Below are 275960 nucleotides of genomic sequence, written 5' to 3' on the forward strand. Positions count from 1 at the left end.
AGTCTGTTGAAATAAGCCATCAGGCCAGCAATAGCAGCACCGCCTGGGACTCTTAGAAATGCAGACTCTCAGGCACAGGCTCCAGTTGTCCTCTTGGCTCTTCTCCCTGACCCATCAGCTTATGTTATACACATTATCTACATTTTCCATGTCTTCTGTGCACAGTAAGAGGTGAGAGAATCATTTTAGTAGCAGCCGCACTGGCCCTTGAACTCAGGAATTAAACGAGAAAACGCTGCAGCATGGGTTCCTCTGATGCAGGGTTTGGGGACCGGCTCGGTTGGGGCTGTGTGGCCCATTACAAACGCTGCCCACACACAAGAGGGGCGTCTCTGCCCTTTGCTCCTCAACTCCCACCCGTCCTGCCCCCTGCCCTTCCCCAGCAAGGCTCTCAGCACGGTTTTCACGGGTTCAATCACCACAGGCTACCAAACCACGGCGAAAACCCAGAAGGTCACGAATCTGGGGGTATAGCTAGGTTGCCCTGGCGGTACAGGAGCCCGCAGGGAGCATGCGCATGGCAGGGTGCGCGCGCATGCGCAATGGCCCGCTCAGGGCCGTGTGCTAGGCTCTGGCGCAGCTGGGCTGCAGCGTGCGCGGGTGACGTGTTCACTGGGGCCGACGCAAAGGGAGGGGGGCTGAACCCGGAAGTGTGTTGGTGCTGGAGCGAGCGCGCTGGGAGCCAGCAGGGGAGCCCTGGGGACCTGGTAATGGTTGCGCGGGCCTCTGCCCTCTGCCTAGGGACCCTGGGGTGGGGAGGGGCGCGGGCCAGCTGTCGGCAGGCGCGATCTCCGCCCGGTCTGGGCCTGCGAAGGCGCTGGGGCCGGCTGGCGTTCTCCCCCACTCCGGTGACCCCCACGCGTTCTGCTTGGGGGCCCTCCCGGGGTCGCCTCCACTGGGCGGCGCTGGCCAAGGGACACTCTGCGTCCCCACAGTGGCGAGCCCTGCACGCCTCAGGAAAGCATGTTAACAGAGGGATGTGGGTGTCGCGGCCGCCGAGGCCTTATTGTCACCAGCCCCGAGCCCCTGCACAACGGCGCAGCCCTGGTACACCTGCCCCCTCTGGGGTGGGGGTGGGGGCGCCCGTCCGGGTCCTCCCCGCCTTCCAGCGCGCGCGTCTGGCCGGCCCCAGAGGTGCGCTGCGGCCCCGCGAAGAGCCTTTTGTCGGCTGTCTCCCCTAGCGCGGCCCTCCTCCCTGTCCACCCCCGCATCTCAGTCACCCCCGGGTCAACATTTACTCGTGACCTAGGAAGGGTCGGTGCGCGGGTGGCGTGCAGGGCTGGGCAGTGCCTGGCCGCGGAGTGTCTAATGGGTTTCTTGCTCTTTTGCAGACCATGCAACCCTGGGGAACGCCCCTCCAGAAGCTGGGCTCCAAGACGATCTAGTTTCTTCTCCTTTTCCTTCTTCTTTTTCTTCTTTTTTTCCTCCTGGAGACATCCCTGAAGACACTTATGAAGTTTCTTGTTCTGAAATTGTTGCACTGCAATGAAGAAAAGGAGGAAGGTGACTTCCAGTCTTGACGAGAAGATCCGCTTGGGCTACCCTCAAGACTCTTCGGAAGGCCATGTCGCGGGGTTGGGGGCGTGTGACCAGCTGACCTACGCCCCCTGCCCCGAGAGGCCTCCTCCAGACCCACTGCGCTGTTACCGGGACCTCCCGGCGTCCCCGTCTCCAAATCCAGACCAGAGGAAGCTGTTGAGTTCCCTGCAATATAACAAGAACCTGCTCAAGTATTTAAACGACGACCGGCAGAAGCAGCCATCTTTCTGCGACCTGCTCATCGTCGTGGAAGGGAAGGAATTCAGTGCGCACAAAGTCGTGGTCGCGGTGGGCAGCAGCTACTTCCATGCGTGCCTGAGCAAAAACCCCAGCACGGATGTCGTCACCCTGGACCACGTCACCCACTCAGTCTTCCAGCATCTGCTCGAGTTCCTGTACACGTCGGAGTTTTTTGTGTACAAGTATGAGATCCCGCTCGTCCTAGAGGCCGCCAAGTTCCTGGACATCATCGATGCGGTGAAATTGCTCAACAACGAGAGCACCGCCCCTTTCCAGGCTGAGCTGAGCGACAAGTCCTCCCCCGAAGGAGCTCTGGGCGAGCTCCCGGGAGGGCTGTCCGGTCACAATCACCAGTGCAAGTTCTGCAGCAGGCATTTCTGTTACAAAAAGTCTCTGGAGAATCACCTGGCCAAAACCCACAGATCCCTCTGGTTAGGGAAGAAACATGGGTTAAACATGCTGGACAGAAGCTTCTCCACCAGGAGGTCGGAGAGGAGCCGGAAGTGCCCAGGCCAGGGCGAGGATAGCAGCAGTGAGGAGGAGCCGGAAAGTGGCGGTGACGGGTCTGAGCCTTTGAATCCAGAACCTTTTTGTAAGGACAAGTCCGACCGGAACGACTCTGAGGACCCGGGAAGTGACTCTAATGCGGAGGAGGATGAGCTAGAGGAGATGTCCGAGGAGGACTCTGACACGGAAGAGCACAGTGACAAGGAGCACCATGATGCCGAGGAGGAGCCCGAGGCCGGCGATGCTGTGGGAAGTATTCACGAGGGCTTGACGCCCGTGGTCATCCAGAACAGTAACAAAAAGATCCTGCAGTGTCCGAAATGCGAGAAAACCTTTGACCGAATAGGTGAGAAGAAAGGGCTTGTTTTCCGTCTGTACTGTAATCACTTAACTTCTCAGGGATGTTTTAAAGGTGATAATTAAAAACTAAATTTGGAAAGTAGATTTTCAAAAAGACAGCTAGGGTGGGTATTTGATTTCCTTTCTAGGACATCCACACCCCACCAATGCTCTACTGCTGAGCCAACTGGCCAGGGCCAGTAATTGATTTTCGATATATGTTTCTTTTTTCTCCTCGTTAGTTTAAATTTGTTATTGCTCAGGAATTGAAATATTTGTCTTAGCCTTTATTTTGTTTTTCTCCTGTCCCTGACAGTAGGCGACAGATCATTGGATCATGTATTTGGTATGAGAAACTCCAAAGTTTCGGTTATGATGAATACAGAGGTTTGATTTCCATGCTAATTAAATTTCATAGACAAGTGCTATTTTTGAGTCAGGAAATTGAATTAGACTATATTATATTTAATTTAATAATTAGTATACCATTCCCCCTTGAACTTAGTAATATTTGAGTTAGAAATACAGTCCCTTTTCCAGTATCCAGTACTGTTTGGAATTGGGGTGTTTCAGATTTGACTAATACATAGTTGAGAATAAAATTATACTGAATGTGATTTAATTTTGTAGATAGAGCTGTTAGGAAGTGTCCTAATAAGTAGATTCTTTGGTTATTATAATAATGAGTAAGTCAACTCTTACCTTATTAGAAATGTGTATGTAGGAAATGTGGTCTGTCAGCTTAAGTTAAGAATAATGTTAGTGAATTTTTAAGTTCAAGAGATCTAATATTTGCTAGTAAGATACTTTTTGGTGGTCTCTTATATGAACTGTTCTAATGTAAACTTTTAAATGCAACAGTTGAGCTATTTCCATATAAATCAAGGTTATGAAATTGGAAATATATTCTACCACATAAAATGATAAAAGGATCTGACCTAAGCCCTGGCCGGTTGGCTCAGTGGTAGAGCGTCAGCCTGGTGTGCAGAAGTCCCGGGTTCGATTCCTGGCCAGGGCACATAGGAGAAGCGCCCATCTGCTTCTTCACCCCTCCCCCTCTCCTTCCACTCTGTCTCTCTCTTCCCCTCCCGCAGCGAGGCTCCATTGGAGCAAAGATGGCCCGGGCGCTTGGGATGGCTCCTTGGCCTCTGCCCCAGGCGCTAGAGTGGCTCTGGTCTCAACAGAGTGACGCCCCAGAGGGGCAGAGCATCACCCCCTGGTAGGCAGAGCATCACCCCCTGGTGGATGCGCTGGGTGGATCCCGGTCGGGCACATGCGGGAGTCTATCTGACTGTCTCTCCCCTTTTCCAGCTTCAGAAAAAAAAAAAAAAAAAAAAAAAAAAAAAAAAAAAAGAATCTGACCTAGTAAAATTATTTATTCAGTTTAATCCCTGTGTGTCTTGCAGTGTTGAGTTACTTATGTAAGTGGTTTGGATGCAAATTGGTTTTATAAGGCATTGGTAATTATTTCCTCTCAAAATATGCAACAGTATACTCTGACATACCAGTGGTGACCTCTTTTTGCTTTTCATTGTGCCTCTGAATATTTTTCACTCCAAATTAGAATAGCTTTGACAAACCCAACTTAATAATATATTACTATTTTTGCTATATGGCTCTGTACAAACATGAATAATACAAATTTTCTTGAATAGCTTAGTCAGTTGGAAGAGCATAGGAATACACAAGTAACCATGTTCATCTTGGCCTGGATAAATGCTCTTGTAGAGCTATAAACAAGTACTCTGCGGGGCATAAAGGAGAGAACATTTTTGGCTTGAGATAACCTGAGAATGTTTCATCTTTTCAATAGATTATGCTTCTGAGACTTTGTATTCTCAGCACGTGCTCCCCGTATTCTGTCTTAATTTGACCTATTTTGACTTGAGATGAGTGAGAAGGGGGTCAGTTCACAAACGCATTGTAGACCCAGCACATAGACCTCAAACTGTGCTATTGAACACTAGGCAGGGAGATGCTTTGTGATAGGGGTTCTATGTCAAGTTCGACTGAGAAGGCCATCTGCTATAATTCACAATCTGCATCAACTCTGTCAACTTCTCAGTAAAGAAACCAGTTAATTTTGCTTAACCTGGCATTTCTTGAATTAATTTTATTATAAGACACTTTTGTGGTACTTCTTTTCATGTCCCAAGAAATGGGAGTTCTCTGTACGTAATCTGAGAAAGTCCTGTTCAAGAAGGTGGTCCTGATATACTAAGAGGAAGGCCATTTGCAGCTTTTTAAACCATGGGCAGCCCTGACAATTGTGGGAATAAATAGGTCACACTGTAGGCTTATTTCCAGCCTAGCTTTCCAAATGTATTTTACATTACCCCTTTTATGCTCTCCCATTTTCCTTAGCCTCATTGGAGATGTGTACTTCTCCTCTGGTACTTAGAGAGAGATATTATATCATAACGGTTTAAAAAGCACCAGCTGTGGGGACGTCCCACTGCCTGCATTTTTTGAATCCAGATCTCGGGCGGGTTACTTGGCCTCTCTGTATTTTGTTTCCTCTGAGTGGGCTGGGGTGATGCTATGACTACCTTCTACTGGGGTTTATTATGGAGATTGGACAGGATAGTCCTTGTGAATCACTTAAAATGTATGAAATTTGGAAGGTGTTCAAGGAATACTAACTGCTCTTATTATTCGTTAATCTAGTGTAGTTGAGTCTGTGAAGTACCAACTAGTGTGAATGCACTTTGATATTTTCTAGACTATCCTGCCCCAACTGCCCCGCCATGCTAGTCACAACCTAAGGAGTTGACTCTGTAAACATTAATGACCTTTAGATTGTAGAATGCTAGTCTAAACTGTAATGTGGCTTAGCTTTTGTTTTATAAAACCTGCTTGTTATTTGTGATATCTGTGAAAAGTCATTCCAGGTTTTACCTTGGGATACGCAAGACCACTTGTTCCCCCCCCCCCCCCTTAAAGTCTCAGATTAAATTTCATACTTTGAACACAGCAGGGAGAGTGGTGACCCAAGTTTTTGAGGAAAGGTACACATGAGCAGTTAGCTTAGAACAATAAGTCTGAGGTTTATCAAAGTTATAAATTTCGGTCAACTTTTTTCACATGTGGGTGTGGGTCTGTACATTAAGTAGGCTATTAATCATGAGTTTCTTTTTTTCACTGTCAAATTGCAATCACTCCAATAAATGTACTGAATTTAATTTCGATTTCTCTCTTTTTATAGGGAAATATGAGAGCCACACACGTGTTCACACAGGTGAGAAGCCCTTTGAGTGTGATATTTGTCACCAGCGCTATTCGACAAAGTCTAACCTAACTGTTCACAGAAAGAAGCACAGTAATGAAACAGAATTTCATAAGAAGGAGCACAAGTGCCCTTATTGTAATAAACTTCATGCAAGCAAGAAGACATTAGCCAAGCATGTTAAGAGGCAAGTATTATCTTGCTTCCTCAATACTCTTCATTGTACCTTCTAATTTAAATATATAGTAAGCTGAGAACATTGGTGGAGTGCTTGTCTCCAGTTCCTTCATTGCTTAACACTTTGCAGACTATAGATTTATGAAGGGCAGCTAATGTTAGTTTCTCCACATTTTTTTATTAATGCTGTGGAGTTGAGGATTTTTGATAATGAAACGAGTTCCTTAGTCTATACTACTGAAATTTAAGAAATAGCAGTTGGTTATCCTGCTTTCTGTCTTTGGTTTGGCAAGTATGTTTTTAAAAATAATATGGTTTTAGAACTCTAGGAAACTTATTCCTCATGCTCAGTTTTATTTTTAGTTGCTAAAATAAAAATTTGTGAAAGAAAGAATATTTAGTACTGTTTGCATATGTAACTCTTAAGCAATTAAATTTACTGAACTAAAAAAAAAATCGAGTGAATTACCTTGAAGATTATCTGTGAATAGCTAGATCCCCAAATGTACTTAAAATATATCAAGACTTTTCTTTGAAAATTGTGCATACATTTAGGCGTACGCATTCATTTGTTGAAATGCTATTGCTACATATATTCTTAAAGTATGCACGTGTATGTCTCTAAGAAAGGAATCTGTCTGGTTCTTGTAATCACTGTCCACAGATTATATAGACTGTTGACTTGACTAATATATTATTTTCCTAATCATTTTTTTATTTTTCTCTTCCAGATTTCATCCTGAAAATGCACAAGAATTTATTTCCATTAAGAAGACTAAGAGTGAAAGTTGGAAATGTGATGTAATAGCTTTTAATTTGTAATAGAAAACCAAACTAAATGTAACGGTACCTTTTAGTAAAATCATTTGATGTTCAAGTAGTAGACACTTAGCTTAGCTCCCCTTTAGAGCTTCCTCTTATGCACTGATATCCTAACATTTTGATAAATTAAGGCTGGCGTGGGTTAGTTTTTAGATGATGGATCTGACAAACAGGCATCCTAGCTTTATTTTTAATTTAATCATCATGCTGTGTATTTAAAGCTGTGTATATAAACTGATGTCACTGTTGCACAAGAATATCTAACGTTAGAATTTCCCCAGCATTTCTGATTATCTGTCACTGCATAACAAACCACCTCATGACCTAATGCCCTTAAGCAATCATTTTTATTATATCTCACCATTTAGTGGGTCAGTCAGCTAACCTTGCAGCAGGGCTTTGCTGGGTGATTCTTCTGTTCCACATGGTTTCAGCTGAAGCCATTCATTTGTTTTTAGCTGATGGGTGGTCTGGTTTGGGGGCACTTCCAAAGTGGCTCGCTCGCATGGCTGGCAGCTTGGTGTTGGATGGCCACAAGGAACTCAGTGAGGACAGTTGGCTGGGGCCCTTGAGTCATCTCTGCTTTGGTCCCTTGATGGGGTTACTTGAGCTTTCTTCTGCAATGGCAGCCAGGACCCAAGAAGCCCGCTGAAAACAGTGGGGCTTTTTACGCCCCAGGACACCACTTTCAACGCACTCTTTTTTAACATGGGTTTATTCCTCATCACGAGCTTTGTCATTCAGTTTTAACTCAGGTTCCCTTACATTTTTGTGTATCTGTTGTAGATTTGCAAGAAGTCGTTCACGCGAAGACCACACTTGGAGGAGCATATGATTCTGCATTCTCAGGACAAACCTTTCAAGTGTACCTATTGTGAAGAGCATTTCAAGTCACGGTTTGCACGCTTAAAGCATCAGGAAAAGTTTCATCTGGGTAAGCACATTGCTTTCTCTAGGAGCAGTCCCAGCGGTCAGTGACTGTCCTGGCATGCTATGGGCCTGCCGCTGTGGGACTGCTTGGGAGAGGTGGTGTGAATCAGGAGGAACACTGCATATGCTGCAGCTCCTGAGACGGGGAAATGCGTCCATTTGTTTATTGTTTCAGTGGCAGATGTGTCTGGATTCTAAACTGCATTTGCTCACCATTGATTGTTGGATAGTGTTGTCCAGTGCTGGGGATATGGCACTTTTGTGTTGCAAAAAACTCATTTTCAGGGAGTGCAATAAACTTTGTCTGTTTGGAATTCAGTATCATATTGGATCTCCCCTGGGCTTATGGCCATGGTGGAGACTTCCGGTTTTGGGGGTAGTGCCGTTAGGTACAGTTATAGCCATTAATCCGAATGATGGATTATTGTCAGGCCAAGTAGGGGTCTTCTCTCTGTCCTGTTCAATGTTTCCGTTGACCGCTTGGATAAAAGTAGTGCTTCATGTTTATGAAATTGGTCACTAATATAAAGCTGCCAGGGGTAATAAATGTAGCAGAAATTAAAATGTAAAGTGAAAACTTTGTGCTATACAAAGGGTTAAAAACAAATTCAGTTCAGTTTAATTAAGGGTACAAAGTTGTTAGACATGGGAACGATCTGACATTTAGTCACTGGGGAAAGTGTAAAATGGTCCAGAATCCAGACTCTTACTTCACAGTAGCTTTGCATCTTTGGCCACCGTTATTTATGGAAACACATGTACCAAACAGAATACTGCTTTGTGTATTTCATACACAGAGATATCTTTTCGGTTTTCTTTGCATTCATCTCTAAGTTCCTGTCCCCTGAGTCACTGTACACCTTAGACAAGGGGTTCAGAATTTGCATTTCTAACCAGTTCCCAGGAAATGCTGATCCTGATGGTCCAGGTTCCACATCCCTGAGAATAACAGAGCCCTTAGCTTTGCAAAGTCAAATCTTCTAATTAGATCCTATCTAGTGAGTTGACATGAAATCTCCCTTAGTTTAAGTTCCCAGCTTAGCTTCATAAATAAAAAGTTTTGAGGTTTTCTGGAATGCAAAATTGGATATCCACTACAGGGAAAAGAAACCAAAATGTAGCTAGCCTGTTGTTTGAAGAGCCCTGGTAAGTACCCGGACGTGATGGAGACCACTCCTTTCTGTGTTCCCCCGGCTGGAGCCTTCTGCACACACGGTTACCCCTTTGTGCATAGTTGTCCTGGTAGGTGTTTCTCTCTGCCTAACACACACTTCTCATAGCGTGCTTACCTGGGCACTGTCTTAGCCTCATCTCGTTATTTTCAGCTATGCAAAATGTTTGTTCTCCTTTCCCCAACTTCTTAGTGCCTTTTTTGGGGGCAGGTGGGGGGGAGCTGGGAGGAAGAGGAGGAGGCATATTTCATAGCTTTTAACTCAGTCCTAGAAGTGAGTAGTGAGTGAAGAATCAGTAAACACTTGCTGAATGGGTTAGTCAATGAATAAAAGACTCAGATCCCAACATGGTAAAGGCACTTGACGCAGTACACATGTTGGGGACACCTCTCACTTCTGACGCGTCTATGTGGGAAGTTCCCCAGAACCACGTGGCCACTGAGCGGCACTGTTGTGCTTCTGAACTCCACGTGTGTTCAAATGCCATTTCTTCCCATTGTGCTTTTATAATGAACTCTTTATTCTTTCATTAATTCCTTTTATAGTTTATTTTTCCAAAGTCTGAGACATTTTTCAAATATATTGCTGCCTTGAACAGTATATTTCCAAAGCATGAACGCTCTTAATTTTTCCAGTTTCTCATTACTTCCCCCTTCCAGAATTTTTTTTTTTTTAATACAGGGACAGAGATAGAGTCAGAGAGAGGGATAGATAGGGACAGACAGACAGGAATGGAGAGAGATGAGAAGCATCAATCATCAGTATTTCGTTTTGACACCTTAGTTGTTCATTGATTGCTTTCTCATATATGCCTTGATCGCCTTCAGCAGACCGAGTAACCCCTTGCTTGAGCCAGCGACCTTGGGTCCAAGCTGGTGAGCTTTGCTCAATCCAGATGAGCCCACACTCAAGCTGGCGACCTTGGGGTCTTGAACCTGGGTCCTCGGGCATCCCAGTCCGATGCTCTATCCACTGCGCCACAGCCTGGTCAGGCCCCCTCCCAGAAATTTATCATGTAACGTTTTCTACTTTTTCCCAATCTGATTTCAAACGAGGAACTGGCCATTTCAATTTTTTATATCATTAGTTTATCGGCATTTAGTATAGTGGGTGCCAGGCCCTGTACTCAGCTCTGGAGATAATAGAAGTGATTGTAAATCTGTCTTGTAGGAATAGAAGGGAAAAGGAAACTACTAATGAATGGTTGCATTGTGTTACTATGTATCCTCTAATAAAAGTGGGCATGGTTGATAGTGCTGTGCAGGATAAAGCCCAGTGCAGCCTCTTCCTTTGTGGGGAGTCCCAGGCCTTATGTGCTGTGCTTCCCTGTGAGTCTCCTTTGTTCTTCACACAAAGCACCTCATTTCTGAAACCTCGGCACCAAAAGTGTGGGGCATTTTCCCCTCAACAATAAGCAAGTCTCTGCCACTGGCTGGGTGTCCTACAGTATGACTCAAGTCCAACACTCTGGCTGGAGACAGTTGAGTCCCACAGGTGCCAGGCTGAGTCCTGCATGGCCGCCCTCTGCCCCCCTTCAGATACTGTTCCCAAGTCGTAGACCCCCAGCGTACCCACAGCCTGCTGCCTCACATGTCCCAGTCGGGTTTAACTTAGGGTCTACTCCTCCAACTTCAAGTGCACACTGTTTTTTCCTTTTTAGGTCCTTTTCCATGTGATATATGTGGTCGCCAGTTTAATGACACTGGGAATCTGAAACGCCATATAGAATGTACCCATGGTGGGAAGAGAAAATGGACTTGCTTTATCTGTGGAAAATCAGTGCGGGAGAGGTGAGGAGTTCTCCACATGCAGGAAAATCCTGGTACTGGGTTGCAGAAACCAGTAATAAATGTCATGTATAATGATCAGAGGAACACAGACACACCATGCTTGAGTCATGCTTTAAGTTGAAAATTAACCTGCTCTCACGGACCTCCTTGTGGTACTTCAGAACGCTGGGATGGACAGAACCTTCTGTTTCTTCTAGGGAGAAATAGTCACATACACTGACTTAAGAATTAGAACTACTTGGGCTTCTCTGTGCAGTTGTACCTTCAAAATTCTGAAAGAAAAAAGTTTCCAACCTAGAATTCCGTTGTTAGTCAAAGTAACAATCAAGTTTGAGTATAGTAAAGCCCTTCTTCATGATGTCGGAAGACTAGCCTTATCCCACCCTTTCTCTTGAAGCAACTAAGGCATGTGCTTCAGCAGAAGGAGGCACTAACCTGAAGACAGAGGCAGCCAGAAACAGGAATGCTAACATGGGAGCGAGGGAAAGTGGGTTCAGGGCCGGCAGGCTCCCAGCGCGTCAGTTGCTCTGTGTGTAATGGGCCGTCGGTCCACACCACTTGTGACCCCTACGTGCTGAGCTTGTTACTGGGAGGGTCCCTGCTGGCGTGTTTCCTCTTAACTAGGGGACCGAAGGTCTGATCCAGTATCTTCAAAAAAATTTTTTTTAACTGTGATTATAACATTTAGCACAACATCTGCCCTCTGATCAAATGTCTGCATGCACAAGACCGTGTTGCTAACCATGAGGACAATGTTGCATGGCAGATCTGTGGAACTTATCTGGTATAACTGAAACTTTGTACCCACTGAGCAGTAATTGTGTTACCCCTCCCTGCCCCAAATTCTTACCTGTCCTCTGCTGTTCTACAGCACTTGGTGCTAATGAGGTTCATACCCTTAACTGAGCACATTCGTTTTATTTTCTAGAAAAAATTTTTTAAACTATTTGTGAAAATTAGAGGTAGGTCATGATAAGCTCAGAAGCAAAATATTTAGATCAGCCCACTCACCTCAACCATACCTCTGGACCACTAGGACCTGGTCCACTTAGCGTGTCAGGTGCTCAGATTGGTTTTTATGCGTCATAAACTTTTCCTCTTAAAGGTCTTTCTGCAAAAACAAACAACAAACCCACAACAACCCTTCCATGTTTTTACTTTTATTACTTAATAGGGGTCTAGGGATAGTTTTCAGGATGTTTTCCATAAAACTCGGGGTAACTGCAGACCCACCAGTGAGGTGGTGGTGGGCCCTGTAGAAACGTGCCACCTGCTGGCACAGAGCCACCTTCACACTTCACCACGGATTGAAATACACCCAAGGGGCAGTGATAGTCAGAGGCCTGCAAGGGGCAGACACACAGCCTTCTCCTTTCTTTCCCGACAAATAACTGTCAGCCCTTTACCTCAGTGGCAAGTCTCTGAATCTCAGAACTGCTGAACACACTGCTGATGGGTTGTGACCAGCGGGGTCACTCAGTAGCCATTCAGAGTCCGCAGGACCGGAGTACTTAGGGATAACGAGAATTGTGTTCTCTGATGTTTCCCTATTCAATGTGGCATCGCAAATCCCAAGTACCCACAGAGTTTTCTTTGCCTTAAAACACTCTGAACGAGTATCGAACACCTGTTTATAAGCATTAGCGCTGGTAAACTGGATTCCCCATACATTTTTGAACGCTTTCAACCAAAACCACATTGGTGTTACCTAGTCCAGTGATAGCAATGGAATGTTTTCTGTTTGTACTTTCCCCAGACTTTGTTTAAGCTAGATAGTTAAGTGTTTGAGCAAACCAACGACAAAGGAGGTCCAAGTTAAATTATTTCTTACTTTTTTTTTTTTTAGACAAGACAGTAGAATTAATGTTTTATTTTGTTGGGTTTTTTCAGAGAGAGGAAGGGAAAGAGCAGGAGCGAGAGTGTGTGCCCTGACCGGGGATCGAACCAGCAACCATTGTATTCCAGGTCAATGCTCTAACCAACTGAGCTGTCCGGCCAGAGCTTCTTTATTTTTTAAGGGGAGAGACACAAACATATTTGTGTGGGTGAGGCTATCCCTAGAAGAGTATCTGTTAACTTAAACACCCTCCTAATGAGCTTTTGGAAATCTGTGTCCAGTGCTCACGTTGGCATTGAAAAGCTCTTTAGTTTAAATATATATGTATTTTAACACAGAACTACCCTGAAAGAACACTTGAGGATCCATAGTGGAGAAAAGCCTCACCTGTGCAGTATCTGTGGGCAGAGCTTCCGCCATGGGAGCTCATACAGGTAGGCCAGGCTGTTTTCTTTATCCTAAATAAGTAAAGCTACGTCTTCATTTTCCTTCTATTTTCTTATCACTTATTTGTTGAACTAAACCATTTCTTAACACTTCTGACAAGAGAGTTGTGCAAAAATACTTGGTAGACTCCCCACCCCTGCAACTTTTAACATTGTCTTCATTCTGTGGTATAAAACTGTATTAAATATTTCCTCATCACCAGATTTGCCAGATGCTTTACTGTCTACAATGTCATTTAAAGATCGATTTATTTTTTTAATAAAAAAAATTTTATAACTCTGGTGTTTTAGACAGTTTATTTCTTCACTCTTGATTGTCAAAGAATAGTTTGGTATGAATACATGGCAAAGTTGAAAGTTCCTGGATTCTCAGTTTTCAAAAGTCTTCATTAGTTGGAACTTAAATGATTATATTTATAATAATCCCTGACCACATTTGCAGTTTCTGAAAAGTTGTGGAGTTTTCCCTGAATAAATAATAGGTGAATACGTACTGTGAGATATGTGTACAATTTTCCTTTTTATTAATGTTCTGAAGAATTTTAATCTTGAGGGTTTGCTATTTACCCTTTCATTTATTATTTACCTCTTTTTAAGTTTAAATGCAATGCTTCCCCTTTACACATAGTTCAGTCAGTTTGCTGGGTGTAGTTATAGCAGTACCAGCATGTCGGGTAACTGGAATGAGAGAGTTCTTCGTTTCCCTGGGACATGACATTCAAAACAATTCAAGTTAAATCAATTTAATAATCTAAATCTTTTACAATCAGTTCGTGAGTAACTATAAAACGAGCCTCATTTTGTTTAGTTGTATGTGAAGAAAAGTAATGAAATGGAATTGTCAGAAAATTGATTACTTACAAATTTACTTTGATTCTCAGCTGTTACTTTGTAAATGTGCTGCCAACTCTCCAGAAGGTTCCTCTGTAATTACTGGCCATGTTACTTGCCACCTTTGGTGTCTGTCCCTTGTGCACTTCCCCATTTGTCTGATTCTGATTCCTTCTGGATTCACTCCTGCTTTGCTCTTCCTGAGACTTCACCAGCCACATAGATACAACTCTAGAATTTGGTTGGTTTGGTGAAGTAGACCACCTAAAATGGCAGGAAGGACTGTCACCCAGAAGTAGTGTGAGCCTGTGCTGAAGGGGAAGTGCTTTTTGAAAGAGGTAGTCGGGGTGGAAGCTGGGAGTCAGGTCGTGAGAGTGGAAGGGTGCGGAGTCACAGAAACGGAGCCGCAGCTGATGGGGCTGCTGGGGTGACAGCCGGTTCTCACCGCGCGGACGGGAGCATGTTTTTCCTTCGGTTTCATTGTTTTCAGTGGCCTTCCGTTCTTCTTCCTTACAGACTTCACCTACGAGTGCACCACGACGATAAAAGATACGAGTGTGATGAGTGTGGGAAAACGTTTATTCGTCACGACCACCTTACAAAGCACAAAAAGATACATTCAGGTAGTATGTTTCCAGAATCCCTTTTTAAAAAAAACACCTGAAAAGGACATACTACATTGTGTTTATGCCAGCTGTAATTCTTATAATTTGGTATATGTTGGCCACTCCTTTGTAATACTGGTTCTAACTACCTTTTTAAAAAGCATCTAAGAGGGATATAATTTTATGATATTTTTCTGCAGTGTAATTGTAATCATTTGGTTGCCTTTTATGATGATGGGTATTTTAAAATTGTTTTAATCAAATGCTCACAATTGCATTCTGCATATTATGCAGGTATATGCAAGGTATTGCTGTTGACAACTCCCTACACAGAAACTCCAGGATGACATTTGTCATTTTGACTAGAATTGAAAGAAGTTAGCAAAACTAAGATGGTTGAAGAGAAAGGATTGTAATTGGGTGTTAAAGTTTATGCCATAGTCAATTTTTGAAACCCTGTCTTTGGAAGAGTACCTTAATCCTGATCAATTTCAGATCTTCATATTATATTTGTAATTTTTATATTCTGGGGATATCTTTCATAATTCTCCTCTCAGATCCATGTTCAGGAAGTGCTAAAAGAGCCAATTCTGAGCAAGTAGAGCAGGTGATGATCAGTATTACTGTGAATATAGCTAAATATCATATACAGCAGATAGTCCTCAGATTCTGAAATGACCCGAGCGAGGCAGGTTGAGTTGCTATCACCATTTTTTAAGACTCTAAAACTTAAAAAAAAAATTTTTCTTATATTGATTTTTAGATAGAGGAAGGGGGAAGAAGAGAGAAACATCAATTTGTCAAGTTATTTGTGTATTCCTTAGTTGGTTCTCGTATGTGCCCTGACTGGGGATCAAACCTGCAACCTTGGTGTATTTGGATAAGGTTCTAACCTGCTATTACCATTTTTAAGAGATGTTAAAGATCTTACAACTTTCTCACTGGAATTGCACATTTTCCTCTTTAGGTGGAGAGTTCTGAAGTCCTAATTCTAGAGGCCACATGGTTTGATTGCATGCTGGTATTAATTGGAGAAAGTGATTTTTAAAGACCCCACCTTTGTAACTGAACATAAGAATAGAGATGAGAAATTGGGCTTGTCTACAGTTTCCTTTTATATTTGTATTGTGGCTCATCGCAAACTTAAGAAATCCCCACATATGAGATGTCTTTTAAAATAAAGAACAAAGATCTGAAAATGTTCAGGTCCTTTTTGAAAAAACAAGATGGCCTCATCTTCATACTGTGTATGTTCATTTAAGGTGTTTGATATCTAGACTTAATGTGTTTCCCCAAATCCTGAGTTTGGAAGTAATTTCATTTCTCTCACTGTGTTACACGGAAAGGTAAGATTTGATTCTGTAGCAGAGGCTAGACGTGGGGCAGAAGTCACGTCCCTGAAGATAGACAGAGATTCACTGGAGAAAGACACGAGTAAAAACTGAGGCAGATGGCGCAGAATAAAGGGGCTTTACCTTCCTGGCGTATGTCCCCCATGTTAAATCTTCCTGTGTGGTCATCTGATTCTGGGGGAAAACACTGAAATGCATATTTTGGGTCTTTAAGGTGAGAAGGCTCATCAGTGTGAAGAATGCGGGAAGTGCTTCGGTCGCAGGGACCACCTCACTGTGCATTACAAGAGCGTGCACCTGGGAGAGAAAGTGTGGCAGAAGTAAGTGGAACAGCTGAGTTTCTTACTGTTCCTTCCTCGGCTCAGTCCCGCTGGAGGGATGTTGCGGCATGTTTCTAATTTATTTTGTTCGGTAGGGCGTAGTGGGTTAATCAGCTCTCCTCCCAACTCTGTAACTTCTCTGCGGACCCAAGGGAACTGAGCAAAAGCAAATCTTCATGCTTGTGCTCAGCATTCAGAGGCTAGGAAGCTGCAGACTCTGACCTTAATGCCTAATACAGAATCTTGGCATTCTTCAGGGAATTCATTGGTTGGATTGCTATGGCTCTTTGTATAAATGTATGTCTATTGTGTTATTTAATGAAATGGCGATTATTGGGAAATGCTGTAGTCAGAGTTTAAGTCTTTCTAATCACACTAAGCATTTAAAATGGTATTTTACTTGAAGTAGGTATGCATTGTCCTGAACATCAACTTTGTAATACAATTTAGATATCCAAGTTTAACTGAGTTGTTGAGTGTAAACTGTTGAATGAACTGCTCTTGGACTAGGTTTTTGGAGCAAGTGCTAAGTAACAGACGTGGTCCGAGGTGCCAGGAACTTGGTTTAACAGTGCGGAGCATTATACAGAACACACACAGTGTGCATAAATGCGGGGACTGGGGCTGATCTGAAGACCGGGAGGCAGTGTGGATCTGTATTCACGCCTTACATTTCCATGTGCTGGTCTGGTGCTTCCTCATTGTGTTCTGTGATCTCCTTGTGAATCAGTGTGTTCACAGTAGTCATTTTATTCTTGTGCTCCTTAGATGCCAGCAGCACTGCTGAGAACCGGGACATAATATCCATGATGCCCTTAGGAAAGGGGATGAGAACTTCAGCGTGCCGCGTGAGGGGGCGGGAAGCAGGCCTGCAGACTCACTGCTCCGGAGAGTCTAGAACTCTTCTGTCCTCAGCCTTTTGTGTAAACCCATAAAAATGACTCAGAACCTCAGGAGCTTTCGTTCATATCTCTTACAATAATAACAAATATAGTTTAAAGAAATTATGTAAGTCATTAGAAATTCTTATATCAGCTTGAAAGCTCAAATTTTATTATTAACAAATATTGTCAGTTTTTTCCCTTAAAGTGACAGGCTCACTATGTTTAATTTTTGAGACTATTTCCGCTGAATACTCAAGTCTGTAACTGTAGTATATCTTCTATTCTTTCCAGTAACATGGTGCATATCCCATGGAGAGAGTGGCCGCCGTGGCACCTGGCTGTCTCGCGAGTGCTTTTCTCCGGGGCACTGTTGTGCTCTGATTGGGTTGTACTGTATTACACTGACAAACTCAACTCTTTTTATTTTCTTAGATATAAAGCAACCTTTCATCAGTGTGATGTTTGTAAGAAAATTTTTAAAGGCAAATCAAGTCTTGAAATGCATTTTCGGACGCATTCAGGTAAAACTTCATGGGTAGTTTGTGTGTGTTTTTGTGTAATTATTCAGGAGTAAAATATGGACATTTAAACTTTGTTCTTGTTTAAATTGTTTTGTTTTTTTCCTCAATAAGATTTTTACTCATTATATGAAAATTGATGCCACAAATTAGCACATTCCCATCTTCCACTCTATTCTATATGCTTCAGTACTTTGATATTACTTTGTGCAATTTGAAAAACTTTTTCATCTGGGATTTACTCAACTCTTAGCTCTCATTTTCCTCTTTTCTGCTTGTTTATGGCGCTTCTATATCTATGTAACTCTCTAAAGACATTTATTTTCTTCTCTTTTAAAAGAGCAGTTCAGATATGACCTCACTGTTACTGCAGAGAGTGGTTTGTGTCAACTGCTCTCTGGAAATTGCCACGTTCTTAGTCTTGCTTTGCTTCCCTGCGGCGATGCTGCTGGAATTTGAGATACAGGCTATGTCGAGTCCCTCCCTTTCTGCTTTTGGGAGTCCTTGTGTGACATGTCACCTGCATCAACAGCCTGTAATGCTTTGCTCCTTTCTTTTTGAGAAAGAAGCTCATTTGTGCATTGGTAGCTGCTGTGCTTTATATATAGTAGGAATTTGTCAAGCTGCTGTTCTGGAAGAGAAAAACAATTGCTTTCATAAATATCAGGACAGGAGATAACTGATTTGGGGCAATTTCAGCAGCCAAGAAGCACAGTGAAGACTTGAGTGCTGATACAGTGCTGCTGTTAAAAGCAAAGTCACACCTCCCTCCAAACGGGGAAGTCCTGCTTTGGGGTTGCACAGAGGCTGCAGAGAGAATGACAGCTGGCCGTGATGGTAGTGCAGCCTCAGTGTGCCCAGCACTGCCCGTGGGCTAGGCCCAGCGTGGCATGGTTCCTGCCCCTTCTCACGGCGTCCACGCCCGGCTCTGGGAGGAGGTCATTGTCCCACATCACAGGGGAGGGAACGTGTGCAGTGCTTGCAGGGGGAGAGCCTGCCTAGAGTTTGGCTGGAAAGCGGTGTAGCCAGAATTCAGACCGAGATCTTGTAAATGTTTGGACGCAGTCTCTGCACCAGCTTACTCTTATAATAGCATATTATTACAGACTGCCTTTAGTAAGTCCTTGTAAGCACTCACGTGGCTGTATTAGTAAGTCCTATAAGAATTCATGTGGAAAGTTTGCCACTTTAAATCATGCTCTCACCAAGCGAATACATCTTATACTTAATGTCGTTTTTGTCCACACAGGTGAAAAACCGTATAAATGTCAAATTTGCAATCAGTCTTTTAGAATTAAGAAAACCTTGACCAAACACCTGGTTATTCATTCTGACGCCCGGCCTTTCAACTGTCAGCACTGCAACGCGACATTCAAGCGGAAAGACAAGCTGAAATACCACACTGACCACGTGCACGGCATCAAGTCCCCCGACGACCCCCCGAGCACCTCCGAGGAGAAGCTTGTGGCCTTGCCAGTGGGCTACTCGTCGGACGACAAAATCTTTCCAGCGGAAACAAAGCAGTACATGGACCCGCCCAAAGTGTACCAGACGGAAGCCAAGGCGATGTTGCAGAACGTGTCTGCCGAAGTGTGTGTCCCTGTCACGCTCGTTCCCGTTCAGTTGCCCGACACCCAGAGTGACCTGGGCCGCCACCCCAACCCCCTCCCGCCGTCTTCACATGACATCTTGTCCCCACAGCCCCAGTCAGCTGATTACCCGAGAGCTACTGACCTGGCTTTTCTGGAAAAGTATACTCTGACCCCTCAGCCAGCCAATATAGTTCATCCAGTCCGACCTGAGCAAATGCTGGACCCCAGAGAACAGTCCTACCTGGGGACATTACTGGGCCTCGATAGCACCACCGCTGTCCAAAATATTTCTAATAATGAGCACCATTCATGAGGAAGTCCAGACATTCCACGTGGTTTCATTGGCTATGTGCTGATGGTAGCCTAGAGATTATGGCTTTTCAGTTAGCTGGACTGCTGTTTCTTCATTTTCTCTGGTGTCTCAAGCACTCAGAACCATCTCAAATCAAGAAGAACCTGTATCTCTTTACTGAACATATGAATATTTGGACATATTTTGAGGTACAATATTTGAAGTGAACATTTTTTGTGATTTTAAAAGATTATATAGTGCTCATTTTTAATGGTATCTCAAACTTTTCAAAATTATTAGCTGTTGACATTATGGATTTAAAATTTTTTTTCAACCATCAGTGGAAATTTTATTCTTTGGTCTCATTCCTCTTTCTTTCCCATCTTCCAAACCAGTTTAAGGACCATGTAGGCTTTCAGGAAGAATTTATGAAACTTTACTGATACTTGCAACTGTTCTTTATCCTAACATAAGATTTCATTATTATTTCCTCCCAATTTTTAAAAAGTGATGCTAGGAGTTTCAATTTATGAGAACGTCTTGGAGATTTCTGTGGTGTTTCTTTATCTGGCCATAATTTCCGGTTATAATCCTTTGGCCTTTTGACAAACTCAAAGCCAGAAAGCTAACTGATGTTAAGAGTAGCTTATTCAGCAAAACGTAGAATGGAAAAAATCGTCCCAATTACAGTGTTGACCTGTGCTTCAATTGTTATGAATAGACATGCAAATGTAGGTAGATCTAGGTATTCATTTATACACTTGATAATGTGTTAAAGGCAAAATAGGACAATGTGGTTCAAGGTGAGTTCACCTTTGGCATTCTGCCATTTCCTTCACATTCACAATATATCGCAGCTTCTCTCTTTGTCTAGCTAAGGGAGGGGACATGGTAGCTAATTCATGAAATTGCATTAACAGGTTCTTTCTGGCCTCCTTTCCCTTGGCTTACTGAAACTCTAGGAGACATGATGGAGATATTCCATCCTTGTTAAACAGGGTGCCAAACAAATGACATTTCTGTCTGAATGCAGTGCTGTTTAATTAAAGGGAGCCACTGTGTGTCTGCAGATTCCCATGTAATCAGATTTATGTTTTTCCCAGAAGCCTAAGGTCTAATTACCCTCGATGTCTGTTTTCCTATGAGACAGAAGTGGAGGATGGTGAAGGGAAAGGGCTGGGACAGCAAAACCTCAATGGAATGATTAATTGAGGAACAAGTCGGCCTAGTGCTAGGTGATTGCCGGTACCTTTAACGCTGTGCACTTTCCATCGCTTCAAGTCATTGGAACTTCAGCTAGGATGATGTTTCCTAGTCGAGCTGCTTGGAGGATTAGGTAGGCAGGGTTGATTTTTCTGAGCATGTCACTTGTATGTAAACTACTGGAGAAGAGCAATTTTAAGAGTTTTTTATTTCAGTTTTGTTTACACTCCTAATTGCTTTAAGCACTTTAGTGTAAACTGTAAAGTCTTACCCAGTGCTTGTGGGGGAAATAAGGTCACAAAAAAAAATAATGAAATTTTAAATGAATAAAATTTAACCAGTTAATGGAAGCACTTAAGACATGAAGGTACTTTGCAGGAATGCTCCCACACAAGTGGGAGGAGGAGGACTAGTGTGTGGAGAATTGAGGCACTTAACCTAAGGATCTCTTGTAAATACTAAACCAACCTGAGTCTTGCCTCATTTATTAAAATGTTATAATTATTCTAATACCAGTAGATATGATCAATGGATTCATTCTTATTTTTGAAACATTCTTCTGTGTGGAAATGTTATATCTGGGGTACTTACATGATTGAACTTGATTGTATGAGGTACTGTTAGTCTGCTAGTCTTTCAAGTTGACTTTTAAAAATATATATCTTCTATAATTTTTATCATAAAGAACAAGATTTTTAACTAAAAACCTTACTATTACAAATAGAAGTTATATCTAACAGTGTACCCTGTTTCACATATAAGCCAACATAGAAGGTTTTGGACTTATCAAAAGGCAATGGGGATGTGAGAGAGAGGGAGAGAGAGAGAGAGAGAGAGAGAGAGTGATTGTGTGTGTGTGTGTGTATGGTGTATTATATGCTTGGCAGCGGAAAAAGAGGGTGTTGCATTTTCACACTGAAAAGAATACTTTGTTTTTTGAAGGTATTTACTTTAGGGTTGCTTTAAGGATAATCTGCTAATGCTTTAAATACATGATTCGATTATAGGCATTGGTTTATAGTAGACAGCTTTTTGGCAATGTATCTCTTCTACAAAGAGACATATAAATATATTTAGTTATTGTAGAGAACTTAAACTTGAATAGTGGTTTATAAAATGCTTTTGCAGTGATCTCCATTAAAACTCCTGACCAGCTCTGAAATGGAGGGGTCATGCTGTGTTCCCATCTCAGAGAGAGGGAATCTGAGGTGAAGGCCTCAGTTAAGCTCTCGTCATTGGTAAGGGGCAGTTACTAGACTCTAGGGGGAGCCCTGGAGCATGAATGAGTACTCCCAGGTGCCAAGCACTGCATTTTGTCTTGTCATGTTAAACAGGCTGGACAGAGAGAGTATAATTCTTATGATGAAATGGTCTCAGTTGATGAACAAACAAACAAAAACCTGCTCCCTCTAATCTCCAAATTAGATTATAAGAAACTTAAAAATTGGGAAAACCTTTTGGATTCAGGCAAACTGAATGTATGTAAGTTTTTAAAGTTGGCACAAAAAAATAAGAAATGAGGCCTGTTGTTTTCAGTTAAACTTTTGTAATATTTGGGAGTTTGGGGACAAATGTTCCATGAACTCTAAAATCCATTAGTTCTGTATTTGTACTTAAATTTTGAATCTTGCAACGAAGTTTAGCCTCATTCAGAATTTTTTATTTTATAAGCATAATTTATTTAAATTAATTTTTAGCTGATAGCAGTTAGCACTTAATATGTAAATTGAATAATTTATTAAGTATAGGAATTTGTTAACCTAATCGGTTTTTTACTTAAATGCACCAAAGATTTTAGTAGGTATTAAAATAGTTTAAAAGAATTTAAATTCCTTGTTGTTTGAATAAATATTTGTCCAAAGAAGCACAGTTGAAGTCCTAGGCTTACGGATTAAAAAAAAAAAATTGTTAGTTTGAATACTAAGATTAAGTGTTTGTGTTTATATGTATAAAAATAAGGACAGAAAAAAATACTCTGGGAATACTCATACTGATGAATTATATGTAAGAATACGTGCTCAGTTTTCCTTAGTTTAATTAATTGAATGTTATCTTTTAAGTGAACACTATAAAATGCAAAACAATAAGCTTATATTTTACACTACACTATTAAAATCATTTGCCTTAGAATTTTTTTTAAGACAAGTTGAAGTTATTTTTGTAAGAAACCCCACCTATTTTTTGCAGCCTAAAATACCATTTAAGGTTAGGCCTTGTTCTTCCTGTCGGCAAGATCTAACCAACTCAGAAGGAGGTGATCTGCATACTTTTAACTAACTTAGTCATTTATTGCTAGGAAGAGTGGCAAAAATAAGGTTTTAAACTGGTGCTTTATTAAGTGACTTCCTTTATAAGCGATGGTAGGTCATGGACTAGGTACACTAATTAAATTTTCTGCTGACCTTTAAAAGTGTCAAAACATCTTAGTGGAGTGACTATAAACTGTTAGGGCTAATAAGTAATGAGATACCATGCATTGTTTTTAATTCTGTAGTTGAAAACAAATTAAAACCCCAGCTAAACCAGGATGTTCCTAAGGTCATGTTTTCTCCCTTCCCCCTTCGGCCGCATCCTTTGGGAATAGTTGGATTTGGAGCATTCGCTCCTGGACCGTGTCTATTCTGGGTTGGATGCTCGGTGCCTTGTCAGTGTGTTGCGGTTGCTTAGAGTTGATTCAGCTGGCTAGATCGTGCTGGGTCATAAGTGATTTTGGTTTTGTTGTTGCTGTGATAAGTCTTGTTTGTGTGGCCTGCTGGTCAGGCAATACGTATTTTTATTTTTTTAGGGTGCTTTATGTTTATGTAGGGAAATAGGCACTAAGTACTTGTGTGAATATTTGTTTTTTTTTTGTTTTTAATGTCTATTTTGGCCATTATAGTCACTGTTAAGCCACTCCTGGGCCCGTCTCTAGATGCTTATTTGAGGAATCTGACAAATAAAATGAAATTGTGTGACTGTCTTTCTGTCTTCTCCTCCACCTGCTTTAAAAAAAAAAAAAATCAGTTACCATAACCACACAGCTGTACCTTGAGTGGCTTTTGATTTCAGTTTGCCTAAAACTGAACAAGGGGTGGTCGTTTGAGAAGAGTTTCTCCTTAGGAGTAGCAGTATCCCAACCAGCATGCAGCTTCAGTTTATCAACTCAGGAAGTGTTAGGACTTTCAAAGCCCTGATTGGATTACTCAAAAGATTCAGTGCCAAATTTTCAATGATGAACAATGTATCTGAAACAAATAGCCTTCCTAAAACGTTAAATGGGGTGATGGTAAATGTTAATTGGTATTAGAGTGAATGATGGGTGTTATGAGAATAATTTTATGAACGGATTTTAGGAACCCCAGATGAATCTTCCTTAGACCCTCTCCTCTTTTGCACATTCCTCTTAGTAAAGTCTGGAGTGGTTTTGGGGGGGGGATCGTCCTGTAATTGCCTCCAAAATTATTTCTACTTAAAAATCCTTTTATCTTGGAATATTAGCATGCTTTCTGCACTTTCTCTTTGGAAGTAGCATTAATAAGAAAAAAGTAATACTATTAGGTTGCGTGGCAGATGAGAGAAGGTTTCAGTCAAGAGACTCTGTCAACTTGCTGTGCATTCTTAAGCCTTTGACTATTGGAGAATCCCCAAAGAATGTAAACTTAGCCTCTGCAGCCATTATATAAACAGCAACTCAGAATTATATTCACAGAGTAGAGATTAGACAGATGGATGTAGCACCCCCCCCCCAATTCTTAGGTAAAGAAATATTTTCAGTGCTTGCATTATGACTATTGGAAATTCTGAAACATTTCTTGAATGATGAGCATGTACACTTCTCAAGGGTAGTTCGCCTCTTTGCTTGGTATCCTGCTTGCATTAAAGTTGGACATTGTACTGTGGTGTAATGACAATACTTTTACTCCCTTCAACAATCAGACTTATGCCTATAGATAAAACTGTATTACAGTCAAGTGTGGCTGCCAAAAAATGAGCCCAGAGCTGCTCTGTGTTGTATAGTAATGTTCTGATTAAGGGGATGTCTGATGTACATTAAAGTGACAATGTTCTGAACTTTGTTTTCAGTCTCAAATCCTAAGTTTTGTTTTTAATCATTAAGGACATGGTTCAAAGCAGTTACAAAGAAAAATCTAAACTATCAAAATTTGTTATTTTGTCAATTGTATGTGACTTTATCTTGTGTTTTATAGATAATTTGGCTGTCTTGTGTTTCTTAAATACAAATGTCTTTATAGCAAAATCCTGTTCTTTGTGAAGACTAGGAAGTGTATTGTATATTGAACTAGTTCTTTGTGTTATTTTGATATTTAAAATAAATATAAAGTTCTTTGGTCCTCATAAAGCATATCTAGGTGTTATTGACACATTCTCACAGTATGGGGATGCAGTGATCTGCATGCCTTCTTGACAATTAAGTGCAAAGACCACAGGCAAATGGAAAATCAAGTATTCTGGGGCATGCTTATATAAATTTTATTTCTCATAAGCTAGATAGTATTTTGAAATATTTTTCATATTAAATGTATTAACCACTAAATGATTTAATGTTTTTGAAGTGGCTAATTAATATAAATTTAAACACTAATGATGACAAGTAAATAAAATGAACCACACTGTGTTTAGCTGAAACAACTTAAGCTTAAGAGCGTTTATGTTTGCTCTGCTAATTTGACAAATAATCGTTCCAGTATGAAATAATAGAAATTGTTTTTGAAAGTTATAACTCATACTAACATCTTTGCTTTAGAATAAACTATGTGGTAGCGTTCTCATTGTACATCAGTCTTAACAGATTTAAAAACCTCTATGACAGTTTCGTTTAAATATGAAGAGAACAGGGTTCGACTTCAGCCTGTATCAGTCGTATCAGTGAACGTAATTTCCTGTCTCCCCTTCATCATGGTTTATCCACTCAGGGACATTTTCCCTACATCTTTTGTTCACCCTTACCAATATCCATACATATTTGTTAAGTTTCCTACTGTCTCTAGAGGTAGTGTGGTGTAGAGGAAGAGCAAGATTCAAACCAACCTTCCTGTGGACATGTCCTGGCTTTGCCTCTTGCTGGCCCTATTGCTTGTCTCTACAATACAAGTGATGGGCTCTATTCTCACAGGGTTGAGATACACAGGTCCAGGGCTTAAAACCATCCATGGCATATAGTGATATTGTTAGACACCTACAATTTAAAAAACACCCTGGCCTGTTGGCTCAGTGGTAGAGCGTTGGCCTGGCATGCGGAAGTCCCGGGTTTGATTTCCGGCCAGGGCACACAGGAGAAGCGCCCATTTGCTTCTCCACCCCTCACTCTCTCCTTCCTCTCTGTCTCTCTCTTCCACTCCCGCAGCTAGGGCTCCATTGGAGCAAAGTTGGCCCAGGCGCTGAGGATGGCTCTGTGGCCTCTGCCGCAGGCACTAGAATGGCTCTGGTTGCAACAGAGCTACGCTCCAGATGGGCAGAGCATCGCCCCCTGGTGGGCGTGCCAGGTGGATCCCAGTCCGGCGCATGCAGGAGTCTGTCTGACTGCCTCCCCGTTTCCAACTTCAGAAAAATACAAAAACAAAACAAAACAAAACAACCAACAAGAAACCCAAGGCGTTACTTGTCCAGGGATTGCCTGTCCCCACCATCAGTTGTGAATTCTTGAGAATCTTGGTGTAAAGCCAGTAGCCACAGCCACCATTACAGCCGCCTGGCCCGTGCAGGTTCGCATTAGATTTGGACAGACGGTAATGAAACAATGGAGCCAAGAACTGGTGGGCCATTAGCTTTAATCCTAGCTTGCACCTGGCAGGCAAGAAATACACACAGTGAGAAAACACTTCCCTTTCCATTCAGGGCTCCCAAAGCCACTGACTTATCTGAGTTTCCTAGAATCAAAGGTTTCTAGCTCACCAGCCTTATTCACCTCTGTTCCCCATCTCCTTCTCTCTGCACAAACTGGCTTCTCCTTCAGTACTCTGCCATCTTGTCTGCTTCTCCTCTCTTTCACTTGGCGTTTCTCTGCTCTCCTACAGCATGGGCTCCTCCTAGAACGTAATCACTCTTCCTTTTTAAACCTTTTGGCGCAGAAGCCCTCCCCCAACACATATTAATACAATCATGCCCATCCCAAACAAGAAGGGCAACTAATATTATCACCTGGGGCGACGGGTTTCTACTTGGGCGGTGCCATCTTTAACAAAGTGAGCATAATATATTGATATTTTATCTGCCCAACACTTGGGTTTCATCTCATTTTGCTCCTAGGATCCCTAGTTAAGAAGCAAGCAAACATAAAATGTAGCGTACAGAAAATGTATCATAGGATTGTACACTTGAAACTTGTATAATTTTATTAACCAATGTCAACCTAACAAATTTAATAAAAAAGAACCAGCATGCAAACTAACAGGCCCCCTGTATGATCATTCACTGAAATAGGCACGGTCACACAAACTACACATTCAATTGCTGTGATTTTCGCCCACTCGGCCCGAGAAACCACGAAAAGAAAGCTAATGACTGGAACTGTGTGCGGGATACATTGGAGGGGCAGATGGCTAAAGCTATTATTTTTTTATTATTATTTTTTTTCATTTTTCTGAAGCAGGAAACGGGGAGAGACAGTCAGACAGACTCCCGCATGCGCCCGACCGGGATCCACCCGGCACGTCCACCATGGGGCGACGCTCTGCCCACCAGGGGGCGATGCTCTGCCCATCCTGGGCGTCGCCATATTGCGACCAGAGCCACTCTAGCGCCTGGGGCAGAGGCCACAGAGCCATCCCCAGCGCCCGGGCCATCTTTGCTCCAATGGAGCCTTGGCTGCGGGAGGGGATGAGAGAGACAGGGAGGAAAGTGCGGCGGAGGGGTGGAGAAGCAAATGGGCGCTTCTCCTGTGTGCCCTGGCCGGGAATCGAACCCGGGTCCTCCGCACGCTAGGCCGACGCTCTACCGCTGAGCCAACCGGCCAGGGCTAAAGCTATTATTTTTAAAGGTCTCTGGCAACCCAAGGACGGCCACTTTTACCATGGAAATACAAACTCTTTACAAAAGCAAAAGGCGCAGTTCAATTCTGAGCCACTGTTTTCAGGGTGTCGCAAATCCCACGCCTGGGTTTTTGGCCTCCTGGGCAGGGAGCCACAGGTGGCGGGGCAATCATTTAAATGAAGCTCTGCCGTCTCATTGGCCCGGCCCTGCTGCTCACCTATTGGCCCTTGGGGAAGAAACCTCTGATCGCTGATTGGTTCGTTGAGGACATGGGCGGTTCCGCGCGTACCCATTGGTGGAGGAGGGAAGTTTAAACTGAGACTGAAGCCACACCTGTGTCGACCCAGGCGAGTTTGTTTGTGGGAGAGTTTGCTGGGACCGTTCCCTTTTTTTCCTGAGGTGCCGCTGACTGGAAAAGAACAGGAGGTGCCTTCGCCGCGAAGCGACCGGCGGCTGTGGGTCCCGGGCTGCCATGGCGACGCAGCGAGGCTGCTGGGACGTGAGCTACGGGGAGCAGAGGCCGCGGGCCGGGCCGCCCGGTTCCCCGCCGGTGCTGACGCTCAGCCACTTCTGCGCCAAGCCGTTTCTGTGCTTCGGAGACGTGCGCCTGGGCGCCGCGCGCACGCTTCCGCTGGCCCTGCTCAACCCCAACGCCGAGCCCGCCGCCGTGACGGTGCCCCGCGGGTCCGCCGCCGGCTTCCGCGTCTCGCCGCGTGCCTTCGAGCTGCAGGTGGGTGTGCGGGGGCCGCGGGGCACCGTCCCCGCCGGCGGGCGGCGGGTGTAGTGCAGCCCCGGAGAGGGACTTAGGACGCGGGGGACCTTGGAGAATGCAGCCAGGTCCTGCCGCCCAAACGGGATGGTCGGGTCCCACCACTCCCGGAGAGGACGGGGTGGGTACCACTCGCTAGTGCGCGTGCGCAGAGCATCCCTCGGTGCAAGCCTCCTAGCATACTAGTAAACAGAGAAGCGTTTGTCCTGGACTTCAGGATTCGGGATCCTGCATCTGTTAGGGAACAGACGGCGCTTTGAATACACACCCTTGTATGTCTCTTTGCCTGTCTGTTTTTTTTTAGTAATGTCCGGAAGAGTACCCTGGTTAGAGCATCTTTTGATTGTTTGCTTGCAGGCATATCTATATGCCTTTTTTTGTCTGCGTGAGTGTCGGGGAAACCGGCCCCACCCAGAGTCGGGGTCGCTGCTAATGCTGGTGAAATGAGGAGCTTTGTGTGGGCGGAACGTCTGCCGGAAAGATGCCGCCGGAGCACGTGCGGCGCTGTATTCAGTATTGCTGCCCGAGTGTCGTGTTCAGGTGAACGCATCACATTTCATTGTTTCAGTGTTGTTTTCGAGAATTCCCGCGGTGGGTTTTCTGCATGACGTTAGCTAAAGCAGTGTTTCCCATCTTTTGCCACCCAAACCAGAGAATGTCAGTTCTTCTCTTGACTGCTGGGGCTTTTTGCATTGGAAGAACCTGTGAAAGTGTGAAGGCAAAGCTGAAAGTCTTACTAGTGTGTCTGAATGCTTTGGTCATCTGCCTTGAGTGTGGACAGTGGTTCCGGAGACGGGACACCTGCCTCTCCTTTCTGTTTCTTTCTAGGGCAAGTTTGATGCTTTCCTACCTACATAATCATCCCTTTTTGTTATGTGAAACGAAAGGGTTATATTTTGTTGTTTTTTTGTTTGTTTTCAAATTTACTGTTTTGTAGTAAGAGTTCACTGTTCTTATTTTTTAAAAACAGCTGTTTCTAATGTTTCATAGTTTCTGCTTTAAACCAAACTTGCCCCCCCCCCCCCCCCCCCCATGGAAAACCAGACTCAGAGTTTGTTTTGTCCTGTCAGGGTTTTAGATGTTAAAGGCTGACCTCCAGAGCGAGACTGCCTGGGTTCTGGTTACCAACAGTTGCCTTAAGTACTTAAAGCAGAAAGGCTTAAAGTTTTCTGGCTTTTGGTTTCCTCATCTGTAAAATGTTAGGATCACAACACTGCTTTCTAGGCATGTGAGGATTACAGGTGTTCTAGAAGACACCTGAGACTGTGCATGGAACATAAGTGTATCGGTAATCACGATGATGTGGTTACAGAAGTTTGTAGGGAAAGGTAATTTAGTTGATTCTTTCCATATTTGTGTGTGTGTGTGTGTGTGTGTGTGTGTGTGTGTGTGTGTATAACAGAGACAGAGAGAGGGACAGATGGGAACAGACAGACAGGAAGGGAGATGAGAAGCATCAATTCTTCTTTGCGGCACCTTAGTTATTCATGGATTGCTTTCTCATATGTGCTTCAATGGGGAGGGGGCTTCAGCAGACCGAGTGTCCCTTTGGGTTCAAGCTTCTGAGCTGTGCTTAAACCAGATGAGCCCGCTCTCAAGCTGGCAACCTCAGGGTTTCGAACCTGGGTCCTCTGCGTCCCAGTCTGATGCTCTATCCACTGTGCCACTGCCTGGTCATGCTCCATATTTTTTTGATGAAAGCGTTCATAATGAAAATTATTCTATATTTGAATTAGAAGTACTATTCATATTCTAAAAAAGTAGAAATATGTGACTAAAATTTTTTAAAAACTACTGATAACTAAAAATGATTTGAAGACTGGTCTATTGTTTTATTTACAATTAAGATTGTATTACAGTTTTATTTTGTGATGAACGTTGTTATTACCAGTAGCTTCCTTATAATAAAATGAGATTGGTTAGGAAAGTATATTTGACTGAAATGTTATGGTGTAGAGAGCTGGTGACTAGCAATTATTAATCTTACACTAGTCTAAGTTGTATATGATGTTTTATTATGCATCATCTACTGTTCTAATAATTTACAAATGTTCTTTTGATTACAGCCTAAGGAAAAAATTGTTATTTCTGTTAACTGGACACCAGTAAAAGAAGGTCGAGTAAGAGAGATTGTGACATTTCTTGTAAATGGCATTCTGAAACATGAAGTCATATTACTAGGGAATGCAGAAGAGCCCCAAAAGAAAAAGGTAATAAGTTTTAATCATTCTGTGATGTACTCTAAGAAAATAATAATATGGAAAAATTATTTTGGTAATGCTTTTGAAGCGAGTAGCATACATAAAATTTCTTATTAAAGACAATATGCAATAGTCATCAATTTGTATGTCTTGCTTATTTCTGCAGAATAGTCTTTGGGATACCATTAAAAAGAAGAAAGTTTCAAACTCTTCAAGTTGTAAGAAGAGGATTTCAAACGTTCAAAAGGTTAATAAAACGTTTAGCGTTCCCCAAAAAGGAGACAGAGTTAGGAGCCCACTACAAGCTTGTGAAAATTTGGGCAGGAATGAAAGCTGTTCCCCAACAGAGAATAATTCTTTAATTCCCAAAGAGAATAAAATGCCCATTTCACCAATTAGCCCCACCTCCAAAGAGTGCCTTGGGGAGTCTTGCCTGCCACTTTGTGTGCCTCGGTCCACAACCTACACATCTCTTCATCCACCTGAACGTGGGGAACTGTGGAAATTAGAATGTTCCAGCATTTCCCAAGATTTTTATGAGGAAGTCATAACTGAAACTTCCTTTAACTCTGAAAATAGTGTTAATGGCCTAATTGAAGAGGATAGCAAACTTATTTTTACCCCAGACTGTTCTTCAACTTTGAACATTACACAGAGTCAAGGGAATTTTCTACGTTCAGGTTCCTTTGTAAAGAATAGCCAGGCAGCTAATAATGAACTGGATTCATTGATGTGTGTTTCATCAGACACGTTTCTGACGGATAACTTAAGGCCTGTGCATTTGGAATCGCAAACTGTATGTGAAACTTATCAGACGATTTTAAGTCCAGATACTTTCATAAAAGATAATTATGGACTAAATCAGGAGCTAGAATCAAAGTTAATGAATCCAATTCTATCCCCAAGTCAATTTGTAAAAGATAATATGACACATATATCTATATCTCGACACACATGTAAATTATCACCATTATCACCTGAACATCGGGGTGCCAGCTCTCCCAAAGCTATTTTTGAAGAACCCAAAGCTTTGGAAATGAAACCAAATGGTTGCAGTTTTACAAAACAAAACCAGCCTAAATTTTTGGCAGTTCAGGATATTTCTGGTAACAGCCACAATACACTGCTTAAGAGACGCCCGATACTTTCCACTACTGTTACTAAACTGAAGCCTACCACCACCAGAGAGAACCAAACTGAGACCAGCAAGCCAAAGGCAAGACGGCATCTCTGCAGTGTTGTAAGTAAAGGCGAAAAAGGAACAGATGACGCAGAAGAGAAAGATGCTCTTCATTCCTTTCTTCCAGTGATAGACCCAGTAGAAAGTAAATCTAAGGGCTACAAAAGAGTAGTAAGTCCTTTCTCAAACTCTTCCATGGCTCATAAAAGAAAGAGTGAGGGGCACAGGGAAGATGCAAACGTGACTGCAGTTACAGAACATTTCGAAGTACAGGAAATCAAAAGAATCCATTTCTCTCCTGCGGAGTTGAAAACAACTGCTAAAAAAACAAAAAAGGGAGTAAAGCCACCGGTCTCCAAAAACATGGGCAACAGAGAGAAACTCGACTTGAAGAAGAGAACTGGTGAGTTGTCTGAAAACTTCCATGAAGGGTACTTAGGGCCTATTTTCTGTTTCTTTTGGTTTCATAAATTTGCCCTTGATAAGCTTGAATTAATATATATTCTTCAGTTGTCCGTCTGCTTAGTGGAGGATTGGTCCCGTGTAGTATGGGGCTGAGTTCTGAAATCGTGATCTTGCTCTTATTTAAGTTTTTATTGTTTTATTTGCTATGGTTTTTGATTTTTAAAAATGATTGCATTCAAGTGCTTATCTGGATTAGTGAGGTTTTGACACCCCCCAGCCCTGAGTTTTTTACTTGCTCTCACCTTAAACAAGCCCATATTGGAAGGCCCAGGTGCCTGGCCCCCTAATACCATCCCAGGGAATGCAGGAGAGGTCTTTGCATACCCTGTGCTCCCAGTGACACAGTCTGCCTCAGCTGTTACTTGAGAGTGAAGATGGGCATTGTTTTGGGGGAAACGTCACTCTTCCCTTTACTCACAGCCCGACCTCCACTGTCCACCTCAAAACCAGTCAAGACTAATCCCAGTGCACCATTTCCACCCAGAATACCTTTGATGACAGTCATGGCCCAGGCCGAAAACATCCACACTAGTTATTTAACAGGTAACCTAAGAGTCCCAGGACTCCTAGGAAATATCACACACATCTGTGTTTATGTCTCCTTTCTCTTTGGACAGATCCCCCTTTGAACCATTTTCCGTATCTCTAGCTCCTTACACCTGCGTCCTCTGGATTCACCATCCTTCATTTGTGCATGCCTTTCCCAGACAGTCCTCACTTTACTTTGCAGGAACGTGCCTCCCCCTGGACCACTACTCTACTGCTTTACCTGCACCGCTCTGGAGGGGTGTCTGTTTTCTCTCCTGTTTTTCCATCCTGCGGCTTCCGGGAGGGTGGTGGACTGCTCTCCTGTCTTCTTCCAGAACACTGAATTTCCTTCCTTCCTTAAAAACAAAGAAAAGAAAGCAAAGACCACCCAAACAATTGGACAGTCCTTTTTCATGCTTCACCCATATTCTCTTTGTTACAGTGAAACATGGCTCTCAAGGTTTCCCATCTGGCTCATGATAACTTCTCTAAACTCATACCGTCATTGTTCCTTCCGATTTAAAAACTTGGTAGAAGACCCTTCCCATATCCTGGCCTTTGTGTTCCAAGGTCTCATGTAAGTGTCCCCATCTCAGTCACCATCTCTCTGGTGTCAGCATTGTCTCTGGAAACCCAGCTCCAACATGGTCCTGCCCTTATAACGCCTGAAATCCTTTAATCCACCACTATGGCCACAGCCGGATGCCCAACATGTCCCTTCTCTAACTCGTTCAGCTTGGATTCCATAAGTCATGGTGACACTTACCTCACCTCTCTTACCTCATTGTGCTAGTCTAGAAAATTCCAATCCCAGTCCAGCTGTGCCTACTTTATGCCTGAACCTTGCTGTTTGGTCTTGAACTTCATGACCTCCGACCTCAAGTAAATATTGACTCTTTTCAGCTCACCTCTGTTTTCCTGGTTTATTGACTTTATCACTTTGCCATAGACTCTCCACGTTCCCTTCTTTTCTCCCGAAACCTCCAGAGCCTCCCACTCCTCCTTTCTTATGAAGTCCTGTTGGTTGTCCTATTAAAATAACTCATTTGTCTATAGCTTCTGTTTTAAGGTAAGTTCTCGTCTTTGCTAATGTGGCCACTCTGATGGCTTCCTTTGGCTCTGCCTCTGGTCCTGACACCTTTCATTCTTCTGTCCATTCTGTTCCCTAGAATATTCGGAGTGTGGGTTTTAGGGACCCACCCAATCAGTGTCATGGCTGGTGCTTTGCATTTGCTAAGTGGACATGATTGTGGAGAACTCTAAAACGGTTCATTTGGGGAATTTATTTTATTTTTTAATGCTCTTATTCTGCTTTATAATTTATTTTAGATGCTTTAGCATACAAAACTCCTAATTCTAAAATAAACAAAAGGACAAAACGCATTGTTCCGGTGGCACAGACTAACCTGACCTTCATTAGACCATTAAAAACAGGTAAGTGTCATTAACAGTCATGAAAAACTGGCATTAAATGAAGCAGTAATTGTATTGCAGATGGAAATGGGTTGAAAGTTTGGTTGAACAAAAGGCCTTGAAGAATTGTTCAAGTATGTATTCAGATAGCAGTAGGGTGTGTTCTCAGACGCATGGACAGGCTCACTGTGACTTGAGGATTTCTAAGTGAGCAGGCGCTGCTGCCTTAGCCTCCCTGTTCACTTGCCTTGCATTGCAGACGCCAAATGCCCAGCCTGGTAGAGGAAATGGAGTCAGTGCCCTAGGGGTGCCTTTGCTAGTCAGAATGGCCATTTGCTATATATTGTATAATAATGTGAAGGAAATTTTCTTATGCGATGACCTGATTGTGTCCTTAGACATTCCTAGACACCCAATGCCATTTGCTGCAAAAAACATGTTTTATGATGAACGCTGGAAGGAAAAGCAGCAACAGGGTTTCACTTGGTGGCTGAATTTCATACTAACTCCTGACGACTTCACTGTGAAAACAGATGTCTCTAAAGGTAAACGCCGCATTTGTGGGTAAACTGAATGATACCCTTGTTTGGACGGCAGGGGTTTAATGTGAATTTTTTCTTTTTAAATTGTACATATTTTGTTATGGCTCACTAATTTATTGACATAAATGCTAGGGATTGTGTCGGTGAGAATTTTTAGAGAATTCTGGACTGAACATACAGAACTTTGTTTTCTTCTTCTCATTCTTACGCATCAGCCGATGTGGTTTCCAGGTGAATTATTTTAATGCCAATTCCACCGGAGTTACAGCGAAATGGGCTGCTGAGAAATCCTGTTCAGAGTTATCTACACATAAAGCTAATGTCCTGGAGGATGAATTAACAATCCTATGTGGCCTCCACATTTAGGCGTGTTTTCTTCACCTTTTTGTTTTCCTTTTCTATGAAGCACGGTAGTTTAGACCTTGGCAGGCACGCGCTTAGAGTCACGGGCACTCTGAAACCTGGCTGTTGGGGGGGTGTTTTCAGCATCTCAGTGTACCATGGAGAGGAGACGACTCGTGCAGGACCAGATGGCAACTTGCTGCCCTTCCGAGTGTGGAGGGTTTTTTTCCTGATAGACAGTGGAACTAGACTGTGCCGCTCTCTGTGGAAGTGCAAGGACCACTTCAGCTCAGGAGAAACACGTCCTTTGGGAGGCCATCACAGAGGCTGTCTCGGAGACCTCCGTGTGGCTGTGTGCAGGGCGCCTGCTCCACTCTGTTCACAGAGCAGGGACGGATAAGAATGCTTGAATTGGGTGGTTTTGGTGGAGGCTGTGTGAGGTGGCTGGACTCAGGGTCCCTTTCGCAGGGAGAATCACCAGGTTGCAGTGGTAGATGGGCCTAAGGCACTGCATGAACCGGTGAACAGGGACACCCTTATCTTGAGACGGATAAGAGAGCGGGCGTGGAAGGGCCAGGGGTAGATTCTGTTCAGCCATCTTGAATTGCGTTTCTTGCCAGATTTAAGGATCTGTATAGATGTTTAGAGAGAGCCATTCTTTTTGTGTTTTGTTTTGGTTTTACCCAGTGAACGCTGCTACTGTTCTTCTGGGAGTGGAGAGTCAGCATAAACCGAGTGTCTCCAGGGCTCCCACAAAAGACGAGGCGTCCCTCCGAGCTTACACAGCCCGCTGCAGGCTGAACCGACTGCGCTGTGCGGCCTGTCGCTTGTTCACTTCTGAAAAGATGGTGAAGGCTATCAAAAAGCTGGAGGTTGAAATCGAAGCCAGGCGCTTAATTGTTCGAAAAGACCGGCACCTCTGGAAAGACGTGGGTAAGAAGAGTATAGAAATCTTCAGATTAATTTTTTTTTAAATGCAGAGATTTTTGTATTTCTCAGATAAATATATCCATGATTTGGCTTTGCTGCCTCCAGTTTCTCACGAGTTTAAGCATCGCCACGTATGTTTGAGTGGAAGTGTAATTTAATTTATTTAAATGAACTTATTTATATAAGAGATCAGCCCCTCTCCACTCCGTGCCCCCCCATTTCCCTCCCTGAACTGTATTTGTTGTGGGCGGGCCTTCCTGACTTCTCCTGTGTTTCAGGAGAGCGGCAGAAGGTGCTGACCTGGCTGCTGTCGTACAACCCGCTGTGGCTGCGCATCGGTCTGGAGGTGAGGAGCCTTCAGCGCTTGAGAGAAGCCGCCTCCTTACAGTCTGTACTGGCAGTAGACCTCTTAATAAACATGTGGTTTCACTTACAAAGTCATCTGGTTAGCTTAATAGATCTTTCAGTTTAAAATTAAAGGTCCTTTAGTAAATACTCCTTAGATTAGTAGACCACGCCGATATATAATATTGCCATTTAATTTTATAGTAACTTTTAGTTTCTTATATATATAATTGAGTACTAGATATAATAACTAGTATGCTCCTTTTTGATTGTTTACAAATGACAAAATTAGACCGTTTGAAATGCATTTTCTAATTTGAATGTTTATGAAACCCACTGAGGGGAGTGTTACTATTTCCACCCACTAAGCAGGAGCTTAGCTGTAGTGTGACTATTTGAATGCCAGTTAAAAAAATATGCTTTTATTAAAAATATCCACTTTCTGGTACACTTTAATATTTTTAGGAAATATTGCAGGTTTTGGAATACAACAGTCTTTGGAACTGAAAGGAATCTTTATAATAATCTGGCTTTTATTCATCAGGAAACTGAGTCTGAGAAAGAACAAATGATAAGAACACTGATGTCACATGACTTGACAGTGTCCTTGCTAAGATTTTTAACTTTAATTGAATTTAAATTCAGTTCAGTTTCTTATTTCTTCAGTGAAAGGTTAATGAGAAAATCATATACCAGCCGGCTGTACTTCACCTGTCACACCATTCTGGAACCTCAGCTACATAGGGTCCCTATCGGGGACTTAGCTTTCCGCGGCAGACGTGGAAAGCAGAGCTAGACAGACTCGCAGTGCCTTTTAACACAGGGTGCAGGTGGAGAGCGTGCCACTTCACCCCTGTCCTGCCGGCCTACTCACATAAGGCAGGGATGTGTTACCTCCCACAGGGACACACAGGCCTGGTGGTGGGCTGTGGAACCCTTGGCAGGAAGGGAAGGAGGGACGAGTAACTGAACCAAACGTTCTACCGCACCACCACACCTTAGCGCTGTTAGTGGGCGCGATCTTTGAAGGTTTTAAGAAAGCTTCAAAGGCCAAAAAAAAGTAAGTCAGCAAATATTAATACTTTTCTGTGTTTTCATCCTTACATTTTGTCCACATAAGCTTATAGACCATAATATGTTTTTGGCTTTTTTCTAATTGCTTTAAAAATCACACTAACAATAATGGTATGAAACTAATTGTACCTTTAAATTAGTATAAACCGATTTATACTTCTCAAATTATTACCTAAGATGATTTAAAGATGGTTTTTAACTTACCTGATAGAAAATTTAGAATATTTAGGATTCTGTTTTATCTTCATGATGTACTTAGTGTGACAGTTACAGTATAATTAAATTTGAATAAGATGCCTACATTTGAGAATTCTTTAAGGACAATATTAAAACACAAGTATTGCTTGTCAGGAGATGTTAAAGAATTTACCTTAGTCCTGAACTTCTTTTTCATTGTGACATTGTGTATCACACCCACTAAAAGTGCACAGAATATGCACACACAGTTTGCAGATGTTATTAGCAGGTGTCTGGGTCCCTTCCCTGCTGTTTAGGAGGTAGGATGTTGCCGGCCCTTAGAGGAGCGCCATGTGCCTTCCCGTCACCTCCCTCTGCATCTCACAGACAACCTAGCCCTGACATGAGCTTCAACTTCCTTCCAGACAGTTTACGGAGAGCTCATCACCTTGGAGGACAACAGCGATGTCACAGGGATGGCCGTGTTTATTCTGAACCGGTTACTCTGGAACCCTGACATCGCCGCCGAGTATAGGCACCCCTCTGTCCCTCACCTGTATAGAGATGGTGAGTAGTTCTGCCACGCTCAGCCTCCCTCTGGAGTGTGCCAACGGCTTCTCATTCTCCCTGTCTCCATGTGAATTTACCTGCTGGGGGGAACACCAGTGTGAATAGAGTCCTCTTTCTACGGCCCTCCCTCCGACCACCACCACATTTTAAGGGAAAACTGTCACAGGTTGACTTGCTATACTTTTATTGCACTTTCTTTAAGGTCATGAAGAAGCTCTGTCCAAGTTTACATTGAAAAAGTTACTGCTGTTGGTCTGCTTCCTTGATTATGCCAAAGTCTCCAGACTCATTGATCACGATCCTTGTCTATTCTGTATAGACTCTGAATTCAAGGTATAGCTTTCACTTTGTGTCTGATGCTGTCTATCACACATATAAGGCTTTTTCTTGCTTTTGTCATGTCTTTGTTCCTTAGAGAAAGTTGATTTCTCAAGGGACAGTGCTCTGGGGAGGAGGAGAAGGCTCACCCTGTGTGTCCAGCCCTCCCCTTGCAGGTGGACAGGGCCAGCATGACAACCTGTTCTTTGACTGAGAGTGAACAGACTGCACCTCTGAGGAATCGATCTGTGGGGAAATGTCTTTCCTGACTTAGTGTATTAGCAAACCAATGCTAAGTTTTAGAGTATATTTTAAATTATGAGCAAACTTTTAAAGGGTTTACATGTACAGAATGATTACAAGGATACTTTCTTTGTAAACAAAATCATACTATTGGCATGTAATACATGTGACTGGTTTCTTGTAGACTAGTAAAGAAGTCCTTCTGGCTTTTTCACGAGACTTTCTAAGTGGTGAAGGTGACCTTTCCCGCCACCTTAGCTTGTTGGGGTTACCCGTCACCCACGTCCAGACACCCCTGGATGAGTTTGATTTTGCTGTTACGAACCTGGCGGTGGACCTGCAGTGCGGGGTGCGCCTGGTGTAAGTATAAGACCTAGAATCGCTGTACTCGGAAATAGACTGGGACTAAAGTTTCCTGGAAGACTTTTTTTGTGTTTACACAGTCTATCTTGCTTTTTCATATAATGAGATGAATCAGGGTTAAACAGCTGGAGTGTCTGTGATGTGTTTGGGAAGAGGGGGTCACTTTGAGGCCCAGGTGCCTGTCCCCCACCCGCAGTGTTTCCCTGCCCGCGTGGGACTGCAGCGCCCAGAGCAGGGAACTAACTATACTTTCAGACAGGGAACATGCGTGTCCGCAGTGGTTCTGTGGGCACGGCAGCGCTGAAGGCCAGCGAGTGTATCAGCCTCATTCCCACACGGGGACAGGAGAGGTACAAAGCGACAGTAGCCTGCCCAAGCTTTACATAGCAGAACTGGGGTGTGGCTCGTGGCGTCTGAGGTCCTATCACAGGGCGCTTCCTCGGGACCTGCCCGGCAGTCCCAGAGTGGGCTTGGGTATGTGCACAGTGGGCGTGCAGTTCCCGCGTGGGAATTGGAGGGGAAGCAGCTTCAGTGTGGGCCCCGTTGGCTCCAGGGTTTCTGGGTTGGAGGCACTCCTCTTATTTCTAGGAAACTTTCCTGTGTGTTATGTTTGACATTTGTGAGCAAGGGACCCCTAGATTTTTATGAATCTCCACTTTTTTAAAAACAACATGTACGTCACATGCTTCCTTCTATGGTGAATTTCTGTACATGTTCTTTTCTGATTATGTATTCTCACAACAAGGTAATAGTCTTTGAATTTTACTGTAACTTTCTCTTGAGCCATTTTTATATAGGTTACAGCATTTATTGAAAACGTGTCCCATATTATGCTTCTGTATGTTTCATATGATTATTTCATGAGTCCAGGTTGCCCCCTCTATTTTACGGCCTATAGGAATTCACTTTTTTAGGCTTCTCCCACTTTACATGAGGAGCAGTGACTGGTACTGTGTCCGCTGCCATTTTTCACAATGAAAGACTTTGGTTGCAGGATTACTAAGGATGCTTATGCTCTGTGGCTGGTCAGGACCCTTCAGTAGTGAAGCGACTCCATTGTACACAACAGACTTCTGTTCTCCTCAGTGCCCTGTGAAGCCCTGTTTTGCTTACGTGTGCTCTTGTGTCGTTTCCTGTCACATTTGTCCACTCACCTCCGCCCTTGGCTTCAAGGGGAAAGGCTGCTGGCTGACTGGGGGGCAATCGAGTTTTGGCAGAGTGCTTTAGAGTCTTTCTAACCAGAACTCTTTCAACTGGGGGGACTTATGTAGGTGATAACTATATTTCAGTGAAGTTTATTTTTTGTATGTTTCTAAATAACAATCTCATTGGAAAATTCCTGTACTGTGTATTAGGCGAACCATGGAACTTCTCACACGGAACTGGGACCTCTCAAAGAAACTCAGAATCCCAGCGATAAGTCGTCTTCAGAAGATGCACAATGTCGACATTGTTCTCGAGGTCCTTAAGTCGAGAGGAGTTCCGTTAACTGATGAGCACGGTAAACAGTGAAACTATTTCTTCCCAACGGGAGTTCCTGTGCACCGACTCTGTACTTAGGGCTGTCTTGTCTTTTGCAGGAGGTGCCATCCTATCCAAGGACATCGTGGACAGGCATAGAGAGAAGACGCTCGCTCTGCTCTGGAAAATAGCGTTGGCCTTCCAGGTACAGCACGTTGATACACTCTGCGCTTTTTATGTCCATAATGACTGTGACTCCTAAATGTTATTCTGTCTCAGGAACTGGGGTGCTCTTCACAGCACCCCCGCCCCTTTGGGGTGAGTGCTGTCCCTTCCTGCAGGTGAGACACTGGAGGGCAAGGTCACATCCCGGGCAGGAAGGGGTTGAGGCTGGAACCGAGGCTGTGTGGTCTGAAATCCCTGAATTAAGCCATTGCCCTGTCCACCATTCCACGTCGGCGTGTTTGCCCTGAAAAAATAGAAGACTTGAACTTCTCCGGAATAAAAGTAATGTATCAAAAGTTGCATTATCCTTTGAAAGGACAAAGCTATTTCTCTGTGTTTCAGGTGGATATTGCTCTTGATTTAGATCAGTTAAAAGAAGAAATCGACTTTTTAAAATGCATGTGGAGGAAGAAGAAAGCGACATGCGCGCCCCTGGGCCTGGCAGCCCCGCTCCGGAGGAAGGAGGAGCCCGGGCCACTTGGGTCCTGCGGGCGGCCCGACGGGAGTGTGCCACTGCTGCTGGAGTGGGCACGCGCCGTGTGCGCCTTCTACAGCCAGAGGGTCAGCTCCGTCTGTGGTCCGCCCTGGGTCTTCGGACCAACCTGGTTCAAGTCCTGTGCACTTCCTGCACGAGTCCTAGATTTCTTAAGTAATTTAGTTTATATGGATTAAGCAGGCTTTTCCTCCAATGAGTGAAGGCATTGTCATATACCATGTCACCCGTCATATAAATCATGATTTTACATATCACTAAGAAAAAAATGCCTTAGTTGGGGGCATTAATAGGAGACCCTTGCATAGAATGGGCAGCAAAGGATCGCACCTCATATTAAAGGTGAATGCAAGTACACCTGCCACCAGAAAGAGGCAGCAGCGACCCTCCCCACTGGGCAGGGTGAGGAGAAGGCAAGGAATCTAAGCTGAGTTATCACTTGTCAGATTGATGTGGATTTCTCTCTGAAATTCACCTGCGAGTGTAAGTACAGGAAAATGAGCTGTCCCGGCCACATGGATACAGTACGTGGTACAGTGTGTATGACCAAATATGGAGACTGTTACACCTTGAGCAGTTGTTAGGAAAATTGTCAAATAAGTGCATGATCTCTGTTCTTATTAAGAACTAGAGGCCATTGAAGGCTCTGGGAAGGAGTCCATCCCATACCCGTCTCTGAATTTCTGGTGTTGCTGGCTGTCCTGGGCTTGTAGACATAGTATTCCAACCTCTGCCCTATCCTCTCAGACATTTTCTGGGTGCCTGTCTCTATGTCTCTCCTTTTTTTACAAATCTACCACTTGTATTCAGAATCCCCCCTAGACATGATCCAACCCAGCTCAATAGTATAATCAAATTCTATTTTTAGAAGAGTTAATAATTTATAATTGAGAATTTGGGTATGATTGTTGTACTATACTAGGTGATAGTAGTAATTATGTGGTTTTCTTAGCTATTAGAAGGAACTATGGATGACAGAACCACAGTATCTGTGTTACTTGCCGAGTACTGTCATTTCCGTTTCTGGCCTTTCCGTCCAGGTGGAGAACTTCACAGTGTCCTTCTCAGATGGCCGTGTGCTGTGCTATCTGATCCACCACTACCACCCCTGCTATATGCCCTTGGACGCCATCCGGCAACGGACGACTCAGACCGTGGAGTGTGCACTGACGGGGTCAGTGGTCTTAAACTCATCGTCAGAATCCGATGACAGCCGTCTGGATGTGTCTCTGAAAGCACCGGACCCTGGTCAGGCCCTCTCGCTTGGCTGACGCCTCAGACTTTGCCACATCAGTTTTGGCCAGCGCAATCTAACCTCTGTTCCTTTCTCAGTAGGAGGCCCCGCGGCCCCGCACACTGAGCTGCTGGAGAACGAGAGGCAGAACTTTCAGCTGGTGAGGTCTGCTGTGAGGGACCTTGGCGGGATTCCGGCCATGATCCATCACGGGGACATGTCGAACACGATTCCAGACGAGAAGGTACAGAAAGGAAGGGTGCCTGCTTTGGGGGCCGACAAGGAAACGTCCCGGAAGACGAGAGCTGAATGCCATATCCTGCTTGCCTTCATCCTGCCATTTTCTCGCAGGTGGTTGTCACCTTCCTGTCGTTCCTCTGCGCGAGGCTCCTCGATCTCCGGAGAGAGACCCACGCTGCTCGACTCATACAGATGGCGTGGAGGCAGCACAGGCTGCGGGCAGAGCAGAGACGGCACCAGGTACCCCAACAGTCAGAACGCAACGCAGGCTTTTGCTCTTGAGGTGCCACTCGAGATGTTCTCGATGCGGTTTTTACAGTTAACTGATGTTTGAAGTTACTGAGGAGATCGTGATAACCGTGTGTGCTTCAGTTTGGAGATGGCTGTTTCTGCCTAGTCCCTGCCGTTCCCTTCACCTGACTCACCTTCCCACGCTGTGTCACCCTTCCACCTCGCCTGCTGTCGGGCACCTTGTCCACTGTGCAGATTGGGGGAAAATGAACCGGGATGCTCCTCCCTCCATTCTCCCGGGCTCCTACTCGCCTCCAGGGACCAGGAGTTCTCCATTCAGTGTCAGGCTGTGCTGTGGGGCCTCAGCCTCAGCTGGTGCTCCCGGCCTGGGCGTAGTGTCTGATCCTGCTCGTTCCGGCTGCCAGGAAACCACCTTTTCCCTCACTGTTCATTATTGTCAAGTAGCGTCTTGGTTTCCCTCGTTTCATTGCTCAGAATGTTAAGGACCTAGGAATAGGCTTTGTGACCCCCGTAGTACTGAGGTTGTGTTACCATGAAACAGATGTTTTCCTGAGTTTTGAAAAAATGTCATTTTTAACAATTTAAGAAATGGCCCCCTTGATCAAGTTGGAAAAACTATTTTCATCCTTTTTTTTTAACTCCCCGCTCCTTCCACTAACAAAGCTATATTGGTTTGGAGAAACCAAACCAAATAAAATAAGTGTCCATGCTTAATAAATCTTATCAGATAACTCATATGTATGTTCCACCCAATATTGCACTTCCATTTTGATCATCAGCACATTTATTATAAGTTCTCAGCATCCATGCAAAACAGCTACGTGCTTGTTAATTAACAAAAGAAAAAGAATGTACTGGCTGAAGTAGCCTTTTCTCCACGTCAGTAAGAAATACATTAGTTATTCTTTCCCCTTATCACCTGATCTCCCTCCCCTATAATCCTGTTACCTTGGTTCTTGCAGAAAGTTTCTGCTTCTGATCAACAAAAGAGGAGGGAGAAGATTCAGGAGGTTTTGTCTCCCTAGGCAGCCTCTCCCTCTTCCTGTTAACATCAATGTTTGTATCCTGAGCAGGATTTTTCCATGCAACACTGGTAGTCCGCAGTGGGTAGAATACTACACTCCTGGTGGGCCTAATTCCTCAGCCTAACTGTAGGATTGTCCAGGCTTTTCTCACGCCGTGGAGCAGTCCTCCATGTGACCCTCACCATGTCTTTGTATTGCTTTAGTTCGTGAGTAACCTTTTTCCTTTGTCAGAGCAGCAGCTTGATCCCTTTCGTGGTTGACTATGTAGATACCTACTGGTTATGGTTAAGTAATAATTAGACTCTATAGCAAGTCTCTGTCCCGCATGGCAATGTGAGGGGCTGTCAGACATGCATTGTGCTGTCGCTTCCCCCAGAGGGAGTAAGTCATATCCTAGTTTCCAGTTCAGGGCACTGAAGTGATCCGTCCAGCCTTGGAGGGGGCAGCTAAGTGAGTAAAAGCATGAACTCTGAAGCCAGGCTGCCTACTTCCCATTCCGGCCATCCTACCAGGGGACTGACCATCCGCTAGACTGCTCTGCCTCGGTTTCCTCATTGTCAGAGTAGTGCCTGTCCCTCTGTCCTTAGGGTTGTTATCGGACTAGATGACTCACTTGTGAGGTGTGTAGAATGGTGCCCGATGCCTGCTAAGTATTAATATGCATCATGGTTCATTGTTCGTAAGGGACAAAGATGCAGGCACAGACTCCGGTGCCCGCAGGGCAGCTGGCACCTCTCTGCCACAGACGCTGTGGGCGGCCCCAATTCTCTGTCTCACACCAGATACTTCGTTCTCTCGCACCCATGGAGCTTACAGCCAATGTATTCTGTGTTAATGGGGTGATTTACTTCTCCCTTTTTGTGAGTTCCTTTGTTCAAATTGTAACAAAGCAATGTGACCTTACGCTATAGAGCATCTTGTTCATTTTAGGATCTGTCTTCCTTATTTTCTCCCCGTCTTCCAACATTTCCTAGGAGATTTGGTCCTGTCATGTAAAGACATTTGCACATCCACCTATCAGTTGTTCTGTCCTGCCCAGAGGTGCCCATTCTCCAACTGTGAGCATTTCCAACAAGTCCCAGGGTCTTTTATTTCCAGGATCAATTTGATTAATATTTAACAGATGAGATCCTTACAAATAATTTAGGGTCTCAAGTGACTGTTTTATTTGATTTTTTGTTTCTAGGAGAGAGACAAAGCTGCAAGAATCATCCAGTCAGCTGTAATCAATTTCCTGAGGGAGCGAAGACGGGAAAAGGAGGCCCAGGCCGCGGTTCTCATTCAGAAGCAGTGGCGCCGCCTCCTACAACAGAAGAAGTTACTGATGGTCAAGAAGGAGAGGCTGGAGAAAGTTCAGAATAAGTCAGCACTGGTTATTCAGGTAGAGCGTCTTGGAATTTTTGAGTTGAAAAGATTTTAATGACTTTTTAAGGAAGAAAATGAAATATGATAAACTTTTAAATTATTGCAGTTTAGGCTCCTACATTTTATCTAGTACTTAAGTTTAGCAGATACTTAGGGGGCGTTTGACATCTTGTGTCCCGGAATGTGTCTTCAGTTTGACTCAAATCAACTCTTGTTTTTAAGCAAAGTGTTTAAAAGATTAATACATTCAAATGTGTGAAGTGTAGAAAGTCATGTCTCTTTTACTTTGTGTCTCTTCTCACCTCTCGCAGAGACACTGGAGAAGGTATTCCACCAGAAAGCGCTTTCTGGAACTGCGGGCATGCACAGTGGTCCTGCAGGCCTGGATACGGATGAGGATTGCCACCGCCACTTACCAGCGGTGTCGCCGGGCCGCAGTCACAATCCAGCGGTGCTGGCGAGCCCATGCGGTGGGGCAGCGGGACCGGCGGAGCTATGAGAGGCTCAGGTCTGCGTGCTGCCACATCCAGGCCAGGTTCCGGAGGTGGCAGCACCGCCAGTTGCAGCGTCAGGTCCAAGCCACGCGGACGCTGCAGAAGGCCTTCCGAAGCTGGCACGCCAGGAGACGTGCCGAGCGAGAGTGCTGTGCTGCCGCCATCCAGGCGTGCTACCGGATGCACAGGCAGTTACAGCGGTACCGCTGCATCCGAGCTTGCGTAGTCATCGTCCAGGCTCGAGTCCGCGGTGTGCTGGCCCGGAGGGCATACCGGAGGAAGCGGGAGGCCGTCCTGACGCTGCAGAGGCGCTGGCGGGCCCGGCTGCAGGGGGCGGGGGCACGCAGCCTCTACCTGCAGATGCGGGCTGCGGCCATTTGCCTGCAGGCCGCCTCTAGGGCCCTACGCACGCGCCGTCTGCGCAGTCGGCTCTGGGCCGCCCGTGTGTGCCAGTCGTGCTGGAAGATGAGACGGGACAGGCTTTGCTTTCTGAGTCTTAGGGGACTTGTCATCTGGGTGCAGGCATGCGTGAGAAGACACCAGCAGTTGAAGAAGTACAAGAAGGTGAAGACAGCCACCCTGGTGATTCAGATTCATTTCCGCGCTTACCTGTGGGCCAAGGAAGTTCGAGCATCTTACCAAAAAACACGCCGTGCTGTGATTGTTCTGCAGTCTGCCTGCAGAGGCATGCAAGCCAGGAAGAGGTTTCATCATACCCTCACATCTGTCATAAAGATTCAGTTGTACTATCGAGCTTATATCTCCAGAAAACAATTTCTGAGCCTAAAGCATGCTGCCATCAGGTTGCAATCAATGGTCAGAATGAGGCAAATGCGGGAGCGGTATCTCCACGTGAGAGCGGCTACACTGTTTGTCCAGCGGAGGCACCGGTCCCTCCAAGTGGCTGCGGCGACCAGAGCAGAGTACATGAAGGTGCGGGCATTCTGTGTCCAGCTGCAGGCCTGGGTGAGAGGCTACCTGGTCCGGAAGCAAGTGAGGCTGCAGAGAAGAGCTGCTGTCTCCCTGCAGTCTTATTTCAGAATGCGGAGGGCGCGGCAGGACTACCTGGGCCTGCGCCGGGCGGCCCTGGTCATTCAGAGCCACTACCGTGCACATAGAGCGTGGGCTGTGCAGAGGCAGGACTTGCAAGCCCAGAGAGCAGCCACTTGCTTACAGGCAGTGTACCGAGGTCACAGAGTGCGCCAGCGCCAAAGGCAGTGGTCCAGGGCTGCCCAGAGAATTCAGGCCGCCTTCCGGGGCTACCGCGAGAGGCGGAAACATCAGTCTGTGCTTTGGGCCGTGGTCAGGATTCAGAGGTGGTTCAGGGCGTGCAGGACAGCTTGTGAACTCCGAGCCCGGTTCTTACGGACAAGGAGGGCTGCAGTTTCTCTGCAGGCCACCTACCGGGGCTGGAGAGTTCGAGAGATGCTCAGAAGGGAGCATCAAGCGGCGACAAAGATTCAGGCTGCTTTCAGAATGGCCAAGGCCCAGAAGCAGTATCGATCGCTAAGGAGAGCAACCTTGCTCCTGCAGCAGCGTTGGAGGGCACGGGCCACAGGGAGGAAGCAACGTGTGGGGTGCGCTGAGCTCCAGAGCGCAGTGCTGACGGTTCAGGCCGCATGGAAGGGGAGAACAGCCAGGAGGCGGATGCAGAAGCGCCACAAATGTGCCAGCATCATCCAGTCGTACTACAGAATGTACGCACAGCGCAAGAGGTGGAAAGCCGTGAGACAGGCTGTGCGTCTGCTTCAGGTGCACTATCGGGCCTGCCGTCTGGGGAGGACACAGCAGCTCCTGTACTGGAAGACCCAGGCCGCTGCTGTAACGCTGCAGGCTGCCTACCGAGGGATGCGGGCACGGAGGAAACTGCAGGAGTGCCGTAGGGCCGCCATCACCATCCAGTCCACATTTAGAGCCTACAGCGCCAGGAAGCGGAGCACAGCCCACCGAGCCTCAGCTGTCACCATTCAGAGATGGTACCGAAATGTCCAAATGGCAAACCGTCAGCGCCAGGAATATTTGACATTAAAGACAGCAGCGACCCAAATCCAAACTGTTTACAGGGGCCTTAGAATGAGAAGGCATGTGCAGCAGCTGCATGTGGCTGCCACTCTTATTCAAGCCACGTTCAGAATGCACCAGTCCAAAGTGAGATACCACAAAGTGAGAGCAGCAGCTGTTGTCATTCAAGTACGATACAGGGCATACCATCGGGGGAAAGTGCAGCGTGCGCAGTATCTGGCAGTTGTGAAAGCTGTCAGCACCCTTCAGGCCGGTTTGCGAGGCGCGCGAGTTCGGCAGGTGCTCAGAGAGAGGCGGGCTGCAGCAACACGGATTCAGTCCTGCTACAGAAGGTACAGGGAGCAGGCCTATTTCGCTAAGTTAAAGAAGGCGGCAGAAGCAGTCCAGCACAAGTTCCAGGCAGTAACAGCAAGGAATGTGCACGTTCAGAGGTACCAGAGGCTAAGGCGTGCTGCCATCCAGATCCAGGCCGTGTTTAGGGGCATGAGGGCGAGAAGACATGTGAAAACTATGCATGCAGCCGCCACCCTTATTCAGAGGAGGTTCCGAACCCTGCTGCTGCGGAGGAGATTTTTGGCTCTCAGGACAACTGCCGTTTGGGTTCAGAGAAGGTACCGTGCGAATGTTCGTGCCAAGCAGCACTTGGAATTTCTACGCTTACAGAAGACAGCCACTCAGATCCAGTCGTTGTTCAGAAGTTGGTTGGTAAGGAAAAGGGTGCAGGAAATGCACACAGCTGCCACTGTCATCCAGGCCACTTTCCAGATGCACAGGGAGCAGGTGAGGTACCAGGCCTTAAAGCACACCGCGGTTCTCGTTCAGCAGCGATTCCGGGCACGCAGAGCTTCACAACTGCAGAGAGAGCAGCAGGGCCGGCAGGGGCACACGGCTGTGGCCATCCAGGCTGTGTACCAGGCAGGGAGAGCAAGGCGGCTTTCCCACGGGGAGCGCAGAGCCGCTGTCATGAAACAGAGCACCCACAGGAGGGACATGCAGCAGGTGCTCCACCGAAGGGTCCAGCGGGCAGCAGAAGTGACACAGGGGAAATACAGCAAAGGTGAAGGGCAGGCTCGGCAACACAGTGGACGGGTGGAGATGGACTCTCAGGACAGTACTGCCGCGGAGCGGAGCCAGCAGCACCGGGCTGCCATCATTGTCCAGAAGCACTTCAAAGCCATCACTGCAAGGAGGCGCTACCTCCACCTGTGGGCCACTGCAGTTTCCGTGCAGAGGAGGTACAGGGTGTTGGCTATGGCACATGCCCACGCAGCCGTGCGCCCACAGTCCCCCTGCAGAGGGGCGAGCGCATCGAGTGGGACCCGGCGCGGTCACCCGGCCACCGTGCTTATCCAGGCCACGGACAGGATGTGCAGGGCCAGGGCTGCTCTTCAAACCGAGACAAGGGCAGCTGTTGTACAGAATTATGACGGGTCCTGTGTCAGAGCAATGGCGGGAAGGGGACAGGTCCTAGCCGTCCAGGAATCAGTACAGACTCTTGGAGCTGCTAGTAGAGGCGTGGCAGTTAGACCAGATTTGGGAAACGGGTGCGGGGGAGAGATGGTAGCCGTTTCCAACCGGCCTGCATCCTGCGGTGATGGACCTGGAACCCAGCACGCAGCTGCTTGGAGCCCAGTGGTCAGGTGCCCCCCGGAGTCCAAAGCTCCCCCAGTCACTGGTGCTCAGGCCGCGGAGTGTCACTCACAGAGTGTGGCTGTGGGCACAGTTCCAAAAGCTCCTCGGGAGGTGGCCACAGGGACACTGGAAATGCAGACACGCGCTGCCCTGCGAATTCAGACCTTCCTTCAGATGGCTGTGTGTCGGAGAAGGTTCGGCCAGCAGAGGAGAACCGCGGTCACACTGCAGGGGTTGTTCCAGGCTCGGTGGGCCAGGAGGCGGTTCTTGCTGCTGAGAGGGGTGGTGCTGGTGGTCCAGAGTCATCACTGCGCCCGTGTGTGGGCAAAACATCAGCGGCAGGTGTACTTACAGACCAGGAGCAGTGTCATCATTATCCAAGCGAGAATGCGAGGATTTCTGCAGAAACGGAAGTTTCAGAGAATTAAAGACAGCATTGTAACAATTCAGGTATTTCAATACTTAAATATAAAGCCTGCTCTCTTTGACCCATATATGTTAGACTTTGTGAAATGAGCTTCAGCAGATCATGAAGAATAGTACTTCCAACTACTGACCATTTCATCAATCTTTTAAAATGAAGCATTATTGAGAGGAAAAAAGGGGCACCAAGAAAAATTTAGCTAAGAGAGCAAAGAACTGGGGTTTTTCTAGACAACTGATGCATTTCAGCAGGTCTAAAGCTACCATTCCTAGAAGGATATATGGTTTGATGGGTGGGAGTTGTCCATTGGGTGACATTATTTATAAGTGAAGGATGAAAAGCTAAGGTACACTGATATTTGGCATAATATAGGCCCTATGGAATGACTTTAATCCTGTACTCACCTGCTGATCAGAGCTGCCCAGACCAGATGGATGCCTGTGTTTTTTTCTGAGTATTTAAACATTTGTTTGCAGGGCACTTTTATCCTCTGGAGAGAGGCCCAGGAACTGCATGAGGTTCCACTGCCCGTGCATGACCTATGCTGGTCCCAGTGTGGGCATGTCAGCATCTTGCTGGGCTGCTGCTAAGCTTAGAAATAATGTTTTCATTCAGCAAATGCCAGGTGCCTGAAATGTGTCCAATACTGTTGTGGGTGATAGGGACAGACAGGAAGGTACACTTAGAGGCTGTCCTCAGAGAACTTAAGCAAGGCAGAGTAATTATAATATAGAATGAGAAGGAACCTCAAGAAGGCAACCTGGGCCAGTCCTGTGGTCAGGGAAGGCTTCCCAGAGCAGGTGGCCTTTTATGCTGAGATCTTAAGAAGGATGAACTGGAAATAGCCCAGTAAAATGTATTGAATATATTGAAGGGACATTCCAGTGGTAGCAGATGACATGGAATTTAAAGCTAGAGAGTGAGCCTGTGTCATGCAAAGAAAAAAAAAAGAGACCAGGATGGTGGTAGAAGGTCTGAGATGGTAGATTCTTCCAATTTATAAAAAAATAAATGAATAAACGTCCCCCTTCCCTTTTTCCTATGGTTGTGTGTTGACTAGGCTGCATGGAGGCGATACAGAGCCAGGAAATATGCATGTGTGGTGAAGGCTGCCTGCAGGATTCAGGCCTGGTACAGGGGCCGGAGAGTGCGGAGGGACTACCTCGCCGTGCTCGCCTTGCGGCAGGCTGTGCGCATCATTCAGCGCTGTTTCTACTGCAGGCTGGAGAGAGCGCGGTAATGTGTTGTGGCTTAGGGGGTGGGTGTCTATATAAAATAGCACTGCTCACTGCTTTTCCTCTTAAATATCTGCTAGGCTTAATTTATATGGTTTATTTTGTTTTCTCCATTAATGAAACATATTTTGAAGATTCTTATTTTTTGAGACAGTCTTGATGATATAATTCAGTAGAATATACTTTCTTAAAATTGACCTATTCAGACTGGTAGGAGTGAAGGTGAGGACTCAGGGGAAGAAATCCAGTAATGCTGGTTTCCTTTTTAGTGCATCAGTTCACTTTGTTTGCTAGCTTAGCTACTGGCAAACTTTGTTTGCATCATTTTTCTTTTTTCCTCCTATTCTGTCTTTAACAGTGAAGACCTAATTACCTACTAGTCTCAGTTCATTGTATTTCCCTACTCCTACTTCGTTTCTTTTAAATACATTTTCAGAAGCTCTCAGCAGATTATATTATTTTTTATTTCAGAGTATGAGAATTTTTCTTTAGTACACAGGATCGATGAATGCCCCTATCAGTCAGTGCTGGTTTCAAAGTTCTTTTCAGGGGCGCACACCAGTGTTAGGACTGAGTTCCTTGAACAAGTCCATGGTCAGATTCCAGGCTTATCATATAAACATATATTTGCTACTCCCAGATATTAAAGGACTGGGGTCTAATTCCCCTGTGCCAAAATGCTGAATTTTTCTCATTGGTACTCAGCCTTATTTTCTAAGAAATGTGGCAGTGTGACTTGAGTTCATCTTTCTGCCTTTTCTGTGTTCATTACCTGAAACAGATTAGCAAGCCTGTCCGCTCGCCACTTTATCTGTTACCGCTGTTTGATGCCTGACTTAACCTCTAGCCCTCACTTTTTAAGCTGTTCTCCAATTCTGCTTATATAATGTTTTTCTTTAGATATTTTGATGATGGCTGACTTTCCTTTTGAGTGTCTGTTTCTCATTTGTTTGATGCTACTGTAACCTCCCATATTATCTTGACGGAGTCCTGGCTGCCTAGATTTGCTGGCAGCATGCACTCAGATTCTGAGTCCCATTATTCTGCCACCAACACCCCCTTTATGCTGGGCTTTGTCTGCTCTGTTACTTGTACTTTCTTTTGATTCTGTTCAGAATTCTTTGTCATTCTAGAACTTCATATTTCTTGCCTACTACAATACTGCCATTTGCAGAACTTCTTTTTCATGGTGTCAATGTGTGTGTGTGTGTGTGTTTTTAAAATGATGATTGGGGCCCTGGCCAGTTGGCTCAGTGTTAGAGTGTTGGCCCAGCATGTGGAAGTCCTGGGTTCAATTCCTGGCCAGGGCACACAGGAGAAGCGCCCATCTCCACCCTTCTCCACCCTTCCCCACCCTTCCCCCTCTCCTTTCTCTCTCTCTCTTTCTTTCTATCCCACAGCCAAGGCTCCATTGGAGCAAATGTCGGCCCGGGTGCTGAGGACGGCTCCATGGCCTCTGCCACAGATGCTAGAATGACTCCGGTTGCAACAGAGCAACGCCATAGATGGGCAGACCATCTCCCCTTAGTGGACATGCGGGGTGGATCCTGGTCGGGCGCAGGCTGGAGTGTGTCTGACTGCCTCCCCACTTCTAACTTTGGAAAAATACAAAAAAAAAAAAAAGATGATTGCTACAACTAAGAATAATTATACATTTTTATGCCTTTTATTTTTTTTATCCTCTAGTATGTATTTAAATGGGAGTTAATAAATACTTACCGAGTAAAGTAATTGGAAATTGCTTTCCAATAACTACTTTCAGGTTTTTGAAAGTGAGAGCATCAGCAGTTATCATTCAGAGAAGATGGAGAGCAGCACTTTCTGGAAGGACAGCTCGTGAGCACTTCTTAACAATGAAAGTAGGTTTAGAAATAAACATGGCTTGTTTGCAAGAACTACATTAGGAAATAATACAAAAAGGAAAGCTTTAAGACCTAACTATGCATTATTTTAAACACATCATTGCCATCAATTAAAACCTACATTTACTCACAGATATACTATTTGTATTTTTGTTTATATGTATGTGCAATTATAAGATGTTTTCAAACTCAACTTTGAAGTGACTTTTAGAATAATTTATTTGGAGAAAGTGATCATAGATGTAGCATATCTTGTGTAGTAAAAGTCATACAACACCATACTCTTGAAGTTACAACTGGTGATCTATTTAAAATATTTAGCATCAACTCTTTAGACTAGCTGACTACCTGTGGTGTTTTATTAAAGAAATCAAACTTGTAGGTAAACATCCTGCCCTAGGGGACACTGGTGTTGCCCTTCCAGTGAGAGCCAGGAGGGTGAGGGCACAAGCACCAGGTGTCCCTGGGCCCTGCCTGCCCTTCACAGGACTTCTTCATTAGCTCTGGACCGGTATGGGTTGGGAAATCATATACTGTCACCTTTTTCTATCTGAGAAATATGGCATTCTTAAGCTAAAAATGTAAAAATCACAATTTTGCCATTCCACTTTGCTTTGAGAAATGAAGACCTCCAGGTCACTGTGAGAGCTTCCATGAGAGCCCTGTGTGTGCCTTTGCTGGACTGTGCAGTAATCAGTACAGGCGGGCTCGTTTGAGTTAATGTCTCCGCCTCCAACAGTTCTGCCTGGAATACTGGAGCCTTTTTGAGTTTGATATTCATACATTTCTCTCGTAATAATTGGCACATTCAAAGCCTTACGTAGCTGTTATTGGAAACTCTAGTTAAACTAAGTGCTATTATTCTTTAGTAAAGTGCACAAAAAGTAAGTTACTCTCTATACCAGCGGTTCTCAACCTGTGGGTCGCGACCCCGGCGGGGGTCAAACGACCAAAACACAGGGGTCGCCTAAAGCAATGAGAATACATAATGCATATCAGGTATTTACATTCCGAATCATAACTGTAGCAAAATTACAGTTATGAAGTAGCCACCAAAATTATTTTTTCGTTTGGGTTCACCGCAACATGAGGAACTGTATTGAGGGGTCACGGCATTAGAAAGGTTGAGAACCACTGCTCTATATACCCTGAATGATGGATTACACAACTGGAAATATTGTAAAAGATTGTAATCACTTTTGAGTTACAGTATAAGTAATTTTAATACTTAAATGTTAATTGACTTTGGGTAATGGGCACACAACACAATCAACAGTAAGTTAAAAGTTAATTGCTAGGCCTTGGCCGGTTGGCTCAGCGGTAGAGCATCGGCCTGGCGTGCGGGGGACCCAGGTTCGATTCCCGGCCAGGGCACATAGGAGAAGCGCCCATTTGCTTCTCCACGCCCCCCCTCCTTCCTCTCTGTCTCTCTCTTCCCCTCCCGCAGCCAAGGCTCCATTGGAGCAAAGATAGCCCAGGCTCTGGGGATGGCTCCTTGGCCTCTGCCCCAGGCGCTGGAGTGGCTCTGGTCACGGCAGAGCAACACCCCGGAGGGGCAGAGCATCGGCATTGCCCCCTGGTGGGCAGAGCATCGCCCCTGGTGGGCGTGCCGGGTGGATCCCGGTCGGGCGCATGCGGGAGTCTGTCGGACTGTCTCTCCCCGTTTCCAGCTTCAGAAAAATACAAAAAAAAAAAAAGTTAATTGCTAATTTATATAATTTGATATTGATGATACGCAGAAGTAAATATTAATCGCTTGCCTTCATAGTCAAATATTTGGTCGTTGATATTTTTTCTCCTTCAGATTTCAGAACAGAGCGCTGGAGTCAGGCTCCTCTGCTTCACGGCCGCAGCACGAGGCCACCTGGCGGCTCTCAGGATTCAGAGAGCCTACAGACGCCACCTGGCCATGAGGAAGGCTCAGAAGCATGTCCGTTCAGTCATCTGCATTCAGGTGGGCTTTTCCGTCTCAGTTGTTATCCGTTGTTGATATTTAATAAGTCACCTCCAAGTATGCTGTGCTCAGGCCCTGTGATGGTTAGCCTTTTCCGTCAAGCTGTTTGGAGGACTTGAGACTGAGGAGCAGGAGGCTGTTTTCTGACACAGGGACAGCCCTATGACTTGTTCTCTGAGGTAACCACTCGCTGCGCTCCCACCAGCGGTCTTAGGGTGCCCGCTGCTCTGCCTCCTTGCCCACAGGTGGCATTTGCAGATTTGCTGACCAATGGCAAAGTATCTCTCATTTGTGTTTTGGATTCAAATTCTTACCTGTATGTTGTGTGCTTTTTTAAAAAAGCACTTTTTGTCTAACTTTCTGTTGGGTACTCTTTTTTAAAGCTTTATCAGAATTCCTTATTCTGGATGTGAATCCTGTTTGTGTGTTACCCTATCCTTACACAGGATCCTGCGTGCAGAAACGTCTTGCGGGATGATGTGTGTGGCTGGGCCGCGCTCACAGAAACCGTGGGACGCCGGCCACGTGTCCAGGGCTAGAGCAAGGAGCACAGACACGGGCCGGGGGTGGTTTAGAGAGACTGGCCGGGGATGCGACAGCACTGGGAGGGCTGACTGGTGGTTTTCAGAGTTCTGCTAGAAATGAAATGTTCTGTTTATTTAGGTTTGCGTGTCTATGTATGCATGTATTTTCTTGACCTCCATGTGTTTTAAGCAGCGGTGGTTCCGGACGAGGCTGCAGTTGAGGAGGTTCGAGCGGGTCTGTCTTCACATTGTGGACATCCAGCAGGAGGTCCAAGAGCGTGCGCGGCGGGCCCGGGCGGTGGCAGTCCTGCAGCGGGCTGTGCGCCGTGTCCTCCTGCGCAGGCGCCGTGAGAAGCTGAGCCGCGGCATTGCCAAGTTCCAGGTAGCCGAGGGCCTTAATGTTCCGGCCCAGCAGTGTGTCTGCCGTTCATCTAGAATACCGAACGGTTTGAAAGTTAGAATTAAAAAGATCAGCCAATAGGATAAGTCTAAATACTAAGCTACTGCAGCTTCTTTTCAGATTCCTGGGAGGATGTTTATGTTTGAACGTTGAAAAGTATATTTGCATTTTGAAAAGAGATGTCTTTTTCAGTGAATGAACTGCAGTTTATATATGAGAATATTAATGTATTTTTTTTTTCTTCTGAAAAATTGATTTAGCTCTTTTCTAGAACCTGAAATGAGCTTTGAGTCGCAGAGTGTCTGGTCACATCCTATAAATTTACTAGAAACACTGACTTAGTGGAGGGAAATAAGGGTAGAGTTGTAAGTTAAGTTACAGAGGTCCGGGTCGCAGCCTTTAAATGACAGCGTTGTCTCCAAGGCGCTGTGGAGAGGCTACTGGTGGCGGAAGAAGCATGACAGCATGAAGATGAGAGCCATCCGCACGAGCCTGCAGGCCCTCAGCAGCGAGGCCCGGGAGCAGGACAAGCTCTGCAGGAGAACAGCGCTCGCTCTCCACCACCTGCTCACCTACAGGCACCTGTCCGCCATCCTTGAGGCCCTCAGGCACCTCGGTCAGTGCCTCCATGCCGACCAAGTCCCACGTGACGCAGCGTTGGTGACAGCCCTGTTTCCTTGCTGTGAATTTCCCTCTCTTCTTTTTTCCTTCCAGAGGCTGTTACTAGACTGTCTCCACTTTGCTGCGAGAACATGGCCCAGAGTGGAGCAATTTCGAAAATATTTGTGTTGATCCGAAGTTGTAACCGCAGTGTCCCCTGTATGGAAGTCATCAGCTATGCTGTGCAAGTTTTGCTCAACGTTGCCAAGGTAGTTTTCCATTTTAAGAACGAAGGCCTTATTGGTCAGGCAATCTAGCTCAGCAAAGGAAGTGTCAGTTTGTTCATTGCTAGGACTTAGATCTGAAGTTCAAATTCATTTATGTGCAAGAAGAGTCTTAGGGGGAAAGGATGCTCAACCTGTTAACGTGACTCTTTAAGAAACACTAATTTTTTATGGTTTTGTGTATTTAATCTTTATAATATTAATGACAGTGGTTACTAGCATTTATTCAATACTTATTCATTGAGAACTACCCCTATGTATTTCATATTATTATTCCCATTTTAAAGAGAAAGGGTAATTTTTTATATAAGGTAAGTTCCTTACCTGAAGACTCAAGTGTGCTGAGTAGTCCAGCTGAACGTGGACCCGAATGTGTATGTATCCCAACTTTTAATCTCATTCTGTTCTCTGCAAGTATGAGAAAACCACGCCCGCGGTGTACGAGGTAGACAGCTGCGTGAGCACGCTGTTGGAGCTGCTGCAGACATACCGGGAAAAGCCTGGCGACAAAGTCGCCTACAAGAGCGGGAACATTTTCACCAGGACCTGCTGTCTGTTAGCTGTCCTGCTGAAGGCCACGAGCCGAGCCTCCGTAAGTACCATGCAGTGGCGCTGGTTTTCGTGTCCCTCCAGTTTCTGACCGAGAGTGGATTTGGAGGGCATGTTGGAGGGAGGCGGACGATTAAGGAAGAGGCAGGTACAGGTACGCAGTGGTTCAGGCAGAGCTTGTCCTTGACTGAGGGCTGTGTCACTTTGGGGACTTCGAAGAGGAAGTTCACAAGATTTGGTAACTGGATATTGACTTTGATATTTGCCTTTTTACTCAGTATGGATTTTAGTGTACAATTTTTGAATTTTATAATTGTATTACAAATTAGCTTATGATAAAAACCAATCTAACTTCTGAACTTGGAGAGCCTGGATTTTGATTGTTAAAAGCTGATAAGTTTGCTGCATAGTATTTATTTATTATGATTGATTTTGGTAGCCTAGAAGGAATTCAAAAGTTACTTTTTATTACTTTTAAAAAATGTACATTTTCTATTTTTAGGACGTTCGGAATAGGTCCAAAGTTGTCAACTGTATTTATAGTATCTACATGCTAACTGCTCGTAAACATAGAATAAATACTGAAAGGATACTTCATAACCAAAATAAGAATTCTTCTATAAGTATTCCCTTCATTCCAGAAACTCCTATAAGAACAAAAATGGTTTCACGGTAAGCAGAAATGCTTTCTGTAATTTTGTGTCACTGTTCACATGTTCATTCAGCAAATGTTTAGTGAGTAACCGTGAACAGTGTATTGTGTTTGACAATGGGGACACAACATGTGGACCAAGGGGATGTGGTGAGTGTGCGTGAGACAATCTCAGTAAATAAGGACCAGCACTAGCTGCAGAAATCAGGTCTGAGGCTCTGGGCAGAGGAACAGTCTAGAGACATGAATGAGGGAATCATTAGACTCAGGAGTCACTGGAGAACATTGAAGGCCTCGGAGGTGAATGTGGTTGCCTTGGGTTAAGAGGATGCACAAAAAGGAAAGTCAAACACTCAACCTCAAGGTCACCCCAGTTACTCCAGGACTCAAATAGAGGAAAAGCCGGCCAGGAGCTGACAAGGACTTGCTGATCAGATAGGAGGACATTCCCAGGACGGGGGTGTCCAGTCAATGGTGTGGGATGCCGCTGAGAGGTTCAGTTGGATGGAGATGACTGGGCCATTGGGTTCGGCAGGGTGAGGGTCGTTGGTGAGTGGTGACATGTGCACGCGCGTGTGGACTGTAGGAAATGGAACCCAGCGTACAAAAAATTCATGAGTTAGTTTATCATGACACTAAAGGAGGTACGTCATTGGTTACCCTATGGTGGAGAACCAACTCACAGTAGTTCCTATGGTACATAGGAAGACGCGCGCTTGCCGTTAGTCACTGTCACGAACAGGAGGAAGCACGCATGCTCCATGCCTCCTCACCGGTCATTGCACTTAGCTTTGTTACCATGGTGAGCTGTGAGCAGTGTGAACTGCTTTAGGATGCTTATTTCACAGTTAGACAGAAATAGTCTTCTGGATTAAAATTTATTAATGGAGACCATTTCTACATAGGTTTCTTATTTAAACACTTGATAGATTTTTTTAAATATTAATTATGTTTTAAAAACTTATTTATTTATGAATGGATTTTTTTCTTTTTTTTTTAATATAGGAAGGATTTTTAGGTACTAAACTCGTTACCATAGGAGTGCAGTGCAGTTCAGATGAGTTTTGACTGCTGAATGGAGTTGTGAACCCACCTCCACAGCGTTCCCTGTGCCCCGCCCCGTGCAGTCAGCCTTCCCCTTTAACAGACACCGAAGATGTGGTTTCAGAACCTCTGGTTTTGCCTTTATTATGGTGTCACAGAAATGGAATCACACCGTGTGTCACCTTTGGGGCTAGCTTTTATTTCACTAATGCTTCTGAGGTTTGCCCAGGCTGCTTGTAGAACTTAAGACTTCCATTCCGTCTCACCTGTCTCTCCCCGACATGGACGGACCCCACTCGGTTTGACCACTCAGGAGCTAATAGATGTTTGGGTTTTTAGCGGGCACACGTAAGGTGGGGATGCCTGTGGTGAGAGTTATGTGAGGGAGCTGCGTGAGCTCCCCGCTGCTGGACGCTGTCTCAGCGTGAGGTTACATGCACCGGTGCAGAAGCAGGCCAGGCAGGGTGAAGAGGGGACTTCCGAGAAGAGTAAAATCATCCTCTTGGGCAGAGACCAGGGCGTGTCAGGTGCCCATTTGTGTTTGCAGGTATTGGCATAAAGTTGGTCAGCCTGGTTCTTGTGTGTTGTCCAGTGAGGTGGTGCCTTTTGCCCACGTGGATGTTGACATTACTGAGAACGGTGACGGGAGCTGAGAGAAGCAAGAAGCCTGCTTACAAAGATATGGCCCCGGGCTGGGGTAGTGGCCAGAGGCTGTGGGGAGACAAGTGGCCTAGGCTCAAAGCAGCCGCAGCATCCTTTGGGAAAGATGGAGTCAGTGACGTCTGACAGTGTGGTCAGGAAGTGATGTGTTCAGGAGTAGCCATGCAGAAAGGTGAGGGTAGTCCTTTTCAGAGAAGGACTTCATTAATTCAAAACCTTTATTCTTTTCACAGACTGAAACCAGAGTGGGTTTTGAGAAGGGATAGCATGGAAGAAATCATAAACCCCCTGCAAGCTATTCAAATGGTGATGGACACACTTGGCATTCCTTATTAGTGAACACAGTCTCAATGTGTACAGTGAAAAGAAGTATTAAAGCTATCATGAACTTGTAAAGTGTTTTGGTTTTTTTCATAGAACTTCTAAAATCTGATTTTATATTAAAGAAGTATGTATACCAAATAAACTGTTTTTACATTTGTCACTGTTCTATTAATAGCTTTATGCACGTGAGAAACTAATGTTATAAAACAATTACAACACTGTTATTCATCTATTATCTTAAAATATTGTTAGTTTGAATATCATCTACTCCTAAAAGGAATAATTTATTAGCTGTCTTATAGATAAATTGAAGTGTTTTTCTAACACAAATGTTGGAAATTTAAGAACTGATTGGGGTTATCATGTGAGCTGGGAAGACTGGTATTGCTTATAATAGAAACTTGTTGTCTAGTCACATACCACAGACCTGAAATGATCCTGTGTTGAGACAAACTTATTTCCTATAGCTTTGAGTCACTGTCATCAATACTTAAACTGATGTGATTCCAGGACCATGGCTATTTGAAACCTGATAGTGTCCTAAGAGTGTCTTAATGGAAGCCATAAAAATTTGTGACAGGTAAAATCAGTGGTAGCCAGAAATGGAGAGACCTTGTAACCACTTAATTCACTAATTTTTTAGAGTAATGATTAAGCCTAATTAGCCTGAAGTTGCCTGGAATTTGGTTAGGGTAGATTTCAAAATCATATTGGTATATTAAACAGTATGTTGAAACGAACTGGATAAATTTTGGTATTGCTTTTTTTCTTTTCCTTTCAATAGTGTCTTAGAAATTCTTGGTGATATTTTTTAGACACTTTTGTGGACTCTGAAGTGCTTTGTTTTCCTCTTTCATCTTACACAGTTTTCATAGAGACGGTCTATTTACTTCCGTTAAATTATGCTGCTGGGATGTAATGAACCTGTGTGAATTGTCACTGGTATTCATTTCCCCTAGAGTGCTTAAAACCAAATTTCCAGTAGATGTTATTCTGATCATAGTGCCATTTTAAATTTGGTTTTAAATGTATACATGAGTAGTATTGCAGAGCTATGATTTTTGCAAATAAAATCCATGCTTTCACATTCTTGGAAATTTTATCTACATGTCTCTCATGCAGCTTTTTTTTATTTTTTTCCAAATTTTTATTGGATATTGCATAATGTACCCGGTCTTTGTATGGCTCTCACAGAATTACTTTTTTTTTTTTTTTTTTTTTTTTGTATTTTTCGGAAGCAGGGAGAGACAGTCAGACTCCTGCATGCGCCCAACCGGGATCCACCCGGCACACCCACCAGGGGCGACGCTCTGCCCCTCCGGGGCATCGCTCTGTCGCGACCAGAGCCACTCGAGCGCCTGGGGCAGAGGCCAAGGAGCCATCCCCAGCGCCTGAGCCATCTTTGCTCCAATGGAGCCTCGGCTGCGGGAGGGGAAGAGAGAGACAGAGAGGAAGGAGAGGGGAAGGGGTGGAAAAGCAGATGGGCATTTCTCCTGTGTGACCTGGCTGGGAATCGAACCCGGGACTTCTGCACGCCAGGCCGACGCTCTACCACTGAGCCAACCGGCCAGGGCTCTCATGCAGCTTTTTTATTCACACCGTTATTTGGCTTCTTGAGAGGAAGAAATTCATATTGTGCATTCTGTATTTAAAACCTTTAAAAAAATTCCTACAAGTCAAAAAGACCAGCAGTTCAATAGAAATAAGCCCAGAACATGCAGAGAAGTGAAATTAAAATGGCTTTCAAGTCCATGCAAAAAGGACTTCACTCTCAAGAGAAATTTAAATTATATTGATATGTTTTTACTTGTCAAATTGCAAACAGGAAGTGTTTAATAAACACTGTTGGGACTGTGGGAAAACCTCTGGTCCTACTGAGAGAGTTAATCGGCACAACTATTAGAAAAATTTAGCAATATTTATCTGTACTATAAATGCACATTCCACTTCTGGACATTTGCCCTAATTGACTGCCACACATGCACAATAACACGTGCAGCTCTAGGTAGTGCAGACACTTTAGCAACTATTATCCAACAGTAATGAGTTGATTTAAATTTACATGCATACAGGCCCTGGCCAGTTGGCTCAGCAGTAGAGCGTCAGTCTGGCGTGCAGGAGTCCCGGGTTCGATTCCCGGCCAGGGCACACAGGAGAAGCACCCATCTGCTTCTCCACCCCTCCCCCTCTCCTTCCTCTCTGTCTCTCTCTTCCCCTCCCGCAGCCAAGGCTCTAGATGGCCTGGGCACTGAGGATGGCTCTGTGGCCTCTGCCTCAGGTGCTAGGATGGCTCTGGATGCAACAGAGCTACGCCCCAGAGGGGCAGAGCATCGCCCCCTGGTGGGCGTGCCGGGTGGATCCCGGTCGGGCGCATGCGGGAGTCTGACTTCCTCCCCGTTTCCAGCTTTGGAAAAAAGAAAAAAAAAATTTACATGCATACAATAGCAGACTGCCCATTGGAAAACAAGAAAACCATTTCCATACCGCTAGGCGCCCTCGCCAATATGTACTGTTAATTAAAAAAGAGAGGAGGAGGTACAGATTTACTCCACATGCTTGAGATCACTGGGAAAGTGCAAAAGGTAGGTCAGGCATTATTTGTTTTCTAGATGGGGAACTGGGTGGCCCAGGGACGTGGGTGACAGCGACTTCTCCCTTCATACCCTTTGAAGTTCGCTCCACATGAACACATTGATTTTTTAAAACAAACATTTGAAAAATTATGTTGTTTACCTTTGTTCTTGCCTGAAATAAAAGGGTTTTTTTTTTCCTGACGTTTTTAAAACGAATACACTTTCTCATACTGTTAAATTTGTAGAGGTAATAGACTTTCTATATTGACTCAAATTGGCAAATGCTGGTAACTTTTCAAATACAAGCCAGCATAGAGTTTAAGTGAAAGAGGGTTCCTTAGTGAAGCAGGGGGACAGAGAGAGCTACCCCCCAGGCAGAGCAGCCCCTCCCGAGTGGGCTTTACATCTTTCATTGAGGCTCATTTCATCCAGGGTTAGGGCACTCAGTAAGAGAGAGGGATACTCAGGGTTTTTCCGGGAAATGAGTGGAGACTTCTCGAAAGAACCCGGTCTGGTTTTTGGGCTTCCGCTTCCCATCACGCATGCGTGGGTGTATCGTTTAGGATGCTAATGTATTACAACAAGCACATCCTGAGGGTTGGGGTTACCTAAGGTGAGATGATTCTCCGTATTGGTTCCAGCTGGTGTTCTGCCTGCTCTTAAGCCAGAAACCCATTGCAGGTTGGTCTACTATCTCCCTGATAGTCCTTTTGCCTGTATTGGTTACAGCTGTTAAACCACGTATCTCACCTGTGGGGATGAGCAACAGTTTTCAAAAAAAAAAAAAATTTCATTTAATGAAAATGATCAGAGGTCACATATCCCTAAACTGGAAGTCACCTGAAGGTCTGTGAACAGAAAAATGAATAGGTAAATGTGTGGTGTATTAACAGAATGAGATACTATACACAGAAGGAACTACTATCTACTATACAACCCAAGATATGGATGAGTCTCACAAAATATTAAACAAAAGGTGCCAGACAAAATAAAAAATACCATACAATTTACGTAGTATAAAAACCAGTGAAACTGATGTATGCTGTGAAAACAGAAGACAGGGTTTCGCAACGGGGGTGGGTATAGGCAGTGACTCGGAGGGACTGTCCTGTTTCTTTCTTGTCCTGGGTGCTGGTTTCTCGAAGCACGCAGTGTGAGAGCTTTCCCCGTAACGTGGTGTGTTTTTCCAAGAGTTACAAAATTGAAATCGTTATAGCACTGTTTTGTGGTTTAAATTAAAACCCATGAGAATGCCTTAGATTCCCAAAGGCAGTAATGTTAATCTACTCTTTTTTTCATTGCTATATATACACATGACTGGGTGTCAAGTGGACACTCAACACATTGATAACACAGCTCCCTGCCACCTAATACACACTCTCTAAGAATATGATCAATAAAATGATTCTATCATGGCTTGAGATTAGTAAGGTCAGTTTCCCCTTTAAGCAGTCTGATCTGGAGAACACTATATTTTAACATCAGATGTCCGTTATCACGTTTCTAATTTCATCTGTCCATTTGATCAATGCCAGTAAGGAAATCAGTGGTGACCTTTACTCTGTGGACTTATAATAGGGAATTGAGTTGAAAATTTACCCAGTTTTTTTATATGCAGCCTGAGTTAATTATTTATGCTTGTTGTTATTGTTGCTTTGACTGGTTATCACGTTCTTGTTGGATGCTGGTGTGAAGGGCATTGTCAATTAAGTAGTTGTGTTATTTTAGTATTATTCAAAAATATTTTAGCTTGTAACAAAAATATGAGGTTTGTTACAAAAAGGATGTAGACGGATGTTGTAAATAATTAACCTTTCCTTCATGAGAAGTATTGTGTACTTTAATGAGCAGTCCCTAGAGCTTTCAAATTGTTAAAAATCTTTGTCAAGCACACCACTGAAGATGAGATGGCAAGGCTTGGCTCTTTTTATCATGTTAATGACCTCAGGAGAACTCTATGCAGAAGGTAAAATTAATTTTTAATACTCTTTATTCTTTCAAAGTTACAAAAGGAAATTCTAACATTCATTTAACTTGAGCTCTTAATAGAGTCTTTCATTTCTCTGTGTCAATTTTATAAAAAGCAAACTTCTTATAAATATAATTTGTTATCATATTTAGATAGATTCTGTTCCTTTGGAGGAAACTAATGAACTATCCTTATAGCAACATAACTTAGAAAAACGAAGCAAGACCTAAAACCGTTTGTATCTCTTGGTCTTGGGGGCCCAGGAAACCAAGCTCTAAATACTTTAAAAGAGTTTTAGTCCAACAGTACTGCCATTGAGAAGTACTATGTTAACCTTAATTCGTGTTTCCATTCCTAACACTGCAAAGCTTAGCCAAATTTAATTCTCTGTTTATCAAGTGTGAGAGCTTAATGTGGGAAATTTGAGAAAGAATTGCAAAGCATCAGAAAGACTTCCGGCTCTTGACCCTGATTTTTAATCTAATTTATTCGCTGGTTGAAGTTATTAAGTAGTGATTAGTAGGAGGACCTTTTTATTGATTTTGCAAACAAGAACACTTTTGATAGTGGAAGGGGCTCTTTTAATAATTGCTCAGGACTGATTAGTAGGAGGACCTTTTTATTGATTTTGCAAACAAGAACACTTTTGATAGTGGAAGGGGCTCTTTTAATAATTGCTCAGGACAGCAGTGGTGAATGTGGACCGGTTAGGCAAACCCTTCGCTATGGACGCTGTCATGATAAGAAATCTTTGTAAAGAGACTGCTTCATGTGAGATTAATGAGCAAGGGAGGCTGGCAGTGCCCAGTTAACAGTGTTATTAGGCTTCAGGGACAAAAACCAGGCAGGTCCTTAAACGTCAGCAAGACTGAGTACGCAAAGTAGGAAATCACAGCAACAAGACTTCCAAAATAAACACCTGAGAGAATTTGCTGAAATAAAATATCTTAACACATTATCATTGCCTTTTAACTGAATGGTTTACTACAAATTTTCTACAAATAAAAAAGGGAGGGGGTCTGCAATTAAAATTATGAAGGTGAAAATTACACAGGACACATCGTATTTGATACCTGTAATTCTACAATAAGATAATATGTACACGAATATCTCCTTTGGTTTTGTTTTTCTGTCTAAATCAGGATGTAAAAGCCGGCTGATGTAGTTGTCTACGACATATGCCATGAAGACATTGCAGTGTTCTGGCAAATGCTCTAGTTATTATATTGTTATAATCACAAAGAAAAAAATGTAAGCCGCTTGAAGACAGGGAGCACACGCTCATGTCCCTACCCCCACCCTAAGTTGACGTAGCTTATGGAGAAACCCATCTGCTCTGCGACTCAGGCGATCAACACGGTGGCCACAGCCACACAGGGCTATGGAAATATGGCCGTACACAGTTAGGAAGGAAAAACAAAGTCAAATATTTTTTAACATATTAGGGCAAATGAAACCTATTATTCAGAGTAACCTCCAACAGTTCCTTTATGCATGTGGCTTACTAGAAACTGTAACATCCCATTATAGCTTGCAGGGTGTTTCTCTTACTACAGGAAGCACTGTTTTATAACGTTAGCAAAAGCTTTCTTGAAGAAGCAGCCTGTCCAGTTTCCATCTGTCTGTCGTTACGTGTCGGAGTTGCTTGCCAGTGAATTCTTATCGAAAAGGTTTGTCACGAAAGTATGTAAAAACTTAGGTAATAAAAATAAGGACTAGCCAATGTCTCTGCAGACGCTTTCCAATGACACGACCTGTGACTTGGTAACCAACGTCATGGCTTTCCACAGCGTGTTTCAGCTTTCAGCTTGATTCTTTCCCCATCTCAGAGAGACGCTGTGGCCTTCCCCGTGTGGAGAATGGGAGGATTGCCCTGTATTACTACACTTTTGAAAGTACTTACTTTCCAATGAGCATCAACCAGAAACTGTCGTTTTCCTGCTTGGCTGGGTACACGACGGACCAGGGGAAGCAGGAGGAGAGGACGACCTGCACGGCCGCCGGCTGGTCCCCAGAGCCCAGGTGCTTCAGTAAGTCTGTGCGCGTGCGCACTCCGGTCTCTGTCGCCCATGTCAATCTGTTCGTGAATACAAGGGGCCAATAAGATGCACCAGGTGGTCAGTCCTTTCGGTGGACAACAACAACGACCGGCCCAGTGTCTTTTTTATTTTATTTTATTTTTTTACAAAAGGATGGCGTATTCTGAAATTCTATCAATAACGTTTCTCATTACAACATTATTTTATTTGTTGTTCATCATTCCCTGGAAATTGCTGAAGTTGTCATTCATCACAGGGCAAGGAAAAGAGACGCAACAGAGTTACTTTCATGATGAGAACACTTGTGTAGATAACTGTGCAGAGGAAGCCAGACAAATGCCTGATGTCTGCAGCATTAGTTAAGGACCCATGAAGTAGGAATATGCTTTTTTTATTTATTGAGTGAGTGGTTTTAGAGAGAGGGAGGAATGGAAAGAGAGAACCATCAATTCATTATTCCACTTATTTACACGTTCATTATTGGTTGAGTCTTATATGTGCCCTGACCTGGGATTGAACCCACAATCCTGGTGTATGGGGATAACGAGCTACCTGGCCAAGGCAGAATGTGCTTTCATTAATGATGCTAAAAAAATCATCAGACGTGGAGGACTTAGAATAACAGAAAGTAAATGCAAAAAAATATTTTTATTTGTCATTAAGGATAGTGAAAAGCTCTGCATATATTTTCTAAAAGTAGACACAGTAGAGGCAGAAATGACTATAAGAACTGAAATTAGTGAACCCAAACAATGCCAAATTGGAACCGTGTTTAAATAAATCTGTTGCAAAACATGCAGGTCATTTCCAAAATTAAATAAAACCAAAAAAAAATTAAAATAAATAAATAAAACCAAGGAAGGGTCGAGTGAACGTTTTTTTCCCCTAAAATTCCAAGAATAATATTAAACTTTTGCCTTTCATTTTACAACTTCATAGAAGACAAGCTTCATGTCATCAAGTTAACCAAAGAAATGTTTTTTTCCCCGTAGAAAAATGCACTAGGCCTGACCTGATAAATGGTTACATCTCTGATGTGAAAGTATTGTACACAATTCAAGAGAACATGCGTTACGGCTGTGCGTCAGGGTACAAAACCACTGCGGGGCAGGAAGAAGAGGTGGTCCAATGTCTCGCCGATGGATGGTCTTCTCAACCAGCCTGTAGGAAGGAACATGGTACGTGCCTAGCAATCCTTTCCCAGAACTGAAGGTAAGAACTTCTGCGGCTGTTACTTTCTTCTATAGATGGGCACTTTTGACATAATCATCGTGTCTGCAAATGTAGGAGGTTATTATGTTGTTCTTCTCAAATGCCTGTTGTTTCCTTAGTGACTCCCACCACACAGTTAATCAGGCTGTTTTCACTTTATACTATCACTAATTGAAGTGAAATAAAAGGGGGAAAAAAAACCTTAGTAAACCTATGTCTTGCAATGTACATACATTACTAATTCCTTTTCTAGAAAAGATGATGTATAGTATTTTTTATTGTAAACCAATAGCAGAGACACTTAAAATAATGCAATAATTTGAACATGCATGCTTTGTTAGTGTGTCGTCAGTTGTTTAAACCACACAGATCCGCAGGTGGCACATCCTCAACAACTGCTGCTGCACGTCTTCAGTTGGACTGTGGCCTTTGGTCACATACACTAGACTCGAATTTTAAGAACAGGAGGCAGGTGAACGCAGGACACAGGTGTGAACAAACAAGGAAGAGAGAGCCTAAGCACACTTTGACTATTTTTTAAATTTTTTCCGCCAGATTTAAGATTCAGTGAAAACTCATTTGGCAATTTCTGTTTTGCTGTTCTAACGTTTAGTGCTAAAGTTTGTAAGACATGTAACTGTGCTTCCTCTTAGAGACGTGCTTGGCTCCTGAGTTATATCATGGAAAGTATTCCACCACGCAGAAAATGTTCCGAGTGCGGGACACAGTGCGGTACGAATGTGACCCTGGCTACCACGTGGCTGGGGGAGGGACGACAGAGGAGGCCGAGTGTCGCACATACGGGTGGTCCCTCTCGCCCAAATGTACCAGTAGGTGCTCCTTTGGAACCCAGTTACCTCCATTGAAGACGTCTTCTCAGACAGAAGGGCTTTAAGTTGTGATGCAAATTATGCTCAATTTTATCTGCCCCCCTTTTTTGCTTTTAATTTTAATTACCTTAACAGTAGGCTTTGATCCTGGAAAGCTCTCTAATAGCAAAAAAGTTCCTTGTAGTTCAGATAATTAAGTTAAAGTAAGCCTAATGATATTTAATAAATATATCAATTGGCAAGCTTTTTTTTATTCCCTTTTTTTTTGTATAATAAAATCTGGCAAATTGACTAATTCCTCTTCTAGATATGGCATGTAAGGGATAGGTGCATTGTGTTTTACTGGGAAAAAATAACCGTCTTTGTATTTTTATATATTTTTTTCATTTTTAGAATTAAAATGCTCTTCTTTAAGATCAACAGAAAATGGTTACTTTCATCCTGTCAAGCAAACTTATGAAGAAGGAGATGTCGTGCAATTTTTCTGCCATGAAAATTATTTTCTAAGTGGCTCTGACTTAATTCAGTGCTATAGCTTTGGCTGGTACCCAGACTCTCCTGTATGTGAAGGTAATTTTTTAAATTTCACACTTCTGAATAAAATAGCATGTCTCTCCCTCTCTCTCTCTTTTAATAAAATGCGTCTACTTTACTTTTTAAAGTTCTAATTATTTTTTTCAATTACAGTTTCTATTTAATATTATTGTGTATTGTTTTAAGTGTACAGCATAGTGGTGAGATGATCATGTACTTTATGTGGTGCCCCCCGATATTTCCAGTGCCCACCTCCCACCATAGAGTTAGTAGCCAAAATATCACCCCTCAGTCAGCTCTACTTCTATGGAAAGAAGTCTCTGATGGTATCTAATTTTTGTTCTGAGTGCTATTTTTAAAAAAATAAATATTGTCCGTTACATTGGTGTGGTTTTCAGCAAACTTTACTACAGTTAATCTAAGGAAATCTTACATTTTGTATTACATTGTAGAGTGGCTATGTCTCTTAAACTTATTTTTAAAATAAATTTAAATCTCTTACTATAATGAATACATTTTTTTCTTTTAAAATAAGAATTACTAGATCCAATTATCCCAAGCTGGCAGCTTTGCGAGGGAACTTTCTTGTTTGGCCACATATTTCCTGATGTGAAAATAAAATCTTCATAATCGTGGGGTAAAGAGCAGAAAAAGCAACGTAACATCACAGAGCATGAAGGTGAAAAAGAGGCCATGGGAGGAGCTTCCTAGCCTAAGATGTCACACTGTGGTTAGGGTTCTACCACTGATCTGTTCAAGCAAGTGGTATGACTCCCTTGTTAGGAGACATCAATTCAATAGCCGTTTCATCACACCTACAAAGTGAGGTGAAGGAGGCCCTAGTCGAACACGCGAAACAGATAGGAATTAAAAAAACAACAACAATGTGACTGAGTGTCTGAGACAGTTAGGTAGAAAGGATGCGACCAGACCTTACAGATGCTGACAGGTACGGTGACGGAGACCGCTCAGGGCAGTGACAGGCACTATGACAACTGGGTCAGAGAAGATAAACGGGAGTAGGAGGAATGGGAGGATTAGGAGGGGTGGGGAGACAGCCCGGGCTTGATAGCCTCCATTTCCTCTGTAATATAGAACACGGGGTCATGACTGACAGGCCGGCGGGAAACAGACAGGAAAGTCCAATTCGGAAGAGAGTGGAGGAAGGTTTGAGACAGGTGCTAAAAGGCACCCAAGCGGGGGTTGACCACGGCTTGGCAATGGGAGTCCCCAGAGCTGTTGTAATTCTTCCAATCCACCCAACAATAACGTTCGTGCTTTTAAAGTGAATGCATTACAAAGTTCTCCAGGGTTGCTCAGCAGCCTGGTGTCATGGGAGAGAGGGAAATGGTGAGCAGGTTGTTGCGTGTTATTTAAAAAACAATGGGTGTCAAACTCCTCATCAGATCAGTCAGCATGCGCGCACACTCATCACTGTCTCTAGTCACTAGTTGTTAGAGGTAGGGGGCAGTGTCCTAGGCTAGATAATGCTTCCCCACCCCACCTCTTCCTCCCAGCCCCGAAGATCTCCTTCTGGGGTGCGGAGAAGCAGAAAAAGGTTTAGCTACAGAAGAGGAAGTTGGTGTGACAATGAAGGGAAAGGTTGGAGTGGCCGGAGGGAGGGCAGGAGCTGCAGATGCGGGCTTCTCCTAAAGTCTCCTAAAGCCATGCAGCTCTGACACCCTGATGGGAGCCCTGGGTCACTGAGTCTGGACATTTGGCTTCTGGATCTTCAAAAGAGCAGATTTGTGTTCTTTTTAAGCCACTAAATTATGCCACAGCAGCCACAGGAAATTCACACAGCCAGTGTTTTAGAATAGTTAAGAACAGATTCTAATTCCATCAGAGGGACACAGGTTGAGGAATAGATCCTCCACTTACTAACACTCTGCTTACTTCACAAGTTTTAGTTGCACTATAATAGGGTAGGTGCAATTGTTCACACTTCATAAAGCTGTTTGGGGATGCGAGGTGGTCGTGGATGTAAAATGCTTGCTGTGTTAAGTTTCTATTGGTACCAAAGCACATCTTCATGACCTGAGCGGCTTGCACATGCTTGAATTACTGCACGGTGTCTGTGGTTCAGGGTTCTGGGCGGATCCTAACTGGCTCCTCTGCATCCACGTGTAACAAAGTGGCAGCTATGGTGTGGATGGTACTGTGGTCTCCCACGAGGCTTGGCTGGGGAACAGCGGGCTTCTCCACCCATGTGGCCTCTGGAGGCATGCAGGGTTTTGCCGGCTACTGAACTGAGAGCCTCAGCTTCCTCCGGGCTGCCCATGGATGGCTGCCTGTTGCCTTCTAGAACCTCACAATAGGGCAGCTTGCTTGGAACAAAACCAGCAGGGAAACAGAGTCTCTCAGTAAGGAGCATCTAACGTTCTGTTGCAAATCAATGATCCATAAAACATACCCATCCATCCTGTTCTCTTTGCTGCAGCCTATTGTTTTGAAGCCAGTCTCACTTCCTGCTCATAGGGATGAGCAGGACACAAGAATCAAACAACAGAAGGTGGAGGTCAAAGGGGATGACCCCAGAATCTGTCTCCCTACTTCTGGGGTGTTTGGCGGGCGCAACAAATGTGCCCACTAAATCTTAAGGATTTTTTTTTTGTAATTATATGACTAAATATACTGATATTCTTCCCATAAGGAAGAAGAAATCGCTGTCCTCCACCACCTCTGCCTCTAAACTCCAAAATTCAAACCTACCAAACCACTTATCGCCACGGAGAAGCCGTTCATGTAGAATGTGAACTGAATTTTGAGGTTCAAGGAGCAGAAGAAATACGTTGTGACAACGGGAAGTGGACCGACCCTCCGAAGTGCATCGGTTAGCAGCCCCCCCCCCCCCCTTAAGTCCGTCCCTCTGATGAAATCGGCATGTGTCACTAAAATGGTCCTTTTTCTTAAAATTGTGCTTTTTCAGAAGAAAAGGAGAAGGTTGCCTGTGGGGATCCACCCGTGGTTGAGAATGGGGCCGCACACCGGCACTCTGAGATTTCTTACAGTGGAGCCCGGGTGACATACGCCTGTAAAAGCGGCTATCATCTGCGTGGATCAAAAGAAATAATTTGTAAACGTGGAAAATGGACACTCCCCCCTGAGTGCATTGGTAGGTGTGCTACAACAGCGTTGATCGCTAAACCTGGTGTGTAAAATTTTTCAGCCTCTGTTTAAAATCCACATCTTTCCAACAAAAGAGCATTGCTTAGAACGGAGAGAAACTGCCGTTTCTTGTACATATAGGGAGCCATCTGTAGTCCTGCCAGCAATGGGAGGAATTGGGAAACTTAACTGATTTTGAATTTACAGTAGGACTAGGCCTGCTCACCTGACCTGTTTGACGCCAGGACACAAGTGACCATGGACTTCATTAGAGAAAACGAATAAGGGCATGTTGGGCTACTAAGTTAGGATAGAGCACTCTGATCCCGACTTTGGGTCAGTCCTGCTGATGTGACTTTCGCCTCTAGCCCTCCACCCACCTGAGACATGTCCCCAGTTTTTCATTTCACCCAAGGCACAAGCAGGCTCCATCCCCACACCTGGGTGCTCCCCTTTCTGACCTCCTTCTCACTCCTCAGCCAGGCCCTGGAGAACTCTGCACAAATGTGTGTACAGAGGTGATTCATTGCGGAATAGAAAGCTATGAACGATCCTACAGAAATGAGCAGAGTGAGAGGGAGACTCTGAAGAGAGAGAAAGTTGGAAGTTTTCATCCCTGGGCAGACTGCAATCTGAGGCAAAGGGAAATGAGAAGGAAAAAAAAATGATAGTGGATAATGACAAGGGGAAGGTGTAGACTTGACCGTAATGATCAGGTTGAAAACTATCGCTTACATTTCTGTACCTTTTGAGAATATCTATATCACGATTCCTTCACAAGCAAGACAAGTAAAAAAATGGCTATAATCGAGCAAGGGCAAACCATTTGCTGTTTAATTTTGCTTAGTACATTTTAAAAATATCTGAGCTCAATAATAATATTTGAGCTTGTTCCTGGTGAATTTAGAAATCAGTTGTCTAAAAGATATGGTATAAATATCAAGACCTGATGAGATGGGGAACTATATTATGTTGCTCTGCTGTGATAAGTTCATATTACTTCTAAAATAACTTTTTCTCTTAGAAAACGATGAGATGTGTAAGCCTCCCCCTGACATCGTGAATGGGGCTGTTGTCAGTGGGTTATCGGCCAGCTACACAGTGGGATCCTCGGTGGAATACAGATGCAACGAATATTATTTATTGAAGGGGGCACAAAGGTCTCACTGTGAACGTGGACAGTGGTCAGCCCCACCTGTTTGCTTAGGTAAGATAGAAAATACACATAAAATATATATAAAATATTTTCAAGAGAGGAAGACAGGAAGGGAGAGAGATGAGAAATGTCCGGTCATAGTTGCTTCCCTTTAGTTGTTAATTGAATTGATTGCTTCTCATATCTGCCTTGACCCAGGGGGCTTAGGCCAAGCCAGTGACCTCTTGTTCAAGCCAGCGACCTTGGGCTTCAAGCCAGCGACCTTGGGCTGTGCTGAATTTTTTTAAAAAGCTTTCTCCCCGGTTTTATTGATACAGTTGACATAGAACATTGCATAAGATGAAGGTGTACAATGGGGTGATTTGATGTTCTTATGTAGTATTGTGAAATGATCACAACAGTTAGGTTATTTAACATAGGCTTTACCTCACCTAATTACCATTTTTTGTTGTTATTTTTCATGAGGGCATTTAATATCTTCTCCTTGGTAACTTGTCAGCATATAAACCAATATTGTTAACTAGATGTAAAGAACATACCACTTTTTTACTTGTCAGATAAGTAAAAAATTTAATAGAGGACTTTGTCTTGCAGAGCCGTGCACGGTTGATGGGGCCGACATGCACAGAAACAACATTGAGATGAAATGGAAGTATGAAGGAAAGGTCTTGCACGGAGACTTAATAGATTTTGTATGTAAACAGGGATTTGATCTATCTCCGTCGACCCCGCGGTCTGAATTATCTGTGCAGTGCAACAGAGGGCAAGTGAAGTATCCTGTATGCATGAGAAAAGGTAAAATATTAGTGTTTTCTGACAATTTCTCAGGTGATCTCTGTTGCCACTGGGGTTCCAAGTATGAGACCCAAGGCAATGCACCACCACCCTCTTCTAATCTATACAATAAGAAAGGGTCTGATCAATTTCCAGTCAACACATACCCTTACATAGGATGCCTATGCCGACATGACTTAATGTCTATAAATCAGTTCTATAGAGGGAGGAATCCAGAAGTTTGATAAATACCACAAGACTATGGGAGGATTGACCACCCTCATTAGAGCAATCAACTGCTGTATAAAATATTGCTTTCCTTAGGGTGTGTTGGGGAGTGTTCTCTCAGGAAAGGGCTTGATATAGGGTGACAGATTTTGCATATTCCTTGGACTTAACCCTATGACTTTTAAGAAGAAAAAAAAAGGAAGAGAATAAAGCAAGTGTGGCCTCAAGAGGAATCTCACACACTTTGACTCTCAAGTAGGTAGAAAGGGAAAAATAATATCGGGATTGTTAATACTTGGCTAATTTCACACATGTATTTAATAACTTAATAGGGGATTCTAACTGCGATAGCAAATTTTATTGTATGAAGCTATTGCAGAAATGTTCTCGATATTTAACAATTATTTGAGTGCTGTCTTGTAAACACTTTCCCATGAACTATTTCATTGTATTTTTGTAGCAAAGATGAGAGCACTGGGTCCTGATTATAGCCACTTATTGTATACATTTTTGCAGAATCTAAAGGAATGTGTTCATCTCCTCCACTTATTAAAAATGGAGTTGTTATTAGTTCAGCAGTCGGCCCTTATGAAAACGGTTCTTCCATAGAATACAGGTGTTTTGAATACTATTTCCTACAAGGATCTAGAGAGTCCTACTGTTTAGACGGAGTGTGGACCGCACCACCATCGTGTTTAGGTATGTGCTGTGGTATGTGTCTCTGTTTAATAAAATAAAACCACATATTTTCACATTTTGTTCCCTTTGAGTTGTTACAACAGTACTATGATTCTTAATGTGCTACATCTGTGTTATTTTGTTAGCGAGCCTATTTAATCACTGGTTTCTCTTCTTTCTTCAGCAATATTCAGCCCATTTGTGAATGGGCTGAATTTTTAAAACCTGTGATACCTGTCTGTTGAGTCAGGGGTACTGACCTCTCTTACCTTAGATTGGCAAATAAAAAATGACAACAGCCACCACAACAATATTTGTGTGGTGTGAATGAATCAAAATTATACCTTTTTTTTTTTGTCAGATTGGCAAAAAATATATTTTTGAGTGCACCGCAGAATGTTAGTGATTAGCTTCTTTGCACCTTGAAATGAAAAAGGTTGAAAATTGCTGCCCTTGATCCTAAATAATTACAGCCCACTTCACTCTAACAAATAGTTGTTAAGTACATACCACCTGTCAGGTACTGGTTTGATAGGGGGTGCTATCACAGGGCACAAGGGTAAATATGTTAGTAATTTTCACTCAGTGGAATTGGTACCATCATAGAAAACATGAGTTACAGGTATGGCCACCTCAGTCTCAAAAGATGAGGTGCTAAGCTCTTATTCACTGGACATCATCCTGGAGGAAGCTATATCTAGCAAGGACCATAGAGAAAAATGGCAGGATGTTTGCCGTGAGCTTTGAACATGTGTTCTGAGTTGAATATGAGCTCTAACTACCTTGCCCCTTCACTTTCTGGAAATGTGAAGGTCGTCGTGAGTAGGCAACACAATGCTTCCTTGTCTTACCACAATGTACCAAGATCACTTTTTACCCCCTTTTTCTTTTTCAGAGCCCTGCACAATATCTTCAGTTGAAATGGAAAAGAATAATTTACTCCTGAAATGGAATTTTGATAATAGACCATATATTTTCCATGGCGAGTATGTGACGTTTCTTTGTAGACGAGATACTTACACGGCTGGGTTGTCTGTTACTGGATCTGAACTCCGAGTGCCATGTGACAGAGGGCAGTTAACATATCCAAGATGTATCCAGAGAGAAAGGTAACAAGAGGCTTGTCCCTACTCCTATTTTTTGTTTTGTTAATATTATTAGTCAAGAGGTTCAGCATGTTGTAAATTTCAGAAACACTAGGTTCTACAACATTTACACTTTATGGTCATTATAAAGAAAAAGAGTAATTTTCTTTCTTTTTTAAAAAGAACTAAGCAAGCTAATAGAAGTATTCATTAATTCAACAGATTTCTGAGTTGTCTGAACTCAAAGTATTGTGTGCTATGTGATACACATGACACTTAGGCAATTTGGTAAATCAGTCAATCAGTATGTGCAGTATAAAAATGTGGCAAAATTAACCTATGTGTTCCGAGATAGAAAATCCCATTTTCTCTACCTTCTCAGCCTAGGTTCATGGATAATTAATAAAGATTGGAAAGATAGTTGCACAAATCTTTCTACTGATAAAAGAGCATGTCAATAATGATGATTAAAATTATGGTATTTATTATCAGGAACAGATTTCTATGTAAAAATTTGGAATCATTTACTTAAGTGTTTCCTCATATGACAGTTTTAAAAATACTTTTTATACTTCTTGGTAAATAGAAAATACCCTTTTTTTTTTTTTTTAAATACATTAAAATAATAGAATAAAATGATGAGTGTAAAACTTTTCTTAATTTTTCACTATGATAAAAATCAGAACAGAAAAATGTTATATGCTATTTAAATGCATTAGTGGACCTTGGATTTCTAATTCCTGAGAGAAAAAACAAGTAAATAACTTAGAAAAATGGGGGTGGGGAGGAATGGTGTTATTGTAGTAAATGCCATTGAGTTTATAAAAAGGAATTGTTGGCATAATTTTTCAAGTGTGGTTTTATGCTTTAGAAGTGCCCAGTCAAAACAATGACTAATATCAAAGACAAAGGGCTAAGACTGTAATAAATATTTAACCAGAAATGATGCTTATTTAAAAAATGTTTCTCTCCTGATTTCTCTCTCTCTCCAAGGATGCTGTCTTATCAAGACCCTTAAGGGCATAAGTGGCAGAAAGAAGTATCATATTTCAACACATCATGAAATCATTTGAGAAACCTAATTTCTAAAAGAAAACTGTTGGATTAGACATCTCTAAGTTTTCATTTGCCTGGAGATTTGCATCTAAATCATTGATGATGAAATTTTCTTATTCTGTAAATAAAAACCAGCACAGGTTCTTTTATTTCTCGTTCAGATGATTGGACACACAGCCTCATCTTGACTGTGTGTCTTCCATCTCTTATAATATTGATCTATGCATCCAAACATTTCTGTTTTCTACTGTGCATTTACTTCTATGACTTTTAATTTAATCTTTAAGCCAATATTAAAAACAAACACACCAACAATAGGCATGGGTATTGCATGATTAGACACGTGGTTATCTGCATGTCTATTTATTTATTGGCAAAGAGTCTGAGCCCAGGGATGGAGAACAATTATTGTCTTGGTACAAGTGTAAGCGATGATAGGGTTTGTTTTTACCATCATTGAGAGGAGATTAAATTGAAAAATTGAGACTACCACATTTTAAAAAGATTTTTCTTTGAAATAAAGTAGAAAATAGGAGGAAATGTCGGAAGATATTATAAGCTTTGAGGCAATTAGAGTGACAGAGGAAGCTGGCTGCACATTTGGGATGACAATGCTTCTTCACAGACATCGGGGCAACTCCACTTCCCCTTCGGCACACAGGGCTAGAAATGAGTGCACTGACGTCAGTGCGCTGTGTCCGGATTTACACGTAAATTCAATGACATCCCCTGCCTTTGCATAATAGGTGTTGTGTTTCCCTTTTAATTGTATGTTATTTTCATTCATGTCTTCCTCAGATATTAAACATGGTTCTGAAAGTCGAAAAATAAAAACAATGAACAATCTTTCATTTTTATGGACAGCTTTCACCTAATGAATAGGTAGGGTAACATTAGACGATGAAACCATCTAAATAGCTAATACATGTCAGCGGGGGCCAAGTATGCTCTTAGGACTTTTCCATGACACCTGGCAGCCCGTCATCAGTCACTCCGAGTCACACAGGGAGAAACCCAGGAAAAGGGAAGTTCCGTTACCCCTCCTCAGAGCGGAGCAGGCGGGGATGGAGAACGTGGAGCCTAGCAGCCTGACCCCAGGGTCCTGGCTCTTTACCTGGGGGATTCACAGACCCACACAGGTGCCTTCAGGTCAGAGGGCACCGTGTGAACCTACTCCTTTGGGGCTGTGGTTTCCATTAAGTCCTTTCCCATTCCACTGTCAGTGACTGTGAATCCTCCAAACTAATTCCCATTCTGCTAGTTCCAATCCATGGTTATAGTTTTCTCTAATGCCCACAGAAAGTGGAAAGAGGACAATAGAAAACCACAAACTTCCTAAGAAACAATCTTCTATTAAAATATAACCATATATACAGATATACATAAATGTATCTTTATATCCATTCATCCATTCATCCATCCATCCATCCATGCATCCATCCATCATTTCTCATATCTATCTATTATCTATATCTATCTATCTATCTATCTATCTATCTATCTATCTATCTATCTATCTATCTATGTATCTATCTGTCATCTATCTACCTACCTATCTAATTTTTTTCATACTCTATGGTACAGACAGATAGCACAGATGCATGGATATACACATAGAATGGTTTTGAACTGCAGCTTGAGTAAGAACAAATTTCTCTATCTATCCCACTGTGCCCCCATCTGTAAAATTAGTAAAAGTGTTACCTTTCTCAAACTTTTTATTTTGCGACGTAAGGGAGTCTCCAGTTTATTGCTATTACAATCTGACGGTGAGCAACATTTTATATATTATAATATTCTTCAAGACTTTCTCTGATTTCTATAGGCAAGCTCTATTGCATTGTAGAAATTATACATGATAAACTTTTAAATTCTGTTTCTTTAGTTATGTTTATGGGGTGACAGTGGTTAATAACATTGTTTTCAAGTGTACATTTCTATAATATGATACATTATCTGTATATAGCATTGTGTGCTCACTACTCAAAGATAACTCTCTGTCACCATATATATATTTGGTCCCCTTAACCCCTTAGTACTTCCTCGCCCTCTTCCCTCTGGAAAACATTATACTGTTGTCTGTGTCTGAGTTTTTGATTGTTTGTTTTTCTTGTTTGTTTATTTGTTGCTTTCAATTTTATATCATATGAGTGAAATCATATGGTTCATGTCTTTTTCTATCTGACCTAATTCATTCAACATGACATTCCCAAGGTCCATCCATATTGTTGCCAATGTCAGTATTTCATCTTATAGCTGAGTAGTATTCCATTGTATATATGTCCTACATGTTTATGCAATCATTTATCAAATTTTGAAGATATCATGGACCGCCTCTATTTCTACTCTTGACCCATGTATTTTGCATTCTAGTTCAGCCCTCACTGACATTGATAAAGCCTTAGAAGTAGCTCAAAATTATGTCCTAATATGTTGTATTGACTCTAACATTATGAAACTTCATAAAATAATACACATGACTCCTGAAATCCAAAAGTTTTCAAAAGTTCCTCAGCATGTTCAGATGCTGTTAATATCCAAAACTATATGCTATCTGAGCTCTACACACCTCTCAAAACACACTTCTAAGACTTTCTTTCTTAACTTTACTATTTCAAGTAAAAATTTATCTGGCTGCATTAATATACTCTATGTCTAGGTATATATTACACATTGTTAGATGTTGCCTTTAAGGATCTTATCTAATCAATGCTCTCTGCTTCTTTTAAAGCAAAGACTCAAAATAAAGTCTGACCTCTCCCAGAACTGATTTCATGTCCTCAGATAGTAATAATTGCTTCCTATTATTAGTATCTGGAAAAGGTGAGGCTTGTTCCATAAAACATGTCTTAGATTTGTCCATCTATTTGGTCATTCACACTTGAAATTAGGAATTTATTTTTTGAATTCCGGTACTTTATTTCCCTAAAAATCTAATTTGGAGCTCTTTTCAGACTCTTCTGACTTGCGAATAGTAATTTTGCTCTCTGTTCCTGCCACTCCCAGGGCATGGAGCCCAGCTTTTGCTATAATCTCCTACAGAAGGTCACATAAGTAGGAGAGAATGGTTAAGGTTTGGTCCACAGTGTAGTCAATTTAATGCATCAGAATCAGTGTATCTGACTGTTCCTCTTTGAAAAAAACTTTGTCATTATTGACACAAGGATTTTCTAAGCTTATAGCTTTGTGCAATTTTGAATGTCAGGCATTCAGCAAGATAGCTGTTGTGAACACACTTCTAGAACTTGACTCCATGCTATGAATACTGGACTAGTATCAAGCACAGAAACAGTGCCGTCGTTTTCTCAGGATCCCGAAGAATATTCAGAACTTACCTTCACATCTCGGTGGCATTGACCATTCTCCTTGACGACATGTTACATATTTAGTTCCTCGAAGTTCATAGTAGGCCTGGCATTGGTACTCAACCCGTGATGAAGAAGGATACACTGCCAATGGGATGGAAATGATGTCCCCATTGCTAATATCAGGAGGAGGCCCACAGTTTTCTGCTGGGTCTGAAAAATAGCATTTTAAATGTGAGGACAAATTGGTGGTTTACCTGGAAGTGATCTAAATAAAGCTTTATATTTTGCATTTTAAAGCTTGTGTGTAAAAAAATGCCCTAGATAATGCACACTCCAATAGGGATTACATAGATAGAGATTTTGCAATTCTTGAAGAAGGAAATATAGGAATAAAAACACTTACTAAAGCAGGTTGGCAAGTTGTACCAGCCGTCCTCACCACACACCATGGATCCCGATGGCTTTCCGTCTGTGTTTTCGAACCCATCCAGGCATTGATAGTCCAACGTGTCATTGAGTCTAAACGGTTTTCCAGTGATGATGGCTCTGGCATTCTCAAATAATGGCATACCACAATGTTCTAAAGCAAAATAAAGGCCATTGTGTTTCTAATGCTACATCATGTATAATCCAACTCAGAAAATATCATTTCAGCTGTAATAACCTGTACTGTAAGTGTGTACAGGTAAGTGTAGCATCACTTGAAAATGCTCTGATATTCTTTTTGTGCTGGAGTACCTTACCTTAAAAAATAGATTTCCACATACATCATTTTTCTTATCAATCACAGCCTCTACATATATATTAGAAACATTTTGTCAGACCTATTTTTAACTATGAGTATGTCACTGGTTGTTACTAAATTATATTATTGAGATTATATGACATTTTAAATTTAAAAAAATTGTTAATTTAAAAGGTTATGTGTGTATTTATATTCCAGACATAATAGTACTAAGTGTATGTGTGTAAGAGAAAGTTTTTATCATTGTTCATTATTTATATAAAGTACCGTGTTTTCCATTATGATTTCTATAATAGAAAATTTATCAAAATTGAGTATAAAAGTGAATTACAGAGTACAGCTTTTTTACTAAAGAGAGCCCTTGACAAGCATAAGAATGCAACACAGTATTTGAGTATGTGTGAGTTGATATCTTACAGGCTGGATATCTCACTAGGTGACACTGAGATCAGCAACTTTGTAATTGTGTCTGGTACTTTTTAAGTTATGAAAATGTTTTTGAGATTTATCTAAGTTGTACTATGTATTAAGAGTTTTATGCTATGGCTAAAAACAACTGGATTGGTGGATTTTTTTATATGAATGTACACATCAATAACTATTGAAATTAAAGTACCAAATTGGTCCCAAAAATCTGAAGGAAACAGAAAATCCTTCCCAGTCATATGGGATCTGCAATGCGGAAAGACTCTCTGTCCTTCCTCATGATCTTCATGTTGACATGGGAAGCTCTGCCTGTTAGTTGTGACTGTGGGCTCCAGGGCCCACTGGTGAACATCACATTTGACAGCCCTCCTGACTTCAGCCCTCAGCTCACCCACCTCCCAGGACCCCTCAACCCTTCCCCTCACTGTGCCCCAATGTAACAAGGCCCCCCAGAGCTGGACCTGCTCAGGAGTACCAAATTATCAGGTCCTGATGCTCCTGATGTCATCCATCTCAGTGAAGGACCTGTTTGCCTCCCTGCACAGGGAACATGAAGACTATGAGGAAGGGATCAGGCTCAAGGGGTTGGTGAGTTTAAAACACGAGAGAAGGGAAGGAACTAAGTTCTAGTTGACAGATCAATTCGCGTTGCTAGTACGCCCCTGAAGTTCCCTAAGGAGTCTGTCTGCAATGGGATTGTTTTTGCTCCAAAGGCAAGTTGAGTTGAAAGAGATAGATTGATGCCCTTCTCCATTACCATCTACTCTAAATATACAAAGATCTAATTCAGCACGGTATGGTGCTACAAATATTTATGTATCTTTTTACTTTTCAAAGTGTGTGATTTACTTTTAAATACAGTGATCACCTCTGAAAGGGGAAATGGTTGACGGAGAATGGAGAATAGTATGTTATTTGCTAATGCAAAGAGGTGGAGCTGACCATTCACTTTGCATTTAATGGATATCTGGGTATTCATCATCCATCTTCTCTTTCTTACTGAGTAACCAAATCTCGTTTCTAACCTCCAATTAGTTGTCTATGGGAAAGGATATGTTGCCCAACGTTCCTTGAAGCTTGTTGTGGCTGTTTGACTGAAATCTGATCAACATTGTACAAGCAGAAGTTCTGACTGAGAGGAACACTAACACTCCCCTGAAGGTCAGCTGGAAGGTCCCATCCCCGACCCACTGGTGTCTTTAGCCTCCTTCTTGCTGCCTGGAAACAGAGTTAAAATTAAGTGTCCAGCTGCTGGTTCGTAACCATGGAATCAAGGACCCCCTATGGCTGAGGAAAAATATGGACCCAGGTAACTTATTTCTTAGACTTCTCACCTGAGGAGTTTTATTTTTGAAAATAAACTCTTGTATATGAAATCCCAGTAATTTTAATCTTTCTATAAAATCCCAGTGATTTAATCTATGGGAATTCGGTGTATTTATTTTTAAGTATATTTTAAATTCTTCATGAACACATTGAGTGCAATTTCAATGTAAATGCGAATGTTACTTTACTATCTGTTTTATTTAACATTATATAGTGACATTCATAATTTACAGTTCTATTCTCATTTAATTCAACACAGTAACACAATCTACTTATCAAACATTTAAAACAATTTAGACACATTTAGCAGGGAAGACGAAATATGTCTGTTGTAAGACATAAGAGACTTGGTATATTTGGCTTGAGAGTTGATACATGAAACTTTCACAGCAATGAGTCTGGGTCTCGGAAAATCACACACAGATGGGCTCTCAGAGCCGTTTACTTACTGATGCATCTGGGAGGAGGGTTCCAGCCGATCTCTGTACACATCACTGTGCTCTGCTGATTGACAAGGCTGTAGCCAGGATCGCAGTCAACCTTTATAGACTGACCCTCTATATAGCTTTCTTCCTTATGTGGAAAATGTTTATGTTCCAAATGACTGAGAGCACATTTTTCTAAGAATTATAAAACGGAAATTAAAAAAAGCACATAAAGTTGGTCAAAATAATAAATGGAAAGTTATCTTTACAATATTTAAAGTAAAATGTATAAGCATTAAAAAAACACATAGTTTAAGAAAAACTAAAGCTAGTATGAAATATTATTTTAAAAAGAAAAGATCAATATTCAATATTTTATCTTTCGTTTTTATAATTAAAATATGCATAAATGATATAGGCATTTTTTACATCTTTTTAAATAAATGGAATTATGTAGTTGTAATTTTAATGCATTTTATGTGAAGTGTAATAATACTAATTATATGGTTATTAAATTTTATTTTTCAATTATAGTATACATTAAATATTATATGGTATTAGTTTCAGGTCTGCAGCATTGTGGTTAGACAATCAGTGTAACTATTCTTGTAAAGTCTGTTTCTATCTCTCATATTTTTACTGAACTTCTCCTAAAAGCAAATACCTGTATTGGTCTTTCTGCTCAAAGAACTCATCCTCCACCTTACTTTTGTCATATAGTTCTTATTGTCCTTGTGTCTTTTATTCTCTCCATTCCTTTATGCACAAGGTTAGAGGTTGACTTACTGTGGCATGGTATTTCTGGCGACCACCCTCCTGTTGTGCAAGTGATGTAATACCATTGTTTTTGTGTAGGAGTTGCATAACCGTCATCACAAGAGTAGTAAAACCACTTTCCCAAAGATACTGGAAAGTATGATCTGTATGAATCTTCACTGTACAGAACTCCATGTTTTATTTCTGGAAGGTCACAGGGCTGAACTAGCAATAAAACAAACAAACAAACAAAAATACAGTATGGTTAGTGTTTTATCACAATAAAATCAAATGAGTGATAAATCATTTCATTGGTGAATTATATTTTATTAACCTAATTATACTCATTTCATTAGCATATCTAGGACAAGAAAAGTTATAAAATTCAGATGACATAAATAACAACTGTTTTCTGATCCCAATATATACATATATCAAATCCTTATGTTGAACATCTGAATTTTTTTGAACATCTGAATTTAATATGATGATATCCATCAGTTTTATCAAAATAAATAAATAATAATTTTCCTTGTTGTTGTTATACTCTTGGGGTCTGTTTCAGGGTGATAACAGCTTCCTCTTTATTCGTATCATGCTTTCAAAATTCATTTTGATTTTCCCCTTAATTAACACTGAGAGCATTGACCTAATTTCTGTATGATTGCACTTTTCAGCCAAAGAATATCCAGTTTAAGTGTGGACCACCTTCACAATGAACTGTAATATAAAGAAAATGAATATGATTGTAGAGACAGAAAACACTTGAAAAGGGTCAAAGAAGCATCCCCAGAATTATAATACCCTGTTGAACTGAGTGCCATTTGGTGACGTGTGATGATTTTTAGAAAATCAACAATGTCTCCAACACACCTCCCTCATACAGGGGAGCCCAATTCCTCCTTTTGAGTGAGTGCTGCACTTAGGGACCCTCTCCTAGAGAGTATGGACGGCTGAGGTGACAGTGTGTGACCAGGTCGTGAATGGTATGGAGGTGTCCTTTTTGTCTCTCTGATCACTAACTCTGGGGGACAGGAAGCTGCCATTCATGCAACCTATGGAAAATCCAGGTGGTTGGGCACTGAGGCTCCTGGCAAAAGCCATGGAGAACGTCCTCTTGGAAACATCCTCCACCCAACCCATCCCAGCCCTCTGTTAATACCATCTCAAACAGCATCTTACTTGCAGCCACAGAGTGAGACTCAGCACCGGGCAGCTGAGCCACTCCCAAATCCCTGAGCCCTGGAAACTCTGAGACAATAGAGGGTTATTGCTTAAAACGAGGGTATTTGAGGGAAACATTTACACAGAAATAAATAACTAATATATGAGGTGCTAGATAATATAGTTTTATGCAATGTTTAGTTCAGGTATTAGAATTATATTAGAGAAATGAATTCCTCTGCTCTACATTCACAGTAAGGCAATAATTTGGACTTCATGGGTTCCCTTTTTTTATGTTTAAGAGAAGTAATTTCATAATTAGGAAGCAGGTCAAGATATGAACGGAACTTACGGCTGCATCTTGGAGGGGGCTCCCAGCCTTTGTCAGTGCATTTTGCCTTAATCCCTCGGGTTGAGGGATGAAAGCCATTCTTACAGTGGTATGTGATTACTTCTTCAAGTTTGTATACTGCCCTGTCAGGAGTGTAGCCCCCATTTTCAAACCTTGGAGGATCACATGTTATTTCTGAAAAGGAAAAGAACATGTAAATAATGCAGAAATCACTGCCCATGAAAATAGTCAGGCACATGAGAATAAAACAAATTGTCCTTTTTTGTCCTTACCATAGAGAAAAATGGCATTGAAATGAGCACAGCCCTGGGCCCTCCCCACACCAAGTCACTTCCTCCTCTCATCCTCTCACCTGAGTAATTGGTGCCTGTGTGCTCTGCAGTGCTTTCTCCGTAGCCATCATGCCCGTCATGTCATCCCGTGTGTGGTATGAAGTCCTAACCTGTCACTTCAACTATGCTTTCCTCCTTCCTTAAGTGCCTTGGCTTGTGAAGTTGTGATAAGGACTGTTCACACATATTCTGAGTCTCTTCCTCCCAGCACTTGGTGGGAGGGTCCCTCCAGACCCGTGAAGGTTTGTCCAGGACCCTTTTCAGATGTCAAAGGATGCTCAAGTCCTTCATGTGAGTGAACTGGGGACCAGGGTGCTTCCAGTTGGGACCGTTAGGAAGCCCCATTCTGTTGTGATTGTTGTTACTACAGGATATTGCCCAGATTAAATAATGTACACACCCCAGCATGTCACAGATTATGAAATGAATAATAGAAAGTGATATCAGTACATTCTTCTCATACCTGGTATTTCATGAGGCACCGTAGGTTCACTAGACGTTTAATTTATGATAACTCAAACATGTGAGGGCTGGAGTATAAAGTAAAATGATGCCAAAAATCATGGGAAATAATTTGTAAATTGAATAATAGAAATGATCTTTAAAATATTTAAATTTTCAACATTTATCATGATCTCAGAAAACAAATGAAAATGTATTATGATTACACTGGAAATTAAGAATAGATTTTATTTTTGTTAAAAAAGATATGTCAGTTCCATAAAGCTACTTCTGTTAAAATATTAAATTGATAGTGATGTGAATGATCTTTAATAGTTTTTCAAAGTTATAATTAAAATATAGTAACCTAAACATATTTAAAATATATGACATAAAGAAGCTTGACATAAAAACAACTGTAAAATCATTGTAATGTGTTAATTTATGAAAATATCTATTGCTTTTTGAATTTTCTAATATCAGAAATAAGAATCCCTCAGACAGTTTTGGGGTTATAATCTAGCATTTCTGTGACATACTTCTAGTCAAGATCATGAGCCTGTTCACATGATTCCCTACCACTGAGGAGTGGCTGTCACACTGTGGAACTCAGGAGACAGAAAACTCTTAATTTCCCTTGAAGTGATTATGTGATAAATATTCCATAAAGGTATTTTTTATTGTATCCTCACACCACAGAATGTTTCAGCCAGTCAATTTATTTAAACATTAAAGAGAAATAAAAAGGACAAAGCCATATTTCAGAAGGAAGCTAAATATTCAAGTCAATTTCACCTTACCTTGTCCGTGAGCCCAGGAAATGTGCAAGGTAAGAGTGACAGCGGCGAGCAACAGCATGTTAGGCATCTCCAATGGTATAGCGACACAGATATTCCAACAGTGCTATTCGGTGTTTTAAATCTGTGTCATGAGCAGATGTCAAGTGTGGCTCTAAATTTAAGTGCTCCACCCAAGAATCTAGTTTATTTAAATCATTTAGTGGATATCCAGTTAGAGAGTTTTGCCATAAATGGCAAAACTGAATTCCTATGAGTGATTTCACAACTATTTCTTGAAACTGAATCCCTGATATGTGTTTGTACTACTTTCTTTCGAGACAGTATTTACTGGTACCCAAGCGATTTAAATTTTATAATAAACACTTCTGGAGAATGGGTGAGGTCCTTTCTCAACCAAGAAATTTCTGGGAATAACTCTGAGGTCATGTCACTGCAACTTTCTCTTGTCCTATACTTGACCTCAACCAACACAGTCTTTAGGGACTGATGGACACCAACCAGTGCATTTGACTCTGTTCTACCATCTGTACTTTCTTGTCTTTAAGAATGCACTGACATTTTTTTTTAACTCACATAGACCACACAACAGAGTACAAGTGTTTCAAAATATTTTTGACCATTAAAATATTCTTTAACTAATGGGCATTAAGACACCTTTTAATTTAGGGTACAACATATTCAGAGGCGTTCAAACTTTCCCAATTTGTAGTAGGGACATAAATAAAGCGTCCTCACCAGTTCTTTCACTGACCTATTAATTCTATTTATTTTACTTTTCTTCATATATACCCAATTAAATAATCAGTTAAGATGTGGTTATTAAATATAAGAGGATTGCTTTTAAGCTCAAGTTAATACTTAATATGGAAAAATTACTGGTAGGAAAGAGTAAAACCAATTACCAATGTCATAGAGTCAAAGTGTTGAGTTTTAAATATGTATTCACTTCTTTATTTGCTATAATGACAATACTTTTACACTAGAGTAAGGTATAGAATTTAGACCTCCCATCTAGCAAAATAGCTGGTATCAGATGGAACCTCTAAGAAATAACTATTATAAACTCAATACAATTATGAGAATGAACTGATTGAGTGAGTGGATGCAAGTGGAAATTAGTGTCCCACTTTCAAGAGAAGGGAATAAAAATATGTGAGATCCATAATTTTCCACTTTCTGAGCTTAGACACGTCTCATGTCCACATGGTACCCGAATAGTAGAGCTTGGGCAGAAAGCCCTGAGCATTCTGAGATCTGAGTTTGGGGCTGCTGGAGCATTTGCCATGTGGGAAGGAAAAGAAGTCCCTGGGAAAACTCCCAATAATCCTTCCCTTTACACCATTTACTAAATCTACATGGGCACGCATGGCATGAAAGTCTAAGCAGCTTTGTTGAATGAAATTGCTCTAAGGCGGAACCTTTCAGATCATGGCCAGTGCGGATGATAGGACTTTGGAGTTCAAGGACAGCCTAGCTCATTAAATTTGTCACATGTTACTTGAATCCAGATAGATATGTCTCAGGAGTATATATTATGACCCAGAAGTTGAGTCCAGTTTATATAGTTGATTTAAGTCAACAATTAAATAAACCAATCTTTAAAAACCACCACCACCACCACCAACAACAACAAAAACAACTTAAAACCAAGACTTCACAGGGTAATAGTGTTCCACAGAACTTAATTTCTGTTTTTTATTATTATGAGATGGTCAGCCACCCAGCATTGGTAAGAGAAGACAGAGCACGGGTTAAGGGGGGGGGGAACCCCCCCAAATTCATAATATTCTCAAGTCCTGGAGACAGAGAGAGAAGGTAGGGATGAGAAGAAGGGTTAGGCCATGAGTTTTATTAGGACTTTCTGAGGAGAGCAAGGCAGGCAGAGAGAACAGATTTGGATTGGCTAGTTTGGATAATGCTGGCTTGCTTGCTTTGGGCTACAGGGTAATCTCTAGGTCCTGGCATTTGGTCCTGGGATAATTAAGTTACAGAACTATTGCCTCCTGGGCTGTTGTGTCCAGACAGAAGAGGTATGACTCTGGATTGGTTAGTTTTCATATCAAAGAAAGTGGCTGGTCCACCCCTCCTACGTGTAGTCATAACTGTAAGTAAAACACGGTCCTCTGGAATCCTGTATTATTTTTTATTTTATATGTATAATAGAGATAACTATGGCAAATCTATGCAGTATTGCTGTTGTAGCTATTGTACCTCTGTACCTTTAGGGGTCCCATTTTGACTAAGTAGATGTGCCAGCCTCTGGATCATCACTAGAAAATCATTTTGCCTACTTGTGGAAACTAAACATAGGCAAAATTAGAAAACATTCATCAGGAACACCTCTCCTTACCCCAGCCAGAAAGATTTTGTAAGATATTGAACCATCAGAAAATACAAAATAGTTATAGTAGAACTTCTTACTGAATGAAAAATTAAAAAATATATGACATTCAGAGACAACAATAAGAATCTATAATCTCTACAATGCATTCCTGCTGATGTTCAGTGGAAAATGAGACATGACTAGACATGAAAAGAAGCAGAAAATATGAACTACATTCAGAAAACAGCTATCAAAACTATAAACCTAAACAATATGCTCAAAAATAAGAAAAATGTAGTTTTAAAATGACTATGAGATATAAGTTAAAGGGTCTACAGAAAAAATTATATATAATTGGCAAAGGGTTGTAGAATTTAAGAATAGAGGTATATATTTTGAAGAAAGATCGAATGTGAATGATACATATAGATTTCTATCCTTAAAATCATTAAAATACAATGTAGAGTTGAAAAAAAAATGTAAGAAAAACTATACAGAAAAAATTTTAAGAGAAATATATGATGTCATGGTTCTTACACTTTACGAGAAGTGACAGAAGAAAATATATCTGTTGGTCTGTGATCGGCTAACTACTGGTATGTATATTATAGAACATAGATAATCTACTAAAAATGGATAAATAATAACCAACAAATAATATTCAATGAAGTGCTTAAAGCATAAGACTAAGGTCAAACAATGCAAGGAAGGAGTCTAAAGAACACTGACAAATTAGAAGCAATTGGCAAATGGCATAAAATTCATCAAGATGTTAACTTAAAATTAACAAGGCCAATGAAAAAGAAGGTAAAACAGAATTGGGTAAAAGTGTTTCCAGAGAGAGTAATTTAACTCTAAAGCACTGATACGTTGAAAGCAAAGTGTTGAAAATGTAAACTGTCTGAACTAATCATGTCAGAGGTGAATGCTTAGGGTAAGACCAGAGACAATGAAAATCAAAAGAGAATACCAGAGTGTAATGAAAAGTGTTTCATAACAATACAACAAGCTCGGTGATATCAAGTTCAACAAGGGAACAGGAAAGAGGCAGGGAAATTGTAAGTAAGGAGAAAATATACTTTTATAACTTAGAAAAACTTTAAGAATTCCAGAAAAAGAGCTACTTGAACTAATACACAAAAACAAAAATATTTTCTTTATGTCAGAAACTAACATTGGAAAGTGCAATTTTAAAAAGAATCCTATCCTTTATAAACATTAACAAAAATCTTAAAGTATTCAGGAGTAAATTTGACAAAATAGTGTTAAGACAGTTACACAGAAAATTGCAAAACAGTACTGAGGAAAATTTAAAGACAAATACATTAAAAAGTCCATGATATTTGTGGATTGGAAGACTCACTATCATGAAGAGCTCCACTCTTCTTAATTAATTTATTCTTTGAATTCAGAAAAAGTCAAATATCCTCATTTAACCAAAATAAATCACTAACAGCATAATTCAAAAATTCATCTTGAAAAAACAATACACTGGAAGAATTTTAATCCGCAATATCTAGATTGACAATAAATACTCTGTGTTTATCACCGAGTGGAAGTGTCATAATGAGAAACACCTGGGCCGTGGGAGGAAGGGAGTCCAGAGATACCGGACCACAGAGGTCATTCTCTTCTTGCGTAAGAATAACCAGTGCGGGAAAGAGAGTTTTCCCAGAAAATGGTGAGATAACAGTTGGGAGTTGGTTCAGTAAACAACATGAAACCTTGACCCGTGTCAAGGGTTCAGCCTTGGCTAGGGCTTGGCGGCAGGCCAAAAGCAGTTTCTCAAAGACAATGAATGGGCTTTCCTCAAGGTCAGCGTGTGACTCACCGACAGGGGCCCGTGGCAGGATCCAGACTGCGCCCTTAGGTCCCCCTGTCACTCCAGCACCCTAGGATCTCCTTGGTCCAGGGCCTGAGAGGCAGTCCCGTGCATAGCGGCCTGGACCTGGGATCCAGCCCCTCCCATTCTGCGCCTCAGTCACACCAGCACCTTTGGGAACCACTGATAAACGGGCTAAATCTCACCTCCAATAGAGACGAATCTGCCCCCAAAGCTTCAAGAGGCACAGTGGGAGTCACACATTTTTGTTGCTGTTGTTGTGGAGAACTTTGTTGTGTGTCTCAGTTTAAAAGACATACTGCCACGTGACCCGAACCATCGGTCCCTAGCGACGTCCCTGAGGTAACTGGCCCCTGGATATTTGCTGGGTTTGTCCCCACCATCTGACATGTGAATGTCTTCCAGTAAGTCTAGACTCGTTGCTCTTTCTTCCTCCCTGGGCTCAACGGGCGTAATGTCACCATGGGATGGGCCAGTGTGATTTCTGGTGGAGGGGAGAGGTGGCCGAGGTCCCTGCAGATGAAGTGATGACACGGGGCTGCAGAGCAGACGACCCCAGAGAGAGGACAGTGCGGGAGTCCTGACCACCTTGTCACCCAGAGGAAAGTGCTGCGGCTGGTCTTTCCGAACAAGGAGGGAGACAGTAAGTAGCCTTTGTCCCCGCAGGAGCTGCCTACCGCGTGTTCTCAGATGTCACAGGAGGTGGGCCAGTTTTCTCAGGCAGTGAAACATCTCTGGGGGAACAGAACGACGGTGGCCCCGTCTAGATAAACTGACGGTGCTCCCTAGTTTCTCAATCCCAGACGTGGGTTCTGCAAAAGCCAAATAGGGCAGTGGTCGGGCTGTGGCAGAAATCCCCACTCCACACCTGTTACATCCTGGAATCCCCCCTCTGGGAAGAGAGCTTTGCTTTGCTTTATTCCTAGGGGAGGAGGGTCTGCAGGCTTTTGGTGCCGTCCCCACCCCCACAGCCCACGTGGTGTGGTCAGGGAACCAATGCGCCGGTTCTTCCCGTGCTCAGAAATGTGCCCAGCGTGCCTGGGAAAAGCCATGTACTATTTCTGCTGAAGGATGCAATTGTCCACTCGTGCAAAAGCAAAGGCAGAGGAAGCCTCAGCAGCATCGTGTCAGTGACTCTGAAGTTCACAGACTCAGGCGTGTCCCCTATAAGGTGACTCTGAATTTCCACAAATCCCTTTCTTCTTTACTTGGCAGGAAAATACTCAGAGTTTGCCTGCTAATGCTGTTTCCATGGAAACCTGGTAAATGGGTCATGTCATGTGTGCCAGAAGACACACAGGCTCTGGTTGACAATACTCTGGGGACAGTGGGTCAGGCAGATCTTTGAGGTGTTGAGTGTTGTGATTTGTCAGATCCTGGAGGTAGATCTGCTCAAGGGCACATAGACAGGTTGTAGAAGATCATGCATTTAATCTTTTGGGGGTATATTTAGCAATAGCTAAATATAGAGGAACAAAATGAAGTAATCACTTCTTACATCTTATTGCTAACACAAGTATGATCCCGCTTGGTTTTTATGTATTTGACAAGTGATTTTATTTTCAATTTTCTCTAAAGGAAAATTTCAAAATGCTTCAGCACTTAGGGAGAAGGCATGGAGAAAGTTCAGAGAGCGGTGAGCAGACCGAGCTCCACCCTGACGTAACTAAGTTCCGGCCTGGACGGTTCAGTAACAGGACACAGAGCATTTTGCTTTGCCACACTTTAATGAGAAGCTGCTAACAAGTGATTCGTTGGTCTCTCACATTCTCATGACATCTTCCACTTAATAGTTCACACAAATTCTGTTTATGAATAAACATGAGTTAAACTGTACTTGAAAAATGAAATTGTAAGAATGGGATTAATGATAAAAGAGATCTAAATGAATATGCATATTCTAACTTTAACACTGCGATATAACTAATATCTTCTTACACAAGTAGGGTATGCCACTTTCCCTTCCAGACAGCGAACTCGCATTACAGTTCGTGGTGACTCTGGACGATAACCATATACACACGTAAACTCAATTTCATCCTCCATTCTGTAATAAATTTTTTTATCATATTTCCATCTTAATGCAATGTTATGTTTTCTCATAATTTCTTCTGATATTATACATGCATCTGTAGGTAAAAAAAATAAACATAAGATGTTAAGTAATATACAAATATTTTTCTCAGAATTTTAGACTTTTGTGGAAAATTCTCTACACTGATGCATGAATTTATTCTCAAAACCTTTCTCACACCAACTCATTGAGAACCCATTCTGTAGATGTAAAACATTTTAAATGATTTCTGAGGTAAAAATGAGGTACTACGTCTAAAGTATAATAATTAAATGTCAAAGTTCATATTGTCAATAATATGAAGACCATAAGTGAAAAAATCTTTTATTGCTGGTCTTGCTTAAGAATTTTTCAAACTACAATTCTTTACATATTTATATTTGATAGTCAAGAATTCAGTAGAATTGTTTTTTAATTCATCAAATGTTTATTGCAAATAGCAAAGTAGACTCATTATACTGATTTTCTCAGAATCCATGAGAATATTGAAGGACTTACCTAAGCATTTTGGGGGTTCTGACCACTTTCCATCACGACATGTTATTTTCCTACTTCCCTGAAGATCATAGTAGGCCTGGCATTGATACTCAACTGATGACCCTGGGGCATAGGCCATTAATGGGAACGTGGTAGTGTCTCCATTGTCAATAGGTGGAGGGGGTCCACATTTTTTATCAGCATCTACGAATATTTTTTGATTTATTAAGAGACAAACTATCATACAGAAGACATAACACTGTACAAATCCAGCACAATACATAATATGAAGACCCATGTTAGTCTGAAGACTGGAAGGACCCTTTGGAGAAATTCTAATCATGGAAAATGAGAACAGAATGTTTTGCAGCCCCTTCATTGATGTCACAGTGAAGCTCACATAAGCCACAATGTGTCTGCATTCTCATTTTCCAATATAAAACTGCTTTTTGCAATGACTAGTGCTGGGCAGACACATAGTTCATGGTCACAGATGGTTCCTTGTACTCTCATACAATCTGCTGCAGTGTCCCTTGGAACTCTAGGTATTTGATTTTTATTTTCACTAAGAAAAACTCGCTGTTTCCTGACTGGCAGTAGAGCAGGGAATTGAGCATCAGCCTGGGATGCTGAGGGTCAGGTTTGAATCCTCAAGGTCACCAGCAAAATTTGGGCATGGCAGCTTGAGTGTGATCAGTAAGATCCCAAGGTCACTGGTTTGAACCCAAGGTCTCTGGCCTGAAGCCCAAGGTTGCTGGCTTGAGCAAGGGGTCACTGGCTCGGCTTGAGCCCCCCACTCTGGTCAAGGCATGTATGAGAAACAATCTATAAAACAACTAAAGTGAAGCAACTATGACTTGTGCTTCTCATCTCCTCCCCGTTTCTATCTTCCTTTCTGTGTCTTTTGCTAAGAGGACATGAACAGGCACTTCTCCCAGGAAGAAATACAAGTGGCTAACTGATATATGAAAAGATGCTCATCTTCATTAGTTATTAGAGAAATGCAAATCAAAACTACAATGAGATACCACCTCACACCTGTTAGATTAGCTATTATCAACAAGACAGGTAATAGCAAGAGTTGGAGAGGCTGTGGAGAAAAAAAGGAACCCTCATTCACTGTTGGTGGGAATGTAAAGTAAAACAACCATTATGGAAGAAAGTATGGTGGTTCCTCAAAAAACTAAAAATAGAACTATCATATGACTCAGCAATACCTCTACTGGGTATATACCCCCAAAACTCAAAAACATTGGTACGTAAAGACACATGCAACCCCATGTTCATTGCAGCATTGTTCACAGTGGCCAAGACATGGAAACAACCAAAAAGCCCTTCAATAGATGACTGGATAAAGAAGATGTGGTACATATATACTATGGAATACTACTCAGACATAAGAAATGATGACATTGGATCATTTACACCAACATGGATGGATCTTGATAACATTATACTGAGTGAAATAAGTAAATCAGAAAAAACTAAGAACTGCATGATTTCATACATAGGTGGGACATAAAAATGAGACTAAGAGACATGGACAAGAGTGTGGTGGTTACCAGGGGAAGGCGGGATGAGGGAGGGAGGGGAGAGAGGGAGAGGCTGGAGGGGAGGGGAGGGTCACAAAGAAAACCAAATAGAAGGTGACGGAAGACAATTTGACTTTGGGTGATGGGTATGCAACATAATTAAATGTCAAAATAACCTGGAGATGTTTTCTCTGAACATATGTACCCTAATTTATTAATGTCACCCCATTAAAATTAATAATAATAAAAAATACAAAAAAAAATTAAAAAAAGAAACAACAATAAAACTCCGTGTCAAAATTTAAGAAACTAATTGATAGAAAAGAAAAAGCTTAAGTAACCTCCAGTTTCTGAAAGGCGAACAACGAGCATTTCTTTCTACTCCCTCTCCTAAACTCAACTACAACTTCTGGACAAATTACATAAACAAACATGAGAAGACTGTGGATGATGTGGCCAGGAACATGGGAACTGAATGGGTGTCTTTTTTGCCTCTTGTATATCCCAGACAGGGAAGACAAACTTCTGACAGTGAAGAGCCATGAGATTTGCACCCATCACAGCCCCAAGAAGATGCCATTCACTCTCCATCCAAAAGCCCAGGAAGGAGCAGCCTAAGCCACAGAACGTTTTTGTTTTCTCCCCAACAATAACTAAACTAGTCTAGAAAACAAGATAAAAATTCCTCAGGTCACCTACGATATTATATTGGCAAACAAACAGTGCACAATAAATATAATCTAATGCAAGTGAAGTAAATATTGATCAGTTGATAAATGATAAGCGATTTCTCGCTAGAGTGTGCAGATACCGAAGGCTAGACTAGAGACTTCTAAAGGCATTGACCATGCTTTAGAAATCTGACTGTCAGGTTCATTATTCAAATTCAGTTACTGTTTTGTTTACATATAACAGTCTAAGAAACTCCAACTCTACTCTAACATCAATATACTGCTATTTTTCATATGGTTTCCTATTAAAGAGTTTTTCCTATTATAAATCACACACTGGAAATCCAAATTTCAGAGGGCAGAGTTCTGACACTGTGGACATTATCAATACTTTTGTGCTAGTCTTTAGATGGTATACATTTAACATTTACCAAGTGGTTTTGTAAATGTGATATTTTAATTGTCACTGTATGTAAAATTTAATTTTATTCTCATGGTGTGTCAACTGATCTTGCATAATTTCATTATAAACATTAAGTTCGTGTTGCTAAAACATATAAGTGGCTTGCAAAGACTTTCACCATGTTCCTGATGAATGTTTTCTAATTTTGCCTATGTTTAGTTTCCACGAGCAGGCAAAATTATTATTTAGTGATGATCCAGAGGCTGGCAAATCTACTTAGTCAAAATGGAACCCCTAAAGGTACAGAGGTACAATAGCTACAACAGCAATTGCATAGATTTGCCATAGTTATCTCTTTTATACATATAAAATAAAAAAGAGTACAGGATTCCAGAGGACAGCGTTTTACTTACAGTTACGACTGCACGTAGGAGGGGTGGACCAGCCACTTTCCGTACACGTGATACCACTCTGATTATCGGGGAGGCTGTAGCCCATGTCACAGACAATCTGTACCGTGTCACCTTCCTTATGTGTTTGTCCCGAAAATGAAGAATGACCATTCTCCACCCAAGGGAAGAAGCATTGTCCTGAAATCCCAAAAGACGGCAAACAGAAATTTTGTATTGAGACAGACGTCGCACTGTGCAAACTTCAAAACAAAAATCTACTGCAAAAAGTACATTCTTAAAAATTAGTTCATGGGTGATTAATAGATGAGTAAGTAAAGTCATTAATCATTACTTATGTATAAAAACATTATCACATTTGTAAAGTTACTTTAACTACCAGACAAGTGAGTGTGCTATTTTTCTCCTTTGATCGACTCTCTTGCTTTCTCATCTTCTTTGTTTGCCTCGTTAGTTTTTCTCTCTCCTGATTCTGACTTCTTCATGTCCCTACCCTGATTGGAAGAGTAAGACACATGTAACTAACAATGAAGCAACTAATAAAAATCACCAAAGTAAGGAAAATCATAAAAACTGCTTTTGAACATCCAAAAGAACTGCATATTTTCAGCAGAAATGATGTGTGAAAATGGACTCTCCTGAGACAAATCTGTGGTCGTACAATTACCAAGAGAGGGTGTTAAAATTAAAATTTACAGTTGAAACTATTGACATTAGTATTTGAAATGAAAAAAGTTTTTTTTTAGCTATTCCACAAAGTTGGGATCTTATTAGTCGCTGATTTTATTTCTGAAGAGTGACATATCCAATCTTTGCTGGCTCCACTAGCCCGATGCTGTAATCGTCCAGACTGTGTGATTTCTACAGGTAACCCACCCCCTACATCCCACTCGCTGAATATGCAGACTGAGTCACCACAGTGATGACGGGGTATGTACTCACTGAGACACTGTGGTGTTGGGGACCATCCTTCCTCCGTACAAGTTATTCGAGTCCAGAGTGACTGTGAGGGAGACACAAAACTGTGATCACAGGAGTAGTAGAAATATTTTCCCAGCACAACTGGGAAGCTTTGTTTATATTTGTTTTCCTCATATATGTTTCCATGTTTTATTTCTGGAAAACCACAAGTTCTTCCTGAAGAAACAAAAAGATAGTATCTCACATGTATGAATAATTCTTCTTTGTTGGAAGAATCCCAGGGATGAATTTATTATTCTGGTTACCTTTCTCCACAGGTATTAGAAATTGGGGAATTGGGGTAATCTGTAATTAAGAGATCAAGGGATTGGGGGAGCTCAGGATGTGTAAGGTTTTAGTTGTTTAGAAGTATTTCCAAGATTAAAATCCCACGGGAAAATGTGAATGCTGAGGGAGAGAAAGAAAGTGGTTGAAGCCAGGACACCTCCCCAATCTGAGACACTCGCTGTGGGATGGTCGGGCTGCCTCTAGCTCTCCATTCATGTCTTGTGCCGCTGCGTCCTGTGTCGCCTGAACATGGACCCTCAGAAATATTGGCCCAGCAACAAGTTGCCTGGCACATGTGTGTGAACAGATATGTGTATGTGAATTCCTCTCACTGGGACATTTTCAATGAAGCAGTAAGGAGACCTTCATAAAGTGAAAAAGGTCAGCAACCCCAGTATAAACCAAGAAAGAATTACTAAATTCTGTCTTTTTGCTGTGAAACCCAGAAAATGAGATTAAATATACTTTATTATATTTTCCCTTTCGTTTAATTTAAGAAAATCTTCCCATAAAGTTATTCTCTATTGTGATGTCACAACACAGATATTCTTACTTGTTGATTCATTAAAAAAATTAGACACGTGATACTAGATATGACATGATGTTATAGTTGAGAGGTGAGCTGAGTGTTCAGCTTGGTCCTCAACTTACCTTGTCCATGAGCCCAGAACACACACAAGGTGAGAATGACAGTGGTCAGTAACAGCATGTTGGTGTCTCCCCAGTTATATTAACTCAGGTGTTCCAGAGGTGCTGTTTGAGGCTTCAAGTCAGCTTCAGGAGGAGGTATCCAGTGTGACTCTGACTATAAGTGCACTATCAGGAAGCTCATTTATTCAGGTCACTCAGTAAATATCAAAGTTCAGAGTGTTTTCCAGTAACTTACATGAATGATTTTCCAATCATATCTTTTACTTCATTCCCCGAGATGTGAAAAGCAGAAACCACGTGCCAAACGAAAAACACATGGCTAGTGTGTTTCAAAAAAAGTTTATTTTAAAAGCACCTGAGTGCAAGCAGACTGAGACCAGCAAAGGGTGTCAACCCCGAACTGCAGGAAGTGGGTATTTGATACAGGGGTTGCTGCAGGCATTTGCTGACATGGGGTTGTCTGCACCTGGACATGCTCAGATTAGCATATCCTGGTTTGTTGCCTTTGGTCACAGAATGCCTCCCTTTTGCAACCCTCTATTCTCTTTTGATGGCCTTGTCCCAAGGACATTTCTCAGAAACTTCCCAGGGTGGGGGGGAGTTGATTAAGGGGAGGAGGAGGTTGGGAGAGGGAGATGCTTAATGAAGAAGTTGCCCTAGTGGGAAGTTGGGTGAGGGGAATTTGGATTTTAAAGGGGCTCTGAATTTAAAGGAGCCCTGAACCCAACTCTAGCTATATGTATTTCTGCAACTTTCCTAAGGCACAGCAAAAGACTGGCACCAAAAGTCATGTTAAATACTAATTTACAAATTAAACATGTCTTTGACAGTGTGTGAGGTTTTTTTCTGAACCGAGAGGTTTGTACGAGAATAACTCTGAGTCCAGCTCACTGTAATTTTCTTGTCCTTTATTTGCCCTCAGTCAACACAGTCCTTAGGAGTCTATGGACATCAAGCAGTGTGTCAGGACCCTGCTCCACCCTCTGAACTTCCCTGCCTGTAGGTAAGTACAGACATTTTTTTATAAACACACATAATGTTACACCCCAGCAAAACAAGTGTCTTAGTACACTCTGAAGTGCTCTGAGGCACCTCATTCATTAGGGTAGAGGATAGATATTCAGAGGCTAACGGTGGAGAACATGGGAAATGAAAGTCTAACCTGAATCAAGAGGTCGTCTGGCTGATATATTTCTGCCAGATACATACTGGAGACTGGTGATCAGACAGGGCTTCCCTTTGTTGGGGACTCTAACCTATTTTCATATGCCTCTGGAATGAGTTTTGAGAAAATGAAAATTAATTTCCTGTATTTACTTAGCTTCTGATCAATGTTCCATGAGCAGATATTTTAAGATTTACAAGCATAAAACAAGTGATTACTCTTGTCTAATGGAAGAGCGATGCTGTGACTCTGTAAACCATTCAGTATGGTAACTGGACAGGGAATGAAAACATCCAGCTTCCATCCAGGGATTCACCCTCTGACTCCAGGAAGAGAGAACAGTCGTGGATTAGCTTCACTTACTATTTTAACATCTAATTTTTTTGTGGTATTACTTCCTGCAATAAATTCTAAGCTCACAAGCTTTGTTTAAACATCGGATTCAATGTGCACAAAGACACGCAGTTATTGGCATGACTGCTTATTGATTGGCTGTGGGAAACAGGCTGTAAGCTGGCAAGGTTGTTATAGCCTAAGGCTTAGTTTAAGACTAAGACTTTCCCACTCTTTTAATACTAATACTAAGATTTCTTAACACTAAGATCTTTTAATACTAAGATCTTTTAATACTAAGATCCTTTCATCACTAAGCTTTTCCCCACACCCTTGACTGTTGCATGATGTGGGGTGTGTGGGGTGGTGCACTCTTTTGAGGAATCCAATTTATGCCTCAGATGAGTGGTTTTGTATCAGAGACTTCCCTATCTGTATATTGGCTTAAAGGCTTTAATTGTCTATGCTATATAATAAAGCAAGGACTGGGGGCTCTCTCTCTGATCTTGCCATCAGTATTGCAGGGGCCTCCCAATCCCATCCTTTTTCCTTGGTGTGTCTATTTTCTTAATTCCACACTGTTCTCCCTCAGTACCCAGAATTGCTAGCCACCCTGGTTTGGGGCAATTGGCAAGGAGTTTGACTCCAGGAATCCTGAATAATTATTGTCTTGGTACAAATGGAAGAGATGATAGAGTTTGTTTTACTATCATTCAGAAGAGATTAAGTTGAAAATTGAGACTACCACACTTTTTAAAAAAAAATTTCTTTGAAATAATGTAGAAAAGAGGAGGAAACGTCAGAAGTTTTTATAAGCTTTGAGGCAATAAGAGTGACAGGGGGAAGCTGGCTACACATTTGGGGTGATAATACTTCTTCATTCACATCTGGGCAAGTCCACTTTTCCTTCCCCACACAGAGCCTGAAATGAGTGCACTGCCGTCACTGCACTGTGTCCCGATTTACACTCAAATTCAATGACATTCCCTGCTTTCACATAGTAGATGTTGTCATTCTCCTCTTTTAACTGTATGTTATTTTTATTCATGTCTTCCTTAGATATTATACATGGTTCTGAAAGTAGAAAAAGAAATAAAAACAATAAACAACTTTCATTTTTATGGACAGCTTTGATGTAATGAATAGGTTAGGGCAGTTGTTCTCAAACTTTTTGAAGTTGGGGTTCATTTAAAATCCTACAAATAATTATAGTCACACTAAATACAAATTTCTGAGAAGTAGGTTATAATAATTAAGTCAAATATTAAAGAAAAAAAATAAAGTCCAAACATGCTTTTATGGTAATTAAATGAAATAAATACAACAAAATTAAATTTATTCTGACATTAAAAAACATTTTTTGTTACATTTTTGAGTTATGCTTTTTAGAATTCATAAAAAAAGAGGGGTTAAAAATAAAAAAAATGATAAAAAATTATTTTTTAATAAATATAGATACATTCTTTGTTAGATTTAGTAAATTTGGCAGGTCTTGGCCCGAATATGTTAAGTTTTTTCATTCTTGTGTTTATGAGAAACATGAGCCTGATGTGTCCTAGAGATTTCTTCAATGTTTGGGCACATCTTTGATAGGCAAACTCTCATTTCTTTGTCAATATGTTGAAGAATTTTTTTCTTCTTATTCTTAATTGTGTTTAGTGTGGAAAACCCCCACCATACATATCATCTTAACTTTACACCAAACAATGGATAGAAGAAACTTGCCTCCAGGCTTTCTGGGGAACATGGGGGTAGTGTAAACAATCCAGCACCACAGCTTAACAGCCTTTTGCAACCTAATCAGGCAAATGAGGTGGGGGCTTGGGCAGACTGTCAGCTTACAGCCAATTCCCCATACCTCTGTCCCCCAAAAATCTAAACTCAAAATATCCTGTTGGTTTTTTGGTCCCCAACAGGCACATATTTTTCTGGAATACCATAGGGTGCACCTGGAAATCTTCTAAGGTGCACCAGTGTGCCCTGGTGCACACTTTGAGAACCACTAGATTACGGTAACATTAGATGGTGAAACCATCTAAATAGCTAATACATGTCAGCAGGGGCCAAATATTGCTCTCAGGACTCTTCCGTGATATCTGGCAGCCCGCATCAGACAGTCACTCCTAGTCACACAGGGGAAACCCAGGAAAAGGGAAGTTCCGTTATCCCTCCTCAGAGCGGAGTAGGCGGCGATGGAGAACATGGAGCCTAGCAGCCTGACCTCCGGGATGCACAGACCCACACAGGTGCCTTCAGGTCAGAGGGAACCGTGTGAACCTGCTCCCCTGGGGCCGTGGTTTCCATTCAGCCCTTTCCCATTCTATTGGCACTGACTGTGAATCCTCCAAACTGATTTCTACTCTGCTAGTTCCAATCCATGGTTATAGTTTTATTTAATGCCCACAGAAGGTGGAAAGAGGACAACAGAAAACCACAAACTTCCTAAGAAACAATCTTCTATTAAAATACAACCATATATACAGATATACATAAACGTATCTCTATATCCATCCATATCTATCTATCTATCTATCTATCTATCTATCTATCTATCTATCTATCTATCTATCTTTCATCTATCTATCTATCTATCTATCTATCATCTATCTATCTATCAATCATCTATCTATTTAATCTTTTTCATACTCTATGGTACAGACAGGCAACATAGATGCATGGATACACACATAGAGGGGTTTTGAATCTCAACTTGCTAGGAACAAATTTCTCTATTCCACAATCTCACTGTGCCCCTATCTGTCAAAATAGTGCTAGTGTTACCTTCCTCAGACTTTTTTTTTTTTAGATGTTAGTGATTCTTAAGTATATTGCTACTAGAATCTGATAGTAAGCAACATTTTACATTTTATAATATTGTTTAAGATCTTTTCTGATTTCAACAGGTAAACTCTATTGCAGTGTAGAAAATTGTGCACAATAAAGTTTTTAATTTTGTTTTTTTTAATTAAATTTATGGGATGACATTGGTTAATTATATGGTTTTCAAATGTACATTCTATGATACATCATCTGTGTATGTGCCCACTACCCAAAGACAAACCTTTCCTCACCATGTATTTGACCGCCTTTTCCCTTATTACTCCCTCTGAGAAATGCTATACTGTTATCTGTCTCTATGAGATTTTGATTTTTATTCCTGTTTGTTTGTTTGTTGCTTTCAATTTTATATCATGTGAGTGAAATCATATGGTTCATGTCTTTTATTATCTGACATAATTTACTCAACATGACATTCCCAAGGTCCATACATATTGTTGCCAATGTCAGTATTTCATCTTATAGCTGAGTAGTATTCCATTGTATATATGTCCTACATGTTTATGCAATCATTTATCAAATTTTGAAGATATCATGGACCGCCTCTATTTCTACTCTTGACCCATGTATTTTGCATTCTAGTTCAGCCCTCACTGACATTGATAAAGCCTTAGAAGTAGCTCAAAATTATGTCCTAACATGTTGTATTGACTCTAACATTATGAAACTTCATGAAATAATATACATGACTCCTGAAATCCAAAAGTTTTCAAAAGTTCCTCAGCATGTTCAGATGCTGTTAATATCCAAAACTATATGCTATCTGAGCTCTACACATCTCTCAAAACACACTTCTAAGACTTTCTTTCTTACCTTTACTATTTGAAGCAAAAATTTACCTGGCTGCATTAATATACTCTATGTCTAGGTAATATATTAAATGTTGTTTGATGTTGCCTTTAAGGATCTTATCCAATCAATGCTTTCTGCTTCTTTTAAAGCAAAGACTCAAAATAAAGTCTGACATCTATCCCAAAATTGATTTTATGTCCTCGGATAGTAACAATGCTTCCTGTTATTAGTGTTTGGAAAAGGTGAAGCTCGTTCCATAAAACATGTCTTAGATTTGTCCATGTACTTGGTCACTCACACTTGAAATTAGGAATTTATTTTTGAATTTCAATACTTTTTTCCCCCCTATAACATCTAATTTGGAGCTTTTCCCAGACTCTTCTGACCTGGGTATAGCAATTTTGTTCTCTGTTTCTTCCACTTCCAGGGCATGGAGCCCAGCTTTTGCTATAATCTCCTACAAAAGGTCACATAAGTAGGAGAGAATGGTTAAGGTTTGGTCCACAATGTAGTCAATTTAATGCATCAGAATCAGCATACTTGAATATTCCTCTTTGAAAAAAACTTTGTCATTGTAAATAGGGATTTTCCAAGTTTATAGCTTTATGCAATATTTGAATGTCAGACATTCAGCAAGATAGCTGTTGTGAACACACTTCTAGAACTTGACTCCATGAGTACTGGACTAGTATCGAGCACACAAACATTGCTCTTGTTTTCTCAGAATCTATAAGAATATTCAGAACTTACCTACACATCTCGGTGGCTCTGACCACTCTCCATGACTACATGTTACATATTTAGTTCCTCGAAGTTCATAGTAGGCCTGGCATTTATACTCAACTCGTGACAAAGGAAGATATACTTCTAATGTTAAAGAAGTGATATCCCCATTGTTAATATCAGGAGGAGGCCCACACTTGTCTGTAGACTCTGAAAATATAGCATTTTAAATGATGAGAAAAATCAGTAGTCTAATTAGAAATGATCAAATAAAGCTTTATATTTTGCATTTTAAAGCTTGTGTGTTAAAAATGCCTTAGACAATGCACACTCAGAGAAAGACTGCATAGATAAAGACTTTTCAATTTATTTATTAATATTTTTTTTATTAGCAAGAGAGAGTGAGACAGACATAAAGAGAGAGATGAGAAGCATCAACTGATAGTTGTGGCACCTTAGTTATTCATTGATTGCTTTCTCATATGTGCCTTGACCAGGTGGCTCCAGCAGAGTGAGTGACCCCTTGCTCAAACTAGTGACCTTGGGCTTCAACCAGTGACCATGAGGTCATGTCTATAATCCCATGTTCAAACCAGCAACGCTGCACTCAAGCTAACGACCTTGGTGTTTCAAACCTGGGTCTTCAGCATCCCAGGCCAATGCTCTATCTACTGTGCCATTGCCTGGTCAGGCATAACTTTTCAATTTTTGGAAAAGCAAATACTGGAATAAAAAAACTTACTAAAGCAGGTTGGCAAGTGGGACCAGCCATCCTCACCACACACCATGGAGCCCGAGGGCTTTCCGTCTCTGTTTTCAAACCCATCCAGGCATTGATAGTCCAATGTGTCATTGGGTCTAAACGGTTTTCCAGTGATGATGGCTCTGGCATTCTCAAATACTGGCATAACACAAAGTTCTAAAGCAAAATAAAGTTGGCCATTGAGTTTCTAATGCTACATCACATTTAATTCAATTCAGAAAATATCATTTCACCAGTAATAACCTGTACTGTAAGTGTGTGCATGTAAGTTCAGTCACTTGAAAATGCTCTGATATTCTTTTTGTGCTCTAGTAGCTTACAAATAAAAAATAAGATTTTCATACACATCTGTTTTCTTATCATTCAAAGTCTTTAGATATATATTAGGAACATTTTGTCAGATCTATTTTTAACTATAAGTATGTCACTGGCTGTTACTAAATTATACTATTATAATGATATGATGTTATTTTTTAAAGAATTGTGTATATAGAGGTAATATGTGTATTTATATACCAGACGTAATAAAACTAAGTGTATGTGTGTAAGAGGAAGATTGCTGTCATTGGATATAAGATCCATGTATTTATATAAAGTATCATTTGTTCCATAATGATTTCTTGTTTTCCTTTTTTTTTTTTAGTGAGAGGAAGGGGGGCATTGAGACAGACTCCTGCATATGCCACAACCGGGATCCACCTGGCAAGACCACTAGGGGCTGATGTTCTGCCCATCTGGGGCCATTGCTCAGCAACCAAGTCATTTTTTAGCACATAAGACAGAGGCCATGGACCCATCCTCAGTGCTTGAGGCCAACTTGCTTGAACCATTGAACCATTGAGTCATGGCTGTATGAGGGAGAGAGAGAGAGAAAGAGAGAGAGAGAGAGGAAGAGAGAGACAAGGGGGGGTGGTGGAGAAGCAGATGATTGCTCCTCCTGTGTGCCCTAACTGGGAATCAAACCCCAGATATCCAAAAACAAGGCTGACGCTCTACAACTGAGCCAACCAGCCAGGGTCATAATGATTTCCATAATAGGAAATTTATCAACATTGACTATAAAAATAAATTGCAAAGAGTACTGCATTTTTTCACTAAAGGGAGCCTATGACAAATGTAGGAATGCAAAAACAGTATTTGAGTAATGTGTGAATTGATATCTTACAGGTTAAATATCTCACTAGGTGACATTGAGATCATGAACTTTGTAAATGTGTCTGGTATTTTTTACATAGGGTCATATTTTTGAGATTTTTCTAAGTTGTACTATGTATTAAGAGTTATTTGCATTTTATAATATGGCTAAAACAACTGGACTGGCTCCTTGCTATCAGTGGAATTTTGGATATGAATATACACATGAATAACTATTAAAATGAAAGTACCAAATTGGTCCTAAAAGTCTGAATGAGACAGGAGATCCTTCCCAGTGGTATTGGATCTGGCATGTGGGAAGACTCCCTGTCCTTCCTCGGGGTATTCATGTTGATACAGAAATCTCTGAACATTAGTTGTGACTGTGGGCTCCAGGGACCCACTGGTGAACATCATGTGTGTCAGCCCTCCTGACTTCAGCCCTCAGCTCACCAACCTCTGCAGACCCCTTAACCCTTCCCCTCACTGTGCCCCAAAGTGACAAGGCCCCCAGAGCTGGACCTGCTCAGAGGTATCAAATTATCAGGTCCTGATGCTCCTGGTGTCATCCATCTCAGTGAAGGACCTGTTTGTCTCCCTGCACAGGGAACATGAAGACTATTAGGAAGGGATCAGGAGCAAGGGGTTGATGAGTTTAAGATATGAGGAAAGAAGGAGGAACAAAGTTTTTGTTGACAACTCATTTAATGTTTCCAATAAGTCCATGAGTCTCCCTACAGAGTCAGTCCATGGAGTAATTGCTTTGACACAATGGAACATTGGATTGAAAGAGATGGAATTATCATCTACTCTCAAAGCACAGAAATGTTAACCAGCTAGGGATATGAAATGTTACAAATATTTGTGTATCTTCTTATCTCTCAAAGTGTGTGATCTTTTTTTAAATATAATGATCACCTCCAAAAGGTAGAAATGGTTGACAGAGAATGAATGGTAACATACTATTTACTAATGCAAACAGGTTGAGCTGTCCATCTACGTTGAGTTTAATGACTATCTGCATATTCCTTATCCACATTCTTTTTCTTGCTTAGTAACTGGATCTTGTGTCTAACCTATGAATAGTTGTCTATAGAAAAGAATATATTGCTCAGCATTTCTTGAAGCTTGTTTGCGGTTGAGATCTGGTCAATGTTGTAGAAGCAGAAGTTTTGACTGAGAGGAACACTAACACTCCCCTGAAGGTCAGCTAAAAGGTCCCATTCCCGCCCCACTGGTGTCCTTACCCTCCTTCTTGCTGCCTAAAAACAGAGTTAAAATTAAGAAACCAGCTTTCCGTTTGTAACCATGGAATAAAAAACTACTTATGACTCAGAAAACACTCAAGAGATGGCATCAGGTGAAAATCTCTCTTAGACATCGCACCTCAGGAGTTTGATTTTGGGGAAATAAACCCTTACATATTAAAACCCAGTGATTTTAATCTTTCTAAAAAATACATTCCACAGATACTTATTGAAATACCACCCATACCTTCTATCATTGACTGTTAGATTAAAACTTAAAGCAAAATAAAGCAAACTATATTAATAAAAATAATAATTAAGACATTTTCTCTTTTTTAATAAGAGTAATATAATGGAGGACTGATCACAATTTAACATGAGTTTGATATGGAGACAACCTTCATCACTTTTTTCTTTGGCTAGTTTTTATAGTATATATAGAAATTGGAAAAAATGAAAACAAGTAAAATGGATATTTCAAATATCCACCTCACTTAAAGTGAATAAAATGTATGGTTGCATGGCCATGAGGTAATAAGAAAAACTGAGCAACTGTTCTTAGAACATTCTCTTAAGCATCGGGGTAGCGGGACAGGGACAGCTTTCAATGCAGCCGAATCCAGTTCTATCTAGAATCATTTCTAATCTCTACTAACTAGATGTTTGTGTAGATTTCCAAAGGAAATGAGTTTTCAGAAGAGGACTTACCTTAAAGTATCAAGCATATAAATTACACAGCTGAAATTATCCCAAAATTTTGTACTAAGAACCCATATTTTTACTGATAAAGCACAATTTTAATGTCAAGAAACAAACACTGTGACATAAAAGTTTGACCACTTAAACACAGGATCAGCATGCAAATGTCTCAGCTAACAATAACAGAGTTTACATTAGAATACACTAAATTTCCCTTGCCAGTTTGTAAGTTGCAGAATGTTTTATGGTGGAAAAACCTTGAACTGAAGGATGAATGAATATCTAGCTTACTTATACTTCATTTTGAAAGGCAAAAAATTATACAACCTTTCTCAAGCACTTTTTATTGATTGTTCCAAGTAGAACCGCAAGATAAAGAATTCATTTAAAGTATACTTCTGTACAACAGCCTTTGACACAATAAACATGAGCATCACGAATGACTTACTAATGCACTTGGGCTGAGCTGACCATCCACCTTGCTGACATGTAATAGAGCCTGACATCTGACCATCTTCTGTGATGTAACCTTGTTTGCACCTGTATTGTGTTTCTTTATGTAAGGGATATATATCATTAGATTCAGCAAGAAATCCATTCTCTATTCTTACATCTGATTTTAAACATGTTTCTGAAAGGAAGAGCATAAAAGGAAAAGATAAGTAGATGGTCAATAACATTTTAATAAGGACCTAAGCAATATGACAACAGTGAAAATAAGGCATCATTTATAAAGAAAAACTGAAAAATAATCCTCATCACCTAAGGGCTTATGTCAGAGTAAATAAGCTATGAGTTTCCAAAGATATTAAATCAAGATATTAAAAAAATTTTTTTTGACACAGTGAAGAATTTAAAATAATTAGGACGCTTTGTAAGGAATTATAAAGAATCTGTTTTTCTAATGAATCTGAAACTTCTCAGCCTACCAGAGTTTAGCCAGATATAGGTCCTTTTCTAAGTTTTGTTTCAAATAGTTCAGATGTATGAGCCTGTGTTCTCACCATGGGCAAAATAAAGCTAACTATGCCGGGGGACAAATTTGCTAACCAGCTTGAACTGGTGGTCACTTCACAAGGTGTACTCTGATCACAACAGCCAGCCTTAAACCTTAAACACATTCAATTCTCAGTTTTCAATTACACCCTGTTAACACTGAGAAAGTAAACACAAATTTGACTAAATAAAAATATAAGCAGCAATCAAATAAAAAGCACACACTAGAGAAAGTGAAACAGCATTAAAAGGAGGTTAATTGAAGAAATTTAATAAATTTGGAATTCAAAGCAAGAACAACTAAATGGTTCTGGCCATAGACAATGAGGAAAATGAGCCAAATATATGAAAAGAACCTTTGTGAGGCATATGGACACAGCCAGTGCCAAACTACAAGTCCTGAGAGAGCACAAATGATGTAAGCTCTATTCTCAAAGTGGCTTTATTGGGGTGGGGGAAGGGAGGATGATTTTCCAGATTTTAACACAGGAAGAAGAAACTGAACCAAAATATGTCTATCATATTGAAAACACACAAAAATCAGTGTTCTCAAAGAGGTTCACATCACTAAAATTGGAATCTAGAGGACCAGAGGAGAAAAAAACTACAAATGTTAGAGCTCTAAAAATCTGCATAGCAATCCCATGATTCTTTGGTTGAATACATCACACAATAATGTGGGGAAAACCTATGAGCATGGACAGAGAATAATTAGCAGAGAAAGAACTACCAGGAAATAATAAAGTCAAAGATTTGCAACACACACAACACTGGACAACATCCATAGTTGATCAGGCAAAAAGGAAAGAAGTCTTTAAAGATGAATCATTTAGTAGGGAGACCAGACGATGCCTTATTCTTCCATATTCTGCATAAACTGGTCCTAATGTAAAGGCTCCCCAAACAGACCAGTTAGTTTAAAAACAAGCCTTGAGTGGGCAAGTTGACCATAACAACCTTAGCCTTCTCAAGCAAAATATAAAACCAGTAAGACTCAAGGTCTCCAACTCGAATCCCCTGAGAGGCTGCACTTTCGTGGAAGAGTAAGTTAAGGAGCTGAAACTGTTGCCCTCAACCTCTTCAGTGCATCCAATTGAGTATCATTTTGCTCCAATGGTGTGTGAAATGGCTCTGTTAGATTCCCAGGCTCCTGCAGAGATGTTCTCATCCAGGTTGATTGTCACAATCAATCTTCTTTGTGGAGAAGACAACAGAAACTCCTAATCTGCCCTTTGCTCTTGACACTATATTACTACAGGTTTCTTTTTTGTGGTCTTCTGCGCTTTTCTTTTTAAATTAGTATTTTATTAATATCTACCATGAGCTTTATCTATTTTGCTATGGATACATCAAACAACTGGTGTTTCCACACATACACACTTGAAAAAAATAATACCAAATAGGTCCATTGGCAAAATAAGAAGGTGATGTAAATATTTTGCCACAGTTATGATAGGTGAATCTTAAAAAAAATCACAGACCGGATCTCAGACCATGTTCTTACCAACACGGATGCATTTGGGAGGAGGGTCCCAGCCATTCTCCATACAGGTCATTGTGCTCTGCTGATTGGGAAGACTGTAGCCAGGATGGCAGTAAACCTTTAGAGACTCACCCTGCAAATAACTTCTCTCACCAAGTGGAGAATGTCCATTTTGCAAGTAATTGAAAACACACTTTCCTAAGAATTATTAAATGATAAGGAAACAAACAAACAAACAACCATAAGTTTGGTCAAAATAATAAAAAAATGACCTTTACAATATTTAAGTTAGAATGCATAGTATCCAAAATAAAGCACAGCTTAAGGGAAAGTAAAGTCACTAGCAAATGTTTTTTAAAAAAGTAAAACCAAATATAAGTGTTATTTAGCTGTCATTTTCATAATCAAAACATGTATACAAAACAACCTATATAAGTTTTTATGCACATAGAACTCATGATTTGACCTTATTTTGTCTCACATACTTAACTGTACCCTTGTTTTTCTCTCTCTCCTCTGAAATATCTCTATCTACACAAGGATACAGAGGTTGACTTACTGCGGCATGGCACTTCCGGCGACCATCCTTTTGGTGTGCATGTAAGAGCACCCCAGTAATCTTTTGAGTCAGTCACATAGTTTCTATGACAGGAGTAGTAATACCATTGTCCTACAATTGCCGGAAAATATGGTCTGTATCTATCTGCTCTGTATAGCTCTCCGTGTTCTATTTCTGGAAATCCACAGGGCTTAACTAGCAATAAAAACAAATAAACAAGAAAAAAAGTAGTATAAATAATGTTTTACCTTAATATTAATAAAATGAGCAATAAATTGTTTCATTGATGAGTTATATTCTCTTGTTAAAATAATTACACTCATTACATTAGTGTTTCTAGGACAAATAAAGTTATCAACTTCAGATGTCACTAAGACTTGTTTTGTTATCATTTTGCAATATAAAATACCCCAAATCATTATGCTGTATACCTGAAACTAATATAATGCTAACTGTCTAGGTTAGCTAAATAAATAAGTAATCATTTTGCTTATAATTAATATGCACATTGAGGTCTGTTTTATTGTGATAATAGCGTTCTCTTTATGGGTATCATACTTTCAAAATTTATATTTGACTTATGCTTAGAATTAACATTGAGGCCATTGTCCTATTATTTGTATCATTTCACTTTTCAAGCAAAGAATATCCACTTAAGTATGGGCCATCTCACAATGAACTGAGATATATATATATATATATATATATATATATATATATCAATAAAGAATATGATTGTAAAGACAGAAAACACTTGAAAAGGCAAACATCCCCAGAAAGAAAATGCTGTGTTGAAATGAGTGGCATTTTGTGACATGTGATGATTTTAGAAAATCATCAATTTCTCCAGCCCTTCCCCCTCATACAAGGGGGCCCAACTGCCCCCTTTGAGTGAGTGCTGGACTTAGAGACCCTCCTCTAAAGAGAACAGGCTGACCCACCACATTCCTGGATACAGTTTCAAATAAGTCCCCTGCTGAGATCAGTAAACAAGACTACAAGTGAGAAGAAAACAAACAAATCAAGATTTCAAAGCTGCCCAAATCTGTGAGTAGATTACAAATAACAGCTGATGCCAACGCAAGAAGACTTAGAAATAACAGAACTGAAAATTGGAGGCAGACAACACCAAAGCTAGACTCAACCAGCCCTACAAAAACACATGCAAACACACATACATAATGAGAAGACAGAGAAGTGCAATCCAAATGAAAGCACAAGAGAAATCTCAAGAAAAGGAATTGAGTGATATGGAAATAACCAAACTGCTGGATGCAGAGTTTAGAATAATGATTGTTAAAATGCTTAAGAATCTTAGAGCAACAATGAAAGCTCATTAAAAAAACCTAAATAAAGAGATAGCAAGTATAAAAAAGGACATTGAAATATTAAAAGAGAATCAGTCGGAGGTGACAAATACAATATCAGAAAGGAAAACCACAATGGGAGGACTTAAAAGCAGAATGGATAAAGCTGAGGATCGGATTAACGAGTTGGAGGACAAGATGAACAAAGGCATAGAAACAGAGCAGAAAAAAGAAAAGAGACTCAAAAAGTCTGAGGAAACTCAGAGAGCTCTGTGACAACATGAAGAGAAATAACATCCGCACCATAGGGGTTCCTGAAGAAGAAGAGAAAGAACAAGGGATAGAAACTTTACTCAATCAAATCATAGCTGAAAACTTTTCTAAATTGATGCAAGAAAGGGTCTCACAAGTTCAAGAAGCACAGAGAACTCCATTAAAGAGAAACCCAAAAAGACTTACACCAAGATACATCATAATTAAAATACCAAAGCTAAGTGATAAAGAGAAAATATTCAAAGCTTCTAGAGAAAAGAAGGCTATCACCTACAAAGGAGCCCCCATAAGGATGACATCTGACTTCTCAACAGAAACACTTGAGGCCAGAAGGGAATGGCAAGAAATATTCAAAGTAATGCTGAACAAGAACCTACAACCAACACTACTTTATCCAGCAAGGTTATCATTTAAAAATAAAGGAGAAATAAAAACCTTCCCAGACAAAAAAGAAACTCAAGGAATTCATTACAACCAATCCAATGCTACAGGAAATGTTAAGGGGCCTGTTGTAAACAGATCAAAGTGGGAAAAGAATATAGCAAAAGAGGAATACAGCTTAAAGAATAAAATGGAAATACACAACTACATATCAATAATAACCTTAAATGTAACTGGATTAAATGATCCAATGAAAAGACATAGGGTAGATATGTGGATGTGAAAACAGAACCCATACATATGCAGTCTACAAGAGACACACCTTAAAACAAAAGATGCACATAGACTGAAGGTAAAAGGATGGAAAAAAATATTTTATGCAAATAGAAATGAAAAAAAAGCAGGTGTAGCAATACTTATATCAGACAAAATGGACTTTAAAACAAAGAATACAGTAAGAGATAAAGAAAGCCACTACATAATGATAAAGGGAGCAATCCAACAGGAAGATATAACCATTATAAACATCTATTCACTTAATATAGGAGCACCTAAATATATAAACCAGACTTTAATGGATATAAAAGGCGTAATCAGCAGCATTACTGTAGTAGTAGGAGATTTCAATACTCCACTAACATCACTAGATAGATCCTCAAGAAAGAAAATTAACAAAGAAACAGAATACTTAAAGGACACACCAGATGAACTTGATTTAATAGATATCTTTAGAAACTTTTAGCCTAAGGCAGCAGAATATACATTCTTTTCAAGTGCCCACAGTACATTCTTTAGGATAGACCACATGTTAGGCCACACAAACAGTCTCAAGAAATTTAAGAAGATTGAAACAAATCAAGCACTTTCTCTGATCACAATGGCATGAAACTAGAAATCAACCACAACAGAAAAACTGAAAAATACTCAAACACTTGGAAACTAAATAGCATGTTATTAAATAATGAATGCGTTAACAATGAAATCAAAGAAAAAAATAAAAAAAATTCCTAGAAATGATTGATAATGAGCACACAACAACTCAAAATTTATGGAACACAGCAAAAGCAGTCCTGAGAGGGAAGTTCATAATACTACAGGCATTCCTTAAGAAGCTTGAGAAAGCTCAAATAAACAACCTAGCCCTTCATCTAACAGAACTAGAAAAAGAATAGCAAGTAAGGCCCAGAGGTAGTAGAAGGAAGTTAATAATAAAGATTAGAGTGGAAATAAAAGACATAGAAGCTAAAGAAACAATACAGAAGGTCAATGAAACCAAGAACTGGTTCTTTGAAAGGGTAAACAAGATTGATGAACCTTTAACAAAACTCACCAAGAAAAGAAGAGAGAGGATTCAAATAAATAAAATTAGAAATGAGAGTGGAGAAATAACAACCAACACAATAGAAATACAAAATATTGTAAGAAAATACTATGAAGAACTGTACGTCAAAAAATTAAACAACCTAGGTTAAATGGACAAATTCCTTGAAACATATCATCTTCCAAAAATCAATCTGGAAGAATCAGAAAATGTAAACAGATCAATTATAATAAAAGAGATCAAAAACAGTTATCAAAAAACTCCTAAAAAACAGAACTCCTGGGCCCAATGGCTTCACTGGTGAATTCTACCAAACATTCAAAGAAGAACTAGCTCCTATCCTTCTCAAGCTATTTCAAAAAAATTCAGGAGGAAGGAACACTTCCAAGTTCCTTTTATGAGGTGAGCATAATTCTGATTTCAAAACCATGCAAAGACAACACGAAGAAAGAAAATTATAGGCCAATATCCCTGATGAATTTGGATGCTAAAATCCTCAACAAAATATTAGAAAACTGCATCCAGCAATACATGAAATTAATCACACATCATGATCAAGTGAGATTTATTCTGGGGAGGCAAGGATGGTACAACATTCATAAATCAATTAATGTGATTCACCACATAAACAAAGGAAGAAGAAGAACCACAAGATAATTTCAATAGATGCAGAAAAAGCATTTGATAAGATCCAGCACCCATTCATGATCAAAACTCTTAGCAAAGTGGAAATACAGGGAACATACCTCAACATGATAAAGGCCATTTGTGACAAACCCACAGCCAACATTATAATTAATGGACAAAAATTAAAAGCAATTACCCTAAAATCAGGAACAAGTCAGGAGTGCTCCCTTTCACCATTCTTATTCAACATAGTACTGGAAGTCCTAGCTACATCAATCAGATAAGAAGAAGAAATAAAAGGCATCCAAATTGGAAAAGAAGAAATAAAACTATCATTATTTACAGATGATATGATATTGTATATAGAAAACCCTAAAGTCTCAGTCAAAAAACTACTTGACCTAATAAATGAATTCAGCAAGGTGGCACGATAAAAAATTAATACTCAGAAATCAGAGGCATTTTTATACACAAACAATGAACTGCTAGAAAGAGAAATTAAGAAAACAATCCCCTTCACTATTGCAACAACAAAAAAAAGTACCTAGGAGTAAATTTGACCAAGGACATTAAAGACTTGTACTCTGAAAATTATAAAACATTGATAAAAGAAATCAAGAAAGACACAAACAAGTGGAGGCATATAACGTGCTCATGGTTAGGAAGAATAAACATAACTAAAATGTCTATGTTACCCAAAGCAATCTATAAATTCAATGCAATACCAATTAAAATACCAATGACATACTTCAAAGATATAGAACACATATTCCAAAAATTTATATGGAACAAAAAAAGAACATGAATATCCTCAGCAATCTTGAAAAAGAAGAATAAAGTGGGAGGTATCACACTTCCTGATATAAAGTTATAGTGTAAGGCCATTGTACTCAAAACAGCTTGGTACTGACATAAGAACAGACATATAGATCAAAGGAATGGAACAGAGAACCCAGAAATAAACCACATCTTTATGGACAACTGATATTTGCCAAAGGAATTAAGAGTATACAGTGGAGTAAAGACAGTCTCTTTAACAAATGGTGTTGGGAAAACTGGACAGCTACCTGCAAAAAAAATGAAACTAGACCACCATCTTACACCATGCACAAAAATAAACTCAAAATGGATAATGGACTTAAATGTAAATCATGAAACCATAAGTATCCTAAAAGAAAACATAGGCAGTAAGCTCTCCAACATCTATTGCAGCAATATCTTTGCTGAATTATCTGCACAGGCAAATGAAATAAAAGACAGGATAAACAAATGGGACTATATCAAACTAAAAAGCTTTTGCACAGCTAAAGACAATATGAACAAAATAAAAAGACAAACCACACAATGGGAGAACATATTCGACAGTACATCTGATAAGGGATTAGTAACCAAAATTTATAAAAAACTTGTAAAACTCAACACCAGGAAGACAAAAAATGCAATAAAAAAATGGGCACAAGAAATGAATAGACACTTCTCCAAATTGGACATACAGATGGCCAATAGACAAATGAAAAAATGTTCAACATCACCAATCATTAGAGAAATGCAAATTAATACCACAATGAGATATCACCTCACACTTGTCAGAATGGCGCTCATCAACAAAACAACACATAATAGGTGCTGGTGAGGATGTGGAGAAAGGGGAACCCTCCTGCACTGCTGGTGGGAATACAGACTGGTGCAGCCACTGTGGAAAATAGTATGGAGATTCCTCAAAAAATTAGAAATGGAACTGCCCTTTGACGAAGCCATCCCACTTATAGGAATATATCCCAAGGACACCATATCACCAACTGAAAGAAAGAAATGCACCCCTATGTTTATGGCAGCATTGTTCACAATAGCGAAGATCTGGAAACAGCCCAAGTGTCCGTCAGTGGATGAGTGGATTAAAAAGCCTTGGTACATATATACTATGGAATACTATGGGGCTATGAAAAAGAAGGAAATATTACCTCTTGCAACAATATGGACGGACCTGGAAACTATTATGTTGAGTGAAATAAGCCAGGCAGAGAAAGAAAAATATCATATGACCTCACTCATTTGAGGAATCCAAGGAATAATGAGAATTGAGGAACGGAATTGAGACAGAGGAGGGATCAAAGGGACCAGAGGAAAAGAGGACAGAGGGAAAGGGGATGACAGGATGGGATAAACCTGAAGAGAAGGGGGAGGACGCTGTAAGGGGGCAAGTGTGATGTTGAGGGTAATAGTGGGGAGAGGGGAGGCATTTGAGGTGACCCTAGAATCTATGTAAACACAATTAATTAAATAAAAAATAAATAAAATAAAGAGAACAGGCAAACAGCCGAGGTGACAGTGTGTGACCAGGTCATGAATGGAATCGAGGCGTCCTCCTTGTCTCTCAGATCACTGGTTCTGAGGACAGTTAGCTGCCATTCAAGCAACATATGGGCCCTGAGGCTCCTGGGAAAAGCCATGGAGAAAGTCCTCTCAGAAATATCCTCCAACCCATTCCCACCCTCCGTGACTGCAGCCTGGGCCCACATGCCCAGTGCAGACCCACAGGGGGACTCAGCACCATCAGCTGAGCCACTCCCTCATCCCTGAGCCCTGGAAACGCAAACTCTGAGACAATAGAGGGATGCTGCTTAAGTCACTAGGTTTGGGGGGAAATATTTACACTGCAATAAAAAAAACCCCAAATATACTGGATGTGAAATGGTGGTATTATTATCCAAGGTTTTCATTCGCACATTAAAATTGTATTAGTGAGAGACATGTATATTCATACACACATTTAACATTGACTAGCAAAAAATTAAAAGCTTTCATGAGCAAAACTTGGTTTTGATCTTAGCATTGGCTACTTTGGAGAGCAAAGGAAGCCTCAAAATCCTCTACACTACATTTACAGTAAGGCAAAGATTTGGACTTCTAGGTCTCTGTTTTTTTGCATTCAAGAGAAGTAATTTCATCATTTGGAAACAGGCCCTGATGTGAAGGCAACTTACAGCTGCATCTTGGAGGGGGCTCCCAGCCTATCTCAGTGCAGTTTGCTGTATTTCCTCGGGTTGAGGGATAGAAGCCATTCTTACAGTGGTATGTGATCACTTGTCCAAGTCTGTATTTGGCTACATCAGGAGTGTAGCCCCCGTTTGCAAACCTTGGAGGATCACATGTTACTTCTGAAAAGGAAAAGGACATGTAAATAATGCAGAAATCACTTTTCTTGAAAATAGTCATGTATGTTGGGGACCAAAAAGCCAACAGGGTTTTGCAGTTTTGATTTTTGGGGGACAGAGGTGTGGAGAACTGGCTGTAAGCTGACAGTTTGCGTACCCCTCCACCTCACTTGCCTAATTAGATTGCAAAAGGCTATTAAGCTGTGGTGCTGGATTGTTTACACTGCTCCCCATGTTCCCTGGAAAGACTGGAGGCAAGTTTCTTCTGTTTTTTGTTTTGTGTGAAGTTAAGATGTTATGTACGGTGGGTGGTTTTTGCACTTGGCAAAATTCTTATGTTGCCTTAGAAATAGGATCAGAGATCTCACTGATTTGCTAATGGCCTCACTATGCCCTACAAATAAAGCAAGAAATGGGCATGGTGTGCTCTCTCTTCTTGCCAGCAGCAGTAGCAGAGCCCTCCCAAACCCCATCCTTTATTTCTGTAAGCCTATTTTCTTAATTTCATGCTGTTCCCACTCAGGACCTGGATTAGTTGCTGTGCTGGTTTGCAGCACAGGTACATGAGAATAAAGCAATTGTCCTTTTTCGTTTTTACCATAGAGCAAAATCACATTAAAATGAGCACAGCCCCAGGTCCTTCCCCACAGCAGTCACTTCCTTCTGTCATCGGACACCTGAGGAATTGGTGGCCCTGCCCTCTGCAGTCTCTTCTGCATAGTCATCATACCAGTCACTACATCCCGTGTGTGATATGAAGTCCTAACCTGTCACTTCAACTGTGCTTTCCTCCTCTGTCAACTGCCTTGGCTTGTGAAGTTGTGATAAGGACTGTTCACACATATTCTGAGTCTCTTCCTCCCAGCACTTGGTAGGAGGGTCCCTCCAGACCCGTGAAGGTTTGTCCAGGACCCTTTTCAGATGTCAAAGGATGCTTAAGTCCTTCTTGTGAGTGAACTGGGGACCGAGGTGCTTCCAGTTGGGACAATTAGGAAGCCTCGTTCTGTTCTGATTGTTGTTACTAAAGGATATTGCCCAAATTAAATAGTATACCGACCCCAGCGTGTTACAGATTATGAAATGGATAATGGAAAGTGATGTACATTCTCCTCATACATGGTATTTTATGAGACACCGTAGGTTCACTGGACTTTAATTTATGATAAGTCAAACATGTGAGGACTAGGCCTGACCCATAGTGGCACAGAGGATACATCATCGAGCTAGAACGTTGAGGTCACCTGTTTGAAACCCTGGGCACATATGTGAGTTCATGCTTCCTGTTCTCCCCCCCTTCTCTCTCTCTCTCTCTCTCTCTCTCTCTCTCTCTCTTTTGCTCTCTAAAATGAATAAATAAAATCTTTAAAAAAATGTGAGAACTAGATTATAAAATAAAATGACACCAAAAATCATAAGAAAGAATTTGTAAATTTAATAACAACAGTACATTTTTAAATGTTTCAATTACCAAAATTTGTCCATTGTATCAGAAAAAAATTATATTCTGAATACACTGGAAATTAAGAATATATTCTATTTTTCTGTTAAAAAATATATAATTTCCCTATAGCTAATTTTGTTAAAATATTAAATTGATAGTAAAGTTAATGACTTTTGTAGCTTTTTAAAGTTATCATTAAAATATGTTTAGTAACATATTTAACATGTGTGACCTGATAAGATTTGTAGCTTTTTAAAGTTATCATTAAAATATGTTTAGTAACATATTTAACATGTGTGACCTGATTGTTGTTACTAAAGGATATTGCCCAAATTAAATAGTATACCGACCCCAGCAGTATACTATTTAATAGATACATAGAATCTCTAAAACCACAGTCATGAGTAAGATTATGAAAGTACCCATCACTCTCCAAGTTTTCCTATATTAGAAATAAGAATCCCCAGACATTTTGGGATTATAATAATCTAGCATTTATTTGACATATGTCTAGCGAATATTTCATGAGCCTATTCACATGACTATCATTGTGGAGCGGCTGTCACTCTGTGAAACTCAGATGACAGAAAACAATCTTAATTTATTTTTTTCTGAAGTAAATATGTGATAATTATTCCATGCACGTGACTTTATTGTTACCTTACAACACAAAATGATTTTACCTGTCAATTCATTAAAAAAATAATGAAGAGAGAGAGAGAGAGAGAGAGAGAGAGAGAGAAAAGACTCGCCCTGTTTGGTGGCTCTGTGGATAGATACTCTATCCACAGAGCCCTGCATTTGGATGTCCAGAGTTGATTCCTGGTCAGGTCACAGAGGAGAAGCGACCATCTGCTTCTCCATGCCTGCCTTTCTTTCTTCTCCCCTTCTCCCTGTCCTGCAGCCAGTGGCTCGATTGGTTTAAGTGTGGCCTTGGTGCAGAGGTTAGCTCGCTTGGTCTCAGAGTGTCAGCCTCGGGTTCTAAAAATAGATTGGTACTCAAGCATTGGCCCGAGGTGGGATTGCCTGTTTGGGGCACAAGCAGGAGGATTTTGTTTACTATCTCGGCTCCTCTCACCTAAATAATACAAAATGTCATATGCAAGAAGAAAGCTAAATATTCAAGTCAGGGCATTTACCTTGTCTTTGAGCCCAGGAAGCACAGAAGGTGTGAAGGATGGTGACTAGCAGCAGCCTGTGGGTGACCCCCATAGTATGCTAACGCATGTGTTCCAATGGTGCTGTTTGCGGTTTCACGTTGCCTCCAGGAGCAGGTATCAAGTGTGACTCTGATCAGAGTGCCCCACCAGGAAGCTCGTTTATTCAGGTCACTCAGTAAATATCAAAGTTCAAGAGCTTGTGAAAAGTCCTCAGTTCCCAGGAATGATCAACTAGTCATATAATTGCCAAACGAACATTATAAGACCTTGTACAACTAATTAAAAAAAAAAGGTAAGTGAATAAGCAGCTAACTGTATAAAATGAGATGCTCAGAGCACAAGACTAAAGTGAAACAATGCAGAGGCCTTTAAGAACACTAATAGATGCGGCAAATGAGAAGCAATTGCAAGGAGCATAAATAAATCCGTCAATGTTAATTATTGATTTAAATTAAAATGAAAAGACAATATAAAAAAGGAGAGGAGGTAGAATTGAATATAAAAAGAAAACCCAAATATAAGCTGTGTTCAAATAGAGTAATCCAAATATAAAAACACAACATGTAAAAGCAAAACATTGAAAAATATAGAAATTGCAAAAACTAAACGTGTGAAAGGTTAGTGGGTATGGTCATAAGAGATACAATAAAATTCCAAACAGAATTACAGACTATAAGGAACAGTATTTCATAATGATAAAATATTCCATCTAGGTGATTTCAAATTCACTAAGGCAGGGTGGGGGGGAAAGGCATGAATTATGCAAAAGAAGAGGAAAATTGGGACTTGTCCTTTGGAAATCCATTAAGGATGAAACATAAAATAGTTACTAATTCTAAAATGCAAAATCATTTACTTTATATCAGAAAAGAAAAGCATTGCAAAGTGAATTTTTTTAAAGAATACAATCATTTATTAACATTAAAAATAGAAAATATTAAGGAATACCTTTGATAAAACATTGGTAAGACTGCTCCTCAAAAAATTTTGAGAAAAAATTTAAAGGCAAATAAATTAAAAAGTCCATGATATTTGTGAATTGCAAGACTCACTATCATGAAGAGGTCCACTCTCCCCAATAATTTATGGTATAAATTTGATAAAATCAAATGTCTTCATTTAACCAAAATAAATCACTGACAGCATAATTCAAAAATTCATCTTGAAAAAAACAACACACTGGAAGAATTTTAATTCTCAATATCTAGATTGACAATAAATACTCTCTGTTTATCTCTGAGTGGAAGTGTTATAATGAGAAACACCTGGGCCGTGGGAGGAAGGGAGTCCAGAGATACCCGCACAGATCACTGGCTTCATGCTTAAGAGTAAGCAGTGCTAGAAAGAGAGTTTCCCCAGAAAATGGTGAGATAACAGTTGGGTGTTGGTTCAGTAAACAACATGAAACCTTGACCCATATCAAGGGTTCACCCTTGGCTAGGGCCTGGTGGCAGGCCAAAAGCAGTTTCTCAAAGACAATGAAAGGGCTTTCCTCAAGGCCAGCGTGTGACTCACCGACAGGGGCCTGTGGAAGGATCCAGACTGTGTGCTTAAGTCCCCTGTCATGCCAGCACCCTCGGATCCACTGGGTACCGGCTGGAGTGGAAGAGCCCCGTGTTGGCAGCCTGGACCTGGGACCAGCCCCCTCCCCTTCTACGCCTCAGTCACACCAGCATCTTTGGAGATCACTGAGAAATGGGCTAAGTCGCACCTCCAATGGGGACGAAGGTGCCCCCAAAGCTTCAAGAGGCACACTGGGTGTCATACATTTTGTTGTTGTTGTTGTGGAGAACTTTGTTGTGTGCCTCAGTTTAAAAGACTTATCGCAGGTGCCCTGCACCTTCGGTCCCTGGCGACGTCCCTGAGGTAACTGGCCCCTGGATATTTGCTGGGTTTGTCCCCACCATCTGACATGCGAATGTCTTACCAGTAAGTCTAGACTTGTTGCTCTTTCTTGCTCCCTGGGGTCAATGGCATAATGTCACCATGGGATGGGCCAGTGTGATTTCTGGTGGAGGGGAGATGTGGCCGAGGTCCCTGCAGATGAAGTGATGACATGGGGCTGCAGAGCAGACGCCCCCAGAGAGAGGACAGTGCGGGAGTCCTGACCACCTTGTCACCCAGAAGAAAATGCTGCAGCTGGTCTTTCCCAACAAAGGGAGACAGTAGCCTTTGTCCCCTCAGGAGCTGCTTACCACGTGTTCTCAGATGTTACAGGAGGTGGACCAGTTCTCTCAGGCAGCGAGACAACTCTGGGGGAACAGGCACAATGGTGGCCCCGTCTGGATAAGCTGACGGTGCTCTTCTTTTCCTCTCCCAGATGTGGCTTCTTCATAAGCCAAATAGGCGAGTGGTCGGGGCTGTGGCAGAAATCCTCACCTCCGCACCTGTCATCCTGGAATCCTCTCAGGGAAGAAAGCTTTGCTTTGCTTTATTCCTGTGGTAGTCAATAATTCAGTAGAATTGTTTTTTAATTCATAAAATATTTATTGCAGATAGCAAAATATGCTCATTACATTGATTTTCTCAGAATTCATGAGAATATTAAAGGACTTACCTAAGCATTTTGGGGGTTGTGACCACATTCCATCATGAAATGTTACTTTCCTACTTCCCTGAAGTTCATAGTAAGCCTGGCATTGATACTCAATTGATGACCCTGGGGCATAGGCCCTTAATGGGAACATGGTAATGTCTTCATTCTCAATAGCTGGAGGGGGTCCACTTTTTCCTCTAAACTCTATAAAGAGATATTATTTGATTTAAAGAGAGACCAATATTAAAACATAGTTTTTAATAAAGCTAATACAAATATAGCACTATAGTCCTATTAAGACATGATTTCAGATGAGAGTATGATTCATTGGAGTCATTTTCATCACTTAAACTCAGAAAAAAATATGAATCCCTTTTAAATGGTTGTGCCTTGTTGTTGGGAGGGCAGACTGGAGCAGCCTCTGTAGAAAATGGTGTGGTGGTTACCTTAAAAACATGGAGCTGCCTTATGACCCAGAGATTTCACTTCTGGGTATATATTCCAAGAAAACCAGAACACCAATTTGAAAGCATTTATTTACCCCACTTTGCACTGTAGTGTTATTTACAATGGCCAACATTTGGAAGCAGCCCAAGTGCTCCTCAACAGACAAGCAGATAAAAAAGCAGTGGTACATATATGCAACGGAGTACTAGTTGGCCATAAAAAGGAAATAAATCTTACCACTGTGACAACATGGCTGGACCTAGAGGGTACAGGCTAGTGAAACAAGTCAGTCAGAGAAGTACAAATAGCATATGATGTTAGTTCTATGAGGAATCTCCAGAGCAAAATAAATGAACAAATTAAAGAACAAGAATCATTGATAGAGAGAAGACTGACGGTTGCGTTGGTGGTAGAGTGGTTAGCATAGCTGCCTTCTAGAGAACACCGACAGCTATCAGAGGGACAGGGGGTTGGGAGCTGGAGGCCAAAGATGCAGGGATTGGAAATTAGATTGGTAATTAGCAAACAGTCATGGGGATGTAAAGGTCAGTATAAGAAATCTAATCAATAATACTATAATAACTACAGTTAGTGCCAAGTAGTAACTAGAAACATCAGGGGGACACTTTATAATATACATGCTTGTCTAACCACCCTGCTTTACAACGGAAACCAATAAAAAATAATAATGAACAAAAATGGCGACTGGAACAATTAAATTAAAAGACTTTTAAAGTCATTCTAATGTTAACAAATATGTCTGCCTTGCAGCTTTGCAGTATTTAGAAAATGGTGTAGTTAATGACTGTGTACTGGACAGGGGGATAGCTAAGATAAAGGAAATTTCTTGTTCTTATGTGCAACATACTACAGTGTCTACTGGATCTTATCATTTTTTATTGGTTTTCATTTTTATTTAAAAAAGAATGTAACTTGTCAAATAAAATCATAGAATTACAAATTGGTGTAATGTGAAATGTATTTTCTACATTTCTTTCGTAGACAAGATAAGGTAGCAACGTTTCTGCTTGTTCCTTAGGCCATGCGTAACAGAAGGACCGGAACGCATTGTAAACGAACAAAAGAAACTTAAGAGTGTCAGAGAAGTCAATCTGGTTCAGGACTCACTGCAGTGAGTGTAGGTTTCAGTCTTCTCTTCTGTGTCTCCTGGAGTGTGTCCTGATGAAGAAAGAGACCTAGAAATGGTATCAAGTTCACTGGGGGTAAAAAAAAAATCCCAACAAAAGTCTATTCTGTTTAGCCAAAGGTCCAGAAAAGGAGCAGCATTTAAAAACAAAAAACAAAAAAACAATTCTGTGCCATACTCCTCTTACTCAATAAAGAAATGCTTGAGAATAAACCTAAGGCCAACCTCCTACCCACATTGATCAACAAGGGCCAGTGAGGGTCTTAGACGTCCTCTGACAAGCAAATAAGACAAGTCAGACAAGTTACCTCTTTCATATCCTGTGCTCTCAGTAGGCCCCGTGGAAAGCCTAGACTTACCCTTTGCACAGGTATTGATGTTATTCCGATATATGTAAGATTTGATGAAAGTCAGAGTATTGGTCTAAACCCGTTGTCTTAGGGGTGGAGCATCAGCTGGTGTGTGGATATTTTGGGTTCAATTCCCAGTCAAGGCACAGAGGAGAAACCCCCATCTGCTTATCCACCCTACCTCCTCTTTCTTTTCACTCTCTCTTTCTCTCTCTCTCTTCTCCCCTCCTGCAGCCATTGCTCAATTGGAACAAGTTGGCCCCAGATGCTGAGGATGGCTCCCTGTCCTCTACCTCAGATGCTAAAAAAAATGTCTCGGTTTGCAATGGAGCAAGGGCCCCAGATGGATAGAGCATCGCACCCTGGTGGGCTTGCTGGGTAGACATTGGCTGGTGCACATGTAGGAGTCTGTGTCCCCTCCTCTCAATAAAAAAAAAGAAGACAGAGTCTTAGGACATAATACCCAAAATGTGAATAATACAACTTAAGATCACTCAGAAAAGTCTCAAAGGATCAAGGACAATCGAGAGAAGACAATACTGGATGACACACAATGTAAATTTATGGGTCATGGCTTTAGTTTTTTTGTTGTTTTTTAAAGATTTTATTCATTCATTTTATAGAGGAAAGAGAGAGAGAGAAGGGAGAAGCAGGAAGCATCAACTCCCATATGTGCCTTGACCAGGCAAGGCCAAGGTATTAATTCGGCGACCTCAGAGTTCCAGGTCTATGATTTATCCACTGCGCCATCACAGGTCAGGCTGGGCCATCGTTTTCTAACACTCTGAATGGAATCATTGAACTGAAAACCGCGTAACAGAATTAAAAAGAAAACTCATTGGATGGGCTCAATGATAGATTTCAGATGACAGAAGCATAAATCCTTAAGCCTTAAGAGAGAATCATATAAGTTACTCACTTTGAAAATGGACCACAACAGAAAGTAAATAGAGCTTCGGGGAGCAGTGAGAAGATGGCAAAATTTGGAGGCCCAGAAAGAGAAAAGAAAGGGCTGAAAACTAAAAGCCACATTCCAAAAATAGTTGGTGAAAAATTCTAATACAGCATGAGGCTTCAATCGACACATAATAAATATGAATGAACTTCAAACAGGAGAAAATCAGAGACATTTATCCCAGGATCCATCATCCCCTAAGTGCTGAAAACACAAAAAGAAAAAAATTTCAAAAACAGGTAGGTAGTCATTATGTAATACTCATATGGACAAAAGGATTCAAATGTCAGTGGGACTTGTACCCTAATAAATACAATGAAAAAATAAAACATAAAGAAACCTTATAAGTATTATAAGGAAGTGTATGGTTTTATATCCTAAAATTGAAGAAATAAGTATAGAATGACATAAATATTACCTAGTTGGGGGGCAGATCAATAATGGACTATATTATAATTATTAAATATCCAAGATAGTCAAATATTTCTTAATTAAAAATGAAACTTTGACAATATAACTTTAACCTGAAATATGTCTAACATTCATCAATTGGGTCTAATATTCATCAACTCATTAATATTTTCACAAAATGGTTACCTGGGAACTATTGCAATAAATTAGACATTCCTATAATATTTTCATTTTTGGAAAAAAAAATGTCAATGGAGTCACATCTGTGATGAGGGAATTAGAAATAGAAACAAAATTTGACAAGTTCAGGAAAAAACAAACTGTCAACGCCAAATTCTACCCTGTTCTACCATCCATTAGGATTAAAGTGTGAAATAAAGATATTCTCAGTGTAAGGAAAATGAAGAGAATTTTCTCCAGCAGACCTAACCTTAATGAAGTGCTAAAGCAATCTTCAAATAGAAAGGAAAGATAGCAGACGTATGGAGATGTTAGGAAGAAAGAAAAGCCAATGGAATTGATAGAAATACTGGTAAATACAATAGGACCACTTTTTTCCAGTGAGCGTGTTAAATTATGGTGGATGTTTGTGCAAAAATGTATCATTTGATATGGTGCTTGTTATATGCAGAGGAAACACCTCAGACCTTCAGGTTTATTTATTTATTTATTTATTTATTTTTTGTATTTTTCTGAAGCTGGAAATGGGGAGAGACAGTCAGACAGACTCCCGCATGCGCCCGACTGGGATCCACCCGGCACGCCCACCAGGGGCGACGCTCTGCCCACCAGGGGGCGATGCTTTGCCCCTCCGGGGCATTGCTCTGCCGTGACCAGAGCCACTCTAGCGCCTGGGGCAGAGGCCAAGGAGCCATCCCCAGCGCCGGGGCCATCTTTGCTCCAATGGAGCCTTGGCTGCAGGAGGGGAAGAGAGAGACAGAGAGGAAGGAGGGGGGGGGGGTGGAGAAGCAAATGGGCTCTTCTCCTATGTGCCCTGGCCGGGAATCGAATCCGTGTCCCCCACATGCCAGGCCGACGCTCTACCTCTGAGCCAACCGGCCAGGGCCAGACCTTCAGGTTTATAAATGGTGTACCTAATTGGAAGTAAGGTTTTCACCTTTCACTTGAAGTGGTCACAGATCAATTTTAGTTGGAAGTGGTAGGCTGTCTATAAGTATATTTTAATATCTCAAGCAAGCACTAATAAAACTATACAAAGAGACACACTGAAAAACAATATGGATATATAAAAACAAAGTTCTTTTTAAATGTTCAATAAAAGAAAAAATGAAAAGGATCCACGGGGAAGCAAGAAATAAAGGCAAGCAGGAATGAGAAACAGAGGAAGGACACACACAACAAATAAAATGGCTCTCTGAGCCCGTAACATATCAACGATGACTTTAAATGTAAATAGCTGGACTACACCAGCTAAAAGTCTGAAAATGCATGGTGGACACATAAAATGGCCCAGTTCTATGCTGCCTGCAGGAAAGTCACTTCAAACCTGAAAGCATTGGATGACTCCAAGGAAAAGATTTAAAATATCCACTGAAATGTTAAAAAGAAAGGTTCTTAGGATAAGTAACTTTCAGCCAAACTTACTTTCTCTAAAACAAAGAGACTTTCAGCAGAATATACTTTTTTATAAAAGACTCCCTACCCCTGGACTTGAGGCTGGCTTCCCATGATGTAGCCTTGGGGAGAGTTCCACAAGCTTGCAGATGTTCCCAGAATGTAAGAGAGCTTGTTTCACTGCTTTGTTTTACTGCAATGCTTCCCCATCTCCCCATTCCCCAGTCAGTCAGTAATTTGGTCTTTAAAATCTGACATCAGGCCCTGGCCGGTTGGCTCAGCGGTAGAGCGTAGGCCTAGCGTGCGGAGGACCTGGGTTCGATTCCCGGCCAGGGCACACAGGAGAAGCGCCCATTTGCTTCTCCACCCCTCCGCTGCGCCTTCCTCTCTGTCTCTCTCTTCCCCTCCCGCAGCCAAGGCTCCATTGGAGCAAAGATGGCCCCGGCGCTGGGGATGGCTCTGTGGCCTCTGCCCCAGGCGCTAGAGTGGCTCTGGTCGCAACATGGCGACGCCCAGGATGGGCAGAGCATCGCCCCCTGGTGGGCAGAGCGTCGCCCCATGGTGGCGTGCCGGGTGGATCCCGGTCGGGCGCATGCGGGAGTCTGTCTGACTGTCTCTCCCTGTTTCCAGCTTCAGAAAAATGCAAAAAAAAATAAAATAAAATAAAATAAAAAATAAAATCTGACATCAAACTGTGTTTGAGGCCACAAGATTTGAACAACTTAGGTCTCTTTTAGGTCACTGGATTTAAAATAACGTCTCTTTAATTTGGCTACTTAAGTGTGTGGCAAAACATCTGTTTCTCAATGTTCCAATACAACATCCAACAGGCCTAAGTTTATTTGGAAAAACTAGAATTGGTTAATATACCTTCTTCATTGGCTCCTTTCATTCGTGAACCCTAAATGCTGCGGTTCTCATGACAGGGTTCTCAGATGTTTTTAAAATGTATCTACACACTAATACCCTGGATGAACTCAGCTGGTGCCCTGTCGTCATATATAATCTGCATGCTGAAGAAGCCCAGACTTTATCCCGTCCTCTGATCACGCCCCAGCTGCCTAGTCTCCAAGAAGAATGCCACAGGGCTGTCAAGTGTACCTAAGGTGTCTTGAATGCATCTATTCCTCAGGAAACACTCAGTGGCTTATTGCTTAAGACAACTTTTACATGGTTCCAACTCCTCTTCTAATGTCCTTAAATCTTCCATAAAACAAATGTGGCCATATTACTTTTTCAGTCCATAAGAAGAATTGAACTTTAAGCACCATCATTTTATTTCCATTAAAAAATTTCAATCCAGTCTGACCAGGAGATGGTGCAGCAGATAGAGTGTCGACCTGAGATGCTGAGGACCCAGGTTCAAAATCCTGAGATCGCCACCTTGAGCACAGACTCATCTGGCTTGAGTGCCGGGTCACCAGCTTGAGTGTGGGATCATAGACACAAACAACTCCACGGTCTCTGGCTTGGGCTCAGGTCACTGACTTGAAGCCTAAGGTTGCTAGCTTGAGCCCAGGGTACTGGCTTGAGCAAGGGGTCATTGGCTCGCCTGCCGCCTCCTTCTATCCCTCGGTCAAGGCACATATGAGAAAGCAATCAATGAACAACTAAGGAGCAGCAACAAAGAATTGATGCTTCTCATCTCTCTCCTTTCCTGTCTGTCTGGCCCTGCCTTGCCCTCTCTTTCTCAAAAAAAAAAAAAAAAAAAAAAAAAAGAAACAAAAAACAAATTTTACTCCATAAGAACTACTTCATTATGTGTTTATGTCAACACATTTTGTCCCTAATGTATTCTGTAAAATTGGGGCAGTGGGGGTGGGGAGAATAAGATAACTTTACCTTTGAACTCGGGGGTTTTGACCAGTTCCCATTAAAACTTGTCACTTCTGCTTCTCCATATCAGTCCAAAGACTTGGTGCATTCATAATATACTGTCTCACCAGACACATACCTAGGCTTCTTACTTTGTTTTTTTTTTTTTTTTTTTTTTTTTTCCTGCAGTTTTATCTCTCTCTTTTTTTTTTTTTTTTTTGTCTTTAAATAAATTTTTATTAATGGTAATGGGATGACATTAATAAATCAGGGTACATATATTCAAAGAAAACATGTCTAGGTTATTTTGTCATTAAATTATGTTGCATACCCCTCACCCAAAGTCAGAATGTCCTCCGCCACACTCTATCTGGTTCTCTGTGCCCCTCCCCCTCCCCCTAACTCTCTCCCTCCCTCCCTCCCTCCCATGTCCTCCCTCCCCCCACCCCTGGTAACCACCACACTCTTGTCCATGTCTCTTAGTCTCGTTTTTATGTTCCACCAATGTATGGAATCATATAGTTCTTGTTTTTTTCTGATTTACTTATTTCACTTCGTATAATGTTATCAAGTTCCCACCATTTTGCTGTAAATGATCTGATGTCATCATTTCTTATGGCTGAGTAGTATTCCATAGTGTATATGTGCCACATCTTCTTTATCCAGTCTTCTATTGAAGGGCTTTTTGGTTGTTTCCATGTCTTGGCCACTGTGAACAGTGCTGCAATGAACATGGGGCTACATGTGTCTTCACGTATCAATGTTTCTGAGGTTTTGGGGTATATACCCAGTAGAGGGATTGCTGGGTCATAAGGTAGTTCTATTTGCAGTTTTTTGAGGAACCACCATACTTTCCTCCATAATGGTTGTACTTCTTTACAGTCCCACCAACAGTGAATGAGGGTTCCTTTTTCTCCACAGCCTCTCCAACATTTGCTATTACCCGTCTTGTTGATAATAGCTAATCTAACAGGGGTGAGGTGATATCTCATTGTAGTTTTGATTTGCATTTCTCTAATAACTAATGAATCTGAGCATCTTTTCATATATCTGTTGGCCATTTGTATCTCTTCCTGGGAGAAGTGTCTGTTCATGTCCTTTTCCCATTTTTTTATTGGATTGTTTGCTTGTTTGTTGTTGAGTTTTATGATTTCTTTGTAAATTTTGGATATTAGGCCCTTATCTGAGCTGTTGTTTGAAAATATCATTTCCCATTTAGTTGGCTGTCTGTTTATTTTGATATCAGTTTCTCTTGCTGAGCAAAAACTTTTTATTCTGATGTAGTCCCATTCATTTATCTTTGCCTTCACTTCTCTTGCCATTGGAGTCAAGTTCATAAAATGTTCTTTAAAACCCAGGTCCATGAGTTTAGTACCTATGTCTTCTTCTATGTACTTTATTGTTTCAGGTCTTATATTTAGGTCTTTGATCCATTTTGAATTAATTTTAGTACACGGGGACAGGCTGTAGTCGAGTTTCATTCTTTTGCATGTGGCTTTCCAGTTTTCCCAACACCATTTGTTGAAGAGGCTTTCTTTTCTCCATTGTGTGTTGTTGGCCCCTTTATCAAAGATTATTTGACCATATATATGTGGTTTTATTTCTGGGCTTTCTATTCTGTTCCATTGGTCTGAGTGTCTATTTTTCTGCCAATACCATGCTGTTTTGATTATCGTGGCCCTATAATATAGTTTAAAGTCAGGTATTGTAATGCCCCCAGCTTCATTCTTTTTCCTTAGGATTGTTTTGGCTATTCGGGGTTTTTTATAGTTCCATATAAATCTGATGATTTTCTGTTCCATTTCTTTAAAAAATCTCATAGGGATTTTGATGGGAATTGCATTAAATTTGTATATTGCTTTGGATAATATGGCCATTTTGATTATATTTATTCTTCCTATCCAAGAACAAGGAATATTTTTCCATCTCATTGTATCTTTTTTGATTTCCCTTAACAATGCTTTGTAATTTTCATTATAAAGGTCCTTTACATTCTTTGTTATGTTTATTCCTAGGTATTTTATTTTTTTTGTTGCAATCGTGAAGGGGATTATTTTTTTGAGTTCGTTTTCTAATATTTCATTGTTGGCATAGAGAAAGGCTATGGACTTTTGTATGTTAATTTTGTATCCTGCGACCTTACTGTATTGGTTTATTGTTTCTAATAATCTTTTTGTGGAGTCCTTCGGGTTTTCGATGTATAGGATCATATCATCAGCAAAAAGTGATACCTTTACTTCTTCTTTTCCGATATGGATGCCTTTTATTTCTTTGTCTTGTCTGATTGCTCTGGCCAGAACTTCTAGCACCACGTTAAATAAGAGTGGAGAGAGTGGACAACCCTGTCTTGTTCCTGATTTAAGGTAGAAAGTCCTCAGTTTTATGCCATTTAATATGATGTTAGCTGATGGTTTATCATATATGGCCTTTATCATGTTGAGATATTTTCCTTCTATACCCATTTTGTTGAGAGTCTTAAACATAAAATTGTGTTGTATTTTATCAAAAGCCTTTTCTGCATCTATTGATAAGATCATGTGGTTTTTGTTCTTTGTTTTGTTGATATGGTGTATTACGTTAACCGTTTTGCGTATGTTGAACCATCCTTGAGATTCTGGGATGAATCCCACTTGATCATGATGTATTATTTTTTTAATATGTTGTTGTATTCGGTTTGCCAGTATTTTGTTTAGTATTTTAGCATCTGTATTCATTAGAGATATTGGTCTGTAGTTTTCTTTCTTTGTGCCATCCTTGCCAGGTTTTGGTATGAGGGTTATGTTGGCCTCATAAAATGTGTTTGGAAGTATTGCTTCTTCTTCAATTTTTTGGAAGACTTTGAGTAGAATAGGAACCAAGTCTTCTTTGAATGTTTGATAGAATTCACTAGTATAACCGTCTGGGCCTGGACTTTTCTTTTTGGGGAGGTTTTTAATAGTTTTTTCTATTTCCTCCCTGCTGATTGGTCTGTTTAGGCTTTCTGCTTCTTCATGACTCAGTCTAGGAAGGTTGTATTGTTCTAGGAATTTATTCATTTCTTCTAGATTGTTGTATTTGGTGGCATATAATTTTTCATAGTATTCTACAATAATTCTTTGTATATCTATAATGTCTGTGGTGATCTCTCCTCTTTCACTTTGGATTTTATTTATTTGAGTCCTGTGCCTTTTTTCCTTGGTGAGTCTTGCCAAGGGTTTGTCAATTTTGTTGATCTTTTCAAAGAACCAGCTCCTTGTTTTATTGATTTTTTCTATAGTTTTTCTGTTCTCTATTTCATTTATTTCTGCTCTGATTTTTATTATCTCCTTTCTTCGGCTGGTTTTGGGTTGTCTTTGTTCTTCTTTTTCTAGTTCCTTAAGGTGTGAAGTTAAGTGGTTTACTTTGACTCTCTCTTGTTTGTTCATATAGGCCTGAAGTGATATGAACTTTCCTCTTATTACTGCTTTTGCTGCATCCCAGAGATTCTGATATGTCGTATTTTCATTTTCATTTGTCTGTATATATCTTTTGATCTCTGCGCTTATTTCTTATTTGACCCATTCATTTTTTAGAAGTATGTTGTTTAGTTTCCACATTTTTGTGGGTTTTTCCCCCTCTTTTTTGCAGTTGAATTCTAGTTTCAAGGCTTTATGATCAGAAAATATGCTTGGTACAATTTCAATTTTTCTAAATTTGCTGATATTGTCTTTGTGGCCCAACATATGGTCAATTCTTGAGAATGTTCCATGTACACTAGAGAAAAATGTATACTCTGTCGCTTTGGGATGAAGTGTCCTATAGATGTCTATCATATCCAGGTGTTCTAGTATTTCGTTTAAGGCCACTATATCTTTATCGATTCTCTGTTTGGATGACCGATCTAGAGCCGTCAGTGGTGTATTGAGTTCTCCAAGTATGATTGTATTTTTGTTAGTTTTTGTTTTAAGGTCAATAAGTAGCTGTCTTATATATTTTGGTGCTCCTTGGTTTGGTGCATATATATTAAGGATTGTTATGTCTTCTTGATTCAGTGTCCCCTTAATCATTATGAAATGACCATTTTTGTCTCTGAGTACTTTTTCTGTCTTGTAGTCAGCATTATTAGATATGAGTATTGCTACACCTGCTTTTTTTTGGGTGTTGTTTGCTTGGAGTATTGTTTTCCAGCCTTTCACTTTGAATTTGTTTTTATCCTTGTTGCTTAGATGTGTTTCTTGTAGGCAGCATATAGTTGGATTTTCTTTTTTAATCCATTCTGCTACTCTGTGTCTTTTTATTGGTAAGTTTAATCCATTTACATTTAGTGTAGTTATTGACACTTGTGGGTTCCCCACTGCCATTTTATAAAATGCTTTCTATTAGTTTTGTATCTTGTTTGATTCTTCTCTTTTGTTTTTCTATCATTTGTTTTTGTTTGTTTGTGTTCCATACTTCTTTCCTCTGTTGCTACCTTTTTTAAGTCAAGTGTTTTTGTGGTGGTTTTTTCAAGGGTGGTTACCATTAAGTAATGAAAAGGGTACCTACCATATTCATTGTAGTACCCTATCTTATGAGTATTTCTGCACTTCATCATCCTTTGCTACTGTTAATCTCCATCCTCTCCCCCCTTTTTTTCCTTTGTTGTCACAGTTTAAGTTTGGTTTTATTGTGTTCTTGGTGGAGCTGTTACTTGTGGTGTTGTTTTCTTTTGTTCTTTGAATCTGGTTGGAAAACCCCCTTTAGTATTTCCTGGAGTGGGGGCTTTCTGCTGATAAATTCTCTCATCTTTTCTGTATTTGTGAATGTTTTTATATCTCCTTCGTACTTGAAGGACAGCTTTGATGGGTATAGTATTCTTGGCTGAAAGTTCCTCTCTTTCAGGGCTTTAAATATTGGGGTCCACTCTCTTCTAGCTTGTAGAGTTTCTGCTGAGAAATCTGATGATAATCTAATAGGCCTTCCTTTATATGTTGTACTCTTCTTTTCCCTGGCTGCCTTGAGAATTTTTTCTTTGTCATTGGTTTGTGTCATGTTTATTATGATGTGCCTTGGAGTGGGTTTGTTGGGGTTAAGAAAACTCGGTGTTCTGTTTGCTTCTTGAATTTGAGGCTTTAGTTCTTTCCACAGGCTTGGGAAGTTCTCGTCTATTATTTGTTTGAGTATATTCTCCATTCCATTTTCTTTCTCTTCTCCCTCTGATATACCTATTATTCTTATGTTATTCTTTCTGATGGAGTCAGACAATTCCTGTAGGGCTTTCTCATTTTTTATTATTTTTAAGTCTCTTTCTTCTTCTCTCTGTTGTGCCTCAAGTTGTTTGTCTTCTATTTCACTAATCCTATCTTCAATCTGGGCTGTTCTGTTAGCTAAGCTTGTTACCTCGTTTTTCAGCTCGTGAATTGAGTTTTTCATTTCTGTTTGATTTGTTTTTATAGTTTCAATTTCCTTGGTAATATATTCTTTGTGTTCATTGAGTTGTTTTCTGATCTCCCTAAATTGCCTTTCTGTGTTTTCTTGTATATCTCTGAGTATTTTTAAGATTTCTATTTTAAATTCTCTGTCATTTAGCTCCAAGGCTTCCAATATGTTAAGTCTTTTCTCCATAGATTTTTCCACATCTATTTGTTACCTCTCTTTCTTTTGTATCCATAATATTTGATTTCCTCTTTCTTATTGGCATCTGAGGGTGGTCTTGTTGATAGCACTAATTAGAATTAATAAAGAGTAAAAAGTAAAAAAAAAAAAAAAAAAAAAAAGGTAAAACACCCCACAAAAAAAAAAAAAACAGTAATAATTTATTATTTCCCCCTTTTTTCTTTCTTCTCTTTCCCTCCTCTCCCCTCCTCAGGGAAATATTGTAATGGCCTGTGAATTATATTATGCTAAATGGAACAAAAACTGCCTATAATGGAGGGCCTGATTTGGGGTGAAGAGTTCAAGGGGCAAAAAAAGGGAATAGGGACCTACTAAATGCAAAAAATAAAAATAAAAAAAATAAAAAAAGGAAGAAAATCTTAGACAAGCGTAAGATGATTTGCTTGTAAGTGATGGTTGACTCAGAGATATAATGAGAGGGATAAGAGGGAACCAGAAAAAAGGAGGAAAAAAAAAAGAATAATAAGGAAGAAAAAAATAAAAATAATAAGTAAAAATCTGTTGTATTAAGTGGAGCGAAGACTAAATACAATGGAGACCTTGGGTTGGGAGGAATGCTAGTGAGTTAAAAAGCAACGTAAAAAGTACCCAAAATGCCACAAAAATAAACAAACAAGAAAAAAACAAAAACAAAAGTGAAAAAGAAAAATAAAGTAAAAAAAAAACCTTGAGTCCCAAATTAACTAATTTGTTTGTGATTGAGGATTAAATGGGAGGAAAGTAAAACGAGAAAAGAAAAAACGAATAGAAAGGAAAAAATAAGAAAAAGAGAAAAACGAAGGAAGAAAAAAAAAGGAAGAGAAAAAAACAAAATAAAGCAAAACAAAACAAAAACAAAAGAGGAGAGAGTGAGAGTTAAGTGTTTTGGATTATAACCTTAAAGGAGGGTGAGGATGAAGAAGAGAAATAAAATGTAACACTCATGGGTAGTGTAGTTCAAGAAAAGGGAAGCATAAGATGGGCAGAGAATAGAAGGACCGAGGTGGAGGAAATAGAAATAATAATAATAAAGGCAATAAGATAAAAGAAACAAACAACAGCAAAAAAAAAATTAGTGGAACAAGTTGTAAAGTCTGTGGATTTTTCTTTATTTTGAGAGGTTAACTTCTTCCTTTTTCTTTTCTCTCCCTTTTCCTGGTCGGTGACTCTGTACCCCAGGCTCTGCCCCTGTGTCACACTTAGGTAGGGATTTGCAGTTGATGGGATTCTATGGCAATGTCATATAATTGGCTTTAGTCTTGCTGGTAGTCAAGGCTTGTTGGCGTTTGCAGGGTCCAATGATGAGAGAGTTTGCTTTCCTGGAGTCTCTCTCCTAGTCCCCCCTTCCTGAATTAGCAGCCTGGTGATCCAGCTATAAGGCTGCAACTGCTTCTGCCTGGGGAGTAAGAGGCTCAAAGAGCTGGGAAATCCCCACACTATCCCCACTCAGCGCAAGGCTTTGAGAAATGCTCTGGCCGTCAGAGCCTCCAGTGTAATCAGTCAGGCAGGAGTGGGAGTCAATTGTTGTCAAGGTGACTGTTTAGCACCTAGCATTCAGTTGGACCACTCAACCCAGGCTTTCCACACTTTGTAGCCTGTTTTGGCTGGGAAGAAGAGGCACTAGTCTCTGCTTGCGACTAGTGTAGTATAGATCTTATTATCTGCCAAGTCCCTCTTGTTAGCGTTTATCCCTGAATATGGAGGCTCTATCAATCAGAAGTTGCCCCCGCCCCTTTAGCGAGAGGCACTAAAAAATATCACGCCTCTTGTCTTGGATTGCTGAACTGAGAGAGATCTTATCAATTAGAACCCGTGGGTGCGCAGATTTCATGGGTTAAGCTAATTTCAGTGATTGGGTCCGCAGCTGTGCTCCCGAAGGTATTTCAGGCTGCCTGAGCGCCCCTCCCCCAATGCTTGATTGTTAGCTTGAATGGCTGGGTGAGGTGCCCCGCCCACGGAGAGAATCTCCCAAGTAGAGAAGACCGCCCTGGCGCGCCTCTCCCGCTCGCCCCGCTGCTGGCGGCTGGGGTGCACTGGGCGCAGGATAATGGGGCACCCTGGGTGTGCGGGCCAGTAGGGCGCTCTGGGCGCGTGGATTGCCCAGGGCACGTGCGCGAATGGGGTGCTCCGGGCACTGGTGGCTGGGGTCTCTCACTCGCAGTGTGCGGGCCGCTGGGAATGTTAGCGGTGCTCGCTCTGCAACCGGACCGGGTGCGCGCCGGCGGCTACTCGCTCTGCAACCGGACTGGGCGCGCACCGGCGGCTGCTCGCCGCTCCCGAGTGTGGGCCGACTCACCGCAGGCGCACTCCCTCCGCGGCTCCCGAGTGTGGGCGGTGCTCGCTCTGCAACCAGACCGGGCGCGCTCCGGCGGCTGCTCGCCGCTCCCGAGTGTGGGCTGACTCACCGCAGGCGCACTCCCTCCGCGGCTTGAATGAACGTCCCTGCGGTAGCTTCCTCTACACCCTCGTTTCTCAGATTCAAGTGATAACAGTCCTTTCGCTTTCAGTTTGTGTGGAACTCCGGAATGCTCCGAGGATAAATTTTTCTGTTTCTAGTTGATAAATTTGTTGTGATTTTGGGGAGATCTGTCGGATGCGCTGCTCACGGCGCCATTTCCGTGACGTCACTCGGCTTCTTACTTTGTATAATGGCATTTTCCACTGTGGGGGGACTCCCACAGGACACATCTGAACAAAAATTAAAAAAAAATTTATCTCTAATGTAATTGTTTAGAACTCAAATCAATCAATGAGATTCCAATGGACTTCTAGAATTTAAAATCAATCATTAATCTGTCATGAAGACTGAAATATTTTATAAATTTACATGTAAGGTAGAAAAAAAGAAGGTAAAGCAATATTATTTTTGTAAGAGCTAAGCCTCTATACATTAAATTTCTTTCTTATTTTTTTAAAGATTAATAGAAAATTTTAGACTTATGAAAATGATAGTTATTCTGGACATTTCCATTTGAGATTAAGAAAATAAATCTTGTAAATTATATAAATTCAGCTGACCGGGTCATGGTGCAGTGCATAGAGCTTCAGACCTGGATGTAGAGGACCCAGGTTCAAAACCGTGAAGTTGCTGGCTTAAAAGTAGACTCACCAGGTTGACTTTAGGCTCAGCGGCTTCATTGTGGAATCATAGACATGACCCCATGGTTGCCTGCTTGAACCCCAATGTCTATTGCTTGACAAAGGGGTGACTGGCTTGGCTTAAGCCCGGCCTGCCTACCAACCCCTGTCTATGTATCAATACATATGAGACAGCAATGAATGAACAACGAAAGTGACGCAACTAAGAGTTGATGCTTCTCATCTCTCTCCTGTCTGCTCCGTCCGTTCCTCTCTCTCGCTAAAAAAAAAATACACCACAATAAATAATATTTTATCAACATACCTCTGCAAGTTAGTGTTCCTATCCATCTGCCATTTATACACTGGACATAATTAGACCCCTCCATCTGGTAATATTGTGGACATGTGCAAGTTACTTGCTCCCCTGAAGCATACAATTTCGTCTTCGCTTGTTGGAGCATGGCGTTATCGAAGCTTGGTGGCTCTGAACAAAACACTTCTCAAAGGACATAAAAAACATATCCTTCTTCTGTAAATCTATACAATTAATTGTACTCTAGAACGATAGGTGTATATCAAACAAGTGCATATGGTGAAATATTTTTCTAAAAACTTGAAAATATATGAGCAATCTTGAGTTGATTGCATTGAATGATTCTACAGTTATCAAAAGCACAACATGGAAAAAAAAAGCACAACATGGGAATGATAATTACTGAAAGCCCATCGACACCAGGATATGAGTAATGCTTGAGACCACGCTTCTTACATTCTTGTTTGTCCATACAGACACCCTACATGATTTCCCTGTTTCTGCTTTTGCCTCGTTAAAATCTTTTTTTCATAATGACTTCAGACACCTTAGAAAATTATACATCTATAAGGAGATCACTGATAAACTAACAGGGAACTGAAGAATGAAGAGATTGATAAGCAGGGATCGCCTACAAAACAGGAAGAGCACGTGGAACATGAACACAGTTTACATGAAAATGAAATAATTTGGCTCCTGTTGTCAAACATGGCATATTTCTAGGGATTTTAATTCCCGGCCAGTATCCAGGACTTTCCTGATATATCTTGTTATATTCTAGAATTGCTGCATTTTTATATTTGTATCATCAATGCTCTGACTTAAAGATATTTAAGAGCCTTAGGATATAAAGACACTATACTTATGCATTCTGGTGGATGGGACCATTTCCTCCTAAACATTTTACAGATGCAGGTCCATAAATCCCAATCCCTCAGCACATCAGTATGTGACTTCTGCTCCATGTGGATAACTCCTGGGACCCTTAGGTACTTGACCACTGTCTATTGAAAGTGGTGGTGAATCACAAGGAAGTCCTAAAAAAGAATGAAAGAAGGACTGCATATTTCACTAACTATGAAATTTATTTTATGTACTGGTGGTCCTATCTGGTACTTTCATTTGAAACAAAATGATCATACAACCACTAACCTCACATCACAGAGAGCTGCCCAATGCTTTCTAAAATCACCATTGTCATGTTTGTCTTGCTGTGAACATGAGCAAGAACACAAAACAAAAGACATTAACATATTCTAGAATGGCTCTCAGTGCCTCTCTAAATAATCATAAGTATTAAAAGAAAACTACACATTGAGAATTAGTCATCTAAGTATGTGTCATAAATGGTAAGAGATCAGGAGGGACACTGTAGGAAGAGCATAACGTTTTTAAAAACCCTGGTGGCAAAGCCTTCACTACAACCTGTATGAAGACATATGAATAGGTGTATCGATATGAATAGTTAGGTTTAATTTCACTACATGTCCAGTTTTAGTAGAAATTAAAAAGAGTCAAAAGTAAAATGGATTGCACAATGAGTCAATGGAATTATCAAAAATAAAACTGATTTGATTGTGCCAAAATGGTTGGGTAAAATATGTTAACATATAAATGATATATAAATACATAAATGGTTTTATATATTGATAAATTCAAATAAGAATGTCCCATGACTTGGATGACTATTTTAATGAACTGTATCGAAAACAGAATTGTAGTTTCAGTGCTGTGCTTACCTACACACTGAGGAGGAGAACTCCACTTCCCTAGGTGACATGTGATTCCATCAGCTTCAGATAGCCTGAAACCATCTTCGCAAATATAATTTAATTTGGTGCCATGTGCATATAGCTGGGATTCAAAATATTTCTTCTGAAGATCTAGATGAGTTAATGGTCCCAACCTCGATATGAATGGCTAAGAACATGGAGTTTTTTCTATACGAAGAGTAGAGGTCAAGCAGTCAAGCACAAATATAACGTTTAAATTGAAAAAGAAAAGCAAACACTATTTGGGATCTTAAAATAAGGACAGATTGAACAAATTAAATTACTTAATCACTAAAAAAACATTTGAAACTTGCAAAAATAAGTATCTCCATAATCGATGCTACACTCCTTTTGTTCCCTAGGCTCCTCCATCCTCTTCATCTTGAGGATGCATACAATACGCATAAATAGAAATTGCATCTGGGATTTACACAGTGAGCCAAAGTGCCTGTCTATGTTCATTTCAGGACAGAAGTGAGATAATGTTGGTTGATTTCTGAGCCTGGATTGTAATTTACTGTTTCAGCTGATGTGGAGAGGATATGGAGAAACGGCTTCTTCTGGGTCCATTACACCAGCAGTTTTCAACCTTTTTCATCTCATGGAGCACACAATCTAATTACTTAAATTCTGTGGCACATTGAAATATATATTTTCTACTGATCAAACATAAAAATTGGTATAATTGTGACTCATTTACAACAAATGGCTGTTGTTGTGTTGGCTGTTGTCATTTTTTTTTTTTATATTTAACAATCTAAGGGAAAAGAGGTCAGTTCTCTGCCTAAATGGTCAAGGATACATGCTTTTAAAATTCTTGTGGCATGCCAGTTGAAAATCATTGAAAATTGTTGCTTTACACACAGCATAGGGGAGTTTCACCCTCACTTGAAAGACAGTTGTAATGTTAATAATGCACTACTGATGAACACAGCCTAGTATCAACTGTTATATTCCGTGTGGCACACAATGTCTTCTGCTCCCTGAATTTTCTTGACAGAGAATAGATATTCTTTGTCCTTCCAGGTAATTCAGTGTGGTTGCCATATTTTGAGATTTGGGAATCTGAGGTGGAGGTGGACACTTTAGTACTTCTGAAAATATCAAAATTAGATATATTGATGAAAAACAATAAGTAAAATATATAAAAAGGATAATTCAGTAGGTGAAAATGTATCAGAAAAGAACAAATTTTAACATTATAATCTATGTTTAAATACGCTATCCTTTTCATCTTGTTTATCATTTTAATATATCAAGTTGGGTTTATAGTCTCAACACCTTCTTTTTTAAAACACTTTATGTACTTATATTTATTTATTTTTATTTATTTTATTTATTTATTCATTTTAATGAATAGAGACAGAGAGAGAGAGAGAGACAGAGGGGGAGGTGCAGGAAGTATCAACTCCTATATGTGCCTTGACCAGACAAGCCTGAAGTTTTGAACCAGTGAACTCAGCAAACCAGGTCGATGCTGGTTCCACTGCGCCACCATAGGTCCGGTATTTCAATACATTCTTTGTAGATTCTTTCTTTTATTCTGTCTATGATCCATCTTGGATAATTTATTAATTTTTTTTTGTATTATTCTGAAATTGGAAACGGGGAGGTAGTCAGACAGACTCCCGCATGTGCCCGACTGGGATCCACCGAGCACGCCCACCCGGCGGCGATGCTCTGTCCATCTGGGTGTCGCTCTGTTGCAACCAGAGCCATTCTAGTGCCTGAGGCTGAGGCCACAGAGCCATCCTCAGTGCCAGGGCAACTTTGCTCCAATGGAGCCTTGGCTGCGGGAGGGGAAGAGGGAAACAGAGAGGAAGGATAGGGGGAAGGTTGGAGAAGCAGATGAGTGCTTCTCCTGTGTGCCCTGGCCAGGAATCAAACCCGGGATTCCTGAACGCCAGGCCGACACTCTACCACTGAGCCAACCAGCCAGGGCCAAATCTTGGATAATTTATGTAAAAGTAATTTTCATGATTTCTAACAATTGGAATGTCAGCTGAATTATTCACTAAAAACAGACATCAAATACTGTTATCAGAATATATTATTTTAACAAATATCCATGACTAAATATATTGGGAGTCAATTAAAACCCTCACAAGACGTTGTACCAGTGAAAGCTGGAGAGCCATAGAAGAATTACATTTATTTAATGATAGATTAATTTGACATGGATTCCTGGCCGAGATGTGAATTAGGTAAAATGATGCATGACTTATGTGCTTTAGAATGTTCAAACCATCCTGCAGGTACTGTTTCCCAGTGTGCCTAAACTGAGAAAAGACAATATAGGAAGGTAAAATACCCTATCACCTATTAAAGAAATTAAATTATTCATCAAGAAAATCTTAAAAGAACAAAGCAAAACAAAAACACTGCTATATATCTGTTGACTTCCCAGGTGAATTATAGCAATTTTATTTAAAGGAAATAATAACATAATAACATTATGTGTAATGATATTACACAGGTCTTTTTAGACAACAGAGGAGCAATGGACACTTCTTGAATGGTTTTATGAGGTCACCATACATGTGATAACAACTGGCAGAGATATTACTGTAAAACCTACCTGTAATTTAATATCCTCCATGAAATAGATGTAAAAATTCTGGAAACTGCATCAGCAAATCAAGTACACAAAAGTTAAGAAAGACTAACATATCAACACCAACTTGATTTAACACTAGGAGTGAGAGATTTATATATGCATTTCACTGTAGTAGGAGAATTAAGAAAGTCATATTGTCATAGCAATAAATGTGTTAAAAGCATTAAAAACAACAGCCTGAATAAGCAGTACTGCAGTGCATAGATCATTGGCCTGAGATGCTGAAGATCAAGGTCAAACACCAAGATCGCTGGCTTGAGGGTGGTCACACTAGGTTGAGTGTGGGGTTGCTGGTTTGAGCCCAAAGATTAAGGACTTGAAGCCCAAGGTCGCTGGCTCGAAGTACAAAGTCACTGGGTTGAGCAAGGGGTCATTGGTTTTGCTAGAGTCCCAGCATGTATGAGAAAGCAATCCATGAGCAATTAAGCTGCCACAACTATGAGATGATGCTTCTCATATCTCTCCCTTCCTGTCTGTCTTTCCTTGTCTGTGTTTCTCACTCTCTCAAGCAAATAACTAAGTAAATAAATAATAAAAAGCATTTAAAAACATTCAACAGTTGGTGATAAAATTCTTTACTCAGGTAACAGGCAGTGGAAGAAAATACACTTACACTAATAAAAGGCATCTACAAAAATTGTAAACTAACACTGTAATTGTGGTAAGAAATTGAAAACAGTCTCCTAGTGGCCAAATATAGAATAAAGATATTTTTGTTCTCACCTCCTTTGAGCAGTGTATTGAAGGTTTGAGCAAGTGCATTAAAACAGACAAAATATGAAAATAAAACAGGACTAGCATAAATATAATAGGGATGCTACACTTGATCAACAGAAGAATACCTACAGTAAATAATCTAAGCGTGAAATTTCAGAGCATAAAATGAATATCCAAAATGCCAGTGCATTTCCTCATACTTAGAGAAAAATCATTGGAAAAATATAATTATGAAAATTTGCATTTGTAATATCAAAAATATAAACCATGAGTACCTTTTTTAAAAGTCCTAAATATTCTATACTTAAATTATTGCTGGGAAAATAGAAGGCAAATTAAATATTGTATAATTGAGGAGATATATCAAGTTTATGGCTAAGCATTTGATATGGTTAAGATTTCAATTCTCCCTAATGTATCTTTCATTGTACAACTCACCCTTTCTTTTTTACAAGTGGATATCTTATAAAAATTCATAAGCTTCTCTTGAAATTTCTGTTAATGATAAGACCAGAAAAATTAAAACAACCTTGAATAGGAATAAAATATTTGGTGATAATATATCCGACTTCAAGACTTAATGTAAAGATGAAGTTTGTTCTATAGCTGAAATAACTCATGATACAATTAATATTTAGAAAGACTGTTTTGGTTATTTTCTAAATTACCTCCCAGCTGAAAAATTATTTGTAATAATAAAGAGTATTAAAATATTTATTAAGACACAATGAGACTCCTTTTACACGGTAGGAGGAAGAGAAATACATTTTGAAAATGTTCTAAACAAGAGCTTACCTTCGCAGGTTACTTTGGGATCCCACCTTCCATTCATGCAGATGTAACGTTTCTGTTCGGACTTGCCTCTCCAGGAGTAATTTATCTTCACATTGTGATCATAGTCAGATCTATGTGGCAGGTTAATCTCTTGTGTAGTTGCTTGTGATAATTTACACCTCTTAAGCTTATTTGTTGCTATAAAATAAAAATATTCCATTTAAAACACTAATTATGAGACTCCAAGCAACTAATACAAAAAGTAGCTCTAGAGTTCTAACCATAATGCAATTAGAATTTAGGTCTATAAGTTCTACCAATAACATTATTCTCATAAATGTTGCAAGAGCTGGGCTATTATGTATAAAAATAGTTTTATGATCAGTATTGGAATATCAAGAAAAGTAAACAATCCAAAGAAATATTGCACTTTGGAAATTGCAAGAATATAGAGGTTCACATTTTGATTTCTCTGCACAGTGAAGAGTCATCACATGGCTAAATTTGGTCTCATTTGAAATCTGTGCTAATGTCCACATCCATTTTTTCTTGAGTTCAAACACTCTACATTATTTTTAATTCTCAATTTTGAAATGTTAAAAGAAAAAAAAAATTATCTGTGAAAATCATACATATGAAGTTGTTCATTTAATTATATTTTTAATAAAGTTAATATAAAATAACAAGAAGGATTGATCAAAGGAATAGTGTAAAGAATATGATTAGTTAAGCATATCTTTTGCATGATTTCCAAAAACCAGAACATAAAATTAGGTGCTTAAGTCATAACCCATTTTGTATATACACTCTCAGAATCTTTGGAAAGCTGTTTTATACCCCAGATCATCCTATAATATAAATATTATGCTGCTATAACACATTTTGCCTGCTTCATTATAAGTTACATGTAGTTGATAAAAGTTTTTTATATAGCTACACATTTCAGAAACTTAATGAAGATGTCAATTGTATTTGAATATTATAACATATCAGTTTAGGTATTAGGTAGTATCTGTTCACAATTTGTTTATGACGAGCATCAAGTGAGGATGAACAGAACAAAAAAAAAGTCAAGTGAATGGCCAAGGAAAAGTAATGTTTTAATAATGCCACCTTGAAAAAAAAAATAAAGGGGACTGATTTGAAACACTAGTGACTTGAGAATTAGTCCTATTTTTTAGGACTGTTCCAGAGTGCTGAGGGAGACAAAATGAAGAGTCTTCTTGAAGGGATAGTGACTGAGGGAGGTTCTGTAGTAAAGAAGGTGTGGCAGCTGTTGTCCTATGGCCCCTATGATGATGGGTTTCTGGAAGACTTTCTTTGTCCATTAGGAAGAAATAAACACCTTGAGAAGAGTAAAAAGTTAGACTATAAGGAGGAACAAAATAAATATTGTAGGGCAAAATTTAAATCCTATATCTGTAAGTAAAATTTAGCTTTATATTTGTAAAGATAAACAATATTTATATCAGAGGCAGATTCAAAAATGCTATTGCTAGTTTTAATTTTTCCTCAGTAGACACTATTGAACTATAAGCAAGTGTTTGGATTCATTGTAACTTATGATCTGACATGTTCAAGAATATCACTAAATTACAAAAATATAGTTTAAGTTTTACATTAAATTTTAAATTTTATTAAAGGTCAGTTGTATTCTCACCAATGCACTGAGGTAGTTCAGCCCACCTTCCCTTAATACACGTAATTGATCTGTGGCCAATCACTGTAAATTCTTCTGTGCAACTGAACTCTACTGACTCTCTGTGGTGAAAGGGTGGGTCATGGGATATTGCACAGCCCTGATCAATTTCAGGTACATCACCACAGGTACTGCTCTTCTCTGTGAAAATTTAACAAATATTTGTTAATCCTTAAAATTAATTTATGTGTTTATCTGAATATAAACACAAAGTGTTAATCTATACATTTATATTTTATATACATTACCAATACAGCTGGGCAAGGCTGTCCATTCTCCATCAACACATTGAATTTTCCTAGACCCCTTCATGAGAAACCTCGGGTTGCAAGCATACTCCACAACTTCACCATGTTTGTATTCTTCTTTAGGTGTATCTATGGCATTCCCATTAGGGTGCTGAGGTTGTGGACCACACGGTTTTACTGCAGCTGTGGAAGAAATATTGTATACTAAGTGGTTAACTTGTCTATTTTGCAACTGAAAATCCAGTGAAGTGATTTTTTCTTCTATTTATTGTTTATTATCTAAATTCTTATAGTGTTCTTCAGCAAACGAAAAAGAATGGTGTTTACACCATATTCATATCTCCCAGTTCTGTTACATTGACCAAACTAGCATATTGGAAGTGCATTTAAGCCCAGGAAACATGCTCAATATTACAGATACCCTAAAACTATATGCAAATTCATTAACAATTATGATTGCATAACTTGCAACAGTATTCATATTTCATGGAAACATTTCATCAAAATTTTTTTTAAAATACCATCATTGGAGGCAAAGATTTGATCAAAAAATTGTAACTGTAAGTTATACTTGTGACTGAAGTGATTCTAAGATGCTGAATATTGTTTAGGCACAGTCAGTGAAACATGAGTTGAGGTCCATGCTAATAGAAATGTCCTATATTAATGGTGGAATAGTACAAAAAATATGAATAAAAATGCATGTTTCTTATTTGATTCCTCCATCCATTAATTAATATATAAAATCAACAAGTGGAATTTAAAATTGGAATCATAGCAAAAAAAATTTATACTGTCTAAAAGTTAAATATAATCACATAAGCATGAAGGTAGACATTGCTTCACCATTTAAAAAAGTAATGTCACTAAAAAACTCAATAAATTTGCTTTTGCTTTTGTTTTCCTGTTGAGGTCTGCAGCTTAGTTAAGAAGGTCACACTAGAAGGAGAAGCATTGGGATTCTTCTCCTAAAATTCTATTCCGATGTTTGAGATAGTGATTCTTTCATTTGTGTGTATCTTTCTTTACATATTTTGTGCTCATTTGATATCAAAGAGACCTTCCAGGACCCATGAAATAGAATCAGATTTCAGCTAATCTGTGTGAAATTTCCTGCTGTGTGGTGGAGGAAAGTTATTGGAAAAGAATACTAAGCTGACATTTGTGTAGTCGATACTTGAGCGAATTGCTCCTTGCTGGTGAATGCCTACTGATGTGTTACCCAGGTCGTAAGTTATTACAAATATTTTGACAGAAAGGCATATTGGTTACATTGCTTCTACTACTGCCCCTTTTCACATATTCCTGACTTTACATTCTTTATCAATGAAAACCCATCATAGTTGTAAAACTTTTGACTTCATACAACCTAGGTCTGCTCTAATCCCAGAAAAGAAATTTATGACCTTTTTAAAATCCTCTCCTTTTCCTTGGAATAATCTTTTCAGAAGTAGGTCTCCTCACTAGATGTGAACATTCAACCCTGTAGTTTACAATCCAATCGTGATCATCCACGGGCCATTCAACCATCGTGTGCGTAAGTCAGAAGTTGAGATGTTCCTCCCAAAGTGCTTTTCCAACTGCTCAAACCACCTTACAAATACTTTTCTCCATTTATCTCCTTACCTGTGACAACAGCTTAAATTAAAAATGTGAGTTCCTTGATTTACGACACCGTCTGATACCCAACATTCAGTAATGCCTCTGTATTCTGACACCAAACTCTACCCCAAATCTGTCTTCTGCCCTGCATGTCCTCAGCCATCTCTCTGCCCCAACCCTGACCCAAAATTTTCCCACATCTGAAGAAGAACCCCTGATAGATCCCCTATATATTTTTTTCAAAGCTTGGCTGGACTGTTCTCTTAGTTGGAATACTCTGCGTAACCCAGATGCCCACAGACTGAAGTCCTATTTCTCACCCTGGAAAACAGGCAGCTGACTGACAAACATCAAGGAGACTCATGGAACAGTCTGTGGAAGTAATCAAGACCTAAAAATGAAGATTTCCTCTTATGATCTGCAGATATTAACATTCAAGTTGAGGTACAGAAACAAAATAAAACAAAACCCAGAAGCAAAATAGCTGAGAAAATTGCATAAAAATATACATTCGGCAATGAGTGCCTGGTGTTACATGATACAGAAGCTGTGTTTGGAATAACAAAAACAATTATGCTTTATTCAATAATCTGTGATGTATATGGACAGTAGGCTACACTAGTGTGCTGGGTTAAATCGATTATGACTTTGGACTTCAAAACACCCTCTTCTCCCAATTTACATTAAGTTATTACAAGAAGACACCTTGCCTTACCAGGCAGTGGGGCAATGGATACAGAGTTTGACTCAGATGTGAAGGACCCAGGTTTGATACCCTGAGGTTGCCAGCTTGAGTGAGGGCTCATCCAGGTAGAGTATGGGATCCTGCTGGCTTGAGCGTGGGATCATAGATATAACCTGATGATTGCTGGCTTGAACCCAAGGTCGCTGGATTGAGCAGGGGTCACTAGCTCTGTTGTAGTCTCCCTCCACCCCCCATAAAGGCACATATAAGAAAGCAATCATAGAACAACTAAGAAGATTATAAGGAGACTAAGGATGTGCAATGAAGAATTGATGCTTCTTATTTCTCTCCCTTTCTGTCTGTTTGTCCTTATTTATCCCTCTCTCTGTCTCTGTCACAAAATAAATAAGTAAATAACTAAAAGGAACACCTTTGCTTTAATCAGTGATCATTAAAAAATAATTCCATCTAATCCAAACATGCAACAAAGGAAACATGTGAAACGCATTTTTTTGGTTTTGATAATCCTGAAAAGCAGTACTTACCACGACAGGTGGGTGCACCAGACCAACCATTGTCACCACACTCTATGACACCTGTGGTGTGTCCGGCTTCATTTTTATATTCGTCCTGGCACTCAAATTCCAACCTGCCATTGACCCTATACCATGTGCTGCCAGCTTTGGCCCTGGCATTCTCAAACACAGGCATACCACAAGATTCTAATGCAAAATAGAATTGAAGATTTCATTTCTAATATGCTGTTAACAAACAATCTAATTAAGTCAGCCCCAACCCAAGGAAAAAAAGAGGAGCTTTATCACTTAGAATATGTTAATACATTATGTATCATACAAAAATAATCTAAGAATACCAGGGATAAATCATTGTCCTAAAATAATTTCTCACAGTGATAACAAGAATTTCTACACAGTTTTGCTATCACTTATATTATCTGAATAACTTACTTTAAGAACATTATTTCAATTCAATTTCACTTAGACATTTATTCTATGTTAGCAATAAAATAGGCCATAATAGATATAACATACTGGGTTTTGTTTAATATACAGGGTAGCATTTTGTTAATGCAGGCGCCAAACTTAGTAGCTGTTATAACATATATGCTCAAACAAAGTGAAATGGTTCCATAATAAGATTAATTTTCGACACTGAGAATAAATGTATAAACATTCTATGAAATTGTACTTTAGAACTTACTAACTTTAATGCTCACATGCTGATATAGCAATTTCAAATATTTACTTAATGACTGTATATTATTACTTTATATTTATCAAGATTGAATGTAAAGACAGGAATACATTTGTAATTAGTATAAAAAATGTAATGTTAAAAATAGTCTCAATCTTCTCTAACATTATACTGGAATGATATTATTTAAAGTTTAAATAATTACCTCAAATTTTAAAATGTATTATGTAGTAAGCTAGCTTAAAACTTAAAAAATGAAAAGCAAAACTATAATAATAAAAGTAATAGTAGAGACATTTTCTTGTCTCTAATAAGAGTAATATTGTTATAATTCCTAATAAGAGTAATGGTGATTGATCATAATTTAATATAAAATAAGTTTGATTTGAGGGCAACCTTCGTCATTTTTTTTTCATTTTGGCTAGTTCTCATAGCATGTATAAAATTGGAAAAAAATAAAAATTATTGAAACAGACAGTTCAAATATCCATTCTATTTAAAGAGAATGGAAAATATGGCTTCATGGCTGTGAGGTAATAAGATAAACTGAGCAATTATTCTTAAAAAATTCTCTTAAACATCAAGGTAGCTGGACAGAGACGTATTTCAATGCAGCCAATCCCATTCTATCTATAGCCTTTCTTAGTCTCCACTAACTAGATGTTTGTAGGTTTTGAAAAGGAAATAATTTTTCAGAAGAGGATTCACCCTACAGTAGCAACCATATGAATTATACAGATGAAATTATTTCAAAATGATCTACTATGAACCCATATTTTCACTTAAAAACATAAAACATTTATATTTAGGAACAAACACTCTGACATAAAAATCTGATCACCTAAACACAGGAACAGCATGCCAAGGTCTCAGCTAACAATAAATGACTTGACACCAGAGGACAAAATGTTTCCCCAACCAGGATGTCCTACGGGTGGAACTTGAACTGAAAAGTGAACTCATATCTACCTTACTTGTAATTATTTTAAAAAGACAAAAAAATTACCTATATGTTTTTTCTCAGACATTTTTATCTTTCCAGGTGGAACCTCCTCAGCTTTTGCCAACCCAGGAAAAGAAATTCAGTTAGAGTAAACTTTTGTACAACTGCTTTTGACACAATGAACACGAGCATCACGAACAACTTACTAATGCATTTGGGCTGAGCTGACCATCCACATCGCTGACACGTAATAGAGCCTGACATCTGACCATCTTCTGTGACGTAACCTTGTTTGCACCTGTATTGTTTTTCTTTACATAAGGGATATATACCTTCCGATTCAGCAAGAAATCCATTCTCTATTCTTACATCTGATTTTAAACATGTTTCTGAAAGGAAGAGCATAAAAGGAAAAGATAAGCTGATGGTCAATAACATTTTCATAAGGACCTAAGTAATATGCAATAGAAAAAATAAGGCATCATTTTTAAAGGAAAACTAAAAAATAATGTCCATCATCAAAGGGCTGTATCAGAGTAAATAAGCTGAGTTTCCAAAGATATTAAATCAAGATATTAAAAGAAAATTTTTAGACACTATACAAAATTTAAAATACTCAGAAAACTTTGTAAGAAATTATTAGGAATCTGTTATTCTAATGGATCTAAAACTCCTCAGCCTACCAGAGTTTCTCCAGAAAAGCATTCTCTTCTACGTCTTGTTTTAGATAGTTCAGAGGTCACAGCATGTGTTCTCACCATAGGCAAAACTAAGCTAACTGTGTCAGGGGACGGATGTGCTAACCAGCTTAAAATGGTGATCACTTCACAAGGTGTACTCGGATCACAACAGCAAGCCGTAAACCTTAAACACATTCAATTCCCATTTTTCTATTACAGCCTGTTAACATTGAAAAAGAAAAAACAAACTTGACAAAATAAAAATATAAGCAGCAATCAAGTAGAAAACAAACACTAGAGAATGTGAACAGCATTAAAAGAAGGTTAACCAAAGAAATTTAATAAATTAGTGAGTTCAAAGCAACAACAACAATAATAAAATAGTTCTATCCATAGACAATGAGGAAAATGAGCCAAATATATGAAAAGAATCTTTGTGAGGCATATGGACACAGCCAGTGCCTAACTACAAGTCCTGAGAGAGCACTAAATTATGTGAGCTCTATTCTCAAAGTGGCTTTATTGGGTTGGGAGAGGGAGGACAATTTTCCAGATTATTACAGAGGAAGAAGAAACCGAACCAAAATATGTCTGTCATACTGAAAAACAAACAAACAAAAAAACCAGTGTTCTCAAAGAGGTTGACATCAGTAAAATTGGAATCTAGATGACCAGAGTGGAGAAAACTACAAATGCAAGAGCTCTAAAAATCTGTATAGGAATCCCATGATTCTTGGGTTGAATACACCACACAATGGTGTGGGGTAAAACCCATGAGAATGGGCAGAGAATAATTAGCAGAGAAAGAACTACCAGGAAACAAAAAAGTCAAAGATTTGCAACACACACAACAATGAACAACATCCATAGTTGATCAGTCAAATTGGAAAGAAGTCTATAAAATGAATCATTTAGTAGGGAGACCAGAAGACGTCTTATTCATCCATATTCCAAATAAACTGGTCCTAATGTTAAAGCTCCTCAAACAGTCCAGTTAGTTTAAAAACAAGCCTTGAGTGGGCAAGTTGACCATAACAACCTTAGCCTTCCCAAACAAAATATAAAACCAGTAAGACTCAAAGTCTCCAACTCAAATCCCCTGAGAAGTGCACTTTCGGATGGAGTAAATTAAGGAGCTGAAACTGTTGATCTCGGCATCTTCAGTGCATCCAATTGTAGATCATTTTGCTCCAATGGTGTGTGAAATGGCTCTGCTAGATTCCCAGGCTCCCGCAGAGATGTTCTCATCCAGGGTAATTGTCACAATCAATCTTCTTTGTGGAGAAGAAAACAGAAACTCTTAATCTGCCCTTTGACCATGACACTCAATTAGTACAGGTTTCTTCAGTGCGGTCTTCTGTGTTTTTCTTTTTAAATTATTATTTTATTAATAACTAACATTAGCTTTATCTATTTTGCTATGGATACATCAAACAACTGGTGTTTCCACTCATACACACTTGAAGAAAATAATATCAAATAGGTCCAACTGCAAAACAAGAAGGTGATGTAAATATTTTGCCATAAGTTATGATAGATGAGTCTTAAAAAAGTCACAGACCGGATCTCAGAACATGTTCTTACCGAGATGGAAGCATTCAGGAGGAGGGTCCCAGCCATTCTCCGTACAGGTCACTGTGGTCTGCTGATTGGGAAGACTGTAGCCAGGATGGCAGTCAACCTTTATAGACTCACCCTGCAAATAACTTCTCTCACCATGTGGAGAATGTCCATTTCACAACTAATTGAAAACATAGTTTTCTAAGAATTATTAAATGATAATGAAAAAAACAAACATGAGTACAGTCAAAATAATAAAATAAAAATGACCTTTACATTATTTAAATTAGAATGCATAGTATCCAAAAGTAAAGCACAGCTTAAGGAAAACTAAAGTAGCCAGCAAATGTTATTAGAAAAGAAAAACTAAAATTAAGTGTTATTTATCTGTCAGTTTTATAATCAAAACATGTATACAAAAAAACCAATATAAGTTTTTTGGGCATAGAACTCATCCTTTGACCTTATTTTGTCTCACAGACTTAACAATACCCACGTTTTTCTCTCTCTCCTCTGAAATATCTCTATCTACACAAGGATACAGCGGCTGACTTACTGCGGCATGGTTCTTCCGGCGACCAGCCTTTTGGTGTGCATCTAAGAACACCCCAGTAATCTTGTGAGTTAGTCACATAGTTCTTATGACAGGAATAGTAATACCGTTTTCCTGACATTACCGGAAAATACAGTCTGTATCTATCTGCCTGATATAGCTCTCAGTGTTCTATTTCTGGAAAACCACAGGGCTTAACTAGCTATAAATACAAACAAAAAAGAAAAAAAAAGTGTACTAAATAATGTTCTACCTTAATATTAATCCAATGAGCAATAAATTGTTTCATTAGTGAGTTATATTCTCTTGCTAACATAATTACACTCATGACATTAGTGTTTCTAGGACAAGAAAAGTTATGAAGTTCAGATGTCACTAAGACTTGTTTTGTGATCATTTTGCAATATAAAAACCAAATCATTATGCTGTATACCTGAAACTAATACAATGCTAGCTGTCAAGTTTATCTAAATAAATAAGCAATCTTTTTGCTTGTAATTAATATGCACATTGAGGTCTGTTTTATGGTGATAATAGCGTCCTCTTTATGGGAGTCATATTTTCAAAATTTATATTAGACTTATGCCTAGAATGAACATTGAGGCCATTGACCTATTATTTGTATCATTTCACTTTTCAAGCAAGGAATATCCACTTAATTATGGGCCACATAACAATGAACTTATATAAAGAAAAAGAATGTGGTTGTAGAGACATAAAACACTTGAAAAGGGTCAAGAAACATCCCCAGAAAGAAAATGCTCTGCTGAACTGAGTGGCATTTGGTGACATGTGATGGTTTTTGAAAATCAGCAATGTCTTCAGCACCTCCCTCTCATATAAGGGAGCCCAACTGCCCCCGTTGAGTGAGTGCTAGACTTACCGACCCTCTCCTAAAGAGCACAGGCAGATGGCTGAGGTCATGTGACCAGGTCATGAGTTCAATGGAGGCGTCCTCCTTGTCTCTCAGATCACTGGTTCTGGGGACAATTAACTGCCATTCAAGCAACATATGGAGACCCCCAGGTGGTTGGGTACTGAGTCTCCTGGGAAAAGCCATGGAGAATGTCCTCTCAGAAACATCCTCCAGCCCATCCCTGCCCTCCATGACTGCAGCCTGGGCCTATATCCCCAGTGCAGACCCACAGGGGGACTCAGCAGCTGAGCCACTCCCTCATCCCTGAGCTCTGCATACTCTGAGACAATAAAGGGTTGCTTCTTTAGTCACTGGGTTTGCAGGAAATTTTTTTCACTGCAACAAAGAAATGAATATACTCGATATGAAATGGTTGTATTATTATCCAAGATTTTCATTTGCGCATTAGAATTGTATTAGTGAGAGACATATATATTTATACACATATTTAACATTGACTAGCAAAAATTAAAAGCTTTTCATGAGCAAAACTTGGTTTTGATCTTAATTAACATTGGCTACTTTGGAGAGCAAAGGAAACCTCCAAATCCTCTGCTCTACATTCTAAGTAAGGCAAAGATTTGTACTTCTTAAGTCCCCCTTTTTTTTATGTTTAAAAGAAATAATTTCACAATTAGGAGCTAGGTTCTGAAATGAATGGAATTTACAGCTGCATCTTGGAGGGGTTCCCAGTCTATCTCGTGCATTTTGCTGTATTCCCTCGGGTTGAGAGATGAAAGCCATTCGTAGAGTGGTATGTGATCACTTGTCCTAGTTTGTATTTAGCTGCATCAGAAATTTAGTCCCCCTTTGCAAACCTTGGAGGATCACATGTTACTTCTGAAAAGGAAATGGACGTGTTAATAATGCAGAAATCATTTACCAGGAAAATAATCAGTTTTATGAGGATAAAGCAACTGTTCTTTTTCGTCCTTACCATAGAAGAAAATGGCATTACAATGAGCACAGTCCCAAGCCCGTCCCCACACCAGTCACTTTCTTCTGTCATCGCACACCTGAGGAATTGGTGCCCCTGCGCTCTGCAGTGCTTTCTTCATAGTCATTCTGCCTGTCACAACATCCGTGTGTGGTATAAAACCTAACCTGTCACTTCAACTATGCTTTCCTCCTCCATCAACTGACTTGGCTTGTGAAGTTGTGATAAGGACTGTTCACACAGATTCTGAGTCTCTTCCTCCCAGAACTTGGTGGGAGGGTCCCTCCAGACCCATGAAGGTTTGTCCAGGACCCTTTTCAGATGCCAAAGGATGCTCAAGTCCTTCTTGTGAGTGAACTGGAGACCAGGGTGCTTCCAGTTGGGACACTTAGGAAGCCCTGTTCTGTTGTGATTGTGGTTACTTAAGGATATTGCTCAAATTAAATAGTGTACACATCCTAGCATCATAGATTATGAAATGGATAATGGAAAGTGATGTGCAATCTCCTCATACCTGGTATTTCATAAGACACCATAGGTTCACTAGACTTTAATTTATGATAACTCAAACATGTGAGGACTAGGTCTGACCTATAGTGGCACAGAGGATAAAGTGTCAACCTATAACACTGAGGTCACCGGTTCAAAACCCTGGGCTTGCCTGGTCAAGGCACTTATGGGAGTCGATGCTTCCTGCACTCCTCCCCTTCTCCCTCTCTCTCTTTCCTTTTTTTCTGTAAAATGAATAAATAAAGTCTTTTCAAAAATGTGAGGACTAGATTATAAAATAATATGACACCAAAAATCATGAAAAAGAATTTGTAAATTTAATAAAAACAGTACATTTTAAAATGTTTCAATTTTCACATGACCAGGTAGTGGCGCAATGAATAGAGCATCGGACTGGAATGCAGAGGACCCAGATTCGAGACCCTGAGGTCTCCAGCTTGAGCGCAGGTAACCAAGGTCGCTGGCTTAAGTAAGGGGTTACTCGGTCTGCTGTAGCTCCACGGTCAAGACACATATGAGAAAGCAATCAATAAACAACTAAGGTGTCACAACAAAAAACTGATGATTGATGCTTCTCATCTCTCTTCGTTCCTAGCTGTCTGTCCCAGTCTATCTGTCTCTCTGACTCTCTCTCTCTCCATGAAAGAAAAATAAAAAAAATTAAAATAAAATAAAAAATAAAATGTTTCAATTTCCAAAATGTGTCCATGGTATCAGAAAAAAACTATATATATATGGACTACACTGGAAATTAAAAATATATTCTATTTTTCTGTTAAAAAGGTATGTCTGTTCCCTATAGCTAATTTTGTTAAAATATTAAATTGACAGTAAAGTTAATGACCTTTAATAGCTTTTTAAAGTTATCATTAAAATAAGTTTAGGCCCTGGCTGGTTGGCTCAGCGGTAAAGCGTCGGCCTGGTGTGCGGGGGGACCCGGGTTCGATTCCCGGCCAGGGCACACAGGAGAAGCGCCCACTTGCTTCTCCACCCCCTCTCTTTCCTCTCTGTCTCTCTCTTCCCCTCCCGCAGCCAAGGCTCCATTGGAGCAAAGATGGCCCGGGCGCTGGGGATGGCCCCTTGGCCTCTGCCCCAGGCGCTAGAGTGGCTCTGGTCACGGCAGAGTGACGCCCCGAGGGGCAGAGCAGCCCCCGCTGGTGGGCAGAGCATCGCCCCTGGTGGGCAGAGTGTCGCCCCTGGTGGGCAGAGCGTCGCCCCCTGGTGGGCGTGCCGGGTGGATCCCGGTCGGGCGCATGCGGGAGTCTGTCTGACTGTCTCTCCCCGTTTCCAGCTTCAGAAAATTACAAAAAAAAAAAATTAAAAAAAAAAAAAAGAAATATAAAAAATAAGTTTAGCTAAACATATTTAACATGTGTGACCTGCTAAGATTTGACATAGAATCTCTAAAACCATAGTCATGAGTAAGATTATAAAAATACCCATCACTCTCCAAGTTTTCCTATAGAAAACTTGAAAAGAATCTCCAGACATTTTGGAATTATAATAATCTAGCACTTTTCTGACATAGTTCTAGCCAAGGTTTCATGATCCTGTTCATAAGACTCCCTATCACTGTGGAGTGCCTGTCACTCTTTGACACTCAGATGACAGAAAAGAATTTATTTTAATTTTTTCTGAGGTAAATATGTAGTAATTATAACATGCATGAGTTCTTTATTGTTACCTTACAACACAAAATGATTTTACCTGTCAATTCATTATAAAAATAAAGACCAGGAAGAGAGAGAGAAACAGAGAGAGAGAGAGAGAGAGAGAGAGAGAGAGAGAGAGAAGAGACAGGCCCTGGCTGCTGGCTCAGTGGATAGAACATAACTCTTGCATTTGAATGTCCAGTTTTGATTCCTGGTCAGGGCACAGAGGAGAAGCGACCACCTGCTTCTCCAAGCCTGCCTTTCTTCTTTCTCTACTTCTTCCTGTCCTACAGCCAGAGGCTCGATTGGCTTAAGTGTGGCCCCTGGCACAGAGGTTAGCTTGGTTGTCTCAGAGTGTCAGCCTCTGGTGCTAACAATAGTTAGGTACTCAAGCATTGGCCCCAGGTGGAGTTGCTGTGTAGGGGACCATGCAGAAGTCTGCCTCACTATCTCTGCTCCTCTCATTAAATAATAATAAAAAAAAGTCAAATTCATATTTAAGAAAAAAGCTAAATATTCAAGCCAGGTCACTTTACCTTGTCCGTGAGCCCAGAAAGCACAGAAGGTAAGAATGACTGACCAGCAGTAGCCTGTGGGTGACCCCACAGTATGCTAACGCATGTGTTCCAGCGGTGTTGTTTGAGGTTTCAAGTTAACTTCAGGAGCAGGATCAAGTGTGACTCTGAATCAAAGTGCCCCACCAGGAAGCTCGTTTATTCAGGTCACTCAGTAAATATCAAAGTTCAAGAGACTGTGAAAACCCCGTAGTTCCTTTGGTAATCAGTCATGTGATTGCCAAACAGACATTATAAGCCCTAGAAAGACTACTAAAAAAAAAAACTAGATAATTGAGTAAATAAATTCTCAATTTGTTCTCACCTATTTATAACTGTATAAAATGAGATGCTCAAAGCATGACACTAAAGTAAAACAATGCAGAGGCCTTTAATAACACTAATAGATGCAGCAATTGAGAAGCAATGGGCAAGGGGCATAAATAAATCCTTCAATGTTAACACTGGGGAACAAAATTTTTGTTGCATCCAAAAAAAAAATTGTTCTTACCTAATTCGAGTGTGCCGATCTCAAATATGACAGTTTTTCTCTGTAAACTACAGTTTTTCTGGAATTCAAGATTTTAGGTTTTCATCTTATTTCAACATTAAAATTTTCTTTTTTTTTTTTTTATTATAATTTTATTTTTTTAATGGGGTGACATCAATAAATCAGGATACATATATTCAAAGATAACAAGTCCAGGTTATCTTGTCGTTCAATTATGTTGCATACCCACCACCCAAAGTCAGATTGTCCTCTATCACCTTCTATCTTGTTTTTTTTGTGCCCCTCCCCACCCCCTATCACTCTCCCATTCCCCCCTCCCACCCGTAACCACCACACTCTTATCAATGTCTCTTAGTTTCACTATTATGTCCCACCTATGTATGGAATAATACAGTTCCCGTTTTTTTCTGATTTACTTATTTCGCTTCGTATCATGTTATCAAGATCCCACCATTTTGCTGTAAATGTTCCGATGTCATCATTTCTTATGGCTGAGTAGTATTCCATAGTGTATATGTGCCACATCTTCTTTATCCAGTCATCTATTGATGGGCTTTTTGGTTGTTTCCATGTCCTGGCCACTGTGAACAATGCTGCAATAAACATGGGGCTGCATGTGTCTTTACGTATCAATGTTTCTGAGGTTTTGGGATATATACCCAGTAGAGGGATTGCAGGGTCATAAGGTAGTTCTATTTTCAGTTTTTTGAGGAACCACCATACTTTCTTCCATAATGGTTGTACTACTTTACATTCCCACCAACAGTGTATGAGGGTTCCTTTTTCTCCACACCCTCTCCAACATTTGCTGTTACCTGACTTGCTAATAACAGCTAATCGAACAGGTGTGAGGTGGTATCTCATTGCCGTTTTGATTTGCATTTCTCTAATAGCTAAAGAAGATGAGCATCTTTTCATATATCTGTTGGCCATTTGTATTTCTTCCTGGGAGAAGTGTCTATTCATATCCTCTTCCCATTTTTTTATTGGATTGTTTGTTTGTTTGTTGTTGAGTTTTATGAGTTCTTTGTATATTTTGGATATTAGGCCCTTATCTGAGCTGTCGTTTGAAAAAATCATTTCCCATTTAGTTGGCTTTCTGTTTATTTTGTTATCAGTTTCTCTTGCTGAGCAAAAACTTCTTAGTCTGATGTAGTCCCATTCATTAATTTTTGCCTTCACTTCTCTTGCCATTGGAGTCAAATTCATAAAATGCTCTTTAAAACCCAGGTCCCTGAGTTGAGTACCTATGTCTTCTTCTATGTACTTAATTGTTTCAGGTCTTATGTTTAGATCTTTGATCCATTTTGAGTTAATTTTTGTACAGGGGGAGAGACTGTAGTCCAGTTTCATTCTTTTGCATGTGGCTTTCCAGTTTTCCCAGCACCATTTATTGAAGAGGCTTTCTTTTCTCCATTGTGTGTTGTTGGCCCCTTTATCAAAAATTATTTGACTATATATATGTGGTTTTATTTCTGGACTTTCTATTCTGTTCCATTGGTCTGAGTGTCTATTTTTCTGCCAATACCATGCTGTTTTGATGGTCGTGGCCCTATAATAGAGTTTGAAGTCAGGTATTGAAATGCCCCCAGCTTCATTCTTTTTCTTTAGGATTGCTTTGGCTATTCGGGGTTTTTTATAGTTCCATATAAATCTGATGATTTTCTGCTCTATTTCTTTAAAAAATGTCATTGGAAGTTTGATGGGAATTGCATTAAATTTGTATATTGCTTTGGGTAATATAGCCATCTTGATTATATTTATTCTTCCTAGCCAAGAACAAGGTATATTCTTCCATCTCATTATATCTTTTTCGATTTCCCTTAACAATGGTTTATAGTTTTCATTATATAAGTCCTTTACATTCTTTGTTATGTTTATTCCTAAGTATTTTATTTTTTTTGTTGCAATCATGAAGGGGATTATTCTTTTGAGTTCCTTCTCAGTTGTTTCATTGTTGGCATATAGAAAGGCTATTGACTTCTGTATGTTAATTTTGTATCCTGCGACCTTACTGTATTGGCTTATTGTTTCTAGTAGTCTTTTTGTGGATTCTTTGGGGTTTTCGATGTATAGTATCATATCATCTGCAAAAAGTGATACCTTTACTTCTTCTTTTCCGATATGGATGCCTTTTATTTCTTTGTCTTGTCTGATTGCTCTGGCTAGAACCTCTAGTACCACATTAAATAAGAGTGGAGAGAGTGGACAACCCTGTCTTGTTCCTGATTTAAGGGGGAAAGCCTTCAGTTTAGTGCCATTTAATATGATGTTAGCTGATGGTTTATCATATATGGCCTTTATCATGTTGAGATATTTTCCTTCTATACCCATTTTGTTGAGAGTCTTAAACATAAAATTGTGTTGTATTTTATCGAAAGCCTTTTCTGCGTCTATTGATAAGATGATGTGGTTTTTGTTCTTTGTTTTGTTGATATGGTGTATTACATTAACCGTTTTACGTATGTTGAACCATCCTTGAGATTCTGGGATGAATCCCACTTGATCATGATGTATTATTTTTTTAATATGTTGTTGTATTTGATTTGCTAGTATTTTGTTTAGTATTTTAGCATCTGTATTCATTAGAGATATTGGTCTGTAGTTTTCTTTTTTTGTGCCATCCTTGCCTGGTTTTGGTATGAGGGTTATGTTGGCCTCATAAAATGTGTTTGGAAGTATTGCTTCTTCTTCAATTTTTTGGAAGACTTTGAGTAGAATAGGAACCAAGTCTTCTTTGAATGTTTGATAAAATTCGCTGGTATAGCCGTCAGGGCCTGGACTTTTATTTTTGGGGAGGTTTTTAATGGTTTTTTCTATTTCTTTTCTACTGATAGGTCTGTTTAGGCTTTCTGCTTCTTCTTGACTCAGTCTAGGAAGGTTGTATTTTCCTAGGAATTTATCCATTTCTTCTAGGTTGTTGAATTTAGTGGCATAAAGTTTTTCATAGTATTCTACAATAATTCTTTGTATATCTACGGTGTCCATGGTGATTTCTCCTCTTTCATTTTGGCTTTTGTTTATATGAGTTCTTTCTCTTTTTTCCTTGGTAAGTCTTGCCAAGGGTTTGTCAATTTTGTTGATTTTTTCAAAGAACCAGCTCCTTGTTCTATTAATTTTTTCTATAGTTTTTCTGTTCTCTATTTCATTTATTTCTGCTCTGATTTTTATTATCTCCTTTCTTCGGCTGGTTTTGGGTTGTCTTTGTTCTTCTTTTTCTAGTTCCTTAAGGTGGGAAGTTAAGTGGTTCACTTGGGCTCTCTCTTGATTGTTCATATATGCCTGAAGTGATATGAACTTCCCTCTTATCACTGCTTTTGCTGCATCCCATAGATTCTGATATGTCGTATTGTCATTTTCATTAGTCTGTATATATCTTTTGATCTCTGCACTTATTTCTTCTTTGACCCATTCATTTTTTAAAAGTATGTTGTTTAGTTTCCACATTTTTGTGGGATTTTTTTCCTCTTTTTTGCAGTTGAATTCTAGTTTCAAGGCTTTATGATCAGAAAATATGCTTGGTACAACTTCAATTTTTCTGAATTTTCTGATGTTGTTTTTGTGGCCCAACATATGGTCAGTTCTTGAGAATGATCCATGTACACTGGAGAAAAATGTATACTCAGTCACTTTGGGATTAAATGTCCTGTAGATGTCTATCATATCCAGGTGCTCTAGTGTTTTGTTTAAGGCCACTATGTCTTTGTTGATTCTCTGTTTGGATGACCGATCTAGAGCCGTCAGCGGTGTATTGAGGTCTCCAAGTATGATTGTATTTTTGTCAGTTTTTGTTTTAAGATCAATAAGTAGCTGTCTTATATATTTTGGTGCTCCTTGGTTTGGTGCATATATATTAAGAATTGTTATGTCTTCTTGATTCAGTGTCCCCTTAGCCATTATGAAATGGCCATTTTTGTCTCTGAGTACTTTTCCTGTCTTGTAGTCAGCATTATCCGATATAAGTATTGTTACACCTGCTTTTTTTTGGATGTTATTTGCTTGGAGTATTGTTTTCCAGCCTTTCACTTTGAATTTGTTTTTATCCTTGTTACTTAGATGAGTTTCCTGTAGGCAGCATACAGTTGGATTTTCTTTTTTAATCCATTCTGCTACTCTGTGCCTTTTTATTGGTGAGTTTAATCCGTTTACATTTAGTGTAATTATTGATACTTGTGAGTTCCCTATTGCCATTTTATATCTTGCTTTCTGTTAGTTTTGTGTCTTGTTTGATCCTTCTCTTTTGTTTTTCTATCTTTTGTTTTTATTTGGTTGTATTCCATACATCTTTCCTCTATTGCTATCTTTTTTATCTCATGTGCTTCTGTGGTGGTTTTTTCAATGGTGGTTACCTTTGAATAATGAAAAGGGTCCCTACCCTGTTCATTGTAGCGAACTATTTTGTGAGTACTTTTGCACTCCATCGTCCTTTGCTACTGTTAATCTCCATCTTCTCGCCCTCTTTCTTTTTGTTGTTGTCACAGTTTAAATTTGGTTTTATTGTGTTCTTCTTGGAGCTTTTACTTGTGGCTCTGTTTTTTTTTGTTCTTTGTATCTGATTGGAGAACCCCCTTTAGTAATTCCTGGAGTGGGGGTTTTCTGATGATAAATTCCCTCATCTTTTCTGTATCTGTGAATGTTTTTATTTCTCCTTCATATTTGAAGGATAGCTTTGATGGGTATAGTATTCGTGGCTGAAAGTTCCTCTCTTTCAGGACTTTAAATATTGGGGTCCACTCTCTTCTAGCTTGTAGAGTTTCTGCTGAGAAATCTGATGATAATCTAATGGGCCTTCCTTTATATGTTGTATTCTTCTTTTCCCTGGCTGCCTTGAGAATTTTTTCTTTGCTGTTGGTTTGTGTCAATTTCATTATGATATGCCTTGGAGTAGGTTTGTTGGGGTTAAGAAAACTTGGAGTTCTGTTTGCTTCTTGAACTTGAGGCTTTAGTTCTTTCCACAGGCTTGGGAAGTTCTCATCTATTATTTGTTTGAGTATGTTCTCCATTCCATTTTCTCTCTCTTCTCCCTCTAATATACCTATTATTCTTATGTTATTCTTTTTGATGGAGTCAGTTAATTCTTGTAGGGCTATCTCATTTTTTTTAATTTTTGAGTCTCTTTCTTCTTCTCTCTGTTGTGCCTCAAGTTGCTTGTCTTCTATTTCACTAATCCTCTCTTCTATCTGACCTGTTCTATTAGCTAAGCTTGTTACTTCGTTTTTCAGCTCGTGAATTGAGTTTTTCATCTCTGTTTGATTTGTTTTTATAGTTTCAATTTCCTTGGACATATATTCTTTGTGTTCATTGAGTTGTTTTCTGAGCTCCTTAAATAGCCTTTCTGTGTTTTCTTGTATATCTCGGAGGATTTTTAGGATTTCTATCTTGAATTCTCTGTCATTTAGCTCCAAGGTTTCCAATATATTAAATTTTTTCTCCATAGATTTTTCCTCATCTAGCTGTGTTACCTCTCTTTCTTTTGTATCCATGATATTCGATTTTCTCTTCCTTAATGGCATCTGAGGGTGGTTTTGTTGATAGTATTAATGAGATTTAATAAAGAATAAAAAGTTTAAAAAAATAATAAAAAAAATAAAAAATAGAAAAGAGTTGTTTTTTTTTAAAAAAAATTAATAATAAAATAAAGAAAAATAAAATAAAATAAAAATTAAAAAAAAAAAAAAAAAGGAAATTATTCCCCCCCTCCTTTTTTCCTCTCCTCTCCTCTCCCCTCTTTCTTGATAAAATCTTGTGGTGGACTGTGAATTATAACAAACAATGCCTGTGATGGAGGGCCTGAATTGGGGAAAAGTAATAAGGGGGCAAAAAAAAAAAAAAAAAAAAAAGAAAAAAAAAAGAAAAAAGAAAAAAGAAAAAAAAAAGAGCGTATGGACCCACAAAAAGCAAATAAGGAAAAAATTTGGGTCAAGAATAAAATGATTTGCTTTTAGGTGTTGGTTGTCTAAGGGTTATGATGAGAGGATTAAGAGGAAAACGGAAAAATGGGGGGACAAATTAAAAAATTACTATTGTATTTAGTGGAACAAGAACTAGATAATATGGAGAGCCAGGGATGGGAGCACTGTTAGTGAGTTAAAAAGGTGAAGTAAAAACCCCCCAAAATGCCACAAACATAAGTTTGAGTCCCAGATAAGATAATTTGTTTGTTATTGAGGTTTGAATGAGAGGAGATGTAAAGGAGAAAGGAAGAAACTAATATAGAGGGAGAAAAGAAAGAGAGAGAGAGAAAAAAAGAGGGAACCACTAAAAGAAGAAAAAAGAAAGGAGAGAGAGAGAGAGAGTTAAGGGTTTTGGAGTGCAACCCTCATAGAGAGAAAGGAAGAGAAGAGAAAAGATAATGGGAGATGTAACACTTATGGGTAGTGTAGTTCAAGGAGAGGAGAGAGTAAGACCGGTAGAGAGTTAATCGGCCAAATTGGAGGAGGAAAAAAAAAGTATCAAGAATGAAGATAAGAGAAACAAATGAACAAATATAATAAAATGGGATAGGTTATAAAGTCTGCAGATTATTCTTGATTTTGAGAGGTTATCTTCTTGCTTTTTCTTTTCTCTCCCTCTTCCTGGTCGGTGACTCTGTACCCCGGGTTTTGCCCCTTTGGCACGCTCAGGTGAAGGTTTGCAGTTGATAAGTCTCTATGGCAATGTCATGTATTGTGCTTTAGTCTCGTTGGCAGTCGAAGCTCATTAGCATTTATAGGCTCCGACAGTGAGAGAGTCCGTGTTCCTGGAGCCTTTCTCCTAGTCTTTCCTTCCTCAATTAGTAGCCTGATAATCCAGGTATGGGGTTTCTGCTGCCTCTGCCTGGATAGTAAGAGGCTCAAAGAGCTGGCAACTCCCCACTCTATTTCCACTCAGCACAGGGCTCTGGGTAAGGCTCAGTCAGTCAGAGCTGCTAGCATAATCAGGCGGGCTTTCCGGCCATTCAAAGACCTCTGGCTCTGCCACTCTGTCCTTAACACAAGCGGGCGCCCACTTCCGGGGCGTTTGGAGGAAACTCTCACTCACTGGCTGCGCACACAGACCAGGATATCCGGCCAGCAGTCTCACGCTCTGAGTGAAACCCCCAACCGCAGGGAAAAGTTGCAGCGTTGGAATTGAGTCTCTCTCCGTCCCCGTGCGCGGCTTTTGCAAGGCGCTGGGGCTGCCCGAGATTCCGCTTTGGCCCACACAAAGGTCCCTGACTCTGCCCCTCTGTGCGATAACACGGGCGCGCACTGCCGAGGCACTCGGAGGAATCGCTCACTCCTTATCTGCGCGCGCAAACCAGGATATGAGGCTGGCCGCGATTCCCTCTGAGTGAAACACCCTCCAGCATGGAAAATCTCCACCGTTGGAATTAGTTCTCACTCCCTCCCGTGCGTGGCTTTCCCAGGGCGCTGGGGCTGCCCAGAGACTCTGCCCTCGGCCCACAGAAAGGCCTCTGACCCTGCCTCTCCGTGGGGCAACACGGGCACCCACTTCTGGGGCTTAGGAAGAAATTTCTCGCCAACTAACTGCGCACCAACCAGGAGACCGGGTAAAATGGCCGCGCCGCTTGTCTTTCTTTGTTTGGGTTTGGCGCGAGTGTTAGCTTGTATTGCCCGGGTTGCCACAGGATCAGATTTTCCTCGGCTTGGATCTCCATGCCACAGCCTGGTTCGGCTGTTTGTGTCGCAGCCTGGATGTATTTACCCCCTTTGCCCGCCTCAGTTTTTATATTCACAGTTACCAGAGAAAGCCGCCCTGTTTAGGTTAGTGAGGAAGGCGGAGCATTTCTTACTCCCTATTTCCTTCGGGGTTTGGTTATATATTTAGCCAATTTTTCATTCAATCATACCTTTGGGTGTATTGCGAAGCATCTAGAAGCTCCAAGTATAGGTTTTTCTGTTTCTGGTTGAAGATCTTGTTGAGTTTTGGGGGAGATTTATCAGTATCGCTTCCTACCCCGCCATTACTCTGACGTCATCTCCTAAAATTTTCAACATTTAGTTTAACATAATGAAGTAGAATGCCTTCTTCGGCATCATTTTTTTGAAAATATAGTAATTTATATAATGCAGTAAATACACTAATACAGTGAATGATATGATTGCTTCAGAACTTGTCTACAATATGTAAATAGAACATATTAAAACACTTATTGTAATCATAAAATTTGAGCAAAACTTATTTAAATTCTATTCAGGCAAAAATTTGCACTTGTAGCTCTTGTGTTGTGTACTTGTTGAGGACAATCTCATTTGGTGCTCCAACAGTAGTCTGCTCATCACTAACAGCTCCAAGATTTTCTCACGAAGTGAATCTGAACGTTCATGTTACATTCAATGTCGCTGAAAGCCAACAGAATTCTTTGAACCAGAAGTTCATAGTTTTCTGTTTTTGGTGCCAAGGAAGTTCTTTGTAACTGCCACAAAAGACTGCCATGGTGCTTTCTCCTCCTTATTCATCTTCCTGGAAAATTCTTCATCACTTATGAGTGTTCAAATTTGAGGTCCATTGAATACACCTGCTTTAATCTTCTCAAAATACAAGGCAGAAAAAGCTGAATTAATATGTTGAAAGCATTCATTTTCTCTATTCAAAGCCTGAACAGACTGCTTCATTAAGCCAAGTTGACGTGAAGTGGGGAAATATGATCCTGTCTCAATGAACTACAGGTTCATTCACAATATTTTGCATCCCTACTTCCAGAGCTTCACGTTTCAGCCACTCCTTCTGTGTTCAGTGTTTCTCCCGAGCTAGGCTGTCCCACAAACACAGAAAGCAAGGATAGTTTGTGAAACTCTATGTTGTCCTAGCAGGAAATTTACCATTTTAAGATCCACACAAATGATCCAGTTATGCTCCACATACTTCAGAAAGTCGAGGACAATTTTTATGTCATTATAATCTTCTCATAGATGAATTGAATAACTAATTTGAACTGCTGCATAAACATTATCGTTGTGTAGGAGAACACATTTCAGACTTCATTTAGAACTGTCAAGAAATAACCACCATTATATTGCACTGTAAGTGGTAACACCTAGCTGGCTGAGAAGACTACTGATATCATGACTTTAAACAATTTGTTTGTCTTTGGAAAAAAAGCCCAAAAAATTTGTTCACACTTCCTGAAATGGAATTCTTTAGTTGACCAGTGAAGAATATTTTTTTTCTTGAATCCTGGAGGCTAATAACTCAGCTGCTTTCTTTGATAGATCCAAATCTCTTACTAAGTTATTCAATTTGGGCTGGCTAAACTTCTGAGGGGTTAATGACTGCTTGGCATAAGAAGAAGACCCATCAGATTCTACAACCATTTCCTCATGCATTTTATCAAAATACACTTGATCACCATGTTCACTTTCTTTGTCCTTAAAAGAAATAAAACCATTGAAAACTGGAACTGGGAGTGTCTCAGAGTGTGGGATAGGTCGTATTGCTAAAGAAATATTAGGATATGGGACCATATGCCTTTTTTTCTTGCTGATACCCTTTGTATGAATCAGACAGAAATAACAGTCACTGCTGTGGTCCTTAGGTTCATGCCAAACCATGGGTATACAAAAGGCATTCCTGTGTGTTTTCCTTTTGTCCAGTCACAAAGCATTTCCTCACAATTATGACACACAATATGAGGAGCCCAATTCTTGTCTTGATCGCCAAGAGAAACTTGAAAATAGGCAATATATGCACGTGTCACAAATGATGAAATATTGCACCTTTGTCATTTAAGTTTGTAACAGCCACATATATAACAGAAGGTGTCAGGATTATTCTTACATTTAAGTCTACTCGAAAAAGCCATGATTCAATCTTACAACAATATAAGAGAGTGTTTTATCAGATAATATTTTTTTACATTTAAAAACAATTACAACTATGTAAAAGTGATGTTTGTAAAACATTAATTGCCTTGTGTTCAATCCAAGAGTCATTGTCCTTTAACTCCAATTTAAGACCAATGCATGCCATTAGCTGTAACAAAAAGAAATTTAAATTGCATAAAAACTACAGCATACATTTAAAAACAGATTTCAGATTTCGAATCAGCAATGCCAATATATATAGGAAAAGTGCTAAAACCTCATGCAACAGAGAAGAAAAAAAAATTGTTCTTCAGTGTAATTATTGATTTAAATTAAAATGAAAAGCTGATATAAAAGAGAAGAGGAAGTAAAATTGAATAAAAAGAAAACCCAAATATAACCTGTGTTCAAATAGAGTAATCCAAATATAAAAACACAACATGTAGAAAGCAAAACATTGAAAAATATAAAAATTGTTCAAACTAAACATGTGAAAGGTTAGTGAGTATGGTCATAACAAATACAATAAAATTCCAAACAGAATTACAGACTATAAGGAACAGTGTTTCATAATGATAAAATATTCCATGTGGTGATTTCAAATTCACTAAGGCAAGGGAAGAAAGGCATGAATGAATCATGCAAGAGAAGAGGAAAATAGAGACTTGTCCTTTAGAAAACCATTAAGGATGCACATAAAACAGCTACTAGATCTAAAGTGCAAAAACATTTTCTTAATATCAGAAAAGAAAAGCATTGCAAAGTGAAATTGTAAGCAGAAAACAATCACTTATGAACATTAATAATTACATTAGTAATCCAAATATAAAAACACAACATGTAGAAGAAAGCAAAATATTGAAAAATATAGAAATTATACAAACTAAACATGTCAAAGGTTAGTGTAGGGGTCAGGAAACTTTCTGGCTCAGAGAGCCATGAATGCCATGTATTTTAAAATGTAATTCTGTGAGAGCCATACAATGACCTGTGTACATTAGGCATTATCCAATAAAAATATTTGTTGTCCCTGAGGACAGTTATGATTGACTCCAGGCCCCAGCACCCATGAACATGAGCAGTAGAAAATGAATAGATTGTAATACATGAGAATGTCTTACATTTTTAACGTTATTATTTTTTTATTAAAGATTTGTCTGCAATCCAGATGCAGCCATTAAAAGAGCCACACCTGGCTCGTGAGCCATAGGTTTCTGATGCCTGGGTTAGTGGATATGGTCATAACAGATACAATAAAAATCCAAACAAAATTACCAGGCTATAAGGAACAGTGTTTCATAATGATAAAATATTCCACCTGGGTGATTTCAAATTCACTAAGGCAAGGGGGGAAAATACATGAATAATGTAAGTGAAGAGAAAAATAGGGACTTATCCTTTAGAAAACCATTAAGTATGCACATAAAATAGCTAATAGATCTAAAGTGGAAAAACATTTTCTTTATATCAGGAAAGCATTGCAAAGTGAAATTTTAAACAGAAAAGGATCATTTATGAACATTTAAAAAACAAAATATTAAGGATTATATTTGACAAAACATTGGTAAGAGTGCTACTCAAAAATGTTGAGAAAGAAATAACACAAGTAAAAACTGGAGGTAGACCGCACCAAGCCTAGACTTAACCAGCTCTACAAAAAAAACACCCAGACACCCACACACAATGAGAAGACGAAGTAGTGCAATCCAAATGAAATCACAAGAGAGACCTTCCAGCGATGAACTGAGTGATATGGAAATAATCAAACTTCTGGATGCAGAGTTTAAAATAATGATTGTAAGGATGCTTAGGGATCTTAGAACAACAATGGATGGTCATCATGAACACCTAAATAAAAAAATAGCAAGTATAAAAAAGGATATTGAAATATTAAAAAAGAATCAATTGGAGATGACAAGTACAATATCAGAAATGAAGACCACAATGGAAGGAATTAAAAACAGGATGGATAGAGCTGAGGATCGAATCAGCGAGTTGGAGGACAACTGGAATGAAGCCATGAAAGCAGAGAAGAAGAAAGAAAAGAGACTCAAAAAGTCTGAGGCAACTCTAAGAGAGCTCTGTGACAACATAAAGAGAAATATCATCTGCATCATAGGGATTCCTGAAGAAGAAGAGAAAGAACAAGGGATAGAGGCTTTATTCAATCATATCATAGCTGAAAACTTCCCTAAATTAATGCAGGAGAAACTTTCACAAATTCAAGAAGCACAGAGAACTCCACTAAAAAGAAACCCAAAGAAACCTACACCAAGACACATCATAATTAAAATACAAAAGCTAAGTTAAAAAGAGAAAATATTAAACGCTGAGAGAGAAAAAGAGGCTATCACCTACAAAGAAGCCCCCATAAGGATGACATCAGATTTCTCAACAAAAACACTTGAAGCCGAAAGGGAATGGCAAAAAATATTCAAAGTAATGCAGAACAAGAACCTACAACCAAGACCACTTTATCCAGCAAGGTTATCATTTAAAATTGAAGGAGAAATAAAAAGTTTTCCAGACAAAAAAACAAACAAACAAAAACTCAAGGAATTCATTACAACCAAACCAATGCTGCAGGAAATGTTAAGGGGCATGGTGTAAACAGATCAAAGTGGGAAAAGAATATAGCAAAAGAGGAATACAGCTTTAAAGAATAAAATGATAATAAAAAACTACATATCAATAATAACCTTAAATGTAAATGGATTAAATGATTCAATCAAAGGACATAGGGTAGCTGCATGGATAAGAAAACAGGACCCGTACATATGCTGCCTAAAAGAGACACACCTTAAAACAAAAGATGCACATAGGTTGAAGGTAAAAGGATGGAAAAAAACATTTCATGCAAATGAAAATGAAAAAAAAGCTGAGGCAGCAATACTTATATCAGACAAAATGAACTTTAAAACAAAGAATATAGTAAGAGATAAAGAAGGCCACTACATAATGATAAAGGGAGTAATCCAACAGGAAGACAGAACTGTTAAAAATATCTATGCACCTAATATAGGAGCACCTAAATATATAAAGCAGACTTTGATGGATATAAAGAGCGAATCAAAAGCAACACTATAATAGTAGGGGATTTTAATACCCCACTAACATCACTAGATAGATCCTCAAGAAAGAAAATTAACAAAGAAACAGCAGACTTAAAGGACACACTAGATCAATTCAATTTAATAGATATCTATAAAACCTTTCACCCTAAAGCAGCAGACTATACATTCTTTTCAAGTGCTCATGGTACATTTTCTAGGATAGACCACATGTTAGGGCACAAAAGTGGTCTCAACAAATTTAAGAAGATTGAAATCATATCAAGCACTTTCTCTAATCACAATGGCATGAAACTAGAAATCAACCACAACAGAAAAGCTCAAAAATTCTCAAACACATGGAAACTAAATAGCAGGTTTTTAAATAACAAATGGATTAAGAATGAGATCAAAGAAGAAATACAAAAATTCCTAGAAATGAATGATAATGAGCATACAACAACTCAAAATTTATGGGACACAGCAAAAGCAGTACTGACAGGGAAGTTCATAGCACTACAGGCACACTTTAAGAAGCTAGAAAAAACTCAAATAACAACTTAACCCTGCATCTAAAAGAACTAGAAAAAGAACACCAAGTAAAGTCTAAATGTAGTAGAAGGAAGGAAATAATAAAGATCAGAGCAAAAATAAATGACATAGAGACTAAAGAAACAATACAGAGGATCAATGAAAGTAGGAGCTGGTTTTTTGAAAAGGTAAAAAAGATTGATAAACCTTTAACTAGACTCACCAAGAAAAAGAGAGAGAGGACTCAAATAAATAATATTAGAAATGAGAGGGGAGAAATAACAACTGACAGAACAGAAATACAAAGGATTGTAAGAAAATACTATGAAGAACTGTATGCCAAAAAACTAGACAACCTAGATGAAATGGACAAATTCCTTGAAACATACAATCTTCAAAAAAGCAATCTGGAAGAATCAGAAAACCTAAACAGACCGATTACACCAAATGAGATCAAAACAGTTATCACAAAACTCTCAACAAAGAAAAGTCCTGGAGTAGATAGTTTCAAAAGTGAATTCTAGGTGACGTCACGGAAATGGCGCTGTGAGCAGCGCGTCCGACAGATCTCCCCAAAATCACAACAAATTTATCAACTAGAAACAGAAAAATTTATCTTCGGAGCATTCCGGAGTTCCACACAAACTGAAAGCGAAGGGACTGTTATCACTTGGATCTGGGAGACGAGGGTGTGGAGGAAGCTACCGCAGGGACGTTCATTCAAGCCGCGAGGAAGTGCGCCTGTGGTGGTGGTGAGTCAGCCCATACTCGGGAGCCGCGAGCCGCCGCCGCGAGCCGCCGCCACGAGCCGCCGCGAGCAGCGCCCAGTTCGGTTGCAGAGCGAGCACCGCCGCAGCAAGCAGCCGCCGCAAGCAGCCGCCGCGAGCAGCCGCGGGCAGCGCCCGGTTCGGTTGCGGAGCGAGCGCCGCTGACGTTCCCAGCGGCCCGCGCACGGGGAGCGGGAGAGGCCCCAGGGCGGTATTCCCTACTTGGGAGATTCTCTCCGCGGGCGGGGCACCTCACCCAGCCATTCAAGCTAACAATCAAGCATTGGGGGAGGGGCACGCGCAGGCAGCCTGAAATACCTTCGGGAGCACAGCTGCGACCCAATTACTGAAATTAACTTAACCCGTGAAATCTGCGCACCCTCGGTTCTAATTGATAAGATCTCTCTCAGTTCACCGACCCAAGACAAGAGGCGTGATATTTTTTAGTGCCTCTCGCTAAAGGGGCGGGGGCAACTTCTGATTGATAGAGCCTCCATATTCAGGGATAAACGCTAACAAGAAGGACTTGGCAGATAATAAGATCTATACTACACTAGTCGCAAGCAGAGACTAGTGCCTCTTCTTCCCAGCCAAAACAGGCTACAAAGTGTGGAAAGCCTGGGTTGAGAGGTCCAACGGAATGCTAGGCGCTGAACAGTCACCTTGACAACAATTGACTCCCACCCCCGCCTGATTACACTGGAGGCCCTGACTGCCAGAGCCTTTCCCAAAGCCTTGCACTGAGTGGGGATAGAGTGGGGATTTCCCAGCTCTTTGAGCCTCTTACTCCCCAGGCAGAAGCAGTGGTGCCTTATAGCTGGATCACCAGGCTACTAATTCAGGAAGGGGGGACTAGGAGAGAGAATCCAGGAAAGCAAACTCTCTCATCGTTGGACCCTGCAAACGCCAACAAGCCTTGACTACCAGCAAGACTAAAGCCAATTATATGACATTGCCATAGAATCCCATCAACTGCAAATCCCTACCTAAGTGTGACACAGGGGCAGAGCCTGGGGTACAGAGTCACCAACCAGGAAGAGGGAGAGAAAAGAAAAAGGAAGAAGTTAACATCTCAAAATCAAGAAAAATCCACAGACTTTACAACTTGTTCCACTAATTTTTTTTTTGTTGTTGTTGTTGTTTGTTTCTTCTATCTTATTGCCTTTATTTCCTCCACCTCGGTCCTTATATTCTCTGCCCATCTTATGCTTCCCTTTTCTTGAACTACACTACCCATAAGTGTTACATTTTATTTCTCTTCTTCATCCTCACCATCCTTTAAGATTATACTCCAAAACACTTAACTCTCACTTTCTCCTCTTTTGTTTTTTTTTGTTTGTTTGTTTTGCTTTATTTTGTTTTTTTCTCTTCCTTTTTTATTTCTTCCTTCGTTTTTCTCTTTTTCTTATTTTTTCCTTTCTATTCGATTTTTCTTTTTTTTTTTTCTCGTTTTACTTTCCTCCCATTTAATCCTCAATCACGAACAAATTAGTTAATTTGGGACTCAAGGCTTTTTTTTGGCTTTATTTTTCTTTTTCGCTTTTGTTTTTGTTTTTTTCTTGTTTGTTTATTTTTGTGGCATTTTGGGTCCTCCCAACCCAAGGTCTCCATTGTATTTAGTCTCCGCTCCACTTAATACAACAGATTTTTACTTATTATTTTTATTTTTTTATTTTTTATTATTCCTTTTTTTGTCCTTTTTTCTGGTTCCCTCTTATCCCTCTCATTATATCTCTTAGTTGACCATCACCCACAAGCAAATCATCTTATGCTTGTCTAAGATTTTCTTCCTTTTTTTTTTTTTTTGCATTTAGTAGGTCCCTACTCCCCTATTTTTTTGCCCCTTGAACTCTTCACCGCAAATCAGACCCTCCATTATAGGCATGATATTTCCCTGAGGAGGGGAGAGGAGGGAAAGAGAAGAAAGAAAAAAAAAGGGGGAAATAATAAATTATTACTGCTTTTTTTTGTGGGGTGTTTTACCTTTTTTTTTTTTTTCTACTTTTTACTCTTTATTAATTCTAATTAGTGCTACCAACAAGACCACCCTCAGATGCCAATAAGAAAAAGGAAATCAAATATTATGAATACAAAAGAAAGAGAGGTAACACAAATAGATGTGGAAAAATCTATGGAGAAAAGACTTAACATATTGGAAGACTTGGAGCTAAATGACAGAGAATTTAAAATAGAAATCTTAAAAATACTCAGAGATATACAAGAAAACACAGAAAGGCAATTTAGGGAGATCAGAAAACAACTCAATGAACACAAAGAATATATTACCAAGGAAATTGAAACTATAAAAACAAATCAAACAGAAATGAAAAACTCAATTCACGAGCTGAAAAACGAGGTAACAAGCTTAGCTAGCAGAACAGCCCAGATTGAAGATAGGATTAGTGAAATAGAAGACAAACAACTTGAGGCACAACAGAGAGAAGAAGAAAGAGACTCAAAAGTAATAAAAAACGAGAAAGCCCTACAGGAATTATCTGACTCCATCAGAAAGAATAACATAAGAATAATAGGTATATCAGAGGGAGAAGAGAAAGAAAATGGAATGGAGAATATACTCAAACAAATAATAGACGAGAACTTCCCAAGCCTGTGGAAAGAACTAAAGCCTCAAATTCAAGAAGCAAACAGAACACCGAGTTTTCTTAACCCCAACAAACCCACTCCAAGGCACATCATAATAAAGATGACACAAACCAATGACAAAGAAAAAATTCTCAAGGCAGCCAGGGAAAAGAAGAGTACAACATATAAAGGAAGGCCTATTAGATTATCATCAGATTTCTCAGCAGAAACTCTACAAGCTAGAAGAGAGTGGACCCCAATATTTAAAGCCCTGAAAGAGAGGAACTTTCAGCCAAGAATACTATACCCATCAAAGCTATCCTTCAAGTATGAAGGAGATATAAAAACATTCACAAATACAGAAAATATGAGAGAATTTACCAACAGAAAGCCCCCACTCCAGGAAATACTAAAGGGGGTTTTCCAACCAGATTCAAAGAACAAAAGAAAACAACACCACAAGTAACAGCTCCACCAAGAACACAATAAAACCAAACTTAAACTGTGACAACAAAGGAAAAAAAGGGGGGAGAGAATGGAGATTAACAGTAGCAAAGGACGATGAAGTGCAGAAATACTTATAAGATAGGGTACTACAATGAATATGGTAGGTACCCTTTTCATTACTTAATGGTAACCACCCTAGAAAAAACCACCACAAAAACACATGACTTAAAAAAGGTAGCAACAGAGGAAAGAAGTATGGAACACAAACAAACAAAAACAAATGATAGAAAAACAAAAGAGAAGAATCAAACTAGATACATAACTAACAGAAAGCAATTTATAAAATGGCAGTGGGGAACCCACAAGTGTCAATAACTACACTAAATGTAAATGGATTAAACTTACCAATAAAAAGACACAGAGTAGCAGAATGGATTAAAAAAGAAAATCCAACTATATGCTGCCTACAAGAAACACATCTAAGCAACAAGGATAAAAACAAATTCAAAGTGAAAGGCTGGAAAACAATACTCCAAGCAAACAACACCCAAAAAAAAGCAGGTGTAGCAATACTCATATCTGATAATGCTGACTACAAGACAGAAAAAGTACTCAGAGACAAAAATGGTCACTTCATAATGATTAAGGGGACACTGAATCAAGAAGACATAACAATCCTTAATATATATGCACCAAACCAAGGAGCACCAAAATATATAAGACAGCTACTTATTGACCTTAAAACAAAAACTAACAAAAATACAATCATACTTGGAGACCTCAATACTCTGCTGACGGCTCTAGATCGGTCATCCAAACAGAGAATCGATAAAGATATAGTGGCCTTAAACGAAATACTAGAACACCTGGATATGATAGACATCTATAGGACACTTCATCCCAAAGCGACAGAGTATACATTTTTCTCTAGTGTACATGGAACATTCTCAAGAATTGACCATATGTTGGGCCACAAAGACAATATCAGCAAATTTAGAAAAATTGAAATTTTACCAAGCATATTTTCTGACCATAAAGCCTTGAAACTAGAATTCAACTGCAAAAAAGACGGGGAAAAACCCACAAAAATGTGGAAACTAAACAACATACTTCTAAAAAATGAATGGGTCAAAGAAGAAATAAGCGCAGAGATCAAAAGATATATACAGACAAATGAAAATGAAAATACGACATATCAGAATCTCTGGGATTCAGCAAAAGTAGTAATAAGAGGAAAGTTCATATCACTTCAGGCCTATATGAACAAACAAGAGAGAGCCGAAGTAAACCACTTAACTTCACACCTTAAGGAACTAGAAAAAGAAGAACAAAGACAACCCAAAACCAGCCGAAGAAAGGAGATAATAAAAATCAGAGCAGAAATAAATGAAATAGAGAACAGAAAAACTATAGAAAAAATCAATAAAACAAGGAGCTAGTTCTTTGAAAAGATCAACAAAATTGACAAACCCTTAGCAAGACTCACCAAGGAAAAAAGGCACAGGACTCAAATAAATAAAATCCAAAATGAAAGAGGAGAGATCACCACAGACATCATAGATATACAAAGAATTATTGTAGAATACTATGAAAAATTATATGCCACCAAATACAACAGTCTAGAAGAAATGGATAAATTCCTAGAACAATACAACCTTCCTAGACTGAGTCATGAAGAAGCAGAAAGCCTAAACAGACCAATCAGCAGGGAGGAAATAGAAAAAACTATTAAAAACCTCCCCAAAAAGAAAAGTTCAGGCCCAGACGGTTATACTAGTGAATTCTATCAAACATTCAAAGAAGACTTGGTTCCTATTCTACTCAAAGTCTTCCAAAAAATTGAAGAAGAAGCAATACTTCCAAACACATTTTATGAGGCCAACATAACCCTCATACCAAAACCTGGCAAGGATGGCACAAAGAAAGAAAACTACAGACCAATATCTCTAATGAATACAGATGCTAAAATTCTAAACAAAATACTGGCAAACCGAATACAACAACATATTAAAAAAATAATACATCATGATCAAGTGGGATTCATCCCAGAATCTCAAGGATGGTTCAACATACGCAAAACGGTTAACGTAATACACCATATCAACAAAACAAAGAACAAAAACCACATGATCTTATCAATAGATGCAGAAAAGGCTTTTGATAAAATACAACACAATTTTATGTTTAAGACTCTCAACAAAATGGGTATAGAAGGAAAATATCTCAACATGATAAAGGCCATATATGATAAACCATCAGCCAACATCATTTTAAACGGCATAAAACTGAGGACTTTGTACCTTAAATCAGGAACAAGACAGGGTTGTCCACTCTCTCCACTCTTATTTAACGTGGTGCTAGAAGTTCTGGCCAGAGCAATCAGACAAGACAAAGAAATAAAAGGCATCCATATCGGAAAAGAAGAAGTAAAGGTATCACTTTTTGCTGATGATATGATCCTATACATCGAAAACCCGAAGGACTCCACAAAAAGATTATTAGAAACAATAAACCAATACAGTAAGGTCGCAGGATACAAAATTAACATACAGAAGTCAATAGCCTTTCTCTATGCCAACAATGAAATATTAGAAAACGAACTCAAAAAAATAATCCCCTTCACGATTGCAACAAAAAAAATAAAATACCTAGGAATAAACATAACAAAGAATGTAAAGAACCTATATAATGAAAATTACAAAGCATTGTTAAAGGAAATCGAAAAAGATACAATGATATGGAAAAATATTCCTTGTTCTTGGATAGGAAGAATAAATATAATCAAAATGGCCATATTACCCAAAGCAATATACAAATTTAATGCAATTCCCATCAAAATCCCTATGAGATTTTTTAAAGAAATGGAACAAAAAATCATCAGATTTATATGGAACTATAAAAAACCCCGAATAGCCAAAACAATCCTAAGAAAAAAGAATGAAGCTGGGGGCATTACAATACCTGACTTTAAACTATATTATAGGGCCACGATAATCAAAACAGCATGGTATTGGCAGAAAAATAGACACTCAGACCAATGGAACAGAATAGAAAGCCCAGAAATAAAACCACATATATATGGTCAAATAATCTTTGATAAAGGGGCCAACAACACACAATGGAGAAAAGAAAGCCTCTTCAACAAATGGTGTTGGGAAAACTGGAAAGCCACATGCAAAAGAATGAAACTCGACTACAGCCTGTCCCCGTGTACTAAAATTAATTCAAAATGGATCAAAGACCTAAATATAAGACCTGAAACAATAAAGTACATAGAAGAAGACATAGGTACTAAACTCATGGACCTGGGTTTTAAAGAACATTTTATGAACTTGACTCCAATCGCAAGAGAAGTGAAGGCAAAGATAAATGAATGGGACTACATCAGAATAAAAAGTTTTTGCTCAGTGGGAGAAACTGATATCAAAATAAACAGACAGCCAACTAAATGGGAAATGATATTTTCAAACAACAGCTCAGATAAGGGCCTAATATCCAAAATTTACAAAGAACTCATAAAACTCAACAACAAACAAACAAACAATCCAATAAAAAAATGGGAAGAGGACATGAATAGACACTTCTCCCAGGAAGAGATACAAATGGCCAACAGATATATGAAAAGATGCTCATCTTCTTTAGTTATTAGGGAAATGCAAATCAAAACTACAATGAGATACCACCTCACACCTGTTCGATTAGCTATTATCAACAAGACGGGTAATAGCAAATGTTGGAGAGGCTGTGGAGAAAAAGGAACCCTCATTCACTGTTGGTGGGACTGTAAAGTAGTACAACCATTATGGAGGACAGTATGGTGGTTCCTCAAAAAACTGCAAATAGAACTACCTTATGACCCAGCAATCCCTCTACTGGGTATATACCCCAAAACCTCAGAAAAATTGATATGTGAAGACACATGTAGCCCCATGTTCATTGCAGCACTGTTCACAGTGGCCAAGACATGGAAACAACCAAAAAGCCCTTCAATAGAAGACTGGATAAAGAAGATGTGGCACATATACACTATGGAATACTACTCAGCCATAAGAAATGATGACATCAGATCATTTACAGCAAAATGGTGGGATCTTGATAACATTATAAGGAGTGAAATAAGTAAATCAGAAAAAAACAAGAACTACATGATTCCATACATTGGTGGAACATAAAAATGAGACTAAGAGACATGGACAAGAGTGTGGTGGTTACCAGGGATGGGGGGAGGGAGGACAGGGGGAGAGTTAGGGGGAGGGGGAGGGGCACAGAGAACTAGATAGAGGGTGGCGAAGGACAATCTGACTTTGGGCGAGGGGTATGCAACATAATTTAATGACAAAATAACCTAGACATGTTTTCTTTGAATATATGTACCCTGATTTATTAATGTCATCCCATTACCATTAATAAAAATTTATTTAAAAAAAAAAAAAAGTGAATTCTACCAAATATTCAAAGAAGAAATAACTCCTATCCTTCTCAAGCTATTTCAAAAACTTCAAGAGGAAGGAAGACTTCCAAGCTCCTTTTATGAGGCCAGCATAATTCTGATTCCAAAACCAGGCAAAGACAACACAAAGAAAGAAAATTATAGGCCAATATCCCTGATGAATACAGATGCTAAAATCCTCAACGAAATATTAGCAAACCAAATCCAACAATATATGGAAAAAATCATACACCATGATCAAGAGGGATTTATTCTGGGGAGACAAGGCTAGTACAATATTCGCAAATCAATCAATGTGATTCATCACATAAACAAAAGAAAGGAGAAAAACCACATGATAATTTCAATAGATGCAGAAAAAGCATTTGACAAAATCCAGCACCCATTCATGATCAAAACTCTCAGCAAAGTGGGAATACAGGGACCATACCTCAACATGAGAAAAGCCATCTATGACAAACCCACAGCCAACATCATACTCAATGGGAAAAAATTAAAAGCAATCCCATTAAGATCAGGATCAAGGCAGGGGTGCCCCCTTTCACCACTCTTATTCAACATAGACCTGGAAGGCCTACCCACAGCAAGCAGACAAGAAAAAGAAATAAAAGGCATTCAAGTTGGAAAAGAAGTAAAGCTATCATTATTTGCAGATGATATGATATTGTATATAGAAAATCCTAAAGTCTCAGTCAAAAAACTACTGGACCTGATAAATGAATTCAGCAAGGTGCCAGGATATAAAATTAATGCTCAGAAATCAGAGGCATTTTTATACTCCAACAATGAACAGTCAGAAAAAGAAATTGAGGAAACAATCCCCTTCACTATTACAACCAAAAAAATAAAGTACCTGCAAGGACATTTAACCAAGGAGACTAAAGACTTTTACTCTGAAAATTATAAAACATTGATAAAAGAAATCAAGGAAGATACAAACAGGTGGAAGCATATACCATGCTCATGGTTAGGAAGAATAAACATCATTAAAATGTCTATATTACCCAAAGTAATTTATAAATTCAATGCAATACCAATTAAAATACCAATGACATACTTCATAGATATAGAACACATATTCCAAAAATTTATATGGAACCAAAAGAGAACATGAATAGCCTCAGCAATCTTCAAAAAGAAGAATAAAGGGGGAGGTATCACACTTCCTGATATCAAGCTATACTACAAGGCCATTGTACTCAAAACAGCCTGGTACTGGCATAAGAATAGGCACATAGATCAATGGAACAGAACAGAGAACCCAGAAATAAACCCACAGCTCTATGGATAACTGATATTTGACAAAGGAGGTAAGGAAATACAATGGAGTAAAGACAGCCTCTTTAACAAATCTGTTGGGAAAATTGGACAGCAACCTGCAAAATATGAAACTAGATCACCAACTTACACCATTCACAAAAAAACTCAAAATGGATAAAAGGCTTAAATGTAAGGCGTGAAACCATAAACATCTTAGAAGAAAACATAGGCAGTAAGCTCTCCGACATCTCTCACAGCAATATATTTGCTGATTTATCTCCATGGGCAAGGGAAATAAAAGACAGGATAAACGAATGGCACTATATCAAATTAAAAAGATTTTGCACAGCCAAAGACAATAAGAACAGAATAAAAAGACAAACTACACAATGGCAGAATATATTTGACAGTACGTCTGATAAGGGGTTAATAACCAAAATTTATAAAGAACTTGTAAATCTCAACACCAGAAATACAAAAAATCCAATCAAAAATGGGAAAAATAAATGAATAGACACTTCTCCAAAGAGGATATACAGATGGCCAGTAGACATATGAAAAAATGCTCAACATTACTAATCATTAGAGAAATGCAAATTAAAACCACAATGAGATATCACCTCACACAGGTCAGAATGGCGCTCATCAACAAAACAACACAGAATAAGTGCTGGCGAGGATGTGGAGAAAAGGGAACCCTCCTACACTGCTGGTTGGGAATGCAGACTGGTGCAGCCTCTGTGGAAAACAGTATGGACATTCCTCAAAAAATTGAAAATCGAACTGCCTTTGACCCAGCCATCCCATTTTTAGGAATACACCACAAGGACACCATAGAACGGTTCCAGAAGGAGAAATGCACCCCCGTGTTTATAGCAGCATTGTTCACAGTGGCGAAGATTTGGAAACAGCCAAAGTGTCCATCAGAAGACGAGTGGATTAAAAAGCTTTGGTACATATATACTATGGAATACTACTCAGCCATAAGAAATGATGACATCGGATCATTTACAATAACGTGGATGGACCTTGATAACATTATACGGAATGAAATAAGTAAATCAGAAAAAGCTAAGAACTATATGAACCCAGGCATAGATGGGACATAAAAGTGAGACTCAGAGACATGGACAAGAATGTGATGGTAACAGGGAGTGGGGTGGAGGGGTGGGGAGGGGGCGAGGAAGGAGAGGGAGGGAGTTGGGGGGAGGGTAGGGGCACAAAGTAAACCAGATAGAAGGTGACAGAGAACGATTTGACTTTGAGTGAGGTGTATGCAGCATGGTCAGAGGTCAAAATAATCTGGAGATGTTTTCTCAGAACATATGTACCCTGATTTATCAATGTCACTGCATTAAAATTAATAAAAATAAGATTTAAAAAATGTTGAGAAAAAATTTAAAGGCAAATAAATTAAAAAGTACAGGATATTTGTGGATTGGAATATTCAATATCATGATGAAGTCCTCTCTCCCAATTAATTTATGGTATAAATTTAATAAACTCAATTGTCCTCATTAAAGAGAAATATATCACTGACAAAATGATTCACAAATTCATCATGAAAAAACAACACACTGGAAGAATTTTAATTCTCAATATCTAGGTTGACAGTAAATACTCTGTGTTTATCACCGAGTGGAAGTGTCATAATGAGAAACACCTGGGCCGTGGGAGGAAGGGAGTCCAGAGATACCCGCACAGATCACTCTCTTCTTGCATAAGAATAAGCAGTGAGGGAAAGAGAGTTTTCTCAGAAAATGGTGAGATAACAGTTGGGAGTTGGTTCAGTAAACAACATGAAACTTGACCCATGTCAAGGTTTCGGCCTTGGCTAGAGCCTTGCGACTGATGCAAAGCAGTTTCTCAAAGACAATGAAAGAGTCTTTTTCAAGGTCAGCGTGTGACTCGCCTACAGGGTACCGTGGCAGGATCCAGACTGTGTGCTTAAGTCCGCTGTCACTCCAGCACCATTGGATCCACTGGGTCCGGGGCCGGAGTTGAAAAGTCCACGTTGGCGGCCTGGACCTGGGACCCAGCTGCCTTCCCTTCTGCGCCTCAGTCACACCAACACCTTTGGGAACCACTGATAAATGGACCAAGTTGCACTTCCAATGGGGATGAAGCTGCCCCCAAAGCTTCAAGAGGCACAGTGAGTGTTCACACATTTTTGTTGCTGTTGTTGTGGGGAACTTTGTTGTGTGTCTCAGCTTAAAAGACTTATTGCAGTTGCCCTGCACCTTCAGTCTGTAGTGATGTCCCTGATTAGCAGGCACTTAGACATTTGCTGGGTTTGTCCTCACCATCAGAATGCGAATGTCTTACCAGTAAGTCTAGACTCGTTGCTCTTTCTTGCTCCCTGGGCTCAGTGGGCATAATGTCACCATGGGATGGGCCAATGTGATTTCTGGTGGAGGGAAGAGGTGGCTGAGGTCCCTGCAAACGAAGTGATTACACGGGGCTGCAGAGGAGATGTCCCCCAGAGAGAGGACAGTGTGGGAGTCCTGACCACCTTGTCACTCAGAGGAAAGTGCTGCAGCTGGTCTTTCCCAACAAGGAGGGAGACAGTAGCCTTTGTCTCCTCAGAGCTGCCTATCTTGTGTTCTCAGATGTCACAGGAGGTGGACCAGTTTTCTCAGGTTGTGAAACATCTCTGGGGGAACAGGCACGATGGTGGCCCCATATGGATAAGCTGTCTGTGCTCCTCGGTTTCTCTCCCAGACGTGGTTTCTTCACAAGCCAAATAGGCAAGTTGTTGGGGCTGTGGCAGGAATTTTCACCTCCGCACCTGTCCTAGAGTAACCTTCATGGAAGAAAACTTTGGTTTATTCCTGGAGAGGCGGGTCTTTGGGCTTTTGGTGCCGTCCCTACCCCCACAGCCCGAGTGGGGCTTGTCAGGGAACCAATGTGCCCATTCTTCCCATTGTTCAGAAATGTGGCCAGCAGGTCTGGGAAAAGCCATGTAATAATCTTACTGAACGATGCAACTGTCCACTCGTGCAAAAGCAAAGACAGAGGAAGCCTCAACAGCGTCGTGTCAATGACTCTGAAGTTCACAGACCCAGGGGTGTTCCCTACAAGGTGACTCTGAGTTTCCACAAATCTGTTTCTTCTTTACTTGGTAGGACAATACCCAGAGTTTTCCTGCTAATGCTATTTCCTTGGGAACCTGGTAAATGGGTCATGGTGCAGGAAATGGTAAATGGTGCAGGAAGACACACAGGCCCTGGTTGACAATACTCTGGGGACAGTAGAGATAGCCAGAGCTTTGGGATGTTGAGTGTTGCGATTTGTCAGATCCTGAAGATAGATCTGTTCAGGGGCCACATGGACATTTTGTAGAAGATCATGCATTTTATCATTTTGGTAGTATGTTTAGCTATTGATAGAGAAATAAAATGAATTAATAACTTCTTACATCTTATTGCTAACACAGGTATGACACCGATTGTTTTTTATGTGTAGAAGTAATTTTATCTTGAAGATGGGCATAACCGTTTCTTTTTTTAATTCTTGCATTGCCATAGAAGGAAAGTCTCAAAGTGCATCAGCATTTAGGGGGAAAGCTTAGAGAAAACAAAGAGAGTAGTGAGCAGAGTGAGCCCCGCCCTGACGTATCTAAGTTCCAGCCTGGACGGTTCAGTAACAGGACACAGAGCATTTTGCTTTGCCACACTTTAATGAGATGCTGCTAAGAAGCGATTTGTTGGTCTCTCAGACTATCATGACATCTTCCACATAATAGTTTACACAAATTCTGTCTATTAATAAACATGAGTTAAACTGTACTTGAAAAAAGTAAATTAAGAGAATGGGTTTAATGATAAAAGAGATCTAAATGAATGTGCATATTCTAACTTTAACACTGCGATATAACTACTATCTTCTTACACAAGTAGGGTACGTCATTCTCCCTTCCAGACAGCGAACTCGAAATACAGTTCATGGTGACTCTGGACGGTAGCCATATTGACACATAAACTCAATTTCATCTTCTGTTTTGGAATAAATTTTTTTATCATATTTCCATCTCAATGCAATGTTATGTTTTCCCATCATTTCTTCTGATATTACACATGCTTCTGAAGGTAAAAACATAAACATAAGATGTTAAGTAATATACAAATTTTTTTCTCAGAATTTTAGATTTTTGTGGAAATTCCTCTACACTGATGCATAAATTTATTCTCAAAACCTTTCCACACCAACTCATTGAGAAACTGTCCTGTAAATGTAAAACATTTTACATGATTTCTGAGGTAAAACGTCTAAGTCTAAAGTGTGATAAATGTTAAAGTTCATAATGTCAATAACATGAAAAGCAAAAATTAAAAACTTTTTTCTGCTAGAGTTGCTTAAAAAGTTTTTAAATTTTATTTCTTCATTATTAATATTTGGTAGTCAAGAATTCCATAGAATTGTTTTTTATTTCATAAAATATTTATTGCAAATAGCAAAATATGCCCATTACATTGATTTTCTCAATATCCATGAGAATATTAAAGGACTTACCTAAGCATTTTGGGGGTTCTGACCACTTTCCATCACGACATATTACTTTCCTACTTCCCTGAAGTTCATAATAGTTCCGGCATTGATAGTCAACCCATGACCCTGGGGCATAGGCCATTAATGGGAATGTGGTAATATCTCCATTGTCAATAGGTGGAGGGGGTCCACATTTGCCTCTAGATTCTATAAAGAGATATTATTTGATTTAAAGAGAGATCAGCTGCCCCGTCACAGTGATGGCGCGGTAGGAAGCGATACCGAAAATCTCCCCATAAACTCAACAAGTTCTTCAACCAGAAACAGAAAAACCTATCCTTGGAGTCTTCAGATGCTTCACAACACACCCAAAGGTAGGATCGAGTGAAAGATTGGCTAAATATATGGTCAAACCCCGGGGGAAATAAGGAGTAAGAAATGCTCCGCCTTCCTCTCTAATCCAAACAGGATGGCTTTCACTGAGAACTGAGAATATAGAAACTAAGGCGGGCATAGGGAGTGAATAGATCCAGACCGCGGTACAAACAGCCAAACCAGGCTGTGGCACGGAGATCCAAGCCGTGGAAAAACCTGGGCAATTCAAGCTAACACGCGCGCCAAACCCAGACAAAGAAAGACAAGTGGGACAGCCATTTTCCGCATCTCCTGGCTGGCGCGCGCGGGGTTAGTGGGCAAGAGATTCCTACGAACACTTCAGGGGTGGGCGCAGCCCGTGCTAACCCACAGAGAAGCAGAGTCAGAGGCCTCTGTGAGGGCAAAAAGCAGCATCTCCTAGGAGCCCCATCGCCCTGAGGGGACCGGGCACGGGGAGGGAGCTGGAGCCAACTCCAAAGGCGGAACTTTTCTGTGTGGGAGGAGGGCTTTCTCGGAGCGAGAGGCGTCCCGCCTGAGACTCAGAATCTGGTCAGCGCCCACGCACGGAGAGTGTGCAGGAGATTCCCCCGAACTCCTCAGGGGTGGGCACTCGTGTTTTCCCTCAGAGGAGCAGAGTCAGAGGCCTGTGAGCGGGCCAGGAGCGGAAGACCCAGCGCCTTGGGAAAGCAGCACGGGGACAGAGCGAAAGCCAATTCCAACCCAGTAACTTTTCCGTGTGGGCAGAGGGCTTTCTCGGAGTGAGAGGCGTCCCACCTGAGACTCAGAATCTGGTCAGCGCGCACGCACGGAGAGTGTGCAGGAGATCCCTCCGAACTCCTCAGGGGTGGGCGCCCGTGTTTTCCCTCAGAGAAGCAGAGTCAGAGGTCTGTGAGTGGGCCAGGAACAGAATCTCAGGCAGCCCTAGCCCCTTGGGAAAGCCGCACGGGGATAGAGCGAAAGCCAATTCCAAAGCTCGATCTTCTCCGTGTGGGTAGGGATTTCACTCGAAGTGTGACCTGTCTGGTCTGACATCCTGGTGGGTGCGCACGGAGAGTGGGCAAGAGATTCCACCGAACGCCTCAGGAGTGGGCACTCGAGTTATCCCACAGAGGGGCAGAGCCAGAGGTCTTTGAGTGGGAGGAAGCCACGCCTGATTATGCTAGCAGCTCTGACTGACTGAGCCTTACTCAGAGCCCTGTGCTGAGTGGGAATAGAGTGGGGAGTTGCCAGCTCTTTGAGACTCTTACTATCCAGGCAGAGGCAGCAGCAACCCCATAGCTGGATTATCAGGCTTCTAATTGTGGAAGGAAAAGACTAGGAGAGAGGCTCCAGGAACACTCTTACAGTGAGAGATCCTCTCACTGTTGGAGCCTATAAACACTAATGAGCCTTGACTGCCAACGAGACTGAAGCCCAATACATGACATCGCCATAGAGAATTATCAACTGCAAACCTCTTCCAGAGCGTGCCACAGGGGCAGAACCCGGGGTACAAAGTCACCGACCAGAAAGACAGAAAAGAAAAAGCAAGACAACAACCTCTCAAAATCAAGAATAATCTGCAGACTTTATAACCTATCCCATTTTATTATATTTGTTCGTCTGTGTCTCTTTTCTTTATACTTGATTTTTTTTTTATTCCAATTTGGTCATTTAATTCTCTTTCAGTCTTACTCTCGCCTCTCTTTGAACTACACTACCCATAAGTGTTACATCTCCCATTATCTTTTCTTTCCTTCTCCTTTCTCTCTATGAGGGTTGCAATCCAAAACCCCTAACTCTCTCTTTCTCTCTCCTCCTTTTTCTTTTTTCTTCTTTAAGTGGTTCCATCTTTTCTCTCTCTCTCTCTCTCTCTCTCTCTCTCTCTCTCTCTCTTTTCTCCCTCTATATTAGTCTCTTCCTCTCTCCTTTACGTCTTCTCTCATTCAAACCTCAATAACGAACAAATTATCTTATCTGGGACTCAAACTTAAATTTGTGGCATTTTGGAGGGTTTTTACTTCACCTTTTTAACATATTAGCAGTGCTCCCATCCCTGGCTCTCCATTTTATCTAGTTCTTGTTCCACTAAATACAATAGTAATTTTTTAATTTTCCACCCCTTTTTCCTGTTTCCCTCTTATTCCTCTCATCATAACTCTGAGTCAGCCAACACCTAAAAGCAAATCATTTTATTCTTGACCCAAATTTTTTCCTAATTTGCTTTTTGTGGGTCTATACTGCTCCCCCCCTTTTTTATATATAAATATTTTTTTCTTTTATTTTTTTTTCTTTTTTGTCTTTTTCCTTTACCCCTATTCAGACCCTCCGCCACAGGTATTGTTTGTTCTATCTAGTACAATATAATTTACAGTTCATCACAAGATTTTCTCAAAAAAGAGGGGAGAGGAGAGGAGAGGGAAAAAAGGAGGGGAAAGAATTATTCCTTTTTTGTCCTCAAATTTTTATCTTATTTTATTTTTCTTTATTTAATGATTAATTTTTTAAAAAAAACACGCAATTTTTTTTTATTTTTATTTTTTTATCCTTTTATTCCTTATAAAATCTCATTAATACTATCAAGAAAACCACCCTCAGATGCCATTAAAGAAGAGAAAATCGAATATCATGGATACAAAAGAAAGAGAGGTAACACAGAGAGATGAGGAAAAATCTATGGAGAAAAAATTTAAGATATTGGAAACCTTGGAGTTAAACAACAGAGAATTTAAAATAGAAATCCTAAAAATACTCAGAGATATACAAGAAAACACAGAAAGGCAATTTAGGGAGCTCAGAAAACAACTCGATGAACACAAAGAGTATATCTCCAAGGAAATTGAAACTATAAAAACAAATCAATCAGAGATGAAAAACTCAATTCATGAGCTGAAAAATGAGGTAACAAGCTTAGCTAATAGAACAGGCCAGATAGAAGAGAGGATTAGCAAAATAGAAGACAAGCAACTTGAGGCTCAACAAAGAGAAGAAGAAAGAGATTTAAAAATTAAAAAAAATGAGATAGCCCTACAGGAATTATCTGACTCCATCAAAAAGAATAACATAAGAATAATAGGTATATCAGAGGGAGAAGAGAGAGAAAATGGAATGGAGAACATACTCAAACAAATAATAGATGAGAACTTCCCAAGCCTGTGGAAAGAACTAAAACCTCAAATTCTAGAAGCAAACAGAACTCCAAGTTTTCTTAACCCCAACAAACCTACTTCAAGGCACATCATAATAAAATTGGCACGAACCAACTGCAAAGAAAAAATTCTCAAGGCAGCCAGGGAAAAGAAGAATACAACATATAAAGGAAGGCCCATTAGATTATCATCAGATTTCTCAACAGAAACTCTACAAGCTAGAAGAGAGTGGACCCCAATATTTAAAGTCTTGAAAGAGAGGAACTTTCAGCCACGAATACTATACCCATCAAAGCTATCCTTCAAATATGAAGGAGAAATAAAAACATTCACAGATACAGAAAAGATGAGAGAATTTATCACCAGAAAACCCCCACTCCAGGAAATACTAAAGGGGGTTCTCCAATCAGATACAAAGAATAAAAAAACAACAACAACAAAGCCACAAGTAAAAGCTCCAAGAAGAACATAACAAAACCAACTTTAAACTGTGACAACAATAAGAAAGGGGGGAGAGGATGAAGATTAACAGTAGCAAAGGGTGATGGAGGGCAAAAGTACTCACAAAATAGTGCACTACAATGAACAGGGTAGGAACCCTTTTCAGTACTTAATGGTAACCATCATTGAAAACACCACCACAGAAGCACATGATTTACAAAAGATAGCAACAGAGGAAAGATGTATGGAACACAACCAAATAAAAACAAAAGATAAAAAAACGAAAGAGAAGAATCAAACAAGGCACAAAACTAACAGAAAGCAATCTATAAAATGGCAATGAGGAACTCACAAGTGTCAATAATTACACTAAATGTAAATGGATTAAACTCACCAATAAAAAGGCACAGAGTAGCCGAATGGATCAAAAAAGAAAATCCAACTGTATGCTGCCTACAAGAAACTCATCTAAGTAACAAGGATAAAAACAAATTCAAAGTGAAAGGCTGGAAAACAATACTCCAAGCAAATAACATCCACAAAAAAGCAGGCATAGCAATACTCATATCTGATGATGCTGACTACAAGACAGCAAAAGTACTCAGAGACAAAAATGGCCATTTCATAATGGCTAAGGGGACACTGAATCAAGAAGACATAACACTTCTTAATATATATGCACCAAACCAAGGAGCACCAAAATATATAAGACAGCTACTTATTGACCTTAAAACAAAATCTGACAAAAACACAATCATACTTGGAGACCTCAATACACCGCTGACGGCTCTAGATCGGTCATCCAAACAGAAAATCAACAAAGACATAGTGGCCTTAAACAAAACACTAGAGCACCTGGATATGATAGACATTTACAGGACATTTCATTCCAAAGTGACTGAGTATACATTTTTCTCCAGTGTACATGGATCATTCTCAAGAATTGACCATATGTTGGCCACAAAAACAACATCAGCAAATTCAGAAAAATTGAAGTTGTACCAAGCATATTTTCTGATCATAAAGCCTTGAAACTAGAATTCAACAGCAAAAAAGAGGGAAAAAATCCCACAAAAATGTGGAAACTAAACAACATACTTTTAAAGAATGAATGGGTCAAAGAAGAAATAAGTGCAGAGATCAAAAGATATATACAGACTAATGAAAATGACAATACGACATATCAGAATCTATGGGATGCAGCAAAAGCAGTGATAAGAGGGAAGTTCATATCACTTCAGGCATATATGAACAATCAAGAGAGAGCCCAAGTGAACCACTTAACTTCCCACCTTAAGGAACTAGAAAAAGAAGAACAAAGACAACCCAAAACCAGCCGAAGAAAGGAGATAATAAAAATCAGAGCAGAAATAAATGAAATAGAGAACAGAAAAACTATAGAAAAAATTAATAGAACAAGGAGCTGGTTCTTTGAAAAAATCAACAAAATTGACAAACCCTTGGCAAGACTTACCAAGGAAAAAAGAGAAAGAACTCATATAAACAAAATCCAAAATGAAAGAGGAGAAATCACCACAGACATCGTAGATATACAAAGAATTATTGTAGAATACTATGAAAAACTTTATGCCAATAAATTCAACAACCTAGAAGAAATGGATAAATTCCTAGAACAATACAACCTTCCTAGACTGAGTCAAGAAGAAGCAGAAAGCCTAAACAGACCTATTAGTAGAAAAGAAATAGAAAAAACCATTAAAAACCTCCCCAAAAATAAAAGTCCAGGCCCAGACGGCTATACCAGCGAATTTTATCAAACCTTCAAAGAAGACTTGGTTCCTATTCTACAGAAAGTCTTCCAAAAAATTGAAGAAGAAGCAATACTTCCAAACACATTTTATGAGGCCAACATAACCCTTATACCTAAACCAGGCAAGGATGGCACAAAAAAAGAAAACTACAGACCAATATCTCTAATGAATACAGATGCTAAAATACTAAACAAAATACTAGCAAATCGAATACAACAACATATTAAAAAAATAATACATCATGATCAAGTGGGATTCATCCCAGAATCTCAAGGGTGGTTCAACATACGTAAAACGGTCAACATAATACACCATATCAACAAAACAAAGAACAAGAATCACATGATATTATCAATAGATGCAGAAAAGGCTTTTGATAAAATACAACACAATTTTATGTTTAAGACTCTCAACAAAATGGGTATAGAAGGAAAATATCTCAACATGATAAAGGCCATATATGATAAACCATCAGCTAACATCATACTAAATGGCACAAAACTGAAGGCTTTCCCCCTTAAATCAGGAACAAGACAGGGTTGTCCACTCTCTCCACTCTTATTTAATGTGGTACTAGAGGTTCTTGCCACAGCAATCAGACAAGACAAAGAAATAAAAGGCATCCATATCGGAAAAGAAGAAGTAAAGGTATCACTTTTTGCAGATGATATGATCCTATACATCGAAAACCCCAAAGAATCCACAAAAAGACTTCTAGAAAAAATAAGCCAATACAGTAAGGTCTCAGGATACAAAATTAACATACAGAAGTCAATAACCTTTCTATATGCCAACAATGAAACATTTGAGAATGAACTCAAAAGAATAATCCCCTTCACGATTGCAACAAAAAAAATAAAATACCTAGGAATAAACATAACAAAGAATGTAAAGGACTTATACAATGAAAACTATAAACCATTGTTAAGGGAAATCGAAAAAGACATTATGAGATGGAAGAATATTCCTTGTTCTTGGTTAGGTAGAATAAATATAATCAAGATGCCATATTACCCAAAGCTATATACAAATTTAATGCAATTCCCATCAAAATTCCATGACATTTTTTAAAGAAATGGAGCAAAAAATCATCAGATTTATATGGAACTATAAAAAGCCCCGAATAGCCAAAGCAATCCTAAAGAAAAGGAATGAAGCTGGGGGCATTACAATACCTGACTTCAAACTCTATTATAGGGCCACGACAATCAAAACAGCATGGTATTGGCAGAAAAATAGACACTCAGACCAATGGAACAGAATAGAAAGCCCAGAAATAAAATCACATATATATAGTCAAATAATTTTTGATAAAGGGGCCAACAACACACAATGGAGAAAAGAAAGCCTCTTCAACAAATGGTGCTGGGAAAACTGGAAAGTCACATGCAAAAGAATGAAGCTGGACTACAGTTTGTCCCCCTGTACTAAAATTAACTCAAAATGGATCAAAGATCTAAACATAAGACCTGAAACAATTAAGTACATAGAAGAAGACATAGGTACCAAACTCATGGACCTGGGCTTTAAAGAGCATTTTATGAATTTGACTCCACAGGCAAGAGAAGTGAAAGCAAAAATTAATGAATGGGACTACATCAGACTAAGAAGTTTTTGTTCAGCAAGAGAAATTGATAACAAGATAAACAGACAGCCAACTAATTGGGAAATGATATTTTTAAGCACCTGCTCAGATAAGGGCCTAATATCCAAAATATACAAAGAACTCATAAAACTCAACGACAAACAAACAAACAATCCAATAAAAAAATGGGAAGAGGATATGAACAGACACTTCTCCCAGGAAGAAATACAGATGGCCAACAGATATATGAAAAGATGCTCATCTTCTTTAGTTATTAGAGAAATGCAAATCAAAACTGCAATGAGATACCACCTCACACCTGTTAGATTAGCTATTATTAACAAGACAGGTAATAGCAAATGTTGGAGAGGTTGTGGAGAAAAAGGAACCCTCATCCACTGTTGGTGGGAATGTAAAGTAGTACAACCATTATGGAAGAAAGTATGGTGGTTCCTCAAAAAACTGAAAATAGAACTACCTTATGACCCAGCAATCCCTCTACTGGGTATATACCCCCAAAACTCAGAAACATTGACTTGTAAAGACACATGCAGCCCCATGTTCATTGCAGCATTGTTCACAGTGGCCAGGACATGGAAACAACCAAAAAGCCCATCAATAGATGACTGGATAAAGAAGATGTGGCACATATACACCATGGAATACTACTCAGCCATAAGAAATGATGACATCGGATCATTTATAGCAAAATGGTGGGACCTTGACAACATTATACGGAGTGAAATAAGTAAATCAGAAAAAACCAGGAACTGCATTTTTCCATACATAGATGGGACATAAAAGTGAGACCAAGAGACATTGATAAGAGTGTGGTGGTTACGGGGGGAGGGAGGAGAGGGAGAGGGAAGGGGGAGGGGGAGGGGCACAAAGAGAACTAGATAGAGGGTGACAGGACAATCTGACTTTGGGTGATGGGTATGCAACCTAATTGAACTTTAAGATAACCTGGACATGTTATCTTTGAATATATGTATCTTGATTTACTGATGTCACCCCATTAAAAAATAAATACAATAAAAAAAAAAGAGAGAGATCAATATTAAAACACAATTTATAATAAAGCTAATACAAATATAGCACTATAGGTCCTATTAAGACACAGTTTTAGAAGACAGTATGATTCACTGAAGTCATTTTCATCACTTAAACTGAGGAAAAAAATATGAAGCCCTTTTGAATGGTTGTGCCCTGTTGTTGGAAGGGCAGACTGGAGCAGCTGTTGTCGAATCTGATGTGATGGTTAGTTTAAAAACATGAAGCTGCCTTATGATCCAGAGATTTCACTTTTGGATATATATTCCAAGAAAACCAGAACACCAATTTCAAAGCATTTATTCACCCTGCTTTGCACTGTAGTGTTATTTACAATAGCCGACATTTGGAAGCAGCCCAAGTACTCCTCAATGGACAAGTGGATAAAAAAGCGGTGGTCTATATATGCAACGGAGTACTAGTTGGCTATAAAAAAGAAATAAATCTTATCACTTGTGACAACATGGATGAACCTAGAGGGTACAGGCTAGATAAACAAGTCAGTCAGAGACACACAAATAACATATGATTTTACTTCTATGGGGAATCTCCAGAGCAAAATAAATCAACAAATAAAACAGAACCAGAGTCACTGATACAGAGAAGACTGACAGCTCTCAGAGAAACTGATGGTTGGGAGCTAGAGGCCAAAGGTGCTGGGATTGGGAATATTGATTGGAAATTAGCATAAAGTCATGGGGATGTAAAGTACAGTAAAAGAAGTTCAGTCAACAATATTGTACTAACTACAGTTGGTGCCAGGTAGGTACTAGAAACATCAGGGTGACACTTTGTAAAGTACATGATTGTCTAGCCACTCTATTGTACAACTGAAACCAATACAAAATAATACTGAACAAAAATGACCAGAAAAAATTAAATTAAAACAGTCTTAAAGTTATGGTAAATGTTAACAGATATGTCAGCCTTACAGCATTGTGGTATTTAGAAAATGGTGTAGTTAATGAGTAATGCTAGACAGGTGGGTATCTAAGATAAAGGAAATTTCTTATTATTATATACAACATACTGCAGTGTCTACTGGAACTTTTGCCATTTTTTATTGATTTCCATTTTTATTTACAAAAGAATATCAACTTGTCAAATAAAATCAAAGATTTACAAATTGGTGTAATGTGAAATGTATTTTCTAAGTTTCTGTGGTGGACCAGATAAGATAGCAATATTTCTGCTTGTTCCTTCTGTCATGTGTAACTAAAAGACCAGAATGTGTTGTAAAAACAAACATAAGAAACTAAGAGTTGCGGAGAAGTCAATCTGGTTCAGAGTCACTGCAGTGAATGTAGGTTTCAATCTTGTCTTCTGTGTGTCCTGGACTGTGTACTGATGAAGATGGAGTCACAGAAATAGTATCAAGTTAGTGGGAAGGAAAAAAAACCCAACTAGAGTCTTCCCTGTTTAGTCAAAAGTCCAGAAAAAGAGCAGCATTTTCAAGAAAAAAATTCTATGCTATAATCCTCTTACTCAATAAAGGAATTCTGGAGAATAAACCTAAGACCAACCCCTACCCACACTGATCAACAACAGGCCAGTGAGGAACTTAGACATCCTCTGACAACCTGAGGGGACAATTGACCTCTTTCATTTCCTGTGCTCTCAGTGAGGCCCTGTGGGAAGTCTCAACTTTCCCCTTGCACAGGTATTGAAGCAGTTCTGATATATATAGGATGAAAGTCAGAGTCTTGGCGCTGGCCTATTGCCTCAGCAGTAGAGCATCAGAAGGCATGCAATTGTTCTGGGTTCCATTCCCAGTCAGGACACACAGGATAAACCTGCATCTGCTTCTCTATCCCACCTCCTCTCATTTCTTTCTCTCTTTTTCTCTCTCTTCTCCTCCCCTCCTGCAACCGTGGCTCTATTGGAGTGAGTTGGCCCTGGATGCTGAGGATGGCTCCATGACCTCCAACTCAGTTGTTAAAAGAAATAAATGTCTAGTTGCATTGTTGCAAGGGCCCCAGATGGGCAGATTATTGTCCCCTAATGGGTTTCCTGGGTGGGTCCCAGTCAGGGCTCATGCGGGAGTCTGTCTCTCTGCCACCCCTCCTCTCACTAAAAAAAAAAGAGGCAGAGTTTCAATACATAATACCCAAAATGTGCAGAATACAATTGAAGATCCATCATACTGAGGTTCAGAAAAGTCTCAAAGGAGCAAAGACAAACTATGGAAGAAAACACTGAAATGACACACAGTTTAAATTATTGGGCCATGGCTTTAGTTTCTTTGTATCTTTGTTTGTTTGTTTTTAAGATCTTATTCATTTATTTTAGAGAGGAGAGAGAGGGAGAGAGAGAGAGAGAGAGAGAAGGGAGGAGCAGGATAAATGAACTCCCATATGTGCCTTGACCAGGCAAGCCAAGGGTTTTCAACCAGCGACCTCAGTGTTTCAAGTCAATGCTTTATCCACTGTCCCACCACATTTCAGGCTGGACCATGGCTTTCAAACACTCTGAAGGGGATCATAGAACTGAAAACATGTGTAACAGAATTAAAGGAAAACTCACGGATGGGCTCAATGATAGATAGATTTCAAATGACAGAAGCATAAATCCTTAATCTTTAAGAAAGAACAATATAAGTTACTCACTTTGAAAATGGACCCCAACAAAAAATAGAGAGCTACAGGGAGCAGTGGGAAGATGGCAAAAATTGGAGATCCATAAAGAGAAAAGAAAGGGCTAAAAAATGAAAACAACATTCAAGAAATAGTGCATGAAAATTTCAACACAGCATAAGGCTTCAACTGACACATAATAAATATGAGTGAACTTCAAACAGGAGAAAACCAGAGACATTTATACCAGGATCCACCATCCCCTAACTGCTGAAAACCTGAAAAGAATAAAATCTCAAAAACAGGTAGGTAGTCATTATGTAATACTCATATGGACAAAAGAATTTAAATGTCAGTGGGTCATGTACTCTAATAAATACAATGAAAAAATAAAACATAAAGTACTCTGATAAGTATCATAAGGAACTGTATGGTTTAAGATCCTAAAACTGAAGGAATAAGTATAGAACAACATAAATATTACCTACCTGGGGGGGCAGATCAATAATGGACTATATTAAAATTATTATTTATCCAAGATAGTCAAATATTTCTTAATTAAAAATGTAACTTTGACTAAAATAACTTCAAACTTAAATGTGTCTAATATTCATAAACTGAGTCTAATATTTATCAGTTCATTAATATTTTCATAAAATGGTTACCTGGGAACTATTACAATGACTTAGATGTTTCTATAACAATTTTTATTATCAGAAAATAAAATAATGTCAATGGGGTCACAGCTGTGACCATTGATCTAGCTAGTGGGACAGAATTTGACAAGTTCTGGAATAAAAAAACCTGTCAACACAAAATTCTATACCCTGTGCTACCATCCATTAGGATTAAAGTGTGAAATAAAGATATTCTTGGGGGACCTGAAGATGGCAGCAGAGTAGGCAGACACACAGATCCCAGCTCTCACCACCAAACTTGAATACAAATCAATTTAGGAACAATCAGCATGAAAAAACAACTCTGGACTACAAGAACAGCTCTCAAAAACCAAGGAGCATAAAAGAAGCCACAACAAACCTGGTAGGGAGCACCTGAATCTCCTCTGCTTACAGGAATGGAGGGAGGAGGGGGTGAGGCTGAGAGCCCAGAGGGGCTCTCACTCCAGAAAAAAAAGCAGAAAATACTGCTCATAGCCACTTGCCTGGTGACCAGGGAACGAGGTGTGTTGAAAGGACCGGCTTATCTTTCAAGTGGAAAGGGGAGAGAGAGGGACAGATGGTGAGGGGCAGAGGAACACTGAAGAAGTGACACCGAGACTGGTAGGAAAAGTGGAAATGCGGAGAGGGCTGCCCAGCTCCCTGGAGCAAACGGCAGCAGGGAGAGACTCGCTTGGCGGGAAGTGAGTTTAGCAGAGGGGGAAGGGTCCTGAGCCCCAGGAAAAAAGCCCCAGCCTGCAGCCCTAGAGCCCAGAAGAGGTGTAAGGATAGTCTTTAGCTGGAAACAAGTCAGGATACTGTTTGTGAGAAAGAGTCTGATTTCTCAGACCCAGGATCCTTCTTAAAGGGACCGCGTAGAACATCACTCTCACAACCACTCACCCAGGGCTCCTGGGGATGGGGAGAGAGGAGAGGACCAGAGTAACAGGAAGAGAGTATAATCTAGGAGGCACAGGGAGAAACATTTTGGGAGATAGCCACCCTAACCCCTGGGACGAGTCACTCCCCAAAGCTGAAGTGAATATTTCCCCTGGAAACAGCAATATCAGAAAAGGGAAGCAGGAGAGCAGCCAAACAAGCTCCCCAGAGGCACTCAGAGCAGAGTCGCATAGAAGGAAGGAGCTTTTGGCTCTACAGGAGTGAGTCTTAGGGTCCGAGCTGCAACGTTCCCACCCACGTGGCTGAGGGCTCGCCCAAGGGTGGGCGGCAGCGGGAGACAAAAGCGCGGTTCTGCTGGCATGGGCAGAAGCCGGCTGGCCACCACTGGGCTCAGGTGTGAGCTCAATCTTGCCCGGCTGGGGAAGGGGGCATGCAAAAGCGGTCACAAACTCTGCTGCCGGCAGCCTGTAATCCAGCCTGTGGGAGAAGGGCAGGAACCCCGGAAAGGGTGGAGACCAGCCCCTGAGCAAGGGCACAGGAGCACAGCCTTGCCCTGCCTGCACAACCCAGGCTTGTGGTCTGACTTGGTAGCCGGCTTCTCCCGCGGGGGTGGAGCCAAAAGCCCAGAAGAGGTGGAGTTCCGCTACTGAGCTGAGCTTGGGCACGCAGTCCTGCCTGGTGGTAGAGCCAAGGCTAGCAGCCATTCCTCGAGTGGGCTCCTCCTGCAAGGGCAGGGAGAAAGCCTGAAAACAGGCAGAGACCCCCCGCAGCTGAGCAAAGGTGCTCGCCAGTGCCCTCAGGACCGAGCATAATGTCACACACGGGGGCGGGGCAAAGGCCAAGGCCACCAACACTTGTGCACCCGAGCACGTGATCACAGCCACTCCCGTGAAGAGAAAATGCAGAGGCAGAGAAATACAACACAAATAAACCAAGAGAAATCCCCAGAAAAGGACCTAAGTGAATCAGATATAACCAAATTACCAGATGCAGAGTTTAAAATTACGATTGTTAGGATGCTCAAAGATATTAGAACAACCATAGATGGCCATTACGAAAACCTAAAGAAAGAGATAAGAAATATAAAAAAGGACATTGAAATAATAAAAAAGAATCATTCAGAATTGACAAATACAATATCTGAAATAAAGAATACAATGGAAGGAATTAAAAGCAGGATGAATGAAGCAGAGAATCAAATCAGCGAGTTAGAAGACACGATAAATAAAGGCATGAAGCAGAGCAGAAAAAAGAAAAGAGACTCAAAAAGTCTGAGGAAACTCTAAGAGAGCTCTGTGACAACATGAAGAGAAATAACATCCGCATCATAGGGGTTCCTGAAGAAGAAGAGAAAGAACAAAGGATAAAGACTTTGTTCAAACAAATCATAGCGGAAAACTTCCCCCAATTAAGGCAGGAAAACATTTCACATGTTCAGGAAGCACAGAGAACTCCATTAAGGAGAAACCCAAAGAAACCAACACCAGACACATCATAATTAAAATATCAAAGCTAAATGATAAAGAGAAAATATTAAAAGCTGCTAGGAAAAAAAAGACTATCACCTACAAAGGAGCCCCCATAAGGATGACTTCTGACTTCTAAACAGAAACACTTGAGGCCAGAAGGGAATGGCAAGAAATATTCAAAGTAATGCAGAACAAGAACCTACAACCAAGACTACTTTATCCAGCAAGGCTATCATTTAAAATTGAAGGAGAAATAAAAAGCTTTACAGACAAAAAAAAAAAAAAAAAAAAAACTCAAGGAATTCACTGCAACCAAACCAAGGCTGCAAGAAATGCTAAGGGACCTTTTGTAAACAGATCAAAGGGAAAAAAAAGAATATAGCAAAAGAGGAATACAGTTGTAAAGAAAAAAATGGCAATAAACAATTACATATCAGTAATAACCTTAAATGTTAATGGATTAAGTGATCCGATCAAGAGACATAGGGTGGCTGTGTGGATAAGAAAACAGGACCCATACATATGCTGTCTACAAGAGACATACCTTAAATCAAAAGATACACACAGACTAAAGATAAAAGGATGGAAAAAAATATTTCATGCAAATGGAAATGAAAAAAAAGCTGGGGTAGCAATACTTATATCAGACAAAATGGACTTTAAAACAAAGACCATAGTTAGAGATAAAGAAGGTCACTACATAATGATAAAGGGAGCAATCCAAAAGGAAGATATAACCATTATAAATATCTATGCACCTAATATAGGAGCACCAAAATATATAAAGCAGACTTTTAAGGGCTTAAAGGGCGAGATCAACAGCAATACTATAATAATAGGGGATTTCAATACCCCATTAACATCATTAGATAGATCCTCAAGAAAGAAAATTAACAAAGAAACAGCAGACTTAAAGGACATGTTAGATCAACTCGATTTAATAGATATCTTCAGAACCTTTCACCTTAAAACAGCAGAATATACATTCTTTTCAAGCGCTCATGGTACATTCTCTAGAATAGACCACATGTTAGGGCACAAAAGCGGTCTCAACAAATTTAAGAAGATTGAAATTATATCAAGCACTTTCTCTGATCACAATGGCATTAAACTAGAAATCAACCACAATAGAAAAATTGAAAAACATTTAAACACTTGGAAACTAAATAGCATGTTATTAAATAATGAATGAGTTAACACTGAGATCAAAGAAGAAATTAAAAAATTCCTAGAAACAAACGATAATGAGCATACATCAACTCAAAATTTATGGGACACAGCAAAAGCAGTCTTGAGAGGGAAGTTTATAGCATTACAGGCATACCTCAAGAAGCTAGAAAAAGCTCAAATAAACAACTTAACCCTGCATCTAAAAGAACTAGAAAAAGAACAGCAAGTAAAGCCCAGAGCTAGTAGAAGGAAGGAAATAATAAAGATCAGAGCAGAAATAAATGACATAGAGGCTAAAGAAACAATACAGAGGATCAATGAAACCAGGAGCTGGATCTTTGAAAAGGTAAACAAGATCGATGAACCTTTAACGAGACTCACCAAGAAAAAAAAAGAGAGGACTCAAATAAATAAAATTAGAAATGAGAGTGGAGAAATAACAACTGACAGAACAGAAATACAAAATATTGTAAGAAAATACTATGAAGAACTGTACGCCAAAAAACCAGACAACCTAGATGAAATGGACAAAATCCTTGAATCATATAATCTTCCAAAAATCAATCTGGAAGAATCAGAAAACCTAAACAGACCAATTACAACAAATAAGATTGAAACAGCTATCAAAAAACTCCCAAAAAAGAAAAGTCCTGGGCCTGATGGCTTCACAAGTGAATTCTACCAAATATTCAAAGAAGAACTAACTCCTATCCTTCTCAAGCTATTTCAAAAAATTCAAGAGGAAGGAAGACTTCCAAACTCCTTTAATGAGGCGAGCATAATTCTGATTCCAAAACCAGGCAAAGACAACACAAAAAAAGAAAATTATAGGTCAATATCCCTGATGAACTTAGATGCAAAAATCCTCAACGAAATATTAGCAAACCGGATCCAGCAATATATGAAAAAAAATCATACACCATGATCAAGTGGGATTTATTCTTGGGAGGCAAGGCTGGTACAATATTCGCAAATCTATCAATGTGATTCATCACATAAACAAAAGAAAGGAGAAAAACCACATGATAATTTCAATAGATGCAGAAAAAGCATTTGAGAAAATCCAGCACCCATTCATGATCAAAACTCGCAGCAAAGTGGGAATACAGGGAACATACCTCAACATGATAAAAGCCATCTATGACAAACCCACAGCCAACATCATACTCAATGGGCAAAAATTAAAAGCAATACCCTTAAGATCAGGAACAAGGCAGGGGTTCCCCCTTTCACCACTCTTATTCAACATAGTTCTGGAAGTCCTAGCCACAACAATCAGACAAGGAAAAGAAAGAAAAGGCATCCAAATTGGAAAAGAAGAATTAAAACTATCATTATTTGCAGATGATATGATATGTAGAAAACCCTAAAGTCTCAGTCAAAAAACTACTCGACCTGATAAATGAATTCAGCAAGGTGGCAGGATATAAAATCAATACTCAGAAATCAGAGGCATTTTATACACTAATAATGAACTGTCAGAAAGAGAAATCAAGGAATCAATCCCCTTTACCATTGCAACCAATAAAATAAAGTACCTAGGAATAAATCTAACCAAGGAGATTAAAGACTTGTACTCAGAAAATTATAAAACATTGATAAAAGAAATCAGGGAAGATACGAATAAGTGGAGGCATATACCATGCTCATAGTTAGGAAGAATAAACATCATTAAAATGTCTATATTACCCAAAGCAATTTATAAATTCAATGCAATACCAATTAAAATACCAATGACTTACTTCAAAGATATAGAACACATATTCCAAAAATTTATATGGAACCAAAAGAGAACACAAATTGCCTCAGCAATCTTGAAAAGGAAGAATAAAGCAGGAGGGATCACACTTCCGGATATCAAGTTATATTATAAGGCCATTGTACTCAAAACAGCATGGTACTGGCATAAAAACAGGCATGTAGATTAATGGAACAGAACAGAGAACACAGAAATAAACCCACAGCTCTTTGGACAACTGATATTTGACAAAGGAGGTAAGGAAATACAATGAAGTAAAGACAGCCTCTTCAACAAATGGTGTTGGGAAAATTGGACAGCTACCTGCAAAAAAATGAAACTAGATCACCAACTTACACCACTCACAAAAATAAACTCAAAATGGATAAAAGACTTAAATGTAAGCCGTGAAACCATAAGCATCTTAGAAGAAAACATAGGCAGTAAGCTCTCTGACATCTCTCGCAGCAATATATTTGCTGATTTGTCTCCACAGGCAAGTGAAATAAAAGACAGGATAAACAAATGGGACTTTATCAAACTAAAAAGCTTCTGCACAGCTAAAGACAATAAGAACAGAATAAAAAGACAAACTACACAATGGGAGAATATATTTGACATTGCATCTGAAAAGGGGTTAATAACCAAAATTTATAAAGAACTTGTAAAACTTAATACCAGGAAGACAAACAATCCAATCAAAAAATGGGCAAAAGAAATGAATAGACACTTCTCCAAAGAGGACACACAGATGGCCAATAGGCATATGAAAAAATATTCAACATCACTAATGATTAGAGAAATGCAAATTAAAACCAAAATGAGATATCACCTCACACCAGTCAGAATGGCGCTCATCAACAAAACAACACAGAATAAGTGCTGGCGAGGACGTGGAGAAAATGGAACCCTCCTGCACTGCTGGTGGGAATGCAGACTGGTGCAGCCACTGTGGAAAACAGTATGGAGATTCCTCAAGAAATTAAAAATCGAACTACCTTTTAATCCAGTTATCCCACTTTTAGGAATATACCCCAAGATCACCATAGCACTGTTTGAAAAGAAGAAATGCACCCCCATGTTTATGGCAGCATTGTTCACAATAGCAAAGATCTGGAAACAGCCCACGTGTCCATCAGAGGATGAGTGGATTAAAAAGCTTTGGTATATATATACTATGGAATACTACTCAACCATAAGAAATGATGACATAGGATCTTTTACAACAACATGGATGGGCCTTGATAACATTATACTGAGCAAAAGAAGTAAATCAGAAAAAACTAAGAACTATATGATTCCATACATAGGTGGGATATAAAGATGAGAATCAGAGACATGGACCACAATGTTGGGGTTACAGGGTGGGGGGAGGAGAAGGAGGAGGATGGGGGAGGGGAGGGGCATAAAGATCATGGCTTTTCAGCATTTGCCATATTCCCCCTTTAATCTATAGACAGACAGCAAATATTTACTTATGGTGTTTTCACTATAAAGACTTCTGTCTTATGGACAAATGCTGATGAACTATTTCAGCAGTTCCTCCTTCTTCAAAGACTTATATGTCAACATAGAGCTCCATGTTTCATAGGACATACTCAAGCTCACTCCATGCACCCTGGATCTTTAACACAAGGGAATGCCCCCCTTTTTTTTTACTCTTTTCTTTTTGTTGTTGTTGTATATTTTCTTTTATTTATTTATTTTTTGAATTTTGCTGAAGATGGAAATGGGGAGGCAGTCAGACAGACTCCTGCATGCGCCTGACCGGGATCCACCTGGCATGCCTACCAGGGGGAATGCTCTGCCCATCTGGGGTATTGCTCTGTTGCAACCAGAGCCATTCTAGCGACTGAGGCAGAGGCCATGGGGCCATCCTTAGTGCCCGGGGTGGCTTTGCTCTGGTGGAGCCTTGGCTGCGGGAGAGGAGGAGAGAGACGGAGAGGAGGGAGAGGGGTAGGGGTGGAGAAGTGGATGGGCGCTTCTTCTGTGTGCTCTGGCCAGGAATCGAACCCGGGAATCCTGCACACCAGGCCAATGCTCTACCACTGAGCCAACTGGCCAGGGCCTAGGAATGCCCTTGTTGATCAAGCTACCCAAAAGAAAATTATATGGAGCAACCATGACAGACCGAGCAAGTCAGTCTCATACTATTCGTCACCAGAACACTGCAGCCTGGTGTAAACAGTTTCAACTTTCTCAGGAAGCAGCACGGCAGATTGGGAAATCCTGTCCAAGGGGTCCTATACTGCCCCCTCATTTGGAGTTAACCCTCAAGGACCCCTACCTGGACAACTTTGGCAGATGGATGTTACTCATATACCTTCATTTGGCAAACAGTCGTATGTCCACACTACAGTGGATACATATTCTGGATTTATAGTAACCTCTGTCAGAACAGGAGAGGCTGCTAAGCATGTTCTAGCTCATGGTCTGTATGCATTGTTCTATTATTGGATTTCCTAAACTGGCTTAATTGAAAATGCTCCTGCATATGGAGCAAAAGCATTTACTGTATTTTGTCATGCTTACAATCTTTAAAGTTAAGGTATTATTAAAGTGTACTCAGCAAACATTTTAAGGTCAATTTAAAAAAATTTTTAAAGCGGGTAGTCATATCCTGGAACTCCTACGGGTCTACCATATCATGCTTTTTACTTAAAAAAAATTACATTTCTTTTGAATGCTGATGAACAGGAGACACCAAATCTTTTTCGCCTGCAAACTACTACCTCCTTTATTAGATCCAGCTAATAACACTGTTTTGTCTTTTTCCAAATAGCTCCAGATATATGGAAAAGATTTATATAGGTGGATGGGGATCCTCAAACCCCTCAGTGAGATCTTCTGAGCATAGCTTTTAAGATACCTAGAGGCAGAAAAAGCCCAATAGAGATCAGGGGAACTACCAGCTTTTAGGATATGCCCTTAAAGGTTCCAACGCCCCAAAGGGGTCTCCTAGGATGCCATCTGGGTCGTGCTTCAATATTGGAATGGAAGGTTGCAACCAGAGCCAGGCTTACATGCCTCTGCTATGAGGAAACAGGGACACTGGAAGGTAGGCTTCCCCCTCGCTCCTCTAAGGGAGGGTTCAGTCTCTTCCAGCCCTGCTCCAGCCGCCTATGACCTAACCTTGCCCAGAAAGCTGGGGTTTGCCACTGAAGGCTGAAGGTGCCCAGGGCCGTTGGCCCCATCTATGACACTGTGGACGAGCCTAGGGTATTTCTTCCAAGAAGCAGGTAAACTGATCTCATTTGCACAAGGGCCACTTAACTATGTTTTACCTGAATAGTCAGGTTTTTTATTCTTCCCTCAAAGATCTCTGTTGTGGGTGTTGATAATCATATTTTCTGCTGCTTTGCTTAATATATAGTGTTTCCTTTATCCCTCCTACCTCAATGCCCCACTCATAGTTCAGGCTGGGACCTACTCCTAATTTAGAGCTCTCTTTCCCCCTTTTGCCAACTTCTATTATGAATCTACCTTTGCCACCCAGCTTAATGTATCCCAAGGTTCTCTTTACCATGCCACAGTTGCAGAGCTCCAGGGAAAAGCTACCTGGTCTCATCTCTCCAGGCAGGGGGAACAGAAGCTCCATATCCACGCATGTTGCAAATGGCTTCTCCAGTCTACCTGAATCATTACCAGCTAGAAGCAGCGGTCATTGGGACTTGGACATGAGCTGCAAAGTATAGAATGGTGACAACAATTCCAGTGCCATGCAGACTTTTCCTAGATGTGGACTTTTCCTGGACTCCTGCTCCCTGTGATAGCTCCTAACAGACTGAACTGTTTTTGAGTTGCATTTTTCAGGGATTTGGCATGGTGATGGGGCCAACTTGGACTTAGTGAACATGTTAAGGACACTACTCTTTTATGGATTCTTGCTGTATTGGCCAAGAGTTTGCTTAAAGGCTTTTAATCACTGTAAAAAAAAAAAAAGAAGGCTGGATAAAGAAGATGGGGCACATATACACCACGGTATACTAGTCAGCTAGAAGAAATGATGACATCGGCTCACTTACAGCAGAATGGTGGAATCTTGATAACATTATGCAGAGTGAAATAAGCAAATCAGAAAAAAACAAGAACTGCAGGATTCCATACATTGGTGGGACATAAAAGTGAGACTAAGAGACATGGACAGGAGTGTGGTGGTTACGGGGGGTGGGGGGAGGGAAGGAGGGAGAGGGGGAGGGGGAGGGGGAGGGGTACAAAGAAAACTGGATAGAGGGAGATGGAGAACTATCTCTCTTTGGGTGATGGGTATGCAACAGAACTAAATGACAAGATAACCTGGAAATGTTTTCTTTGAATATATGTACCCTAATTTATTGATGTCATCCCATTAAAATAAAAATTTATTTATAAAAAAAATACACAACTACATCAAAAATAACCTTAAATGTAAATGGATTAAATTAGCCAATCAAAAGACATAGGGTAGCTGCAAGTAATTAAAAAACAGAACCTGTACATATGCTGTCTACAAAAGACACACAAAAGATGCACATACATTGAAAGTAAAAGGATGGAAAAAAATATTTCAGGCAGATAAAAACAACAAAAAAAAGCTGGGGTACCACTACTTATATCAGACAAAATGGACTTTAAAACAACGGATAAAGCAAGAGATAAAGAAGGCCACTACATAATGATAAAGGGAGTAATCCAACAGGAAGATAGAACTATTATAAATATCTATGCACCTAATATAGGAGCACCTAAATATATAAAGCAGACTTTGATGATTATAAAGGGCAAGATCAACAGCAATACTATAATAGTAGGGGATTTCAATACCCCACTAACATCATTAGATAGATCCTCAAGAAAGAAAATTAACAAAGAAACAGCAGACTTAAAGGATACACTAGATCAATTCAATTTAATAGATAACTTAAGAACCTTTCACCCTAAAGCAGCAGAATATACATTCTTTTCAAGTGCTCATGGTACATTCTCTAGGATAGACCACATGTTAGGGCACAAAAGTGGTCTCAACAAATTTAAGAAGATTGAAATCATATCGAGCACTTTCTCTGATCACAATGGCATGAAACTAGAAATCAACCACAACAGAAAAGCTCAAAAATACTCAAACACATAAAAACTAAATAGCAGGTTGTTAAACAATGAGTGGATTAACTATGAGATCAAAGAAGAAATAAAAAAAATTTCTAGAAATGAGTGACAATGAGTATACAATAACTCAAAATTTATGGGACACAGCAAAAGCTAAGAGGGAAGTTCATAGCACTACAGGCACACTTTAAGAAGCTAGAAAAAGCTCAAATAAACAACTTAACCTTGCATCTAAAAGAGCTAGAAAAAGAACAGCAAGTAAAACCCAAATGTAGTAGAAGGAAGAAAATAATAAAGATCAGAGCAGAAATAAATGACATAGAGGCTAAAGAAACAATACAGAGGATCAATGAAACTAGGAGCTGGTTCTTTGAAAAGGTAAACAAGATCGATGAACCTTTAATGAGACTCACCAAGAAAAAAAGAGAAAGGACTCAAATAAAATTAGAAATGAGAGTGGAGAAATAACATCTGACACAACAGAAATACAAAATATTGTAAGAAAATACTATGAAGAACTATATGCCAAAAAACTAGACAACCTAGATGAAATGGACAAATTCCTTGAAACATACAATATTCCAAAAAGCAATCCGGAAGAATCAGAAAACCTAAACAGACCGATTACACCAAATGAGATCGAAACAGTTATCAAAAAACTCCCAACGAAGAAAAGTCTGGGGCCTGATGGCTTCACAAGTGAATTTTACCAAATATTTAAAGAAGCACTAACTCTTATCCTTCTCAAGCTATTTCAAAAAATTCAAGAGGAAGGCAGACTTCCAAGCTCCTTTTATGAGGCCAGCATAATTCTGATTCCAAAACCAGGCAAAGACAACAACAACAAAAAAGAAAATTATAGGTCAATATCCCTAATGAATACAGATGCTAAAATCCTCAACGAAATATTAGCAAACCAAATCCAACAATATATGGAAAAAATCATACACCATGATCAAGTGGGATTTATTCTTGGGAGGCAAGGCTGGTACAATATTTGCAAATCAATCAATGTGATTCATCACATAAAAAAAAGAAAGGAGAAAAACCACATGATAATTTCAATAGATGCAGAAAAAGCATTTGATAAAATCCAGCACCCATTCATGATCAAAACTCGCAGCAAAGTGGGACTCTAACAACATACCTCAACATGATAAAATCCATCTATGACAAACCCACTGCCAACATCATACTCAATGGGCAAAATTTAAAAGCAATCCCATTAAGATCAGGAACAAGGCAGGAGTGCCCCCTTTCAACACTCTTATTCAACATAGTTCTGGATGTCCTAGCCACAGCAATCAGACAACAAAAAGAAATAACAGGCATTCAAGTTGGAAAAGAAGAAGTAAAACTATCATTATTTGCAGATGATATGATATTGCATATAGAAAACCCTAAAGTCTCATTTAAAAAACTACTGGACCTGATAAATGTATTCAGCAAAGTGGCAGGATATAAAATTAATACTCAGCAATCAGAGGCATTTTTATACACCAACAATGAACAGTCAGAAAGAGAAATTAAGGAAACAATCCCCTTCATTATTACAACCAAAATAATAAAGTACCCAGGAGTAAATTTAACCAAGAAGACTAAAGACTTGTACTCAGAAAATTATAAAACATTGATAAAAGAAATCAAGGAAGATACAAACAAGTGGAAGCATATACCGTGCTCATGGTTAGGAAGAATACACATCATTAAAATATATATATATTACCCAAAGCAATTTATAAATTCAATGCAATACCAATTAAAATACCAATGACATACTTCATAGATATAGAACACATATTCCAAAAATTTATATGGATCCAAAAAGAACACGAATAGCCTCAGCAATCTTAAGAAAGAAGAATAAAGTGGGAGGAATCACACTTCCTGATATCAAGTTATACTTCAAGGCCATTGTACTCAAAACAGCCTGGTATTGGCATAAGAACCAACATATAGATCAATGGAACAGAACAGAGAACACAGAAATAAACCCACAACTCTATGGACAATTGATATTTGACAAAGGAGATAAGAGTATAAAGTGGATAAAGAGAGCCTCTTTAATAATTGGTGTTGGGAATATTGGACATCTACCTACAAAAAAATGAAACTACAGCACCAACTTATACCATTCACAAAAATAAACTCAAAATGGATGAAAGATTTCTATGTAAGCCATGAAACCATAAGCATCTTAGAAGAAAACATAGGCAGTAATCTCTCGGAGCAATATATCATATTTGCTGATTTATCTCCACGGGGAAGTGAAATAAAAGACAGGATAAAGAAATAGGAGTATATCAAACTAAAAAGCTTTTGCACAGCTAAAGAATAAGAACAGAATAAAAAGACAAACTACACAATGGAACATATTTGACAATACATCTGATAAGGGGTTAATAACCGAAATTTATAAAGAACTTGTAAATCTCAAAACCAGGAAGAAAAACTATCCAATCAAAAAGTGGGCAAAAGAAATGAATAGACACTTCTCCAAAGAGGACATACAGATGGCAAATAGGTATATGAAATAATAATCGATATCATTAATCATTAGAGAAATGCAAATTAAAACCAGAATGAGATATCACCTCACACCAGTCAGAATGGCGCTCATCAACAAAACAACACAGAATAAGTGCTGGCGAGGCTGTGGAGAAAAGGGAACCCTCCTGCACTGCTGGTGGGAATGCAGACTGGTGCAGCCTCTGTGGAAAACAGTATGGACATTCCTCAAAAAATTGAAAATCGAACTGCCTTTTGACCCAGCTATCCCACTTTTAGGAATATACCCTAAGAACACCATAGACCTGCTCCAAAAGGAGAAATGCACCCCCATGTTTATGGCAGCATTGTGCACAATAGTGAAAATCTGGAAACAGCCCAAGTGTCCATCAGAGGACGAGTGGATTAAAAAGCTTTGGTATATATATACTATGGAATACTACTCAGCCATAATAAATGATGACATCGGATCATTTACAATAACATGGATGGACCTTGATAACATTATACGGAGTGAAATAAGTAAATCAGAAAAAACTGGTGGTTCCTCAAAAAAACTGAAAATAGAACTGACCCAGCAATCCCTCTACTGGGTATATACCCCAAAAACTCAGAAACATTGATACGTAAAGACACATGCAGCCCCATGTTCATTGCAGCATTGTTCACAGTGGCCAGGACATGGAAACAACCAAAAAGCCCGTCAATAGATGACTGGATAAAGAAGATGTGGCACATATACACTATGGAATACTACTCAGCCATAAGAAATGATGACATCGGATCATTTACAGCAAAATGGTGGGATCTTGATAACATTATACGAAGTGAAATAAGTAAATCAGAAAAAACCAGGAACTGCATTATTCCATACGTAGGGGGGACATAAAAGTGAAACTAAGAGACATTGATAAGAGTGTGGTGGTTACGGGGGGAGGGGACAAAGGGAGAGGGAAAGGGGGAGGGGGAGGGGCACAAAGAAAACTAGATAGAAGGTGACAGAGGACAATCTAATTTTGGGTGATGGGTATGCAACATAATTGAACGACAAGATAACCTGGACTTGTTATCTTTGAATATATGTATCCTGATTTATTGATGTTGCCCCATTAAAAAAATAAAATTATTAAAAAACAAAACAAAACTAAGAACTATGAACCCAGGCATAGATGGGACATAAAAATGAGACTCAGAGACATGGACAAGAATGTGATAGTAACGAATGTGGGGTGGGGGATATGGGGCAAGGGAGGAGAGAGAGGGGGTGGGGGAGGGTAGCGGCACAAAGAAAACCAGATAGAAGGTGACGGAAGACAATTTGACTTTGGGTAAGGGGTTTACAGCATAATCAAATGTCAAAAAAATCTGGAGATGGTTTCTCTCAACATATGTACCCTGATTTATCAATGTCACTGTATTAAATTTAATATAATAAATAAAGATATTCTCAGCTTAAGAAAAATAAAGAGAATTTTCTCCAGCAGACCTAATCTTAATGAAGCGCTAAAGCAATCTTCAATTAGAAAGGAAAGATAGCAGACGTGTGGAGATGTTAGGAAGAAAGAAAAGCCAATGGGATTGATAGAAATACTGGTAAATACTAGAGGACCACTTTTTTCAATGAGCATGTTAAATTATGGTGGATGTTTGAGCAAAATCATATCATTTGATATGGTGCTTGTTATATGTAGAGAAAATACCTCAGACCTTCAGGTTTATAAATGGTGTACCTAATTGGAAGTAAGGTTTACACCTTTCACCTGAAGTGATCATAGTACAATTTTAGTCGGAAGTGGTAGGCTGTCTATAAGTATATTTTAATAGCTCAAGCAAGCACTAATAAAAATATACAAAGATACACTGATAAACAATATGGATATATAAAAAGAGTTGTTTTAAAATGTTCAAAAAAAAGAGATAAAGAAAATGAAACCACAGGGAAACAAGAAATAAAGGCAAGCAGGAATGAGAAACAGAGGAAGGACACACACAACAAATGATAAAATGGCTGTCTGAGCCTGTAATATATCAATGATGACTTTAAATGTAAATGGCTGAACTACACCAGCTAAAAGTCTGAAAATGCATGGTGGACACATAAAATGGCCCAGTTCTATGCTGCCTGCAGGAAAGTCACTTCAAACCTGAAAGCATTGGATGACTCCAAGGAAAAGATTTAAAGTATCTATCTACCAAGCCTAAAATTATTAATATTTGAAAAAATTTGCAGTGGTTAATATACATTCTTCATTGGCTCCCTTCCTTCGTGAACCCTAAATACTGTGGTGTCTCATGACCGGGTTCTCAGATGTCTTTAAAATGTGTCTATACACTAATGCCCAGGATGAACTCAGCTGGTGCCCTGTCGTCAAATATAATCTGCATTCTGAAGAAGCCCAGATTTTATCCTGTCCTCTGATCACACTCCAACTGCCTAGTCTCCAAGCAGAATGCCACAGGGCTGTCAAATGTACCTAAGGTGTCTTGAATGCATCTATTCCTCAGGAAACACTCAGTGGCTTCCTGCTTAGGACAGACTTTTCTATGGTTTCAATTTTTATTCTAATGTCCTTAAATCTTCCATAAAACGCATGTGGCCATATTACTTATCAATATTTAGCCCACAAGAAGAATTGAACTTTAAGCACCATCATTTCATTTGCATTAAAAAATTTCATTCCAGCCTGACCAGGTGCTGGTGCAGGAGGTATAGTGTTGACCTGGGATGCTGAGGACCCAGGTTCAAAACCCTGAGGTTGCCACCTTGAGCATGGCTTCATCTGGCTTGAGTGCGGGGTCACCAGTTTCAGTGTGAAATCATAGACATGACCCCATGGTGGCTGAATTGAGCCCAAAGGCTACTGGCTTGAAGCCTAAGGTCGATGGCTTGAGCAAAGTGTCACTAGCTTGAGCAAGGGGTCATTGTCTCAGCTGCTGCCTCCCTCCAACCCCTGGTCAAGGCACATATGAGAAAGCATTCAATGAACAACTAAGAAGCTGCAACAAAGAATTGATGCTTCACATCTCTCTCCCTTCCTGTCTGGCCTTGTCTGTCTCTCTCTTTCTCTCTCTAAAAAAACCAAAGAAGCCAAAAACAAATTTCATTCAATAGGAACTACTTCATTATGTGTTTATGTCAACATATTTTGTCCCTAATATATTCTCTAAAATTGGGCTGTCAAATGTACCTAAGGTGTCTTGAATGTATCTATTCCATGGCGGTGGTCGTGGGGGAAAATAAGAAACTTTACCTCTGCACTCCGGTGGTTTTGACCAGTTCCCATTAAAACATGTCACTTCTGCTTCCCCATATCGGTCCAAAGACTTGGTGCATTCATAATATACTGTCTCACCAGACACATACCTAGGCTTCTCATTTTGTATAATGGCATTTTCCACTGTGGGGGGACTCCCACAGGACACATCTGAATAAAAACAAACAAACAAAAAATCTCTAATGTAACAATTGTTTGGAACTCATATCAACAGATAGGATTCCAATGGACTTCTAGGATTTAAAATCAACTGTTAATCTGTCATGAAGATTGAAAATTTTTATACATATTTATGTAAGATAGAAAAAAGAAGGTAAAGCAATACTATATTCCTAAGAGCTAAGCTTCTTCTATACCTTAAATTTCTTCTTGTTTTTTTTTTTTGAAGATTAATAGAAAATTTTAGGCTTATGAAAATGATAGTTTTTCTGTACATTTCCATGTGAGTTTAGGAAAATAAATATTATAAATTCTATAATTCCCCTGATAGGGCTGTGGTGCAGTGCATAGAGCTTCATCCTGGATGCTGAGGAACAAGGTTTGAAAACCCAAGGTCGCTGGCTTTAATGTGGCCAGGTTGAGTGCAGGTTCACCAGCTAGAGTTTTTGATCATAGACATGACCCCATGGTCCCTGGCTTGAACCCCAAAGCCTCTGATTGAAGCTCAGGTTGATGGCTTTAGCAAGGGGTCACTGGCTTGGCTGGAACCCCGTGGCCAAGGCATATATGAGAAAGCAATCTATGAACAATGAAAGTGACGCAACTTAGGAGTTGATGCTTCTCATCTCTCTCCTCCCTGCTCCGTCCCTTCCTGTCTCACTCTCTTTAAAATAAAATACAATACAATAAAATAAAATTTTATCAAAATACCTCTGCAAGTTAATGTTCCTATCCATTTGCCGTTCACACACTGGACATAATTGGACCCATCCATCTGGTAATATTGTGGACATGTGTAAGTTACTTGCTCTCCTGAAGCATACGATTTCTTCTTCGCTTGTTGGAGCACGGCGTCATCAAAGCTGGGTGGCTCAGAACAAAACGCTTCTGAAAGGGACTAAAAAATATATCCTTGTTCAGTAAATCTATACAGTTATCTGTACTCTAGAATGATAGGTATATACCAAACCAATGCATATGGTGAAATACTTTTCTTATAACTTGAAAATATATGAGCAGTCTTGAGTTGATTGCGTTTGAGTGATTCTAAAGTTATCCAAAGCACAACATGGGAATGATGATTACTGAAATCCCATAGACACCAGGATAAAAGTAATGCTTAAGACCACGCTTCTTACATTCAAATTCTTGTTTGTACATACAGACCTGCTACATTATGTCTGTGATTCTGTTTTTTGCCTCTGTCAAAATCTGTTTCCTATAATAACATCAGACATCTTAGAAAATTATATATCTATAAGAAGATAACTGATAAGCTAACAGGGAACTGAAGAATGAAGAGATTGATGAGCAGGGATCGCCTACAAAGCAGGAAGAGCACATGGAACATAAACACAGTTTACATGAAAATGAAATAATTGGGCTCCTGTTGTCAAACATGGCATATTTCTAGGGCTTTTCATTCTCTGCCAGAATCCAGGACTTTCCAGATATAACTTGTTAAATTCTAGAATTGCTGCAATTTTATATTTTTATCATCAATGCTCTGAGTTAAAGGTATTTAACAGATTTAGGATATAAGTAAAGACACTATACTTATGCATTCTGGTGAATGGGACCATTTTCCACCTAAACATTTTACAGATGCAGGTCCATGAATCCCATATCCCCCAGCACATCTGTACGTCACTTCTGCTCCATGTTGGTAACTCTTGGGACCCTTAGGTACTTGACCATTGTCTATTGAAGGTGGTGGTGAATCACAAGGAAGTCCTAAAAAAGAATGAAAGAAGGAGCATATATTTTACTAACTCTAAAATTTATTTCATGTGCTGGTGGCCCTATCTGTTACTTTCATTTGAAACAAAATGATCACACAACCACTAACCTCACATCACAGAAAAGCTGCCCAATGCTTTCTAAAATCAACATTGTCGTGTGCCTCTAGCTGTGAACATGAGCAAAAACACGAAACAAAAGACATTAACATATTTAAGAATAGGACTATCAGTGCATCTCTAACCCATACTAAGTAATAAAAGAAAACCACACACTGAGAATTAATCATCTTAAGTACGTGTCATAAGTGGTAAGAAATCAGAAGGGACACTGTAGGAAGAACATAATGTTTTTAAATCCTGGTGGCAAAGCCTTCACTACAACCTATATGAAGACATTTGCATAGGTATACTGATATGAATGAAGAGTTAGGTTTAATTTCATTACACATCCAGTTTTAGCAGAAATTAAAAAGAGTCAAAAGTAAAATGGATTGCACAATGAACCAATGGAATTACCAAAAATAAGACAAATGTGATTGTGCCAAAATTGTTTGGTAAAATATGTTAACATAAAAATAATATATAAATATATTAATGGTTTTCTATATTGATAAGTCCAAATAAGAATGTCCCCTGACTTGGATGCCTATTTTAATGAACTGTATTGAAAACAGAATTGTAGTTTGAGTGCTGTGCTTACCTACACACTGAGGAGGAGAACTCCACTCCTCTAGGTGACATGTGATTCCATTGGCTTCAGATAGCCTGAAACCATCTTCACAAATATAATTTAATTTAGTGCCATGTGCATATAGCTGGGGTTCAAATGTTTCTTCTGAAGATCTAGGTGAGTTAATGATCCCATGCTCGATATGAGGTGGCTGAGAACATGGAGTTTTTTCTATACAAAGAATAGAGGTCAAGTGGTCAAGCACAAAAATAACATTTAAATTGAAAAAGAAAATCAAACACTATTTGGGATCTTAAAATAAGGGCAATTTGAACAAATTAAATTACTTAATCACTAAAAATAATTTGAAACTTGCAAAAATCGGTGTCTCCATAAAACATATTCTACACTCTCCTCTTATTCCCTAAGCTCCCCCATCCTCTTCATCTTGAGGATGCATACAATATGCATAAATAGAAATTGCGTTTGGTATTTGCACAGTGAGCCAAAGTGTCTGTCTGTGTTCATTTCAGGACAGAAGTGAGATAATGCTGGTTGATTTCTGAGCCTGGATTGTAATTTATTGTTTCAGCTGATGCGGAGAGGATATGGAAAACGGCTTTTTCTGGGTCTGTTGCACCAGCAGTTTTCACCCTTTTTTTTTATCTCATGGAGCACATAAACTAATTACTTAAATTCTGTGGCACACTGAAATATATATTTTCTACCTATCAAACAAAAAAACTGGTATAATTTTGACTCATTTGCACCAAATGGCTGTTGTCATTTTTTTTGTTTGTTTTATTTAACAATTTAAGGGAAAAGAGGTCAACGATGCATGCTTTTAAAATTCTTGTGGCACACCAGTTGAAAATCGCTGCTTTACACAAAACAAAGGGGAGTTTCACCCTCATTTGAAAGACAGTTGTAATGTTAATAATGCACTACTGACCAACACAGCGTGGTATTGACTGCCATGTTCCGTTGTGGCACACAATGTCATCTGCTCCCTGAATTAGAGCATTTTCTTGACAGAGAATAGATATTCTTTCTCCTTCCAGGTAATTCAGCGTAGCTGTCATATTTTGAGATTTGGGAATCTGAGGTGGAGGTGGACACTTTGGTACTTCTGAAAATATCAAAATTAGGTTTCTTGATGAAAAACAATCAGTTAAATATATCAAAAAATAATTCAGTAAGTGAAAATGTATCATAAAAAAACAAATATTAATGTGTTCTATGTTTAAATTTGCTATACTTTTCATCTTGTTTATCATTTTAATATATCAAGTTGGGTTTACAGTCTCAATACCTTCTTTGTAGATTCTTTCTTTTATTCTATCTGTGATCCGCCTTGAATAATTTTTGTAAAAATAATTTTCATGATTTCTAACAATTAGATTGTCCTAACTGAATTATTCACTAAAAACAGACATTAAATACTGTTATCAGGATATATTATTTTAAACAAATATCCATGATCAAATAATTTGAGAGTCAATTAAAACCTTCACAATGTGTTTTAGCAGTGAAAGCTGGGAGAGTCATAGAAGAATTACATTTATTTAATGATAGATGAATTTGACATGGATTCCTAGCCAAGATGTGAATTAGATATATTGACATATGATTTATGTGCTTTTGAATGTTCAAAGTGCCCCTGCAGGTATTGTTTCCTAGGTGCCTAATGTGAGAAAAGACAATATAGGAAAGTAAAATAGCCTACCACCTATTAAAGAAATTAAATTAATCATCAAGAAAATATTTAAGAAACAAAGCAAAACAAAAACTCTGCTACGTATTAGTTGACTTACCAGGTGAATTCTATCAATTATTTAAAGAAAATAAAAGTACAATAACATTATGTGTAAGGATATTACCCAGGTATTTTCAAACAACAGAGGAGAAAAGGACATTTCTTAAATGGTTTTATGAGGTCACAATATCCCTGATAACAACAACTTACAGAGATACTACAGAAAAAGGTAGCTGTAATTTAATATCCTCCATGAAAATAAATGCAAAAATTCTGGAAACTCCATCAGCAAATCAAGTAAACAAAGTTAAGAAAGACTAACATCACCACCAACTAGATTTAACACTAGGAGGTGAGAGATATACAGTGTGTCCATGAAGTCATGGTGTACTTTTGATCCGTCACAGGAAAGCAATAAAAGATGATAGAAATGTGAAATCTGCACCAAATAAAAGGAAAACTCTCCCAGTTTTTGTAGGATGATGTGGCAGCATGTGCGCATGTGCAGATGATAATGTAACACTGTGTATACAGTGGAGCAGCCCACGGCCATGCCAGTCGAGATGTGGACGGTACACAGGAAAGTTCAGTGTGTTCTGTGGCTCGCTAAATTTGAATCCGTGACCAAAGTGCAACGTGAATATTGGCGCGTTTATAATGAAGCACCACCACATAGGAATAACATTACTCGGTGGGATAAGCAGTTGAAGGAAACTGGCAATTTGGTGTAGAAACCCCGTTCTGGTAGGCCATTAGTCAGTGATGAGTTTGTAGAGGCTATACAGGATAGCTACCTAAGGAGCCCTAAAAAATCGTTCGTGAATTCACATCAAACTGCACTGAATAGGTATGAAACTGGGAGAGTTTTCCTTTTATTTGGTGCAGATTTCATAGTTCTATCATCTTTTGTTGCTTTCCTGTGACTGGTCATAAGTGCACCATGACTTTACGGACAAATGTATATATGCTGTTCACTGTATTAAGAGAATTAAAAAGTCATATCAATAAATGCATTAAAAGCATTTAAAAACAGCCTGAATAAGCAGTAGTGTAGGGTATAGAGCATTGCCCTGAGATGCTGAGGACCCAGGTTCAAAACCCCAAGGTCGCCAGCTTGAGGGCAGTCTCACTAGGTTGAGTGTGGGGTCGCTGGCTTGAGCCCAAAGTCACTGGATTGAGCAAGGGGTCACTGGCTTTGCTAGAGTCTCCTGGTCAAAGCATGTAGGAGAAGCAATCAATGAGCAATTAAGGTGCCACAACCATGAGATGATGCATCTCATTTCTCTCCCTTCCAGTCTGTTGGCCTATGTCTGTGTTTCTTGCTCTCTCAAGCAAATAAACAAATAATAAAAACCATTTAAAAACATTCAGCAGTGGGTGAAAAAATTTTTTACTCAGGTAACGCGGGATTAGAAGAATATTCACTTATACTGATAAAGGGCATCAACAAAAATCCTAAACTAACACTGTAATTGTGGTAAGAAATAGAATACAGTCTCCTAGTTGCCAAGAATAGGATAAAGATTTCTTTGTTTTCACCACCGTTGATTGAACAGTGTATGGAAGGCTTGAGCAAGTGCATTAAAAAAGACAAATAAGGCCCTGGCCGGTTGGCTCAGCGGTAGAGCGTCGGCCTGGCGTGCGGGGGACCCGGGTTCGATTCCCGGCCAGGGCACATAGGAGAAGTGCCCATTTGCTTCTCCACTCCCCCCCCTCCTTCCTCTCTGTCTCTCTCTTCCCCTCCTGCAGCCAAGGCTCCATTGGAGCAAAGATGGCCCGGGCGCTGGGGATGGCTCCTTGGCCTCTGCCCCAGGCGCTAGAGTGGCTCTGGTTGTGGCAGAGCGATGCCCCGAGGGGCAGAGCATCGCCTCCTGGTGGGCAGAGTGTCGCCCCTGGTGGGCGTGCCGGGTGGATCTCGGTCGGGCGCATGCAGGAGTTTGACTGTCTCTCCCTGTTTCCAGCTTCAGAAATATACAAAAAAAAAAAAAAAGACAAATACAATATAAAAAGGGACTGGCAGAAATATAATAGTGATGCTGCACTTGATCAACAGAAGAATACCTACAGTAAATAATGTAAGTGTGCAGTTTCAGAGTATAAAATCAATATCCAAAATGCCAGTGCATTTCCTCATAGTTAGAAAAAAATTGGAAAAATATAATTATGAGGATCTGCATTTTTAATATAAAAATATAAAACATGAGTACATTTTTTAAAAACTCTAAATATTCTATACTTTTATTGCTTGGAAAAGAGAAGCAAATTAAATAATTGAGGAGATATATCAAGTTTATGGCTAAGCATTTAATATGGATAAGAATTTAACTCTCCCTAATGTATATTTCACTGTACAACCCATCCTTTCTTTTTCACAAGTGGATATCTTATAAAAATTGATGAGCTTTTCCTGAAATTTCAGTTAATGATAAGATCAAAAAATTAAAACAATCTTGAATAGGAATAACATAGTTGGTGATAATATATCTGGCTTCAAGACTTTATGTAAAGCTGAAGTTTGTTCTATAGCTGAAATCGCTCCGATATGATTAATATTTAGAAAGTGTTTTGGTTATTTTCCAAATTACCCTCCACCTGAAAAAATTATTTGTAAAAATAAATAGTATTAAAATATTTATTAAGACACAGCGAGACTCCTTTTACATGGTAGGTGGAAGAGGAATACATTTTGAAAATGTTCTAAACAAGAGCTTACCTACGCAGGTTACTTCGGGATCCCACCTTCCATTCATGCAGATGTAACGTTTCTGTTCTGACTTGCCTCTACAGGAGTAATTTATCTTCACGTTGTGGTCATAGTCAGATCTATATGGCAGGTTAATCTTTTGTGTAGTTGCTCGTGATAATTTACATCTCTTAAGCTTATTTGTTGCTATAAAATGAAAATATTTCACTAAAACACTAATTATGAGACTCCAAGCAACTAATACAAAAAGGAGCTCAAGAGTACAGACTATACTGCAATTAGAATTTAGGTTTATAAATTCCACCAATAAAGTTATTTCCAAAAATGTTGGAAGTGCTGGGTTGTAATGTACAAACTTACTCTTATAACCACTAACGATATTTTACAGAGAATAAACATTCGAAAGACATATAGCACTTTGAAGATTGCAAGAACATAGAGGTTCACTTTTTGATTTCTGTACATAGTGAAGAGTCATCACATGGCTAAATTTGGTCTCATCTGAAATCTGTACTTCTGTCCACATCCATTTTTTCTTAAGTTCAAACACTCTACATTATTTTTAATCCACAATTTTAAAATGTTAAAAGAAAAAAATATTATCTGTCGATATAGTACATGTGAAGTTGTTCTTTTAATTATATTTTTATAAAGTTAATATAAAATAACAAGAAGAATTGATCAAAGGTATAGTGTAAAAAGTGTGAATTAGTTAAGCATATCTTTTGCATGATTTCCAAAAACCAGAACATAAAATTAGGTGCTCAAGTCATAACCCATTTTGTATGTACACTCTTAGAAACTTTGGGAAGCTATTTTACACACCAAATCATGCTATAATCTAAATATTATGCTACTATAATTTTTGCCTGCTTTATTATAAGTTACATGTAGATGATAAAAGTCTTTTATACAGCTGCAAATTTCAGAACCTTAATGAAGATGTCGATTGTATTTGAATATTATAACTTATCAGTGTAGGTCTTAGGTAGTATCTGTTCACAGTTTGTTAATGATAAGCATCAAGTAAGGATGAACAGAACAAAAAAGGTCAAGTAAATGGTGAAAGAAAAGTAATGTTTTAATAATGCCACCTTGAAAAAAAAGGAGGGGACTGATTTGAAACACTAGAGACTTGAGATTTAGTCCTATTTTTTAGGATTGTTCCAGAGTGCTGAGAGAGACAAAGTGAAGAGTCTTCTTGAAGGGATAGTGACTGAGGGAGGTTCTATAGTAAAGAAGGTGTGGCAGCTGTTGTCCTATGGCCCCTATGATGATGAGTTTCTGGAAGAATATTTTTGTTCATTAGGAAGAAAAAAACATCGTGAGAAGAGTGAAAAGTTAGACTATAAGGAGGAACAAAATAAATAATGTAGGATAAAATTTAAATCCTATATCTGTAGTAATATTTAGCTTTATATTTGTAAAGGTAAACAATATTTATATCAAAGCAGATTCAAAAAACGCTATTGCTAGTGTCTACTTTTCTTCAGTAGACGCTGTTGAACCATAAACAAGTGTTTGGATTTATTGTAACTTATGATCTGATATGTTCAAGAATATCACTAAATTACAAAAATATAGTTTAAGTTTTACATTAAATTTTAAATTTTATTAAAAGTCAGTTGTATTCTCACCAATGCACTGAGGTAGTTCAGTCCACCTTCCCTTAATACACGTAATTGATCTGTGGCCAATCACTGTAAATTCTTCTATGCAATTGAACTCTACTGACTCCCCATGGTGAAAGGGTGGGTCATGGGATATTGCATAGCCCTGATCAATTTCAGGTATATCACCACAGGTACTGCTCTCCTCTGTGAAAATTTCACAAACATATGTTAATCCTTAAAATTAATTTGTGTGTTTATCTGAATATAAACACAAAGTGTTAATCTATACATTTATATTTTATATACATTACCAATACAGCTGGGCAAGGCTGTCCACAACACATTGAATTTTCCTAGACCCCTTCATGAGAAACCTCGGGTTGCAAGCATACTCCACAACTTCACCATGTTTGTATTCTTCTTTAGGTGTATGGATGGCATTCCCGTTGGGGAGCTGAGGTTGTGGACCACACGGTTTTACTGCAGCTATGGAAGAAATATTGTATACTTAGTGGTTAACTTGTCTATTTTGTAACTGAAAATCCAGTGAAGTGATGTTTTTCTTCTATTATTTGTTTATTATCTAAATTCTTATAGTGTTCTTTGGCAAACAAAAAAGAATGGTGTTTACACTAGATTCATGTCTCCCAGTTCTCTTATTTTGACCAAACTAGCATATTGGAAGTATATTTAAGCCCAGGAAACATGCTCAATATTACAGATAGCCTAAAACTATATGTAACTTCATTAACAATTATGATTACATAACTTACAGTTATTCATATTTCATGGAAACATTTCATCAAAACTTTTTGAAAAATACCACCATTGGAGGCAAATATTTGATCTACAAATTTTAACTGTAAGTTATACATGTGATTGAAATGATTCTAAGATGCTTGAATATTGCTTAGACACACTCAGTGAAACGTGAGTTGAATTCCATGCTATTAGAAATGTCCTATATTAATGATGGAATAGTGCACAAAAATATGAATAAACAAGTCATTCCAGTGTGAGACATAGTACGTCTATGAATAGAAGCTTCCGGAACATATTTCAACAAAAAACAAAGATTACTTTTTTAAATAAGGAATTCTGAGGTATCTACTATCCAACACATGTTCTTCTCAAGTATATCTCTGGCTTAATTTCCTAAATTACAGACACATTGGAAGTCAACAGAAAAATAAGAGAGAACAGTAGTTGATATAATAAAAATTCTATATTTTGTTTGAGCAATTGTCAGATAAACATTCACCTTTACAATTTGGAAGGATAGACGACCATCCAAAGTTGTAGCACTGAATTGAATCTGGTCCAACAATCTTATCTCTGTTTCTGCAGGTGAATTTTATCACATCTTCAACCCTGTATATTTCCAAAGGGTGCTGAAAAATTAAGTTTTTTTCTATATCAGGAATGATACATTCTTTTTCTATGAAAAGGTGAAATAATTTAATAAGAATATATAATGAGTCATTGCCTAAGTATATTTTAAGTGTCATGCAACAGTAAATTACTAGGTGTTGCACATACATGGATACATCTAATATGTGCTTTCTTGGGGAAAATCATTGTATATTATGTTTTTAAACATCCTTCAAATTTATATGCTGATCTTCGAACAGCAATATATGTGTCCTGAAAATTTATTGGTAAAATCAACTTGCTTATAGATCTGATTTTATCAATGACATTTATAAAATTTAATATTACATTTTCTGTACTATTAAAACAAAACTATTCTCTTACATTAAAAGATAAAACAACTCAAAGTACAAAATTAAATTATATGTTTAAATAAAAACATATTTTGTTTATAATCTTAAGGAACTGAGCCATTCAAAGAGGCATTTCAAATATATTTCAGTGAGAGAAACATTAAAAGTCAATTAATATTTTATAAGGGAATAAAAAAATTAAAACATAAACAAAGCATAAATAAAGATAAAGTAACATGTTTAAGGTCACATAGCTAGGTGAATTCTAGGTTTCCCAAATATTTATCAAATGTTAAACAATCTATTCTTATTGTATCTATAATATATATTGACTATTAATAAATTGTTTGAGACTGCCTGAGTCTGAACCCCACCCAGCTCAGCCACTTCCTTCTTTGACCCTCAAATTACTAATGTCAGAGCCTTAGCATGCAAAGCAGGTTATTTTTCTCATCTGAAAAATAGGGATAATAATAGTACCTTCAGCATTGGGTTATTGTGAGCCTAAAGTGAGATCATCTATTTGTGTCAATAAATGTCAGCTATTAAGAGATTCTGGCAGGGGACCTGAAGATGGCAGCGGAGTAGGCAGACGCACAGACTCCCAGCTCACACCACCGAACTGGATTATAAACTAATTTATGAACAATCAGTGTGAAAAACCAAATCTGGACTACAAGTACAGCTTTCAAAAACCAAGGAGCAAAGAAGAAGCCACAACAAACCTGGTAGGGAGCACCTCAATCTCCCCTGCTTACAGGAATGGAAGGGGGGGGGGAGTAAGGCTGGCCTCTCACTCCAAGAAAAGAGCAGTAAATACTGCTCACAGCCACTTGCCTGGCGACCAGGGAATGAGGTGTGTTGAAAGGGCCCGCTTGTATTCCAAAGAGAAAGGAGAGAAAAAGAGATGGATGGTGAGGGGGAGAGGAATATAGGTGATGACATGAAAAGCTGACTCATTCAGTGCTGGAGGCGGCCATAACTGGGGGAGGGGTTCATCCTTCCACAAAGCAAAATACAAAAGTACTTCCAGGTCACAGAGATACAGACATCTCTCCAGATTCAATCAGCGCAACAAGACACAGCTGAAAACAAAAAGTGGGAAGGAGGGGCAGTAACTCAGGTCTCCATGGAGATCTGAGATACACCTTCCCTTACTGAAGCTGAGAAAGCAACCCTCCCCCAGAGAGATTAACTGGCAGAAGAGGACTTCAGAGCCTCAGGTCACACCTACCACAATCCTGGATACAGTTTTAAATAAGCCCCTTGCTGAGATCAGCAAACAAGACAATCACCTGTTAAGAAAACACACAAATCAAGACTTCAAAGCGGCCCAAATCCTAAAGTGGATTACAAATAATACCTGATGCCAACCCAAGAAGACTTTGAAACAACACAAGTAAAAACTAAAGGCAGACAACACCAAGCCTAGACTCAACCAGCTCTACAAAGAAAACACCCAAACACCCAGACTCAAACAGAAGACAAAGAAGTGCAATCCAAATGAAACCACAAGAGAAACCTTACGGAGATGAACTGAGTGATATGGAAATAATCAAATTTCCGGATGCGGAGTTTAAAATAATGATTGTAAGGATGCTTAGGGATCTTAGAACAACAATGGATGGTCATCATGAACACCTAAATAAAGAAAGAGCACATATAAAAAAGGATATTGAAATATTAAAAAAGAATTAGTTGGAGGTGACAAATACAATATCAGAAACGAAGACCACAATGAAAGGAATTAAAAACAGGATGAATAGAGCTGAGGATCGAATCAGTGAGTTGGAGGACAACTGGAATGAAGCCATGAAAGCAGAGAAGAAAAAAGAAAAGAGACTCAAAAAGTCTGAGGCAACACTTAGAGAGCTTTGTGACAACATAAAGAGAAATAACATCTGCATCATAGGAGTTCCTGAAAAAGAAGAGAAAGAACAAGGGCTAGAGGCTGTGTTCAATCATATCATAGCTGAAAACTTCCCTAAATTAATGCAAGAGAAACTCTTACAAATTCAAGAAGCACAGAGAACTCCACTAAAAAGAAACCCAAAGAAACCTACACCAAGACACATCATAATTAAAATACCAAAGCTAAGTGATAAAGAGAAAATATTAAAAGCTGTGAGAGAAAAAAGCTATCACCTACAAAGGAACCCCCATAAGGATGACATCAGACTTCTCAACAGAAACACTTGAAGCCAGAAGGGAATGGCAAGAAATATTCAAAGTAATGCAGAACAAGAACCTACAACCAAGACCACTTTATCCAGCAAGGTTATCATTTAAAATTGAAGGAGAAATAAAAAGTTTCCCAGACAAAAAAAAACCAAAAAACAAAAAACTCAAGGAATTCATTACAACCAAACCAATGCTGCAGGAAATGTTAAGGGGCATGGTGTAAACAGATCAAAGTGGGAAAAGAATATAGCAAAAGAGGATTACAGCTTTAAAGAATAAAATGGCAATAAACAACTACATATCAATAATAATCTTATATGTGTGACATTCGAATAAAAGCCATAAAATACATTAATGGGCTTTGGAAATAACTTCAAAGGAACTAGTCCAGTAAGCAAATGAGCCCAGACTCCCAGGATGACTAAAAAAAAAACAGATGAGTCCTTGAGATAGGGAAGTCGTTAGACTCCCAGGATGGCTAGGAGCTGAGGAGTCCTTGAGATAAGGAAGTCGTAAAAACTCCTAAGATAGTAAATGTAACCACATCCTAGGGGATAGATAGGGACATTTCCAGCTGGGGGCTTTCAACTGTATGACTGGTTACTAAGGCACGTGACTAAAATTTAATTTGGGGAAGCCAATTGCTAAACGCCAAATTCGCTTCTGTATGAACTGCTTGCTTGCTACGCTATAAAACCCCCTAGACTGTAGGCGCTCAGTGTGACTCTTGTGACTACCACCTGAGTTCACCCCTGCGCAGGTTTGTTTTGCTTTGTTTTGTTTTCTTTTTCTCTTGGCCATAAAACTTTGTCTGAAACTCTCCAAATGTCTCCAGTGTTTGTTTTACCCGGCGAGTGCAACAATATGTAAATGGACTAAATTATCCAATCAAAAGACACAGGGTAGCTGCATGGATAAGAAAACAGAACCCATACATATGCTGTCTACAAGAGACACACCTTAAATCAAAAGATGCACACAGACTGAAGATAAAAGGATGGAAGAAAATATTTCACGCAAATGGAAATGAAAAAAAAGCTGGGGTAGCAATATTTATATCAGACAAAATGGACTTTAAAACAAAGAATATAGTAAGAGATAAAGAAGGCCACTACATAATGATAAAGGGAGCAATCCCACAGGAAGATATAACTATTATAAATATCTACGCACCTAATATAGGAGCACCGAAATATATAAAGCAGACTTTGATGGATATAAAGAGCGAATCAAAAGCAACACTATAATAGTAGGGGATTGTAATACCCCACTAACATCACTAGATAGATCCTCAAGAAGAAAATTAACAAAAAAACAGCAGACTTAAAGAACACACTATATCAACTCAATTTAACAGATATCTACAGAATCTTTCACCCTAAAGCAGTAGAATATACATTCTTTTCAAGTGCTCATGGTACATTCTCTAGAATAGACCACATGTTAGGGCACAAAAGTGGTCTCAACAAATTTAAGAAGATTGAAATCATATCAAGCACTTTCTCTAATCACAATGGCATGAAACTAGAAATCAACCACAACAGAAAAGCTCAAAAATTCTCAAACACATGGAAACTAAACAGCAGGTTGGTAAATAACAAATGGATTAAGAATGAGTTTAAAGAGATATAAAAAAATTCCTAGAAATGAATGATAATGAGCATACAACAACTCAAAATTTATGGGACATAGCAAAAGCAGTACTGAGAGGGAAGTTCATAGCAGTACAGGCACACTTTAAGAAGCTAGAAAAAGGCCTGACCTGTGGTGGCGCAGTGGATAAAGCGTCGACCTGGAAATGCTGAGGTCGCCAGTTCGAAACCCTGGGCTTGCCTGGTCAAGGCACATATGGGAGTTGATGCTTCCAGCTCCTCCCCCTTCTCTCTCTCTGTTTCTCTCTCTCCCTCTCTCTCTCTCCTCTCTGAAAATGAATAAATAAAATTTAAAAAAAAAAAAAAAACTTTAAAAAAAAGAAGAAAAAATTTAAAAAAAAAAAAAAAAAAAAAGAAGCTAGAAAAAGCTCAAATAAACAACTTAACCCTGCATCTAAGAAAACTAGAAAAAGAACAGCAAGTAAAGCCTAAATGTAGTAGAAGGAAGGAAATAATAAAGATCAGAGCAGAAATAAATGACATAGAGACTAAAGAAACATTACAGAGGATCAATGAAACCAAGAGCTGGTTCTTTGAAAGGGTAAACAAGATTGGTGAACCTTTAACTAGACTCACCAAGAAAAAGAGAGAGAGGCCTCATATAAATAAAATTAGAAATGAGAGGGGAGAAATAACAACTCACACAATAGAAATACACAATATTGTAAGAAAATACTATGAAGAACTATATGCCAAAAAACTAGACAACCTAGATGAAATGGACAAATTCCTTGAAACATACAATATTCCAAAAATCAATCTGGAAGAATCAGAAAACCTAAACAGACCAATTACACCAAATGAGATAGAAACTGTTATCAAGAAACTCCCAACAAAGAAAAGTCCTAGGACAGATGGCTTCACAAGTGAATTCTGCCAAATATTCAAAGAAGAACTAACTCCGATCCTTCTCAAGCTATTTCAAAATATTCAAGAGGAAGGAAGACTTCCAAGCTCCTTGTATGAGGCGAGCAAAATTCTGATTCCAAAACCAGGCAAATCAACACAAAGAAAGAAAATTATAGGCCAATATCCCTGATGAATATAGATGCTTAAATCCTCAACAAAATATTAGCAAACCGGATCCAACAATATATGGAAAAAAATCATACACCATGATCAAGTGGATTTATTCTTGGGAGGCAAGGCTGGTACAATATTTGCAAATCTATGAATGTTATTCATCACATAAACAAAAGGAAGGAGAAAAACCACATGATAATTTCAATAGATGCAGAAAAAGCATTTGATAAAATCCAGCACCCATTCATGATCAAAACTCTCAGCAAAGGGGGAATCCAGCAACATACCTTAACATGATTAAAGTCATCTATGGCAAACCCACAGCCAACATCATACTCAATGGGAAAAAATTAAAAGCAATCCCATTAAGATCAGGAACAAGGCAGGGGTGCCCCCTTTCACAACTCTTATTTAACATAGTCCTGGAAGGCCTAGCCACAGCAATCAGACAAGAAGAAGAAATAAAAGGCATTCAAGTTGGAAAAGAAAAAGTGAAGCTATCATTATTTGCAGACAATATGATATTGTATATAGAAAATCCTAAAGTCTCAGTCAAAAAACTACTGGACCTGATATATGAATTCAGCAAGGTGGCAGGATATAAAATTAATACTCGAAATCAGAGGCATTTTTATACACCAACAATGAACAGTCAGAAAGAGAAATTGAGGAAACTATCTTCTTCACTATTACAACCAAAAAAATAAAGTACCTAGGATTACATTTAACCAAGGAGACTAAAGACTTGTACTCAGAAAATTATAAAACATTGATAAAGAAATCAAGGAAGATACAAACACGTGGAAGCATATACCATGCTCATGGTTAGGAAGAATAAACATCACTAAAATGTCTATATTACCCAAACTGATTTATAAATTCAATGCAATACCAATTAAAATACCAATGACATACTTCATAGATATAGAACACATATTCCAAAAATTTATATGGAACCAAAAGAGAACATGAATAGCCTCAGCAATCTTCAAAAAGAAGAATAAAGGGGGAGGTATCACACTTCCTGATATCAAGCTATACTACAAGGCCATTGTACTCAAAACAGCCTGGTACTGTCATAAGAACAGGCACATAGATCAATGGAACAGAACGGAGAACCCAGAAATTAACTCACAGCTCTATGGATAACTGATATTTGACAAAGGAGGTAAGGAATTACAATGGAGTAAAGACAGCCTCTTCAACAAATGGTGTTGGGAAAATTGGAAATCTACCTGCAAAAAAATGAAACTAGACCACCAACTTAAACCATTTACAAAAATAAACTCAAAATGGATAAAAGACTTAAATGTAAGGCGTGAAACCATAAACATCTTAGAAGAAAACATAGGCAGTAAGCTTTCTGACATCTCTCGCAGCGATATAATTGCTGATTTATCTCCATGGGCGAGGGAAATAAAAGACAGGGTAAACAAATGGGACTATATCAAACTAAAAAGCTTTTGCACAGCCAAAGACAATAAGAACAGAATAAAAAGATAAACTACACAATGGCAGAACATATTTTACAGTACGTCTGATAAGGGGTTAATAACCGAAATTTATAAAGAACTTGTAAATCTCAACACCAGAAAGACAAATAATCCAATCAAAAATGGGAAAAAGAAATGAATAGACACTTCTCCAAAGAGGATATACAAATGGCCAATAAATAGGCATATGAAAAAATGCTCAACATCACTAAACATTAGAGAAATGCAAATTAAAACCACAATGAGATATCACCTCACACTGGTCAGAATGGCGCTCATCAACAAAACAACACAGAATAAGTGCTGGCGAGGCTGTGGAGAAAAGGGAACCCTCCTACACTGCTGGTTGGGAATGCAGACTGGTGCAGCCTCTGTGGAAAACAGTATGGACATTCCTCAAAAAATTGAAAATCGAACTGCCTTTGACCCAGCCATCCCATTTTTAGGAATATACCACAAGGACACCATAGAACGGTTCCAGAAGGAGAAATGCACCCCCGTGTTTATAGCAGTATTGTTCACAGTGGCGAAGATCTGGAAACAGCCAAAGTGTCCATCAGAGGACGAGTGGATTAAAAAGCTTTGGTACATATATACTATGGAATACTACTCAGCCATAAGAAATGATGACATCGGATCATTTACAATAACATGGATGGACCTTGATAACATTATACGGAATGAAATAAGTAAATCAGAAAAAGCTAAGAACTATATGAACCCAGGCATAGATGGGACATAAAAGTGAGACTCAGAGACATGGACAAGAATGTGATGGTAACAGGGAGTGGAGTGGAGGGGTGGGGAAGGGGCAAGGAAGGAGAGGGAGGGGGTGGCAGGAAGGTAGGAGCACAAAGAAAACCAGATAGAAGGTGATGGAGGACGATTTGACTTTGAGTGAGGGGTATGCAGCATAATCAAAGTAAAAATAAACTGAAGATGTTTTCTCGGAACATATGTACCCTGATTTATCAATGTCACTGCATTAAAATTAATAAAAATAAAAAAATAAAAATAAAAAAATAAAAAAAATAAATTATTATTATTCAAATTAGTAATGTGCAAAATAATTTCTTAAATATCTTTAAAAGTTGTAAAGTTTTGACATTGTTAAATATTATAAAAAATTTATGTTTATTTGATTACTTCATCTATTAATAATTAGAAAAATAAACAAGTAAAATTTAAAAACTGGAATCATACCAAAAAAAGAAAATTCATACTGTCTAAAAGTTAAATATAAACACATAATCATGAAAGTAGACATGGCTTCACCATTTAAAAAAGTAACGTCACTAAAAAAACTCAATAAATTTGCTTTTGCTTTTGTTTTCCTGTTGAGGTCTGCACCTTAGTTGAGAAGGTCACACTAGAAGGAGAAGCATTGGATTCTTCTCCTAAAATTCTATTCCAATGTTCGCAGTAGTGATTCTTTCATTTGTGTGTATCTTTCTTTACATATTTTGTGCTCATTGATTATCAAAGAGACTTTCAGGACCCATGAAATAGACTCAAATTTCAGTTAATCCATGTGCAATTTTCTGCTGCATGGTTGAGGAAAGTTATTGGAAAACAATACTAAGCTGTCATTTGTGTAGTTGATGCTTGGGAGAATTACACTTTGCTGGTGAATTCCTACTGATGTGTTCCCCAGGTCATAAGTTATTACAAAGATTTCGACAGAAAGGCATATTGGTTACATTGACTTCTACTGCTGCCCCTTTTTACATATTCCTGACTTTACATTCTTTATCAATGAAGACCTGTCACTGTTGTAAATCTTCTGACTTCATACAACCCAGATCTGCCTCTCATTCTAGAAAAGAAATTTATATTTTTGAAATCCTCCCTTTTTACTTAGAATAATCATTTCAGAAGTAGGTCACCTCACTAGATGTAAACAGTCAACCATGTAGTTTACAATCCAATCGTGATCGTCCACAGGCCATTCAACCATCAGGTGCGTAAGTCAGAAGTTGAGATGTTCCTCTCAAAGTGCTTTTCCTACTGCTCACACCACCTTATAAATACCCTTCTTCATTTATCAGCTTACTTGTGATAACAGTTTAAATTAAATATGTGAGTCCCTTGATTTACGACTCTGTCTGATAAACAACATTCAGTAACTTTACCTGTGTATTGAAACACTAAACTGTAACTTACTCTCTTCTGCCCTGCATCTCCTCAGCAATCCCTCTGCCCCAACTCCACCTAAAATTCTCCCACATATGAAGAAGAATCCCTGATAGATCCCAAATATTGTTTAGTTTTCAAAGCTTGGCATGGACTGTTCTCTTGAGTTGGAATACTCTGAATCACCCGGATGCCCACAGTCTGACGTCCTATGTCTCACCCTGGAAAACAGGCACTGACTGGCAAACACTAAGGAGACTCATGAAACAGTTCGTGGAACTATTCAAGATCTAAAAATGAGGAATTTTTCTCAGGATCTGCAGACGTTAACATTCAAGTTGAGAGGTAAACAAAACAAAACAAAACAAAACCCGGGAGAAAAATAGCTGAGAAAACTGCACAAAAATATAATTTTGGCAATGAGCACCTGGTGTTACATGATAGAGAGCTGTGCTTGGAATAACAACAATTATGCTTTATTCACAAATCTGTGATGAATATGGACCGTAGGCTACACTAGTGTGCTGGGTTAAATCGATTATGACTTTGGACTTCAAAACACCCTCTTCTCCCAATTTACATTAAGTTATTAAAGGAAGACACCTTTCCTGACCTGGCAGTGGCGCAATGGATAGAGCATCCTACTGGGACACAGAGGACCTACGTTTGAAACCCCGAGGTTGCCAGCTTGAGTGAGGGCGCATCCAGGTAGAGTGTGGGATCCTGCTGCCTTGATTGTGGGATCATAGATATGACCTCATGTTTGCTGGCTTGAACCCAAGGTCGCTGGATTGAGGAGGGTCACTAGCTCAGTTGTAGTCCCCCTTACCTCTGTCAAGCACATATGAGAAAGCAATCAATGAACAACTAAGAAGACTATAAGGAGACTAAGTAGCCACAATAAAAAATTGATGCTTTTTATTTCTCTCCCTTCCTGTCTGTTTGTCCTTATCTATCCCTCTCTCTGTCTCTGTCCAAAAATAAATAAGTAAAAAAATAAATAAATGAATAAATAAAACACCTCTGCTTTAATCAGTGATCATTAAAAAATAATTCCATACAATCCAAACATGCAATAAGAGAAACATGTGAAACACATTTCTTTGGTTTTGATAATCCTGAAAAGCAGTACTTACCACGACAGGTGGGTGCACCAGACCAACCATTGTCACCACATGCTATGACACCTGTGGAGTGTCCGGCTTCATTTTTATATCCGTCCTGGCACTCATACTCCAATCTGTCATTGACCTTATACCACGTGCGACCAGCTTTGGCCCTGGCATTCTCAAACACAGGCATACTACAAGATTCTAATGCAAAGTAGAATTGAAGATTTCATTTCTAATATGCTGTTAACAAACAATCTAATTAAGTCAGCCCCATCCCAAGGAAAAAAGAGCTTTATCACTTAGAATATGTTAATATGTTATGTATCATATAAAAAGAATCTAATACCAGGGATAAATAAATCATTGTTTCAAAATCATTTCTCACAGTGAAATCTTATATTTCTACACATTTTTGTTATCAATTATATTATCTGAAAAAATTATTTTAAGAACATAATCTCAATTTAATTTCACTTAGACATTTATTCTATGTTAGCTATAAAATAGGTCATAATATATATAACATACTTTTATTTTTTGGATACAGGATAACATTTTGTAAATACAGGTGCCAAACTTACTAGCAGTTGTAACATATATGCTCAAAGTGAATTGGTTTCATAATAAGATTAATTTTTGACACTAAGAATAAATGTTTAAACATTCTATGAAATTTTACTTTAGATCATACTAACTTTTATGCAAACATGCTGATATAGCTTTTTAAAATATTTACTAAATGACTGTATATTACTTTTTATTTATCAATATTGAATGGAGAGACAGTAAAACATTTGTAATTAGTACAAAAAAGTGAAATGTTAAAAATAGTCTTTATTTTCTCTAACATTATACTGGAGTGATATTACTTAATGTTTAAATAATTTACCTCAAGTTATAAAATGTATTATGTAGTAAGCTAGCTTAAAACTTAAAAAACGAGAAGCAAAACTATAAAAATAAAATTAATAGTAGCACATTTTCTCATCTTAATATGATTATAATTCCTAATAAGAGTAAGGGATGACTGATCACAATTTAATATAAAAGAAGTTTGATTTGGAGGCAACCTTCATCATTTTATTTTTATTTTGCCTAGTTCTCATAGCACGTATAGAAATAAAAAAATAAAAATAATTCAAATGGACAGTTAAAATATTCATTTCACTTAAAAGGAATGAAAAATATGGCTGCATGGCTGTGAGGTAATAAGATAAACTGAGCAATTATTCTTAAAAAATTCTCTTCAACATTGGGGTAGCGGGACAGAGACATCTTTCAATGCAGCCAAATCTCATTTTATCTAGAAGCCTTTCTTAGTCTCCACTAATTAGATGTTTGTAGGTTTTGAAATGGAAATGATTTTTTAAAAGAGAAATCATGCTACAGTAACAACCATATGAATTATACAGGTGAAATTATTTCAAAATTATCTACTATGAACCCATATTTTCACTTAAAACAGGAAACATTTATACATAGGAACAAACACTCTGACACAAAACTTTGATAACCTAAACACAAGAACAGCATGCCAAGGTCTTAACTAAAAATAAATGACTTGACAACAGATGGCAAAAAGTTTCCCCCAAAACGATGTTTTACGGGTGGAAAAACCTTGAACTGAAAAATGAATTTATGTCTCTCTTACTTGTAATTATTTGCAAAAGGCAAAAAATTACCTACATATATTTTCTCAAATATTTTATCTTTCCAAGTGGAACTCAGATTTTGCCAACCCACAAAAAGTAAACTTTTATACAGTAGTCTTTGACACAATGAACATGATCATCACGAATGACTTACTAATGCACTTGGGCTGAGCTGACCATCCACCTCGCTGACACGTAATAGAGCCTGATATCTGACCATCTTCTGTGACGTAACCTTGTTTGCACCTGTATTGTGTTTCTTTATGTAAGGGATATATATCTTCTGATTCAGCAAGAAATCCATTCTCTATTGTTACATCTGATTTTAAACATGTTTCTGAAAGGAAGAGCATAAGAGGAAAAGATAAGCTGATGGTCAATAACATTTTCATAAGGACCTAAGCAATATGACAACAGTGAAAATAAGGCATCATTTGTAAAGAAAAACTGAAAAATAATCCCATCATTCAAGGGGTTCTGTCAGATTAAATAAGCTGTGAGTTTCCAGAGATATTAAATAAAGATATTAAAAGAAAAATTTTTGACACTATGCAAAATTTAAAATTCTCAGAATGCCTTGTAAGGAATTATAAGGAATCTGTTAGTCTAATGGATCTGGAACTCCTCAGCCTACCAGAGTTTAGCCAGATATAGGTCCTTTTCTAAGTATTGTTTCAAATAGTTCAGATGTATGATCCTGTCTTCTCACTACGAGCAAAACAAAGCTAACTATGATGGGGTACAAATCTGCTAATCACCTTGAACTGGTGGTCATTTTCCAAGGTGTACTCCGATTACAACAGCAAGCTGTAAACCTTAAACACATTCAATTCTCATTTTTTATTTACACCCTGTTAACACTGAGAAAGGAAATACAAATTTGATGAAATAAAAATATAAGCAGCAATCAAATAAAAAGCACACACTAGAGAAAATGAACAGCATTAAAAGGAGAGTTATCAAAGAAATTTAATAAATTAGTGAATTCAAAGCAAGAATAATAAAACAATTCTGGCCATAGACAACAAGGATACTGAGCCAAATATATGAAAAGAACCTTTGTGAGGCATATGGACACAGCCAGTGTCTAACTACAAGTCCTGAGAGAGCTCTAAATGATATGAGCTCTATTTACAAACAGCTTTATTGGGGCAGGGGAGGGAGGACGATTTTTCAGAATGTAACATGGAAAGAAGAAACCAAACTAAAATATGTTTGTCATACTGAAAAACAAACAAAAATCAGTGTTCTCAAAGAGGTTGACATCACTAAAATTGGAATCTAGAGGACTAGAGTGGAGAAAACTACAAATGCAGAGAGTTAAAGATGGAAGCAGAGTAGGCAGATGCTCAGACTCCTAGCTCACACCATCAATCTGGATTACAAATTAATTAGGAACAATCAGTGTAAAAAACCAACTCTGGACTACAAGAACAGCTCTCAAAAACCAAGGAGTAAAAAAGAAGCCACACTAAGCCTGGTAGGGAGCTCCGAGGAGCAGTGTGTTTCCCCTGCTTATAGAAACACAGGGTGGGTGAGGCTGAGAGCCCAGAAGGGGTCTTACTCCCAGGAAAAGAGCAGAAAATATCACTCAAAACCACATACCTGGAGACCTGGGAATGAGGTCTGTTGAAAGGGCTGGCTTGCCTTCCAAAAGGAGAGGGGAGAGAGAGAGACAGATGGTGAGGGGCAGAGGAATGCATGGGATGACTGGAGAATCTGACTTATCCAGTGCTGGATGCGGCTATAGCTGGGGGAGGGGTTAATCCTTCCACACAATACAAGATTAAAGTAGTTCCAGGTGACTCATCTTCAGACATATCTCCAGCTTCAATCAGTGCACAAGACACAGCTGTAAGGAAGATGTGGGACGGAGGGACAGTAATTCAGATCCCATGGAGATCTGAGATACACCTCCCCCTACTGAAGCTGGAAAACACCTCGACCCAGAGAGAGTAACTGGCAAATTAGGCCTTCAATCTTAGGTTACACCCACCTGATTCCTGAATACAATTTCAAATAAGCCCCCTGCTGAGATCAGTAAACAAGATTACCACCTATTAAAAAAACTGAGAAGAAAAGAAAAATCAAGACTTCAAAGTGGCTCTACTAGAAAAACCAAATCCTAAAGTTGATTACAAATAACAGCTGATGCCAACCCAAGAAGACCTAGAAATAACACAACTGAAAACTGGAGGCAGACAACACCAAGCCTAGACTCAACCAGCTCTACAAACAGTACACCCAAAAAAACAGACATAATGAGAGGACAGAGAAGTGCAACCCAAATGAAACCACAAGAGAAACTTCCAGGAAATGAACTGAGTAATATGAAAATAACCAAACTTCTGGATGCAGAGTTTAAAATATTGATTGTAAGGATCCTTAGGGATCTTAGAACAACAATGGATGGTCATTACAAAAAACTAAATAAAGAAATAGCAAGTATAAAAAAGGACATTGAAATATTAAAAAAGAATCAGTTGGAGATGACAAATACAATATCAGAAATGAAGATCATAATGGAAGGAATTAAAACAGGATGGATGAAGCTGAGGATTGAATCAGCGAATTTAAGAACAAGTTGAAAGAGGGCATGGAAACAGAGCAGAATAAACAAAAGAGACTCAAAAAGTCTGAGGAAACTCTTAAATAGCTCTGTGATAACATGAACAGAAATAATATCCACATCATAGGGGTTCCTGAAAAAGAAGAGAAAGAACAAGGGATAGAGACTTTGTTCAATCATATCATAGCTGAAAAGTCCTCTAAATTAATGCAGAAAAACTCTCAGAAGTTCAAGAAGCACAGAGAACTCCATTAAAAGGAAGTCCAAAGAAATCTACACCAGGACACATCATAATTAAAATACCAAAGCAAAGTGATAAAGAGAAAATATTCAAAGCTGCTAGAGAAAAGAAGGCTATCACCTACAAAGGAGCTCCCATAAGAATAATATCCAACTTCTCGCCTGACCAGGCAGTGTTGCAGTGGATAGAGCGTCGGACTGGGATGCAGAAGACCCAGGTTCGAGACCCCGTGGTCGCTGGCTTGAGTGCGGGCTCATCTGGTTTGAGCAAAAAGCTCACCAGCTTGAACCCAAGGTCGCTGGCTCCAGCAAGGGGTTACTCAGTCTGCTGAAGGCCCGCAGTCAAGGCACATATGAGAAAACAATCAATGAACAACTGAGGTGTTGCAACACGCAATGAAAAACTAATGATTGATGCTTCTCAACTCTCTCCTTTCATGTCTGTCTATCCCTGTCTATCCCTCTCTCTGACTCACTCTCTGTCTCTGTAAAAAATAAAAAAAATTTAAAAAAAGAATGACACCCAACTTCTCTACAGAAAAACTTGAGGCTAGAAGGGAATAGCAAGAAATATTCAAAGTAATACAGAACAAGAACCTACAATCAAGACTACTTTATCCAGCAAGGCTATCATTTAAAATTGAAGGAGAAAAAAAAGCTTCTCAGACAAAAAAAAAAAAAAAAAAAAAAAAAAAAAACCCTCAAGAAATTCATTACAACCAAACTAATGCTGCAGGAAATGTTAAGGGGCCTGTTGTAAACAGATCAAAGTGGGAAAAGAATATAGCAAAAGAGGAATACAGCTTTAAAGAATAAAATGAAAATACACAACTACATAAATAATAACCTTATATGTAAATGGATTAAATGAGCCAATCAAAAGACATAGGGTAGCTGCATGGATAAGAAAACAGGACCTGTACATAAGATGCACATAGACTGAAGGTAAAAGGATGAAAAAGTATTTCATGCAAATGGAAATGAAAAAAGAGCTGGGGTAGCAATACTTATATCAGACAAAATTGATTTTAAAACAAAGGCTATAGTAAGAGATAAAGAAGGCCACTACATAATGATAAAGGGTACAATCCAACAAGAATCTATAGCCATTATAAATATCTATGCACCTAGTATAGGAACACCTAAATATATTAAGAAGAAGACCAGATGGATATAAAGGGCAAAATCAACATCAATACTATAATAGTACGGGATTTCAATACCCCACTAACATCACTAGATAAATCCTCAAGAAAGAAATTAACAAAGAAACAGCAGACTTATAGGACATAATAGATCAACTGGATTTAATAGATATCTTCAGAACCTTTCATTCAAAAGCAGCAGAATATACATTCTTTTCAAGTGCTTATGGTACATTCTCTAGGATAGACCACGTGTTAGGGCACAAAAGTGATTTCAACAAATTTAAGTAGATTGAAATCATATCAATCATTTTCTCTGATCACAATGGCATGAAACTAGAAATCAATCACAACAGAAAAACTCAAAAATTCTCAAACACATGGAAACTAAATAGCAGGTTGTTAAACAATGAATGGATTAACTATGAGATCAAAGAAGAAATAAATAACTTCCTAGAAATGATTAATAATGAGCATACAACAACTCAAATTTATGGGATACAGCAAAAGCAGTACTGAGAGGGAAGTTCATAGCACTACAGGCATACATTAAGAAGGTAGAAAAATCTCAAATAAACAACTTAACTCTGTATCTAAAAGAACTACAAAAAGAACAGCAAGACCAGAAGTAGTAGAAGGAAGTTAATAATAAAGATCAGAGCAGAAATAAATGACATAGAGGCTAAAGAAACAATACGGAGGATCAATGAAACCAAGAGCTGGTTCTTTGAAAGGGTAAACAAGACTGATGAACCTTTAACAAGACTCACCAAGAAAAAAAGAGAGAAGATTCAAATAAGTAAAATTAGAACTGAGAGAGTAGAAATAACAACTGACACAACAGAAATACAAAATATTGTAAGAAAATACTATGAAGAACTGTATGCCAAACAACTAGACAACCTAGATGAAATGGACAAATTCCTTGAAACATACAATATTCCAAAAATCAATCTGAAAGAATCAGAAAACCTAAACAGACTGATTACAACAAATGAAATCAAAACAGTTATCAAAACACTTCCAACAAAGAAAAGTCCAGGGCCTGATGGCCTCACAAGGGAATTCTACTAAATATTCAAAGAAGAACTAACTCCTATCCTTCTCAAGCTATTTCAAAGAATTCAAGAAAAAGGAGTACTTCCAAGCTCCTTGTATGAGGCGAGCATAATTCTGATTCCAAAACCAGGCAAAGACAACACAAAAAAAGAAAATTATAGGTCAATATCCCTGATGAATATAGATGCTAAAAATCCTCAATGAAATATTAGCAAACCGGATTCAGCAATATATGGAAAAAATCATACACTGTGATCAAATGGGATTTATTCTTGGGAGACAAGGCTGGTACAATATTCACAAATCAATCAATGTGATTCATCACATAAACAAAATGAAGGAGAAAAACCACATGATAATTTCAATAGATGCAGTAAAAGCATTTGAGAAAATCCAGTACTCATTCATTATCAAAACTCTCAGCAAAGTGGGAATCCAGGAAACATACCTCAACATGATAAAGGCCATTAATGACAAACCCACACCCAACATAATACACAATGGGCAAAAATTAAAAGCAATCCCCTTAAGATCAGGAACAAGGCACAAGTGGCCCCTTTCTCCATTCTTATTCAACATAGTCCTGGAAGTCCTAGCCACAGTAATCAGACAAGAAGAAGAAATAAAAGGCACCCAAATTGGAAAAGAAGAAGTAAAACTATCATTATTTGCAGATGATATGATATTGTATGTAGAAAACCCTAAAGTCTCAGTCAAAAAAACTACTGGACCTGATGAATGAATTCAGCAAGGTGGCAGGATATAAAATTAATACTCAGAAATCAGAGGCATTTTTATACACTAACAATGAACAGTCTGAAAGAGAAATTAAGGAAACAATCCCCTTTACTATTGTAACCAAAATAATAAAGTATCTAGGAGTAAATTTAACCAAGAAGATTAAAGACTTGTACTCAGAAAATTATAAAACATTGATAAAAGAAATCAAGGAAGATATAAACAAGTGGAAGCATATACCATGCTCATGTTTAGGAAGAATAAATATCATTAAAATATCTATTTTATGCAAAGCAATTTATGAATTCAATGCAATGCCAATTGAAATACCAATGACATATTTCAAAGATATAGGAATACATATTCCAAAACTTTATATGGAACCAAAAAAGAACACAAATAGCCTCAGCAATGTTGAAAAAGAAGAATAAAGCAGGAGGTATCACACTTTCCGATATCAAGTTATACTACAAGGCCATTGTACTCAAAACAGCCTGGTACTGGCATAAGAACAGGCATATAGATCAATGGAACAGAACAGAGAACCCAGAAATAAACCCACAGCTTTATGGACAACTGATATTTGATAAAGGAGGGAAGAGCATACAATGGAGTAAAGAGTGCCTCTTTAACAAATGGTGTTGGGAAAATTGGACATCTACCTGCAAAAAAATAAAACTAAACAACCAATTTACACCATTCACAAAAATAAACTCAAAATGAATAAAAGACTTAAATTTAAGCTGTGAAACCATAAGCATCTTAGAAGAAAACAGAGGCAGTAAGCTCTCCAACATCTCTCACAGCAATATATTTGCCAATTTATCTCTACAGGCAAGTGAAATAAAAAATAGGATAAATAAATGGGAACATATCAAACTAAAAAGCTTTTTCACTGCTGAAGACAATAAGAGCAGAATAAAAAGACAAACTACGAAATGGGAGAACATATTTGACAATACATCTGATAAAGTGTTAATATCCAAAATTTATAAAGAACTTGTAAAAGTCAATACCGGGAAGACAAACAATCCAATCAAAAAATGGGAAAAAGAAATGAATAAACACTTTCCAAAGAGGACATACTGATGGCCAATAGGCATATGAAAAAATGCTCACCATCACTAATTATTAGAGAAATGCAAATTAAAACCAAAATGTAATATCACCTCACACCAGTCAGAATGGCGCTAATCAACAAAACAATAAGAATAAGTGCTGGTGAGGATGTGGAAGAAAGGGAACCCTCCTGCACTGCTGGTGGGAATGCAGACTAGTGTAGCAACTGTGGAAAACTGTTTGGAGATTCCTCAAAAAATTAAAAATTGATCTGCCTTTTGACCCAGCTATCCCACTTTTAGGAATATACCCCAAGAACACCATAGCACTGTTCCAAAAGGAGAAATGTACCCTCATGTTTATGGTAGCATTATTCACAATATCGAAGATTTGGAAACAGCCCAAGTGTCCATCAGTGGACAAGTGGATTAAAAAGCTTTGGTACATATATACTATGGAATACTACTCAGCCGTAAGAAATGATGACATCGAATCATTTACAACAACATGGATGGACCTCGATAACATTATACTGATTGAAATAAGTAAATCAGAAAAAACTAAGAACTATATCATTCCATACATAGATGGGACATAAAAATGAGACTTAGAGACATGGACAAGAATGTGATGGTAATGGGGCAGGGAGAGGTGGGGAACAGGAAGAAGAGGGAGAGGGTAGGGTTAGGGGAGGGGCACAAAGAAAAAAGATAGAAGGTAAAGGAGGATAATTTGACTTTGGGTGAAGGATATGCAACATAATCAAATGTCAAAATAATCTGGAGATGTTTTCTCTGAATATATGTACCCTGATTTATTAATATCACCCCATTAAAATAAAAAAAATTATATAGAAAAAAAGAGTAGTAGATGAAATTTGGAATAAATGCTATAGGAAATGATATATGAGGCAAAGAGAATACATAAAAAGATTGCCAAGTAAAAAGTATTAATGTTCAATTGAAGTTTTATCTCCTGAAAAACAAAAGAAAAGGATACTACAAATGCAAGAGCTCTAAAAATCTGCATAGGAATCCCATGATTCTTTGTTTCAATACACCACACAATCCTGTGGGGAAAAACCCATGAGAATGGACAGAGAATAAGTAGCAGAGAAAGATCTACCAGGTAACAATAAAGTCAAGATTTGCAACATATACAACACTGAACAACATCCATAGCTAATCAGTCAAATTGGAAAGAAGTCTTTAAAGATGAATCATTTAGTAGGGAGACCAGAAGAAGCCTTATTCATCAATATTCCGAATAAACTGTTCCTAATGTTAAAGCTCCCCAAACAGTCTAGTTAGTTTAAAAACAAGTCTTGAGTGGGCAAGTTGACCATAACAACCTTAGCCTTCTCAAACAAAATATAAAACCAGTAAGACTCAAGGTCCCTAACTCTAAGCCCCTGAGAGGTGCACTTTCAGGGAGGAGTAAGTTAAGGAGCTAAAAATGTTACACTCAGCCTTTTCAGTGTATCCAATCTTTGATCATTTTGCTCCAATAGTGTGTGAAACAGCTCTCCTAGGTTCCTGAGCTCCCGCAGAGATGTTCTCATCCAGGGTGATTGTCACAATCAATCTTCTTTGTGGAGAAGACAACAGAAACTCCTAATCTTCCCTTTGCTCATGACATTCTATTAGTACAGGTTTCTTCAGTGTGGTCTTCTGTGTTTTTGTTTAATTATTATTTTATTCATATTTACCATTAGCTTTATCTATTTTGCTATAGATATATCAAACAATTGGTGTTTCCACTCATACACACTTGAAAAATAATACCAAATAGGTCCATTGGAAAAACAAGAAGTTGATGTAAATATTTTGCCATAGTTATGATAGGTGAGTCTTAAAACATCACAGACTGGATCTCAGACCATGTTCTTACCAACACGAAAGCATTCAGGAGGAGGCTCCCAGCCATTCTCCCTACAGGTCACTGTGGTCTGCTGATTGGGAAGACTGTAGCCAGGATGGCAGTCAACCTTTATAGACTCACCCTGCAAATAGCTTCTCTCACCACGTGGAGAATGTCCATTTCGTAAGTAATTGAAAACACACTTTCCTAAGAATTTTAAATGATAAAGAAACAAACAAACAAGTAAACATAAGTTCAGGTCAAAATAATAAAAGAAAATGACCTTTACAATATTTAAAGAAGAATGCATAGTATCCAAAAGTAAAGCACAGCTTAAGGAGAAGTAAACTCACCAGCAAATGTTTTTTAAAAAGAAAAACCAAAATTAAGTGTTAATTATCTGTCATTTTCATAATCAAAACATGTATACAAAACAACCTATATAAGTTTTTATGCTTGTAGAACTCATCATTTCACCTTATTTTGTCTCACAGACTTAACTATACCCACGTTTTTCTCTCTCTCCTCTGAAATATCTCTATCTACACAAGGATACAGAGCCTGACTTACTGCGGCATGGTACTCCCGGCGACCATCCTTTCGGAGTGCATGTAAGAACACCCCAGTAGTCTTGTAAGTCAGTCACATAGTTCCTATGACAGGAATAGTAATACCATTGTCCTGCTATTACCGGAAAATATGGTCTGTATCTATCTGCTTTATATAGCTCTCCGAGTTCTATTTCTGGAAATTCACAGTGCTTAACTAGCAATAAATAAAAACAAATAAACAAGAAAAAAAGTAGTATAAATGTTTTACCTTAATACTAATCAAATGAGCAATAAATTGTTTCATTAGTGAGTTATATTCTCTTGCTAACATAAATATACTCATGATATTAGTGTTTCTAGGACAAGAAAAGTTATCACCTTCAGATGTCAGTAAGACTTGTTTTGTGGTCATTTTGCAATATCAAAAAAAACCCAAATCATTATATTGTACACCTGAAACTAATATAATGCTAGTTGTCAAGTTTAATGAAATAGATAAGTAATCTTTTTCCTTGCAATTAATATGCACATTGAGGTCTGTTTTATTGTGATAATAGCATCCTCTTTATGGGTATCATACTTTCAAAATTTATATTTGACTTATGCCTAGAATTAACATTGAGGCCATTGACCTATTATTTGTATCATTTTACTTTTCAAGCAAAGAATATCCACTTAAGTATGGGCCACCTCACTATGAACTGATATATAAAGGAAAAGAAGATGACTGTAGAGACAGAAAATACTTGAAAAGTGAAACATCCCCAGAAAGAAAATGCTCTGTTGATCTGAGTGGCATTTGGTGACATGTGATGGTTTTTGAAAATCAGCAATGTCTCCAGCACTTCCCCCTCATACAAAGGAGCCCAACTGCCCCCATTGAGTGAGTGCTGGACTTAGGGACCCTCTTCTAAAGAGTACAGGTAAATGGCTGAGGTGACAATGTGTGACCCGGTCATGAATGAAATGGAGGCATCCTCCTTGTCTCTCAGGTCACTGATTCTGGGCACAGTTAGCTGCCATTCAAGCAATGTTTGGAGATTTCCGGGTCATTGGGCACTGAGTTTCCTTTAAAAAGCCATTGAGGAAGTCCTCTCAGAAACATCCTCCAGCCCATCCCCCCCCTCCATGACTGCAGCCAAGGCCCACATCCCCAGTGCAGACCCACAGGGGGACTCAGCCAGCTGGGCCACTCCCTCTTCCCTGAGCCCTGGAAACTCTGAGACAATAGAGGATTGCTGCTTAAGTCAATAGGTATGGGGGGGATATTTTTTACACTGCAATAAAAAAATGAATGTACTCAATGTGAAATGGTGGTATTATTATTCAAGGTTTTCATTCGCACATTAAAATTGTATTAGTGAGAGAATATATATTCATACACACATTTAACATTGACTAGCAAAAAATTAAAAGCTTTTCATGAGCAAAATTTGGTTTTTATCTTAGTTAGCACTGGCTACTTTGGAGAGCAAAGAAAGCCTCCAAATCTTCTGCTTTACATTCACAGTAAGGCAAATATTTGGACTTCTAGGTCTTTGTTTTTTTGTGTTCAAGAGAAGGAATTTCATCATTAGGAAACAGGCCCTGATATGAAGGCAACTTACAGCTGCATCTTGGAGGGGGCTCCCAGCCTATCTCAGTGCAGTTTGCTGTATTTCCTCGGGTTGAGGGATAGAAGCCATTCTTACAGTGGTATGTGATCACTTGTCCAAGTCTGTATTTGGCTACATCAGGAGTGTAGCCCCGTTTGCAAACCTTGGAGGATCACATGTTACTTCTGAAAAGGAAAAGGACATGTAAATAATGCAGAAATCACTGCCCATGAAAATAGTCATGTATGTTGGGGTCCGAAAAGCCAACAGGGTTTTTGCAGTTTAGATTTTTGGAGGACAGAGGTGTGGGGAACTGGCTGTAAGCTGACAGTTTGCCCACCCCTCCACCTCACTTGCCTGATTAGATTGCAAAAGGCTGTTAAGCTGTGGTGCTGGATTGTTTACACTGCTCCCCATGTTCCCTGGAAAGACTGGAGGCAAGAATCTTCTATTTTTTGTTTTGTGTAAAGTTAAGATGTTATGTACTGTGGGTGTTTTTTGCACTTGGTAAAATTCTTATGTTGCCTTAGAAATAGGATCAGAGATCTCACTGATTTGCTAATGGCCTCACTTTGCCCTATAAATAAGCTAGAAATGGACATGGAGTGCTCTCTCTTCTTGCCAGCAGCAGTAGCAGAGCCCTCCCAAACCCCATGCTTTATTTCTGTAAGCCTATTTTCTTAATTTCATGCTGTTCCCACTCAGGACCTGGATTAGTTGCTGTGCTGGTTTGCAGCACAGGTACATGAGAATAAAGCAATTGTCCTTTTTCGTTTTTACCATAGAGCAAAATGGCATTAAAATGAGCACAGCCCTACGTCCTTCCCCACACCAGTCACTTCCTTCTGTCATTGGGCATCTGAGGAATTGGTGGCCCTGCCCTCTGCAGTCTCTTCTGCATAGTCATCACACCTGTCACGACATCCTGTGTGTGGTATGAAGTCCTAACCTGTCACTTCAGCTGTGCTTTCCTCCTCCATCAACTGCCTTGGCTTGTGAAGTTGTGATAAGGACTGTTCACACATATTCTGAGTCTCTTCCTCCCAGCACTTGGTGGGAGGGTCCCTCCAGACCCGTGAAGGTTTGTCCAGGACCCTTTTCAGATGCCAAAGGATGCTCAAGTCCTTCTTGTGAGTGAACTGGAGACCAGGGTGCTTCCAGTTGGGACAGTTAGGAAACCTTGTTCTGTTGTGTTTATTGTTACTAAAGGACATTGCCCAAATTAAATAATGCACACACCCCAGCAAGTTAAGAATTATGAAATGGATAATGGAAAGTGATGTACATTCTCCTCATACTTGGTATTTCATGAGGCTCCGTAGGTTCACTAGACTTTAATTTATGATAAGTCAAACATGTGAGGACTAGGCCTGACCTGTAGTGGCATGGTGGCTACAGCGTCAAGCTAGAACATTGAGGTCACTGGATCAAAACCCTGGGCTTGCCTGGTCAAGGCACATTTGCGAGTTGATGCTTCCTGCTCTCCCCCCTTCTCTCTCTCTCTCTCTCTTTCCTCGTTAAAATGACTAAATAAAATCTTTAAAAAAATGTGAAGACTAGATTATAAAATAAATGACATAAAAAATCATAAGAAAGAATTTGTAAGTTTAATAATAACAATACGTTTTTAAATGTTTTAATTTCCAAAATTTGTCCATGGTATCAGAAAAAATTATATTGGGACAACACTGGAAATTAAGAATATATTCTATTTTTTTTGTTAAAAAGGTATAGCTGTTCCCTATAGCTAATTTTGTTAAAATATTAAATTGATAGTAAAGTTAATAATGACTTTTAATAGCTTTTTAAAGTTATCATTAAAATAAGTTTAGCTAAACATATTTAACATGTGTGACCTGATAAGATTTGACATAGAATCTCTAAAACCACAGTCATGAGTAAGATTATGAAAGTACCCATCACTCTCCAAGTTTTCCTATATTAGAAATAAGAATCCCCAGACACTTTGAGATTATAATAATCTAGCATTTTTTTTTACATATGTCTAGCAAATATTTCATGAGCCTACTCACATGACTATCATTGTGGAGTGGCTGTCACTCTGTGACACTCAGATGACAGACAACAATCGTAAATATGTGATAATTATTCTATGCACATGTTCTTTATTATTACCTTACAACACAAAATGATTTTACCTGTCAATTCATTAAAAAAATAAAGAAAAGAGATGATAGAGAGAGAGAAAAGACTGGCCCTGTTTGGTGGCTCAGTGGATAGATAGAGTACCGGCCCTGCATTCGGATGTTGTTGGGCAGGTAAAATATATTATGCTCATTTTGTTAAAGATGGTGCTGCCCACGTGAAAGCCTGTCACCCAGGTGATATTAATATGTGTTGGGGGCGGGCTGTGGGCAGGCAGGACCCTTGTAGCCTGGGGCTTGTTTTAGGACTAAGCCTTTCCAACCCTTTTTGATGTGGGGTGGTGCAATCCCATCATGCCTCATATAAGTGACTTTGTATTAGTGACTTCCCTATTTTGTATATTGGATTAAAGGTTTTGATTTCTATACTATAAAATGGGGGTAGACTGGGAGCTTGCTCTCTCAGTTCCTGAGATTAGCATTAGAGAGCAGAGCAGAGAGAGGCCATGTGGAAGAGACCAGGAGAAGCAGCCAACATGCTGGAGTGTTGAGTGAGAGGTCAATTTGTGCAGAGTTTGTGCAGGGAGAAGGAAGGAGATGGGGAACAGAGGTGAATAAGTCTGGTTAGCTAGAAACCTTTGATTCTAGGAAACTCAGATAAGTCAGTAGCTTTGTGAGCACTGAATGAGTGGGTTTTGGAGCCCAGTGTGTGTTTTTACCTGCCTGCTGGGTGCAAGCTAGGATTAAAGATGATGGCCCACCAGTTTTTGGCTCCATTGTTTCTTTACCGACTGTCCGAATCCAATACAAACCTGCATGTGAATGGCCACAATGGCAGCTCCTGGCTTTACAGATGTCCAGTTTTGATTCCTGGTCAAGTCACAGAGGAGAAGAGACCATCTGCTTCTCCACACCTCCCTTTCTTCCTTCTCCCCTTCTCCCTGTCCTGCAGCCAGTGGCTCGATTGATTTAAGTGTGGCCCCTGTGCAGAGGTTAGCTCAGTTAGTCTCGAGTGTCAGCCTCGGGTGCTAAAAATAGCTTGGTACTCAAGCATCGGTGCCAGGTGGGGTTGCTTTTTAGGGGCTAATGCAGGTGGATTCTGCCTTACTCTCTCTGCTCCTCTCACCTAAATAATAAAAAATGTCATATGTAAGAAGAAAGCTAAATATTCAAGTCAGGGCATTTTACCTTGTCCTTGAGCCCAAGAAGTAAAGACAGTGAGAAGAATGGTGGCTAGCAGCAGCCTGTGGGTGACCCCCATAGTATGCTAACGCATGTGTTCCAGCAGTGCTGTTGGAGGTTTCAAGTTACCTTCAGGAACAGGTATCAAGTGTGACTCTGAATCAAAGTGCCCACCAGAAAGTTCATTTGTTTAGGTCACTCAGTAAATATCAAAGTTCAAGAGCTTGTGAAAAGCCCTCAGTTCCCAGGAATGATCAACTAGTCATATAATTGCCAAACGAACATTATAAGATCTTGAACAACTAATTAAAAAAAAGGTAAGTGAATAAGCAGCTAACTGTATAAAATGAGATGCCCAGAGCACGAGACTAATGTAAAACAATGCAGAGGCCTTTAAGAACACTAATAGATGTGGCAAATGAGAAGCAATGGGCAAGGGGCATAAATAAATCCTTCAACGTTAATTATTGATTTAAAATAAAATGAAAAGTCAAAATAAAAAAGGAGAGGAGGTAGAATTAAAAATAAAGGGTAAACCCAAATATAATCTGTGTTCAACTAGAGTTATCCAAATTATAAAAACACGACATGTAGAAAGCAAAACATTAAAAAATATAGAAATTGCACAAACTAAATGTGTGAAAGGTTAGTGGGTATGGTCATAAGAGATACAGTAAAATTCCAAACAGAATTACAGACTATAAGGAACAGTGTTTCATAATGATTTCATCTAGGTGATTTCAAATTCACTAAGGCGGGGGTGGGGGGGAAGGCAGGAATCATTCAAAAGAAGAGGACTTGTCCTTTGGAAATCCATTAAGGATGAAACATAAAATAGTTACTAGTTCTAAAGTGCAAAAACATTTACTTTATATCAGAAAAGAAAAGCATTGCAAAGTGAAATTTTATAAAGAATACAATCATTTATTAACATTAGAAATACAAAATATTAAGGAATACCTTTGACAAAACATTGGTAAGATTGCTCCTCAAAAATTTTGAGAAAATATTTAGGCAAATAAATAAAAAAGTCTATGATGTTTGTGAATTGGAAGACTCACTTTCATGAAGAGGTCCACTCTCCTCAATTAATTTATGCTTCAAAATCAGAAAAATTCAAATGTCCTCATTTAACCAAAATAAGTCACTGACAGCATAATTCCAAAACTCATCATGAAAAAACAACACACTGGAAAAATTTTAATCCTCAATATTTATATTGACAATAAATATTCTGTTTATCTCCCAATGGAAGTGTCATAATGAGAAACACCTGGGCCGTGGGAGGAAGGGAGTCCAGAGATAAGACCACAGAGGTCACTCTCTTCTTGCGTAAGAATAACCAGTGCGGGAAAGAGAGTTTTCCCAGAAAATGGCGAGATAACAGTTGGGAGCTGGTTGAGTAAACAACATGAAACCTTGACCCGCGTCAAGGGTTCGCCCTTGGCTAGGGCTTGGCGGCGGGCCAAAAGCAGTTTCTCAAAGACAATGAAAGACTTTCCTCAAGGTCAGCGTGTGACTCACCGACAGGGGCCCGTGGCAGGATCCAGACTGCGTCCTTAGGTTCCCCTGTCACTCCAGCACCCTAGGATCTGCTGGGTCCGAGGCCTGGGAGACAGAGCCCCGTGTTGGCGGCCTTGACCTGGGACTAGCCCTCTCCCCATCTGCACTTCAGTCACACCAGCACCTTTAGGGACCCCTGATAAATGGGCTAAGTCGCACCTCTAATAGGGACGAAGCTGCCCCTAAAGCTTCAAGAGGCACAGTGGGTGTCATAATTTTGTTGTTGTTGTTGTGGAGAACTTTGTTGTGTGTGTCAGTTTAAAAGGCTTATCTCCAGGTGCCCCGCACCTTCGGTCTCTAGCGATGTCCCTGAGGTAGCTGGCCCCTGGATATTTGCTGGTTTTGTCCCCACCATCTGACGTGGGAATGTCTTACCAGTAAGTCTAGACTCGTTGCTCTTTCATGCTCCCTGGGCTCAACGGGCAAAATGTCACCATGGGATGGGCCAGTGTGATTTCTTTTGGAGGGGAGAGGTGGCCGAGGTCCCTGCAGATGAAGTGATGACACGGGGCTGCAGAGCAGACGTCCCCATAGAGAGGACAGTGCAGGAGTCCTGACCACCTTGTCACCCAGAGGAAAGTGCTGCGGCTGGTCTTTCCCAACTAGGAGGGAGACAGCAGCCTTTGTCTTCTCAGAGCTGCCTACCACGTGTTCTCAGATGTTACAGTAGGTAGACCAGTTTTCTCAGGCAGTGAAACAACTCTGGGGGAATAGGCACGACGGTGGCCCCATTGGATAAACCGGCCATGCTCCCCGGTTTCTTTCCTAGACGTGTGTTCTTCACAAGCCGAATAGGCGAGTGGTCGGGGCTGTGACAGGAATCTTCACTTCTGCACCTATCATCCTGGAATCCTCTCAGGGAAGAGAGCTTCACTTTGCTTTATTCCTGTGGGAGCCTGGTCTGCAGGCTTTCGGTGCCGTCCCTACCCCCACAGCCCGCGTGGGGCTGGTCAGGGAACCAATGCGCGGGGTCTTCCCTTTGCTCAGAAATGTGCCCAGCAGGTCTGAGAAAAGCCTAGTAATAATCCTTCTAAACGATGCAACTGTTCACTTGATTAAGAACTTTTTAAACTTTATTTCTTCCCTATTATTATTTGGTAGTCAATAATTCAGTAGAATTGTATTTTAATTCATAAAATATTTACTGCGGATAGCAAAATATACTCATTACACTGATTTTCTCAGAATCCATGAGAATATTAAAGGACTTACCTAAGCATTTTGGGGATTGTGAGCACTTTCCATCACAGCATGTTACTTTCCTACTTCCCTTAAGTTCGTAATAGGCCCAGCATTGATACTCAACTGATGACCCTGGGGCATAGGCCCTTAATGGGAACGTGGTAATGTCTCCATTCTCAATAGGTGGAGGTGGTCCACATTTGCCTCTAGATTCTAAAAAGAGATATTATTTGATTTAAAGAGAGACCGATATTAAAACACAATTTTTTTTTTTAAGTTGGAAACAGGAAGGCAGTCAGACTGAGTCTCGCATGCGCCCGACAGGGATCCACACAGCACATCCACCAGGGGGCGATGCTCTACCCATCTGGGGCGTTGCTCTGTTGCAACCAGAGCCATTCTAGCGCCTGAAGCAGAGGCCACAGAGCCATCCTCAGCGCCCAGGCCAACTTTGCTACAATGGAGCCTTGGCTGCGGGAGGAGAAGAGAGAGACAGAGAGGAAGGAGAGGGGGAGGGGTGGAGAAACAGATGGGTGCTGCTCCTGTGTACTCTGGCTGGGAATCTAACCCAGGACTCCTGCACACCAGGCCGACGCTCTACCACTGAGCCAACCGGCCAGGGTTAAAACACAATTTTTAATAAGTCAAATACAAATATAACACCATAGCTTCTATTAAGACATGATTTCAGATGACAGTATGATTCACTGGAGTCATTTTCATCACTTAAACTGAGAAAAAATATGAAGCCCTTTTGAATGGTCATGCCCTGATGTTGGGAGGGCAGACCGGAGCAGCCTCTGTAGAATATGGTATGGTGGTTACTTTAAAACATGGAGCTGCCTTATGACCCAGAGATTTCACTTCTGCATATGTTTCCAAGAAAACCAGAAGACTAATTTGAAAGAATTTATTCATCTAGCTTTACATTTTAGTGTTATTTACAATAGCCAACATTTGGAAGCACCCAAGTGCTCCTCAACAGACAAGTAGATAAAAAAGCAGTGGTACATATATGCAACGGAGTACTAGTTGGCCATAAAAAGGAACAAATCATATCACTTGTGACAACATGGATGGATCTAGAGGGTACAGGCTAGAAAAACAAGTCAGTCAGACACATAAATATCATATAATGTTAGTTCTATGGGGAATCTCCAGAGCAAAATAAATGAACAAATAAAAGAGCCAGAATCATTGATAGAGAGAAGACTGACGGTTGCGTTGGTGGTAGAGTGGTTAGCATAGCTGCCTTCTATAGAACACTGCAAGCTGTCAGAGGGACAGGGGGTTGGGAGCTGGAGGCCAAAGGTGCAGGGATTGGGAATACAGATTGGTAATTAGCAAACAGTCATGGGGATGTAAAGTACAGTATAAGAAATTTAGTCAATAATATTGTACTAACTACGGTTGGTGCCAGGAGAAACTAGAAACATCAGGGGGACACTTTGCAAAGTACATGCTTGTCTAACCACCCTGCTTTACAACGGAAACCAATAGAAAATAATAATGAACAAAAATGATGACCGGAATAATTAAATTAAAAGAATTTTAAAGTCATTCTAATGTTAACAAATATGTCTGTCTTGCAGCATTGCAGTATTTAGAAAATGGTGTAGTTAATGACTGTGTACTGGACAGGGGGATAGCTAAGATAAAGGAAATTTCTTGTTCTTATGTGCAACATACTACAGTGTCTACTGGATCTTATCATTTTTTATTGGTTTTCGTTTTTATTTACAAAAGAATATAACTTGTCAAATAAAATCAAAGAATTACAAATTCATGTAATGTGAAATGTATTTTCTACATTTCTTTTGTGGACAAGATAAGGTAGCAATGTTTCTGCTTGTTCCTTAGGCCATGCGTAACAAAAGGACCGGAATGCATTGTAAACGAACAAAAGAAACTGTAAGAGTGTCAGAGAAGTCAATCTGGTTCAGGACTCACTGCAGTGAGTGTAGGTTTCAGTCTTCTCTTCTGTGTCTCCTGGAGTGTGTCCTGATGAAGAAGGAGACCTAGAAATGGTGTCAAGTTAGCAGGGGAAAAAAATTTCAATAAGAGTCTACTCTGTTTAGCCAAAGGTCCTGAAAAGGAGCAGCATTTAAAAACAAACAACAAAACAAACAAACAAAAAAAATTCTGTGCCATACTCCTCTTAATCAATAAAGAAATGTTTGAGAATAACCTAAGACCAAACCCCTACCCACATTGATCAACAAGGGCCAGTTAGCGTCTTAGACGCCCTGTGACAAGCTGAGGGGACAAGTCAGACAAGTCACCTCTTTCATTTCCTATGCTCTCAGTGTGGCCCCGTGGAAAGCCTAGACTTTAACCTTGCACAGGTATTGATGTTGTTCTGATATATATAAGATTTGATGAAAGTTGGAGTATTGACCTAGGCCCATTGGCTCAGGGGTAGAGCATCAGCCGGTGTGTAGATGTTTTGGGTTCAATTCCCAGTCAAGTCACAGAGGAGAATCCCCCATCTGCTTATCTACCCTATCTCCTCTTTCTTTTCTCTCTCTCTCTCTCTCTTCTCCCTTCCTGCAGCATTGCTCCTGCAGCCATATTGGAATGAGTTGTCCCCAGATGCTAAGAATAGCTCCCTGGCCTCTACCTTAGATGAAAAAAAAAAAAAAAAAAAAAAAAAAAAAAAAAAAAAATGACTCGGTTTGCAATGGAGCTAAAGCTTCAGATAAGCAGAGCATCACCTACTGGTGGAGTTGCCAGTTGGACCTCAGCTGGGGCACATGTAGGAGTCTGTGTTATCTCCTCTCACTAAAAAAAAAAAAAAAAAAAAAAAAGAAAGAAGGCAGAGTCTTAGAACATAATACCCAAAATGTGAATAATACAACTGAAGATCACTCATTGTACCGAGGACCAGGAAAGTCTCAAAGGAGCAAGGACAATCAACAGAAGACAATATTGGATGACACAGAGAGTAAATTATTGGGCCATGGCTTTAGTTTTTAGTGTTTTTTAAAAGATTTTTATTCATTCCTTTTAGAGAAGAAAGAGAGAGAAAAAAGGGAGGAGCAGAAAGCATCAACTCCCATATGTGCCTTGACCAGGCAAGCCCAAGGTTTTGAACCGGCAACCTCAGAGTTCCAGGTCGAGGCTTTATCCATTGCACCATCACAGGTCAGGCTGGACCATGGTTTTCTAACACTCCAAATGGAATCATTGAACTGAAAACCAGCATAACAGAATTAAAAAGAAAACTTACTGGATGGGCTCAATGATAGATTTCAGATGACAGAAGCATAAATCCTTAAGCTTTAAGAGAGAACCATGTAAGTTTTACTCACTTTAAAAATGGATCACAACAAAAAGTAAACAGAGCTTCGGGGAGCAGTGAGAAGATGGCAAATTTGGAGGCCCAGAGTGAGAAAATAAAGGGCTAAAAAAATAAAATAAAAAACCACATTCCAGAAATAGTGGATGAATATTTCTAATACAGCATGAGGCTTCAACTGACACATAATAAATATGAGTGACCTTTAAACAGGAGAAAACCAGAGACATTATCCCAGGATCCATCATCCCCTAACTGCTAAAAACCTGAAAAGAAAAAATCTCAAAAATAGGTAGGTAGTCATTATGTAATATTCATATGGACAAAAGGATTCAAATGTCAATGAAACTTGTACTCTAATAAACTCAATGAAAAAATAAAACATAAAGAAGCCTGGTAAATATCATAAAAAATTTCATTCCACGGTAGAGCGTCGGCCTAGCGTGCGGAGGACCCGGGTTCGATTCCCGGCCAGGGCACACAGGAGAAGCGCCCATTTGCTTCTCCACCCCTCCGCCGCGCTTTCCTCTCTGTCTCTCTCTTCCCCTCCCGCAGCCAAGGCTCCATTGGAGCAAAGATGGCCCGGGCGCTGGGGATGGCTCCTTGGCCTCTGCCCCAGGCGCTAGAGTGGCTCTGGTCGCCGCAGAGCGACGCCCCGGAGGGGCAGAGCATCGCCCCCTGGTGGGCAGAGCGTCGCCCCTGGTGGGCGTGCCGGGTGGATCCCAGTCGGGCGCATGCGGGAGTCTGTCTGACTGTCTCTACCTGTTTCCAGCTTCAGAAAAATGAAAAAAAAAAAAAAAAAATTTCATTCCAGCCTGACCAGGTGGTGGCGCAGCTGATAGAGTGTTGATCTGGGATGCTGAGGACCCATGTTCAAAACCCTGAGTTCACCACCTTGAGCACAGGCTCATCTGGCTTGAGTGCCAGGTCACCAGCTTGAGTGTGAGATCTGCATGACTCCACAGTTTCTGGCTTGAGCTCAGGTCACTGACTTGAAGCCTAAGGTTTCTGGCTTGAGCCCAGGGTCACTGGCTTGAGCAAAGGGTCACTGGCTCAGCTGCAGCCTCTTCCTAGCCCCCGGTCTAGGCACATATGAGAAAGCAATCAATGAACAACTAAGGAGCAGCAACAAAGAATTGATGCTTCTCATCTCTCTCCCTTCTTTTTCTGTCTGTCCCCACTGTTTTTCTCTTTCTCCCTCTAAAAAAAACCAAATAATACAAAAACAAATTTAATTCCATAAGAACTACTCATTATGTGTTTATGTCAACACATTTTGTCCTTTATGTATTCTGTAAAATTGGGCAGTGGGGAGAATAAGATACTTTACCTTTGCACTTGAGTAGGTTTGACCAGTTCCCATTAAAACATGTCACTTCTGCTTCCCCATATCGGTCCAAAGACTTGGTGCATTCATAATATACTGTCTCACCAGACACATACCTAGGCTTCTTATTTCGTATAATGGCATTTTCCACTGTGGGGGACTCCCACAGGGCTCATCTGAATAAAAACAAAATAGAATTTATGTCTAATGTAACAATTGTTTAGAACTCAAATCAATAAATGAAATTCCAATGGACTTCTAGAATTTAAAATCAATCATTAATCTGTCATGAAGACTGAAATTTTTTATAAATTTACATGTAAGATAGAAATAAATAAGGCAAAACAGTATTATTTTTGTAAGAGCTAAGCTTCTATACATTAAATTTCTTTATTTTTTTTGAAGATTAATAGAAAAATTTAGGCTTATGAAAATGATAGTTATTCGGGACATTGCCATTTGAGGTTAGAAAAATAAATATTATAAATTATATAAATTTACCTGACTGGGTTGTGGTGCAGTGGATAGAGCTTCAGACCTGGATGTTGAGGACCTGGGTTCAAAACCCTTAGGTTGCAGCCTAAAAGTAGACTCACCAGGTTGAATGTAGGCTCAGCGGCTTGATTGTGGAATCATAGACATGACCCATGGTTGCTGGCTTGAAGCCCAAGGTTGATTGCTTGAGCAAGGGGTGACTGGCTTGGCTTAAGCCTGGCCTGCCCACCAACCACCATTTAGGTATATACGAGACAGCAATGAATAAACAACAAAAGTGACACAACTACGAGTGATGCTTCTCATCTCTCTCCTTCTTGCTCTGTCCCTTCCTCTCTCTCTCTCTAAAAAAAAAAAAAATACAATAAACTAAAATTTGATCAAAATACCTCTGCAAGTTAGTGTTCCTATCCATTTGCCATTCACACACTGGACATAATTGGACCCGTCCATCTGGTAATATTGTGGTCGTGTGTAAGTTACTTGCTCCCCTGAAGCATACGATTTCTTCTGTGGTTTTTGAAGCACGGTGTTATCAAAGCTGGGTGGCTCAGAACAAAATGCTTCTGAAAGGGAATAAAAAACATATCCCTGTTGAGTAAATTTTTACAATTAATTGTACCCTAAAATGATAGGTATATGCCAAATAAGTGTATATGGTAAAATATTTTTCTTATAACTTGAAAATATATGAGCAGTCTTGAGTTGATTGCATTGAATGATTCTACAGTTATCAAAAGCACAACATGGGAATGATGATTACTGAAAGCCCATCAACACCAGGATATGAGTAATGCTTGAGACCACACTTCTTACATTCTTGTTTGTCCATACAGACACCCTACATAATTTCCCTGTTTCTGCTTTTTACCTCGTTAAAATCTTTTTTTCATAATGACTTCAGACATCTTAGAAAATTATACATCTATAAGGAGATCACTGATGAATTAACAGGGAACTGAAGAATGAAGAGATTGATAAGCAGGGATCGCCTACTAAATAGGAAGAGCATGTGGAACATGAACACAGTTTACATGAAAATGAATAATTGGGCTCCTGTTGTCAAACATGGCATATTTCTAGGGCTTTTAATTCCCGGCCGGAATCCAGGACTTTCCTGATATATCTTTCTATATTCTAGAATTGCTGCATTTTTATATTTATATCATCAATGCTCTGACTTAAAGATATTTAAGAGTCCTAGGATATAATTAAAGACACTATACTTATGCATTCTGGTGGACAGGACCATTTCCTCCTAAACATTTTACAGATGCAGGTCCATGATCCCATATCCTCCGGCACATCTGTACGTGACTTCTGCTCCATGTGGATAACTCTGGGACCCTTAGGTACTTGACCATTGTCTATTGAAGGTGGTGGTAAATCACAAGGAAGTCCTAAAAAATAATGAAAGAAGGACCGTATATTTCACTAACTTTGAAATTTATTTCATGTACTGGTGGTCCTATCTGGTACTTTCATTTGAAACAAAATGATCACACAGGCACTAACATCACATCACAGAAGAGCTGCCCAATGATTTCTAAAATGATCATTGTCGTGTGCATCTAGCTGTGAACATGAGCAAGAACATGAAACAAAAGACCTTAACATACTTAAGAATGGGACTATCAATGCTTCTCTAACTCATCATAAGTAGTAAAAGAAAACCACACATTGAGAATTAATCATCTTAAGTACGTATCATAAATGGTAAGAGATCAGAAGGGACACTGTAGGAAGAACATAATGTTTTTAAAAACCCTGGTGCAAAGCCTTCACTACAACCTGTATGAAGACATATGAATAGGTGTACCGATATGAATAAAGAGTTAAGTTTAATTTCACTACACGTCCAGTTTTAGTAGAAATTAAAAAGAGTCAAAAGTAAAATGAATTGCACAATGAACCAATGGAAATACCAAAAATAAGACAGATTTGATTGTGCCAAAATTGTTGGGTAAAATATGTTAACATAAAAATAATATATTAATGGTTTTCTATACTGATAAGTTCAAATAAGAATGTCCCGTGACTTGGATGCCTATTTTAATGAACTGTATTGAAAACAGAATTGTAGTTTGAGTGCTGTGCTTACCTACACACTGAGGAGAACTCCACTCCCCTTGGCCACATGTGATTCCATCGGCTTCAGATAGCCTGAAACCATCTTCACAAATATAATTTAATTTGGTGCCATGTGCATATAGCTGGGGTTCAAAATGTTTCTTCTGAAGATCTAGATGAGTTAATGGTCCCGTGCTCGATATGAGGTGGCTGAGAACATGGAGTTTTTTCTATACAAAGAATAGAGGTCAAGTGGTCAAGCACAAAGATAATGTTTAAATCAAAAAAGAAAAGCAAACAGTATTTGGTATCTTAAAATAAGGACTATTTGAACAAATTAAATTACTTAATCACTAAAAAAAATTTGAAACTTGCAAAAATCGGTGTCTCCATAAAATCGATGCTACTCTCTTCTTGTTCCCTAGATTCCCCATCCTCTTCATCTTGAGGATGCATACAATACGCATAAATAGAAATTGCATCTTGGATTTACACAGTGAGCCAAAGTGCCTGTCTGTGTTCATTTCAGGACAGAAGTGAGATAATGCAGGTTGATTTCTGAGCCTGGATTGTAATTTACTGTTTCAGCTGAAGTGGAGAGGATATGGAGAAACGGCTTCTTCTGGGTTTGTTGCACCAGAAGTTTTCAACCTTTTTCATCTCGTGGAGCAAATAAAGTAATTACTCAAATTCTGCAGCACACTGAAATATATATTTTCTAACAGTCAAAGAAAGAAATTGGTATAATTTGACTCCTTTGCACCAAATGGCTGTTGTTGTGTTGGCTGTTGTCATTTTTTTTTTAAATTTAACAATCTAAGGGAAAAGAGGTCAGTACCCTGACTAAATACTCAAGGATACATGCTTTTAAAATTCTTGTGGCACACCAGTTGAAAATCATTGAAAATCATTGCTTTACACAAAGCACAGCGGAGTTTCATCCTCATTTGAAAGACAGTTGCAATGTTAATAATGCACAACTGACCAACACAGCGTGGTATCGACTGCCATGTTCTGTTGTGGCACACAATGTCTTCTGCTCCCTGAATTAGAGTATTTTCTTGACAGAGAATAGATATTCTTTCTCCTTCCAGGTAATTCAGTGTGGTTGCCATATTTTGAAATTTGGGAATCTGAGGTGGAGGTGGACATTTTGATACTTCTGAAAATATCAAAATTAGATTTATTGATGAAAAACAATCAGTTAAATATATCAAAAGGATAATTCAGTAAGTGAAAATGTATCAGAAAAGAACAAATTTTAACATTGTAATCTATGTTTAAATATGCTATCTTTTTCATCTGTTTATCATTTCAATATATTAAGTTGGGTTTTAGTCTCTATACCTTTTTTTAAAACACTTTATGTACTTATATTTATTTTTGTTAATTATTTTTATTAATTTATTAATTTTAGTGAATAGAGACTGAGATAGAGATAGAGAGCGAGACTGAAGGGGAGGAGCAGGAAGTATCAACTCCTATATGTGCCTAGACTGGACAAGCCTGAGCTTTTGAACCAGTGAACTCAGCAATCCAGGTCAACGCTGGTTCCACTGCACCACCATGGGTCAGGCATTTCAATACCTTCTTTGTAGATTCTTTCTTTTATTCTGTCTATGATCCATCTTGGATAATTTATGTAAAAGTCATTTTCATGATTTCTAACAATTGGAATGTCTTAAGTGAATTATTCACTAAAAACACATCAAATACTGTGATCAGAATATATTACTTTAATAAATATCCATTATCAAATATTTTGGGAGTCAATTAAAACCCTCACATGATGTTGTACCAGTGAAAGCTGGAGAGCCATAGAAGAATTACATTTATTTAATGATAGATTAATTTGACATGGACTCCTGGCCGAGATGTGAATTAGATATAATGATGCATGACTTACATACTTTTGAATGTTCAAACCGCCCTGCAGGTGCTGTTTCCCAGGTGCCTGAACTGAGAAAAGACAATATAGGAAAGTAAAATAGCCTACCACCTATTAAAGAAATTGAATTAATCATCAAGAAAATCTTAAAAAACAAAGCAAAACAAAAACACCTCTATATATCAGTGGACTTCCCAGGTGAATTCTAGCAATTTTATTTAAAGGAAATAATAACATAATAACATTATGTGTAATGATATTACATAGGTCTTTTCAGACAACAGAGCAGCAAAGGACTCTTCTTAAATGTTTTTATGAGGTCACAGTACACGTGATAATAACTGGCAGAGATATTACCGTAAAACCTACCTGTAATTTAATATCCTCAGTGAAAATAGTTGTAAAAATTCTGGAAACTGCATCAGCAAATCAAGTACACAAAAGTTAAGAAAGACTAACATATCATTACTAACTATGTTTAACACTAGGAGTGAGAGATTTATATATGCATTTCACTGTATTAGGAGAATTAAGAAAGTCATATTGTCATATAAATAAATGCATTAAGAACATTAAAAACAACAGCCTGAACAGGCAGTAGTGCAGTGCATAGATCATTGGCCTGAGATGCTGAGGACCGAAGTTCAGAACCCCAAGGTCGCAGGCATGAACATGGTCTCACCAGGTTGAGTGTGGGGTCGCTGGCTTGAGCCCAAAGATTACGGGCTTGAAACCTACGGTTGCTTGCTTTGCTAATTTCTCATGGTCAAGGCATGTATGAGAAAGCAATCAATGAACAATTAAGCTACCACAACTATGAGAGGATGCTTCTCATCTCTCTCACTTCCTGTCTCTCTGCCCTTGTCTGTGTTCCTCGCTCTCTCAAGCACATAACTAATTAACTAACTAAATAATAAAAAGTATTTAAAAATCATTCAATAGTTGGTAATAAAACTCTTTACTCAGGTAACGGGGAGTGGAAAAAAATATACTGATAAAGGGCATCTACAAAAATCCTAAACTAACACTGTAAATGTGGTAAGAAATTGAATACAGTCTCTTATTAGCCACATATAGGATAAAGATATTTTTGTTCTTACCTCCTTTGAACAGTGTATTGAAGGTTTTTGCAAGTGCATTAAAAAAGACAAATAAAATATGAAGATAAAACGTGATTAGCATAAATATAATAGGAATGCTGCTCTTGATCAAAAGAAGACTACCTACAGGAAATAACGTAAGCATGTAATTTCAGAGTATAATCAATATCCAGAATGCCAGTGCATTTCCTCATACTTAGAGAAAAAATCATTGGAAAATATAATTATGAGAATTTGCACTTGTAATATCAAAAATATAAAACATGAGTACCTTTTTTAAAACTCCTAAATATTCTACACTTAAATTATTGTTGAGAAAATATAAGCCAAATTAAATAATTGAGGAGATATATCAAGTTTATGGCTAAGCATTTGATACGGATAAGATTTCAACTCTCCCTAATATATTTTTCATTGTACAACCCATCCTTTCTTTTTCACAAGTGGATATCATATAAAAATTTATAAGCTTCTCTTGAAATTTCTGTTAATGATAATATCAGAAAAATTAAAACAATCTTGAATAGAAATAACATAGTTGGTGATAATATATCCGACTTCAAGACATAATGTAAAGATGAGGTTTGTTCTATAGCTGAAATCGCTCATGAAATGATTAAAATTTAGAAAGAGTGTTTTGGTTATTTTCTAAATGAACCACCAGCTGAGAAATTATTTGTAATAATAAAGAGTATTAAAATATTTATTAAGACACAACAAAACTCCTTTTATGCAGTAGGAGAAAGAGGAATACATTTTCAAAATGTTCTAAACAAGAGCTTACCTACGCAGGTTACTTCGGGATCCCACCTTCCATTCATGCAGATGGAACGTTTCTGTTTTGACTTGCCTCTACATGAGTAATTTATCTTCACGTTGTGGTCATAGTCTGATGAATATGGCAGATTAATCTCTTGTGTAGTTGCTTGTGATAATTTACACCGCTTAAGCTTATTTGTTGCTATAAAATGAAAATATTCCATTTAAAACACTAATTACGAGACTCCATGCAACTAATACAAAAAGTAGCTCTAGATTCATACCATAATGCAATTAGAATTTAGGTCTATAAATTCCACCAATAAAGTTATTTACATAAATGTTGCAAGAGCTGGGCTATTATGTACGAACATAGTCTTATGACCACTATTGAAATATCAAGGAAAGTAAACATTCCAAAGAAATATTACACTTTGGAGATTGCAAGAACATAGAGGTTCACATTTTGATTTCTCTGCATAGTGAAGAGTCATCACATGGCTAAACTTGGTCTCATTTGAAATCTGTGCTAATGTCCACATCCATTTTTTCTTGAGATCAAACACTCTACATTATTTTTATTCCTCAATTTTAAAATGTTAAAAGAAAAAAATATTATCTGTGTAAATTGTACATATGAAGTTGTTTATTTAATTATATTTTTTAATAAAGTTAATATAAATAACAAGAAGGATTGATCAGAGGAATAGTGTAAAAATATGAATAGTTAAGTATATCTTTTATATGATCTCCAAAAACCAGAACATAAAATTAGGTGCTCAAGACATAACCCATTTTTACATACACTCTTAGAATCTTTGGGAAGCTATTTTATACCCCAGATCATCCTATAATATAAATATTATGCTGCTATAACACATTTTTGCCTCCTTCATTATAAGTTACATATAGATGATAAAAGTCTTTCATATAGCTATACATTTCAGAAACTTAATAAAGATGTCAATTGTATTTGAATATTATAACTTATCAATGTAGGTCTTAGGTAGTATCTGTCACAATTTTTTAATGATGAGTGTCAAACAAGGATGAACAGAACACGAAAAGTCAAGTAAATTGCCAAAGAAAACTAATGTTTTTATAATGCCACCTTAAAAACAATAAAGGGGACTAATTTGTAAACTAACACACTAGAGACTTGAGATTTATTACTATTTTTTAAGACTGTTCCAGAGTGCTGAGGGAGACAAAATAAAGTCTTCTTGAAGGGATAGTGACTGAGGGAGGTTCTGTAGTAAAGAAGGTGTGGCAGCTGTTGTCCTATGGCCCCTATGATGATGGGTTTCTGGAAGAATTTCTTTGTTCATTAAGAAGTAATAAACATTGTGAGAAGAGTGAAAATGTAGACAATAAGGAGAAACAAAATAAATATTATAGGAAAATTTTAAATCCTATATCTGTATGTAAAATTTAGCTTTATATTTGTAAAGATAAACAATATTTACATCAGAGGCAGATTCAAAAAACACTATTGCTAGCGTCTATTTTTCCTCAGTAGACACTATTGAACCATAAACAAGTGTTTGGATTCATTATAACTTAAGATCTGATATGTTCAAGAATATCACTAAATTTCAAAAATATGGTTGCAAGTTTTACATTAAATTTTAAATTTTATTAAAGGTCAGTTGTATTCTCACCAATGCAATCGGTAGTTCGGTCCATATTCCCTTAATACACATAATTGATCTGTTGCCAATCACTGTAAATTCTTCTATGCAATTGAACTCTACTGACTCTCCATGGTGAAAGGGTGGGTCATGGAATATTGCATAGCCCTGATCAATTTCAGGTATATCCCCACATGTACTGTTCTGTTCTCCTCTGTGAAAATTTCACAAACATGTTAATCCTTAAAATTAATTTGTGTGTTTATCTGAATATAAACACAAAGTGTTAATCTATATGTTTATATTTTATATACATTACCAATACACCTGGGCAAGACTGTCCATTCTCCATCAACACATTGAATTTTCCTAGACCCCTTCATGAGAAACCTCGGGTTGCAAGCATACTCCACAACTTCACCATGTTCATATTCTTCTTTAGGTATATCGATGGCATTCCCGTTGGGGAGCTAGGTTGTGGACCACACAGTTTTACTGCAGCTGTGGAAGAAATATTGTATACTTAGTGGTTAACTTGTCTATTTTGCAACTGAAAATTCAGTGAAGTGATGTTTTTCTTCTATTTATTGTTTATTATCTAATTTCTTATAGTGTTATTCGGCAAACAAAAAAGAATGGTGATTACTATAGATTCATGTCTCCCAATTCTGTTACTTTGGCCAAATTAGCATAATGGAAGTATATTTAAGCCCAGAAAACATGCTCAATATTACAGATCACTTAAACTATATGCAAATTCATTAACAATTATAATTGTGTAACTTACAACAATATTCATATCTCATAGAAACATTTCATCAAAACTTTTTGAAAATACCACCAATTGGAGGCAAAGATTTGATCAACAAAATGTAACTGTAAATTATACATGTGATTGAAGTGATTCTAAGATGCTTGAATACTGTTTAGATACACTCAGTGAAACATGAGGTGAAGTCCATGCTAATAGAAATGTCCTATATTAATGGTGGAATAGTACACAAAAAATATGAATAAATAAGTCGTGCCAGTGTAAGACATAGTATGTCTATGTATGGAAGCTTCCAGTACATATTTCAACAAAAAACAAAGATTACTTTCTTAAATAAGGAATTTTGAGGTATCTACTATCCAACACGTTCTCCTCAAGAATATTCTGGCTTAATGTCCTGGATTATAGACACATTAGAAGTCAACAGAAAAGTAAGAGCAAACAATAGTTGATATACAAAATTCTATATTTTATTTGAGCAGTTGTCAGGTAATCATTCACCTTTTCACGTTGGAAAGTTAAGTGACCATCCAAAGTTGTAGCACTGAATCGAATCTGGTCCAACAATCTTATCTCTATTTCTGCAGGTGAATTTCATCACGTCTCCAACTCTGTATTTATTTAAAAGGTGATGAACAATTTAGTTTTGTTCTATATCAGGACTTATGCATTCTCTTTCTATGTAAAGGTCAAATAATTTAATGAGAATATATAATGAGTCATTGGCTAGTAGATTTTGTGTGTCATGCAAAAGTAAGTTGCTACATGTTGCACATACATGGAGACATCAAGTAGGTGCTTTTGTGGGGAAAATATTGTATACTAGGTTTTTATACATCCTTCAAATTCACATGCTGCTCTTTGAACAGCAATATATGTATCCTGCAAATTTATTTGTAAAATCAATTTGCTTATAGTAGATCTGATTTTATCACTGATATTTATAGAATTTAACATTACATTTTCTGTACTATCAAAACAAAACTATTTTCTTACATTAAAAGATTAAAAAACTTAACTACAAATTTAAATTATATGTTTAAATACAAACTTACATTTTGTTTAATAGAACTAAGCCATTCAAATAGGCATTTCCAATATATTTCATTGAGAGGAACATTAAAAGTCAATTTATTAATATTTTATAAGGGAATAAATAAAACTGAAACATAAACTAAAGCATAAATAAAGATAAAGTAACATGTTAAGGTCACATAGCTAGATGTATTTTAGGATTCCTAAATATTTAAACAATGTTAAAAAATCTATTCTTATTGTTTCTATAATATATATTGACTATTAATAAAATGTTAATTATTATGATTCAAATTAGTAATGTGCAAGATAATTCCTTAAAAATCTTTAAAAGTTGTAAAGTTTTGACATTGTTAAATATTATCAAAAAATGCATGTGTCTTATTTGATTCCTCCATCCATTAATTAATATGTAAAATCAACAAGTGGAATTTAAAAATTGGAATCACATGAAAACAAGAAAATTCATACTGCCTATAAGTTAAATATAAACACATAATCATGAAAGTAGACATGGCTTCACCATTTAAAATGTAATGTCACTAAAAAACTCAGTAAATTTGCTTTTGCTTTTGTTTTCATGTTGAGGTCTGCAGCTAAGTTGAGAAGGTCACAATAGAAGAAGAAGAACTGGAATTCTTCTACTAAAATTCTATTCCAATGTTCAAGATAGTGATTCTTTCATTTATGTGTGCTCATTTGATATCAAAGAGACCTTCCAGGACCTCTGAAACAGACTCAGATTTCAGCTAATCCATGTGCAATTTCCTGCTGTGTGGTTGTGGAAAAATACTGGAAAAGAATACTAAGCTGTCATTTGTGTAGTTGATGCTTGGGAGAATTGCACTGTGCTGGTGAATGCCCACCGATGTGTTCCCCAGGCCTTAAGTTATTACAAAGATTTTGATAGAAAGGCATATTGTTTACATTGACTTCAACTGCTGCTCCTTTTCTCATATTCCTGACTTTACATTCTTTATCAATGAAGACCTGTCACCGTTGTAAATCTTCTGACTTCATACAACCCATATCTGTCTCTCATCCCAGAAAAGAAATTTTTATTTTTTAAATCCTCCCTTTTTACTTAGAACAATCATTTCAGAAGTAGGTCACCTTACTAGATGTAAACAGTCAACCCCGCAGTTTACAATTAATGGAGATCATCCACGGGCCGCTCAACCATCATGTGCGCAAGTCAGAAGTTGAGATGTTCCTCTCAAAGTGCTTTTCCTACTGCTCAAACCACCTTACAAATACCCTTCTCCATTTACCTGCTTACCTATGACACCAGCTTAAATTAAACATGTGAGTCCCTTGATTTATGACACCATCTGATACCCAACATTCAGTAATGCCTCTTTATTCTGACACCAAACTCTACCCCAAATCTTTTTTCTGCCCTGCATGTCCTCAGCCATCCCTCTGCCCCAACCCTGACCTAAAATTCTCCCACATCTGGAGAAGAATCCCTGATAGATCCCAAATATTGTTTTGTTTTCAAAGCTTGGCATGGACTGTTCTTTGAGTTGGAATACTCTGTGTCACCTGGATGCCCATAGTCTGAAGTCCTATTTCCCACCCTGAAAACAGGCAACTGACTAGCAAACATCAAGGAGACTCATGGAACAGTTCACGGAATTATTCACAATCAAAAAATGAAGAATTCCTCTTAGGATCTGCAGACAGTAACATTCAAGTTGGGTGGTAAAGAAACAAAACAGAACTAAACCGGGGAGCAAAATAGCTGAGAAAATCGCAAAAAATGTAATTTCGGCAATGAGTGCCTGGTGTTACATAATATAGAAGCTGTGTTTCGAATAACAACAATTATGCTTTATTCACAAATTTGTGATGTATATGGACAGTAGGCTACACTAGTGTGCTGGGTTAAATCGATTATGACTTTGGACTTCAAAATACCCTCTTCTCCCATTTTACATTAAGTTATTAAAAGGAAACACCTCACCTGACCTGGAAGTGGCGCAATGGATAGAGTGTCTGACTGGGACATGAATGACCCGGGTTTGATACCCCGAGGTTGCCAGCTTGAGTGAGGACTCATCCAGGTTGAGTGTAGCATCCTGCTGGCTTGAGTGTGGGATCATAGATATGACCCCATGTTTGCTGGCTGTAACCCAAGGTCGCTGGATTGAGCAGGGGTCACTCGCTCTGTTGTAGTCATCCCCCCCAACCCCCGCAAAAGGCACATATTAGAAAGCAATCAATGAACACATAACGATACTATATGGAGACTAAGAAGGTGCAATGAAGAATTGATCCCTCTTATTTCTTTCCGTTCCTGTCTGTTTGTCCTTATCTATCCCTCTCTCTGTCTCTGTCACAAAATAAATACATACATAAATAAATAAATAAATAAATGAAGAAACCTCTATTTTAATCAGTGTTCAATAAAAAATAATTCCTTATACACAAACATTCAACAAGGGAAACATGTGAAACACATTTTTTTTTTTTGTTTTGATAATCCTGAAAAGCAGTACTTACCACGACAGGTGGGTGCACCAGACCAACCATTGTCACCACACTCTATGACACCTGTGGTGTGTCTGGCTTCATTTTTATATCCGTCCTGGCACTCATACTCCAACCTGTCATTGACCTTATACCACGTGCTGCCAGCTTTGACCCTGGCATTCTCAAACACAGGCATACCACAAGATTCTAATGCAAAATAGAATTGAAGATTTCATTTCTAATATGATGTTAACAAACAATCTAATTAAGTCAGCCCCATCCCAAGGAATAAAAGAAGAGCTTTATCACTGAGAATATGTTAATATGTTATGTCTCATACAAAAATAATCTAATACCAGGGATAAATAAATTATTTTCCTAAAATCATTTCTCACAGTGAAAACTTATATTTCTACACAGTTTTGCTATCACTTATATTATCTGAAAAACTTATTTTAAGAACATAATCTCAATTCAATTTCATTTAGACATTTATTCTATGTTAGCAATAAAACAGGCCATACTAGATATAACATGCTGGGGTTTTTTTAGCATACAGGACAGCATTTTATAAATACAGGTACCAAACTTAGTAGCAGTTATAACATATATGCTCAAACAAAGTGAATTGGTTCCATAATAAGATTAATTTTCGACACTGAGAATAAACATTTAAAAATTCTATGAAGTTGTACTTTAGAATATAATAACTTTAATGCTCACATGCTGAAACAGCAATTTCAAATACTTACTTAATGACTGTATATTACTTTATAGTTATCAATATTGAATGTAGAGACAGTAATACATTTGTAATTAGTATAAAAAAGTAAAATGTTAAAAAATAGTCTCACTTTTCTCTAACATTATACAGCAGTGATATTATGTAAAGTTTAAATATTTTACCTCAAATTTAAAATGTATTATGTAGTAAGCTAGCTTAAAACTTAAAAAATGAAAAGCAATACTATAATAATAAAAGTAATAGTAGAGACATTTACTTGTCCCTATTAAAAGTAATATGATTATAATACCTAATAAGAGTAAGGAATGATTGATCACAGTTTAATATAAATTGAGTTTGATTTGGAAGCAACCTTCATTATTTTTTTTATTTTGGCTAATTCTCATAGCATGTATGAAAATGAAAAAAAATTAAAATAATTGAAATGGACAGTTCAAATATCCATTTCACTTAAAGGGAATGAAAAATATGGCTGCATGGCTGTGAGGTCATAAGATAAACTGAGCAATTATTCTTAAAAATTTTTCTTAAACATCGAGGTAGCAGGACAGAGACTTCTTTCAATGCAACCAAATACCATTCTATCTAGAAGTCTTTCTTCTAGATAGATATTTGTAGGTTTTGAAAAGGAAGTAATTTTTCAGAAGAGGATTCACCCTACAGTAGCAACCATATGAATTACACAGGTGAAATTATTTCAAAATGATCTACTATGAACCCATATTTTTACTTAAAACAGAAAACATTTATACCTAGGAACAAACACTCTGACACAAAACTCTGATAACCTAAACACAGGAACAGCATGCCAAGGTCTCAGCTAACAATAAATGACTTGACACAAAAGGCAAAACGTTTCCCCAACCAGGATGTCTTACGAGTGAAAAAACCTTGAACTGAAAAGTAAACTTATATCTACCTTACTTGTAATTATTGGCAAAAGGCAAAAATATTACCAATATGTTTTTTCTCAAACATTTTTAATTTTTCCAAGTGAAACCTCCTCAGCTTTTGCCAACCCAGGAAAAGAAATTCAGTTAGTGTAAACTTTTGTACAACAAATTTTGACACAATGAATGTGAGTATCATGAACAACTTACTAATGCACCTGGGCTGAGTTGACCATCCACCTCGCTGACACGTAATAGATGCTGACATCTGACCATCTTCTGTGATGTAACCTTGTTTGCACCTGTATTGTGTTTCTTTATGTAAGGGATATATATCATCAGATTCAGCAAGAAATCCATTCTCAATTCTTATATCTGATTTTAAACATGTTTCTGAAAGGAAGAGCATAAAAGGAAAAGATAAGCAGATGGTCAATAACATTTTCATAAGGACCTATGCAATATGACAACAGAGAAAATAAGACATCATTTGTAAAGGAAAACTGAAAAATAATCCCCATCCTCCAAGGGTTTGTATCAGAGTAAATAAACTCTGAATTTCCATAGATATTAAATCAAGATTAAAAAAAATTTTTGACACTATGCAAAATTTAAAATACTCAGAATACTTTGTAAGGAATTATTAGGAATCTGTTATTCTAATGAATCTAAAACTCCTCAGCCTACCAGAGTTTCACCAGAAATGGGTCCTTTTCTAAGTCTTGTTTCAAATAGTTCAGAGGTCACAGTATGTGTTCTCACCATGGGCGAAACAAAGCTGACTATGTCGGGGGATGTATGTACTAACCAGCTTGAACTGGTGGTCACTTCACAAGGTGTACTCAGACCACAACAGCAAGCCTTAAACCTTAAACACATTCAATCCCATTTTTCAATTACACTGTTAACACTGAAAAAGGAAAAACAAATTTGAAAATATAACAATATAAGCAGCAATCAAATAGAAAGGAAACACTAGATAAAGTGATCAGCATTAAAAAAAGGTTAATCGAAGAAATTTAATAAATTAGTGAATTCAAAGCAAGAAGAATAGAATAGTTCTGGCCATAGACAATGAGGAAACTGAGCTAAATAAATGCAAAGAACCTTTTTGAGGCATATGGACACAGCCAGTGCCTAACTACAAGTCCTGAGAGAGCACTAAATGATGTGAGCTCTATTCTCAAAGAGGTTTTATTAGGGTGGGGGGAGGGAGGACAATTTTTCAGATTATAACACAGGAAGAAGAAACTAAACCAAAATATGTCTGTCATACTGGAAAATACACAAAAATCAGTGTTCTCAAAGAGGTTGACATCAATAAAATTGGAATCTAGATGACCAGAGTGGAGAAAACTACAAATGCAAGAGCTTTAAAAATCTGCATAGTAATCCCATGATTCTTCAGTTCAATACATCACACAATGGTGTGGGGCAAACCCATGAGAATGAGCAGAGAATAACTAGCAGAGAAAGAACTACCAGGAACCAATAAAGTCAAAGATTTGCAACATACACAACACTGAACAACATTTATAGCTGATCAGTCAAATTGGAAAGAAGTCTTTAAAGATGAATCATTAGTAGGGAGACCAGAAGACACCTTATTCATCCACATTCTGAATAAACTGGTCCTAATGTAAAGGCTCCCCAAACAATCCAGTTATTTTAAAAATAAGCCTTGAGTGGGCAAGTTGACCATAACAACCCTAGCCTTCCCAAACAAAGTATAAAACCAGTAAGACTCAAGGTCTCCAACTCTAAGCCCCTGAGAGGTGCACTTTTGGGGAGGGGTAAATCAAGCAGCTGAAACTGTTGCCCTCAGCCTCTTCAGTGCATCCAATTGTGGACCATTTTGCTCTGATGGTGTGTGAAATGGCTCTGCTAGATTCCCGGGCTCCCCCAGAGATGTTCTCATTCAGGAAACTGTCACAATCAATCTTCTTTGTGGAGAAGACAACAGAAACTACTAATCTGCCCTTTGACCATGACACTCAATTAGTACAGGTTTCTTCAGTGTGGTCTTCTGTGTTTTTCTTTTTAAATTATTATTTTATTCATATCTACCATTAGCTTTATCTATTTTGCTATGGATACATCAAACAACCGGTGTTTCCATTCATACATACTTGAAAAAATAATACCAAATAGGTCCATTGGAAAAACAAGAAGGTGATGTAAATATTTTGCCACAGTTAAGATAGGTGAGTCTTAGAAAATTCACAGCTTGGATCTCAGACCATGTTCTTACCGACACGGAAGTATTTGAAGTATTTGGAAGAGGGTCCCAACCATTCTCCATACAGGTCATTGTGTTCTGCTGATTGGGAAGACTGTAGTCAGGATGGCAGTCATTTTTTATAGTCTGACCCTGCAAATTACTTCTCTCACCACATGAAGAATGTTCGTTTTGCAAGTAATTAAAAACACAGTTTCCTAAGAATTATTAAATGATAATGAAAAAACCCAGTAAACATGAGTTCAGTCAAAATAATAAAATAAAAATGACCTTTACAATATTTAAATTAGAATACATAGTATCCAAAACTAAAGCACAGCTTAAGGAAAACTAATGTTGCCAGCAAATGTTTCTAAAAAAGAAAAACCAAAATTGTTATTTATCTGTCATTTTCATAATGAAAACATGTACATATATGAAAAAACCAATATAAGTTTTTATGTGCATAGGACTCATCCTTTGACCTTTTTTTGTCTCACAGACTTAACTGTACCCATATTTTTCTCTCTCTCCTCTGAAATATCTCTATCTACACAAGGATACAGAGCCTGACTTACTACGGCATGGTACTTCCGGCGACCATCCTTTCGGAGTGCATGTAAGAACACCCCAAGTAGTCTTGCGAGTCAGTCACATAGTTCCTATGACAGAAATAGTAATACCATTTTCCTGCCATTACCAGAAAATATGGTCTGTATATATCTGCTTTGTATAGACCTCCATGTTCTATTTCTGAAAATTCACAGGGCTTAACTAGCAATAAATACAAATAAACAAGAAAAAAAGTAGTATAAATAATGTTTTACCTTAATATTAATCAAATGAATGATAAATTGTTTCATTGATGAGTTATATTTTTTTGCTAACATTATTACACTCATGATATTAGTGTTTCTAAGTCAAGAAAAGTTATCAACTTCAGATGTCACTAAGACTTGTTTTGTGATTATTTTGCAATATAAAAGGAAACCAAATTATTATGTTGTATACCTGAAACTAATATAATGCTAGCTGTCAAGTTTAGCTAAATAAATAAGTAATCTTTTTGCTTGTAATTAATATGCACATTGAGGTCGGTTTTATGGTGATAATAGCATCCTCTTTATGGGAATTATACTTAAGAAATTTATATTTGACTTATGCCTAGAATTAACATTGAGGCCATTGACCTATTATTTGTATCATTTCACTTTTCCAGCAAAGAATATTCACTTAAGTATGGGCCACCTCACAATGAACTGATATATAAAGGAAAAGAAGATGACTGTAGAGATAGAAAACACTTGAAAAGGGAAACATCCCCAGAAAGAAAATGCTCTGTTGAACTGAGTGGCATTTGGTGACATGTGATGGTTTTAGAAAATCAGCAATGTCTCCTGCACTTCTCCCTCATTCAAGGGAGGTCAACTGCCCCCGTTGAGTGAGTGCTAGACTTAGGGACCCTCTCCTAAAGAGTACAGGCCGACGGCCGAGGTGACAGTGTGTGACCAGGTCATGAGTGGAATGGAAACGTCCTCCTTGTCTCTCAGATCACTGGTTCTGGGGACAGTTTGCTGCCATTATATGGAGATCCCTGGGTCATTGGGCACTGAGTCTCCTGGGAAAAGTAATGTAGAAAGTCCTCTCAGAAACATCCTCTAGCCCATCCCCAACCTCCATGACTGCAGCCTGGGCCCACATCCCCAGTGCAGACCCACAGGGGGACTCAGCACCGGGCAGCTGAGCCATTCCCTCATTCCTGAGCCCTGGAAACTCTGAGACAATAGAGGGTTGCTGCTTAAGTCAATAGGTATGGGGGGGGGGGGGGACATTTTTTTACACCGCAAAAAAAAAACGAATATACTTGATGTGAAATGGTGGTAATATTATCCAAGGTTTTCATTCGCACATTAAAATTTCATTAGTGAGAGACATATATATTCATACACACATTTAACATTGACTAGCAAAAAATTAAAAGCTTTTC

The 275960-nt window shown here is 39.2% G+C and overlaps 7 protein-coding genes and 2 pseudogenes across 9 annotated transcripts; 3 read left to right on the plus strand and 6 right to left on the minus strand.

The window, feature by feature from the left end:
- The first annotated feature begins 595 nt into the window (after positions 1-595).
- Positions 596-23648, plus strand: ZBTB41 (zinc finger and BTB domain containing 41). 2 transcript variants are annotated; one of them, XM_066379887.1, is made up of 11 exons: positions 596-707; positions 1332-2632; positions 5831-6038; positions 6760-6829; positions 7637-7784; positions 10613-10742; positions 12918-13013; positions 14373-14479; positions 16028-16133; positions 17450-17538; positions 18785-23648. In XM_066379887.1, the coding sequence occupies exons 2-11, from the start codon at positions 1486-1488 to the stop codon at positions 19438-19440; spliced, it is 2757 nt and encodes a 918-aa protein (XP_066235984.1). In that variant the 5' UTR covers positions 596-707; positions 1332-1485; the 3' UTR covers positions 19441-23648. The 2 variants fall into 2 exon arrangements, with proteins under 2 accessions (XP_066235984.1, XP_066235985.1); XM_066379888.1 differs by lacking the exon at positions 12918-13013.
- A 4295-nt stretch (positions 23649-27943) lies between these two features.
- Positions 27944-61029, plus strand: ASPM (assembly factor for spindle microtubules). Of its 2 annotated transcripts, none has more exons than XM_066379890.1 (27): positions 27944-28321; positions 30427-30570; positions 30728-32144; positions 34064-34168; positions 34546-34692; positions 35719-35964; positions 36240-36307; positions 37983-38124; positions 38330-38460; positions 38873-39048; positions 40407-40552; positions 40632-40717; positions 41080-41298; positions 42271-42478; positions 42563-42708; positions 42816-42944; positions 45168-45362; positions 45658-49944; positions 50979-51154; positions 52916-53012; positions 54820-54969; positions 55687-55875; positions 56317-56509; positions 56608-56762; positions 57193-57369; positions 57829-57998; positions 59916-61029. In XM_066379890.1, the coding sequence occupies exons 1-27, from the start codon at positions 28064-28066 to the stop codon at positions 60016-60018; spliced, it is 9660 nt and encodes a 3219-aa protein (XP_066235987.1). In that variant the 5' UTR covers positions 27944-28063; the 3' UTR covers positions 60019-61029. The 2 variants fall into 2 exon arrangements, with proteins under 2 accessions (XP_066235987.1, XP_066235988.1); XM_066379891.1 differs by having other exon boundaries at positions 42566-42708.
- A 3290-nt stretch (positions 61030-64319) lies between these two features.
- F13B (coagulation factor XIII B chain) lies at positions 64320-77397 on the plus strand. The gene is made up of 12 exons (XM_066379895.1): positions 64320-64545; positions 66378-66578; positions 67580-67765; positions 68453-68629; positions 69023-69199; positions 71817-71996; positions 72093-72278; positions 73296-73478; positions 74022-74222; positions 74946-75128; positions 76003-76216; positions 77186-77397. The coding sequence occupies exons 1-12, from the start codon at positions 64482-64484 to the stop codon at positions 77208-77210; spliced, it is 1977 nt and encodes a 658-aa protein (XP_066235992.1). The 5' UTR covers positions 64320-64481; the 3' UTR covers positions 77211-77397.
- A 176-nt stretch (positions 77398-77573) lies between these two features.
- Positions 77574-99076, minus strand: LOC136388157 (complement factor H-related protein 4-like). The gene is made up of 12 exons (XM_066360134.1): positions 98956-99076; positions 97999-98193; positions 97060-97236; positions 94062-94244; positions 93414-93618; positions 91789-92027; positions 85751-85924; positions 84265-84459; positions 83503-83673; positions 80960-81136; positions 80584-80766; positions 77574-78061 (listed from the first exon to the last, which is right to left on the minus strand). The coding sequence occupies exons 1-12, from the start codon at positions 99011-99013 to the stop codon at positions 77868-77870; spliced, it is 2151 nt and encodes a 716-aa protein (XP_066216231.1). The 5' UTR covers positions 99014-99076; the 3' UTR covers positions 77574-77867.
- A 2228-nt stretch (positions 99077-101304) lies between these two features.
- Positions 101305-154809, minus strand: LOC136402219 (complement factor H-related protein 4-like). Its single transcript, XM_066379896.1, is given in 11 exon segments — positions 101305-101527; positions 104834-105016; positions 105549-105725; positions 109098-109280; positions 111150-111326; positions 111688-111882; positions 118581-118754; positions 150234-150410; positions 152053-152235; positions 154111-154287; positions 154643-154809. Coding segments are annotated over 11 exon segments (1941 nt in total). The 5' UTR covers positions 154761-154809; the 3' UTR covers positions 101305-101330.
- Positions 123544-142215, minus strand: LOC136389736 (complement factor H-like; annotated as a pseudogene).
- LOC136389737 (complement factor H-like) lies at positions 142295-148931 on the minus strand. Its single transcript, XM_066361506.1, has 5 exons — positions 148877-148931; positions 147402-147584; positions 147115-147294; positions 145476-145652; positions 142295-142440 (listed from the first exon to the last, which is right to left on the minus strand). The coding sequence occupies exons 1-5, from the start codon at positions 148929-148931 to the stop codon at positions 142295-142297; spliced, it is 741 nt and encodes a 246-aa protein (XP_066217603.1).
- A 31443-nt stretch (positions 154810-186252) lies between the features above and the next one.
- LOC136388158 (complement factor H-like) lies at positions 186253-248263 on the minus strand. Its single transcript, XM_066360135.1, is given in 19 exon segments — positions 186253-186674; positions 187105-187287; positions 214785-214958; positions 215679-215855; positions 216525-216701; positions 217410-217610; positions 218332-218508; positions 221849-222025; positions 223477-223656; positions 223764-223789; positions 223791-223938; positions 224714-224890; positions 234795-234971; positions 236577-236759; positions 245123-245299; positions 245663-245857; positions 247251-247388; positions 247391-247423; positions 248188-248263. Coding segments are annotated over 19 exon segments (2979 nt in total). The 3' UTR covers positions 186253-186471.
- Positions 248264-250610: 2347 nt separating this feature from the next.
- LOC136388159 (complement factor H-like) lies at positions 250611-274066 on the minus strand (annotated as a pseudogene).
- Positions 274067-275960: the final 1894 nt, after the last annotated feature.

The sequence above is a fragment of the Saccopteryx leptura genome, chromosome 1 (assembly GCF_036850995.1).
Source record: "Saccopteryx leptura isolate mSacLep1 chromosome 1, mSacLep1_pri_phased_curated, whole genome shotgun sequence".
Taxonomy (NCBI): Eukaryota; Metazoa; Chordata; class Mammalia; order Chiroptera; family Emballonuridae; genus Saccopteryx; species Saccopteryx leptura.

Coding starts and splice junctions, on each gene's coding strand:
- F13B (XM_066379895.1), top strand. CDS start 64,482: ATGAGATGGCAAGGCTTGGCTCTTTTTATCATGTTAATGACCTCAGGA. Junction 67,766..68,452: donor AGCCTGTAGGAAGGAACATG/GTACGTGCCTAG, acceptor GCTTCCTCTTAG/AGACGTGCTTGGCTCCTGAG. Junction 75,129..76,002: donor CGCACCACCATCGTGTTTAG/GTATGTGCTGTG, acceptor TTTCTTTTTCAG/AGCCCTGCACAATATCTTCA.
- ZBTB41 (XM_066379887.1), top strand. CDS start 1,486: ATGAAGAAAAGGAGGAAGGTGACTTCCAGTCTTGACGAGAAGATCCGC. Junction 6,039..6,759: donor TTAGCCAAGCATGTTAAGAG/GCAAGTATTATC, acceptor TTTCTCTTCCAG/ATTTCATCCTGAAAATGCAC. Junction 14,480..16,027: donor GCACAAAAAGATACATTCAG/GTAGTATGTTTC, acceptor TGGGTCTTTAAG/GTGAGAAGGCTCATCAGTGT.
- ASPM (XM_066379890.1), top strand. CDS start 28,064: ATGGCGACGCAGCGAGGCTGCTGGGACGTGAGCTACGGGGAGCAGAGG. Junction 42,709..42,815: donor ACACGATTCCAGACGAGAAG/GTACAGAAAGGA, acceptor ATTTTCTCGCAG/GTGGTTGTCACCTTCCTGTC. Junction 54,970..55,686: donor GTTCAGTCATCTGCATTCAG/GTGGGCTTTTCC, acceptor TGTTTTAAGCAG/CGGTGGTTCCGGACGAGGCT.
- LOC136389737 (XM_066361506.1), bottom strand. CDS start 148,931: ATGGTTGAATGGCCCGTGGATGATCACGATTGGATTGTAAACTACAGG. Junction 147,585..148,876: donor TGTAAACTACAGGGTTGAAT/GTTCACATCTAG, acceptor TTTCTTCCACAG/CTGCAGTAAAACCGTGTGGT. Junction 142,441..145,475: donor TCCCAAAGTAACCTGCGAAG/GTAAGCTCTTGT, acceptor TGATATTTTCAG/AAGTACTAAAGTGTCCACCT.
- LOC136388157 (XM_066360134.1), bottom strand. CDS start 99,013: ATGCTGTTACTGACCACTGTCATTCTCACCTTGTGTGTGTTCTGGGCT. Junction 97,237..97,998: donor CCCAACACCACAGTGTCTCA/GTGAGTACATAC, acceptor TTGGGATTTCAG/GACAATGCTTCTTCCCTTGG. Junction 80,767..80,959: donor CAACTTGCCAACCTGCTTTA/GTAAGTGTTTTT, acceptor GCTATTTTTCAG/ACCCAGCAGAAAACTGTGGG.